This window comes from Panthera leo, chromosome B1 (genome assembly GCF_018350215.1).
Source record: "Panthera leo isolate Ple1 chromosome B1, P.leo_Ple1_pat1.1, whole genome shotgun sequence".
Taxonomy (NCBI): Eukaryota; Metazoa; Chordata; class Mammalia; order Carnivora; family Felidae; genus Panthera; species Panthera leo.
This window is the reverse complement of record NC_056682.1, coordinates 74,385,128-74,666,547: the sequence shown is the minus strand read 5'-3', so window position 1 is coordinate 74,666,547 and position 281,420 is coordinate 74,385,128. Positions and strand designations below refer to the sequence as shown.

Sequence of the window (281,420 nt, the reverse complement as noted above, 5' to 3'; positions counted from 1 at the left end):
GTCTGAACGTACCACACTTCTTAATTCATTCACCTACTGAAGGATGTCTTGGCTGCTTCCAAGTTTTGGCAATTACGAATAAAGCTGCCGGCAACATCCGTGTGCAAGCACTTGTACAGACATGAGTTTTTAACCCCTTTGGGAAAATACCAAAGAGCTTGATGGCTGGATCTATGGTAAAAGATAGAAGTGATCTTTTAAAGGGCCCCTTTCTGAAGCAGAATTTGCTCTGGTGGGGGAAGGGGGCCGGGAATCCGCATTCCACTTTTCTTCCTCCTTACATAACAATACATTTCTCAGAGGTTGTTAGCAACAAAATAGGACTGAGTTGGAGGAGTAGAAAGGGGGTGGAAACCCTGCCCAGTTGAAACAATGCAGGAAGGGGGTGTCTGTTTAGACCAGCCAGCTGGGGAGTTTAGAGTGTTTTTGGTTTTTGTGTTCTAATGGAAGTCCTTCCCTTGGTTTGGGTTGAGGGCCTAAGCACTACAGAGTGAAATTCCATAATCGTGTTTGTGGAGATGCCAAGAAAGGCAGGCAGAGAGAGAGAGAGGCATTGGACACCCGTCCTGTGTCTAACCCTTGCCTGCAGGTACCATGCGTCACCCCCTTCCAGTCAGCTTCCTCTCCAGTGATCCCGTTGGTGTGAACACTCGCGGTAAATGGAACTGGGTTAGTGCGTTGCTGCTTTTCCGTGCCCTTCATTCTTATTCACAAGAAATGCGTTGGTGATTCATGAAATGTTCAGTTTGATAAAGGATTTACAGTATTCATTTTAATGTTTTAAACTGGCTTAAGTCAGCTGATAAAATATGCTTTTGCAGCTTAGGTGACAATACAGGACAAACAGCTGAAGAAAATAGGCAAGTTCAAAACTGGGTGATTGACTGGAAAACAACAGGGAAAGACCTGGTAATCAGACTCTTCCCTGAGCAAGTGTGTAGGCCCTGCACCACTCCCCCCCCCCTCAAACTAGCACTGAGTCTGGTTGGCAGATATTCCTGTATTAACAGCACATCCCCATCTGTGACAAGTGCGTGCAGGAGAGGAGGCCCAGGGCTCAGGGGGAGGGGAGGAGAGGGGAGGGGGGAGGGGAGGGGTTGCAGAGTCAGGTGTCTGTGGCTGGACCACAGACTCTTCTCTGCAGTTTTCTATGGAGCCCCGCAGCACCGCCAGGTAGCTCCTCACAAGTTTTCCCAGCGTGCCCTGCTTTGCTCCTGAGCAGAGCAACACTACATCAGTTAGAATGATGTGCAAAATAAACTGAGGCCTTGGAGAAAGCCTGCACAACCATGTCATTTGCTTTTGACCCTTATGCTGTCTAAGAACCTTAGCGTGATTAAGCTTATCTTAAGGGTGGAAAATTACCATCACCGATCAGAAAATTGTAGCACCTCAGTAATCTCTGTGCTGCAGTTAAAATCACAGGGATACCGTGTGCTAGGTAAGGGCTATTTACCTCTGTTTGTTCTAATTTTACTAACCGCTAATTTGGGCAAGAGGCTGCCTGGCCTCAGATTAAATCCTGATAAGCTTGTAACAGGAAGTCAGGGGCCCAGTCACAACCACAAGATTGGGGGGAGACTCTAGAGGGAATGCAGGCCCATAGGCAGGCACACGACCTCATCTTGGGGCCTGCCATTGGCTTTCAACGATGAGAGGAGAAAGGGAAGCAAGGAAGGATGATGGCTGGGAAATGCAATGAGACCTTGTCATGCTCAGGAGGGCAGGGGAGGAAACTGGTTACAGGTTCTGGGGACTCTATTACTTCCCCCCAAAGTTCGGCTGTTATAATCAAGTGTCTGTATTACAGAAGTGACTGTCATCCAAATCCTCCTCCCTCCCTTCCTGCCTCCTCCCTGTCCACCCCTCTCTCCCCATTGGCCCTGAAAGGAGGGACATCCAGGGAGCAAACCAAAAAGTGATAAGATCTCACAGTGAGTGCAGGCTCCTCCTGTATAATTCTCCTTCCTCCACAACCTTGCCATTCTCAACACACACAGATTCACACACACACACACACACACACACACACACACACACACACAAACACACATGCTCACATACACATGCTTACACACTCCCGCACACTTATCCAAATGAGAACAGGCAGACACTGTTTATTCCGAACTTGCTGTAGCAAAGGAGTCGACCACCATCACTTGCATTTTGGCCAAGACGCGAAGGCAGTCAGAGGAGTAGGAAAACTTGATGGTGGACAGAAAAGAGACGGCTTCGAGTATGCCCTTAGAGGAGGATGTTGACCTGAGGAACTAGAATCGAGTTCTAATTACTGGCTCTGGTGTCTGGTTAGGGGTCCATATTTGGCTTTTCCAACTAGGAAAAAGAATAAAGGTAGGGCCTGTTGTTATGGACCAGTTACTAGAGATAGGGTCTGACTTGTACAAATTTGATTGATAGCAGTCTGGGTTCCTGAGTTGTTTGCTCCAGACAGTGGGTTACAGTCTTATTATTACATATATGGTCTGGCCTTTGTCCATCTATATATTGTCTCTCAACACACCCACGTGCGTACTCACACAAAACATCCACCCACACTGAGACACATGCACACACTTTCTGAAGCTTTTTTCTCTGTCTAAATGCTAGATAGTGGTAGCTGATGACTCTTCAGTGCTTGCTTAACAAGAAGGCCGGATCTGAGACACAGTAGTAGGAAGAGTAGGGGGGCTCATGCAGGAGCCCCCATGCAGATAAGTGGGCAGGGCAGGGCTGGGGCAGGATTAAACTGAGCCCCAGAGTGTGCAGAGAAACTACGGCAAGGAGAGGGGCTGACGGCAATTCTGTTGTATCTTGGTGAGCTTGGACTGCCATACAAGATACCATAGATCGGGTGGCTCAAACAACATTTACAGTTGACCTTTGAAAAACACAGGGGTTAGGGGCACCAACCCTTCACATAGTCAAAAATCCAGTATAACTTTTGACTCCCCCAAAACTTAACTACTCATAGCCTACCGTTGACCAGAATCCTTACGAATAACGCAAATAGTCCATTCACGCAAATTTTGTGTATGTATTATAGACTGAATTCTTACACTAAAGGAAGCTGGGGAAAAGAAAATGTTATTAAGAGAATCATAAGGCAGAGAATACACTGACAGTGCTATACCATATCAAAGAAAATCTGTGTATAAATAGACCCATGCAGTTCAAACCCATGCTGTTCAAGGGTCAACTGTATTTTCTCATAGTTCTGGAAACTGAAAGTCCCAAGATCAGGATGCCCACATGGCCATGTTCTCAGGAGACCCTCTACCTGGTTTATAGATCACTGCCTTCTTGCTGTGTCCTCACATGGCATTGAAAACTCTCTGGTGTCCCTTATGAGAGACTAATCTCATCATGAGGGCCTCACCCTCCTGACCCCATCAAACCTTAACACCTCCCAAAGGCCCCATCTCCAAATACCATCATATTGGCAGGGGAGTGCTCCAACATCTGAATTTGGGGGAGACAAAAATAGTCAGTAGCACACTGTCTTTGAAGCTGGTCCATCCTGACCGAGTGCCCATCTGTACTTGTCAGAACCCTCAGTGGTCTCTGTCCCTGAATTCAGGCTGCTGCTGACTCTGGTAACACCCTCTTCAACTGGTCACTCAGAGAAGCTGTTGCAACATTTGGAGAATCCCAGGGCCTCCCACCATAGGCCTCAGCTTGCCCCTGCTCTGTGACAGAGTCTCCAGGGTCTGGGCAGATGGCCTTGTCACCAAAAATGAAACTGAGAAAGACTGTGGTTAGGAACAGAAGTGGCGATTAGCATGTGGGACGCAGTGCCGATCTCGGGTCTGGAGGGCCCTTTGGGGAGCATCTGAGGAGAAGAGGCTGACCGGTCCAGGGACCCAGAGGCCATCCTCTAACTGACCAGAGTCTCCCTGAGGGCAGAAGACCTTTCTGTCTTGTTCTCCAGTCTATCCCCAGCATTTAGGGCAGTGCCTAATATTTTTTTTGAATGAACAAATGAAGAGCAGGTAGATTAAAAAAATCCTTTTATAGCAGTATTTTTTTAAGTGGGTGGAAAAAGGAGCCTACATTGGAATTATTTGGGTGGGCTTGTTTATTTGAGAGTCCTGGACCCCACCTCAGAACTACTGAGTCAGAATCTCTGGAGCTCAGGTCTACAACTCTGCATGTTTAATGATGTTTGAGGGGATTTTTATACATGCTAAAACTCGAGAATCACTATTCTAGAGTTTCGTTTTTAGCTCCTGGAAAGATTTTTCCCCATCCTCACATAGTAAGAAATAAATAGTACTTATATTTTGTTCCCCTTTTTGCCTTGTTTGCCAGGAAGCCTGGAATTAAGAGTAAAGCTTGACTGTGTAACTTTCCTTACTCCCAGCTTCCCTTACCGCTTCTAGGAACATTTATTTCCCTGGCTAATGCAACTCATCTTTCAGGACATCTTTGGGAGATACCTCCACTAGGGAGCCCTCCCAGAAGTCTCTCTCTTGCCTCCCGCACAGCTAAAGGCCCTTCCTCTGTCCCCGACTCCACTGCGTTGGTCAGAATAGACCCGGAAGATCTGAGAAAGTCCTCCCCACATGACTGCCCCAGTCTTACTCATCGGGGGCCTCCCACACCTGTTAAAAGGAACTCAGCTTCTTCCACTGCTGCTTCATTTTTGATCAAATCATATCTCGATAACTTTTTTTTTCTAAGTTCCGTCTAGTAATTTTTAAGTCGGGCATATGTCATTAACAAATACATAGTATCTGTACCATCCACTTCAGAATGACAAATGCTTTGCCTTTTATTGGTTTTCGTGTTTCATTTGACTTCCTAGATTCAGCTGATGGTGTCCGGCCCAATTGAATCCTCAGCACCAACGACACTAGAACATATAAAGGCAGAGAGGTTTCGGGAGAAATTGCAAATCAGAATAAGAAAGAAATAAGGAGAAACAACTGTGCAGAGCCTGCTTGGGATTCCCTCTCCCTCTCTCTCTCTGCGTCCCTTCCCGGCTCGCACTCTCTCTCTCTCAAATAAATAAATAAGCTTAAAAAAAAAAATAAAAAGTAAATAAAACAGCGGCGTTGACTAGATAGCCTCTACAGCACCAGTACCCACATACTTACTATGAGGCTGTGAGATTCTTTGGGGGGCAAGCTCACATAAACATTTTCAGAGGAGAGCTGGCCCTCTGTTTCCAAAGACAGGACCTGTTTACATACAGCCCAGCCAGGTTCTCAAGACTTTTCTTCAACACCGAGCTTCAGAAATGCAGGCATGTATTTACAGCAACGTGACAGCACCGGGCTGAATGAGAATGGAGGGCAGGGGACTCCCAGAGCTGCCTGACAGCTGAGAATCACCGAGTGGAACAGAGCAGCCATAAACATGGTGGGCTGGACAAGCATGGCGGCTGTGGAACAGGGGCAGGAGGAAGGGAATAGGCAGGCAAGGGCACCGAAAACAAAAGAGGATGTGTGTCCTTCACTGTTTGGGAAAGCAGCAGGCTCAAAGCTCATTTAAAGACAGGAACAAGAGTCTTCAAAGTCTGCCGTTATGATCACATCAGCTCATAAACACACAGGGGCACCGGGCACTGCTGTCAGTTACCATGTTCCAGTGCCCAAAGGTCAGCAGCGGCTCCACTGCGTGGGAAGACGTCACTTACCTATGTATGTCATAATTCTCTGAATTATAGAAATTATGTCCACGCCCTGTTACTTGGCAGTTCTTCCACCCAAATAGGCAGCGTTTGTTTTCCTGCCTTAGTGATGTTGGGTCGGGCCATGTATCACTTGCTCTGGCCAGTGAAATATGGGGGGAGGGGGAGAGAGTATGCCGGGTGTGAGCAAAGTTCTTTAACAGCCATCACATAATCTGGCTTGCCTTCTTGCATTTCTGTGATCTGAGATCACAAGCCCCATAATGTGAAGCAGACCTCAACAAGGTCAGAAACCTGGAATCCAGCCTTGCTCAACCAAACCTCAGCTCACTTACAGACCCACGGGTATGAAAATGAATGTTTATGATTATAAGCTACGGGGAGATTTAGGATTGCAGCAATAGCTGACCAGTGGATCTCTTAAGACTCTTCCTTCACAAGTTGCAAACCTGAGTGGAGAAAATCACAGAAGAAAATAAGAGCTATTTTTGGCAAAGCCATGAAGTTTTGCATAACGTGGCTATCACACCATAGTGTGGACAGCAAAGCGAGGGCGGTTCACACGCAACTCGCCACTGCCATCGTATTGCTTCCTCCTTCAAGGGCCACTGCTCAGTCCAGAGCCAGCAAATATATATGGCTGAGCCATGCTGTGTTACCACTCATGGCATTTCTGGACTTGAGTCCCTGAACAGCTGTACTCGAAACGCTGTCCATGGCAGTGCTTATTGGAGAGGAAGCATATTGATAAGACCTGCAGCCTTTTAGCTCTACCCATGACCTTTATCACAACATATTTAGATTTTATAATTTAGACAATCTCTTTCTGCCCTAACTGACCATTGGCTTCTGGTAAGCAGGAACCATGTGTGAGTTAACTTGAAGACTTCCTCTAGCTCAAAGCTCTGTCCCACAAGAGAGCCTAAAACCAATTAACACATGCTGAATGAACAGAGGAATTAAAGAATCTAAAAACGGCCCTTTTTCAAATGGGATTTTAAAAATCTCTTTTATGCCTTTGTAAATGGTCACAAGTTACTAAATCAGAAACAAGATAATTCTCGCTTTCTCCCTGCCAGGAGTTTAAATTCACGAAACTTCACAAGGGAGAATATTTACTCCCCAGTGCACACGCTGCCTAAATTTTCCTCCTCCAGTGTAGTTATTTTTTTCCCATTGCATAAAACTGTTCTCCATCCTCAGGGTGGTGTTTTGTTCTGTTTTGTTTCGCAAAACACATTGCCTCTTTTTTGGGAAAAAAAAAAAATCAAACACAATAGAATAGAGGTTTTCATGTTTGCGTTTTTGTATTTGAACACCTGAAAGCTGTATCTGGAGGTTTGTTTGGGTTGATCTGAAGGTGTTTGGCTTGCTCAGGGAAGGGCCATCTCGTGTGGTTGGAAAGTGGAGTGTAATGTTGGAAAGGAAGGCAGGGACAAAGTCCTGGAGGAATGGAACTGGATGCCTTGGCAATGAAATAGCGGTATGGTTTGACGGGTGGTCTAGAAAGTCCACCCCATGAAAAACATTTTCTTTTAAATAACATTTATTCCCCTGCCCATGTTCAAAAAAGGATCTGCATTTAAAAGCATTGCATTGATGTTGGTGGGTTTTCGCTGAGGACTGGGTGGCTTGCTACAATTTGGATGAAACAAGTTACTGAGGAATTGGAGGCACATAAAAATAGGATCTTGCACAGCTGTCCTTTTGGGTGAAATCTAAATACACGGCAAGTGAAGTCATAGCACGAATACTCGTATAAGTAGCTGTCATCTGACACTTACCCAAATAGGTTTATTACTACAATTCTAAATTCCAATGAATCAAAATAGGCTACAGTGTGTCCCCAGGATATCTAGCGTCATTTACATTTGTTAACTCTGGAATAGAGATCATCACCCTCAAAAGCATTAAAAAAGAAAACACTTATTTACTTATGGCACCCCACTGGGCCGTACACCAAATAAATTTCTGCCTTTTACTTACTTACCGTTCTTATATTAATATAACACTTTAATATTTTAAAGTCATATACACTCACTGTATATACACTCACTGTAGAAACATGAGAAAATGCAGGTCAGTAGATGGCAGAAAATAAAAGCGTCACCCATTTTTTCCTTTCCAGAGCTTTTTTTTTTAAGTAATAAGAAAAGGCAAGAAAAGAAAGAAAAATTATTTTTTCAAAGAATAATTCTGAAATCACACTTGTGTTTTCCCATTTAAAAATAAAAATGTTCCTGGAAAACAGTATAGTTAAAAATAGAACTACCCTGCGATCCAACAATCGCACTACTCAAAAATACTAATTCAAAGCACACATGTACCCCAATGTTTCTAGCAGCATTATCAATGATAGCCAAAGTATAGAAGAAGCCCAAATGACCATCGACTGATGAATAGATAAAGAAGATGTGATATGAATATAATGGAAAATCAGCCATCAAAAAGAAGGAAATCTTGCCATTTGCAACAATGTGGATGGGGCTAGAGAGTATTATGCTAAGTGAAATACGTCAGTCAGAGAAAGACAGATATCATATGATTTCACTCATATGTGGAATTTAAAAAACACAACAGTTGAATACAAGGGCAGGGAGAAAGGGAAACCAGGAAACAGACTCTAAACTATAGAGAACACACTGAGATTTACTGGAGGGAAGTGGAGTGGGGGGGGGGGGGATAGGTTAAATGAGTAATGGGTGTGAAGGAGGGCACTTGTGATGAGCGCTGGGTTTTGTATGTAAGTGATGAATCACTAAATTCTACACCTGAAACTAATGTTATTACAGAGTATGTTAATTGGAATTTAAATGAAAACTTGAAAAATTTTCCATTTAACTAAGTAGAGGAACCTAGTCTATCTTCCAGGTAACTCTTTTTATTCTTGAAGTTTATGCCAGTATGATTTGACTGTAAGGGGGGGGGGGGAATGACAACATTGCCTTATACATTGTTTTTATCTTAACTAGTTAATTTAATATTTTTAAATATTGTTAGTCCTTTAGAAATTCTGCCACTGGGGATTGATTGCTTGTTCCTATAGAGCACATTTTGGTTTTAACCCTGATAACTTACTTTCCTTTTCTTTTCCTCAAAAGAAGTTAAGAATCATTACTGATTTTATTTTATTTGTTTATTTATTTTGAGAGACAGACAGCATGAGTAGGGGAAGAGCAGAGAGAGAGGGAGAACAGAATCCCAAGCAGGCTCCGTACTATCAGCACAGAGCCCAAGGCAGGGCTTGAACTCACAAACCATGAGATCATGACCTGAGCCAAAATCAAGAGTTGTATACTTAACCGACCGAGCCACCCAGATGCCCCAAGAATCATTAATGATTTTGGAAGAAAGACTTTGATTCTGTTTTACTTCATTCTTCTGATCTGAAAAGGTAGAAGTCATTAACAGCTCTCTAAAACATGGAAAACGGGTCACACAGTGAAGGTATTACAACAATGAATAAAGATAGAAGTTCTGGAGTTATGTTCTAAATCACCCTTTTAAACCCTTTAAGCATGCTAGTCATGGTGCCTTTCATTGCTAACTTCTTAGAGTTTCAAGGAAGATATATCAGGGTATTTTATTGTCTTGCGGTATTTATTGGCTGACCGAAGGTGGCACTCGACCCAAAGCTGTCTAGTGATCACAAAGTGGTGGGCCTGAGGGCTTTTACCTATAAAGGTGATAATAAACTAATATAAATATGTCCCTCTGAAATCTGAAAGAATTTCTGGCCCTTTGGCAGTTGGTTAGCGGAAGGAGAAGGGTAGAACTCACAAACATAAGAGGAGAGACCTACGTGGGTCAGATAACCTGGAGGCAAGGAGAGGATAGGCCCAGAACTATGAGATGTGAGAGGTCCATCCACACACATCCTTACAATAAAACCTCTGTCTTTAAAGGTGGTCAGATGTCCTGTTTTTGTTTTGAACAACCAAAACCCATATATGCTTATTTTCATTTTAGTTCCAAGTGATTAGCATAAGTTTGATACAAAGTAAGTCTTAATATTTATGGAAACAAAATAATTAATTTGTTCTCTCAGAGTTGTATCAGAGACCTTGGAAAAACTCTGCATAAAATGTCATGACGCCAAAAGACAGTATCAAGATAATTGGAAGACAAGACCCAGACCGGGAGAAAATATTTGCAAAAGACACATCTGATAAAGGACTATAATCCAAAATATACAAAGAACTTACTAAAACAGCAATAAAAAAGCAAACAACCTGATTGAACAATGGGCCAAAGACCTTGACAGACCTTCACCATAGAAGATATACAGATGGAAATGAGACATGTGAAAAGATGCCCTACATCATATGTCATCAGGGGAAATGTAAATTAAAACAACATATCAGAATGCCCAAAATCTGGAATGCTGACAACAGCAAACACTGGTGAGGGATGTGGAACAAGAGAAATTTTTACTTATTGCTGGTGGGAATGCAAAATGGTGCAGCCTCTTTCAAAGACAGTTGGGCAGTTTCTTATAAAATGAAATAATCTCTTACCATACAATCTAGCAATCATGCTTTTTGGTGTTTACCCAAAAGAGTTGAAAATTTATGTCCACACAAAAACCTCCTACACATGAATGTTCGAAACATCTTTGTTCATAATAATTGCCAAAACTTGGGAGCGATCAAGATGTCCTTCAGTCAGTGAGTAGATAAATTACCTGTGGTACATCTAGACAATGGAATATTATTCAGTGCTAAAAAGAGATGAGCTATTGGGGCACCTGGGTGGCTCAGTCAGTTAAGCATCTGGCTCTTGTTTCGGCTCAGGTCATGATCTCCCGGTCCGTGAGATGGAGCCCCATGGCTTGGCTCTTCTCTGACAGCATGGAGCCTGCTTGGGATTCTCTCTCTCTCTCTCTCTCTCTCTCTCTCTCTCTCTCTTTCTGCCCCTCCCCTGCTCACACTCTCTCTCTCAAAATAAATAAATAAATAACCATATTAAAAAAATGAACTATTGTGCCATGAAAAGACAGGGAGAAAACATAAATGCATATTACCAAGTGAAAGAAACCAATCTGAAAAGGCTACATATTGTATTATTCCAACCGATGTGCCATTCTGGAAAAGGCAAAACTATGGAGACAGTAAAAAGATAAATAGTTCCCAGGGGTTGGGTGAGGGAGGGATAAACAGGCAGAGTACGAGGATTTTTAGGGCAGTGAAATTAACTTTGTGTGATATCCACCGTCATGGTGGATTTACGTTGTACGCTTGTCCAAACAACACCAAAGGTGAACTCTGATGTAAACTTTTGGAAAGTGTCGGTGTAGCTTCCTCAACTGTAACAAATATACCACTTTGGTGGAAGATGTTTTAATGGGGAAAGCTATATATATGGGGGGAAGGGGTATATGGTTAATCTCTGTACCTTAATTTTGCTGTGAACGTAAAATTGCTCTTTAAAAAATGAAGCATTTTTTTAAACAAAAAAAATCATGATCCCTGATCTCAAGAAATTTAAGATGTGTCCACAAATATCTGCAAACAAATAAAAATAGAGTAATCTTAAGATGGTTAAAATAACATGTATCACATAGGATGCTTTTGGCTTCAAGAAAAAGAAGACCTAATTTAAAATGGCTTAAACAAGGAGAATCTCACGTGACAAAAAGTCTGGAAACAAAGCAGGTCCAGAGTTAGTTCAGGGGCTCAAGAACATCATCAAGGACCCGGTTTCCTTCCACCTTTCCGCTCTGTTATCTTCAGGGGATTGACTTTGGTCTTGAGGCTTGTTCCCTCACCGATGCTACATGGCTATTCCTTCTCTAAGGATCAAACCTTCACACAACAGTCTGAAGTCTGGCACAAAGAATGTTCTTGGTTCCTGTTACAAGGAAAAGTTTCCCAGGGCCCCCCAGCTGACCTCCCTTCACATTGCCATTTTTATGCTAGTCACTGGCAAAAGAGGTAGAATTACCTTTCTTGGGTTGGTCTAATTAAGAGTCACCCCTGATAACACTATCTTACATAAATGAAATTTGCTAAGATGGTAGAATTTAAAAGTCCTCCACATATACACATATAAAAGATAAACCTGTGAGGCGATGGGTGTGTTAATTAACTAGATGGGAAAAACCTTTTCATAGTGTATGTGTGCATCAAATCATCATGATGTCCACTTTATCTTACAATATCATTTGTCAATTACAGTTTTTTAAAATATATTTGCCAGTCACTTTTTTTTTTAGAGTTTATTTATGTATCTTGAGAGAGAGAGAGAGAGAGAGTACAAGCAGGGGAGGAGGAGAGAGAGAGACAGAGGGAGAGATAGAACCCCAAACAGGCTCCACGCTGTCAGCATAGAGCCCAACACGGGGCTCAAACTCACAAACTATGAGATCATGACCTGAGCCCAAACCAAGAGTTGGATGCTTAATCAACTGAGCCACCCAGGTGCCCCATAAATTACATCTTAATGAAGCTGGAAAAAAGATCACCCCTGAAACTTTAGAGGCTCTCATGAGGCCGATGACCACTCAACACCTCAACAAAACTGGGGCGGGGCTAATAGGAAAGGGGGTTATAAAATGACCCTTGAGTGGGCAACTAACACTCTGTTACGTGGGCCAAAAGGGCAAAAACAAACAAACAAAAAAAGATAGATGATGATAGATACATAGATAGATAGATAAAATGAAGTGTAAATTAAAGGCAGTAAGAAAAATCTAAATAAACTATAAGAAAAAATCAAGTGTAGCATAGTTTAATGGGAAGAGAGAAACAAAAGCTGAGGAAAATTAAGATCTAGCTAAACACTAAATCCAGAAAACCAAAATACTTAAAGGATGAAAGGAGAAAATAAGACAGCAGTTCTCAAAGTGTGGTTCTTGGAAAGGCAGCACCAGGGAAACCTGGGGACTTGTTGGAAATGCAAATGACTGGGCTCCTCCCCAGGGCTCCTGAATCACAAACTCCTGGAGTGGGGCCCAGCAATCTGGGTTTTTTTTTTTTTTTAACTATGAAATTTACTGTCAAATTGGTTTCCATACAACACCCAGTGCTCATCCCAACAGGTGCCCTCCTCAATACCCATCACCCACCCTCCCCTCCCTCCCACCCCCCATCAACCCTCAGTTCTCAGTTTTTAAGTCTCTTATGTTTTGGCTGTCTCCCCCTCTAACCTCTTTTTTTTTCTTCTTCCCCTCCCCCATGGATTTCTGTTAAGTTTCTCAGGATCCACATAAGAGTGAAAACATATGGTATCTGTCTTTCTCTGTATGACTTATTTCACTTAGCATCACACTCTCCAGTTCCATCCACGTTGCTACAAAAGGCCGTATTTCATTCTTTCTCATTGCCACGTAGTACTCCATTGTGTATATAAACAACAATTTCTTTATCCATTCGTCAGTTAATGGACATTTTGGCTCTTTCCATAATTTGGCTATTGTTGAAAGTGCTGCTATAGACATTGGGGTACAATACCCCTGTGAATCAGCACTCCTGTATCACTTGGGTAAATTCCTAGCAGTGCTATTGCTGGGTCATAGGGTGGGTCTATTTTTAATTCTGTTTTAACAAGTTTTCCTGGTGATTCTGATGGAGATAAAATTTGAGGATCCAAAAGGAAAATAGACATTTTAAAACATCAAGCCTTGTAAGATGTAAAAGATCAATAGGCAAAAAGGGCAAAATAAAAACCAACACTGGACCAGTTCCAGGGTTAATGCCCTTGCGCTGGGCCAACAGGTCCTCTGACCACTCCCAACTGACCCCCTACTTGGCTGCCCCTTCAAAGTCAGAATAACACTGGAGGATATTTATATAACGTGGTATCACAGATCCACCTCAAGCCAATTAAGCCAGAATCCTTGAGGGTGGGGACCTGGCATTTGCATTTTTAAGAAATCCTTAGGTGATTCTTCTGTACAGCCATAACTTTGAACCACTGGCTGAGAGCCTCAGGGTTAAGAACTGAGGGTCAGAAAGGGCTCTTGCTCTCCGTGGCTCTTTGCCTCCTCACACTTGCTGCTTATATCCTGCACAGCTAAGAACATTTAGGAAAAAACATTGAGGAAAAGATAAAGCAAACATGTGAGCAGCTTATTTCTTTTCTCCAACAGGTCTGCATATACCCGTCCTACCCATACAAATCTGACCCTCCAATAAGACCACCCAGGTTCGGAAAGCATAGGCTGATGCTGAAATCCTTGACTGATGTCTTTTATGTTTTCTGAATACCTGCTGGGAACACAATGTCCTCACCTCCAGACAGGGCTGGTCCCCCAGCTAGCCAGCAACCCATTAGTGCAGCTGCTTTGGATGGGCACAGCGTGGGTCCCACGGAGACTGGATATGGCCATTAAAAGCAAACCATGGTGGTCAACAACTCAGCCAAACACTCCCTCAAAAAGTTACCCTATCTAGGTTCGTCGGGTACTTGGCTTTCTCATCAAGAATGAGCAACCCTTTTATCTCAATCTTGGTCATGTGTCCTAGCCATGTGTCCTTCCTGGCTCATTTCCATCCCCTCTCTGACATTTGTGCTTGCTCAATCCCTTAGTTTAATGCACTGGATGCCAGGGGCTCATGGCCCACACCACTGACCCTTCATTGAATCACCAGCGCCTACAAGGTAAGCCGCTTCCTATTGACTTGGAGAAAGATTTCTGGAGTCCCGAACATTAAAGGACCAGAATCCAGGCCTTTGGACCAGTTCTTGAACAATTTCCTTGACTCACATGTCTCTACAGACAGATTCCTTCTCTTCTGCATGCCTTACTGCCTACCTGCCCTTATCCACTGTGTGGATAGGACCTGCTGACTCATTTCCTTATCTTAAATGTCTGAATCAATGATTCTCAATTGTGACTAGACTCCCTGAGATTAGAAAGATAGTGTTTTGTAGTAATGCTTCTCACAAGGGTAAGGGCAGAGAGGAAACAAAGAAGGTTGTAAGGAACCCAAGGAATTTATGTAACGACATATATAATGTATAAATGAATCTATATTAATATATTATTACATGTAATATGTAAGTTCATATATCTAAAGGAATTTACATATATAATAATTATATATTACAAATATAACATTATCATATGTGTAAATTCCTTTATATATCCTATGTAATGATAATATCATGTATGTGAATTCCTAACACATTTTATTATATATAATTTTATTTTATATATAAAATAGCAAATATAATATGTATATCATATGTCATATACATGTTATTACATGTTACATATGTAATAGACACATTATTACATATTTATGTATAATTGTATTACAATTTACATATGTAATTATATATATATGAAGTCTTTAAAAAAATTTTTTTTACATTTTATTTTTGAGAGAGAGAGAGAGAGACAGAGCACAAGTGGGAGAGTGGCAGAGAGAGAGAGGGAGACACAGAATCTGAAGCAGGTTCCAGGCTCCGAGCCGTCAGCACAGAGCCTGATTCGGGGCTTGAACCCACAAACCATGAGATCATGACCTGAGTCAAAGTCAGACGCTTAACCAACTAAGCCATCCAAGCTCCCCTATATGAAGTCTTTTAAATATATCCTTCGGAAATTATATATATGTATCATATAATTATATATATAAATGAATTTATATAAAATTTTATCATATATGTTAATTACATATTATTACACAGTCTATAATTACAATATATAAAATTCCTTTATGTAAACTTTCATATTATATGTAATATATGTAAATTCCTTATACGTAATTATATATTTATTTATTATACATAATATATATTTATTATATATATATATAAAATACATATATTTTCTTGAAACTTCTCAGGTGATTTTCCTATGCAGCCAGGATTGAGAACCACTGATTGAGAATGACCCCTTTGTAAACGAAGATCTCCAGATTAGGCAAATATAACATATTTAAAAGAAAATGGAGAAATACAGCTAACCAAAGTCCCCAAATAATTCATGTCAAAAGGAAGACCTCGACTGTTATTCCCTCCTTCCCTTTACCCTCTTGAGAAGCACTACCACGGATCACTATCAACAGCTCCCTTCGTAACACTGACTCTTCTACTGAATTTTCATCTTTTCATGTCCCAAAGGCTTTGCTCACACTCCCTCCCCTGGGTAGTGAGCTCAGTTCAATTGCTTCTTCACATTAGCCCTCTACTGCTGAGCCTCCCTTGAGCCAACAGACCCAAATGATGCTCCTGAGGCTCCTTCCTGTCCTCAAGACTCAACTGAGCTGAACCTCCCCAGCAAAGGCAGAGCCAGATACATGAGAGAAGGGCCATGCAGAGACTGGTTGGTGGCCATGGTGGATCAAACAAAAAGAAGAAGATGGAGAGGGCCAGGCGGTAGGGTGACCAACTGTCCTGGTTTGCCAAGCTTCAGTGCTAAAACCGGGACAGTGTTGGACAAACCAGGTCTTATGGTCAAGCAAAGCTTTGTATTCTTCCAGAATGGAACCTCAGGTGCAGCAGTGAGACGTTACCTAACACAAGCATTTCCTGTTTGGTGTCCTGTGAGCATGCAGGGAGTTACTTTTCCAATTTCATTTTTTGCTTTTTAAAAAAATTAAACAATTGAGGGGTGCCTGGGTGACTCAGTCAGTTAAGCATCTGACTCTTGATTTTGGCTCAGATCAAGATCTCCATGAGTTCGAGCCCCCCATGGGCTCTGTGCTGACAGCGTGGAGTCTGTTTGAGATTCTTCCTCTTTCTCTGCCCCTCCCCTGCTCGTGCTCTCTTTCTCTCTCTCAAAACAAACTAAAAAAATAAAATAAACTATTGAAAAACAATTAAAAAACTGATGCGTCAATCATAGAAAATTTTAAATCCTCAGAGAAGCAAGAAGAAAATTAATGAAATTGCTTGTAATCTCACTTCCCAAAGAGAACTGTATTTAAGATTCTGGCATTTCTTACCCACATATATTCTAAATTTCTATATGTATGTGAATATGTTAGGTTTCTTTTTCTATTAGAGTAATCAAAGGTGTCAGGAGAAGAGCAAAGATCATTAGGCACAAATAAAATAGATGCCATGCCAAGGGAAATGAAAAATAAAACATGAATGGCTAGGGCAACTACAGTCCAAGGGAAATGCATCTGAGCTGTGTCCAGAGCCCCACAGCCTTGCTGTGAGGCATCAGCACAACGCTTTGCTTGTGGAGGCAGGTGCTAGCACTGAGCAGCCATGCCCCCAGCACTCTCTCTGATGGTGACCAGGGTTCTGTGTGCATTTCTGCCCTCCTGAACTCAAGAGGTCTGGGCAGCACCATCACGAGAGACTGTCCCTATAGAACCTGAAAGAGCTCAGAGAAGCAAAAATGACTAATGAGAAGAGGAAGGCTTTCAAGCAAAGGCAAAAGGAAAGCAGAACTATTCAGCCAGAAAAGTCAGGAAGTTGGAGGGACATCTTAATAACGCTCTTCATGTAGATGAAGGGTTAGCACCCACAGGGTGATGTTCATTTTCTCCAAGACCAAGAAAAAAAAAAAAAAAGAGAGAGAGAGAACAAATAATAAATGTTACCTCTCATACATGCTTTTTACTTTGCCAAACAAACACCTTTCATTCCCATCGGATGATACCATCTTCAGAACATCTTTGAGATACTGAAGATGCTTGTGCAAGGTGATTTAGATTTATGCAGGACAGGGGTGCCTGGCTGTCTCAGTCACTTGAGCGCCTGACTCTTGATTTCGGCTCAGGTTATGATCTCAGGGTCGCGGGATCGAGCCCCACATCCAGCTCCACACTGAGAGTGGAGCCTGCTTAGGATTCTCTCTCTCTCTCTCTCTCTCTCTCTCTCTCTCTCTGTCTCTCTCTCCACCCCCCTCCCCCCCTCCCCCACCGGCCCTGCCCCACTCCTCTCCCCTGCTCCTGCTCTCACTCTTTATTTCTCGAAAGAAAAAAAAAAATGTACCCAGGAGAAAACGCTGTGAGGGCTGTTAAAGCATCCAATGTGATTTTCCATGGAGGTCACAGACTCTTCATGGTCAATAAAAATAGAACCATGTCCTCTTGGTTTTGGCTCAGATCATGATCTCACAGTTTCATGAGCTCAAGCCCCACATCGAGCTCTGCACAGGCAGTGGGGAGCCTGCTTGGGATTCTCTCTCTCTCTCTCTCTCTCTCTCTCTCTCTGCCCCTCCCCCACTCTCATTGTCTCTGTTTCTCTCAAAATAAAAAAATAAACTTTAAAAAAATAATAATGGAACCATTTTTCGTCAGATAGGGATGTTTTATACAGTGCCCTCCCTGAGGACAGGGGATGATGAGTATTCCCTCCACTTAGATAACACATTATCTGAATATCTTTCCTCTTCCTAAATTTATTATCTATGAAACAATCATTTGAGGTGGCAAGGAGATATTATTTTCCCATTTTCCAGATGACAAATGTAGGATTAAAGAAGTAAAGTGACTTGCCCAAGGTCCCACAGTGTATTGGAGAGCTGGAGTATATTCTAGACCTAGGAGTCTTGGTTTCCGGGACTCTTGCCACACTAGCTGTTCTCAGCCTTTGGCACACGTTAGAATCACCTACGGGACTCCTTAAAACACAGATTGCTGGACCCACCCCCAGAGTTTCTGATGTGGTAAGTCTGAGGCGGGGCCTGAGAATTTGCATTTCTTAAAAAGTTCCCAGGCAATGTTACTGCAGCTCTCTGGGGACCACACCCTGAGAACAAAAGCGTCACAACACGCCTGTCGGCCGACTAGACTAACCGTAGAAAAAAATGTTTTCCTGAAGGCAACAGACCCGTAGAAGTTTTATCTGGCTTGAAAAATCATCTCCATGGAACTCCCTAACTCTGACCACCTTTGCAAACAACGGGCAGAATAGATCAAAACAGCACACGCATCTGTTTACAGTGTAAAGGTCTAATTCTTCCCAGTTTCCCACAACCACAATCCACAAAGAGGTAGAAGCGGGGCAAAAAATTAAGAAATATTGAGCACATATGCTATTCTGTGGCAGGCTTTCTTCAAGGTATTTTACATGCCCTATGTAATGCTGGCAGTTACTCCTTGATATAGAAACAATTATTTGCATTTATAGATTAAGAAACTGAGGCTCGATGTGATAAGAAAAAAGTTAGAATATCCGGCTTCAAAACTATAAATTACTTTAGATCCATTACCTGATTTCCATTATATTCACCCTAATTTTTGTTAGGGCTTCAGCACATTAAACTATGTTTCTTTCCCCCATTCTACATAGTCGTTTTCTCCCCCAGCCTATGGCATGATATTGACTTCCTTCCTCATTGAGAAAGATCTTTTCTGGACTTTGGTGCCAAAATCAGTTGGCACTTGTTAGTTGACTGATTCATTTGATGCAAAAGACCTACCTAAGAAGGAGCTAGCTGGGTAAATTGTGGTACATCCATATGATTCTGTTTCAGTACATTTTGAAATGAAAAAACTGTCATAAAAGCAATTTTTTTAACGTTTATTTATTTTTGAGAGAAAGAGACAGAGCATGAGTGGGAGAGGGGCAGAGAGAGAGGGAGACAGAACTGGAAGCAAGCTCCAGGCTCTGAGCTTTCAGCACAGAGCCCGATGCGGGGCTCGAACTTATGAACGGTGAGATCATGACCTGAGCTGAAGTCAGGTGCTTAACCGACGGAGCCACCCAGGCGCCCCTAAAAGCAATTTTTTAAAAAGCAAGTTACAAAGGCAAATACCATATGATTTCATTCATGTGTGGAATTGAAGAAACAAAACAAATGAGCAAAGGGGAAAAAATGAGAAAGGCAAACCAAGAAACAGACTCTTAATTACGGAGAATAAACTGATGGTTACCAGAGGGGAGGCGAGTGGGGGCATGGGTGAAATGGGTGAAGGGGATTAACAGTACACTTATCTTGATGAGCACTGGGTAATATGGAAGTGTTGAATCACTGTATTGTACACCTGAAACTAATGTAACACCGTATGTTAACTTCTGGAATTAAAACCACTTAAAAAATAAAATAAAATGCAAGTTAGAAAACATGCAAGGTATACCTTTTTTCTGTAAAAATAAAATCATAAGCAAACACACATGCGCATAGGCAAGTGCACACACACACATTTTGACACACTCAGGAAGAGCGTGCATCAGCATGGCCATGGTGATGAACCCCGGGTGGGAGGGATTATGGCAACTTTTTTGTTCTCTACAATTTGCTTTTCTAAATCTTGTCATTTTTCTTCCATGGGTATGTAGTATTCCGTGTAGGAAGGCCACCTTTGCCAATCCTTAAAACCTCCCTCTTTACACTAAAGTTCTTCACTTTTTCCTGGTGTTTATTCTCCTAATTAAATATTTAGCTCGATCCTCCTCTCTATACCAGAAAATAAGAGCTCTCTGGGAACAGAAAGAAACCCCCCCAGCCTCCCCTGTCAGTATACCTCAAAGAGAAAACAGGGCTGCTACCAAACCTCCCTGGGCTCACATTTTATATGTGCGGTGAGAGCACTATTCAAGGGCATCTACGAACGGCACGTCTATAATAATTCTTTCTTCAGGTTCTTGGGCTCCGCCAGGTATAAGTAAGAGTGGACTACACCACCTCATAAATCTAAATGATTTACAAGAGCAAATGTGCTGTGATCAGTACTTACGGAAATCGATGCACAAAACTCCTATGTTGCCACAGTGCCTAGACCACATTCAAAAATTAACAGCTGGACTTTGAAGCCTTCCATAGAGTAAGCAGTATGTTCTCTAGCAATTCTCTGCCCGAGGGAATCTGCTTGGGACTCCAGGACAGTGAGGACTCAGAGATGTGTAAGTTTGGAGGAGGAAGGTTGTGCAGTGCGAAGCGAGCGCCCTTTGAGGGGCAAGCCTCTGCGCCAGGCCTCTTTAGATCTTTCTGCAGTGAAACAGAAACCACCGCGTGATGCCCTGGGTTCTGATGAACTCGCTTAGTCACACACAGTGCCCTGGGTCAAACCACCCACCAACTTAAAGGGAGTGTGGGTGGCTATCTTCTATCCCCAGGAACAGAACCACCCTTGACCTCTAATGCCATTCAAGCCAGAAAGGGAAGGAATACTTCTTTCAGGTGAGTTCACTGAAAGGCTGGAGGGCGGGGGAACCACGTACTGAGCAAAAAGAAATATTTGAAATCAGAACATCTCCAAGCCTGCAAATAAAGGCCTATAACCTTCAGAGTAGGATCCTGAGAGTGAAAGCAGTTTCTGGCCCGAAGTGCTTCATCCAGACAATCCTTCTAAGGAAAAAAAAGAGTCCACCCCTCTTCAAGGCCCACTCGGCCTGGCCTGAAGGCCTGTTGCTTAAACGGATGATTGTTTTCTAAAGAGCTCTCAGGGAGAGCAAGTAAGAGAATCATCTCATGTTTTCTATCTGGAGAGTCGGCCTCTGGCATCCTTGCTGCTTCTCCCAAGCCTTATCCATCACCGTCCCTTAGACCCTATCATGTGGGAGTGGGGAATACAAAAAAAAGGGGTGACTGGGTGGCTCAGTCAGTTAAGCAACTGACTCTTGATTTTGGCTCAGATCATGATCTCACAGTTTGTGAGACTGAGCCCTGCATCAGGCTCTGCGTTGACAGTGTGGAGTCTGCTTGGGATTCCCTTTCTCTCTCTCTCTCTCTCTCTCTCTCTCTCTCTCTCTCTCTCTGCCCCTCCCCCACCCACTCTCTCTGTCTCTTTTGAAATGAATAAATAAACTTAAAAAAAAATTAGAAAAGGTTTAGGGGCGCCTGGGTGGCTCAATCAGTTAAGCATCCGACTCTCGGTTTCCGCTCAGGTCACGATCTCACGGTTCTTGAGTTCAAGCCCTGCATCTAGCTCTGTGCTGACAGTGTGGAGCCTGCTTAGGATTCACTCTCTCCCTCTCTCTTTCTCGCTCTCTCTGCCCCTCCCCCACTCATGCCCTCTCTCCCAAAATAAATGAATAAACTTAAAAAAAAAAAATACCCACCAAAAAGAATGACTTCATAGCCCTTGCCCTGCATGTCGGGGAGCATGGTAACTATCTGCGGCAGGATGCCTGATGGCTAAGAGGCACCACGGTGCCACATTTCCACCGGATGCCCCTGGAAGGGATTTCTCCTGAATTATGCGTTGACCCTGTTGCTGAAATAACTGTAACCCAGGCTCACTTCCTCTCTGAGGTGATCTTTCGGAACATATGTGCGTGGAAGGCTTCTGCTCCCTGCCCCAGCCTGCCTTCCTACCATGAGTCCCATCCACGCTGGGGTCCACGCCATCAGCAGCGCCACGGCTTGTCCGTGAGCTGTTCTTTCTCTTCCTGTGCGCACCCCCAGGGGGCCCCAGAGAGAGCGGGAGGGCAGGTCAGCAGGGAAATGACCAACCCGGCAGCACCTCACATAGTGAGCCCTGGGCACAAGCAGCACTTGTGACCAATCTAAGGGGTAAATGCACAGCGGTGGCCGGGTCGCCTCTGCTTCAGCAGGGATGCTGACCCCGCACCTCACATCCACATGGGGGAGAAGACTCTTTAGGAACTTTGACAACAAGCTAGACACAATGAGGCACAAAGTGGTTTGCTAGCCATGGTCTCATACTCACAGCTGCACCTTTTGTATTTGTAACTCCTAGCCTCTGCATATTATTACTTGCCCCCTACTTCTCCAGAAAGGCCCAAGGAAACAGTATCTCACTGGGTAGTCTTCCAGAATAGCAGTGTTTCTCATCTCCCCAGGCCAAATGTAGCATACCTTTACTCCTCCTGCAGGAGACACAGGGCTTCCTTCCCCCTTCCTGTCTTCCTCCTCCTTATAGATCCATCTGAGAAAACACCCCCTCTGTTTTCTACACTGTACCTAAACACCCTTTCTTTGGACAGCATCACACTGATCTTTTTATCTGCTCTTCCCCTCCCCACAATTTCTCAGGGTGCCCTGTTTTACTCTCAGTTTCGAAAGCAGCCTGTGCAGGCAGGTGTCAGGGGAACAGCCCTGGCGTGTGGAAAGCGGCAACCTCAGCTGCTAAAACAGCAGCAAAACGTTTGAACAGGTCACCTGAAAAGCTCCACAGATGGCAAACAAGCACATGAAAGAATACTCAGTATTGCCTATTATTAGAGAAATGCACATTAAAACCACAGCCATGTAACACCACACACGCCCATTAGAAGGGCTTAAAAAAACAACCTAACAGGGGCACCTGGGTGGCTCCATTGGTTAAGCACCTGACTCTTGGTTTCAGCTCGGGTCATGATCTCACCTTTCATGAGTTTGAGCCCCGTTGTCAGCGCAAAGCCTGCTTGGGATCCTGTCTCTCCCTCTCTCTCTGCCCCTCCTCTGCTTGCACACGCACACTCTCTCTCTCAAAATAAATAAATAAACTTAAAAAAAAAAAACAAAAAAAACCCCTAGCTAGCAATACCAAGTACTGGTGAGGCTGTGAAGCAACCGGAACTCTCGTATACTGCTGGTGGGGACATAAAATGGGGCAATCACTTCAGATAAACATCTGCGTTCACATAACAACCTTTATGCAAATGTTTATGGCTGGTGTATTCAAAATCGCCCAAAGTTGGAAACAACCCTGATGTCCTTCTACCGGGAATGGATAAACTATGCTACATCCATGGAACAAAATATTACCCAGCAATGAAAAGGAATGAAGCACTGAGACATGCTTTAAGCATGAATGAACCTCAAAAACAGGCTAAGTGAAAGGAGCCAGACTCAAAATTCTACATACCATGTGCTTCCACTTATGGGATATTTATGTGATATTTTTGCAAAGGAGAAACCACAGGGACAGAAAAAAAATCAGTGGTTACCAGGGAGAGGGGTTGGGCAGTGGGGTTGACTACAGAGGTGTATGGGGGAATTCTGGAAAAGATGGAGCTCTTGTATATCTTAATTATGGGGGTAGCTGCACAAATCTATGTGTTTATCAACACTCCCTGAACTATACACATAGGGTGAATTTTGCCATATGTAAATTATACCTTAATTTTAAAAATGTGAAGCCAGAGTTGGAATCTGTCTTCCAGAAGGCTGTGTCAATGGCCATGACACCGTATCTCTAGTCAGCCTTTCCTGAAGAGGCATGTCACTGCCTCCTTCCCCGTCTATAGAAGAGAGGTCACCTCAGAGCCACTGAAAATAAGTACAGCTTCCCTCACAGGCTTCTAGCTCTGGAGGAAATTGCTGTTGCCGATTAGTTGACAGAGGTGATACTAAAAAGAAAGTCAGCTTGTGTGGCTGATTAAATCCAACTGCGAGGGACTCTGTCAGGGCTGTCCTTTATAAACAATGTCATATCATTAGTGGTCATATAGTAGGTGGTAGCCACTGAGGTTGAACACGGTCACCATAAGCCATTCAATACGAGGATAACCTCCAGGGTGAAAGTGATGGGGAGACAGCCCTGCCTACCATGTGCTAAGCACGTGCCAAGTTCAACGAGGTCCCCAACCCCAGGTTACCTTCTGTGCCTCCCCTCTGCCACACCGAGGCCACAGGGGCCACTGTCCTGGTGAGCCATGCCTCACTCTCCCACCAGAAAGCCATCTGACTTTGGCTTAGAAAACAGAGAACCAGGTATGGCTCAGAATGGACAGTCCCTCCCCACCCATTGTCTTTTTTTCTCTGATAAGTGAGGTCTATTTCAGGACCAGTTTGGTAGGATGGGTTCTTCATCGCAGAAAGCCTATGTTCCTGGGAGCCAGCCTGCCATTGGTTCTGAAAAGAATCCTTTGGACCAAAGATGAACTGGGAGCCTCGATGGCTCCCCCACTAAGTTCATTTCTAGTCTGGAATGTCCTGGATGGGACCCAACAAGGCAGGCTGCCTTCCCAGTGTGGAGGTCGGAAGGTGCCAGGATTGGCCTTAACTCTGGTTCCTACCTCACCCTGGCTCCACGCTTCTATTACTCTTTTCTCCTCATTGTTCTTTCCTGGCTCTTGGTCACTCTGACCCCTCTCTGTCTCATTCTCAGTTTTATTGACATATGATGGGCATATGATAAGCTGCACATTCTAAAGCATATACTTTGATAAATTTTGACATGTGCATACATCCAGGAAACCATCACCAGAATCAAGACAGAGAATGTGTCTGTCACCCCTATAAATTTCCTCATGCCCACTTTGTAATCCCTGTCTCCTGCCTTTGCTTGTCCCTCATTCTCAAGATCCACTGATCTGCTGTCACCATAGATTAGTTCACAATTTTTAAAAGTTTTATAAAAATGCAATCATACAAGTATTTCTCTCTCTCTTTCTCTTTATCTCTCTCTCTCTCTCTCTCTCTGTCTCTCTCTGGTCTGGCTGCTTTCAGAAGAATTATTTTGAGATTTGTCCATGTTGCTGCATTTATCAATAATTCATTCCTGGGATGCTGGGTGGCCCAGTCCATTAAGCGTCCAACTTCAGCTCAGGTCATGATCTTGCAGTTGGTGAGTTTGACCCCCATGTTGGGCTCTGTGCTGACAGCTCAGAGCCTGGAGCCTGCTTCAGATTCTGTGTCTCCCTCTCTCTGCCCCTCCCCTGTTCATGCTCTGTCTCTGTCTGTATCTATCTCTCAAAAATAAATAAACACTTAAAAAATAATAATTTAGGGGCGCCTGGGTGGCTCAGTCGGTTAAGCGTCCGACTTCAGCTCAGGTCACGATCTCGCGGTCTGTGAGTTCAAGCCCCGCATTGGGCTCTGGGCTGATGGCTCAGAGCCTGGAGCCTGGTTCAGATTCTGTGTCTCCCTCTCTCTCTGACCCTCCCCCATTCATGCTCTGTCTCTCACTGTCTCAAAAATAAATAAACGTTAAAAAAATAATAATAATAATAATTTATTCCTTTTTATTGCTAAGTAGTATCCTATCATATGACTATACCATAATTTGTTTGCTATACAATTCATTTGCTGGTGGATATTTTGATTATTTCCAGGTTTGGGGCTGCCTTTCTCTTAAACCAGCAGGGCTGGTAGTTCTTTAGGAAACATTCAGACTTCCAAGGCTTCTTGCTCTGATCCCTCCTGATCTGCCACAGTGGGAGTGGCAGGAGTCAGTGTGCAGAGTACGGGAACAGCCGTGGAGAACTGGTATCTCCATACACCCCTCCACTTCTCCCCTTCTTCCCCACTGCCTCCATTCCAACAGCCTCTTAAGTCACAACAGCCCCTTGATCTGAGCCAGGAAGGGAGGTGACCATATGAGCACTGGGAGGAATGGACGGTTTGTTAATGACATCTTCCACGGTGATACCTCCCACCATTTGCCCTTTCAGAAGAAGGCGAGTCTCTGCAGTGGAGCAGGTCACAGACAGATTTTATGATACTGGCTCTTGGAACATGTTTTTTAGAGACCAATATAAAATAGCTATGGCAGTGCTTCTTAAACTTGGATGTGGACCCAGATCAGTATAAGATCATGCTAAAATGCAGATTCTGATTCACTAGGCTTGAATGGGGACCTCAGATTCTAGATTTCCAAACAAGATCCTGGATGATGTAAAGATGTTGCTTTTCAGACCACGCTCTTGGAAGGGGTCAGTCACAGGTATTTAATCATTCAATAATTGCTTTTTAACAAGTGTCTAATCACTACCTATAAAACTCCACTAAATACAGGCTAATTCCTGTCTTCCTATCTCCTGGAGATCCCTGCGGCTATTCTGAATTGGTCAGGCCTCCTACTGAATGTCTGTAGTGCTCTGTGGAAACTAGGACTGACTTTTGAGCTGGAAGGTGTCAGATTTTAGAGGGTCACAAACAGCACCTCTTGCTGGCAAAATATCGACTGCTCCTCCTGTTTTCTGCCTTATCCTTTAGTTCCCGGGAAATACTAAGTTCTGGAACTAAGATTCTACAGAAATGGGTTATGGGATAGGCAGAGACTAAAAGAGAGAAAAGAAACAAATGTATGAACAGGAAAGGGAGGAGGAATTCCTAATTACGTTCCCCAGGCTGATCCAGCCAGGGACCCAAGGACTAAATGGTGAATCTGAGACATGCTGTAAGTTCCAGGCCTAGATCTCTAGGAAAAACTTTCCAAATGAGCCTCATCTGGTCCACTGTTTCCATGAAATGCCCCTACCCTTACTTTCATTGGCGCTCAATAACTCCTACGTTTGAGGAATGGCTCATTCATTACTTTGGCTCATTTTTAGGCTGTATATACTTCCCCAGAGCCTAACTCTAATGGAATCTTTTTTCCATAGGGGACAGCTATCACAGACTTAGCTAGAGTCGAAATGAGCTCGTGATGGTAACTGGAGATCACAGATCTCCTGAGTACAAAGTTTTGATAAAGCAATTCATTCATTCAATCACACAAATGAATATTTATCCCCTAAAATGTGCAAAGCACTAGGGATAATGTCCCTTCCCTCAAGGGAGGATGAGACAGAAACGGATATATCTACCCTCATTCATATTGGGAGGTACGAATTAAATGTTTGAGGAGATCAGAGAAGAGAAGTGTCATTTCTAGCCACGGTAAACTGGGAGAAGGCAGTCCACGGCAGGTAGCATGTACCTGGGTGATTACTAGGAACTTGTTAGGTGGAAAGTTAGGGAAGGGATATTCCAAGTGAAGGGCACAAAGGTGAGAATGCCTGCTGTCTTTAGGGAAAGGAAGTCACCCAGTGTTTGTGTTGGAAGGAATGGCACAGGAAGTTGGGAAGGGGGACTAGAGGCCCACCCAGACTCTATTACTATCTACACCCTGTTAGTGGTTAATTGAGGATACAGAAGTGACAGAACCAAAATGGAGCTTTAAGGTTGACTTGGCCCCAGTGTGGTCTGATGGATCAAACCGAGGTGAGTGGAGAGGTAAGGGGTACAGTTAGGAGGCCACCGTATCAGTCTGGGTGGAAGGGCCTTGGCCAGCATGGGGCTCTGGGAAAAGAAAAGATGGGTTGGATGAAGGAGCGGGGAGATACAATACCCCAGAATTGGGGGTCTGTATGTCAGGGATGATAGAGAGAAGGCAGTGAGCATGCTGTGATTTTGAGTCTTTCTGGAAGAATGACGGTTCTGAACCATGAGTTTGGGTCCAGTTAAACTGAGACATGTATGGGAAATGTCCAGCAGGGAGTTAGTAACATAAATCTGTAGCTTTGAAAGCAAGGGCCTCCTGAAGACACACATTTGGTTACACTAAGTTCCTTCTAGAAACAAGCAGACAAAAACATGAGAATCTCTGGAACTCCACACAGTGCGACTCACTGGGTCTGAAAAAGTGAAAAAAGACAGGGTCTTTTCCTTGTGCAGTTCTCAGATCTGTAGAGGAAACAGATCCTTCCTGCAGTAACAGATTCCGGTGCCTGGGCTGGAGGAAGTGCTCCAGTAGAGGGGCATTTGGGGTGTTGCAGAGACACAACTGCCCATGGGGAGACCCTTGGAGTGGGCAAGAGGTCTGAGGAGGCAGGGCCATGGAGGGAAGGCTCTTTTCCTGTGGGCTACATATTTTGAGTGCTTACAATGCACCAGGCACTGTTCTATGCACCATGGAGTATGGGCCTGTGACCACTGGGCCATACTGTCCCACTAAGCACTGTCTGCACTCTGCAAGCAGAGGAGAGAAATTGCAGGACATGGAGGGGAAATCAAGATACTGAAATGCCTCTGAAGTAAAAAAAAAGAGTTTCAAGTGATACCAGTGGTCATCAGTGTCAGAAGATGCTACCAAAAAGTCAAGAAGGCTAAGAACTGGGCAGAGACGACTGATCTAGGGACTCAGAAGGCATGGTGACGTTGGGTTCCAATTTCAGTCAAGAAGCATCGGGAAGTTCTATTCTAAAAGATTAAGGAATGCACGAGTTACCAAGAAGTGGAGGAACACTGGGTGTGGGTCTCTTTTTTGAGAAGTTTGATAATAAAAGGGGAAATGAGTGCTGGTAGTTCAAGATGGGAGCAATTTAGGATTTTTTTTTTTTTTTTTAAGATAAGAAAGCCCAGGGCATGTTGGTTTCCAGAGGAAGAAGGAGCCAGCGGAGAGGGAGTGTTCAAAGAAGGGGGAGATAATAATGACCTAGATCCCAGCAGGAGAATGTACAGGCCTCTTCAGCTCCTGGCCTCTGGGGACTCTGCTGTCCCTATGGAATCACCTAGCCTTCGCCTCTGGTGGCAGCCCTTGGTGGGGAGACTAGGGGCCCCAGGCAGAAGAACTCTGGTTGGAACCTGAGTCCTTCTGGAACCACTCTGCTGTGATCTGTGGTTTCTCCCTTGTGCTCCAATTCCCTGAGAGTGAATGGGTGGCTTGAAGCCCATTGCTCTAGTGCCCTTATTTCTGCATTCTCACCTGTAAATAAACTCGACCCGTTGCAAAGATCTGAAGAAACTGGTTGTCCTAGTCCTGAGCACCAGATTCCCCTGATATCCAATGACAGAGAGCTCCCGACCACCTGTCTGCCTAGATCTCTATGCACGCTAGCTTTATTTATATCAACACCCAGGATTTGGAACTTGGTTTGGAAATTTTGCTAGTTGTCCTTCTCCCATGAGACTTCACGTGGAAAACACCTTTCTAACCCACAGCTATTAATAACCTGCCTGATTTGCACCAAATCATCAGTATTTGGCTGTCTCCAGTTAGCTTAGCCCGCTAATGCCTCAGCTTTGGTGTTGAAAGCAGGAGAAATTGTGAGTGGAACTGCACTCTTTACTCCCTGGAAGTTTAAAGGAGGGGGAAGATTAAGACGTTCAGGCAGGTCAGCCTCCAGCTCCCTGTTCTCCAGCCAACAAGCCATCCACCTATCTACTCATTTATTCATCCTCTCAACTGCTCATTTATCTGTTTACCAGTCAGCAAGTTTTGTAAAGCACCCACTGTATGCCAGCTTCCAGAAACAAGAGACAGAAACACCAAGAAGCCTCAGGAAAGACTGAAACTAGCCCATCAGTGACTCAGAGACCTAGACTCACCCAAATTCTCTCTTGCTTTCAGCCAAGGAGAAAGGGAAAAACCTGTTTTATTTGCACATCTCAGTACTGTGGCCTTCCTTAGCCAATTAGGATCTCAGGCCTCTCTCACCCTCCATTCTCCCCGGGGAGGCGCGAGCAAAGCCATCGTTTTGCAATTCTGGGAAATAAATAAGACAAGCACAGGAGGCCGAGTCATTTAAAGACCTTGCCCTGATTGCCAAAGCAAGAGGTGGGGATGAACGCTACCTGTCTAATACTTCTTGCTGTTCATCAAGACAACAGGAAAACGAGTGTTTTCAACATTTGAAATTCAACTCTAACACCAGGCTCCGCTCCAGCAGAAGCCCCAATACGGTCTTCTCAAATTTCCGCTGCTTACCACAGAGAAACCAGCAGTGGTCCCCACTCATCCCAGTCCTACCCCGGAGATACCGGCTTCCTGCTCCACTTCCTTCCTTCATAGGACTCATGGGACCCAGAATCCTGCCAGCTCCTCGAGGACCAGGATGGAGCCCAGCCTTGAGCCAGGGAAAGGAAACGGAAGCTCTACCGACTACAAGGTGGAGTGAAATTCAAGACTTTAACAAAGGAGCAGGAAGGATGTTCCACCTCACCCTGCCCCTGTCAGATAAGGGAATGTGCAACAGGGCCACATCTAAATAATCTTCATGTAGGGGTGCCTGGGTGGCTCAGTCAGTGGAGCGTCCAACTCTTGATTTCAGTTCAGGTCATGATCTCATGGTTCGTGGGGTTCATGTTCTCGAGCCTCGCATTGGGCTCTGCACTGACAATGCAGAGCCTGCTTGGGATTCTCTCTCTCTCCCTCTCTCTCTGTTCCTTCCTCCACTCTGTCTCTTTCTCTCTCAAAATAAATAAACTTTAAATAAATATAAATAAATAAAGCTTGTTTAAAAATGGATTTGTATTTTTTTTTTATTTTTTTTAACGTTTATTTATTTTTGAGACAGAGAGAGACAGAGCATAAACGGGGGGAGGGTCAGAGAGAGAGGGAGACACACAGAATCTGAAACAGGCTCCAGGCACTGAACCATCAGCACAGAGCCTGACACGGGGCTCGAACTCACGGATGGCAAGATCATGACCTGAGCTGAAGTCAGATGCTTAACCGACTGAGCCACCCAGGCGCCCCGGATTTGTATTTTTTTTACATCTCTGATTAAAAGCTTAATATATTGTTGTGATGGAAATTCATAAAATACTGAAAAGGATTAAGAAGAAATAAAGGTCCCCCAGAAATAAACACTGCTAACATATGATCTGTTGCCTATATAGACATACATTTTCTTTGCCTATGTATGCATAAATCATGTATTTACAAAGTTGTTATCGATATTATGGATACTCTTTAGCAATCTGCTTTTTTCCCCCCTTCGTGTATCATATCCATTTCTCTGTATTTTTAGATGTTCTACAACATATTTAATGGCCATGTTGGATCCACAGAAAGAACAATAATAGTAACAGCAGTTAGCACATCGAATATAGCAGGCACTTTACACACAGTAACCCATTTAATGCTCACAGTGACTTAATGAGGCAGATGCTATAAAATTATCCTCATTTTACAAGCAGGGAAGCTGAAACACAGAGAACCACCCAGCTACTAAGTGAAGAGCCAGGATCTGAACCCCAGGCATTGTCAAGTGTACATGCTCTTAACCACTTACGCCACAGTATAAGTTACCGAACCTTTTCCCAGCTGATGGATATCAACCCAACTCAGAGGCTTTTTTACTATCATCAGCAATACTGAGCTGAACATCCTTTTGAACACTTTTATAAACATCCTTGAACACTTTTATAAACATGCTCAATTATTTCTTAATGATAATTCCTAGGCCAAAGAAAAACTTACTTTTAAGGCTTTTGATGCATATTGCCAAATTTTAGGAACATACCAAATTGTATTCTGCATATATGAAAGTACTATTTTTGGGGAGCCTGGATGGCTCAGTTGGTTAAGCGTCGGACTTCAACTCAGGTCACGATCTCACAGTTTGTGAGTTGCATCTCTGCACTGGGCTCTCTGCTGACAGCTCAGAGCCTGGAGCCTGCTTCCGATTCTGTGTCTCCCTCTCGCTCTGTTCCTCCCCTGCTCATGATCTGTCTCTCTCTGTCTCTCAAAAATAAATAAACATTAAAAAAAAGAAAGTACTATTTTTTATGAATGTCTACCAATGCTAGTTATTTTTTCTTTGTGATTTATTTGGTGGAAATGTTTCCTCACGATTGTTTTAATGTGCATTTCCTTGTTTACTTGTTTCCTAGACAATTCTTTTCATAAAATTATTGGCCATTTGAATTTTTCTTTTATAAATAGCCAGTTTGTTTATTTACATACTTTTTTCTATTAGGGCCTTCTCTTTTATTTTATTTATACAGTAAGATTTTTTCTTAATTTACATCCAAGTTAGTTAGCATATAGTGATTTCAACAATGATTTCAGGAGTAGATTCCTTAATGCCCTTTACCCATTTAGCCCATCCCCCCTCACACAATCTCTCTAGCAACACTCTGTTTGTTCTTCATATTTAAGAGTTTCTTATGTTTTGTCCCCTTCCCTGTTTCTATATTATTTTCACTTCCCTTCCCTGTGTTCATCTGTTCTGTGTCTTAAAGCCCTCATATGAGTGAAGTTTTATGATATTTGTCTTTCTCTGACTGACTAATTTCGCTTAGCCTAATACCCTCTAGTTCCATCCACATAGTTGCAAATGGCAAGATTTCATTCTTTTTGATTGCTGAGTAATACACCATTGTGTGTGTGCATATATATATATATATATATATATATATATATATATACCACATCTTCTTTATCCATTCATCCATCAATGGACATTTCTATACTTTGGCTACTGTTGATAGTGACGCAACATTGGGGTGCATGTGCCCCTTCAAAACAGCACACCTTGGATAAATACTTAGTAGTGCAATTGCTGGGTCATAGGGTAGTTCTATTGTCAATTTTTTGAGGAACCTCCATACTGTTTTCCAGAGTGGCTGCACCAGTTTGCATTCTCACCAGCAGTGCAAAAGAGATCCTCTCTCTCTGCATCCTTGCCATCATCTGTTCTTGTCTGAGTTGTTAATGTTAGCCATTCTCACAGGGGTAAGGTGGTATCTCATTGTGGTTTTGATTTGTATTTCCCTGACGATGAGTGATGTTGGACATTTTTTCATGTGTCGGTTGGCCATCTGGATGTCTTCCTTGGAGAAGTGTCTATTCGTATCTTTTGCCCATTTCTTCACTGGATTATTTGTTTTTTGGGTGTTGAGTTTGATACGTTCTTTATAGATTTTGGATACTAACCCTTTATCTGATATGTTATTTGCAAATATCTTCTCCCATTCTGTCGGTTGCCTTTTAGTTTTGCTGATTGTGTCCACTGCTGTGCAGAAGCTTTTTATTTTGATGAGGTCCCAATAGTTCATTTTTGCTTTTGTTTCCCTTGCTTCTGGAGACATGTTGAGTAAGAAGTTGCTGTGGCCAAGGTCAAAGAGGTTTTGGCCTGCTTTCTTTGATGGTTTTTTTGATGGTCTTACATTCAGGTCTTTCATCCATTTTGAGTTTATTTTTGTGTATGGTGTAAGAAAGTGGTCCAGGTTCATTTTTCTGCATGTTGCTGTCCAGTTTTCCCAATACCACTTTCTGACGAGACTGTCTTTATTCTGCTGGATATTCTTTCCTGCTTTGTCAAAGATTAGTTAGCCATATGTTTGTGGGTCCGTTGCTGGGTTCTCTATTCTGTTCCATTGATCTGAGTGTCTGTTTTTGTGCCATATATATTAAGATTTTAAATCTCATGTCTGCAAGGTGTGTTGGAAACATTATTCAAAGTTTCCATTTGCCTTTTAATGTTTTTTTTACAGTGTTTTAAAATATATATACAGACATTTTTAGTTTACACTGTATCATATTCACTGATCTTTTTCCTTATGTTCTATTTTAATGGCATATTTAGAAAGGATTTCCCTAGCTCAAGAGAAGATGAATATTCACTTATAGTCTCTTGTAGTTCTTTGCAATGTCCTTTCATGACTTTATGGTCCAGTGAGGAAAACTGCAGAAAATCTGAACAACGTATCCAATGACTTGATTGATTGCCCAGCTCAATATCTACTTTGCTGCCGTTTTTAAAATGCCTCTCTTGGGGAAGGACAGGACTCCGTGCCATTTTGTGGGTCTCCCGGGAGCAGCCTATCATTCTGACTCGGGGACTTTCATTCCTCATTCTCACAAGGCTTTATTTCCTATTTCAGAGTTTGCCTGCTTGAGTCAAGATTATTTCTTTGCTGCTGTTGATGGGAGCTGAGGGTTTACCATCTGTGTGCAATTGGACCACTTTTCTTTCCTCTCCAGGCTTTCCAAAGAATATACTTAGGAAAAACAAACACCTAAAGCTTCCAAAGACATTGAAAAATTGATCCAAGGCCTCCAACATTTCCTTTCTTAAAAAAAGAAAAGAAAAGAAAAAAAGAGAGAGAGAGAATTGTCTTTGTAGATGCTTGATAAACCTTGTCCCTGCAGGAACGGTTCCACCCAGGAGACCACCCTCTACCTGGCTGTGATCCGAGCAATAGGTTGTTTTCCAAGCCCCACCGGGCATTCTTGCTGAGTGATAGGAAGACTCAGAGTATTGAACTGCATCTTCTCAGCTGTCACTGGAAGTAAGAGAAAGATAATTTAAGTACAGGAAAGTCCCACACTGCTGGCATAGGCTCTCTTGCTAGACAAACTTTACCAAGTGCAGAGTAAATGAGATACATCCTAGATGTTTGAACAAGAAGCTGGCAGCCAAGCGAGTGGACCCATTTGTGAGTGAAATGCCTGTGAATATACTCTGCTTAGAATATTTCTCCCTCCCTGGTTTAAGTAAAAATAAAGAAAAATATTTTCTCTGTATGATTCATTCTTTATCTTGTAACCTCACCAGATTTCTCCCTCCCCATATTACAATTACCACCAAAGTCTTTCAAGAGAGCTCTCCAAGAGAAGTGTTTTCTCCCTGTAATGATAAAGATGTAAATGAGAGATGCTTCTGCTGAGACGGGGGAGGGGGGACAGGCCCAATTCACCTGAATTCTTAGAAAACATTATTGTGTTAATCACAGCTTTCTTCCTTTGGCACCCCCACTCCCCATTCCTGCAGAAGAGGCAGGCATCCAATGCATCTGCAGCCCTGAGGTAGGATCTGGTACCAAGTGTGAAGTGAGCACCAACCTGCCTCTCCTGGAGGAACCAGAGGACAAGAGGGTGCCTAGGAGATAGCACCTTTTAGTCACTTTCAATGTCTTCTCTCATAGACATACTTAAAACAGTGTTTGGCTAAGGAATGCAGGTTTGTGGGGGGCAAAAGAAAATTAAAAGTAGAGATGAGAAATTAGGGGCTCCTGGGTGGCTCAGTCAGTTGAACTTCTGACTCTTGATTTTGGCTCAGGTCATGATCTCACAGTCGTGATCTCACAGTCATGACCTCCCAGCCATGATTTCACGGTTCGTGTGGAGTCTGCTTAAGGTTCTCTCTCTCTCAGGGTACATGAGTGGCTCAGCCAGTTAAGCTTCCAAGTTCGGCTCAGGTCACGATCTTGGGTTTATGGGTTTGAGCCCTGGTCAGGCTCTGTCCTGACAGCTCAGAGCCTGGAGCCTGCTTCAGATTCTGTGTCTCCCTCTCTCTCTGCCCCTCCTCTGCTCACTCACTCTCTCGCTCAAAAAAGAAAAGAGAAATAAAAGAAATGAGAAATAGTGAGAAGTTCAGTCCATCGTACTACCACACGCTACTTAATAACCAACTTACACCAACAATACACTTTCTATTTTAGGACAGTTTAGATTTATAGATCTATTGTAAAGACAGCACAAAGAGTTCCCAGATACCCCATTTCCCCTATCATTAACATCTTACGGTAGTATGGTACATTTGTTACAATTAAAGAATCAATACTAATATGTCATTATTAACCTAAAGTCCATACATCATTTATATTGTCTTAGTTTTTGCCTAATATCCATTGGCAAAATGTATGGATCCCGTTCCAGGATCCTGACCAGGATACCACATGACATTTGTTATGTCTCCTTAGGTTCCTCTGGGCCATGACAGTTTCTCAGACTTTCCTTGTTTTTGATGGCCTTGAGAGTTTTGAGGAATACTGGTCAGGTGTTTTGTGGAATGGCCCTCAGTTTGGGTTTGCCTGATTAGACTGGGTTAATGTGTTTTTAGGAGGAAGACCACAGAGGCCAAGAGCCATTCTCATTACATTGTATGAAGGACAATAGTATCAATTTGCCTGACTGCTGATGTGATGAGCCTTGATCACCCCGCTTGAGGTAGTGTTCGTCAGGTTTCTCCACTGCAAAGTTCCCCTTTGTCTCCCCGCCTCCCATGGCACTCTCAGCAAGACCCAGGCCCAGGCCACACTCAGGGAGTGAGGAGTTACTCTCCGTGAGGGGAAAGTATCTACATTCATTACTGGAGTTCTTTTCCATTTGTCTCTTCTTCCCCATTTATTTATTCACTCAATATAAATATACTTATTTATATTACTATTGATTTGTGGACATTTATTTTGTACTTCAGGTTATTATCCAATACTACTTTAACCAATAAGCATTTAAAAAAAATTTTCATAATGAAGAATTTTGAATACATACAAAAATAAACAAAATAGTATAATAAGCCTTCATATCCCAGTCACCCAGCCCCAATAACCGGTAAGCCAAGGGCAATTCCGCCCTCCAAACATCATATCAGTCCATCCCAAAATATTTCTGTATGTAACTCTAAAAGACAAGGATTTTTTTTAATTTTATTTTTTTTAATTTACATCCAAATTAGTTAGCATATAGTACAACAATGATATCAAGAGTAGATTCCTAATGCCCCTTACCCATTTAGCCCATCCCCCCTCCCACAACCCCTCCAGTAACCCTCTGTTTGTTCTCCATATTTATGAGTCCCTTATGTTTTGTCCCCCTCCCTGTTTTTATATTATTTTTGTTTCCCTTCCCTTATGTTCATCTGTTTTGTCTCTTAAAGTCCTCATATGAGTGAAGTCATATGATATTTGTCTTTCTCTGATTAACTTCGTTTAGCATAATACCCTCCAGTTCCATCCACATAGTTGCAAATGGCAAGATTTCATTCTTTTTGATTGCCGAGTAATACTCCATTGTATCTATATGCTACATGTTCTTTATCCATTCATCCATCAATGGACATTTGGGCTCTTTCCATACTTTGGCTACTGTTGATAGTGCTGCTATAAACATTGGGGTGCATGTGTAAAAGACAAGGTTTTTTAAAAACATAACCATAACACAATGACCACAGGTAAAACAATTAACAATAAATTCTGTAGAGCAAATGGTCAATATTCAAATTTTGAATTGTTTCATAATCATATAGTTTTTCTTTTAAGTTAAAAAAATTAATGCTTTTATTTATTTTTCAGAGAGAGAGAGAGAACGAGCACAAGTGGGGATGGGGCAGAGAGAAAGGGAGACAGAGAATCCAAAGCAAGCTCCAGGTTCTGAGCTGTCAGCACAGAGGCCAACACAGGGCTCAAACTCTCGAACTGATCATGACCTGAGCTGAAGTCGGACACTTAACCGACTGAGTCACGCAGGGGCCCCTACAGTTTTTCTTTTAAATCAGCATCCAAATAAGATCCATATATTGTGATTGGTCAATGTGTTCTTTAAATCTTGTTGCTGTTGCTGTTGTTGTTTTTAATCTTTAAATTGCCCCTTTTTCTCTCTCTCCCTCAATCTCTCTCTCTCTCTCTCTCTCTCTCTCTCTCTTTCGAGACTTGCAATTTATTTATGAAAGAATCAGTTGTATATCCTGAGAGTTTTCCAGTCTGGATTTTGCTAATGGCATTCGTGGTAGTCCAGTATTCCTCTGGCCTCTGTCATTCCTTTAAATTGGTAATTGGATCCAGAATCATTAGCGGTTGAAAAGCATACATCAGTTGTCAGTGGATGATGGAACAGAAGTGATCAATACCTGTTAGTATGACCAAAGATACAGAAGTTGGCCTGGGTGAAGCCATGTTCAAGCCTTAGACCAGTGTTGCCTTGAGGTGGGTAAGTGCGGTAGGCCTTCAGATCCTCATCCTTGTCTGAAGCAGCCCGAAGAATGCTTGCCAGACACTGAAAAATGATATCATCCTCACTTAGCTTGCTCTGAAAACAGAATCCCCACAGAAATCAGATTCAAAGAAGTCTGCGTAGATCTAAATCTCCTGTTTCTACTAACTTTCACATGTTGTTAAGGTTCTCTATAAGCAGATAGAAGTTGATAATTTTCTGAACTGTTAGGATTCCTGTGACCTGTGATTAGAACCAGCTACATAACAGGTATGAAGCCCAAGTATGCAGATGTAGGGTTCTTGCTCAAAATATTTAAGAATTTCAAGATGGCAACAGCCGAGCATTAAGCCCAGCATTGGGCCCCTCTAAACTTTGGAGCCTGTGGACTGCAGGGCTCAGGAAGCTGGTCCTGCTGGCCATGCTCCTTGACAGTTGAAATGGGGAGATGAATACTCATTATCTTCACCCATCACACACTGGAAGGAAAGGCACCTCTACAGAACAGAGCAATTCCAACCCCAGAAATCACTGAGTTCTTTGTGGACCCCCATGGGACATTGACACTTACATCCCTCCACGACAAATCTCTGCTTCTCTGACTCATGGACACCCAGTGGCAACACTGTGGAGGCCCTGACTGCATCCAGGGCCCTTTAGAACTGCTTCATGGTTTGTTACATTGCGCGGGGGTAACACTGCACCAGAGAAGTTCAGATTCCAAGATCTCATCTCCATTATTGTGGTTATGTGGGAAAATCATCTTGTTCTTAAGAGACACATGCATGGGACACCTGGGTGGCTCAGTCAGGTGAGCAGTGGCACTCAGGTCATGATTTCGGGGTTTGTGAGTTTGAGTCCCACGTCGGGCTCTGTGCTGACAGAGCCTGGAGCCTTCTTCAGATTCTGTGTCTCCCTCTCTCTGTGCCCCACCTCCCATTCACACTCTGGTTCTGTGTCTCTCTCAAAAATAAACATTAAAAAATTTAAAAAGAAAGAGATACAGGCTTAAGTATTTGCGGGTAGGGCATCAGAATGCCTGCAACTGATTTTCAGATGGTTCAGGGGTATGTTTTGTGTGTGTGTGTGTGTGTGTGTGTGTGTGTGCGTGTGTGTGTACAATATATTAATATGTATGTAGTGGTAAGGGACAGCCTAACTGTGCACTGTGGAAATGTGGACAAAGAACATTCCAGAACAGGGAACCACAGGAGCAAAGCCATGAACCAGAGTGCCCTAGCCTGGCAGACAATGTGGCAGAGCTAAAAGCCTACATTTTGGGTTTCAAAACCAAACAGGTATCCCTTATAGATCCCACTGTATCCTATCATAGTGTAATTTATCACTATATGAACTTACCCTGTCCTGTAGTTTGTTTCTCTCCCAACTAGAATATAAGCTCAGTAGAGAGGGGACCTATTTTCTTATTCACCTCATATCCCTGTATCCCAGCACCTAGAATAGTGCTACAAGAGTAGAAACTCACTAAGTGCTGCCTCAGTGACAACGCATGAATAAATAGTCAAAATGATCGTTTACCCCAAGAACGTCAAAAGCACATTGTCCCCTGGTTCTGCATGCTGCTGGCCTGAGGGGTGGAAAGGAATCAGTAATGTCAGTTGCACAGAGAAGCTCTGTTCCGTATGAACAGAGTTTGGACCCCATGGTCCCTTTCCCTGCGTGGGCTCTCCTAAACGCGTGTGTGGGGGCGTGGGGTGCTCAGTTGCTACTGGTGTTACTTCTTCTTTGTTCAGCAACTCTCACCAGAAACAGGAATTCAAAGATGCAAGGGTTCAAATGCCACTAAGACCCCTTGCCAAGCTCCCCAGTGGGCTTCAGTGTTAGAATTGATCTCTTAAGGTTTAGCCATAACCCACTGACTGATTTTATTATTATAATTTTTCACTTTGGAAACACACAGTAGCAATCTGGATTTAAAGGGAGATTTAGGGGCACCTGGGTGGCTCAGTTGGTTAAGCACCTGATTTTGGCTCAGGTTATCATCTCACAGTTCCTGAGTTGGGCTCCGGATGGGGCAAGCTCCAGCCACTGCTTCCGGTGAGTTTGGAGCCCCACTTTGGGCTCCAAGCTGACAGTGAGGAGCCTGCATGGGATTCTCTCTCTTTCCCTCTCTCTCTCTCTCTCTCTCAAACATAAATAAACATTAAATACACACACACACACACACACACACGAAACTTATAAATAAATAAATAAATAAATGGCAATTTACATTACTTTGCTCAGAATATTGATGATCTGGCAGATTAGAGGATCCAGGGCCACACTTTTTCATCACTTTTAGCCTATTCTGGTGCCTAGATAAAAAGGGAAAGGAAATAATTGTCTGGGAGATCGAATAAAATGATAGTTCTGGACTTTAAAAACCAGAGTTGGATACATGCCACAGGGCCAAACTCTCTTGTCAAACATGTTTTAAGAACAGCAGGTTTCTTAAGCATAGCACCGCATGTGGTACTGGGAAACCTGAGAGGCTGCTTCCCGGCCTTGGAAACGTGTGCATTTATTCATCTTTAAACACGTTGAGATTGTCAAATATTTAAAGTAAAAATAGGACATGCCGTGTCATAGAAATAAGATTTGTGAGTCAGATGTGGTCTGTGTGTCAGAGAGCAAACACTGGAAGTATCTCAGGAACTAGCTCGAGAAGCCTGAAAGTCTAACACGGTTTTGATATCATTCCCCAAAGCCAAGAAAACAAAATAAAGATTAGGTCAAAGTATTCCGATGTTTCTCTCTGCTAGTGAGTTTAAAATCTTCTTAGGGAACAGTCCATCTGTTTAGACAAAAAGAGCAACAGTCCCTTGGCCTTGACACAGGTAAAACTTCTTAAGAGACTCGGCTCTTTGCCTCAGGTGAAAGCTAGACATGCCAAGTGCACAGACATATCAGGAATGGAGGTGATTCCCTTCCAGGAACAAATACCAGTCTAGTTATTTGGCAAATGAATAGGTAAGCGTCCTGTTGGCAGACAGATAAAACTGAAGCAAACAGATGCTTGGAAGTTTCTGTCACTTCTCTCAGAACCAAAGATGCAGAAAGCTGGTCATACTAACCAGCCCACTACCGACTAGGAACATGGGCATTAAATCATCCATTGCAGCAGAGCTCATGTCATACAGGTGACTAATGTAACCAATCTAAATACATCTAATAATAGACACATGCTTTAGAAGAATTGTCATCTAGCTTTCATCAGAAGCCATTGTAAGTTTTAAGAACAAACGTAAAACTACTAGCAAGATTAAGCAGATTCCTTCAGGTGTAAGCAAGGGTCTGGAGATGACCTGGGCAACGTAAGCAAAAGTTGAGTTCGTTGTGTTCTTTTTCTTTGAGGCTTTACTTCTGTTTCTTTTGCTTTCAGGCTGGGGCAAGCCCTTTCTTAAGAAACCAAACAGGTAAGAACAGATGTGGTAACATGTGCTGTTGAGATGTTTTCTACAACACCCAACTTACGCGATAACAGTATTTTTTAAAATAGTTGGAAACTTGAAACTGATCTCTAAGACCTATGTCTAAATATTAGTCAGATGACTTTAAAAGATCAGCCTTTCACTAATTCACTGGGGGGAAAAATGTTTGTTACATACGTATGTTGGAAGCAAACAACACCTATAAGTTTTAATCTCCTTTTCTTAAATTCATACAAATTAAATAGTAATGTCTATCCCATTGTTGCCACTGGCTAGAAAAAAATAGCCTCACACTAAGACTCTCAGCAAAGGGCGCTGATCACATAATGCATTTGGTTTCTCTTGTTTATAATATACACCATTCATCCTGTCTTTTGACTGAGCCTACTGTGTGCAAAGGAATACACGAAAGTCTGTGGTACACAGAGAGGGGACTCACGTGGGGATCATTTTGCATGAGATGTCTAGAATAAGGAACACATGGGACTGGGAACTGAGAAATTGAGTTCTAGTCCCAGCTCTGTCACCAGCTATGTGACTGCGACTCTTGGCAAATCACTTAACCCCTGGAGGCCTCACTCTCTTCACTTATCAAATGAGAAAGAAACTAGATCAGTAATTCTTAACCTGGGGTCCTCGCCCCCCAAGATGTTCAAAGATAATATCCGGGGGTCTATAAACTTGTATGGGAGAAAATATTGCATTTTGTTTCCAGTAACCTTTAACCAAAAATGGGCATTTTCTCCCATTGTGAATGTCGTCAACAAGCTACAGCATTATTTGCCGTATACTAGCTGGGTTTTGTTACCAATAGAAACCATGGGCATCTTCATATTATATGACAATTGTTGCAGATATCTTGAAATATTGCTCGGGCTCACTGTTACTTTGAAATTATGATAAGGATTAGAACTTCTTAGAGTTTTTAAAATTCATATGTTAATAAAGAGCATATATATATTACCATATTACAAACTGGTTTTTAAAAAAAAACACTGAAAATTCTACCTCATACCCATTACGATGGCTACTGCTAAAAAATCAGAAAATAACAAGTGTTGGTGGGGATGTGGAGAAATTGGCGCCTTTGTGCACTGTTGGTAGGAATGTAAAATATGAAGCTACTGTGGAAAACAGTATGGTGGGTCCTCACAAAATTAAAAATAGAATAGCTGTATGATCCAGCAACTCTAGTTTTGGGTGTATGCCCAAAAGAATCAAAAACAGGGACTCAAACAGACATTTGTATGCCCACGTTCACAGCAGCGATATTCACAATAGCCAAAAAGTAGAAATAACCAAAATGTTCATCAACAAATGAATGGCTAAGCAAACTGGAATACTATTCAGGCATTAAAAGGAAGGAAATTCCGACTCAGGCTACAACATGGATGAATACTGAGGACATTATGCAAAGTAACATAAGCCAGTCACAAAAGGGCAAATGATGCATGATTCCATTTGTGTGAGGTACTAAGAGTAGTCAAATTCCTATGGACAGAAAGTAGAATAGTGGTGGCCAGGGGCTTGGGGGACTGGGAAGAATGGGGACTTATTGGTTAATGGGTACAGAGTTTGTTTTGCAAGATGAAAATAGTTCTGGAGATGGATGGTGGTGATGGTTGCATAACAGAGCGAATGGACTTAATGTCACTCAACCAGTATATTTAAAAATGGTTAAGGGGCGCCTGGGTGGCTCAGTCGGTTGAGCGTCCGACTTCGGCTCAGGTCATGATCTCGCGGTCAGTGGGTTCGAGCCCCGCGTCGGGCTCTATGCTGACAGCTCAGAGCCTGGAGCCTGTTTCAGATTCTGTGTCTCCCTCTTTCTCTGACCCTCCCCTGTTCATGCTCTCTCTCTGTCTCAAAAATAAATAAATGTTAAAAAAAAATAAAAATAAAAATGGTTAAGATGGCAAGTTTTAAGTTATGTGTATTTTATCAGAATGAAAAACATAAAAATAAACAATAATATATCAATAATATATATTGATAAATATCAATAATATATATTGATAACTTTATCTCAACATGATGGACATTTCTGGAATCTTAGGCATTTTATTTTATGCATTTAAAAATATTATTCTGTAAGGGAAGGGAAGCAAAAATAATAGAAAATAAGGAGGGGACAAAACATAAAAGACTCTTAAATATAGGCAACAAACGGGGCGCCTGGGTGGCTCAGTCAGTTAGGCGTCTGACTTCGGCTCAGGTCATGATCTCTCAGTTTATGAGTTCAAGCCCCATGTCGGGCCCTGTGCTGACAGCTGGATCCTGGAGACTGCTTCAGATTCTGTGTCTCCCCCTCTCTCTGCTCCTCTCATGCTCCTTCTCTGCCTCTCGATAATAAGTAAATGTTAAAAAATTAAAAAAAAAAAAAAACTACACAAAACAAACAGAGGGTTGCTGGAGGGGTAGTGGGAGTGGGGATGGGCTCAATGGGTAAGGGACATCAAGGAATCTACTCCTGAAATCATTGTTGCACTATGTGCTAACTAACTTGGATGTAAATTAAAAAATTAATTAACCCGAAAAAAATTATTCTAGAAGAGGTCAACAAGCTTTACAAGAATGCCAAAAGGACCCATGACACAAGAAGATTAAAAACTTAAAAAATTCAGAAGCGTTTTTCAGTTTTGAAATTCCGTAATCCTCTGCAATGGAAAAGGAAGCAAGAGAAAAATTGTTGTTTCATAAAATGGATGACCATAGCTATACATAGGAATAGTTAAACCTTCACTATACATTAATGGTTTTTCTTAATAAAATTTTTAAGCTGGATTCAGAAATATTGAAAATGTTCTTTAAATTCCAAGTAAGAGCAATCATATTATATATAGGCTGCCTTTTTCTTCAAAATACTCACCTTAAGAATCTTATCAGGTACTCTATGAATTATTTTAAATATTGATTATAACTCATCAAGTCAGGGGTTTTCCAACATTTACCAAGATACTATAGCAGACTTTTGTATCATTTTGCATATAGGAGAAAAGATCTCTTTCTACTTTCTTAATATCTTGACTTCAAATGGGGAGAGGAAAGTATCTCAGATCTTTAAGGCACTTTATCTGCTTGGACCCTCCTGGATATAGGAACTGGGTATGTTTGATCCAGCCTCCCATTCCCTGCCTTAATTGGTCCCCCCACAGGAGGGAGGGGCAGTTTAGGCAAAAAGTCAGAAGGAATCTCCTTCTTCAGGGAGAAGCAAATACCTCTTTCTCCATTCTGTTTCCCTTACCTGATCCCCAAGTTTTGTCTAATTACCTAAGCTGTAAGTAGGTCATTCTCAGTTGTAAAGGATTTGTATATAAACTGTTAAATAGTATGCCATTTGTATAAACTGCATGTCCTACAGAATGACTTCATAAGCATCATTTCAGTGGTCCTTAACCAATGTGACTTTGTCCTCCAGGGGAGACATCTTTGTTTTTCAGGACTGGAGGGTAGGGTCATGCTGCTGGCATGTGGTAGATAGGGGGCAGGGCCAGGGATGCTGTAATGCACAAAACAGATCCCCACAACAACTGTCGGGCTCAGAGCGACAGAATGTCAGGGTTGAGAAATCCTGTTTTACCTGATTTTGTTCAGAAGAAAATAATTCCCGGATGTCTCTTGAGAACCATCTTAGATGAGGGATGGTGGCAAGAGAGGAGAACGTCAAATCATGTTGAGTACTTTGGGCTTTATTTATGAGTACTTTAAAAAAAAAAAAGATTTTATTTTTAAGTAATCTCTATCGCCAACATGGGATTTGAACTCACAACCCTGAGATCAAGAGTTCAATGGTTTACCAACTGAGCCAGCGAGGTGCCCCTACTTATGAGTACTTTTAATGCTCACATAACCATGTGTTTTAGGTATTTTCTCTATTTGTGCAAGTGAAGCAATAGGCTCCATAAACAAGTCTCTCATTCGGGTCATAAAGCAACAGAACTAGTCTGGCCCTGAAGCCTCTGTGCTGTCTGTTATGTGGGCTTTAAGTACTGAAAATTCAGCTAGCGTGTAACAGGATGAACCTACTCTTTATTAAGCCTTCCATGCTGTGGATGGAGACATAGGGGCTCATACAATACTCTTTCTAGCCCAATTCTTTGTTGCTAAAGCACTATACAAAAGCAGTATTAGATTGTTCTGGGGAGTAGAAATGAATTGAGGAGAAACAATGAATCCTCGTGAAACTACTAAATAACAGCGCACTATATTATAGCCCAGCAGATTGAATTGAAATGATAGCTCAGTATACTGACAAGTGTTGAATTTGCTTGGCATCAACAGTGAGTGCCATTGGAGTTGAGAAGGGGACCCGGTGTTTGTTGGAGTGGACAGCAAGGCTTCATGGAAACAGTGAGAACTGAGCTTTCAGAGACCATAGGAGGAATGAAAGAATCAAATTTGTTTTCGAGAAGCAAACTATGGAAGCAGAGGCAAGACCAGCGGCTAGAAGACAACTTTTGAGACCAGAGAGATAGTCAAGGCCGGAGAAGGCGAGAGTCTGAGGCTTGCAAACTGCTGCAGGGATGGAAGGAGGCCCTAATCGAGTAGTGATGGAGAAGATGATAGTAAAAGAAATAAAAAAATACCAACTGAGATTCATAAAACAATTACTATATGCTAGGCACTGTTCTAAGGATGCGATGGGAATTATTTTATTAATTCGTTCAATAAATAGCTGAGTTTCTGCTATATCACAGACACAGATCCAGAGATAGCAGTGAATAAAACCAACAAAAATCCTTGCCCTCATAGAGCTTATATTCTACTTGGGGAGACAGACAATAAAAAAGCTAAATTAAAAAATTTAGTTAGTTGGATAGTGCTAAGAGCTAAAGGGAAAAAATAATGCAGGAAAAGGGAAAATGCAGTGTTGAGGAGGGGTGTAAAAATCTTAGATAGCAGAGTCCATAAAGACCTCAATAAAAGGTGAGATTTGAATAGACCTAAAGGAATGAGGGACCTAGCCACAAAGGTATCTAGGGAAGAGTCTTCCATGCAGAGAGAATAGCAGGTGCAAAGTCCCGGAGGCAGAAGCATACGTGATAAATTCCAGTAGCAGTGGGAAGGTTGGTTTGGCCAGTCTCAGGTGAAGGAGGGGAAGAGAAATTACGAAAGTGGTAAAAGCAATAATAGGGTCCCAGTCTCATAGGACCTTGAAAGCCATGATAAGAACTTTGGTTTTTACTCCGAGTGACTGTCACTGGAACATGCTGAGCAGAAGAGTGACATGATGTAACTTGAATTTTTTCTGATTTTTGAGACTAGATTGCAGAAACAAGGGCAGGATCAGAGAAACCACTAGTGCTGTAATCCAGGAGAGAGACGATGGTGGCTCCAAACACAGTGGTTGCAATGCAGGTGATGAGAAGTGATCAGTTTCCGATTACAGTTGAAGATACACAAAGTCTATAAAATTTGCTAATGGATCAGATATAGTGTGTGTGTGTGTGTGTGTGTGTGTGTGTGTGTGTGTGTGTATGTGTGTGTGTGTACACGATCGAGAGAGAGACACCAAGGGTATTTCTAATGGTTTTGGCTGAGCAGCTGGAAAAAAATGGAATTGGCCTTAACTGACATGGAGAAGACTGTAGGAGGAGCAAGCTATTTTTGCAGGGAGGTAGACATTAGGAGTTCAGTTTGGGACCTGTTAGATTAGAGATGTCAAGTTGGCAGCTGGATAATTTGGGCTGGACTTCAGAGGAGTGGTCTGCGTTGGAGATATAAAAATGCAGGAATGATCAGCATGTAGGTGATGTTTAAAGCCATGAGACTGGGTGAGATCGGCTAAGGAACGAATAGGTAGAAAAATGAAAGGGTCCCAGGGCTAACCACTGGGCCTGCTGACATTCAGAGGTTGTAGAATTGAAGAAGAAGAAGCTATTACAGGACAGAAAGATGGAGCAGCAGGAAAGGCGGGAGAAAGACCAGGCAAGCGTGCTGTCCTGAAAGCCAAGTGAAGAAAGTGTTCCAAGGAGAAGAGAGTCAAGAATCCGTACAATGCTGCTGATAGATCAAGTTAGATGAGGGTTGGGAAATAATTACTGGATTTATCAATACGGGGTCATGAGTACTATGTCAAGAGCAGTTTCTGAGTGGAGATTCAAGCAATAATAGGAGAAGTTGATTCTGTGAGTGTAGACCATTCTCTCTGGGAGTTTTGCTCTAGAGAATGAGGGGAATACAGCAGTGCAAGATGGGGAGTTGGGGTCAAGGGAGGTTTTTCTTAAGACGAGAGAGACAACAGCATATGTGTAGGCTGATGGAAATGACCTTGTGGAGACCAAGAAACTGATGAAGAAAGGGGGGAGAATTTAGTAGTGAGAGGGGCGGGCTCTAAGACGCTGGAAGTGAGTTGATCTTAGCATAGAGCTAAGTTCAGCTATAGAAGCAGGACAGCACAAGGAGAATACAAGCATAGATAGATGCTTCACATTTAAATTAGTTAAACATTAAATAAAATTTATAACCTGTTTCCTTCTGTTGCAGTAGTCACATTTCAGGTGTTTAGCAACCAACCACTTGTGACTAAGGGTATGCCAACCGGACAGAGTAGATTAAACATTTCCATCATGAGCTCCCGAAGTTCCTTTGGCCAGTGCTTGTCTAAGGTAAGGTCGTGGGGGTGAGCAATGGAGGCCCGGTAGGTGGAGGAGAGGGTTATTGGAGGAGAAATCAGCGTGTTGGAAAGCTGATCTGTGTGTCCTTTGAGATGGCAAGACTCAAGACGGGATGATTCTGGGGAAAGTGAAGGTGAGACAGATATCAAAATAATCAAAATGTGGTAACAATGACTGGAGCCTGGTCTAGAGGTAGCAACAAGGAGCAAAAAGAGCTCCATCCCACCTCCAGCCCCATGGAAGAGATCCAACCACCACTGCAGAGGCTGCAGGGGAAGCAGTGTCCCTAGGGGACAGAGCCAAGTTTCAGTTAGGGAGGTGAAAGGAATACTCCAAGGAGATAGAGTGAAAGGAAGATTCTGCCGATGACTGACCCAAGTTCCAGAGGGCCGGAGATAGGGAGGAATGCCAGATGAGGTCAGGAAATAGGGTGGGCATTAGACTCCCAGGGATGAGAGGTCACCTGGGGGTCTCATGGGGAGGGACATCAGTGAGGATAGGGGACATGGTGAGGTCAGCCCTGATGTTCACATGGCAGATTGGGAGGGACTGAGGGATCTTGACAGGAGCTACACATGTTCTGGGATCCCCCTGGATGGCTGCTGGGAGAGGAGTGATTCTGGCACAGGGGTGGCCTCTTCTGGCTGCTGCCTAAAGGTAGCCTTATCTGATCTCCACAACACAGGGAAGGGAGTACGGCTATTATTCCAATTGCACAGAAGGCAGGTAGGATGTAAAATCAACAGGACTTGGTGAATGGAGGGCCTTAATTTGCAGGTTGAATCTGGTCTTAATTACCAGTGGGGAAGTTAAGAAGGGAGTCTATTTGGATGTGAAATTGGAGGAGGTGAAGGGTCTGGGAAGCAGATTCTCCAATTCCCATTTAGCAGGCTTTGAGTGGCAGGTGCAGACAGGGAAGATTGATAAATGGAAGGGAGTTGAAGATGCTCAGAAATACAGAAGTAGTCTTGGCTCATGTGTCTGGGCAGGAGAGGTTGATTTGGAAGTCAGCAGGCCAGGCAGAGCAGATTTCTCAGTCCTAGGTCTTCCCAGGTAGAGGTCTTACTACCACAGTGAAAGCAGAATTGTTTTCTAGGGGTGAGAAACAAGAAGAGATTAGAAGCAGATTTCAATTTAAGAACTTGACAAAATCCCAGCTGCTGCCCTCAAACTATCCGTATAATATCTTTTCCCTTGCCGTGTTCTGAAGGATTTTTTCTCAATTTTATTGCTGATGTAAGGTTTATGCTTTTGAAATATTGCTTTAACAGTGACCTCTAGTGTTACAATGAGATCTCTGCTAACCGATGAGGCGGGCTGCAAACAAAAATTCCTTAACCTAAGCATCATTGCATAGATTCATTTTGCCAGAAGGTACCTTAATAAATTATTCAATCCATCCTTCTGCCTTTGGGGAGGACATCGCTTGGACAATTCCAGGTCACTTCCCTTCAAGGCGGATGTAATGGAGTTTGAGAAAGTTCAGAGAATTACAACTAGAGTAAACAGGGAAAGAGATGTATTTTCTAGTGAGAATACATTTTTTTTTTAGATAAAAAAGAAGACACTGCAGACTAGAAAGTGGGTGAGTCTAAAACGCTGAGCTAATAGAACAAACAAATCTCCAAGTGCAAGATCTAAGAGGCAGCTCTTTGAAACTATGTCAAGGTCGCTTTAGCATAATATTGGCCACCACTTTGGGGCATTTGCTCTGTGCCAAGTATGCTGACAGTCCCCTTAAGGTAAGAACCTTTATTATCTCCATTTTACAGATAAGGAAATCAATGTAAAGCAATCAACTAATTAACCAGGGCAGCACAACTGGAAGGGGGCAAAATCAGGATGGGAACATAGAATTTTCCACTTCCATGTCTGTGCCCCTAACCTGTAAATGCAACAATCCTTTAATAAGCAAGAATGCTAATTTAGATAGAGGATGGCCATGAATCAGTAAATTGACAAAAGCTCAAAATTTAAGTTTGTTCAAGAAAAGTGTGGATGTGGACATGGCAGTTTGGGAACATAGGGGATCTTTTCGGGAATGGGAGGTTGGTTCCCTTTCCTTTCCCACGCGGAGCTCCTCAGTCCTAGAAAACCTCTGATCTGCCCCCTGAGTGCTGATTGTCATGTCCTTACTGCCTACCAAATCTATGGACCTTCGGGGAAGAAACCCCAAGCAGATCGAGCCAGGCATTCAATCTTTGAAAATCCTCACCAGCAGAAAAAGTCTTTATGGCTAATCTAAATCCCTCTTGTTGACGCCCATTTTCTTGTATTCTGTCATCAGTGAAGATGGAAAGAGTTGACCATAATCCTGTCTAACCTTTTCTGTAGGTAAGCACTGTTGTTAAGTCACTCTCCAGCCTTCTGGTCTACCTGCCTTCACGATACATAGTCTTCATCCTTTTGACTATCTCCATAGGTCTTGTCTCTCTCGAGGCTTTAATGCCTCCCATGGGAGCATTTCCAACCTTAAAGAGATGTTTGTGCTTGTGTATTTAATAAATCATAAAATGTCTTCCTCCATAACATTCATGCAATGTTTCTCATTTTCAAAGGACTCCCATATACCTTATTTTGCTTGATTCTCACTTGTTTGTCCTTGTTTGACAGAATTGCAAGTGAGGCTCTGGAAAGTGACATGATTTGCCCAACATCCCCTAAGGGAATAGTGGAAAAAATAACAAGGTTGTCAAGAAAAGACAGTGCATGGTATTTGATGACTCAGGAAGTTAGAGACAACTTTTTAGAAGGCTTGTGAGGGCTGAAAAATAATCCTCTCTGCCTTTTCTGTTCATTTTAGTAGCTATCAGCATCTAGTAATACAAATATCCACCAAACTAAACAGAACAAAAGTACAATCTCCCTTTCTGGTCTTCTTCGGGGCTTTCATTTTATAACCGGAACCCACACCTCTCCTTCAACTTCTGGGACTTCAGTAGCTGGCAGCTCAGTGCCACCTAATTATTATTATGGTGCCAGTCATCCTATGTGTATCAACTCATGTAATCTTCACAATGAACCTATGAGTTAGGGGCTATTTTTACCTCTTGTTTTACAGATGAGAAAACAAGTACAGAAAAATTAAATAATTTGCTCAAGGTCATACAGGTAGTCCTGGTGAATATAAAGGTAACATTTATGTAAAACTCATCTGAATTCTGGGCCACCTGGGTGGCTCAGTTGGTTTAAGTGTCCAACTCTTGATTTTGACTCAGGTCATGATCTCGCGGTTTGATTCATAGGGCCTTGGGCTGACAGCCCGAAGCTTGCTTGGGATTCTCTCCTTTCTTTCTGCCTCTCTCTCTCTCTCTCTCTCAAAATAAATAACTAAACATTAACAACAAAAAAAAAGTCATCTAGGGCCCCTGGGTGGCTCAGTCAGTTAAGAGTCCAGTCATGATCTTGAGGTCCGTTGGTTCGAGCCCCGCATCGGGCTGCAACTCAGAGCCTGGAGCCTGCTTCAGATTCTGTGTCTCCCTCTCTCTCTGCCCCTCCCTGGCTTGTGCTTTCTCTCTCTCTCTCTCAAAAATAAACCTAAAAAAATTTTTTTAAGTCATCTAAATTCTGCAATTCAGCAGTGAGTATTCATTACAGACTATGACCCATAATAATGCTATAGGTAGGCAGGACAAATATGCTTCCTTTGATGCATGAAGAATTTAGATCTCAAAGAGTTAAATTGTTCAGTATTGGTGGCACCATAAGGCAGGGCTCATATCCTTGGACACCCATCAGTGTGGCCATATTAGTTGTTAAAATGATAAATTGTTCTATACAAGTTGGCAATGGCTACTGCCCGAGCTCCCTGAGAATCCCCATCACCCCTGCTGCCCGCGCCCCTCTCCTGCAAGCCCTCCAGAACTCCCTGTAGCCTGGAAACTCCAGGGAGCGCCTGTACCAGAGGTAGCTTTGCTCAGCCTCAGCAGGCTGCCTTTGGGAACAAGCAGAGGCTGGGCAAGGGGCCAGAGAGGACAACCCAGGACAGGGGGCTTTAAGGTATGTCTGCTGCATAGCTGGTTTCATTTCCCTCTGATTATTACCCAAAAGACAAAAATAGGGTGCAGGAAAGGCAGGGGATTATTTTCTCCTCTGTTTCTACATTAGCTAGAGAAACTCCAAGTATCTGAGCAGGGAAACAGATCTTGTCTGCAGTGTGAGGGTGCCCTGAGGAATTTAGAGGGCCAGCATTTGGGGAGAGCCAGAGGGCTGGAAAGGAAGACTAAGGGATTTCCCTCCTTTCTGTTGGTGGATACGTGGTGATATGTACTCATGAAACCCTCCAATGCAGTGGTGGGCCCTTAACCTGGTGCTCGGTAAATATTCGTGTACTTTCTTGGCTGATTAAGGTATGATGTTGGCTGTCTTAAAGAGAGCAGTGAGGGTCTGCTTTTAGCCTTGAATTTAGTAGGGGATTATTATAGCCCCAGAGCAGACATACAGGGGCCAGGGAGGGTCACCAAATATGGAGACATTGTTTTGGTTAAAAAGAGAGAGAGAGAGACTCTGAAATGGGCCAATAATTATAAATACTGGTGGCAAATGCCTGAATGCTGAGGCAAGAAGATGAATAGTAAGAACAGGACTCTCTTAGAAAAGACCTGGAGATAACTGATTCTTCCAGAAGTAAATCCACTGGGTTGGTTCTGAGCCTCCTTGGGCCTTACGTGGGGGAAAAGGGCAGCAGACAAAGCACCCAGCTGCCTGCACAAACACACTCAGGGCACAAGGAAGCAAACAGAAGCAAATGCAGGAGAAATGGCACAGGGTTAGAAGTCAAGATGGTGAACGATGACCGACACATGAAGCCCGAGAGCCAGCGAGGAATTTGTGAAGATGGGTCACGTGGTCCAGAAAGAGGTTCCACACAGAAGCTCCTGTGGAACATAGTAGCCTTGCTGCTGCAGGCTCTGGAAGAAAGAGAAAAGAGTCATAAAAAGGAAAAGATGTTTGCATTACTTTCCCAGCTCTGTCAGCACTCTGTGACTTAAAACAACAAAACTTTATTCTCTCACAGTCCTGGAGGCTGGAAATCCAAAATCAAAGGGCTGGCAGGGCCCTGCGTCCTCTGAAGGCTCTAAGGGAGGATGCTTTTGTTTCTTCCAGCTTCTGGCCATTCCTGGCATTCCTTGGCTTGTGGCTGCATTAACTCCAATCTCTGCCTCTCTTCACACGTCCTCCTTTGCTCTGTGTCTCTTTGTGTCCCTTCTTCTTTTTATAAGAAGACTAATCAGGGGCGCCTGGGTGGCTCAGTCGGTTAAGCGGCCGACTTCGGCTCAGGTCATGATCTTGCGGTCCGTGAGTTCGAGCCCCACGTCAGGCTCTGTGCTGACAGCTCAGAGCCTGGAGCCTGTTTCAGATTCTGTGTCTCCCTCTCTCTGACCCTCCCCCATTCATGCTCTGTCTCTCTCTGTCTCAAAAATAAATAAACGTTAAAAAAAAATTAAAAAAAAAAAAAAAAGAAGACTAATCATTGGATTTAGGGCTGCCCTAAATCCAGGAGGATTTCATCTCAAGATCCTTAACAAATTACATCTAATTATGTCTGCAAAGACCCTCTTTTTTTTTTTTATGTTTATTTATTTTTGAGAGAGAGAGAGAGAGAGAGACGGAGTGTGAGTGGGGGAGAAGAGAAAGAGGCTGAAACAGAATCTGAATTAGGCTCTAGGCTCTGAGTTGTCAGCACAAAGCCCAATGAGGGGCTCAAACTCATGAACTGTGAGATCATGACCTGAGCTGAAATTGGACACAACCAACTGAGCCACCCAGGCACCCCTGCAATGACCCTATTTCTCTTTTTTTTTTAATACTTTTTTATAAATGTTTTTATTTATTGTTGAGAGAGAGACAGAGAGCGAGCAGGGAGGGGCAGAGAGAGAGGGAGACACAGAACCTGAAGCAGACTCCAGGCTCTGAGCTGTCAGCACAGAGCCTGACATGGGGCTTGAACTCACAAATCGTGAGATCATGAACCGTGAATCCGTGTGCCTAAAAGAAGCTCCTAGTCAGTGACTCTTAGCTGAGGCTGGCCTTGGGGGCCTCACCTTAGAGCCTGCAGAGTTTATGGGGAAAGATGCCTTGCTGTGAAAATCCCCTGGACATGTGCTGTTCCATGGTACAGCACGTGGGAGCCACAGTCCTTGAGGATAAGGTAAAGGTCAAATTTGCTTTTGATTGCCAACAATCATTACATAGTTAGCTGTAGTAAGAAAAACAAGTTAATAATAAATAACTTTTCCATCTTATAAATGGATAACCGCCCCCTTTGTCCATTTTTTGCAATGGGCCACACATTGTAGTGGGTTAAATAATGTCCCCCCCAAACTTGTGTTCAATGAAAAATTGTAGAATGTGGATTTATTTTGAAATAGGGTCTTTGAGGGGGGTGCCTGTGTGGCTCAGTTGGTTAGACTCTCAGTTTCAGCTCAGGTCATGATCTCACAGTTCACGAGTTCAAGCCCATGCTGTCAGCTTAAAGCCCAACTTGGTATTTTCTCTCTCTCTCTCTCTCAAAAAAAAAAAAAAAAAAAAAAAAAATGTCATTCCAATTTTGTTAACAAATCTGTGAGAAACAGAGTTTAATAGAGAATGATAAAGGTAAAACATGAAAATAAATTGAACATTTATCATCAAACTAACAATTACATACAATGTCATACTGTAAAATAAAATTTCAGGTTGCAATTCTTCTAAACTCAAAAATGTATATGTTCATACAAGTATATTTCATCTGTGTTTGTCGTCAGACTATCAACTGTCCTTTATGCCATGTCCTTTTTACTTTTTGGATGCCAAATTCTTATTTCTTTTATGAAATAATAGTTAAAATAGATTTCTACCTCAGGAAATATAAAGGGGGAAACTTTGTGTTGGTTCCATACTTTAAGAAAACATTTACTGAACATATTTTATATTTCAGTGATTTATTAGTGAATTGCTTTGAAACAAAGAATGATTACAGAAATAGGTTCCAGAATATAAAGGTATTTCACTATAAGAAAACCTGCCATTTAAAAGTCAAACTCAAAGGATACATTTGTTACAATATTATTATCTGTAATGTTTTTAAGAATTTGCACTTGAGAGAGGGTACACCATGGATACCCTTTATACATTAAACTCCTAAAGTGCATTTATAATACGATTTCATTTTATACTTAAAACCAAAATTGCAAGTGTATAGACACTTTGCAAATCAAATTATACCTCCTGTTTTTTCCAGAGGCAGCTGTCAGTAGGCAAGGTATTTCACAGGCACTTTTTTTTTTAAGTTTATTTATTTATTTTGGGAGAGAGAAAGGGAGGGGCAGAGAGAGAAGGAGAGAGAGAATCCCAAGCAGACTCCGCACAGTCAGTGGGGAGCCTGACAAGGGGCTCAAACTCATGAACCGTGAAATCATGTTCTGAGTGGAAATCAAGAGTCCAATGCTTAACCAACTGAGCCACCTGGGCGCTCCTCCCTGCCCCCATAAACACTTTCAGATCAGGCAGGTAGAATGACTGCAAAGGTAGGAGCCATAGCCCGGTCATTCTGCCCAGGACAATGGCTTTTCTTTTTCCTGGGCCTTACTCTGATTGACAATCATGTGACAAAAAATGATAGCAATGGCAGAGTCATTAGATCGTTATTACAATAGCTTTCAATTGTCGGAAGACCTGTCTTCCTTCAGATGGAAACTCTCACCCCTATTATTTATTTATTTATTTTTTTTTTAATTTTTTTTTTTTAACGTTTATTTATTTTTGAGACAGGGAGAGACAGAGCATGAACAGGGGAGGGTCAGAGAGAGGGAGACACAGAATCTGAAACAGGCTCCAGGCTCTGAGCTGTCAGCACAGAGCCCGACGCGGGGCTCGAACTCACGGACCGTGAGATCATGACCTGAGCCGAAGTCGGCCGCTTAACCGACTGAGCCACCCAGGCACCCCATCACCCCTGTTATTTAAAGGAAGTTTTGAGTACCCCCATCCTCCGTCCAAAGTGCTCCAGGAGGGTGGCTGAAGTCTAATCATGTTTTGTCTTCATTACCTCCTTGATGTTTCTCTTGTACAATTGCTTCTGTGCTTCCCTCCCTGTACATTCAGGGGGAAAAGGCAAAAGTTTCAGATGCCTTACTAGGAGCTGGTTTTGTCAGCCACTTATAAAAGCACCATGTCAAGTTGTCTTCCAATCTTTGTGAACATTTTGAGCTTTCAGAAACCAAGGTCATCACATTTAACATGTTTCTGAATTACAACCAGAGGCCTTGTTTACCCATATCCAGTATAAAGTCATAGTATAAGAAATATGCAGGTAACAGGACTGACTTACCTTCTAGTTGACTCTCATGGAAAGTTAACCGTACACTTATACATATGGGTGTGGGTATATGCGTATCCCTGGCTGAGTCCCAATGACACTTTTTGTTTGCCTCCATGGAGATACATAGTTTAACATCATGCATCAAATTGCTTGAGCTGGGCAATTCCAGAGAAGGAGCTGGCACAGACACAAGGACAGCATAGTCTAAAAAGATGAAAACACTCATCAGTTTCTTCTGGGTCTTTCTTGTGCTTCTGCAATTCATACATAAAATATATTACGTCCTTGGAAATGTCCTTCTTCCCCTCTCCCCTTCTCCCATCATGTCAGAGTCTAATATATCATACTGCAAGCCAGATAGAGGCATCCTTTTGGATCGAGCTGGCCAGTAAATTAACTTATGCTAAACGGCTGTCTGCCCGTGACTGTCAGCCCTATCATCCTTGCCTGTCTTCTTTTCCCTTTCCCAGACATTGCATTTCATTGTGGATGACATTTCATTTCATTCTCAATACTATTCCATCTCCTTGCAATGTATGAAATTCTTGAGTGAACAGGATACTCGCTGACCCTTCCGAAACTGACAAGGATACTTGTACACTCCAAATAAGTTTGTAATACAACACTGTTTGGCTTCCCTTCCAGTTTCTTCCAAACTAGTCTATAGTTTGGAGACCAAGTTCTTAAAAAAGATCACCTATCCGACCTGAGCTTCACTTTCAAAACTGGACTTAATCCTTCATTATAGACACCCACCTTCAAGGATTTGCAGTCACATGAAGGTGCTTAACGGGCTAGTGAGCAAAGGTCTTCTAGGAATGAGAAATCAACAGAGATTTCCTATGCATTTGCAGTGTGACTTTGGATGTTGGGCTGGTCTCAGAGCCCCCTTAGGAGCACATGATTGCTACGTGCTTTATTGTAATAAGAAGAGATCATTATTCCCAGCACGGTAGCTTTCTGGAGGTCCTCTATAAACATACTGTGGTTCTCAGTTCTCCCTATATCCCTTCAGTCCAGAAACAGGATCACTTTTTCACACAAATATTTATTGAGGTCCTACTAAGTGCCAGGATATCTGTTAAATGCTGAGAATACAGTGCTGAGAAAGTAGGTGTGGCTGGTGGTCTGGCTGATGTTTCTTTAGCGCAATTGCTTTTGCGCTTCATACAGTTTGTGGTCTGGTTGAGAAGCTGGATGGAGAAAACTATTAAGGAAAGGGGGTGGGAAGCACAGAATGCTGGGGGAACACACAGACAAAGCCCCTATGTGGGTCTGGGGAATTAGGAGAACTTCCTGGAGGAAGCAATAACTGAGCTGAGACCTGAAGGGTGAGTAGGATTTCGAAAAGGGGATAGTGAGGGGACCATGATAAACTCTCCTGTGGATTAAACATTGACTAGGTTTATTGTAGTAATCATTTGCGCACACACACACACACACACACACGGCACTCTAAGTATCACAGACATCTTACTGTATTTCATGCTCTTCTGTAACCTGAGATGTAGTTGCCGGTTCTATTACCCAGTCCCTACAAGCTTAGGCTTGTCCACATCCACTCCTGGCATCACAGACCAGGAGCTCCTCGGGGGAAAAAACATCTAACGCCTATAGAGTGATGGTTAGCAAAATGCCAAGAACTAATACTTGTAATGGTTTCTAAACTGGCATGTGACTGATTTCATTGGATTCTTGCAATTTATTATCCTCATTTAACAGATCAAGAAACGGAGGCTCAGAAAAGTTAACTGACTTGACCATAATCACACAACTTGTGAGTGGAAAATCGGGACTCAAATCAAGAATCGAAGAGGGGTTAGTATTTGTAAAATGCTTTGGACGGTGTCTGGATCATAGTACCTGATACACAGGTATGAGTTAAGTAAAAAATGAAAAACGGTAATAGAATAGGCTTTCTGACTCCCAAAACAGCTTTTTCTCTTGATCACAATGGTTTCTTTTGTGTCCTGTGTAGTAGAGGTCTTTGGGGGTTATTAGGGGTCACTTTAGGGACTCTAGGAAAAGGCAAAGAAACTGGGGCTTAAGACCCATCCATCCTACCCTACCCCAAGCCCCCAACAAGGGTAGTCCCTGAACAAACAGTACATTTGCTTGAAGGCTTTCCCATGGAGAGGAAGGAAGCAGCCTCACCAGTAATACAGCGTGCATGCATTACATAAATACTATCTAAGGATGGCGGTGATGTTATTGGGAAATTGTAACCTAAATGTAAGAAAGAGAAACAGTAGTTTCTAATTTCCAAGTGCATTATGTCCCACGGGGGAGAATAGGTAATATTAGGTGGATCACAGGCAGAGGTTAACCTTATTTCCTGCGAGGGAAAGACCTGGAACTTTTAAATTTGCAAGGGTTCTATTTAAACCTTAAGCCTTCACTGGCTAACTGTATGAACCTGTTTTATCGTTGGTAATAATGGAGCTGATAAATCGCCTTTACAGGATTGTTATGACAAGGCCCTTGTTTTCAATGCTGTATTCCTGATGCCTAGAACAGTATCTGGCATATGGTAGGCCCTCGATAAATATTTGTTGAGTGAATTAAATGAAATAACAATTCCGATACTTTCTAGCCCAACATCTGTTTCAGGGAAGAGGCCTTATTTTCTTTCTGGGAACGTGAATCGACGATAAAGACAGAGAATGTGTACTGGGTACTATTCTATGTGTTCATGCATATTAAATCTGTGCCCTTAGGAAAGACATTTAACTTCTGCCTCAGTTTACACATCTGTAAAGTGGAAATAATAATAGTTCTGACCTCACAGCTTTGTTGTGATCATGAAATCAGTTAATTGTCTATAATTCTTAGAACAATTCCTTGTACACAGTAAGCCCTCACTGTGCTTTAACTGTGATCAGTTGTGAAATCTCAAATACTCCATGTTTTACTAATGCGCTCTTCCTCTGAGTTCAATAAATAAAGGTTTTACGAGTTCTGTGATGAGATCGATATAGGCACTAGGAGCGCTTATCAGAGCACACAGAATTTAAGCTGGGCCTTCACTGAATTTTATTGGGCAGAGGGAAGTGGGAAGGGCATTCCTGGAGGAAAAAGATACGTAGCTAGGGATGCAGTTAGAGTTATCCTCTAAAGTTATGCTTAAATTCCAGCTTCAACACTTACTAGTTTCCCCACCTGTAAATCAGGATAATGCCTGCCCAGGGTAATTGCTATTCAACTGTTATATGAAATAATGAACATAAAATTTTTAGCATAGTGCCATGCACACCATAAGCATCAAATATAAGGTAGCTATCATCATCATAGAAGAAATAGACGGGCAGAAACTGATGTTTATAAGACAGTGAGAAAAGTAGCTGATTCTATCCAAGAAATCAGCGAGCCCTGGTTCCTCAGAATATATCATTAATGTGGTTATTTTTGACCTACGTAAAACCTTATTGATAGCACAAATCTGGTGTAAGTGGAGCCTCAAGTTTTAATGGTTTGGATTTGGGGCATGGGGATTGGGAAGTGATTTTGAGCATACTACTTAGGGTAAATGTTATACTTAAATTGGTTAAAGTCACCAAGAAACTGAAATTACTGGAAAGTAAACCAAATAGTAAGTTTTAGTGGAGAAGCGGTTTGTCCTTTCCGCACACCCTTTCCTGCAGACTTCTTTGAAGTCACCTTGTGCTGCTGGGGCAGGCAGCAAGGAGTAACATGAGCCAGATCACTTTCCAGCCACTCCTTCACAGGCTTGATATAAACTTCTAGCTCCCAAAATAATTTCCTGACCTCAGTGCTCTCTTGGACTCTTGGTGTTCCCTACTTGATCCTCTCATGCTAGCCTACCCCAGAGAGCTTACATTCAAAAGCATGAGCTTAGGTCTGTCTGACTTTTTCTTTCACGTCTACGGCAGGAATTGATACTTTAATGATTTGTAAAAGTTTGTCTGTGAAGTTACATGCACAAGTAGCACGGAAGGGCATTTTCTCTTTAGGGCTTTATGCGATCAAGGGTGGAGCTTGCTGGCTTCATCTACAAGCTGCACAAGCCCTAGGTGGTAAATCAAAAGACTCAGCTTCTACAATCTACATTTGGAAGCGTTGTAAACGGACACTCTTCTTTATTTATTTGTTTATTTATTTATTTATTTTTCTTAAAACTAAGTGTAATTTTTCCTTTCCTGGCTAATATCTGAAGTGGTATAAATAGTTGTTATTTTTTTTTTCAATATATGAAATTTATTGTCAAATTGGTTTCCATACAACACCCAGTGCTCATCCCAAAAGGTGCCCTCCTCAATACCCATCACCCACCCTCCCCTCCCTCCCACCCCCCATCAACCCTCAGCTTGTTCTCAGTTTTTAAGAGTCTCTTATGCTTTGGCTCTCTTCCACTCTAACCTCTTTTTTTTTTTTTCCTTCCCCTCCCCCATGGGTTTCTGTTAAGTTTCTCAGGATCCACATAAGAGTGAAAACATATGGTATCTGTCTTTCTCTGTATGGCTTATTTCACTTAGCATCACACTCTCCAGTTCCATCCACGTTGCTACAAAGGGCCATATTTCATTCTTTCTCATTGCCACGTAGTACTCCATTGTGTGTATAAACCACAATTTTTTTATCCATTCATCAGTTGATGGACATTTAGGCTCTTTCCATAATTTGGCTATTGTTGAGAGTGCTGCTATAAACATTGGGGTACAAGTGCCCCTATGCATCAGTACTCCTGTATCCCTTGGGTAAATTCCTAGCAGTGCTATTGCTGGGTCATAGGGTAGGTCTATTTTTAATTTTTTGAGGAACCTCCACACTGTTTTCCAGAGTGGCTGCACTAATTTGCATTCCCACCAATGGTGCAAGAGGGTTCCCGTTTCTCCACATCCTCGCCAGCATCTATAGTCTCCTGATTTGTTCATTTTGGCCACTCTGACTGGCGTGAGGTGATATCTGAGTGTGGTTTTGATTTGTATTTTCCTGATGAGGAGCGACGTTGAACATCTTTTCATGTGCCTGTTGGCCATCCAGATGTCTTCTTTAGAGAAGTGTCTATTCATGTTTTCTGCCCATTTCTTCACTGGCTTATTTGTTTTACGGGTGTGGAGTTTGGTGAGCTCTTTATAGATTTTGGATACTAGCCCTTTGTCTGATATGTCATTTGCAAATATCTTTTCCCATTCCGTTGGTTGCCTTTTAGTTTTGTTGGTTGTTTCCTTTGCTGTGCAGAAGCTTTTTATCTTCATAAGGTCCCAGTAGTTCATTTTTGCTTTTAATTCCCTTGCCTTTGGGGATGTGTCAAGTAAGAAATTGCTACGGCTGAGGTCAGAGAGGTCTTTTCCTGCTTTCTCCTCTAAGGTTTTGATGGTTTCCTGTCTCACATTCAGGTCCTTTATCCATTTTGAGTTTATTTTTGTGAATGGTGTGAGAAAGTGGTCTAGTTTCAACCTTCTGCATGCTGCTGTCCAGTTCTCCCAGTACCATTTGTTAAAGAGACTGTCTTTTTTCCATTGGATGTTCTTTCCTGCTTTGTCAAAGATTAGTTGGCCATACGTTTGTGGGTCTAGTTCTGGGGTTTCTATTCTATTCCATTGGTCTATGTGTCTGTTTTTGTGCCATGGACACTCTTCTTTATATATGACACAGAAAATATCAGACTAAAACCCTTCAGTAATTCTTCCAACCTGGATTTATTACCCTGCACTTCACCTGTCCAGGACTGAAGCCTTACTGATCATGGCACCTCACACCACACTCTTCTCTGCACTCTGGGAATTCTGTTGCCGCAGTTGATTTGAAACTTAACATACAGCGGCTTGTATCACCCAGTGTGTTTATTCTGTCTTCCCAACTAGAAAGCACAATCCAAGGTAGAGACCAGGTCTTTAACTCCTCTGTGTCCCTCCTCACCACCTAACACAATACACTGCAGAGAAGGCTCTCAAAATAATATTTTACCCCATATGTGACAGTCCTCCTCCCGGTTCTGAAATAGCTTGGCTAATAATATTTGTATGACTGAATCATTATTTTCTTTGCTCTAAAAATAGAACACATGGCATTCCTGGGATGTTAGCTTGGAGTCTGTAACTCTAAGTGTTTAAACCTTGTGTTTCTGAGGCTTCACTAGATGATATTGTCACAGAGTGTCGCAATGAGCAAGTCCTGGTTATAGAGATTCAGCCTGGTACTCATTCTGGACTCTGTGTTCAGCGTCTAGAGAGCACAAGGCCTCAGACAGTTCTATTTATTAATTAGATTTGGCAAAAATTCCTTGTAAAAATATACAAGCAACTTATTAAAAATAACATTCAAAGAAGAAAGCTAAAAATAATATGCAACGGAAGAGCAAATTGCTTCACTCACATGCAAACTTAGAACAATAATTTGGGGCGCTGGGTGGGTCGGTCAGTTGGGCATCTGACTTCAGCTCAGGTCATGATCTCGTGGTCCATGAGTTCGAGCACCGTGTTGGGCTCTGTGCTGACAGCTCAGAGCCTGGACCCTGCTTTGGATTCTGTGTCTCCCTCTCTCTGACCCTCCCCCACTCACACTCTGTCTCACTCTCTCTCTCAAAAATAAATAAACATTAAAAAATTTTTAAAAAAAAAAGAAAAAGAATTCTATCAAAATTTCTTCAGGTATTTATTGGAAACACGTGTTTAAAAAAGATGAATCAGATGTGGGCTGTTAGCTCAATCTCCTCAGAGACTGAGTTTTTTCTTCTTTGTAAACATCTTCGTATAGTTTTTAATGATGAAGAGTATAAATGGTGGGAAGATGAAGCAGGATTTCTTAGTGGTGAATCTTCCGAAATGTTAAGCAAGTTGTACATTCATGTTCTTTTTCTGGAGACAATCTAAAGTTTTATCTGGATTCTCAAAGAGGGCTATAGATCAGAAGAGATCTGAAAACATGGGTGTTCTTCCTACTCACGACTCTGAGTTTAACAGACGGGCTGAAGACACTTCCAAATTACCTTTATTCCAAGTACGTGTCAAGTTTCAATGCCTTTCTCACCAATTTCAAAGTAAGTTTTAAAAAACCTCTACCTTTAACAGACTCAAAATTAAAAAGGAAATCCACAGGTGGTAGTTGTTCAAAGGCTAAATGTATGTAACGATCCCATGGGCCTATGGAGCTTGACAAGGATCTCTGGAGTTGCTCTTGAGAGCTTTGAACATCTGGAGTCCTCATAAGAGTGGGACTGCTAGATCATTAAAAAGTGTTAGCTTTTTAGTTGGCCTGATTAAAAAGATAGTGTCATCTCCCCCAGGTCCCACAAAAATGACTAGAAGTACTTAACAGATTCCAACACAGTGTAACCGTTCCCTGGGCAGTTAATTAGGAACTGTGCCTTTCCTAGACTCAAAGAATGTTTCAAGCTGCTCAGCACAACGTGTCTATTACACACATTCCTGAAAGTAAAAAAGAAAAGAAAAGAAAAGAAAAGAAAAGAAAAGAAAAGAAAAGAAAAGAAAAGAAAAAGAAAATTGCCTGAACTTATAGGAAAGGTTCTTACAGAAAATAAAAATCAAAAGAACCATTTGCCAACCAGGGGTGTTGTGAGAAATATAGTGAGTTTTTAAGAAGTCTGGTTTCTTGTTAATTAAATACATTGGAGGTGGAGCAGAGTGAGAAAAATAGGTTGTTGTTTTTTTAATGTTTATTTTTGACAGAGAGAGAGAGAGAGAGACAGAGCATGAGCGAGGGAGGGGCAGAGAGAGAGGGAGACAGAGAATCCGAAGCAGACTCCAGGCTCCGAGCTGTCAGCACAGAGACTGATGTGGGGCTCAAACTCACAAACCATGAGATCATGACCTGAGCGGAAGTCAGATGCTCAACTGACTGAGCCACCCAGGTGCTCCAGAAAAATAGGTTTTTAGTGGAGGTGATTTTAAAGACTCCTGCTCCTGCCAGTGTGCTCATCATAAAGTAGAGAATGACACTCCAGCTAAGAAGAGCAGTCACTTCAGTGACAACAGAATTTGGAGAGGACAGCAAAGAGTTCTTTAAAAAATATTTTTTTCTATCTTTTATGCTGAGGATAGCTGAAGAATATGATTAAAATACCAAAGAAAATACTCAAAATAAAAAATTAGAGGAAAGAACCTTGCCTGTTGGGCTTTACCTGTGCTAAAACATACTTTTACTCTTCCTCTTTGACCCCTAAGCCCCAGTCTAAACATATCTTGTTACTACATTAGATACAAAAAAATGGGGAGGGGGAGAGACTCATTTATTAGAGAATCATTTTTTCTTAAATAAAAATTTATTTTGCCTTTTGTCATATTTTTTCCTCCTTACACGTTGTCAAATCCTCCTTTTGAGGCTCAAACTTTAAAATGCATACCTTTTAGGTGGATTGTTTCTTTCTTAATAGCATTGAAGATGTGTTATTCTAAGTAAGATGTTAATTCCCAGTGAAGACATTTGAGTGCATTGGCCTAACCTAACTCAAGCTGCCCCATGAAAAATCACACCTCAAAGCAGAGAATTAGGGGAACGCTGGTTATTATTCTACCTGTGCTTCCTTATTACACACTACAGTCATACATATTTATAGAGAAGTGGCAGAAAGGGAATCAAGAATGTTGTAGGAAAGTGTTGAAATCGATTTTGTTTTTGTAAAAATGTATGTCTTATAGTGTGACCTTACCTATTTGTTCCATGTATCTATTCTTTCCTTCTAGGTTGTAATTTACATTATTATTAGCCTAAAGGAAATAGTTTTACTCTTTCACCCTCTCTTGAGATGTCCAGGGCTCATCTGCCCTTCTCTTGGGCCATTAACAGTGGGTTGCTCACATGAGGAAGTAGATAAGATCTGCCAAGATTTGGAGGCTAGGACTGGCATCCTTTCTGCAAGGTGATTACCAAGCAAAGTACTGGCTGCTGCTGTCAGAGGAAGATTTCCCTAAGCAGGTGTGAGGAGGGAGGATGGCTGGCCTCACTTCAGCTCATCCTGGTGCTCACGCCAGTGGGGTCTGGGCCATCTGCAGAGCCAACTGAGCTCCCATAGTTCTTGACCTTCAAATAATGTCCCTCTCAGTGACCTTGGCTTTCATCTTTCTTATTGTTGTATGGCTACATTGATGGCTCTGCTCTCAGGCCTTTATCTCTTTTCTCTCCATGGCAGCAGGGACTCTTGTTCATCTTGAGAGGAGACTTCCACTTCCTTCAAACTCCATATTCTCGCTAACATTTTGAGTATGTTCCAAGTCCCATTACTCTGCTAGGGCCTGGGCTTTGGAAGACAAAGATGGGAAGACTTCTTTTCCTTCTACATTTTTTCCTATCGCTAGGAGAGCTGATGCTTACCCAGCCCTAAAGTTGTTGTTGTTGTTGTTAAGTTTATTCATTTTGAGAGAGAGAGAGAGAGAGAGAGAGTGTGTGTGTGTGTGTGTGCGCGCGTGCATGGAGGAGGGACAGAGAGAAAGGGAGAAAGAATCCCAAGCAGGCTCCCCACTGTCAGTGCAGAGCCAATGCTGGGCTCAAACTCACCAACCCTGAGATCATGACCTGAGCCGAAATCAAGAGTCAGATGCTCAACCAACTGAGCCACCCAGGTGACTCAAAATAAACTTAAAAAAAAATCTTAAGTTTATTTATTTATTTTGAGAGAGAGAGAGAGAGAGAGAGCGAGCAGGGGAGGAGCAGAGATAGAGGAAGAAAGAGAATCCTAAGCAGGCACCATGCTATCAGCACAGTGCCTGAAGCAGGGCTTGAATTCATGAATCCTGAGATCATGACCCGCAGCGGAAACGGAGTCGGACGCTTAACCACCTGAGCCACCGGGTGCCCCAAACTATTTTTTAAAAATAAGCTTTACTTGCTCACAAGTTGCCATTTCCTTTCAGTAGCAAAAAACCAACAAACTTAATCTTTTCACGTACATGTAACTGTCTTTTGGTTTAAGACTTAATTTCTTTGGGCACCTGGGTGGCACAGTCCTTTGAGGGTGTCTGGTTTTGGCTCAGGTCATAATCTCATGGTCCCCACATCGGGCTTGCTGATGTCAGCCTGTCAGCACAGAGCCCGCCTCAGATCCTCTGTCCCCCTCTCTCTACTCCTCCTGAGCTTGTGCTTTCCTAATAAATAAATAAATATTAAAAGGAAAAAAGAGACTTAATTTTTCCTTAGAATTTATTCAGACATGGAAAGATTTAAACTCTTCCCCAGAATGACCTCTTGGTACAGGTGCAGGAAGTTGTTATGAATAGCAAAGTTATTACAAAAGGGTAAATTAGTCAATATATTGGGGGGGGGGGGTTCCCTTTAGGAAAAATAAAGTTAGATCCTTGCCTCTACCACCCACAAAATAAATTTAAATATGAAGACAAAAATTTAAATATGAAGAAGAAAATACAGAGGAGTATTTCCTGGCCTTCAGGTAGGAATAAGAAAAATAATTAGTATAAAGAAATTAAGTGATTTTGGGGCTCAGTCAGTTAAGCGTCCCACTTCAGCTCAGGTCATGATCTCATGATTCGTGAGTTCAAGCCCCACATCAGGTTCTGTGCTGACAGGTCAGAGCCTGAAGCCTCCTTCGAATTGTGTCTCCCTCCCTCTGCCCCTCTCCTGCTCACACTGTCTCTCTGTGTCTCTCAAAAATGAATAAATGTTAAAAAAATTTAAAAATAAAGAAATTAAATGATCTTTATTAATAAATGATAATGAAATGATCTGATTTGAAAAACATACTGGAATTAATAAGAAACTTTGGTAATGTTACTAGATACAAAACAGTCAAAAACCACTCACTTTTTCTATACTAGTAGTAATCTGAAAATTAAAAGGAAAATATTGCATTTGCAGTAGCAACTAAACTATAAAATACGTAGGAATAAATTAAGAAAATAAAGGATATATATGGTAATCTGAAGTAAACACAATAGTAATTATGTAAATTGGCAGATAGATATTTGTATTGCATATACTTTCCTGTACTTTAAAAATTTAAGATTAGAGTATGCCAAATTAATGATTACCCTCTTGTGGCATTATACATGAGGTTTTTTCCCAAGCTTACTGTTGGCTGACTTTACAATAATTAGAAGAAATTAAGGGAGGCACATTGCGTAAGTCTGAGTCTTGTTATTATTTCGTTTCTTTTGTCTCCTTTTTTGGTAACTGTTTGGTTTAATTCAATTTGGTAATTAACTGTTCATTCAATAACAATATGAAATTCTCTTAGATATTTACTTTAGAGTGGGGCAGTTATCTCTGCAAGAGTTAAGAGATAGATTCTGGATCTTTTGGGGGAATGGTTCCTCAACTGGGCAGATAGTGACAGGAAAGTGGCTCTTATCTCTATGCTGGGTTACCTATTTTGCAACATAGAAAATAAGGCGTGGTATCAGCCAATAACACAGGCAGTGACTTTGCATTAACAAAGAGTTCAGCAGCGTACAAAGAGGAAGTTAGGAGAAAACAAAACAAAAACCCCATCTTAATTACGAATTCAGGAAACAAGACTATCTGTAACTTTGCATTTAGTCCTCCAACTGAGCAAATATTTAATATATCAATAGCTTGTTTGTATTTAATAGGTACTGTTGGGGAGATAGATATAAAGGGATTATACAACAGCCCACCTTAAAAAAAATCATCTTGCTGGATTTGATGAATAAGAAAAAATAAGTAGAAGTGAGTGAAGTGGGGCCCCTACCCTTTCAATTGTTTCGCCTGATACACCGTCTAGGAGTTCTCTGACCTAGGAAGTTGATTTCTTTGAATTTAAATTGGGCTAATGCATGAAGATGAACGTGTAATCTATGGTACATTAAACCAGCAAGTCTGGTTTTTCACCAATTCAATACTATGCTATAGATCCTGTTTCACTTGGCAAAAAGATGTCTAGCCTGGCAGAGATGGGAAGATGTTCAGCAAGGAGAATCAGAGGAATAGGAGATTCAGTTCCAGAATTTGCAAGTCAAATTTAGGAAATATCCAGTTCAGGCAAGCAAATTTTCATATACATGAAAGTAAAAGAAGTTAAAAAAAAGTTTGGACCTTGACATTTCACTCCATATAACACGTGCATTTAACCAATTCTCTATTGAAAACATTCGGGGTGCCTGGGTGGTTCAGTCTTTTAGAGTCCAACTCTTGATTTCAGCTCAAGTCATGATTCTGGGGTCGTGGGATAGAGCCCCAGGGTAGGCTCTGTGCTGAGTGGAGCCTGCTTAAGCTTCTCTCTCTCTCCCTCTGCCCCTCTCCTCTGCTTATGTGTGCTCTCTCTTTCTCTCAAACAAACATTCATACAGTTTTCAGTCTATTTTTTTGTTTTAAGTTACTACAGGATCTGAAGGCCCTTTTGTAACCCATTTGATAGTAAAAACCGACCTACCATGAACTTATTTGACAATAAAAACTATGAAGCTATTAAGTTACTTATTACCTTTACATATCTGACTTCACATGAATGCATTTCACTACAAAATTATTAATGTTTGATTATGGGATGTTGCCCTAGAATCTCCTGGGGATATTATATAACATGAAGTATATGCATATATTATCTTTTGCAAATCTGATAAATTCTGAATTCTGAAACATATGTGTCCCCAGGGTTTTGGATAAAGAATTATGGACTTGTATACACTGCAACAAATGTCCTCAATGTTTTTATTTTGTTAGGATAAATTTATTCCATGTACAGCATATTTTTGAGTCAGATTTTCTGGGTTTGAATTCTAGTTCTGTTACTTATTAGCTATAGCTATAACTAAATTTTCTCAGCAGTAAAATGGGGATGATAACTGTTGGGAGTTATTCTGAGTATTAAGTAACACAGCAAAACACTTAGAACAATCTGGTAATTAGTAAACACTTAACACATACCAACTCTAATAACTAAATGTGCCAATTTATAGTTCCAACACCAGCGCACCCGTTTCTCTATGCTCTTGCCTACATTTGGTATTGTCATTTTTATAATCTTGTCTAATGTGATGGCCCCTCCCCCCAAAGACGTCCCACTTTTTTGCTTGCATTTCTTTGAGTGATGTTAACAATATTTTCATACTTTATTAGTATTTTTACACTCAACTATTCTTGAGTGTCATACCTTTTAAAATATTTTTCCTATTAAAATATTATTAAACATTTACATTTACCTTTACTTTCCTAGTATTTACAAGTTTTCTTTCTCCACATTCCTTTTCTTTTTGTCTTTCTTCCTTTCCTCCCTTCTTTCTTCATTTTTTTCTTTCTTTTCTTCCTCCACTTCTTTTAGAGTTTTTTTAATCCTTTTGGGATTCATTTAGATGTAGGACTTTTTTTAAAAAAATCCTGTATCTTTAGCCAAGTTGCCCTAATATCGGTTACTGAATAATCCATCAATTTCACCAATGATTAAAAGCCATCTTTGGGGGTGCCTGGGTGGCTCAGTCGGGTAAGCATCTGACTTTGGCTCAGGTCATGATATCATGGTTCATGAGTTCCAGCCCCACGTTGGGCTCTGTGCTGACAGCTCAGAGCCTGGAGCCTGCTTCGGATTCTGTGTCTCCCTCTCTCTCTCTGCCCTATTCCATTCACACTCTGCCTCTCCCCCTCTCTCAAAAATAAACATTAAAAAAAATTTAAGCCATTTTTATCATATTATTTTTCTTTTTCTAGACATCATATATTATTCTTTTGATTGACCGATTAATTCTGTTGCCCATACCATATTGTTTAAAATTCTGCTATAGGTCAAATACTCCCTATTTTTATTTTCCAAAATTTTCTTAGATATCAATACATACTTATTCTTTTGGAAAAATCTGAATTATTTTGCAAAATTTTCAACAAACCTGCATTGGGATTTTGATTGGGATTAACTTAGAAGAAACAAACATATGTATTTCAATTTTGGGTCTGTCCATTTATTGAAGGCCATGAAAAATGTCCTCATTTCTTCTTAAAGTTTTATAAACTTTAAGGACCTTGCTAATAGCTATAGGTTCTGTAATATACATACCCTTTTAGCTTAGAGCAAGTTGGAAACTGATACAGCAAGTCCATATTAATTAATATGTGAATGCCTTTATTGGTACTAGGTAATTGCTATGGACTGAATGTTTGTCACCCTCAAAATTCATACACTGAAGCCCTAACCCCCAGTGTGATGGTACTTGGAGACGGAGTTTGGGGGAGGTAATTAGGGTTAGATGAGATCTCGAAGATGGGTGCCTCATGATGGAATCAGTGCTCTTGTAAGAAGAGACAAAAGAGATCTCGCCCCCCGCCCCCATGCTGGCACAAAGAGGTCATGTGAGCATATGGTGAGCAATTGACTGTCTACAATATTTTGCTGAAATGCTTTGCATAAGGAGCAATTCAGGAAAACTTGAAAGTTTCTAAGTCACCTTATTCCCTCATTCAAAGTGAAAATGTTTTAGTTCTACAGATAAATTGCGTATTCCTAGAAATGTTGAATTCCCTATTTTATTGCATCGAAGAATGTCAATGGGAAAATTGTCATTAGTATTTAGTGACCACAAGGCTAATATCTGAGCATATCTGGAAGTAGTAGCACAGAGGTGCCTTTCTAGTCATACCTTATAGTTGGGGAACACTTCAGAGTTTGCTAAGTGTATTCATCTGCATAATTTTCTTTCATCCTTGATAAATTCAAATGAAGTGTCAGTCTCATTTTATGGGTAGTACAAACTGCTATTTGGAGAAATGAAATGTCTTTTGCAAGGTAGCATTGAACTGGACTAGATTTAATTTATTCCATTGAAGAATTTTTTTTCTGAGAACTTAGTGATGTACATTATGGTCCCCCAATCTAGGCCTTTCTCTCCTCTGATGGTAGGAATTCCTCCCAGCTACTGGTAGCTTCTTGGCTGCCTTATGCCATGCTGTACTTAGCTAGGTAGCTCTAGGTGACCCCAAAGATCCAGCCCACCACTGGACTCTGAACCTGTTGGCAGATGTGTGTGCTGCTCCGCTAAGGGACAAACCTCTCTCTGCCAGTCTCTATGGAGTCCCTACTGAGCCAATGATTGAAAAAGGACCTCCCTTCACATTGGAGGTGTTTGCTTGAGAAGCTCTCCTTCAATTCTCCCTCCCCTATTCCCCGACCCCCTGCCAATTATTCTGCTTTGTATACAGTAAATGGGAGGTTTTACACTTGATCTTAGGTCCAGATGAGAAGCCAGGCAGGAAACATAAAACCCATAGGCCTTGGTTTACTCATTGTCCTACTTTATCCTGAACCAAACCTTTCACTAGTGAAGTGCAACAGTGTCCTAAATTCAACATAAGATTTGTTGCTTGATGAAGCAGACAAAAGGGAAAAACATTGTTGTAACAGTAAAAATTTATATAGCAAGAACAATAAAAACAATACTATATTTAACTGAAAAGCAGGTGAATTGCTAAATGAAGTTATTTTCTGAAAAGACAAGTGACATTTAGTCCCAACTTTGTGCTGATTATGTATGGAGAAGATAAATCAGGAGTGAGGTATGCAGGGATTGTCCTGGGAAAAGTAAATTAAAAAAACTTTTGTTCTGGGGGCACTTGGGTGGTTCAGTCAGTTAAGCATCTGACTCTTGAGTTCAGCTCAGGTCAGGATCTCACAGTTTGTGAATTTCAGCCCCTAGTCAGACTCTGCTGACAGCGCAGAGCCTGCTTGGGATTTTGTCTCTCCCTCTCTCTCTGCCCCTCTCCTGATCGTCTGCACTCTTTCTCTCTCCAAATAAATAAACATTTAAAAAAATTGTTCTGAAAATAGTTTAAATGTATACAGCTTGTAAAGTACACAGAAGAATATACAACATTAACAACTTAAAGTTTATCTTTAAATTTAAATATGCAGGCATCTTTTTCTAATTCTCTATAGGAGCCTTATCTTCCTTTATCACCTTTAGATTTATTATGCCCCAGAAATAAAAAAAAATGGAATGTCATATAGGAGAAAAAACAGTAGGTACTTTCAGTATTTGGACATTAAAGTTGTTTCAAGTATTTTTGTTTGAACTCCCCTAGAGCCTCTGTGTTAGAGTGATACAGGATTACCCACTCACAAGGTCCCAGTGTTTCATTATCTCGGTGTTCTCAGGAGAGATCTCGGGAACAGAACTATCAGCATAGATCCAGCATATTCTCTGAAATATTTCACCCTCGGGTCCCTAAACTCAAGGGAAAAAAACAACAGAATTTTCTTTTACAGAGTAGAGAAAAGAAGCAGAGGGGTGTATAGTTAGAGGAACATAGGTCTAGGTGATAGGGAACTACTGCATTTTGGGTTTGGTTCTGAGATTTTAACCAAATTATCTTTTCAGGTTTCAATGTCCTCACCTTACCAAAAATGGAGGTAATAATTCTTATGTCACAGAATATCTGGAATGGTTAAATAAGAACATTTGATAGTAAGATGGTATGAAAGAAGTGGAGAAAGAGAGAGAAAAGAATTACTGAAGGCTGGATATATGCCAGGTACTCTAATTACAGCCAGGGCTCTTAAGAGAGATTAAGGTCCATGATTTAGGTACACAATTCCAATCACGCTAAAATTTTAAATCAAATCATTAATTAAAATGTTTTCAATTAAGCTTCAGTAATCTATATTTCACTCTATGAGAAATTTCCTTCAGCTTAATATATTTTTAAGGCTTACTATTACTAAATCTCAAAAGCAGAGTAAATCAACAGTGGAAAATAAAACTACTTTCTATAAATATTTCCTTCCAAATGTGTTTTATGTTGGCAGACTAATAATTCATAATAAAAATAATCTGTATAACATTTTACACTTTTCCAAAATATTTTTCAAAGGGTACCCTAACTTATATGTAATACATTAAATAAGCATGACTTTTAAAATGTAACAACAGAAAAGTCTGACACATGATATTTTTCTAGTTTTAAAGACGATTTTATGGATGGAGAGTAAATAATTTCATACAGTATTTTCAAATATTCTATAGACAAAACTTCCTCAAACAGAAATTTAATACAATTTGAAAGACAAAAAGATTAAATATATCAAAATATGCTGAAAACACTCAGTTTTTCCTGAAAATAAAATTCAGTAAAATCAAGAAATAATTAAATATTATAGATTAAAAGTTTCAGCTGTTAAAATTAGAAACATAAGAACCACATAAGATATTTTCTTTTTTAGTAACTGCATATATATCTTCATATATACTTTTCAAGAGTAATCTTATTAAAATATATTATAAGAATTTAACAAATGTTTCAGTAATGTATTTTTCTATTAAATGTACACACATACATATAAATATTTAGGAAGAAACTATATCATCTTCTGGTTATAGATGACAGAAAGAATCTGATAAGGTCATAGTCTTTCATTTGACCTTATATAGAAATAACTGGAAAGTAGTGAGACATATATTTTTAATCATTTTGGTATATAATTGGGTCAGGTTTTATTTTCAGTGCTTATTCATAATTTCCTGTTAGCAAGATAAGCTAGTTACAAGAAAAATAAAGTAATTTAAAATTAATACTTGATATGAGGCTAGAATATATGTCTTTATAAAAATAAATATCTAAGTAATAGATATTTTATTTCCTAGACGAGGTAGATAAATTAAAATATTCTAGAACATGATCCGTGCTTTAAAAAAAAAAAAGAGAAAAATAGCAATCACCAATTCAACCTGTATGAATCAAATAGCTGGAGAGTTTTCTATTTTTGACATATGTACCATATATTTCAAGTACAAGGCCTCTGTAATACAGTTTCTACTCCCCAAAACCTTGGTAAGTTGAAATTCATATTTTTCATTTATTTACTCTTTATTTAATCTACCTAGGGCAACTTTGCTATTCAGGTCAAAGACATGTGCAATTAAACTAAAGATTGCTAGTTTTTAAATTTTTTGTGTTTAAGTGGTAGTTTCCCTTCATATACCTTATCTAGTAAAATACATTAGGAAAAGATGTTATACCACAGATAATTATTTAGATGATGAGTTAATAAAAATTTCAAGGTCTGCTAAAGAATTATGAAGCTCCTCATTCATATCTTGACTTCTAAGAAAACTTTTAAGAGTATCTAAAGCAGTTATGGCCTCATTTTTTGATGGTAAAGGGAGCTCAGTTCCTAGAGATCCACCATCATCCTCTTCATCAGAAGTATAAAGCCCAGTTTCATCTGATTTACTCTCTTCGGTCCATACAGAATCACCTTTTGGTGCCGCTTCGCAGGTCTCCAAATCATCATCGAGGGCAGCATACTCTTCTAGAGATAAACCTTCAGGAAATTCCACACCTGCTGCCTGAGCATGGGCAACCAAATCAAGACCAGTGTCTGTCTCTGCATTTGTCTTGTCACTTTCTCCCTTTTGAGATTTGAATCCTGCCTCTTCATAGCTCTTAACAATAGTCTCAGGGGTTACAGCCCTCCAGCAAAGGTGCAAAGTATCAACTGCGTCTAGTAGGGAAAATGTAAATTCTTTGCTGCCTTCAACAGAGCTTAAAAATTTTTTGATAAGACAATGTCGATATTTGATTTTAAGGCTTTTAATAACACCTTGTTTCATAGCTATAAATTTGGAAGATACACATGATGGAAAGAATGCTAACTCAATGGACTTTAGGTTCTTTACCTCTGGATGTGAAGGAAAAGAATCAACAAAGATCACCACTCTTCGTTGCTGGGCTTGAAATTTCTCATCGAGCTTCCGCATCCATTGTTCAAATACATCTGAGGTCATCCATGCCATCCTGTTAGCTTCATAACACACAGGCAATGATTTTATACCTTTGAAACAATGTGGATTTCTGTGTTTTCCAATGATGAGCAAAGGAAGTTTCTCTGAGCCATCCATGTTTGTCCCAACCACTAGAGTTATTCTGTCTTTGCATAACTTTCCAATAGAGCAGGTTTCTCCTTTGAATGCAAATGTATTTGTAGGTAACATTCGATAAAGCAGCCCAGTCTCTTTTATATTAAAAACATTTTTAGGATGATAATCATTTAAATAATAAGGAAGTACATTTTGGTGCCAGACAGTTGAAGGGTCTACTGAAACACCTGTAGCTTCCACAGGTTGAGCTCTGAATACTAAACCGTACCTGGATTTAAAGCGATCCAGCCAACCGTTACTGCACTTAAAATCATTATGTCCCAGTTTCTGTGCAAAATCATTAGCTTTTAGACGTAGCATTGGACCATTAACTGGTACATTTAGACACTGAGCAATTCGATACCACCTCATTAATGCCTCTTCCAGATCTGTGTAAAAAGCAGTTCTCAGTCTTTTTCTCTTTGGATCAAATCTCAGAGATTCAAAGGCTTCTAGAACTTTGTCTTTATTCTTCATAATAGAAGACAGTGAATTTTTCTTTATTCCATATTCAGCTGCAATTTCTGCCTTTTTCTTGCCACTTTCTACTGCGTTTATAATGTCGATCTTTTCTTCAATGGATAAACTTTTCTTTTTCTTCACTGTTACGGGCAGAGTCGAGGCATCCACAGAAGCTTCTGCCATCTCAACCAGTGCTTATGTAGAGATTTCTTGTCTCTCTGGTGTCTGTTTCTTTAAATTTCTTTTCCAAAATGATACAAATTGCTGCTTTCTATCCCGCTTCATATATTAAAAGTTGGCAAGTGTCTATTAGTCTTAATTCTCAGGAAATTGAGATGTAAATATATTTTTTCAAAGGTTCTGAATAAGGAAAATGTTATATGCAACTAGAATATTTTAGAAGAGAAACTTCTTTCCCAGGACCTGTGCGGCTCAGTTTATAGTTTATTCAGAGTTCCAGAAGTCAAGCTAAAATAGAAATCTCATTATGTCAAACCTGTCCAGTCCTGCCGATATATTTTTGGAACTTCAATCCTTTAAGATGATCCATTTTATCCATGCATACTCAACCTCCTATTAATTCTCCACAGAAGGCCTCAGAGATAAGAAGGAATAGCATTCAGTAATTTTCATGCAAAATGTTACCCATTAATTTCCAAGTCTCTTCAGGGTAGAGAAGAAAGTGGTAGACTCCTTCTAGGACCTGATGGTATATCTTCCGCCTCTTGAAAATGTAAAAAAAAAACAACAACTTATTTTAGCAATTATGTGTCAATCGAATATCAAAAAGAATATTTATACTAATTAGTTATGCTTTTAATAATAAAGAAAAGAATGGGACCATGTTTCTGAAAATATAATAAGCAAAGTTTCCAGGAGAAAGGCTTACCTCCTAAACGGCCTCGGTAAAAAGCCCTGTAGCTTTGCTCTATGCGTTTGAATTCTCACTTGCTTTTGAATCTTTTGTAATATATACTTTCAAAATAATTCAGACAAACTTAATCTGTTTTAAAAATGGGCACTTACCAAAATTAAAAAACTAAAAATTATGCTGGATAGATCTTTGGTGGCTATTTTTCACATGAAGTCATAGCCTGCCCCCTCTGACTCCTCTAAAAGAAAAACATAGTCAGACAGTAGTCACAAGGTTCAACTTTTAATAGCACATGGGAGACAGTGTCTCCTTTATAGGAGTCTGGTAGAAAAGGCTTCACTAAAAATCAAAACAAGTGATTCGATTACAAATTTTAAAAATCCAAGTCTTATTTTATCTAAATGCTTACAAACCTAGTAACTTTTCCATCAACTTGACACATCAGCCAGACGCGCAGAGGCCAGAAATAGTTGACAAAATGCATAGGAATAAGCAAATTCTTACGAGGATATAAAGCAGAAAAAGACCTAGACTAAGAGTAAGAAGGAGAGTGACCATGGGTCTTACTTAATGTCTCAGGACCTCCACTTCCTTATCTGTAAAATAGAGCTTATTATAGTGTAAGGATATGGGCTTTGGTGCCAGCCACACCTGAGTTGACAAGTGATTCTGCCATTTAGTACTTACGGGATCCTGGGTAGATTACTTAACCATTTGAAGCTTCAGCTTCCTTGTTTGTAAAATAGGTGTAACTACAGCCCCTACCAAATAGGGTCATTGCACATTCAATGAGATTCAACGAGAGAGTGTGAAGTGCTCAGCCCAGTATTTAGCACCTTGCAAAGTGTTCAGTGAATGCCTGGTCATGATCTCGTTATCATTATTTCCTCTCTAACGTCCCTTTGGCTGTGACAATCTACACAATTCAAAGATTTTACAAAATCCTACTTGCAAACTGAAGCAAGAATCCCACCTTAAACATATACTGAAAGCAGAGATCTTCTTAAATCAAACAGTACTGTGAGAACAGTCACATGGACCAGATAAGCTTGCCCCTACCTTCCCAGGTAGCACCTACTATACCAGAATCCACAGGCTTCGGGCCTACTGTAGGCCAAGGTAACAAGCTAATTTGATGAGCAGGTGTTACTGCTGTGTGATATAGTGTGGGCACTCCATTCCTCTAGTTTTTCTCTTCTCCCAGGTTTCAAGATGTCATATGCATTTTTTGCACAAAATTTTTTGACAAAACTTTTTGTCAAAATTCCTCCGCCTTTGTTGTCTAAAAAAAGTAGTTTTTATCATAGGAATTACAACCAGTAAAGGAGTTTTGTTGCTGTTGTTGTTGTTGTAAAAAGACCTTAATAATAATTATGATAGCCCAGGGCTTTATTTTCCAAACACCTTTACTTCCTGTATTTCAAACAACTCAGGAGGAAGATAAAACTGAATTTCAAAGCTCATGTAGTTATAACGTGGTTGAGGGCACTAATATAAAACCTACCATTCTCTTCACTATATTACAGTGCCTTTGGATCACACTGGTGTGGCCTCCTTTGATAATAGTTGTACACTCTGTGTCCCCAGCACCCAACAAGGCAGCATTTGCAATGCCTATCCAAAACCCAACAACAACAACAACAACAAAGCAACATCAAACCTCTACAGAAGAATAGGCCTTTATGAATTCTGTGAACACAAATAGCAACCATATCCCAACGTTAGGGTGGGCTGACCTTTCTAAGTAAATAAGCTTTGAGCATTCAACTAAAACAAACAAACAAAACAAATTTGCTCATATATGGGACCTCCCTATACATATTTCTGCAATTCCCTGTAAATCTACAATTACTTCAAAATAAACATTTTTAAAATTTTTTTCAAATTTTAAAAAATTTAGAGAGAGAGCATGCAAGTGGGAGTGAGGGGCGGGGGTGGGGGGAGACGTGGCGGGGGGAGGAAGGGAGAGAATCTTAAGCAGGCTCCATGCTCAGTGTGGAGCCTGACATAGGGGTTTGATCCCATGACCCTGAGCCGAAATCAAGAGTCAGATGCTCAACAGATTGAGCAAACCAGGTACCCCTCAAAATAAACATTTTTAAATATCTTGCTCTTATTAGGAAGATATCGACCTTTAGAAATTGAGGTAGCAAGAAACAATTTTTAAGACAAAACCACACAGAACTACTCTCCAAGAGAAAAAGGGACTCTCCCAACTTCTCCCTTCCTTCTTTCTTCTGTTCTTTCCTTTCTTCTTCTTTTCTTCCTTCCTTCCTTTTTTCCTTCTGCCTTATTTCATTTGTTAGAAATAAACCCTCTCATCTCAAATAACAAGGATTATAGAAAAAATAACTTGAATTTCCTCCTTCACTCCCTCTTAAATAAAGCAATATAATATACACAGAGATTAGTGATTATCTTGATCAAACTGAAAATAATGATGTTCATTTAGGAAGATATTAGTTGTTTTCTGAGAGTTAACAGTATATATCTCCTTCTAGAACAAGAGTGAAACCTATAATTTTCCATGGTAATATACAATATATGTTTATACCCGAAACAACCACATTTCTGATGCTGAGCCAGACAAGCCAGACTTTTTTTCCCTAGAAAAGAACAAGGCACCAATACTGCTTAACCAATGAAGCTAACATTTTCCATTCTTGCACAGTACAATGTCTGGGATATTTCTTGCAGGGAGTAATGGCAGTAGCTAATATCTCTCAGAAGTACCCATTCTCTTAATTATGCTCATTAATCATTCTACTCCATGAAAATATTACAGCAGAAAAATACCGTACACATTAGATACTATTTTCTCCATGTCAATGGTAAAGCTACCTAAAGAAAAAGAATTGGCAAGTCACTAAAAAAGACTTACCAAGTGAACTCCAAGTAAAGGAAACAATAATCACTTCTACTGGTAATAAGAGAAATGTAAATCTTCTTTCAAACCAGGAGATACCCTTTTTGTTTTTGCCTACCAGAATGGCAGTATCTAGTGTTTGCCAGAATATAACATAGGTTGTGAGGCGGTATATAAACGGGTACAAAGCTTACAAAGGGCAAATTAGTAACATGATACAAAAATCTAAAAAATGTGCATCACTTTTATCCAGCAAGTCCATGCCTATGATTTTATCCCCAGATAATAATTTGAGATGTAAAAATAATCTAGCTTACAAATGTATTCATTTCCTACTCCTGCATTTAGTAGCTTAAAACAATACCCTCTTATTATCTCACAGTCCTGCAGGTCAGAAGTCCAGGTGAGCTCAACTGGGTCCTCTGCTTAGGATCTCACAAGGCAGAATCAAGATGTTAGTCAAATGGGACTTTTATCTGGAGGTTCTAGGGAAGAATCTGCTTGCAAGTTCATTCAGGTTATTTGCAGAATTCAACTTCTGTGGTTGTAGGACTGAGGTCCCTGAGTTTTTGATGGCTGTTAGCAGAGACTGCTCTCAGCTCCTGGAGGCCTCCTTCAGGTCCTCGACTGTGGCCCTTTTCATTTCAGCAACAGAGAACCTTCCTCCTGTCAAATCTCTCTCATGCTTTGAATCTCTCTGCCTTCTCTGGTGCAACCAGCAGGAGAAAACTCTGCTCTTAAAAGGCTCATGCAATCAGTTTAGGCCCATCCAGATTATCTCCCTGTTGATGAACTTAAAGTCAGCTGGTTGCTTCTGCAAAATCCGTTGTACATGTAATAAAATATTACAATGAGAATGATATCCTATCATGTTCAAATGAGAGGGAATTATACAAAGTGAGAATCACTGGAAATCATAGAATTTTACCATACAACAATATTCCTGCCACTGTTGTTTTAATTACAGACAAAATGGGAAAGAACCTAAATGTGTAGCAAAAAGGATTAGGTAAATAAATTAAGAAATATATATGCTAAAATACTGAGCCACTGAAGGAGAACATTTAATGATTGGAAGAAAATTCCATAATATATTCAGTGAAAAAAGCAAAATACAAAACCATATGCCAACAAAACCAACATACACTGAAAGTTACATGAGGACAGGGGCTCGTGGCTATTCCTACTGTGTTTAGTACTCAGCAAACAGTAGGTTCTAAATAACAATTTGTTAAATAAATGTAGAAAAATATATATTTATAGAAAAAAGACATTGACAAAAATGTTCAGTGTTAATTCTAGATAATGGAATTATGGATAGCTTCAGTTTTTTTCTCTTTGTAGTTAAAACAATTTCTATTCTTATGTTCTAATCATACTACTATTCACAGGCTTCTTAAATGTTCCATTTATCAGTACCCTCCAACACAGGGTTTGTTTCCAGAGAATTACATTGTGCAATCATTAACACAACATGTCTCCATGAAAAGGGAGCTGATGATAGTAACAAAATTATTGTGACATTACCAGAATCCCCCTAGAAAAGATTTGAAGGTAGCACCTCTTACTTTCTCTTGAGAAAGTATTATTTGTAAACAATATAAAGTATTTAACATCTAAAGCAAAGAAAAAAAGTTGAATGCACATTTCATTCATTCAGAAAGGAATAATATTCTTTAACCTGTTGCCCTCTTTCCTTCTTGGTCAATAAATGAAATATAGGCCGTCAGAGTTCCCCATAAGCCAAGTGAAAAAGTGGCACCTGATTTTGCAAAAGCTGAATAATAGCCAATAGCAGTACAAAGGTAAATGAGTAGATAATCCCCATATCATAAACATATATGGCAGACAACTATTACCTTTTTTCTTACCTCTCCAAACATAGATGTCAATTTAGAGAAAAGTAGTAATCTTCTATTCTTCCTAAAGAGAATGGGCAGGCAGAATTCCCCAAACTCTAGGGCAAAGAAAAAGAGAGAGAGAGAGAGAGAGAGAGAGAGAGAGAAAAGAGAGAGAGAGAGAGAGAGAGAGAAAGGAAGAAAGGTAGGTCTCCATCTAAGCAGAGTTAGATTTAAAATAACTTTCTGTTAGAATCAAAAATTTCCCCCAAATCAAAGAATACCAGCTTCTGCTTTCTTTTTCCAAAATAAAGTTCATAGTATTTCACTGTGTTCCATCACCAGCTGAAGTAGCTTCCAGTGTTTTCTTTGAGCCAACCTACATTCTAATTTCCCTCGGAGCAGCAGAAGTCATGGGAAGATTAATCCTGTGTGTCGCCCTGTACTATGCATGAGGACTAATCATGCACAGTACCAGAAATGCACTGACCAAAATACCTAACATGATTAACAGCACCTTCACTAAACAGAAATTAGCATGAGTTCCAAGTGGTTCCATGTCCATCAGAATCTCTAGCAAAACCGCCAGCAGCTGCCAAGGAAACTATCCAGCTAAGGACAAATAATTAAAGCAAGCGTCCACCCTTCCAATGTAAGAAACACCTCTGAGCCTAACAATTTAATAACTAGACGGATTCTAATGAAGTTAAGCATTCCCGAACTCAAGAGACACCTGGCAGGAATCGTTAAGACACCAGCCAACTCAGTCACGTACAGGTCATTCAAGCACGACTGAGCTCAGCCATGCACCTCTTCCTAGTCACCCTTCCAGAACTCTAAGAATACTTGCACTTTGCTACTATGTTCCATTCTGTTCCTATATAAGAACGGCAGTAATTATTCTAGATTGGGATCCTTTTCTTACAATTGAAAAGACTAACAGGATGGCTCTAAACAGAAAACTCCACAATGGGCTATAGAACTGAAGATACAGTTTAAGTGAACTAGCATACATATTTGCTCTTCTCTTTTGTTAGGGACAGAGCCACTTAAGATAAGGGTCCTTTATACATAGATTTACATTTTGGGACTTGAGTACTGTTTTTGTCAGAGGAAGTGTCCTGGAGATCTCAGCTGATAAATATTGTTATTCACTTCTGAAACATTTGCGTTGTCGTGGGTATTAACCATTTACGGCTATGGGGAAGATATTTGTACAGGGATATACGATTCACTATGCTGAAACTCCCTAGAATTTGTAAAGGCAGAATTCTGCCTTCGGGCACTTAGCCACTAAAAATGTATCAACTAATATGACAAATAAAGGAGGTAAGAAGTACGGTCTTTAGACCGTAAAAGAATGGTAAATTCTACGGAATGCACTGTTACCCTTCGCATTTCTACAAGTGAAGTGGTAAAAATGAGCACCCAAGGCTGTCAAAGGAAATGCAGTCCGGACCCTTGAAGGGGGATGAATGTGGATGGATCAACTGTATGTACTGTAGGCAAACGAGCTTCAGGTATGTCTAGCACCACTGCACAGCCATACATTCCCTCCTTGAGTTCCGGGGATGGGGAGAGTATCCAAAGTACAGGTTGGGGTCTCAACTTAGTAAACTACAAAGGGCTCTGAGAAAAAGGATTGTTCGGCGGTTTCCGTAGAGAGGGCAGTGATCTGCTTAAGAAGAAATGGGACGGGCAAATAAAGCAGAAATCAGTCATACGGATAAAGAAAGAGGAGCAGGAAATAAAAGTATCCGGGATCCACCGTTAGCGAGTGAGCAGTGCAGAAAGTGATCACAAAGACAGCAAGTGACAAGAACTCAGGGATGCCAGGCTTGGGGGTCTGGTCTTCCTGAAGTGGGTGGACGTGAGCGACGCAGCCGGAGTGGGGCGCTCCAGGCACTGGGGAAGCGATTGTGGGAAGCCCGCATCCCGTCTGTTCCCTTAAACCCGCATTCCCTCCACCCTCCCACCCGCCGCGGGACTGAAACAACCTTCTAAGTGCTCTCCAGCAGCTGAGAAAGAAGCTTTGGCTCTCCTGTGGTACGCGTGGCGGCGAGCTACGTCCACCTCCACCTTCCCGCCGCCGGCTCACCGTCTGCAGGGGGAACGCCTAACGCGTGAGGCTGGGGTGTATAAGTAAGAAAGAAGGGATGCTGAGGGCTTCTGGAGACCTCCGACCCCTCAAGACTAGGCCCGCGCGCGCCCTTCCGCAAGCTCCCAGCTCTGGCAGATGCATCGGGACCCGAGCGCACACCCCTCTGTGATCCGGCCGGAGCCAGAAAATTACCCGGGCAACGGCGCCGGCGGAGCCCCGGATGTGGTTGCTAGGGCCGCAACGGGAGGGGCGGGGCCAGCCTCCAGGAGTGGGGCGGAGGAGGCCTCAAGGGAAGCGCGCTGGCACCACCGAGATGCGGCTGGGCCGGGCCAGATTGAGGGAGAGAGAGGCCGTCCAGGGCCAAGGACAACGCTACTTCCGGTCTCCTCACTTCCGGCTCCGCTGCTCTCAGTGCTGGTGCTGCAGGCCGGGTTGAGAGGCAGCCGGTCTGTGTGTCCTCGGCGGTTGGTCAGTGTGAGGCGGTGACAGCTGCAGTTGCTCCCCGCCCCCGAGGATCCGAGGTGCGTGGGAGGAGGGGAAGAAGGAAAAGGCCTAGGTCGCGTTTCCGCTCACTTCTTGCCAGGTTTGAGGCTATTCCGGAGAGCAGCGGCAAAGATAATCCTCGACGTGAGAGCTGCCGGGTTCCCCGCAGACAGGTGAGGGCGGTGCTGGCCCGCCGGGAAAGAAGTGGGAGGGGGTTGGGGGTGGGAGGAGGAAGGCTGGTCTGAGGTAGTTGGCGGGGGTGGACACATTGCTTGTGGAGCTTGCCATTCCAGACTTTTCACTAGACACTTCTGCCCCTCGTCTGTGACATATCTGCCCAAGTTTTCGGCATTTGGTTTCTGCCCCGACCCCCGGTGTCCCGGAAACAGCGGGTGGAAAGGGAAGACTGGCCCTTGCAGGGCTGCGCCCTCTCATCTTTGCATGCATTGGGTGGGAGAAGGGGTGGCAGGATCCAGGTCTTTCTCGGCTAAGTCTCGAAGTGGGCCACCTTCAGGTTTGGTGTCCAGTCTTTATTTTTCTCCTCCGCTCACTGCATCCCCTACTTCCTCTCTCCCGCAGTGAGAGGAATGGAGATAGTTGGTAGTCCCTCCAAGAAGTTCACTGGGCAGTGGTGCAGGGAGGAGCCTTGCCTAAGAAATGTCCCAAGTCTGACTGTGCTTGTGAGGACGGCCAACGAATGCTGGAGTTTGGGAAGGAAGTCGTGCTGTCGTCTTCTCATCCGTTCCTTTTTGCCAAGTTACTGTTTACGTGTCTAGGAAAAGGAAAGAGGTTTTTGTTCTGTTTTGTTTTGTTTCAAAGAACAGCTTCTAGACGTTTTCCCTTTTACTTTATTACTTCCTTTGTTTTGCTTTCATCTCCCTCTTGTACCCATTGATCTCAAAAAGTTTGTAGTTGATACTTCCTACAGATCCTTAAGCCACCCCCTCTTAGGATTTCTGTACCCTCCCTTTGTTTTCTCCTAGGTTAAAGTACATGATTTCTCTTACTTGGTCCTTTTTTTGTTTTAAGGTTTATTTATTTACCTTAGAGAGAGCGCGTGCTCGAGCACGAGTGGGGGAGGGGCAGAGAGAGAGGGAGGGAGAGTATGTCAAATAGGCTCCGTGCTCAGAGCTGGACTCTGGGCTCTGTCCGACCAGGGCGAGATCATGAAGTGGGTCACACCAAGAGTTGGATGCTTAACTGACTGAGCCACCCAAAGCACTCCATCTAACTCAGCTCTTATCTGATAAGGAAAAATGGAATATTTACAGAACTTTTCATAAACTTGTGCTTTGACCTACAGGGGTGTGCTAACATTAGCCATTTAATTAGCTTCATTGGCATGGAAATGTGCACCAGAATTGGCTATGTTAAAACAGTCTTGTGTTAAGGCTGCAGGCCATTTCATTGCTGCTGTCTCAGAGTGACTACAATGGACTGTGTGTTAATAATACTGCTTTAACTCTACTTTTCTTGTTTGTCCCATGGTTTTTTGTTTTCCTTGCTCAACATGACCAACACCCTCTCCCAACCACCACATCTAATGCTCATTACCTGAGAAAATAGAAAATATTTCTGATTTTATTTTTTGTATGAAAATCTCTGCCTCCGTTACTTTCATTCCTTTTCAAATTGATAAATTAGTTTGCCTTAATCATGAGTTATGCGTGGGGTCCATGGTCTAGAAGTCTGTAACTTTCAGGGGTCTTCCTCATCCCCACCTTTAAAGTATGTGCAGTTTTGTTTGAATGCATTTTGGAGGGAGGTAGGGGGGATTGTCCATTTTAAAAAAACCAAATTCTTAAGTACATAACCTCCAGATAGATTAAAAACTATTCCTTAGTGTTTTGTTTAAGTTAATGACAACTTTTTTTTGTGGAGCTTTTTATTTTTTCAAACTGTAAATAGCTTGTATTGGGAGAGTAGAATGCAGAGATTCTAGGCATTAAACTGAAATTTCTTAACTACTTCAAAACATCTGCGTTTCTAAATTCCTTCCTAGACCTAGAGAAGGAAGTAAGACTGCCTATTTACTTAGTTCCTGATTTGTGGTTTTGAGGTTTCTTTTTAGGGATAGCTGTTTGTGGCCAATGCTGCGGAGATCCAATGGGTTTATAAGTTAATGTGTTTATTATTATTTAATACGTATTAAATATCACCATCCTGCTTGGTACAGTTCAGAATTAAAAAATTACATTTTGGCTATCCTATGCTTTCATTTTCTTGTTTTTTACTTGAGGCATTATTTTAGACTTTGGCTTTGCTAGGAATGGCAAATAAGATGGTTTAGTAGTGTGGTTCATAACTTTTGGTATGTTGCTGCTTATCTAGTCATCCCCTTTCCCTCTATTCTATATCAAGTATTTTAATGATTGTTCTTTCATGTAAAAAAGTTAGTATCCCTCCAAATGTAGTACGAGTTTAGAGTGTGTACTTGAACTTACCGATTTGGTTGCCACATGTTTATTGGTTGAGGGTTGAAGTAGTAAAATGTTTGACACTTGCAGAAACCTATACAGCTTGTCATAAGCTCATGTGCAGAGCAACTAGATTCTTCTCACAAAGTAAGAGAACTTCCAGCTGTCTAGCATCCTCACTTGGGGGAGAAGAAAACATAATTTCATAAAGAGAGGATTATGCTAAATTAGCTTCTTTCTAAAAAGGTAATGACAGAGTCAGAAGATAAGTTATATCTGACACCATACCAACAGTTAACATTTGTTTGCTTACTATGTGCCGGGCCTTATGCTAATTGCTTTATGTGATTATCTCATCTAATCCTCACAGCAACTTTTACAGGGTGGCTAAAATCCCCATTTTTATAGATGAAGAAACTGAAACTAAACAATTAACTGAGGCCAAAGGAATCTGCTCAAAATTACACTGATGGAGCCAGGATTGAACCTAGTAGTAGACTAGTCTAGTCTAGACTGCTTCTGCTGTGTTTCCGTTACATTGTTTTTGGCATGACTTCGGGATATCTCACCTGATTTCTCTACCATCTGTTAAGAAAAGAATATGTTTTCCCTTAATAATCTTCAGTAGATGAACACCTTGTTGAATGTCCTATCTAAAAGTATGACCAAAAGAAATGAACTTGGAGAAAGCTTATGGAGTGTTATTTGGTAGAGTTTTCCCATCAGGATGGATATAAATCTGTGTGTATATGGAGTGTATGTGCATTTATGACATGAAGAGTGGTAAATGAGAAAAAGGTTTTAAGTAATAAACTTGGCTTTGTGAGATTCTGGAGGTATAAATACATTTGAGAATGATCAATTTGGGATGGAGAAAGGAATAAACTCAGGATGAAGGAAAGAATAAGAATAAATTCAACAGGGAATTTAAGATATTTTGGCCATGTATGAAAAAACTAACAATGTATGTACACACTGGAAAGAGTAGTTCTACATAATGAAAGATGATGATTTAGGGACCATGACAGTCTAAAACTATGCAGCAGCGTTAGTTCTAGGATGTATGAAAAAGACTATAAAACGAAAGAATCTGAAAATAATCTTGTTATCTTTGGCCTACTACCTTTAGGCAAACATGGAAGCCACCGAATTCTCAGATTCTTGCAGATTCTCGCAGATTCTCAGCTGTTTTCTACAAAAGTATATGTTTTCTTTTTCCTTTATTCCTTTTCTCTTTCTCCTATCTCTGATTCTCCTCTCCTCCATGACTTCTAAACCTTTGTCTTGTGGTGGTCATAGATAGGTGTTACTGGAAATTGCTCTAATCTTTTGTGAAAATATGGCAATATCTTTGCCATATTCTCATCTAAGAGTTTTTTATTTTGTTTCATTTTTGAATATCTCTGATAGCATTGGACTAAACAGCTCCTTGATCTTCTTTAGCCCTTTAGGGAACTGCGAGGCACTGTTTTTGAAGCAGGATCGTAAGAACAGTGGAACTTGTGATGAAGCCTAAGTCATACAGAGGAGAGAGTCGGTTAGCCAACTCCAGTTTCTGCTAGCATGCGATAGTATTTTAGAGCAAGGCTTCCAAATTGTTCTGCATCATGGCACACATAGAAAATGATTATATTTGTAGGGCAGACTATATTCAGGCTCTCTCTGGTTCCCTGAAGGCTGAGGGGGCAGTCAATGTTTCAGCACATCTGTAATTCATTCTCGGCATACTCGTTGGAAAGCTTTGTCTGGGACAAGAGGAATATGTTACTCTTTGTTTAATACCTTCTGTTTATTTAGCATGTAATAATTTACAAAGCACTTTCATATACTCAGTTTTATATACTTTCATATACTCAGTTTTCATATACATAGTTTTATTCTAGCCATATCAAGTGGATATGATAATATTACCATGTTAGAAATGAAGAAATTGAGATTTTAGCTAAAATGCTTTGTATAAGGTCACACACCTAATAAGGGATGGAGTTCAAATCCCAGGTGGAAAGAGTCCCTAGGGGTTAAATCAGTGGCATGTAGCCTCCAGGATGGCCAGCCCCCTATCTGTTTTGTTTGAGTGCTATTACCTTCAGGGCATCTAGAGCAGTGCTAAGTCCATAATAGTTGTCGTTTATTAAGTGCTACTTTGGCTAGGCATTATGCTTTATAGATACTGTATATTAAGTATTCTTATTTTCTGTTAACAAATGAAGAAACAGGTACAGAAACCAGCAGAAGTAAGTAGTCCAAGGTCACCGGCGCTGTAAAAGGAGAACCACAGACTCACAATCGCGGTTGTTCTACTCCAAAGCTTATACTCGTTTCATGATAGTGACTAAATGATTTCATGACATTGTGGGGTACAGATTGGGTTCCAGTTAAAGTGTGTGACATTAGTGGCAAAGGGTGATGGTAATAAAGGGAGACAGGCGAGTGGACTGTGTTTATTTTTGGCAGGTTCAAGGTTGAGTTCTAGAGATAGTGGCTGTCTAAAAGGATTTCCGAGGTGTTTGGAGATGGGGGTGGGAGAGAACAGTAATGTGATAAAACTCAGAGAATAACTTGGGCCATTGTGCTACAAGTACTTCTAACAAAAGGGTTAAAAATACAGATCCTCTTCAGATATGAGTAAATGTTAATTACAGATTATTTCTTAAAGATAGATGTACAGATTATTTTTATTTTGTTCTTTCTGTATTTCCTAATTTTTCTATGTGGCATATTAATTACTTTTAAAATTAAAAATATGTTTAATTTTACAAGTAATATATATTCTTGAAACTAAAATTCGAACAATGTAGTGGGCAGATGGAATGAAAGTTTCTAGTGCTCTAATCCCTCTATCACCCACAACCACTCACAGTTAATTTGCAGGGTAGTTGTTGGGGATTAGATGAAATAGATGAAGAAGTTCTAAACCAGCTCTAATACTGTAGCCACTAGCCACGTGTGGGTATTTAAATTGGTTAAAATAAACTAGGATTAAAAATTCAGTTCCTCAGTCACACCAGTCATATTTCAGGTGCTCAGCAGCCACATGAAGCTAAGCGGCTACTTTATTGGACAGCACAGGTATAAAACATTCCCAACAATGTTCGCCAGCCGTGCTAAAACCTTAAAATACTGCATGATTAGTGACATAATTACTGTACTTTTGAACCAAGATTTTAAAAAACTCTGTATTTCCCGTGGTGCCTAGCAGTTTTCGTTTTAGCTGATGAAATATTATTGCCATGTTCTCTCTCAGCTTTTGTTTTAATTAAATCCAGATGGTCAAAGTCTAATGTTTTTCTTGGATATTTGGGGATTATAGTTAGCTGCTTTTCTAGGCTAAAGACGACAGCTTTTCTAAGGGTGTGTTTTCGATCTCCTCTGTGCTCTAGGCCTGTATATCTTGCTTCCTTGTTGGCACCCTCTGTTGAATATATTAAAGTTCTCTCAAATACAATATGTTTACAACTAAATTGATTTCCCCCTCACTCCCACACAAAACAAAACAAACAAAACAAATGTTCATTTTTCTTTGCTCCTTATTTCAGTGAGTGACTCTATTATCTTTCCAGTTGTGCAAAACAGAAAATTAGGAGTGATCCTTAATAACTCCCTTTCCCAGTTACTGTCAACAAGTTTTATTACTCTTACTTTTTGAATATCTCTTTTTTTTTTCATAAAAATTTTTTTTAACGTTTATTTATTTTTAGTATATGTGCTGCCGAAGCGAGCACATAACGTTTATTTATTTTTGAGACAGAGAGAGACACAGCATGAACGGGGGAGGGGCAGAGAGAGAGGGAGACACAGAATCAGAAGCAAGCTCCAGCCTCTGAGCCATCAGCCCAGAGCCCGACGCGGGGCTCGAACTCGCGGACCGCGAGATCGTGACCTGAGCTGAAGTCGGACGCTTAACCGACTGAGCCACCCAGGCGCCCCTTGAATATCTCTTGAATCTGTTTACGTCTTTCCATTTCCACTGCTACCACTTTAGTTGTTACCATCATCTTGCCTGAAATTTCTATAGTAGCCTCCATTCGTCTCTGCTCACTTCTATTTTGGCCCCTCTCTAATCCATTATCCATCCTGGAGGCATAGTGGCTTATTTTGAAACACGCATCTGATTGTCACTTTTCTCTCCTCCCCAATCTTTCTACGACTTCCCATTGCTTCTAGAATAAAAATAAAACTCCTTAACAGTGCTTAACTCATCCTTGCCCTCCAGCCTCATCATTTACCATGTTCTGCTTAACTCTCCACTTCAACTGTGCTGGCCACCTTTTAGTCCTTTGTACTTGTCTTGATCCTTGCCATTACAAGGCTCCTTATTAGCTCCTAACTATCCTTCACACTTCAACAGAAGTTTTGTTTCCTTAGGGAATACTCTAACCACCCAGATCATACATTTACCACAGTTACAGTTTACATTTTGTGTGTGATTATATGCCTCCAAACTCCATGAAGATAGGGACCAAATCTTACATTCTTTTTTGGCTTGTTCTTAAATCCCTATCTTCTAGCTCAGTACCTCATGCCTAAATATTGCTTGAGTTTCCAAGTATATAGTATTAAAGATTTCAGTTCATGAAGTTTTAGACTACAGGATTTTGAATATAACTATTTTTAATATAGTAGTTAAAATAGTAGTTAAATTGAGTTATACTGTTTCTTAAGTGTATGAAAAATCTTATTTTAAGTTTATATTAATTATTAAAAACTATAACATATAACAGTATTCTTAGATTATTTTATAATAAGCTCTTATTTTAGAAAAATTTTAGATTTTTAGAATTATTGCAGATAATGTAGAGATTCCTGTATACCCCATGCCCAGCTTCCCCTGTTATTAACATACTGCATTAGTGTGGTACATTTGTCACAATTCATAAACCAATATTTATATGTACTAATGTTTGTTCAGATTGCTTCAGTTTTCTCCCAATGTCCTTTTTCTGTTCCAGAATACCACATTAGATTTAGTTGTCATGTGCCCTTTTGGTTTTGACCAGTTCTCAGACTCCTTGATTTTGATTATAAGTTGATAGTTTTGAGAGTTACTGGTCAAGTATTATGTAGACTGTCCCTCAATTGAGATTTGTCTGGTGCTGTTCTTAGGATTAGACTGGATAATATGTTTTTGGGAGGAAGACCCACAGGAATAAAGTGACATTCTCATTATATAAAGAGTAAATATTATCAGTGGTTGTTGTTGACTTAGTCCCCTGGCTTGAGATTGGGTTTATTAGGTTTGTCCTCCGTAAAGTTACTCCTTCCCTAACCTTTGCATATTGTACTTCTTAGAAAAAAGTCACTATGTGAAGTACATGCTTAAGAAGTAGGGAGTTATATTCCACCTTCTTAACAGTGCAGTATGTACATAAATTTTTTGGAATTCTTTTGCAAGGGAAATTTGTCTCCTTGTCCTCATTTGTTATTTAGTCATTTATTTACATGAATATTGTCTCGTGGATATTTATTTTATACTTTGAGTTATATAATCCAGTAGTACTTTATTTTGTTGCTTAGATTACTCCAGCTTTGGCTATTGGGAGCTCTTTCAGTTCGTTTTTATATCCCTTTGACATATCCCTATCGTTGTGAGGATTTTGTTGTTTGGTTTGTTGTTGGGATTTTCTTTAGCACATCTTTACTTCCTGGCACTACAAGATGTTCAGGCTCATCTTGTATATTTCCTGCCCCAGGCCTAGACTCAGCTATTTCTCCAAGAAGTGCTGGTTCCCTTTACTGGAGAATGGTATTAGAAACCAATATCTGGGCACTATGTGTGCTCATTCTGGCTGCAGTTGCTTCTAAGAAATATACACCAACTCATGTAAATACGCGTATCTATAAATTTTTCTATATGTTACTATCTGTGTCTGTGTTTAAGCTGTATTCTTACTTTATTTATTCTGAAGCTTTTTTCCACTGAAAAAAATATTGAGGGGTTTACTTTATATAGTTTTGGGAATTTAGTTACAGAATTAAAGTAACTCCCCAGTTCTTTCGGTTCTTGGTTGGCCTCACTGCTAATATTCTGGAACGCAACTAGTTATCTTGAAGAATTCAGGAAGTACTTTAGTTTTGAGACTCTTATCATTTTACTTCTCATTAGTTTCTCTGAAACACAATCTAAATGGGGAAAATAAGACTTTCCCAGTTAATTTTATTACTTGGTTGAAAGTTAGTAATGATGGTGGAGATGGGAATAGTTGAATATTGATTTTTATTTATTATTAGTATTATTTTTTAAGTTTGTTTGTTTTTAGTAATCCATACACCCAGCATGGGGCTCAGACTCATGACCCCAAGATCAAGAGTTGGATGCTTTTCCAGCTGAGCCAGCCAATCACCCCTGAATATTGATTTTTAAATTGTTTCCCATTATTACCTGTAATGGGGAATTAACTATATTTTGTCAAAGCTTTCTACTTTTGAATTGTCTAGACTGATGAGCAATGCAATCTTAACTTATCACTAAAAGGACTTGTAGGTGTATGGTAAAATAGCTTTTACAGATATGAGATAATTGTTGACATAAGGCAGCAGCATAATGTAAATGATTCGTTATTATCTTATTTCCTTTTATTTAGTTATACTTATGAAAGGGAATGTAATTGTACTTTGAACATATTGTGTTGTGAACCATTTTTAGTTCAATATCATTTGCATTAGATAGTAGGGAAAAGGATTTTTTCCTTACGTTAAGACTACTGTCATAAAAAAGAAAATTAAATTGTTTTGACTACAGCAGAAAGCTTCTGTATTTTAGATGTTATTTTTCAACTCGAACACATGTAGTTACTTAATGTCACTATATGTTTTAACTAAGTTTTTTTATTGTAAGTTAGTTCAACTTTAAAATTAGTATTAAATTATGAAATTAAAACAAGTCTTTCCATTCTGTTTATTCATAAGCGAGAAAAGCTAGACATATTCTAATAAATTCCATCAAGAATGAAAGAAATAGAGTAACTTTCTTTAATATTTAGCCTGGTAACCAGTCTCTGGAATATCAGCAATACAATAGTCTAAAGAAACTAAGCAAATTTAAATTAAAGAAAGCCCAGGTTTTGCTACTTTTTGCTTTCAATTTTCTGTATTTACCTCCTTAGCATTGTCCTTATCTCACCAGTTCGAACTCCTTGGTCACATATATTAATAATTATTTATAATATTTCTCCAACGTTTTTACTAAAGTACCTCTAGAAGGAAGTATCCCTCTTCAGATGTTTCTTTCTCCCCCCCTCCCCTCAGATGTTTCTTTGGAGACACATATTTTATTACAAAACTTCAAGAAATTTCTTGGAAGACTTATGTATATTGTTTTATTCAAGTGAATTTTGTTTTAGATCCCATAATATTCTAGTACTTATTTTAATAAAAAGAATGTAAATTCTCATTCCAATATGATGTGCCATGTTTATCCTGTTTAACTCTGCCCTGTTTCTATTTGCCTTCCTGTGCCTTGAGCACACCGTTTCAGACTCTGTGTGGTATGTGAGTACCTTAATTTGAAAATTCAGGGTTTCTGTTTAACAACATCATCCCATACATACATCCTTTAGTGTTAGACTTCTAACTTCTAGTCTTTAACTCATTGGAAACATGGAGACTGTAAATGTAGTTTTTTCTTTTCTGGCGTCCATAGAATCTTCTATTTCCTCTTCCAGTATCCTGGCAAATTTGGTACCTTCTGGCCTCTCTTTCTTGGGTCCTTAGGAAGAACCTAAATGCAATTAAGTATTATAGGGTATAGAATTCTCCCTCATTGAATTCTGGTTAAAGTTCTTACATAAATTCCCCTTGGATAGATCTAGTTTATTCAGTTTATAGAAATTAAAATATGATTTTAATAATAAAATAAAAAATAATCCCAGACAGTTGGATGAATTATAAACTTCGGGTGATATTATTTAAGCACTTTTTCTAGTGCTCATTAATAATTCACGCCAAAGGTCATTTGTTCTTAACACTCCTTAGTTAATGAGTACCTCTGGCTGATTTATAGAATCAGAGCCCCAGAGATGACCTGAAGCATTTTTGGCCTGCAGTATAAATTTGCTTAAGAGGCTTGAGCATTAATGGTAGTTTTGAAAGAGTAGCTTATCATTCTATTTTGAAAACAGTTTTTAAAGATAACTGAATATGTGTAAAGATCAAAAACCATGTATCTTAAACAGTACAAACTAGAAGTCATTAACTTTTTAAATCTTTTTGTTCCCCATGTATATTAGTTATCAAACTTTATGAACAAACTTCTAAAAAATAAATGTGAAGTAGGTCAGAGCATTTAAAGAATATCAATAAAACACAGATTATTTAGTACCTATCTCTGTAATTCTCAGAAATTTGATTTCCTGTTTCTCTCTATGTCCAGGGTTATTTGACCTTTTCTTCAGTTGGATGATAATGATATATTTTCCTAATTGATGCTACTGATTAATACAGAGAAGCCGATGATAACTTCTGTTTCATAAGAAAGTAGAAGACAGTGAAAGTGAATTGCCTTAATTTTCTTCTGTTTTCTATTCCACTCTTTGCTATCTCCAGGGGTTCCTTCCTTTCCTTCCTCCTTTTCATTCTTCCCTCAGTGGAAGAGGTTTCCTACTTTTATCTAAGGGTAATTCCTCAACCTTTGTTCAGAATTTCTTTCCGTTTTTAAAAAACTAATTTTGATCTAATTTTAGACTTGCAAAAATAGTGCAGTTTCCTTAGATTCTTCACCCCACTTCCCTGAATGCTAATATCTTACATAACTATAATTATCAAGAATAGGAAACTAACATTGGTATCATATTATTAACTAAACTACAGACCTTATTAGAATTTCACTAAATTTTCAGTTGTCTTTTTTTCTGTTCCAGAATCCTATCTAGGAAACATGACACTTTTAAAGAGTATTGATCAGTTATTTTGTGGAGCATCCCTTAGTTTGCGTTAGTCCAGTGTTTTCTCATGATAGGCCTGAGCTTATGCATTTTTGGCAAGAATATCACAGAAATGATGTGTCCTTCTCAGTGCAGTGTTTCAAGGGGATTATGATGTTATATCTTACTACTGGTAATTGCTTGATCACTTGGTTAAGTTATATCTGTTGAGTTTCTTCACTACAAACCATGATTTCCTTTACTGTCTTTCCCTTTTCAGTTCGTAAGTACCTTGTGGGAGATACTTGGAAATTATGTAAACCCTGTTTCTCCTCTCTAACTTTTGCCTTCTAATTTTAGCATCTATCAGTGGATCTTGTCTGCAACATTTATTACTGTGGTATTTGCCAGATGGTGATTCTGTTTCCCTCTTTTCTATGTTTATTAATTGAGACTTTGTCATATGGAAGTATTGCCTCTTTACCCCCATTTACTTATTTATTTGGCTATTTATATCAGTATGGACTCATTTGTCTTAATCTATGGGTCTAAATACAGTATTATCATAAGTTATTTTGTTGCTCAGTTTGTTCTAGCATTGGCCTTTAGGGGTTCCTTCAGGTTGGTTCCTGTATTCTTTCATTTCCAGAAAATGTTCCAGACTCATCTTGTATTTTCCCTGCTCCAGCCTTAGAATCAACCAATTCTTCTAAGAGTTACAGTTCCTTACTGAAGAATGGTATTTAGGGGGGCGCCTGAGTGGCTCAGTCGGTTAAGCCTCCGATTTTGGCTGAGGTCATATCACAGTTCATGGGTTTGAGCCCCATGCCGGGCTCTGTGCAGACAGCTCAGAGCCTGGAGCCTGCTTTGGACTGTGTGTGTGTGTGTGTGTGTGTGTGTGTGTGTGTGTGTGTGTCTGTGTGTGTGTGTGTCTGTCTGTCTCTTTGTTCTTGTATTTCTTTTTGCTCTAATGAACAGAAACATGTATTTTCTTATATTCCCTTTGTTCTTACATGAAGGTAGTATACCTATAAGTATTTTTGGGCTTTGTGTTTTTTTCACTTAACAGTATGTCCTGGAAATCACTCCATATCATAGAGATCCTCCTCATTTTTTTAATAGTTGCATAGTACTCTGTTCTTTGGCTGTGCCATGGTTTATTCAGTCACTTTCCTATGTATAGACACTTAGGCTGTTTCCAATATTTTACATTTATGAAGAATACTGCAATGTCTATGTCTTTTTGTATTGCTGGAGGTATATTCCTAGGATGGATTCCTAGAAATGAGATTGCTGGGTATAGCAGTAAGTGCATATGTGATGATGATCTTAGGCATCACTAAAGTTGCCTCCAGAATGGCTGTGCCAATTTGTATTCCCATCAGCACTGTATGAAAGTCCCTGTTTTTCCGTACTTCCTCACGAACGGAAAGTTTTGTTATATTTAAAATTTTTTTGCCAGTCTGGTAGGTAAGAAATGGTTATCTCAGTGTTGTTTTAACTTGCATTTCTCTAATTATGAGTGAATTTGAACATTTTTATATGTTGGAGGGCCGTTTTAATGTCTTTCTGTGTGTGTGTGAATTTTCTGTTTATGTCTTTTTCCTGCTTTCAATCTGGTTTTTGAGTTTTTTCTTTTTGTTTTTAAGAGTTCTTTACAGTAGTCTCCCTTTATCTGTGGGGGATACATTCCAAAACTGCCAGTGGATGCCTGGAACTGGGGATTGTACTGAACCCTTTATATACTGTGCTTTTTCCTACACATACATACCTATGATAAAGTTTAATTTATAAACTAGGCACGTTAAGAGATTAACAACAACAATAATAAAATAGAACAGTTATAACACTATATGGTAATAAAAGTTTTGTGAATGTGGTCTTTTTCTTTCTCTCAAAATATATTATACTGTACTCACCCTTCTTCCTATGGTAATGAGAGATGATAAAATGCCCATGCGATGAGATGAAGTTGAAGTGAATGATGTAGACACTGTGATGCAGTGTGAAGCTGTTATTAATTTTTTGACAACATATCAAGAGGAGGATAATGTGCTAATCGACCATAGTTGACTGTAGGGAACTGAAACACAACAGACTAATATCCCTAATATGTACAGTCGTTTTCCTTTAGCTGCAATTTTACTTTCTCCAGTTCAGTTACCCAAGGTCGTTACTGGAAATCATGTTGAGAAAATCTCCCTTAGTTCCCTTTTCCTTGAGTACTGAAAATGGATGTTGCATTTTGTCAAAAGATCTCTCAACATATGTGAAGAAAACTGTGTTTTTTCCCTTAGGTTTAGGAATACAGTATATAGTAATAGATTTCCTAATTGAGCTAGTTTCGTATTCCTGGGATAAATCCCAATTGTTCATGTTGTATTATTTTCTTAATGTGGTATTGGGTTCGGTTTACAAACTGAAATTGTAAAATTGTTCCCTCCAGTGTATTTCAAAAGTAAAAATTTGTTTCTTTGCATTGTAATACCTAACGTGGTATCTTGTAATTATTTCTCTCTGTCTCCTTGATTAGATTCAGAGTACTTGCAGACCATGAATTCGATTTTACTCTTCTTTCTCCTTAGTGCCTAGAAGAGTTCTTCATGTATAGTTGGCATTCTATAAATGTTGTTGCATAACTTAGAAGCAGAAATAGCTCAAACTTTTTATTTAATGAAATCTGGGTATAGTGTTTCACTTCGAGAATGAATAGTCATGTCTGTGTTTATCAATATGAAAGAGCACTGGCCAGGGAGGTAGAAGAGGTCTGAGTTCTAGTCTAAAACTTTGGTTTTATGTAGGCCATGAATAATATTTTTGCTTCAGATATCTTGTATATGAGTTTTTCATCTGTCAAATCAAGTTGATGTTCTTGTCTTTTAAATTTTGTTTCATATCTAAAATGTTTTATGAAATTATTTTTTAATCATTGAGGTATATGTTTTCACATTCTGCATAAATACTTTTTCTCAAATTTTGTTGTTAGAATTGTTTACCTGTTATAATCAATAGATACTCATGTGATTGTAATTTTGCAGAGCACATTCTGACCGCAAATAAATTATGTTACAGAATATTTATAAGAATATCACTGAGATTGTACAGCTTTTTAAACTAAATTATTTAATGTGTGCTTAACACATTTTACTTTTAGGTATGTCTGACTGCAACAATGATACTACAACTCATGGTGCATCTAAACCAGGCACAGAAGAAGTCAAGTCTAATTCTGAGGTGATTGGATGGTATTTCTATGGATTTTTGAAATCAGCCCGTCTCAATCAGTTTCACACTGTCCAGATTGACTCAGTTGGTCTAAACATGGGCCTTTCTGAATAAACTCTTACACACATAGACACAGACACAGTTAAGGAGTGGGAAGAGAGAGATTCCTTCATAATGGGAAATTATTATTTGCCTTCGGCATCTAAAATTCTAGAGTATATTTGTTACATAAAGATGAATGTAAAAGTTGGGGTCAAACTATAGTTGTTTATTTTTTATTTTTTTTATTTTTTTAGAGTGAGCACATGAGTGGGAGAGGGGCAGAGGGGGAGAGAGAGAGAGTTCACGCTCAGCACGGAGCCCGACACGGGGCTCAAACCCACGACCCTGGGATCATGACTTAAGCTGAAATTGGGAATTGGGTGCTCAACGAACTGAGCCACCCAAGCGCCCCAAACTATAGCTTTTACTATAAATATGAAATGAGATTTCTGTTGAAATAATACAGTAATAGGTTCATGTTTGAGCTTGTCTACTCCTGTCTACTCTCTTTGGTTAGGTACGCATTAGAATCCAAGTGTAGAGTTAAAAAAAACCAAAAACCTGAGTTCTGGACTTAACTTTTGACTCACTGAATGTGAATCTATAGTGATAAGACAACCGGCCGTGTGGGATTTTTTTGTTTTTGTTTCTTTTTGGAAGTTCTACAAATGATTCTAACCACTTTGATGGTTCAGTGAACCACTAGCTCATTAGATTAAGGGAAGAGATATGAAAAAGTTAGTTTTATATTGAATTCAAGTTATCAGATGTTTTTTGAATACCTAATACTAGTAAAGCCTTCAGGTTTATAGTGTTTGATGATTTACAGAGTAGCACTTTTATATTGTCCCATTTTGAACGTTAGAACAATTTGGTATCATTCAGTTAGGTATTAGAACAACTATTGTTTTCCCCATTTATTTGTTAAACATACTTAACTTTCAAAGAGATAGTGACTGACTCAGAGGAGTTGGCAAGCCTGGAACACTACATGGAGTCTGAACCAATTTGCCATCAGTATATGTGCACAATGCTAGATGTAGTGTGTCTTCAACCAAGCCAAGATACTGTGAGTCTGTGTGAAAGCTTTAATGTAGGATTTAGAACTAGATACTTTACTTTTAGTCCAAAAGTCAAAGATGAGTTCTGGTTGGCAAAATATGTGTTATCTAGGGGAGGATTCAGGATTCTTTGTGATTTAAAATAGTTTGGCTATTTACTATTTGTGAAAGCAATGTTTTAATTAGTTTAGTTCAGAGAAACTAGGAAATTATGTATGCTGTATTTATCTTAACTCATGGATTTGATTTTTATGATCAGATCTCAGAATCTATACTGTTGAGAGATGATCAGAGGAGGTTTCATGCATGTGAACTACAGGAAGGATTGGCAGCCCAGCCAATAAAAGGATTCATAAAAAATGAAAGTGTTGTGTTTGTGGTTTACCACTGTGAATTTCGTCTATGTGAATGTCACTCACATAGATGCTAAGCTAGAAATTTCTTGCTTAATAGAGAGTTAATCCTGGATGACGATGATCTGAAGGAAACCACTGCCATGTAATTGTTCTGAAAATTTAATATATATTAACATTAAAATCCATGTTAAGCATTCCCTGCATTTTTAGCCATACCCATTGTGCACTCTTCACAGGGAATATTGTAATTTTTTTAAAAAAGATCAGGTGTGTGAGTATAGTCTGAATTTATGTCCAAATTTAATTTAAAAATACTGTCTGAGTTTACAGTTCACCAGTGTAGGATTTAGGGGTTTATTTGGGGTTTAAAATTCCCCTTTTAGGGGCGCCTGGGTGGCTCAGTCGGTTAAGCAGCAGGCTCCGCACTGACAGTGCGGAGCCTGCTTGGGATTATCTTTCTCCTCTCTCTCTGTCCCTCTCCACTTGCAAGTTCCCTCTCTTTCTCAAAATAAATAAATAAACATTTTTAATTCCCCCTTTATTAGTATAATACTGACTTGAACCTTTTTTTTTTCCAAAGTCCATGATGAAAACATTTTCAGGGGTCAGATTTGCTTACAAGAATTTTTCTTGTGGGGTGGCTCAGTTGTTAAAGCATCCAGATTTTGGCTCAGGTCACAATCTCATGGTTGTGAGATCCATGCTGAGCATGGAGCCTGCTTGGGATTCTCTCTCTCCCTCTTTCTCCACTCTGTTCGATCTTTCTCTCTCTCTCAAAATAAACATTTTTTTAAAAAGTTTTCTTTTAATATATTGCTGTGTGTATTATGGCTGTGAACTTCTTAAATGTTCTATGTATCAGACTTTTCAGTAATTCAGACTAATCTTCAAGCTTAGCACATCACTGGTGGTCAGTTTGATGAATGAATTAATTTTTACTCCACTGCTATAAATGATATATTAATATTTGTTTCTTAGGAATAGAATATGATGACATGGGTGATAGTTTTTATTTCTTCAAAGGCAAAACAAAAAAACAAGGGAAAAACTCCAGCTTTTTGAACTGAGCCAAAAGCATTGTCAACCCTGGACAAGAAGAGACATAAAGTTCATTTAGGTTCTGTAAGGTGAATCGCCTTGCTCAGGCTCGCTCAGCTAGTTCACCGAGGAATCCAGGATGCTCATCAGTGATCATAAAAATGCTTTCTTCTTCTACATGTAATTTTTTTTTAAGTGACATTAGCTTTTCTTTTTAAGTTAAAAAAGGAGAAGAAAACATGGGGTTGGCTTGCTTTGTACCCTAGTCCAGTCTTGATTAGAGCAGATGAAAGTGGATTTTGTTCTTTGCGTTTTTAATATTTAAACTTTATACCTGGAAATGTGTTTAAACTGCTGCTTCTCTATCTGTAGGCACCATTCACTGAGAGTCTGTTGGTGCCAGATACTGTATGGTGTTTTACGTATTTATTATTTCATTTAATACCATAATAACCCTGTTTGCAGTTGAGGTTTTCTCCCTCATTTTACAGATTTAGGCAACAAAGACCTGAAAAGGCTTATACAGCTAATGAGGAACAGAGCTGTGATTTGAACCCAAGTTAATTAAAGTGAAAAATAGAAGTAAATTTAAGAAACTAAATAGGGGAAAAATTACTTAAAGGTAGAAGCAAGGATATTAGGAAAACAAGCAAATAAGATGTATTTTTAACAACAAAAAGGGAAAGAAAAGAAAAATAGTTCTGTTAGGTATTTATTAGTGTGTTCTAGGATTATTGCCAGAATTACTCTTTTTCTGTCTGCTCTTCAATATAGTAACACTAATACGTATACCAGTTTCTAATACCCAAAAAACATACACAAATAATTGCATTTTTCTTTTACATAAGTAACTCAGAGGTCTAAAAAGGAAATACAGATCCTGCATTCTAATTTTTTTTTTTAATTTTTTTTTTTTTAAGGTTTATTTATTTTAGAGACAGAGAGAGACAGAGCATGAATAGGGGAGGGGCAGAGAGAGAGGGAGACACAGAATCCAAAACAGGCTCCAGGCTCTGAGCTGTCAGCACAGAGCCCGACGTGGGGCTCGAACTCACGGACTGTGAGATCATGATCTGAGCCGAAGTCAGACGCTTAACTGACTGAGCCACCCAGGCGCCCCGAGATCCTGCATTCTAGGTACATGTTGATTAATAGAGGAAATTTAAAATAAATAAAATGTAGAATAATAATGCCTGTAGAGTGGTACAAATAAAGAATTTTGGCAGTTCAGAGGAGTATCAGCCAGGAATATCAGCACAAGTGGCATTTTGAACTGAGTTTTAGTTTTATAGTGTGGGTAAAATTTGAGCATATGAGTGATGATGATCACTGCTTGAGCAAAGGCATAGAGAAGGGAAATTGAGAGACATGTATGTGGAAGTGTGAATAATTAAGTTTGATTTAATAGGGTAAGCATAATTGGTGGAAAAAAGATAGTCCAGATCATGGAAGGATCTTGAGTGTCAAGAGGACAGCTTTTATGTTGTAAACATATTGGGGAGGGAGACAGACATGTTAAACATACGCATAAATAATTTTATAATTTAATATAGTCTTTACTGCTATAAAGCAGGCTAAAGGGCTAATGAGTGATGAAAACTGAATTTGCATTAGTTGGTCAGGGAAGGCCCTTCTTAGATGATGTTTAAGCAGAAACCTGAATGAGGTGAAGGAGAATTGCGTGAAAATCTGGAAGTATGAACTTTCCAGAGAGAGGAAAGAAGGGCAAAAATAAGATTGATGTGTTTGAGGGACAGTGGTGAGGGCTTTGTGGCTGAAACTGAGTGTCAGTGGGGAAAGAGTGGGAGGAAATGTGGTTCAAGTGGTGGCTGGCAGCTGAGATTGGCTTTAGAAAAGAGAATGACAGGAGATGAGAAAGTTGGGGGAAGGTTTGAAATGCAGTGTTCAGGTAGCACCTGGTTGAAAATATAAGACAAATTAGGTATTGATACTAATATATTAAAACATTTTTTTAAGGAAAACTTGCAACATATGAAGTAAAGGTTAAATAGTAAATGAATTCCCATATGTTCATCATCCAGATTCAATAATTATCTGGATTTTACCGCATTTGCTTTATCCATCCTTTTATCATAGGTTTGAGGGTCATGTTCCCTTTAAAACCATGAAATCTCTGAGATAGAACAAAATAAAAAAGAACAAGGTTACAAACATTAACATCTGGATTCCATTTCAACTGTCTTGATGTTGGTCTGTTTAGAAAAGTGTAGTTAGCAAGGGGAGATGTGCTGGCAGGTATTAGTGTTGATGGACCTATTCCAGTATTCATCTTGTTGGAGCCGAGCTGAAACCAATGTGCTATAATTATGACATCTTTATATAAAATAGCATTTTCAGTTTTCAAAGCAATTTCATATTTGATTCTTATGGTATATAGGTGAGGTTAATAATCTCATTTTATGAGGAGGAAATTGAAACTTAGGAATATTTATAAACTTATAAAAAGGGGCAAAGCTGGTCCTTATGTCCACGTTTCCTGATAGGTTGGGTAGTTCTCGTGAAACTTCATGCAGGAGATTTATTCACCTAATATTTTTGAACTATGTTAACACTTTATAATAAATACATTAATCATTTTTAAAAGAAGGTCATATTTTTACTAATACAGAAGGAAATTTCAAAGACTATTTGAATTATGAGTTTAATATAATTGCTTTCTCTTTTTGTAGGCAAACAAAAATGTAAATAATTTCATCTAACACAGAAGGCATTTGTGCTTTTTGGTATTGGAACAAAGTATGGTCTCTCTTGACATGCATAATTACCCCAGTAAACACTGCGACCTTCATTGTCTGAAGCCATAACTAGAACAATTAGAGTTAAATATTTATGGCTACTTTTTCTTCTTTCACACTGTTTACTTTTTTCATTGCTCTTTTGTCTCAAATTGATTGAAATTAAGAAGTTAGTCTTTTAAATTAGAAGAAAATATAGCTACGTGATTGAACAACATGTCTATTAAATATATGCATCCAGTGATCTGAGCACTGAAAATATTTCACAGTACTTTTTAATGAATTTTCAAATAACTTTTTTTAAATAATAGATTTAAGAAAGAATTGGAAAAGCTTTACGCTTATTACTATATCACTTTATTTTTGCTTGTTCAGTGGTCAATTGGAATAAAAACCAATGTTAAATGTGTGTGTTTTAGAAGATATAGTGCCTTGTATAGTTCCAGAAGCCTAAGGCTAAGACAAGTTCTTTTACATCTTTTTTAGAAAGTTTCTACCTTGTTTCTAAGCATTGTAGAAATTAGGCTTTACCATTAATAAGGTAATAAATTGATAACAACAATTAATTGTATTTCCAGTATGCCTTCTCTTTCCTTATTAAAAGGTAGATTTTTGGGGTGCCTGAGTGGCTCAGTCAGCTAAGCATCATACTTCAGCACAGGTCATGATCTTGGAGTTCATGGGATCAAGCCCCGTGTCGGGCTCTGTGCTGACAGCTCAGAGCCTGGAGCCTGCTTCGGATTTTGTGTCTCCCTCTATCTCTGCCCCTCCCCCACTCATGCTGTTTATTTCTTTTAAAAATAATAAACATTAAAAAAAACTTAAGCTAGATTTTTAGTCTGGGTGAATTTTGGTGTATCAACGTTGTATCTTTTATTTTCCATAGGGTGTTCGCCTATAAATGTTGACTGTCATTTGTAAGGCCTTTTTAAATGTTAGTGTCAAGGTATATTTTTAGAATTTGAAAAACATAAGTTGTACCAGAAAAAATTACATGAGGCGCTTTTTTTCTTTTAGCCTAGGTTTTCGGTAACCACAGAAGAGGTCATAGACTGAAAGTTGAATTGACAGGGAGAAGAGTTGTTGTGCATCCTGAGTGTGAAGATGAAGTTATTTGGTTGCCTAATTGACCAAGTTGGAGATCGTTAGAGGAGAGAATGGTATGAGAAGCAGCTGGAGGAGTAGGTAGGGGTCAGACAGTAAGCAGTTTTATGAGCCATGTTATAGCTCTTATGGTGTTGAAAACGTTTGCTGGAATGATGGACAGTGTTAAGTGGTTCAGCAAAGGAGGGCATGGGGGAGTAATTCTCCCCCCAGTGCAGTTGGTCTCATGCTTTGGAATGGGTTATTTCTATGACATTAAAGTGAGTAAGTATTAAGACTAGTGTACGAAGCAGTTTATAGCATCAAGCTGTTTATAGAGTCTTTCATCCTTGGCACTGTGACATATTTGGCTGGATGATTTTTTATTGTGGGGGATTATCCTGTGCATTGTAGGATGTCTAGCAACATCCCTGTCCTGTCCCTTCAGGATGCCAGTAGCACACCATCCTCAGCTATAAGAACCAGAAATGTCTCCAGACATTGCTAAATATTTGGGGGAGGGGGTGTGCAATTCAGCCTGGTTGAGAACCATTGAGTTATCAGGATCATTGATAACACATACATATTTTCTGGCAGTTGATGCCATTTGCAGTAACAGACTTGGTATCCTGAACCTCCTGATTCACAGATGTCCTAGCTTAATTCTGCATTTGCCCACAGTGAGGAGTAGGAAGTTCCGGGGTACAGCTGTCTCTAGGGCTCTGGTGTTAGCAAAAGACAGTGCTAATGATGTAATTGGAGGCTGATGCTTCATTCATTCTTCAGTTGTTGGAAATGAGGGTCAGGTAAAGACAGTGCTACTCTTTAACTATGCATGATGGTACGGAAATAGAAGAAACAACAGTACGAGTTGTCAACATTAAGAAAGCAGTAGGTTTGACCCACATAAAAACCTGAATGCATATACATTGGTTGGCATGGCCCAATGATGTATTTCAGTCACCTTTGGAAAGGTAGTGTAATGTAGAGGTTGAAAATGAAGTTCTTAAAGCCAGATTTGAATCCCAGTTCATCACTTGCTAGCTGCATGTTATGAAGCAAATTTCTTAATCTGTTTTCTTACCTGTAAAACAGGAATAATAATGGAACCTATATTAGAGAGTTGTGGGGTTGAATGAGATAATGCACATAGAACAATTAGAACTAAATCAGTTAATATAATAATATAACACACACAACACACATAATATAACAAAAACACAGTAGTGCCTGACACATGGTAAGTGCTCATTAAATGTTAGCTCTTAATATTCTTGTGGGCTGTGTACACAAGAGGATACGTTACTTAAATTCCTTAAGTTTCCTAGTCCTCAGTTTCCTCATCTGTAAAATTGGGAAAGTCTCCTCTACCTCCCAGGGCACCTTTGAAGGTTAAATGAAATAATTAATGTGAGGTGCTTAGCACAGTACCTGGCACATAGAAAGTAGTCAATAAAGATCAGGTTTTCAGTTACTATTGTTGTATTAGATTAGGGAGCCATGGCTATCAAACAAGTTTCATAGCATTCTAACATTCTGAAAACTTTCTAGACCATTTCATAGTTTTCACTTGATACTCAGAAACATTCACAAAGATATTCTAAGACCATTTTCCGTTATTCACTTATGCAGGTCTGATGTCAGGGTCTTATGTTGCAAGCAATGAAACCAACTCCAACTCACTTACATGGAAAAGACATTTACTAAGAGGACATGAGGTAGCTTACAGAATTGTCAGAAAGATTGACAAATCAGACTCCAGGCTTTGTGCCTAGGACTATGCCCAAAATCATGGTCCAGCACTGTTTTAGTGGGGGTACCAGTGCTCTGCCATTGCCTAGCAACAGACAGCAGCTTGCACTGCCAGTACCTCTAGCTATGGTGCCTGGATGCTGCCACGAGTGCTATGGCCTCTGCTGACCCAGAGTTTGATCTTGCTGCAAGTTACGGCTGCTCCAGAGTGAGTTCCTGTTGTCCCTCTTTCTTTTTATTACTGGTTTCTGATTCCAGGTCTGGGGCAATTGCCTTCGATTTGACAGAACCTAGGTTTATGGCAGTGCCAGCAGAGCTTGGGAAATAAATAATAACTTATATGGCACTTCTTGTATGCCAGGCACTCTTCTAAGTACTTTATATTTATTTCATTTTATTCTCACAGCAGTGCTACAAAGTAAGTACTATTATCATTTTACAAATGAGGAAGGAGAACTTCAGAAATTTGCCTAAGGTTACATAGCTAGTATGTGGAGGAGCCAGGGATTGAACCCAAGTAATCTGGATCCAGATATTTGCTTGATTATCTGGTATTTTGAGTTTTTATATAAGAAGACACAGGCTCTGCCTTTCACCAGCCTTATCACGTGGAGGCTTTCCCCAACATTGGAAGCAGGCTGTGTCTGGGCAGCCAAATGAATGAGATATATACAATACTTGACTAAAGTCTGATTTGGCAAACTGATTATTGCCCCTATTGCTGATTTAAAAGATCTAGAAGGAGGGACACTAGATCTGAGAAACAGAGGGTTTTTTTTAATCTTCTGCCATTTATTAGATATTCTCTTAGAAAGCAAGTGCTTATGATTTTCAGACTGGCTTAAAACGGGGACTATATATCCGTAAATGACACTTAGGACTTGGCAGTGATTTTTATAGTGAGAGGGTATTGGTCTAATACATTTTTGTCATGGAGACATATTTTGCAAAATGACAAACTTCATTTGCTATTAGGTTGTAGAGCTGTGAGTCAGTCCTTATAAGTGGGTACTATGATAAGGCCATAAACCTCCCCCACCAGCTTGGGCTCTCTGGGTGGATTTGGGGCTAACAGGAGAAATGGATCCTCTACCATTAGGCATGATAGAATGGAATTTTACTCTTTCTTTGAAAAAGAAAATCAACAGTTTATTGAGATAAAATTTCTGTATAATAAAAGGCACCCATTGTAAATATGCAGTCTGATGAGTCTGATGAGTTTTGGTGAATGTATAAACTTGGGAAACCATAATTGTAATCAAGATACAGAATGTTTCCATCATCCTCAAGTTTCCATGTCCCTTTGAAGTCAGTCCTCCCCTCTCCTACCCTTCTCCCAAGGCAACAGCTGATCTGTCATTATAGATTAGTATGTTCTTAACTCCTATATAAATGGAATCATTTGGTATTTATTCTTTTGTGTCTGGCTTTTTTTGGCTCAGCATAATGTTTTGAGATTAATCAACAGTTACTGCATACATCAGGAATTCATTCCTTTTTATTGCTGAGGAATATACCATTATATGTATATACCACAATTTGTTTATCCGTAACCTGTTGATGGACATTTTTTCCTAGTTTGGGGCTCTTATGAATATGCTCATAAAAGTCTCTTCTGGATGTTTAATTTCTGTAGTGAATGATTAGAGTCATATGGTCAAGTGTGTATTTACTTTTATACGAATTTGCTAAACATTTCTCCAAGTGAAGTACTTTTTTACATTCCCTCCAGCATTGTATACAGATTACAGCTACTCTTTACCAACACCTGTCAGTCTTCTTAAACTTCAGCCCATAATAGTAGGTATTTAGTAGTATCTTATTATAGTTTTATTGATTTATTTATTTTTTAGAGAGAAAGGGAGAGAGAGCGTGCATGCACGTGTGTATGTGAGAGCGAGTGGAGGAGGGGCAGAGAGAGAGAGAATCCCAAGCAGACTCCACACTCAGCGAGGAGCCTGACGCAGGGCTCTATCCCATGACCCTGACCCTGGGGTCAAGACCTGAGCTAAAATCAACAGTCGGACACCCAACCAACTAAGCCACCTAGTCGCCCCTTATTGTAGTTTTAAATTGCATTTCCTTGATGATTAGTGATGTTTCATATATTTTCTTTTGTGAAGTGCCTGTTAGAAGTTTGCCCATATTTTGAGCTATTTGTCTTCGTATTACTAAATTGTAAGTCTCATTTATATATATATATATATATATATATATATATATATTTTTTTTTTTTTTTTTTTTTTTTTTTTTTTTTTACATATTTTGAATACTAGGCATTTGTCAGATACATAAATTATGTCTGTTCTCTTCCCGTCCGTGGCTTACCTTTTCATTTTTTTAATGTTTTCTTTTGAAGAAAAATTTTTTTTAACTTTATTTTTTATTTTTTAAAATTTACATCCAAATTAGTATATAGTGAAGCAATGATTTCAGTGGATTCCTTAATGCCCCTTACCCAGTTAGCCCATACCCCCTCCCACAACCCCTCCAGTAACCCTCTGTTTGTTCTCCATATTTATGAGTCTCTTTTGTTTTGTCCCCCTCCCCGTTTTTATATTGTTTACCTTCCCTTATGTTCATCTGTTTTGTCTCTTAAAGTCTTCATATGAGTGAAGTCATATGATTTTTGTCTTTCTCTGACTAATTTCACTTAGCATAATACCCTCCAGTTCCATCCACATAGTTGCAAATGGCAAGATTTCATTCTTTTTGATTGCCGAGTAATACTCCATTGTGTGTGTGTATGTATATATATATATATATATATATATATATATATATACATACACCCACCACATCTTCTTTATCCATTCATCCATCGAGGGACATTTGGGCTCTTTCCATACTTTGGCTATTGTTGATAAGTGCTGCTATAAACATGGGGGTGCATGTGTCCCTTCGAAACAGCACACCTGTATCCCTTGCATAAATGCCTAGTAGTGCAATTACTAGGTCATAGGGTAGTTCTATTTTTAGTTTTTTGAGAAACCTCCATACTGTTTTCCAGAGTGGCTGTACCAGCTTGCATTGCCACCAACAATGCAAAAGAGATCCTCTTTCTCCACATCCTCGCCAACATGTGTTGTTGCCTGAGTTAATGTTAGCCATTCTGACAGGTGTAAGGTGGTATCTCATTGTGGTTTTGATTTGTATTTCCCTGATGATGAGTGATGTTGAGCATTTTTTTCATGTGTCGGTTGCCCATCTGGATGTCTTTGGAGAAGTGTCTGTTCATGTCTTTTGCCCATTTCTTCACTGGATTATTTGTTTTTTGGGTGTTGAGTTTGATAAGTTCTTTGTAGAATTTGGATACTGAAGACAAATTTTTAATTTTGATGAAGTCCAGGTTATCAGTGTTTCTTTTTTATTATTTATGGTTTTAGTGTCCTAAGAAATATTTGCCTACTCCAAGGTCATTAGATAGTAAAATAAGCCTGTTTCTGGCTCTTCATTTCCATTACAGTGATTTTGATCTCTAGCATATCTTTTTGGTTCTTTCCTACGACTTCTTTATCTGCTTACATTGCCCATCTGTTCATGCGTGCTGTCTACTTCATCCATTATAGCCCTTAGCATATTAATCATAGTTGTTTTAAATACCCAGTCTGATATTTCCAACATCCTTGCCATATCTGGTTGTGATGCTTGCTCTGTTTCTTCAAGTTGTGATTTTTGCCTTTTGGTAGGCCTTACAATTTTTTTCTTGATAACCGGACATGATGTAAAAGGAACTGCTATAAATAGGCCTTGAGCAATGTGGTGGTAGGATATGGGAGAAAGGAAGCATTATATAGTCCTATGATTAGGTCTCAGTTTTTTTAGTGAGCCTGCGCCTCCAGACGGTAAACTTCATAAGTGTTTCTCAGTTTTTCTCTCCCCTGCCTGGGTGGGACAAGATAGCTAGAGTGTGCTGGATTTGTTTATTTCTCTTCCTGAGGTCACTTAGGGGCTGATTATACCCAAGCAGGTTAGGTTCTGGTTTCCCCTGAGGGTAGGCCTTTTTAAGGAGAGCAGAGTGGTCTGATGTATTTCAAAATGGTTCATATCTCCTTTCCCTACCGAAAGGATGAGGGGATTTTTCTCCCATATTTACTGTGGTAACCTCGTCCAGCTTTTGGAGGTAAAACTCACAATATTGTGGGGCCCTCCTTATGACACAGTACCCCTGCAGTTTTAACTTTCAGAGTTTTCCACAGTGAGCTTCCAGTAATTTGTTGATTACGGTTCAGCTTTTCCTACCCCATCACTGGTTCCCAAGATGATTTCTACTAGTGAGTTTTTGCTCTGCTAAGCCTTGACTCTGTATATTCACCTATCTGTCTCTCCAGTTTTGGAGGCAGCACTTTGCCCTGTGTCTTTGCTGGTTTGCATCCCTCTCAGAAGCTTCCCTGGTGTAGTCTGGAATTCTCCCCCTGCCCCGGAAATACCTGGAGGGCAGGGAGAAACTGAAGAAAGAGGCAGGCCACTCCAGGTCAGTAGGTGTCAGTTTTAATAAGCTAAGGGAACTTAGGTACAAGACGCTTGTCTTGAGTGGCAACAAGATGAATGGATCCCTGTACCTACCTGCCAAATCTTAAGTTTATGCAGAGGCCTTAACTGGGTTCTGTCACATGTACACCGTGCAGCTGTTTTAAACACCACTTTACTGTCTCAAGGCTATGTCCTTGGAGGAGCCTCTGTAGCATAAAAGGCAAGTGGAACCCACATTCCAAGGACAGAGAAGAGGGTGAGGAGCCTCCAACAGCCTGGGTCCAGTTCATGGGTCAGCTGGCTGTCATCACGTCTGTTCAGTGACCTTCTCCAGCAGTCTTCCTCACTCTTAAAAATCCAAGCAGAGGGGCGCCTGGGTGGCTCAGTCGGTTGAGCGTCGGACTTCGGCTCGGGTCATGAACTCGCGGTCTGTGGGTTCGAGCCCCGCATCGGGCTCTGTGCTGACAGCTCAGAGCCTGGGGCCTGCTTATGATTCTGTGTCTCCCTCTCTCTCTGCCTCTCTCTCTCTCTCTCTCTCTCTCTCTCAAAAATAAATAAACATTAAAAAAAAAAAATCCAAGCAGAGTTGTTGATTTTTCAGTCTGTTCAGCTTTTTACTTGTTAGGATGGCGTGGTGATTTCCAAGCTCCTTACACGCAGAAATAGAAACTGGAAGTCCCACCTTCAAGGTCATGTCTTAGTACTCCTATCCTATCTCCGCCCACAAGGTGACCACTGTTCTGCCTATAATCATCATAACTTACTGGTTATTTGAATTTATTTTTATTTGAATTTAATCATGCATGTAGTGTATACTCTTTAGGTCTGTCTTCATTTGTTCAACATTATGTCTGTGAGCTATTTTTCTGTTTTTTATAGTAGTAGTTCTATTTCATTGCTGTATAGTATTCATTGCTGTATAGTATTCCATTGTATGCCTATATTATTATCTGTTTTACTGTTGATGGGCAGCTTGTTGTTTCCAGGTTTTAGCTCTTCTGAATAAAGGTGCTATGAATATTCTTTCAGCTATTTTTTGATGAACATATGCACTTTTATTTCTTGGTTATATTTCCTGGGAGTGGAATTGCTGAGTCATAGGATAGGCATATGTTTAACTCTAATAGCACTGCCAAATAGGTTTCCAAAGTGATTTTACTGATTTTTACTTGCACCAACAATGTAGAAGAGTCTGGTTGCCCCACATACTTGCCAACACTTGATTTTGTCAGTCTTTCTAATTTTGGCCATTTCAACAGGTATACAATAGTGTAATTTTAATCTGCATGATAAGTAGAACTGAAGGATTTGTAGATCTATCCCATTACTAAAGTTTTTTTGCGTATATGTTTGTTTAGAGTCTAGAGCATGATCAAATCAGTGAGGTTTTTTATGGCAAGTGATTTTTTTTTTTTTTTTTAAGTTTTATTTAAGTAATCTCGGCTCAAACTCACAACCCCAAGATCAAGAGTTGCATGATCCTCCAACTAAGCCAGCCAGGTGGCCTGGCCAGTACTTTTTAAAAATATGTTTAAAAGCTCACCAGGTGATTCTAATGTGTGCCATAAAAAAACAAATAAATAAAATAAAACTTACTGGCTATTCATATGGGACTTACTGGGACCCATCATTAAATCATTGATATATGGTGGTATTTCAATTGTTTTCTTTTTTTCTTTTAATCCAACATAGTTAACACACAGTGTTATGTTTGTGTACAATATAATGATTCAACAATCCATGTATCACCCAGAGCTCATCACAACAAGTACATTCCTTAATCCCCATCACCTATTTCACCCATCCCCCCACCTGTCTCCGTCTGGTAACCATCAGTTCTCTATAGTTGAGAGCCTGTTACTTGGTTTGTCTTTTTTTTTTTTTCTTTTGCTCATTTGTTTTGTTTCTTACATTACACATTTGAGTGAAATCATGTAGTAGTTGCCTTTCTGTGGCTGATTTATTTTGCTTAGGATCATACTTTCTAGATCTATTCATGTTGTTATAAATCTCAATTTCATTCTTTTTTATTGCATCCATTGTATGTATATATACCACATCTTTATCCATTCATCTATCATTAGACATTTGGGCTGCTTCCATAATTTGGCTATTGCAAATAATGCTGCTATAAGCATAGGGGTGCATGTATCCCTTTGAATTAGTATTCTCATATTTTGGGGGTAAACATCCTGTAGTGTGATTACTGAATCGTAGGGTAGTTCTATTTTTAACTTTTTGAGGAACCTCCATACTGTTTTCCACAGTGGCTGCACCAGTTTGCATTCCTGTCAGCTGCACATGAGGGTTTCTTTTTCTTCACATCCTTACCAACACTTGTTTCTTGTGTTTTGGTTTTAGCCATTCTGACATGTGTCAGGTGGTATCTCATTGTAGTTTTGATTTGATTTGTACTTCCCTGATGATGAGTGATCTTGAGCATCAGTTCATCTGTCTGGTGGCTGTCTGGACATCTTTGGAGAAGTCTCTGTTCATGTCTTCTGTCCATTTTTTAATTGGATTATTTGTTTTTTGGGGTGTTGATTTGTGTAAGTTTTTATGTATTTTGGATACTAATCCTTTATCGGATATGTCATTTGCACATATCTTCTCCCATTCTGTAGGTTGCCTTTTAGTTTCATTGATTATTTCCTTCACTGTGCAGAAGCTTTTTATTTTGATGTAGTCCCAGTAGTTTATTCTTACTTTTATTTCCCTTGCCTCCAGAGACCTATCTAGAACAGTGTTGCTACAGCCTATGTCAGAGACATCATGCTCTCTTCTAGGATTTTTATGGTTTCAGGTCTCACATTTAGGTCTTAATCTATTTTTTTTAAATTTTTTAAAAAATACTTATTTTTGAGAGACAGAGAGAGACAGAACGTGAGTGGGGGAGGAGCAGAGAGGGAGAGGGAGACACAGAATCTGAAGCAGGCTCCAGGCTCTGAGCTGTCAGCACAAAGCCCGCCGCGGGGCTCAAACCCACAAACCACAAGATCATGACCTGAGCTGAGGTCAGACGCTTAACCCACTGAGCCACCCAGGCACCCTTGATGGTCTCTTAATTTCGAACTCATTCTTTGCTCATCTACCCTCCATGTTTCAGATATTTCGTATCATATTTTACATTGTTTTATCTTGTGCTTCTCTTGGCTGATTTTTTACAGATATGCTTAATTTCCTTTTTCTTTTGTGCTTTCTGTTTTTCTTACTCTTTCTTACTTATGGGTTTCGTTTTTCGCTCAGAGTCCTCCATAACGTTTCCTATAGGGCTGGTTTAGTGGTCATGAATTCTTTTAACTTTTGTCTGGGAAACTCTTTATTTCTCCTTCTATTCTGAATGATAGCCTTGCCGGATAAAGGATTCTTGGCTGCAGATTTTTCCCTTTGAGCACTTTGAATACATCATGCCATTTCCTCCTAGCCTGAAAAGTTTCTGCTGAAAAATTAGTTGATAGCCTTATGGGTTTTTTTTTTTTTTGTACATACGTAGCTATCTTCTTTTCTTTTGCAACCTTAAAAAATTTTTATCACTGTTTTTTGCTATTTTAATTACTATATCCGCTTGGTGTGGACCTCCTTTGGTTGAATTTGTCAGGCGAGCTCTGTGCCTCCTGAATATGGATATCTGTTTCCCTCCCCATATTCAGGAAGTTTTCAGCTGTCACTTCTTCAAATACATTTTCTGCCTCCCTTTCTCTCCTCCCTTCTGGGATCTGTATAATACAAATATTAGTACGCTTGATGGAGTCACTGAGTTGTCTAAGTCTGCTGTCATTATTCAGTGTTGTTTGTCTCTCACCTGTTCACCTTGATTGCTTTCCATTACTCTGTTATCCAGGTCACTGATAATATTTCTCTGCGTCTTGTAGCCTGCTTATTCCATTTAGTATATTTTTAATTTCACTTATTGAGTTCTTCATCTCTGATGTGTTAGTTTTTATTTCTTTGTCAAGGGTCTCTGATGTCCTCTACCCTTTTCTAAAGTCCAGTGAGTATCTTTATGATCATTACTTTAAATTCCGTATCAGGTATATTACTCATTTCTGTTTCGCTTAGATCTCCTGCTGTAATTTTGTCCTGTTCTTTCATTTGGGACGTATTTCTCTTTCTCCTCACTTTGTCTACCTCTCTACGTCTGTTTCTCTGTGTTAGAAAATCAGCTACCTCTTCTGCTCTTGAGGGTAGGGGCTTTACGAGGAGGTTCTGAGGTGCCCTGGAGTGCAGTGTCCCCTGTTCACCAGAACCTGGCATTTAAGTGTCTCTGAGTCACTTTTCCTTTCAGTTCAGATATTTGCGCTGACTCTCTGCCTGTTGAGGGCTGTGCTTGCTGTCTGTGATGTTAGTAAGACCCAGGCAGGCTGGCTCTGGGGGACCTGGCCACAGAAGGGCTCAGGGGGCAGGGCCACAGCATTAGCAAAAATTGTGCTCAGTGCAGGATCAAGGCCATCAGGCTTGGAATGGACGAGTCTCTGGAGAACTTGTGGAGACATACTGCTAGCAGGTTAGGTAGCAGGTATCCGTGCAGCATCCCTTCCTGGAGGTGGCTCTGTTTATGCTGGTGGCAGAAGAGGAAAATGGCACCTGCTAGCTCTTTTGTTCCTAGAGAAGTTCCCCCAACACACTCCCTTCCAGCTTGCCCAGCTGACTTTTAAAGCTCTAGCCTTCCAAGTCCTGCTGGCTGTCCAAACTCACAGAATTAAGCCCCTCTGGTTTTCAAGGCAAGATGTTACAGGAATTCATTTTCCCCTTACAGGCTCCCTGGCGTTTTTCCCCTCTCTGTGGCAGCAGCTCCCTCCCTCCTGTGGGCAGCTCCAGACCCGTTTCTGCCTTTCTTAACCTCTCCAATGTGGCTTTTCTACATGTAGTTGTGGAGTTTGTTCTGCCAGTCTTCAGATCAGTCTCCGGTTTATTTACTAGGATGTGAGTGATATCTATTTGTAAATGTGGGACAGGATGATCCTAGAGTCCTCTTATTCCACCAATTTCCCAAGCCTTTCTCGTCTGTGGGGTATTTTTAAAAAAATCTCCCTAGTTAGTTCTAAGATGCAGAGAAGGTTGAGAATCATTGGCATAATATGAATGAAACATTCCGTGCTTCTCAGGGCTTTGCTGTATACTCTTTAGAAATGAAACACCAACAATAAAACCTTTATTAGGTACTTCTATGTTAATTTATCTCCAATTTGACCCACTGAAGGGGTTTAAGAAACTAGTACTGAGCTTGCACTTTTTTGGTCATAGAATATATTAACTCTCCAGGTCAGTTCTAGCCTCCTTGTTTTGGTTTTGCATTTCTCTTCATGTTACAAGGCTAATTCTGCTTTTCAGGTACATTCTAGCACATAATGGATCAAGACAATCACTTACTATAAAATAAATGCACTTTGGGGTGCCTGGGTGGCTCAGTTAGTTAAGCATCTGACTCAATTTCAGTTCAGGTCATGATCTCAAGGTTTGTGAGATCAAGCCCTACATCTGGCTCTGGACTGACAGTGTGGAGCCTGCTTGGTATTCTTTCTTTCTCTCTTTCTTTGTTCCTCCTCCACTAGAACACTTACTGTCTCTCTCAAAATAAATAAATAGACTTAAAAAAATAATAGATGCACTTTTACTGTTAGTATGTACAGCACTATCACAATCACATGTAGTATTAAATGCTCAGCTTTGATCGTCTCCTTAAATAGGAGTATGAATTTAGAATGTATTTGGAATTACCAAGGAAGGAAAGAAAAGGAGCATGACTTTGTTGTTGCTTTATCAAATAAAAAGGGAATAAAATGTGTTCACCTTTTTGTTCATGAATATAGGAATAAACCTAACCTCCTGTAGATACGTAGTTCTTCTGCATGAGGATGATTTTTGATCGTCTCCAAAGAAATAGAATCGTAATTGGGGGTGTGATATCCATATATTGGATTTAAATTTTTTTTTTAATTTATATCTCCGCATTCTTTCTTTTTTTTTTTTAACAATTTATTGTCAAGTTAGCTAACATATAGTATATACAGTGTGCTCCTGCTTCCTGGATAGATTCCCGTGATTCATCGCTTACATAAAACACCCAGTGCTCATCCCAACAGGTGCACTCCTCAATGCCCACCTCCCAGTTTCCACCTCTCCCCTTCCCCCTCTCCCCCCCACTCCCCTGCCCCTGTCAACCCTCAGTTTGTTCTGTGTATTTAAGAGTCTCTTATGGTTTGCCTCCTTTGTTTGAAACTATTTTTTCCCAAACTTCCCTTTCCCCATGGTCTTCTGTTAAGTTTCTCAAATTCCACGTATCAGCATTGTTTCTAAAGATTGAACTATATAATGTGTGTCCATACTTATTTTCTGACTTGGAAATAATTTGGTGCTGGCTGGAGCAGATTTGTACTGACCTGTAAGAGCTGTTTGTTAAATTTCCAAGAATTTTGTAAGCCAGCTGTTAAATACAGACATTATATAAAAATTAAGATTTATAAACTTAAAATATATATATTAAAAACAGTAAATACTTAAAACTTGTCAGTTCCTAAATATTTTACTATTATCTGTACTCTTGAGGTTATTTGTGTCTGTGGTATTTCTCTGGTAGAAATACTATATAATGATGTGTTACTGCACATCTCGTTCCATCTCTGTAATCAGTGAGGTCATGTTGGAAGCTTGAAATTGGCCATAGTGAGAGCATTGACACCCTGAAAATTAATGCAGAGAAGCCTCAATAAAATGGAGGTAGAGGCCAGAAAGGGGAGCTCTCATGCCCTACCACTCATCATCAATTGTAGACCCCAACAGGGAGAGAGTACCTTTCTGATAAGAACAACCTATACTTCACTACCCCAGCGGAACAAGAAAAGATTTTTCTTGTTGCCCAGCAATAGCCCAGCCAATGAGAGACTGTCACAACTCAGCCAATGAAAAGCCACTAAGACCCCCAGTTTATTTCAGTAGACTTTTTGTTTATAACAGCCCCTCCTAACTCCCCCCCCCCCCTTTTTTCAATAAAAGAATGTTCCTCTTCTTTGTTCTCTGGACTTGCCCGTATTTTAGCTATGGTTTTGCTTGTAGCTTACATGTCCTGAATTGCAGTTCTCTACTATTCCTGAATAAATTCATTTTGCTGGTAAAGTAACTGGATCTTTTATTTTTAAGGTAGCATCATGGAAATGGGCAAACATCACAAATTAGGGCTTTTAAAAAATTATTTTTAATTTGGAGAACTGGTTATTAAACATTCACAAAGCACAGTATTGGAAGCATCTTTCTTTTATTCAGTTAATGCCTACTGTGGGGTAGGTACTCTTTATCAGTTGTTTGAATATATCTTTCCTTAAGTATTATTTAAGATGTATATATTTTCTTAATTTTATACATGAGAAATATAAGAATAACAAAGATCACAAAACAACTATGTTGTAGATATGGTATTTTAACTTAAGTCTCTCATTTCAAAGTCCTTACCTTTCTCATTATATCATGCTGTTTTTCTGATGCTTTGGAATATGTTTTTAAAGAGGTAACATTTGAGCTGAGCCTTAAATTATGGGCAGGATTTTACTAGATTTGAAGATGAAAGAACATTTTAAACATTGGAAACCATTTGAGCAAATGTTTGCAGATTTCATTCCAGAAATGGCAGGTAGATTTATTGGTAGAGGCTCTTTAGAAGGGTAAAAGTTAAGAGCAATAAAGCCTGAAAAGTTGATTGGACCCTATTGTGGAGGACCTTGTCTTAGTCCATTCTGGCTGCTATAACAGAACAGACTAGGTGGCTTTTAAACCATGGAGATTTATTTTTCACAATTCTGGAGATTGGAAGTTCAAGATCAGGTGCCAGCAAAGTTGGGTTCTGGTGAAAGCCCTCTTCTAGGGAGCTCTCTTGGGCCTCTAAGAACACTAATTCCATCCATCCTTTCAAAGGACCTTCTAAAGGACTCACCTCCTACTATCACATTGGGTAATAGGATTTTAACATGTGAATTTGGGGAGTGGTGGATACAAACACTCAAGACCTTCGCAAACCTTAAATGACATGGATCTTAGAAGAGGCTCTAACTTTATTTCTAAAGGACATAATCCTCAAAGCCTTTTGTATAATTATTTTGAGTGTTTAATTTAAATTCAAATTCAAGTTTAATTTAAATTTAAATTCAAATTCAGTTTCAGTTTAAAGCATGAGTGAAGTACCGTGAATGGATTTTGTCCTGGAAGATGGCATGGAGTTTTTGGTGTTGAGCCCCTGCCAATTTATGTATTGGCTATTAATTTTCACTTCTATAATTAATGTTTTGTAAATGATGTTTCTAAAAGTAGGTCATTCTTTGTGGGTAAGTGAATAGATAATAGCTGGAATATTTATATTTTTTTTTGTCAAATGACTATTCCTATTAACCTCATTTATGGCATAAAGTGGTATTAGTTTATCATACTTTTCATTTTCAGAACATTTGTTATAAACTAAAACAACACATGGTTTAACTGCTATAATTTTATCTGCTGCGTCTGTATCATTAACTATTTGTCCCTCCTGCCCCATCTCTTTTGCAGTGTTCTTTGCCTTTAAATGTTCCATTGGATGCTCCTCTTCAGTTTCTCTTGTCACTCTTATCAGTTCATGCCATCTACATCCCTGGATTGATAACTCCCAGATTTATGTCTTCATTCTGAGACTCTAGACCTGATTTTGAAATTTCTAATGTACTAGTGGACTTGGATACCCCACAAACATCTTAAATTCAGAACATCTACAACAGAACTCATTTTCTGACCTTCCCAAAGGCAAATAAACCTCCACTTTTCCCACGTTGTTGAGTGACATGGTGGTCTTTCGAACTGTCCAAACCACAAATTGGGTATGGGTCAGGAGGAGGCATAGGTCATCCTAGATGTTTCTTCCTTTCTTATTTTCAGCAATCTCATCACTCTGTAAGTCTCTTCTGACTTTTAAATAACTCTCGAATCTACTTTTTTCCATTCCCATAACCTTAATTTAGATCATTATTATTTCTTAGAACTGTGAAATAGTGTCTTAAATAGTTTTCTGTGTGCAGTCTTTCCTACTTTCCCTTCAGTCTAACCTCCCACTAGATCAACAATAATTGATCAGGCTCTCCTGCTACTTTCTCCTTATCCCTTTCAAGATGAAGTCCAAGCTGTCTGGCATTATGAAGCCCATCATGATAGGCTGCTGCATACTTTTCTAGCCTCCTTATTATTATTACTTTAAAAACTTCTAATTTTGGTGTGCCTGGGTGGCTCAGTCTTCTAGTGTCTGATTCTTAATTTTGACTCAGGTCATGATCTCATCATCTCGTGATCTCATGGCTCTTGTAAGATCGAGCCCCATGTCAGACTTCACACTATCAGTGTAGATTCTCTCTTCTCTCTTTCTGCCCCTCTCCAACTCACATGCACACATTCCCTCTTGGTGTTCACCACATTGTTAAGTGCTTCCTTCTGGTGTTCACCACATTGTATTATAATTATTTCCTAAATACACAATACACTTTAAACTTCTGTATGCCCAAGACCTTATTTCTATTTTTATTTTATCCCTTGCACATTGCCTAGAAGATAGTAAATACTTGTTGAATCACCAGCTATTTCTAGGAGGAAGAGGAGTAAGAACTTTCTTACAGCTTGAAAAAGTGATGACTATTTAGATAGCTAGATCTTAGTCATGAAGGTTGGATTAGAAACCAAAGAACCTAGTGTCTCTTATTTGCAAGAAGCAGACCCTTAACTCCAGCAGCCACAAATAATCCAGCTGTATTGTAAGAATGTAGTAGTAGTGAGGAAAATAGGAATCTCAAAAGAATCCAAGATGACAAGAACATTCAGGATGCCAGTGGAAAAAGGAATGTCTGTTCAAGAGATGGTGCTGGGAAAACTAGATTATCCACATGCAAAAGAATGAAGTTGGACACTTATACACAGAGTAGCTCAAAATGGATCAAAGATCTGAATGTAAGACCTAAAACCATATAACTCTTAAAAAGAAAACCTTCATGACATTGGATTTGGCAAATATTTCCTGAATATGGTAGCAGAAGCACTGGAAACAAAAGTAAAAATAGACAAATTGACTACATCAAAACTGGAAATTTCTATGCATCAAAGGATACAATGAACAGAGTGGAAAGGCAGCCTATGGAGTGGGAGAAAATATTGGCAAACCATATATCTGATGTGGTTAATAACAGAATATAGAAAGAACTCCTGGAACTCAACAATAAAAACACACCCCAATTAAAAAACTGAGCAAAGGACTTAAATAGACATTTCTCCAAAAATGATATGCACATGGCCAACAAGCATCTGAAAAGGTGCTTGATAGCACTAATCAGAGAAATGTAAGTCAAAACCACAATGAGGTGTTGCCTCTTAGTTATTAGGATAGTTACAACCAAAAAACTAGTAAATAGTGCTGGTGAATATATGAAGTAATTGGAACTTTGGTGTACCGTTGGCGGGAATATAAAATGACACAACTATTACGGAAAACAGTATGCTGTTTCTTCCAGAATTTAAACATAGAATTACCATATGATCTAGTAATCCCCCTTCTGGGTATATTTCCAAAAGAATTGAAAACAGAACCTTGAAGAGATACCTACATACCCGTGTTTATAGACTCATTATTCACAATAGCCAAGAGGTAGAAGCAACCTAAGCGTCCATTGTTGAATGAATGGATAAATAAAATGTGGTGTATACATACAATGGGATATTCATCTTTAAAAAAGAAAAATTCTGGTGCATGTTACAATCTTAGATGAATCTTGACATTGTGCTAAGTGAAATAGACCAGTCACAAAGTCAAATACTATATGATTTCATTGATATGAGGTATCCAGAGTAGTCACATTCACAGAAACAGAAAGTAGGATGATACTTGCCAAGGGCTTGGGGAGAGGGGAATGGAGAGTTATTGTTTAATGTGTGTAGAGTTTCAGTTTTGTAAGATGAAGAAGTCCTGGAGATTGGTTGTACAACAACAACAGCGTAAATACATTTAATAGTACTGAACTATACACTTAGAAATGGTTAAGATGGTAAATTTTATGGTATGTGTTTTTATCACAATTCTGTCTATCTATCTATGTGTCTATTTATATATGTATGTATGTATTTATTTATTTTCCTTTGGGGGAGTTTATTTCCCGGTTAGAAAAGGAGCAGGGTCAGGTTCTTGGGCATTCTAGGCTCAGGCCTGACAGGGGAGGTAAGAGGAGGGGGAGGCACAAGGGTGGGCTCCCACTGTGTCTACTTGGTCCCACAGTTGTCCTGGCTGGATCCGGAGAGGGCATGTCAGGGACGGTGGCACCAAGCCTGGGGGCAGAGGTGGCAGGCCAGGGGGCCCAGAGGATGGCACATATGGAGACATTGACAGGCCAGGCACACGACTCCAGGCTGGCAGGCCCAGGTGGGATAAGTAAGGCTCGTCCACTGACCTTGTCCAGAGGGGGGCTGTCTGCTGGGACCATGGGCTCCGGCACTGCCCGCTGGGACAGAGAAAGCAGGGGCGTCAGGACACCTGGCCTCCTAGGTTAGAATGGAGACTACTTCAGTTTTGGCAGTTTGGCTTTCCCCAAGCCCCTGGAGCCGTCCCCACAGCCCTGGCTCAGGGAGGGGGCTGGCTAATCCCCAGCAGGCAGGAGAGCAGCAGCAGCACGTCCCACACACCTCCCCAGGGCCTCAGGAATTGCCGATGGGGCTGGGACTGGGACAGGGGAGATCATGTGCTCATGCAGACGTAGGAGGTTAGAGGTTAGTGACGGCCCCCACAGCACATGTTCTACCTGTTAAGGCATCATGGTTAGATGGTTACTAACAGTGTTGGATTAATTGACTGGACACAGGTGAAAGCTGGAAGGTGGCTGGCCCCCAGGAATCCTCCAGTTATGCACCCCACCCCATTCCCACCCTGGAAGAAGAGAAAGAACAGGATTCAGGGCAACTGCAAAGGCCCACAAGGATCTGAGCACCCCATGAGATTCCCTTGGAAAAGCCGGGACCTCAGATCAGGCTAGGACAGGTAGGGGAACCTGAAGAGGTATGGAAGGGAAGTTGGAGACCTGGGCTGGAGGCTCCCTCTCTCCTCTACCCCCCAGCACAGGCAGAAGCAGCAAGGCGAGACCACCAAGGAGACTTCCATTCCTTTTTGATGGTAAGGTTCCACTCCCAAGACAGGTGGTCAGTCTTATCGTCGTCTGTGAAGCAACACTTGATGCTGTAGCTGTCATGAGCCAGCATACCCTTGGGCGCCTCCTCCATGGAGGTCAGAAGCTCATACTCCTCTGCCTGGGGACCATAGCTTTCCATCAGGTACCAGGTGGTCGATGTTGTCAATCTTGACGCCTTTCCTGTACGTGTGCTGGATGTATTTCATGCCAGACACAGTCTCCCAGTTCACATCTGGTATTCCATCCCCTCCTTCGGCACAAAGGACTGCTTCTTGAAGCTCTCCAGATCACTTATCAGGTCCAGCTCAAGAAGACCCAGGGCTGTACTGCACACCAGGATCAGGCGGGTCACAGCAACACTGGGGATTTTGGGGTCAGCAGACACAGCTACGTGGCCCAACAGGGCCTCCTTGTACTTGCGCAGACTCTCGTCATCCTTGTCCAGCTCCTGGATCTCCTGGATGCCCTTCTGGGTGGGGGGGCTTATGGTTGACCACGTGTTCATCCTCCTCATTTTCAGCCGCAGTCTGTGCTAGCCACTGAGCTATGGGTTCCTGCTCAGCCATGCTCACACCTAGCTGACTCGGACACTGGAGGCTTGACCACGCTGCTCTCATGCTCCCTCCTGCACAGAATCCACCACAATTTTAAAAAAAGAATCTAAGAACAGAAGATTTTCATAAGGTCATACTTCAGAAAAGAAGAACTGGACACAGATAACATTGTCAATAAACTTTGACAAGCTTGATTAACACTTGTGAGCTAGAGTTTGGGAATGTTTAAGCTGTGACCTGTCATCTGCATAATTCTCCTCTTTGCTTTTCTTTTCCACTCATTTGTCTTCCAGTACCCCCATTGACTAATTCTCTCAGCATCCCTTATTTACCCTTCAGAAAGAGTCTGATTAGCTCAGGACATTTCTCTTTCCTCTATTGGGCAATACTTTTCTAACCGGCCCTTCTCTTAGCTTGTGACCTGTGGATCAGCCAGCCTGTGTCAGGGGCTCTTCTTTGTTTCAATTACTGGGCACCCCTTAATTGGGGACTATGAAAGAAACAGTTTCTCTTAGTAGAGACCAGTGAATTTCTGTAAATTTATGCATAAAGTAGCCAGATATCCCCTAAACAAGACATTTCAAGTTCTTTTAAAATAGATACTATTTTCGGGCACCTGGGTGGCTCAATCTGTGAAGCAAGTCTGACTTCATCTTAAGTCATGATCTTGCAGTTTGTGAGTTCCAGCTCTGCATTGGGCTGTCTGCTGTCAGCACAGATCCCACTTCAGATCCTCTGTTCCCCTTTCTCTCTGCCCTGCGCCCTGCTCACGCTCTCTGTCTGTCTCTCTCAAAGATAAATAAAATACTTAAAAAAAAAAAATAGAATAGGTACTACCTTAGTAATAAGGAGCTCTCTCCTTTTCTCCACCATCATAGTGCAGCTGACCGTTCCTCACCAGGTCTTCTCACAAGACTTTCAGGAACAGGCAATTCCTTGCCAAGAAATAAAAGCAGAATTGTCCCATCCGCCTGTGGATTCAGATGAAAACTGGTAATAAAATCAGGTACAACTCCAAACGGTGGCATTGGAGAAGAACCAAGCTGGGTCTATATATATAAGGGATCGCACATGAGATGGCACACATATTTATGCTGCCTGAAGGTCATGTGTTCTGTCCCATCCTTCTGTAAACCTCCCTACTACCTGAACAGCAGATGTTTTATCAGGGAAATGATTTTTCTCTGTTACTATGCTTCTATACCATAGGTTGGTTCAGTTATAAATATGTGAGACCTTTCGATTGAAAAAAAAATAGAATAGTAATAAGGAGGATATAGTGGATGCTGTCGTGCGTAGCCCGTTTACTCCCTTTGGAACTAAAGCCCTCATTCCAAGAGTATTGCTTGCTGAGGGCTCATAGCTGAGTCTTCCCAGGAATTGCCTCTGCCAATGACAGTTGCCTTGTCCATGGTTATACCCCTAGAGGATAGCCTGCACCTAATGATCACTGGTAGAGATGTGGGGGTACAAGGGCCTGGCCGCCTTGCCTTAATTTGGACAACTGTAAAGAGCCATCTCAGCTTCAGCGCTCCCTATGGTATTGGCCAACACATATAATGTTACAATAACATTGCTATTTTATCCAGTCTTACTGGCCTCTACTGAAGTACTTTACTGGAGATCTCTCCAGTACTTGTCTGAATGCAAACTTCTCTTTCACATCTATTTCAGAGACTTTTTCCCTTGGAATCCCCTCTAAAGTGGAGGAGTTTTGTTTTCCCTTTTTAAACTTTTGGAATATTCTCTAATTTATTTTTCCCTTTACTTGCAAGCCTTAAGTAAGATTTAGTTTTACTGATTCCTCACTTGTTTGAAATCTGTGATAAGATGAACTCTGAAATAAGACTTTTTAAAAAAATCAGTATTTGGGGGGGCGGCACCTAGGTGGCACAGTCAGTTGAGCCTCTCTTGATTTGGGCTCAGGTCATGATGCCAGGGTCATGGGATTGAGCCCCATATTGGGCTCCGTGCAGAGCATGGATCCTGCTTGGGATTTTGTCTCTATCTCTAAAATAAAATAATTAAAAATAAATTTAAAAATCAGTAGTTTTTATATTTAGGAATGCAAGGAAATAAGTTTTTTGGTAAGTGTTTTAACGTTTAATTAAATGATTAATGTTTAAATGTGTAAGGATTTTGCATTATTTTGAAAATAATGTTCTAAATATGTTCTAGATGTTCAAAAATAATTTTGAAAAAAAAGTTCTTTTTTCATTGGCCTAACCAAATAGTATTTCAGTTTGACATTTTAGTCTTTCATTATAACTATCTCAAAATAATTAAAGTGCACTAATTTTGAAATATTGATAATTAACTTTTTTTTCTATTCCACACGTTTCCCCCTGGTTTGTTTTACTACAGTGATATCCACAAGAAGTAACAAATGTGTTATTCTGTACTCCTTGGGTGGGACAAAGGAGAGAGTGGATGTGGAGCACAAATGCATAATGATTATTTTAACACCTTCCCAACTACAAATCTGACTTTTGGTGTAACTCATGACACTCCTTGCCGTTCAATAAACATTTATTGAGAACCTTTTGCTTGCCAAATCCTGGGCTAATCTCTGAGCACACAGATATGGCTAAGAGTGTCTCCATCCTCAAGGACCTTACTTTATTCACTCAGATCTTTGTTCTTTTGCCCTAGGAATACAAATAGGGATACAAGGATGTAGAGATAGTCCATTTTTGTGCCAGATAGTATAAACATTATTAGGTATAAGATTTATCGTGATAAAAAGGTTTGTATAACGAGTAGAATGTAACATAAATGAGGATCTACGGGAAGCAGAACATTTCTGGAGCTGCCAAGAAATAGAGATTTGGCCTAGAATGACCCTAGGATTTATGTTATCCGTAACTATTCCGGTAGGTTTGGTATTAGAGGGTCCTAAAGAAAGAGGGGCACACACTTACTGTTCTAGGTATTTATTAAAGAGTCTAGTTGGGCTCCCAAACTAAATCAGTGGTGCTTTTCCCCAGAGCAGTGACTACCTTATTTGTTTTTTATATTCTCTAGAATTTAGTAAGAATGCCTTACACATAACAAGCCTTCACTAAATGTTGGGTAAATTTGTCTACACCAGTGTTTTTCAAAGTGTGGCTTGGAGGCCCTAGAGGTCCCCAGGAATATTCCAGGGAGTCTACAAGGTAAAACTTTGAAACGTTACTGAGAAGACATTTGAATTGTTTGCATTTTTCATTGTTGTGTCGTTTGCACTGATGGTGCACTTAGCAGGAATCAAGGTGGTTGTCCCAAGCTGTAGGAGTAGTCATATTCTAGACCATTATGTACTTGCATTTAAAAAAAATTACCAGGGCACCTAGGTGGCTCAGTCAGTTAAGCGTCCGACTTCGGCGCAGGTCATGATCTCACGGCTTGTGAGTTCGAGCCCCATGTTGGGCTCTGTGCTGACAGCTCAGAGCCTGGAGCATCTTCAGATTCTGTGTCTTTCTCTCTGTGTCTCTCTGCCCCTCCCCTACTGACACTCTGTCTCTCAAAAATAAATAAACATTAAAAAAAATTGTTTTTAATTACCAGCTTCACTTAAGAATGTCTTTAGTGAAGCAGTAAACGTTTTCAATCTTATTAAGCCTTTTTAACATTCTGTGGGACAAAATGGGAAGTATGTATAAAGCACTCTTGCTGCATGACAAGGGTAGCTGAACTAACTGCAGAAGCAAACTGTGGCTCTATTCAGACTTGGTTATTTAGGAGACATACTTTTGGAAAACCTGTTACTGTAAGTAAAATAATTGACATTATTTTTTGCCAGCGGTCAAATTCAAGTTTTCCAGCAAAAATTAGAATTTTGGAAAATTTGAATCCAAAGACTGTTTTTGATAAAAATCAGATATAAAAGTAAGACTTTTTATTATATAAGGAGCTGTGTCAATATTTGGATGATATGTGTAAGTCATCAAACCAATGGTTTCTAAATGACCAATGCATGATGTTACCAAATCATGCATATGTGAAAGACACATTCAAAGTATAGGGTAGACCGATGGATTTTAATGCTATAGATTATGAAAGATGTTCATCATTATGGTATCATGCTTTTATATTCCACATTGTAGTTAACTTTTAAGACAGGACCACTTGCTGGGGCGCCTGGGTGGCTCAGTCGGTTAAGCATCTGACCTTGGCTCAGGTCATGATCTCACAGCTTGTGGATTGGAGCCCCGCATTGGGCTCTGTGCTGATAGCTCAGAGCCTGGAGCCTACTTTGGATTCTGTGTCTCCCTCTGTCTCTGCCCCTCCCCTGCTCTCACTTTGTTTCTCTTTTTCTCTCCCTCTCTCTCAAAATAAATAAACATAATAATAAAAATCTTTTTTTAAAAATTGACCCTTGTCAAGTTTTGATATAGTATCAAAAAAGTATATCCACAATTATTTGAAAAGACAGTAGCCACATAAGCCATGTTTTCTTCATATACTTCTACTAAAACAACATATTGCAACAGATTGAATGTGGGAATAGATAGAAGAGTCCAGCTGTCTTCTCATAAAGGCAGAAGAATTCAGATATTTGCAAAACCATGTAACAGTGCTACTGTTCTAAGTTTTTGTTGCTTTGAGTATAATTATTTTCATATTAAGAATTTATGTTAACGTGTATATAATTATTACTTTTTTTTTTTTTTTTTTTAGAGAGAGAGAAAGAGTGCAAGCTGGGGAGAAGGGTAGAGGGAGAGAAAGAGAGAGGGAGAGAGAATTCTAAGCAGGCTCCGTCTTAGCACAGAGCCTAATGCAGGGCTCAGTCCCACAACGCCAGGATCATGACCTGAGCTGAAATCAGGATTTGGATGCTCAACCAACTGAGCCATCCAGGCACCCCTGTATTATTACTTTAAAATGGATTAATAATTAGCTTTTTTAATTTACAGCATTACTTTCTAATGCAGTAAACATTGATAGATATAACCTATATAAATAAAAGCTTTTGGGGATACTTAATGATTTTTAAGAATGTAAATGGGTCTAGGGGTGCCTGGGTGGTTCAGTCAGTTGAGCATCCGACTTTGGCTCAGGTCATGATCTCACGTATTAAGGGTTCAAGCTCCTTAAGTCAGAGGCTGTGCTGACGGCTCAGAGCCTGGAGCCTGCTTCAGATTCTGTCTCCCTTTCTCTCTCTCTCTCTCTCTCTCTCTCTCTCTCTCTCTCTCTCTCCCCCTCCCCTGCTTGCTCTCTCTCTCTCTCAAAAATAAACATTAAAATAAAAAGAAGAACGTAAAGATGTCTTGAGCCCAAAAAATTTGAGAATTGCTGATCTGTATAGTGTTATCAATAGATTCGTTTAAGTCCTACCTTATATATTTGACAGTATCTTCTGTCTCACATACTTAATGATACACTATATGAAAAGTATTGTTGGGTGTCATTCAGTATTTTAATTAGGCCTTTTTATATTTCATGGAAGTAGAGACTAGACCACAAACCAATTTGCATTCATACTTGCTTTTAGTAGTATAACTTACCTAATTATAAAAGTTCAGTGCAATTTTTTTTTTTTAAGTTTTCTGGCCTTGGTGTGCCTGGGTGGCTCAGTCAGTTAGGCATCTGACTCTTGATCTCGGATCAGGTCTTGATCTTGGGGTCATGAGTTCAAGCCCTGTGTTGGGCTCTGCGCTGGGTGTGAAGCCTACTTAAAAAAAAAAAAATAAAAGTGTTTTTTTTTTTTTCTTAAATAAAGTTTTCTGGCCTTGAACCTTTCCTTAACCCCTTAAAAATTAGTAATGCACGAGCTAGATATGACAACACTCTCTTAGTTATTTTAATCTTAAAAAACAGTTCTTTCAGAGAAAATCCAAAAACCTCTTATGCTCTTGGCAGTAAGATTCAGTTCTGTAAATTAAACACACACACACATTTTAGTTATTTGGTTTGGTTTGGTAATTCTGTGCAGTGCAGAATCAGGGGTAGCAGGATTCAGGTCTGAATGTTAGAACATACAGTGTTAGGTATCAATTGTGTACCTAACATGTATTTTATTCTAGTGGGCACTGTTGTTATAAGTGTGAGTGTATGTGCATGTAATGCTTTTAAAGCCATTACTGGTTTAAAAGGGAAGGGAGGCAAGGAGAAGAGAGGGATGAGGGATACCTGTTCTCTGTGAAAAGTGGAATCAATGGTTTAGTTTTTACTCTGAAGTTTTTAAAGTGAGGGAAACTAGATAATTTTTAAGACCCTTTACAGGTATAAAATTCTCATTTTATCTTGTAGCCACGCATGTTTCTTAAATCACATAGGATTGGAGCAAAAAAAGTTTTTATTAACCAGAATTGACTTTCTGTTACCGATTAACTATATTAAGTTCCGAAAGAAATTTATATTTTATAGAAAATGTGCTTATAAAATTAAGGAATGTATTTTTAAACATTATTTGACTGTTAGAACAGTAAAGCCAGAATGTAAAATTTTAATTCTCCTAGTATACAGATTTACACATTTTTGTTGTATCAGGGCAACTCTTTAAACAAAAGCTGCCTGAGAAGCCCATTATGTACAACAGGAAAAGTAGAGCTGCTGTAGTTGAATTAATAATGAAGTGTGGCTTTCTGTGATATTTTTTTCAGTTGTAACTGGTAGCCTTATCATAATACTATTTATGAGGCAATTTATTATTGCCCCCTGGGATCTGCAAGTAACTTGTTCTTAAATAAGAAATTTAAGTTGACTCTAGTTTTAAAAGCCGGATACATTTTTATTATATTAATATCATATTTATTATGTGTTAGGTAGGTTGTAATTATTTTTTTTAATGCTATAATGATGGCTTTTAAGTGCTATAAACATTAACAGTCTTTTGAATATTTGCCTCTTATGATTTGGTGCTATTTACAGCTGTTTCTTGTTTTGTTTTGTTTTGTTTTGTTTTGTTTTGTTTTGTTTTGTTTTGTTGTAGGAGTCTAGCATGGCTCAAGAATCTCCCAAAAATTCAGCAGCAGAAATTCCAGTGACTAGTAATGGAGAAGTTGATGACTCTCATGAACATGGCTTTAATAGGGTAAGAATATTTTCCTTTTTCTTGATACAGAGGACCACGATAAGCCTATCAGATGAAAGTAATAGAATTTAATTTAGGAATATTTTCTTAGATTGGCTGAAGTGTTAGGAACCTAATGTTACCACGTAGGGATGACTAGGTGGGTTATGTTCATGATTTGTCAAGGTTAAGCTGCTAGCCAGTAAACATTCATGCTTTGATGTTATCATCAGTAGTTCTGTTATATGACTGGAACAAAGTATATCTGATAATTTTGGTATATGACTTTATGAAATTATTTAATATTTGTGATAAGAAAAAATACTAACTATAGGTTATCCTTTCAAAAATTGGCAGTAATCTTTTTCTGTGTGTCTTTAGTACATATTTCCTAAGTAGGCTTCTCCTGACTTTGCCATTTACTTTCTAAAGTGGCATACTTGACTTGGTGGACAATGAAAGATGCAGTGCTTTCAATGTTGATCTGCCTCTCATTTGAAATTGAAATTTAATGCATTTTAATGGAAACACCATGGGTTTGAAGATAATTTGGGTGCACATTTTAGCTATGTCATTTCTAGCAGTGTAACCTTGGGCAGGTGTTTAATCTCTTCTAGTTTTTGTTTTATGATCTCTATAAATGAGAATCTTACTTTCATGGGGATATTGATATTAAATGAGATAAAATAAATAATATGCCTAGGATAGTCCTAGAAATGGTAGTGATGGTTATTATTTCTGGATATATTTACAATAAATACCCCTTTTTATTACATTTGATACGTGTACAACTTTAAAAATATAATGTTCATATTTTTGAAAAAGGAATAGTTGAAAGAAATGAATTATTTTATAGGTTTTTTTAATTTAATTTTTTAAAATAAATTTCTTTAATGTTTATTTATTTTTGAGAGAGAGAGAGAGACTGAGCATGAGCCGGGAGAGAGACAGAGAGAGAGGGAGACAACAGAATCCGAAGCAGGCTCTGGGCTCTGAGCTGTCAGCACAGAGCCCGATGTGGGGCTCGAACCCCCGGACTGCAAGATCATGACCTGAGCCTAAGTCACACTCATCCTACCGAGCCACCCAGGCGCCCCAAATTATTTTATAGTTTAAATAGGACTCTTTTTCATATGCTGAAGAATAAAATCCTTTATTTTAACATAATTTGACATTTTGGGTCAGATAAATTCCTTGTTGTAGAGGATTGGCCTCTGCATGTAGGATGGTTAGCAGCATCCCTGGCCTCTTCCTCCTGTTGTGACAAGCAAAAATGTCTCCAGACATTGCCAAATGACCCCTGGTGTGAGGAGAAACTCACCTCTGGTTGAGAACCACTGTTTTAGATTGTTTTAATTGATTTTAGTAAATTCCACTGAATTTCACTTATTTTTGCCTTCACAGTTTTTTGGAAGGAATCAATGTGTCTTCAAACTTGAGGGTTATTTTAATTGTGAGTGCTTTAATTTGGTGTCTATGTACCTGTGGCCTTAAAATAGAGGAACTCACAGAATAGAGACTCTTTAAATTCTGGGCACACAAAGGAAATCTTCACTTCAGGTTTTAGTCTTTCTTGTGTTGGAAAGTACTAAGACACACCTGCATAATAAGCTAATCACGTTACCATCATTAGACTCTAGCAATTACTTTATAAACTTCCGTTAATTCAAATAACTCATTATACCAAGATTTTAGTTAATGATTGCTTCATTTTATTTTTGGTAACAGTCCTTTTGCAAACTTATTCTGCAGATAGTTACCGAGTATCTGCTGTGTATCGAGTATCTGCTGTGTATCACACTGTGGATATGGTAGTGAATAAAAATGACAAAAATACTGCCATCAGGGAGTTGATATTCTAATAGACAGTCTAATGACTTTAGTCCAAGAAAATGCAGTACATACAAATGCTGCATTGTTTTGGATATTCACCTGCCACCTTAAGCCTATTTCTTTTTCTTTTCTGTTGGTTTTGTTCTCTTTTGAGCTACCACTTACGCACAGTAAAACACAGATGTTAAGTATACAGCTCAGTGGAAGCACCACACACATCAAGATGTAGAACATTTCCAGGACTTTAACTGGCTCCGTCTTGCCCCCTTCAAGGCAGTACACTGCCCTGTCTCCCAGAATAATCACTGCTACTCTGACTTTAGCATCACAGATAGCTTTGGACTATTCCTGAACTACAAATAAATGGAATCTTACAGTATGTACTCTTTTTTGACTGGCTTCACTCAGTGTTATTCCTGTGAAGTTTATTCAGTACTGTTGTTTGTGGCAGTATTTCATTCTTTTTCACTGTGCTGTAGTTTTTCATTCTGTTAATATGTCACAATTTTGTATATCCATTCTTCAGTTGATGGATACCTAGGTTTCCAGTCTGTGGCTATTATGAATAAAGCTGTCGTGACCATTCTGGTGCAAGTCTTTTGGTGTATGTAATCACCTATTTCTATTGGGTATATACCCTAGCGTGGAATTGCTAGATACATGATGTTTGGCTTTGGTAGATATTGTCAACTAATTTTCCAAAGTGGTTCCAGCAGCAGGTAAGAGTTCTAGTTATTACACATTCTTACCAATTCTTAGTATTGTCATGCCTTTTAATTTTAGCGATTCTGGTGGAAGCATAATATTCATCTCTCTAATGACTAATGATGTTAAGCGTATTTTCATATTCTTATTGATCGTTTGGATATTATCTTGCATGAAGTCCTTTTTCAAGCCTTTTGCCCATTTTTCTATTGGGCGTGTGCCTTTTTCTAATTTTTTTACAGGAGCTCTTTATTCTGGATATAAGTCATTTGTTTGGATATGTGTATTTCACATATTTTGTTCTAGTCAGTAGCTTGCTTTTGTACTCTATTAATGGTATCTTTTGATGAACAAAAGTTGCTAATTTTAATGAAGTCAAATTTATCTGTGTCATTTTAGTGATTTTTGTGACCTTTTTGAGAAATCTTGGCCTATCCCAGTATCATAAAGATACTGTTTTCTTCTAAAAGTTTTTTTTTAAGTTTATTTATTTATTTTGAGAGAGAGAGGGTGCAAGTGGGGGAGAAACAAAGAGAGAAAGAGAGAAAGAATCCCAAGCAGGCTCTTAGCTGTCAGTACGGAACCTGACACAGGGCTCAAACTCACAAACCGTGAGACCATGACCTTAGCTGAGATCAAGAGTCAGATGCTTAACCAACTGAGCCACCCAGACGCTCCTGAAAGTTTTTTTGTTTTGCTTCTCACACTTAGCTCTGTGATTCATCTTGAATTAAATTTTTGTGTAGTGTGATGCAGGTGCCAAGGTTCATTTTTTTTTTCCTCATATGAATATCTTATTGCTATTCACTGTTTATTGAAAAGACTGTCCTTTCTCCACTGGGAGCTTTTGCTGTCAATCAGGTGGTCATATATGTGTGGGACTGTCTCTGAACTCTGTTTTATTTCTTTGTCTTTTTGTCTATCTTTACAATAATACCACACTATGTTACTTAATTACTACACTAATTAAGTCTGGAACAAATATTATCTTTAACCTTAATACCTGGTGGGTAATTCCTCCAGCTCTGTTCTTTTTCTGGGTTGCCTTATACTTAAACTTATTCATGACTCTTTACTTAACCTTATTTGCCTTTGAGTAGCACTGAAAAAAAAATAGAGTCTTACTAGAGTGAAGTGATTTAAACCTTCAAATATCTGTATAAGCTCTTTGCTTATGCAGTTAAAGCCAGTTAACTTGCTGCTTTGTAAGTTTACTCATTGGTTAATGTCAGATTCTTTTTGGACATTTTCCTGCAGTGTTATTTCACTTCTCTTGGGTGGTAAAAGAAGAAAAAAAGATGTTCTCCTGGAGGCCTCCTTTTATTGGATGTGAACTTTACCTGGGAAAGGCTCCTTAAGAAGCAGTTAACCTGGAGCACCCAGGTGGCTCAGTCAGTTGAGTGTCCAACTCTTGACTTCGGCTTAGGTCATGATCCCAGGGTTGGGAGATCGAGCCCTGCATTGGGCTCCACAGAGTGTGGAGCCTGCTTGAGATTCATTCTCTCTCTCTCTCTCTCTCTCTCTCTCTCTCTCTCCCTCCCTCCCTTCCTTCCCTCCCCCTCTTCCCCGCTCACATGCAGTCTTTCTCTATCTAAAAATAAAAAATAAAAGTGCTCAGTTGGTTACGTGTCTGACTTCAGCTCAGGTCATGATCTCACGGTTCGTGGGTTCGAACTCCGCATCGGGCTCTGTGCTGTCAGCACAGAGCCTGCTTCAGATCCTCTGTTCCTCTCTCTCTGGCCCTCTCTGCTCTCTCTCTCCCTCTCTCAAAAATAAATAAATATTTAAAAATAAATAAATAATTTAGAAATAAACAATATCTACTTCAAGTAGTATACCCCACTTCACCTCCCTAAAGAAATTCAACATGATAAAATTTCTGTATTTGCTCTTATTAAAAATATATGTATCACAAGAGTCTCTTATTTGATATGTTGAATTAAAATAAAATTGGCTGTGTGATCCCTTTCACCACGAGTGAAAATAATGTTTCAAAAGCAACTTTTGACCATTTTGAATAAATTATACTCAAGATCTTTTAGGCATATGTTTACTTCAGTTTTAGCATACTCCTTTGTTTTCCTGAGAAATAAAAGGAAAATTGCATTTAGCCTGAAATTCATGTTTATATTTTATTACTGATGAAAATTCATATGGAAAATAAGTGTTAAAATGTATTGTTTAGCATTAGACTGTATTTTATAGACTAGCAAAGAGGTCTCATGTTAAACTGGATAATAACCAGAGTTTGCTCAAGTATTTTACTTATATACATCTTCCTTTTACACCTGTTTGTTGTTTAAAATCATATCCTGGTTTTTATTTACGTTTATTTATTTTTGAGAGACAGAGAGAGAGCGTGAGCAGGAGAGGGGCAAAGAGAGAGGGAGACACAGAATCAGAAGCAGGATCCAGGCTGTGAGGTGTCAGCACAGAGCCTGACACGGGGCTCGAACCCACGAACCATGAGATCATGACCTGAGCTGAAGTCGGATGCTTAACCGACTGAGCCACCCAGGTGCCCCACATACTGGTTTTTATTTAAAACTTAACTGCATAATGTACTCTAAAAAATATAGTCTTGTATAAAATGAAGATGGTAGTTTAAGTTGTTGTATCCTGGCTGACCAATTGGTGTCACTGTGGCACAGGCAGTGAAACTAAATATTTCTGTCCTCGCTTTTGTGTCTCATTGCAGAGGTTTCATTTTTCATTTGGTTTCCCCTCTTAGTCTGTCCTACAAGAGGCCCTGGTTAGACTCTAACTTAGCATTCACATTCTAATAGAGATTATAATGAAAGAACTGGTCCTAGAAATCCCCTGGTAGCAACTTGACATATGTTAATATTTTGAGGTTTATTACTCTTTTTCTTAAGACAAGGAGCAACAATGATTTAGAGAGGATAGAATAAGAATCTTAGTATCATCACAGTTTTTTACAGCAAAAATATTTTTTTCTAAATAAAAATTCCTTTTTAAAGATTAGTAAAGTTTAATCTCTGAAGAATACAAATTATTCTTTGAGTTGTAAACTGCATATTATTTATAATTCTGTTAAAGTGCTGGTCAAAATATTAAAATCGTGAAATTCATGCCATGAATTAAAGAGAAGAAGCAAATATCAATTCCATGTAGTTGAAATTTCTTGTTAATTAAGTTATACTTGGCAGATAGGGAAACTACCTTAGTATATATCACTGAAACAAAATTTTTTCTGTGGTTGGCCCAAAACTAAAATCCATAATTTGTTTTTCCACCTATGGACCTTTTCCTCAAGAAAAATGTACATATATACAAAACTACCAAATTTTGCATTTAGTTCTAGGGAGTTTAGGACTCCCTAAACTGAAGCCTGCCTATGGATCCTTAGTTTCCTGGGTCTTAAAAACCCCCAGTCTACAAGTTTTGAGTTAAATCACAGGATTTTAGTTTAGAGATCCCTGAGTTCCACTACTTTATTTTACAGTTGAGGAAAAGGGCCCTTGAGGTTGTGATGGAATTACCCAGATTAACTGGCTGTACCAAAGGCTTGTGTGATTTGATTGTAAGGAAAGTGAGGGCAAAAAATGTTTCCATTCATTACCTTATCTACAGTGCTGCCACATAATAGATCATTGAGGCTTTCGTTTAAATGTTTGGTGAATAAATGAGTAAATGAATAAACACATGTTAAAGCCAGGACTAGAAACGTGTTTCTAGACTTTTGTGGAAGATGTACTGCTTTTGGACTTGATCTATCCATCTTGTGTCCTTAATTTCCCAGCATGCATCATCGCTGTTGTTGTACTTGTTGTTGTTGTTGTTGTTGTTGTTGTTGTTGAAGTTTTGTGTATGTGGTCTTTGTTGTTATTGTTGTTTCACTCTTTAATGCTTTTATTGAACTAAGTAGTTTTTCCATTCCCCTGTACATATCAGTCTGGACAGTGAACTCTAGCAGTCTGGAGAAGATTTGGAAAGGAATATAAGAATAGGAATTGTCAGAACACTTGTTTTGGATAGATTTCCTCCCCTCCCCTCAGTGTTGTAACTGTCCATTTACTTATCTGCTTTTCCTAAGAGATTGAAATCACCTTTAGGGCAGCTTGTGTGCACACAGCACAGTTTATGATTCACAGTAGTTGCTCAATAAAGGAAGTGATTCCAGTATAAAGACTTAAAATTTAACATGTTTTCTACTTCAGCCATCCTACACTAGAGTTTGAATAGCATATGATGACCATTTGTCTCCGTGCTATATACTATTCAGTATAACATTTCTGCATTACTCACATCTGAAAAATTTAGGAGTTCTCTCAGTGGCAACATTGATTTGATGGAGACTTTCTCCAAAGACCAATTTTTACCAAATGTATAGCTTGGACCCTTTTAGAAGTATGGCAAATATTTTTCAAGGATCGTTTAACCCATGCAAATCTGGATTCATTTTTTTAAATTTTTTTAGTGCTTTTTATTATTTTTTGAGAGAGAGAGAGACAGAGCATGAGCAGGGAGGGGCAGAGAGAGAGGGAGACACAGAATCCAAAGCAGGCTCCAGGCTCTGAGCTGTCAGCACAGAGCCCGGCATGGGGCTCAAACCCATAAACTGTGAGATCATGACCTGAGCCCAAGTCAGACGCTTAACTGACTGAGCCACCCAGGTGCCCCTAGATTCATTTTAATATTTACTTCAAAATATTAAAGTATTGAATATATTCTTAGTACTATTGCCACAAATTAAGTTTTAAAGTATGTGCATTATATAGAAGTCTACTAAATTAACTCTAGATTAGGATTTCTATTGAAAAAAATATGAATAAATATAATTTTTAATGAGAGGCTGAAGCCTATCTATCTTAATTATGACATATTGTGCCTAGAAGATAGATTCTGCCTCTGTTTATAAGCAAATGCTGTCATATTTTTTTTTTATTTCTAGAAGGAATTGTTTTGAATGTAGATACGTATAAATATTCCCACGGTGATAAGCCTTTGAATGAATTCAGCATTCCCTTGATGCAAGCTGGTATGTGATTCATTCTTACCAGACTTCATTACTACTTAGAATCTAGACTAAGGGGACTTGGGGATGGGGATGAGGTCAAGGAGGTAGGCAGTAAACCATCAAAAGATAGTAATTCTGTAAGTTCTTGTTAAATGTTTGTGGAATGAATGAGAGAGGAGAGAGAGAGAGAGAGAGGAGACTGAGAATTGTATATGTGTGTGTAAAATGGAGAAAATGGATGCGTCATATTTGCTAACTTGATCAAGTGGAATAACAGATACAGGAGCTTGTGACCACAAAGAGAGTTATTAGACTTAAAATTCCAGAAGTGTTGCTTCCTGAGTGATGGCAAGTTCCCAAGAGTGGCCGTGGGAGTTCTGGTGGCTGAAGTAAAATGGGGCATGAAGGATGAAAGGCATTAGAGATGTAGAGGTTACTGCAGTCTGAGACAGAAGAGTAGGTTGGAGTTACTATGTTAGTCTAGTATATCTTTTATTTGTCCTCACACTTTTTTTGGCCCTTTGTCCCCTACAAATTACCAAACCTGTATCAAACTACCAACTTTAGGCTTCCTACAAGTATACTAAGGGAAAAAAAAATCATACACTTTGACAGATTGTTAATACTACAACCCATTATTCTGTATCAACATAGGTAGGCAAGCTCATGCAATAGATTTTATTTCATTTTAAGTAATTGATACTTTGTATTAAAAAAAGTTAAGCAACAGACTACATACTGTGACATTATACATTGTTTTTTTGATGAGCTATGAAAACTCAGCTTGGACCTTATATTTCAGTTTGGAAAGAATTGCAGACTGAACAAGGAATCATTTCATTTTCTGAAACTGCCCGATGGCTTGCAAAAGGTTGGGAACACCGAGAATAATGGTGGGAATTAAGGATAGAGCAGAAGGCCCTCAATAAATATTTGGGATTAACTAGAAAGAAGATAGATGAGAATGTTAAGGTGGAGAAGAGGGCAATGAGGTAGTGTGGCCCACAGGGAAATGCGGGATGGGAGTCCGTGTATTACACAAGTATGGAAAAACTGTTCTACGTAACAGAGTTCCTCAAAATGTAGACAAAGAATTACCTGCATCAGAATCATGTGGCTTATTTGTTTGAAATTCTGGTGCCTGGACTTCGCACTCCAACTTCATGAGATCACAATGGACAGCTGAGAAGAATCTGAATTTTAATACGGTCTCAGGTGGTTCTTACCCAAACTAAAGTTTGAGAACTGGTAGTTTAGAAGTACCAGCAGAAAGCTGAGAAAATGCTAACCCTGCCTTTTACTCACTTGATAAATAGCATGTTGGAGAATAATCAGCTTTGACGTGAAGTAATTGTGGAGAGGCAGAGAGGTCACTATGAAGATGTTAAGGATGTTGCAATATGTTTATAGTAGGATTGGGGATGTGGAGATCTGTTTGAATAATAGCTTTGCTTCTGGTGGATACTCTTGATAGGCAGCTGTTAAAACAACAAAGGGGATTTTAAATTACCAAAATTCATAGAACATTTCACAGAAATTTTTCAATTTGTTTCTTTAAAAATTATGTAAATGTTTTGGAAGGTTTTATACATTTTGAGGGATGAGATAAGATGCATAAATTGAGAAAATTGCTAGTAAATGAATATATTGGTGTTATATCTACTAGCCGCTAGGAATGAATACTAGAGGGGAACAAGATAGATAAGCATCCTGATCTTTAGAAAGCTTTTACAGTCTGCAAGAAGAGAGAATATAGAAATTAATTAATTTACAAATTAATTTTATTCCTTTAATGTTTATCTTGAGAAAGAGAGCGCACACATATGTGGTCATGCGAGATGGGGAGGGGCAGAGAGAGGGAGAGAGAATCCCAAGCAGGCTTTGCACTGTCCGGGCAGAGCCCAACATGGACTTCATCCCACGAACCATGACATTGTGACCTGAGCCAAAATCAAGAGTCAGATGCTCAACCAGTTGAGCCACCCAGGCACCCCCACAAATTAATTTTAATATCATGTGAAAAGTAATATACTAGTCCAAGTATAGCATGGTCTGAGAACTGATAGGAAGAGTATGGAAAGATTACCTGAAGCATTGCTAGGCAAGCTGAATCTGAAGGATGAGCTGCCAAATGAAAAGTGAAGGGTGTTCCCATCAGAGGCAACTATAATGAGCTGAAAAGTGTGTGAAACTGCAGAATTGAAAATTTGCTGTTGTTGAAGTGGAGACTGTGGGGCCAGATGTGTGAGAAATGAGGCTAGAGAGTTAAGTAGAGACCAGATCCTGCAACACCTTAAAATCAAGTTGAGGAGTTTGGGATTTTACCTAAAAGGCAATGGGGGGAGGGGCACTAAAGGACATAAAAATGGAAGTATCTCAATCAGATTCACATTTTTAAAAAAAAATTTTAATGTTTATTTTTATTTTTGAGAGAGAAAGAGACGGACAGAAACAGACAGGTGAGCGGGGAAGGGGCAGAGAGAGAGAGGGAGACACAGCATCCGAAGCAGGCTCCAGGTGCTGCCCTGTCAGTACAGAGCCCGATGCAGGGTTCAAACTCAGAGACCACGAGATCATGTCTGAGCCGAAGTCAGATACTTAGCCGACTGGGTCACCCAGGTGCCCAGAGAGTCACATTTTAGAAAGCTATCTCTGTCTACAGTTTGAAGAATGAATTTCAGGGGTGCCAAGACTAGAGACACAGGAGATGGATCGGTTAGGTCGCCAAGGGAAGTAGAGAAGTTAGATGTAAGACTTCTCTCTTGTGGAGAAGCTAGAAGCAGTAAGGAAAACCAAGCCATTTTTACAGAAGTAGATGGAGGAAAATTGGGAGAATGTAGTGTAAGGAAACTAAGGGAGAAGAGAGTTCATGTAATTTGTAGACTACTTGGAGAATCCTTACAGATTGTTGCCATCCCTTCACAGCTTTATGGAAGCTGTTACTACAGATACTATTTTGTATCCTCTCAGAAGGATTTGAAACATACATGAAACGTTTTTGCCAAAGCGTTCTATTTTGTTTCAGCTTAATTGTTTGAAAATTTATTTTTAAAAAGTATTAAATGCTGAGTATTATCCTAGTGCTTGAACAGAAAGTTAACTTTGGGTTTATTCCATTTTATTGTATACTTGTTAAGCATGACTCTGCTAAGTCCTAAACTTTGAATTGAATGTCAGTGACATAAAAATGCAAATTAGGGATTTTATGTTTGTTGGTTATAGTGGGCTCATTGTCTCTGAAATACATTCTGGAAACCATAGGGGTAAATGCAGTAGCAGACATTTGAATAGTTACTAAGCTATGTAAGACACTTTTAAAAAGAATTAAAGATCATGTAAAGGCACATTTTAAGTTTTTGTGAATTATGAGGCTGAACTATATTAGCTAGAGAGTGTGTATTTTATAAAAAACAAAAACAAGTCAACAAACACGTAAAATACTTACGTGTGTTATCTTACAAGTCATACATTCCCCTCACATAACCCATATTATTTTGTGTTGCATTCAGCTGCTGGACAACTATCAAAATGATAATTCTGTTCCGAATCTGAACGGACCCATTTGTACCACTTTTGGTTAGGCTCCTTTTGTTAGTGACAGTTTAGGCTTAGGAAGACCTTAGTGCTTTTCAGATTTTACAGCTGTTTTACATAAAGGTTTTTTTCTGGAAGAATTTTTGTTTGTTGAGTAAAGGACCCCTGGGAGATCATTGGGAGGGGTCTGAGTGAGATGTATCTTCAGACAACCAGGAGTTTCTTCTAGAGGCCATGCCTGACAAGATGGGAGACATCCCTGTACCTTCTTGAAAATTTAGGTAATCTGAGATATCCATCATGTTTACTGTTTAACCTCTTACCAACTACTACTACGCTGTATCTCTTTACTGGGAATTTACACAATACTTTGGGACAGGACATATGATTAAAATGAGTAATGTTCTTTCAGATAAGTTCCAAGAATACAGCAAACACAGTTGTCCTGTACCTACTGTATGCCATTTTAATTTTGTTTGCATGCATGTTTTTATTCCTCATATTTTGAGGGATGTCTTCGATACTTATTTTCTTAGCGAGAGCTAAAAGCTGTCAAGACTTTGAGCAAGGCAACATTCAAGGAAACCATTCCAAAAATAGTTGAGCTTAATGACCAAACTTGCAAAGTTTAAAAAATGTCTTGGTAGTTTGGCAGTATTTATTTTGTAAGTGATAGATTTGTCTTTCGGAGAGAAAAGATCGTCTGGTTTTAATGTAAATATTAATAAAAGGATCATTAATATTTAAAAAATATTAGAAACCACTGGAGGCACCTGGGTGGTTCAGTCTGCTAAGTGTACAATTTCAGCTTCAGGTTATGATCTTACGGTTTGTGACTTAAAGCCCTGCATCGGCTTGTGCTGACAGTGCCTGCCTGCCTAGGATTCTCTCTTTCTGCCCCTCCCCCACTCACATGTGCCTGCTTTCTCTCAAAAATAAATAAACTTTTTTTTAAAACCTAGAAATTACTGATTTAGTATATTAAAAAATAAACTGGAAAGATAATTTATTCCATGAAATGAACAGACTCAGATTTGGTTTAAAAATGGGAAGTAGATAAAACTGAGTGTAATTATTTTTCTTTTTAATTCTAAGTACTCTTCAAAACAATATTCAGATGAAAAGAATATTGTCCTGTGACGAGGTTTTAAGTGGCATTAGGAAAAGGGAAAAGGAACGAAAGAGCTCATTTCTTTAGTGCTATTAGGAAATTACAAGTTGAAAATGTATTTGCATTAGTGTTTAAACTTCAGATTCTGAAATTGTCACTTTTAAAAGGTATTTCTTTAAATCTTTTTGAAAACAATAGGAGCTAATGAATTCTAAGTCTCTAACAAATTGCTTGTAGCTCTTTACATTTACTCTACATTACAGTTAATATTGTTTCTTGAGGCCTAGCCCTAACTATATTGCTAGTTAGTAACTAAATGACACATTTTTGTGTCCCAGTTTTTTCATCTGAGAAATAGTAGTAATAGTACCAATTGCTTGATCATTTTTACGGTCCTGCACTGTCATGCGGAGAGAGGACTGCCTGTACGTTAAAGTGATTAGAACAAATCCTAGCACATAGGAAGTGTTCACGAAATGTTTTTCACTCTAATTATTAGCAATAGCATTAATTAGTTATAAATATGATTGTAGTAGGGGAGAGGGATGGCTAACATTAACTGAGTGCCTAAAAATATGTACGAGGTGCTTTGCTTATATTAATTGTCTCACATAAATTTTCATAGAACTCTGAGGTAATTTTTAGCTTCTTTTTACAGCTGAGCAAACAGGGACTAACAAAGTTTTTAAGCACTTGCCCAGGGTCATATAGCCTCTTAATAGGAAAGCTGGTCTGTCTGAATTATCTTTCCAGGTCTTTCATGTTTCTAGTAATAGTTGGTTCTTGATGAGACTGTGACAATCTTTAAAAAGTAATTTAAGGGTCTTTGCTCTTGATAAACATCTTTAAAATATGCTGTACAAAATTCAAAAGATAATTCCATGAGGGATTCTAATTAGGGTGGAGAAAGCAAGGTTAAATCTTTGTGGCTTGCTTGTATTTATTATTGTGTTATTGTGCTGTTTTTTTAATGTTTATTATTTTTTGTTTGTCCCCATAACGATTACAAATAAGATTTTTAAAATTAAAAAAAATTGTTCTAGTTTTGCTTGGATAACAAATTATTGGAGTAGGCACCTTTTTTAAGGCCAATTCAAAGAGATGTCCCTGGTAAAACTGATGTTAATTAGTTTTCTATTTGGGGGTAGACCTGTCACTTTCATTGGATTACCGAACAGTTTCTTTTGGTCTTGCTAATGAATCTTGGTTTGGTTTAGTTTGGTTTAGTTTGATTTTGCAGGGTGGGGAAGGGGGGTTAGGGTAGAAATTGGCAAACTGATCCTATGTAAATGCAAGGGATCCAGAATAGCTAAAAGGGTCTTGAAAAAGGTGAACAGAGTTTTAGGACTCACTGGTTTTAAAATTTACTACAAAGCTACAATAATCCAAACAGGTTGGGACTGGCATAAGGAGACATAGGTGAGTGGAGCAGAACTGAGAGTACAGAAACAGATCTCTACATTCATAGTCAGTTGAGTTTCAGCAAGGGTGCCAGGAATTTTCAGTGAGGAGAGGATAGTGTTCAACAGATGGTGCTAGGACAACTGGATGTCCATATGCAGAGAATGAAACTGGACATGGACCTCACGCCATGCTCAAAAATTAACTCCAGGGGCGCCTGCCTGGCTCAGTGGAGCGTGTGACTCTAGATCTTGGGGTTGTGAGTTTGAGCCCCATGTTGGGTCTGTAGAGATTGCTTAAACATAAAATCTTTTAAAAAAGGAACCTCAAAATTGATCAAAGATTTAAATATAAGAGCTGAAACTATAAAACTCTTAGAAGAAAAAACAGGTATAACTCTCTGACTTTGGATTAGGTACTTTAGTTTCTTAGTTCTAGAACACCAAAAGCACAAGCAACAAAAGAAAAAAAATAGATAAACTGGACTTAATAAAAATGTAAAACTTTTATGCTTCAAAGAACACCATGAAAAAACTAAAAAGGCAGCCCACAGAATGGGAAAAAATACTTACAAATCATATATCTGATAAGGGAATTGTGTCTTAAAACTCACATGGCTCACTCGCTCACACTTCTTTGAGGAATCTGCCCACATTTTACTACCCCGGAGAGACCTTCCCTCAATACCCAACCCAAAGTAGCACCCTTTTCCCTGTCACTCTGTATCCCTTTTATCCTGACTTGAAAAGAAACATACTGATTTACTACTTGTTACTTAACAGCACTCCTTACATGGCATGCATTTATTTGTTTACTATCGGGCTAGTCTTCCTTCCTCCCCCCATGAGAGTCAGATTTGGACAGAGACTGTTTCCTACACCGCTCCATCTGTAGTGTCGAGAGCAGTGACTGTCATTGGTGTTCAGTAAATGTTGTGACAATGAATAAATAAATCCTTTATGTTCCAGAGCTCATGCAGAACTTTCTCTTTTCCTATTTGGTTCTCATGGATTGAGTCCCTCTTCTTAATTCCTCTGATACCTGTTGTCTTTACTTTGGCGACAAGTTCAACTTTTACATTAATATTTGTATATCTTGTCTCTCCAATGAGGCAAGGGCTGTACCTTACCTTTTTCTTTGTGCAGAAAGTCTAACATACAGCAAGAGGAAGCAGATACTCATTAAATTAAATTTTAAAGTAAACCTGTTGCTGTAGCAGCTTCTTAATCTATATGGTGTTGAGTCACAAGTCCTTTAGTTCATTCAACAAATTCATTTATTCATTTGACAATATTTATTAAACATCTCCTACATCCCAGGCGCTATTTCAGGTGCTAAAAATACAGCAGTAAACAAACTAAGCAACATCCCTGTTCTAGTGAAACTTACAGCATATAGAAAGAGGAGGTAAAAATAAACACAAATACACGTAATATGTTACCGAGTGATAACTGCTCTGAGGAGGATAAAATAGAGGAAGCAGAATAGGGAGTTCCAGTGTGAAGTTGTGAGAGTTGCTCAAGGGGGAAAGCCTCTCTACCTAAAGGAGCAAGCCCTATAGATGTCAGGTACAAGAAAGCATTCAGGAAGAAAAAACAGAAGTACAGGGCCCTGAAACAAAGATAGGTTAATTGTTTTTGAAGGAACTGTGTGGCTGTAAGACTGAGGCTGGTAGGAGATGAAGTCAAATCCTGTAATCCCTTGAGAACATTTAATAGTCTGGGTTTTACATTAGGTGAGATAGGAGGCTATTGGAGAGTTTTTGTACAGGGGCTAATTTTGGTTGACATGTGCAGTTAGAGGTGTGTGTCTTGGATAGAAGCAGGGAAACCAGTTGAGAGGCTCTTAGAGTATCCAGGCGAAATATGATTCTAGCTTAGACCAGAGTTGTAGCAGTGGAGGTGGTGAGAATTGCTTTCATCCTGAATGTATTTTGAGAGTAGATCGGATAGAATCTGCTTAATGGTTTGGATACGGACTTGAGAGAAAGAGTCGAAGATAACTCCTAAGATTTTGGTGGTAGAGATGCTGTTTAACTGAAAGGAGGGAAAATAAAGATGCCATTATTTTGTTTTGTCTGTTGGGCATTGGGGATTTACTGTGGAATCAGTCAGTTTGAGACATACCAAGTTTGAAATGCCTACTTAATATCCAAGTTGAAATAAAAGTATGTGATCAGATATATAGGAGTTAAAGAGGGAGGCCCAGGTAAGACACCTAAATTTGGGAGTTGTCAATGTATAGATGGTTTTCAAAGCCAGAAGAATCAATACAGTCACCCAAGAAGAGACTATAGGAGAAGAAGTCCTCTGACTGAACCCTGGGACGCTCCAGAATTTGGAGGAGATGAGGAGGAATCCGCAAAGGAGACAATAGAACATAACAGATGTTGTATGAGGAAAATCAGGAGTATCTGAAGCTAGCTGAGATGTTGAAAGTACCACAGGAGAGGACAGTTACTTGTGTCAAATTACCTGTTTGATAAATGGTAAATGATAAATTTGATCAATCAAATGTTTGATGAGATGAGAATCAACCTCATTATTTATTAATTCATGGCCCATCACACCAATCAAATAATTGCCTAGACAAAATTAATGAGCTTCTCAAGAAAATCCCTCTCAACAACATGCCAGTTATGAGAGATTGTATCTGTTAAATTTTGACTTTGCCAATTAGAAAATTCAAAACGTTAGTTCTGAGTTTTCAAATTATAACTACATTATATGTGATATGGTACTGTATTAAAGATTTCAAAAGACATATTTATGTTTTAGTGCATCGTTTGTCATTATCGTGGGAAACCAGTGGAATCCATTCATAGACTGATTATGAAAATTGGGTAATTCCTCATATCCAAGCCAGACGAAATAAAGAAATTTTGGACATCTGTATTTCTTGGCTTTCTCTGTTTTTTTTTTGAACTGTAAGACTGAATGTGGAATATTGTATTTGTTACAGCTAGCTTCCAATTATAAGCCAATCTGCAGTTGGATTGACTAATGTCAGTATTTAACATAAAATGAATAGCAGAAGATTTCTTTTTCCCCACCCTGATTGAAATCCAAGAAGCCTTGCTTATTACCTAGATAACCTTGAAATCAAAGGAAAATTAATATTGCAAGTGAATGATTTGTTTATATTGACCAGGCTCATGATTGTATTAGACATCAGTTAGTTTTTACATAATAGTGACTTTTTAGTCATCTTAATTCTGTCCTTTAAAATGATTTTTCTGATGTATCAGTAGCTTAGAAATTTGAAAATTGAATTTTTGATATCTGCCTGTTGCTTAATTCTAGAATAACAAATATTTTGTATTTGACATTCACTATACCTCTTAATAGCAAATCTTGCTGAATTTGCTGCTGGTTATACATCATTATAGAATGCTACGACAGCATGAGAGAATACCACATATAGAGAAAAAGATAGTTGAAGATGTGATTAAAAGGGCACCATTATGCTGAACTGCTACATGGTGTGAGATTTTTTATGAAGATTTTCTCTTTTATTCAAATGTTGCCAAGGATCTGAAGCGTTCATTACCAGCTGGACTTGGTCTCTCAGAAACCCAAATTACATCTCATGGCTTTGACAGTACCAAAGAGGGGGTTATTGAAGCAGGAGCATTTCAAGGTAAGAGCCCATGTATTTTTAAAGATGGCTGGGGTGGAGGATGGGAGAAGTGCATCAAAAGCAACCTTCATTTATAAACCATAGTAAAGTCATTTAATTCTGTGACAAAACACTGATTTTATAAGCATAATCTGTTTCTCTTCAATTTAAACAATCTAGGAATTGTCTTAGTAGTCTTCTTTATATAAATAAATCAATATGCATAATTTCACTGATTATTAAAGGATTGGTTTTAGAATATTAAAATACTCAAAAAGTTATATCCAAAATGCAGATTTAAATTATTTTAGCTTTTAACTACAAAATTTATAGCAATAAGTCAGTGTTTTGTATAAGTATGTATTTCCTGTTTCAAAGCAATTAGAAAAATAACTTTTATTTTTCCTATTATACATTCCATATAAGAGGTCTCCAAAACCACCCTCAGAGTCAGTAATTTGCTAAGAGTACTCACAGGACTCCATACATAGTCATGACTATGATTATTACAAGGAAAGTATACCAAGCACAAGTAGCAAAGGCAAAGGATGCCTGAGGCAGAGTCTGGCAAAACTGGGCATAAACTTGCAAGGGTCTTCTTCCAGTGCAGTCACACAGGACATGAGTCGGCAGTCATTGATTATGCTTAATTCCCGTAGCAGATTGTGACAACGTGTACGAAACGTTGCTAACCAGGGAAGCTCAGGAAAGACTGAGTGCTCAGTGTTTTTATTGGAGATTGCTTGCATAGGCACCCTCTGCCTAGCATGTACCAAGATTCCAGACTCCTAGAAGAAAAAAAGGCGTTTAGCATAAACCACATTGTTTGTATAAATAGTTTAGGCAGAGTGAGCCAGTCTTAACCATTCGAGGAATGGAGGGAATTGTCCCCCCGCCTCAAAAAAAGTTTCCGAATGCCAACCAAGGGCCAATCTTGTAAGCTGGTCTTTTTAAGGATAAACAGACCTGCCATGTTAACTGTTTTCTACACCCATTTCATGTATATAAAGAAAAAAGTGATGTGCTTTTAATACTCTTCCCTATGATGACCTTTTTCAAGTGTTTTTTTCATTTTCACATGAGTGAAAGTAAAACCATGTAAACATTTGGATGTAAATAATGGATTGTTTTCTTGACAGAGCTATAGTTAAAAATAGTAGCTACATTCGATGTTTAGTGAAATATATTTTAATACTTCATTATAATTTCATAAAATGAAAAAATTCTCGGCATCTTTGTAATCCTTAGCCCTCTTGTAGATAAATAGTATTCTATATTTTTATTATACTAATAGCCAGTACTTTATTGAAAAACAACTTCTGTTTTGAAATATATTCTTTCCTAAATGGGTCCTGAAAATAAGCATTTAGAAGAATCCAGAATAACAACCTCTACTCTAGGCTGTAAAGTGAATGGACTATCTAAGTGATTTTTTTTCATCCTTATATTCAGAGAAATAAAACCGTAGAAAGGGAGCATATGTGTCCATATCTCAGTAGTCATTATGTAGCATTCTGGCATTCTTATCTAGGTTATCTAGGGGATAACTTTGATTTTGAAAGTCTTGACTGAGTGCCTAAAATTATGAGTACTTAAAGATAAAAGGCTTATTTTATGTAATGTGACCAGTTTTGGACCAGTCACCAATTTTCAAATTTAAATGTCAATAGAGAGGGGCGCCTGGGTGGCTCAGTCGGTTAAGCGGCCGACTTCAGCTCAGGTCACGATCTCGCGGTCCGTGAGTTCGAGCCCTGCGTCGGGCTCTGGGCTGACAGCTCAGAGCCTGGAGCCTGCTTCAGATTCTGTGTCTCCCTCTCGTTCTGACCCTCCCCCATTCATGCTCTGTCTCTCTCTGTCTCAAAAATAAATAAAACATTAAAAAAAATTTTTTTTTAAATAAATGTCAATAGAGAATTAAAAAATACTTTAAAAATAATTTTATTTATTTATTTATTTATTTGAGACAGAGAGAGACAGAGCGTGAGCAGGAGAGGGGCAGAGAGAGAGGAAGACACAGAATTTGAAACAGGTTCCAGGCTCTGAGCTGTCAGCACAGAGCCCGACACGGGGCTCGAACTCACAAACTGTGAGATCATGACCTGAGCCGAAGTCGGACGCTCAACCGACTGAGCCACCCAGGCGCCCCCCCAAAAAAATTTTTTTAATGTTCATTTATTTATTTTGAGAGAGAGCAAGGGGAGGGCCAAAGAGAGAAGAGAGGGAGAATCCCAAGCAGGCTCCACGCTGTCAGCGTAAAGCCGGACGCGGGCTTGAACTCACGAACTGTGAGATCATGACCTGAGCCACTCAGGCACCCCCCAAAATACTTTTACTATTAAGGTGTTTTAAGTATTCCCAATGAAATTATTTAACTGACGTTTGGGTTAATCTCTTTTCCCTTAAGTAGAAAAATATTATACAATGATTGAAATTGACCATTATAAACTGTTGAGTGTAAGCATGGAAATGCTGATCAGTTTCACTTTCTTATTGATACATACTAGTCCTTCAGATTGGAATAAAAAATATGTTTCCTGATAATGGCAATAATGTATGTCTCTTTGAATTGACTTTATTAAAACATTTTTTAAAATAAACTACATTGTTGATGTGTATATTAAAAAGATAATCATTCTACCATATGCAGATTAATTAAGCACTTACAAGAAAGTTGTAGTTTTTGTTTTCTGGGTTTTTTTTTTTTAAAGAAAGTTGTTGTTTGGGGCGCCTGGGTGGCTCAATCGGTTAAGTGTCTGGCTTTTAATATCAGTGCGGGTCATGATCTCATGGTTCAGTTTGTAAGATCTGGCTCTGTGCTGATAGTGTGGAGCCTGCTTGGGATTCTCTCTCTCCCTCCCCCACCTCTCTGCCCCTCCCCTGCTCTCTCCAGTGCTCTGTCTCTCTCAAAATAAATAAATAAACTTAAAAAAAAAAAGTTGTAGTTTTTGTTTTTTTGAGAGAGAGCGACAGAGAGAGACAGTGTTAGTGGGGTAGGGGCAGAGAGAGAGGGAGACACAGAATCTGAAGCAGGCTACAGACTCTGAGCTGTCAGCACAGAGCCCAGCACGGCTCAAACCCATGAACTGTGAGATCACTGACCTGAGCCTAAGTTGGACACTTAACCCACTGAATCACCCAGGCACCTCAAGTTGTAGTTGTTTTAAGTCCCTTGTTTGTGTTTTTGTTTTTGTTTTTGTTTTGTTTTGTTAATGTTTATTTTTGAGAGAGAGAGACAGAGCACAGGAGGGATAGAGAGGGGGGGGGGACACAGAATCCGAAACAAGCCCCAGGCTCTGAGCTGTCAGCACAGAGCCCGACATGGAGCTCGAACCCACAAACCATGAGATCAGGACCTGAGCCGAAGTCACACGCTTAATCAACCCCTACCAAGCCACCCTCGCTCCCCTAAGTGTACTTGTTTTAAGGTATTTACAGATAAATTGGAATGAGAAAAAGTAACATGATTAAAACTTCTGAAATAGATCTTATGAAAAAAACGTTAAAGGAGTTGGGGCTGTTTTTTTAGCTCTCTGGAAAAATGACTGAATGATAACAATGACTTTATTACTTGAATGATAACAATGACTTTATTACTTGAATAGTTGCTCCAAGAAAAGTATTAACCATTTACTTTTCCATCTCTAGAGCAAATTTAGGAGAAATGATACTTAAGTTTAGCCTAACAACAATTATTGAAATCTACCTAACAAATACATTGCAAAATTAATAACAAGGAAATTATAAATAAATCAAAGCTCATGAGAGTGAAGTATACTTGGTACCTAGTTTTGTTTTAATGGGGTATCGATCATTACATACATATATTCATATTCCTAGAGTTCTGTTGTTGACGTGAATGGAGCTAATTCCCCAAATTTAGTCCATTAGCAAGATTTTTGCTTTTTAAGAATTATTTTTTATTGGATAGTGAATGATTTTAGTAGCTAACTTCATCTAAATTAGTGGTTTAAAGGGTTGAAGTTACATAGAAATGATAATTTGAAGATAGGGAATATTGAAGATACAGAGAAGTGATAATTACCCTTGAAAGTAAAATGAGAAGGCTGAAGTACCCAGTTACCAGGGCACCATAGCTTTTGCTATCTTAGTTTGCAAAGTTCTGTATCATTTGTTGCATATATTATACACATCTCCTTTTGTGTCATGGGATTATTTCTTATGCAAGGTTAATAAACAGTAATAACCAGAACAACGGAGCTCTGTTCAGGGATCATCAAGAAATGGAACTACAGTAGTTGTCTTTTATTTAACGCTTCCTTCTATGATAGAAACCTTTGTGCCTTGGAGAGTAGAGATAGTCTTTGTTTAAAATGGTGATTGGATTGGATAACCTATTTAAATGCCTTCTAACTCAACAAGTAACTTATGGATCAGTGTTTCCTGTATTGAATTTAATAATGGAGATTTTTATGGTGTGAATTCAGAACATCTGAGTCTCTGATAAGCTGTTTTAACCCCTCTGGGTTTTCTTCTGTGGTTTAATGTCAGAGTTAGTTGATTTCTGTCATTCCTTCTAGTTTTAAATTTTATGGTTCGGCAGATTTAAAGAGATAAATATCTCTCACTTTGAAGGGTAATGCTAGTCTATTTCGATCTATTGTTTGGATTTTAATGTTAGATCTAGTTCATTTTAAGGTTTTCTTATTATTAAAAGTGGTGACTGTTTCTCCATCAGATCTTAGTATATCTGGAATATAACCAGTTATTACTAACTCTAAGTAAAGAAATTTGATCTTGATTTCTGTCCTATTAGAAAATTTTAATTATAAATTTGATTCATTTCTAGAGAACTGGAAGAGAGTATAGCTGAGATAAAAGATGCTTATGGATGTTAAGATACTTTCAACTGAATACTGAAGGACATTAATAATTTTTCAGCTTGCAATTATCATTCCCTTAAAGATGTACGACCTTCAGACTTTAAAATAAAGAAAGCAGTTGAAGTTATAAGTTTTCCTTGGTTTAATACTGGACATTATCAACAATGTTGGATAGTCCGTTTTCTCACTTTGTAGATAACTAAGGCTCAGAGACATTAACTAATTTGCTAACATATTCCTGATACTATGTGGTAAATAGAGCCAGAATTTCAAACACAGAGTTAAGAATTTAAAATTCAGTTGTGTTTGATTAAAATACTATTTTTTTTTTCCCTTCAGTTCTCAAACTTGGTTGAGTTAGAGAATAATCTGAGTGGCTTTTAAAAAACTATAGATGCCTAATGCACAACATGGTGACTATAGTTAATAATACTGTACTAGAAACTTGAAATTTGCTAATAGAATAGATCTCAAATGTTCTCACCACACAAGAGAAAGCAAAAGAGGTGATAAGTGTATTGGTTTGTGTGGTAATCGTTTCACAGCGTATACATATATCAAAACGTCACATTGTGCACCTTAAATATATATTTAAATTTTATTTGTTTAATAAATAAAAACAATTAAATGAAAAAATTAATACTGTCAAAAAAAAAACCCAAAAAACAAAAACCTTGCAGATGCCCACTGATGACCAGTAGATGCGGTGGAGTGTCACAGCTATGCTTTAAAAGCTCCATTCTTATGATTAGCTAGAATAGCACTTTATATCAGCACTTCTCAAGCATCAGAATGCATACAAATCACGTAAGGATCTTATGAAAATGCAGATTCTAGTTCAGTAGGTCTAGGGCGGGACCTGAGTTTTTGCATTTTCAATGACCTTTCAGGTGAAATAATTGATATAGTTCCCTTGCATCCATAGTATGAATAGCAGTGATCTACACTATGTGCTATTGGATTTATGATGTAAAATTTTAGGCTATAATTCCTGTGAAGGCTGTGATTCATTCACATTTTTGTGAATTTTAGTTATAATTTTGATACATTTTTACATACCTTTGGATTTTTACTTGAAGAGCTTTCCTTCGAATGTAGGAGTAACGATGTACAAAATATTTCCTTAAGCTTTAAATCGTTCAACTATGGAACTTTAACCACATTCTGTTAAGTGATTTGGAAATAGCAGAACCCAGGTAAAGTCCTGATTTTGCGAGGTCTTGCCAAGTTTCTTCCTATAGCTCTGTGTATTGTTTGGTTTCAACAGTTGGCATGAAAAGTTTCTACAAGAACTCAGCCTGGTAGCACCCATTTATTGTTAGTCCATTCTTGCAAGAAAGCAAACTATATTAATTCCAATTTTTAATCCTCGTTTTTGAGTATTTTAATGGAAATGTCATTAAACCTATATTCAAAGTGTACAACATGTGGAGGAGGAAAAGAGTTTTCACAGTTAAATGTCTACCCTTTTCAGGTTCCCCGGCACCACCATTGCCATCTGTTATGTCTCCTAGCAGGGTGGCAGCTAGTCGCCTGGCTCAACAAGGAAGTGATTTAGTTGTTCCTGCAGGTATTCTCTGCACTCACTGATTGGATAAAGCCCTTCTTGCTCCTTCTGAAACTAAACTAATTCACTCAGTTTCATAATCCCTTGCTTTATATTCTTAGGTGTGTGTAATTCTGGCTTTTGTGGTGGCTGCTTCTTTTTTTTTTTTTTTTTCTTTTTTTAACAATAATGTAAATAATCTTTTCTAGCCATCCCTATCTTTCTGGCTTTTCAAAGTTATTAACTATCTTAAACCTGAAATTTAATTCCCTTTGATTTAAAAACATGCTAAGATTTGATTCATTTTAAATCATGTTTTCTTTGCTCTATAAAATGTAGATTCACTTATTTGATCCTCTCCGCTTTGCAGCTCTACTCTGTTTTCAGTTCAACAAAAAAGGAGCCTTCAACAATTGGGTTGTTCATTATTTGGAATGGGTCAAGTGGAAAATGTTGTGTCTTCCTATTTTCAACCACAGCTTACAAATAGCTTGCAGATTGCAACAAAAGAATATGTAATTTACCAGTTATGGCCAGTGAAAAACACTTGGGAAAAATGCATTTCTTTGCATTGAATTTGTTCTATACTTTAATATGCTCAATTGTACAAACAGGAAAAAGTTGAAGTACATATTTCTTTTAACATATGAAACTTTAACATTCTGTATTTTATTTCCATGAGGATTTTGTACATCTTGCATGTATTTGATTTTGCATACTGTTCTTGATCTGAGGTTGTGGTAAAGTTGTGGCAAAGGCTGGTCTGACTATAAGAGTAAGTCAGAAAAGAAATTTTTGCTGACTCTGAGTTTAAAACCATTTTTAAGAACTTTTTCTCTTTTCCTTATTTCATTGTTCTCTTTAAATTATGAAAATTTTTATTCTAAGTCATTAGTATCTTAAGCATTTAACTTTTTTTTTCTATGAAAAACATTTTATTATAGGAACTATTTAGGTGCAGAGTTGCTTTTATGTCATAATTTCTTAGCTGTTGTAGCAATACATTGTCAGGGCTTTATACTGTATTAATTATGGCTTTTTGCAGGAGGGTGGGTGGTCTCTTGAGAAAAAAAGGAGGTACAATGTAGACCTTGTTTTAGCCTAGCCTTTCATACTGGTGGTAAGATATTTTTAATGACTATTTGAAATTTGGATTATATTTTTAAATCCTCCAAAATTATAGTAACATTCTGTTGTTGCTCTGTTCTTCATAGTATGATGAAAGGAGATCACTGTGAAGAGTTCATAGCCTTCCAGATTTTTACTGGCACAGTTTTTTTAGGGTCATGAGGCTATAAGAGTAATTGTCAAAATTTTGTTTTCTAGAAGTAAAGAGCTTACTTAGAAAAGAAGTTTGGTTACAACATTTTTTTTTTTTTTTTTTTTTTTTTTAAGACAGGCAAGCCACATAACATTTGCATTTAACGGACAGAAATGTTTTTTAAGTGTTTGGAAATTATTCTCAATGATTCCAGGAAATTTGAGTTCTTCACTTTGTCAAAACCTTTTTATTTTTAAATGCATACTAGTTTAACTTGAATAAGCATCAGTGGTTTGGTTTTTTACTTACTTGTCTTTATCTGGTTTGTGTTTTGTCTTTTGTTATGATCATGCAGGTGGCCAGAGAACACAGACCAAAGGTGGACCAGTTATTCTAGCAGATGAAATAAAAAATCCTGCAATGGAAAAGTTAGAGCTTGTTAGAAAATGGAGTCTGAACACCTACAAGGTTTGTTTGTTTGTTTGTTTGTTTGTTTGTTTGTTAATGTTTCCACCCTAACTGGCTCTAAGAATTTTCATTTGTATGTTATTCAAATTAGTGTTTTGCAAATGTATGAATATATAGGAGAGAATGATGCCATCTAAACATAAAAATACAGTTAGAAGATGAAGCATTTTGTTTTATTAATCTTTGTTTGCATAGTTGTAGTTTAAATAGTAGCAAAAGAGTAAAGTTACCAAAATGCTTATTAATTGATACATAATTGAAGAAGAAATATATTGCCTTAGAACACATTTAGCTGTAGAACTGCTGTAGATATGTCTGTCCCTACCTCCTCTTTTTGATACTTTATGGAACTGAATTGCAAAAGAGATACATTCATTATCCAGAGTTGGAATTCACTGATCTTATTATAATGACTGAGCATTAACTGTACATGTAGCATCAGTTTGCAAGTGAGTTGGACTTCAAAAGTTTATTGATGTTGTTAGTTGCATTGCTTCAGAGTAATTCGTGACTCTTTTTCTTATGACCTCTGTGAAACAATAAGCAGATTATTTAATCTATAGAATTTTTGATGTATTACAAAGAGCTCAAACCCCAAATCCACTTTAGTACCTTTGAATATTAACAGGGACAAGACAGTAGAATTTAAAGAACAGTTAAGTGAATGAAAGCCCTAGCTGTTCAAGTTAGAGCACTGGCCATAAAACCCTATGTTTGTGAATTGTTTGTGGGTGTAGTGGTTTGCAAATCAAGGATTGTCTGTTATATTTTTATACAGAGCACATGTCTCTTATGTGTCTTCTCAAGAGTAACACAGAAGTGAGTTTATTCTTTCAGTTAATACTTTTTTTTACATTTTTAAAAATGTTTTGTTTATTTTTGAGGAAGAGAGAGAGCATGCATACAAGGGAGAGGGGCAGAGAAAGAGGGAGACAGAATCCCAAGCAGGTGCCAGGCTCTGCGCTATTAGCACAGAGCCTGAAGCCGGGCTCAAACTCACGAACTGCGAGACCATGACCTGAACCGAAGCTGGACACTCAACCGACTGCACCACCCAGGTGCCCTTCGTGGTTAATACTTTTAAAATATGATCTGAAATCATCTACAAAAGTACAGGTTCTCTTAAGATGATAAAAGTACCCTGAAACATGCTCATGAATCTTTCTAAAAATTATTTAGTGTTTGTTAGAGAACAGAAATAGACAGAAATTAAAGGCAGAAATCATGCAGGAACTGAAGTCCAAGAAAGAGAAGATCAAAGTCATGGCTAGAATCAAGTTACTCAAAAGTAAAATGGATGGCAAGCACAGTCCTAAATCAACCAAATCAAAATCTTATCCTTGAAGGATTATTGAAATGACAATGCATGCCCAGTATAGCTCACAATTTGGAATGAAAAGGTAAAAAAGCCACAAGAACAGAGTCAAAGAGACCCAATGTGGTCATTACACTTTGAGGTTCTTTTAGTTGAGAGGCATATGCCAGCCCAGACACACTGGGCTATAAATTCCATTAAACTCACATGACTTCGGGGCACCTGGGTGGCTCAGTTGGTTGAACGTCCCACTCTTGATTTCTGCTCAGGTCACGATCCCACGGTTCAAGAGATTGAACTCTGTATTGGGCTTTGCGCTGACAGTTTATTTAAGTTTAAATACACTTACAAAAATTTTTAAATGAAAAGAATAATTGTATAAGTTAGAACTTTCTTTTTCTCTTCTATTTATTTTTGAGAGAGAGAGAGCACAAGTGGGGGAAGAGCAGAGAGGGAGACACAGAACCCGAAACAGGCTCCAGGCTCTGAGCTGTCAGCACAGAGAACAGTGCGGGGCTCAAACTCAACAGACCATGAGATCATGACCTGAGCCGAAGTCGGACGCTTTACTGACTAAGCCACTCAGGTTCCCCAATTTTTTTTTTTTTTCCAATTTTTTAAAAAAGTAAGCTGTAGGCCTGACATGGGGCTTGAACTCAGGACCCCAAGATCAAGAGTCTCATGCTCTACTGACTAAGCCAACCAGGCACCCCTCTCTTCTGATTGACACTACAATATCCCAATTAAGCTTTTTTTTTTTTTAAATGTTTTTTATGTATTTTGAGAAAGAGAGAGCATGCATGTACTGGAGCAGGGGAGAGGCAGAAAGAGAGGCAGAGAGAGAATCCCAACCAGACTCTGCACTGTCAGTACAGAGCCCAACCTAGGAGTCAAACCCACAAACCGTGAGATCATGACCTGAGCCAAAACCAAAAGTCAGGTGCTTAACTAACTGAGTCACCCAGGTACCCCTCCTGATTAAGCTTTGATGAAAAAAAATGCAGTTAAAACTGAAAAACTTTTCAGTGTTTTCAGTTTTCAGTTAAAAACTCCTTCATTTAGTATTATGCTATGTGTGCAACATTTTAAAGGCTGGTCAGTTTCATTAACATAAACTTTTATAAAAAGGCTGAATGTGGTATGTCAATATAAGAGGTAAATATGGAGTCTTAATGATTCAACTCAGATTAGTGTAGAAGTAAAAGACAAAACAAGGGGGACAGATAATAAACATATAGGAAAACAAGATAAAGAGCAAGGGAAACGTGAACTAAAGGACGCAAGAGAGGAAGGCTCAAATGAACAAAAATCTTAAATTTCGTAATTTGTAACTACTAGAACTTTGTTCAGAAATAGGACCTGTATTTTTTTTTAAGCTTGTAGTGTTTTAATTTAATTTTTTTAAGTAATCTCTACAGCCAACGTGGGGCTTGAGCTCATGATACCAAGATGAAGAGTTCCATTCTCTACCAACTGAGCCAGCCAGGCACTGCTAAGGCCTGTATTCTTTAGGTTTCAAAATGTGTGAATATAGAATGTTCCTATTTAGAGGCAAATTTCATGAATAAATGAACAAAGGAATGGCTGAATAAATAAGTTTAATAAATAAATGAAACCCAGTCTGGTATGAAAGATGAATAAGTTAAATGAAAGGGAGCAAAAAGAGGAATTCCAAGCAGCAGGCAAATATAGCCTCATGAACAAAGTTGTAGACATGTGAGAAAGCATGGTCTGGGAAATCTCTGGATAACTGGTATCACTGGATCTTTGAGTGGGAGAGAAGAGCAGTAGGAGATAAACTTGGGAAGGCAGATGGGTCTGATTCATGCCATTCTAAAGACAGTGGGGATCAACTGAGCAATTTTAAGCAAGAGTGAACCATATTACACATCAAGCAGAGTAGAATATGCAGTGTAAGAGATTTTGTCAAGAAGCTATTAGAGTAGGGGCGCCTGGGTGGCTCAGTCAGTTATGTGTCCGCTCTTGGTGTCAGCTCTGGTCATGATCTCACAGTTTGTGAGTTCGAGCCCCACGTCAGGCTTTGCGCTGACAGAGCAAAGCCTGCTTGGTACTCTCTCTCTCTCTCTCTCTCTCTCTCTCTCTCTCTGCCCTTCCCCCCTCAAAACAGATAAACTTTAATTTTTTTTTTAGTGTTTGTTGATTTTTGAGAGAGAATGTGAGCCAGGGGAGGGGCAGAGAGAGAGAGGGAGACTGAGGATCCAAAGTGGGCTCAGCACTGACATCACAGAGCCCAATGCAGGGCTCGAACTCACGAACTATGAGCTCATGACCTGAGCCAAAGGCAGACGCTTAACCGACTGAGCCACCCAGGCACCCCTAAATAAACTTTAATTTTAAAAAAGAAGCTGTTACAGTAATGTGAGAGAGTAATTAAGACATGGACTATGGCTGTGAAGACTGGAACGGAGAAGAGGGGATAAAGTCAAACAATTTTAAGGAGGCAGAATCTACTTAATGACAAAGAAGATTTTAGTTTTGTATTTTTTTATTTTTAGAGAAAGAGAGCATGAGCAGAGAGGGGCAAAGGGGGAGAGAGAGTCCCAAGCAGGCTCCATGCTCAGCACAGAGCCTGACACGGGGCTCGATCCCACGACCCGGGCATCATGACCTGAGCTGAAATCAAAAGTTGGACGCTCAACCAACTGAGCCACCCAGGTGCCTCTGTGAAAGATTTCAGACCATATTTTAAAAGTATTAACTGAAAGAATAAATTCACTTCTGTGTTACTCTTGAGAAGACGCATAAGAGACGTGTGCTCTGTATAAAAATACAGACTATTCCTGATTTGCAAACCACTACAGCCACAAACAGTTCACAAATAGAGTGTTATGGCCAGTGCTCTAAGTTGAGCAGCTAGAGCTTTCATCCACTTAACTCTTCTTTAAATTCTACTGTCTTGGCCCTGTTAAGATTTGAAGGTACTAAGTGGATTTGGGGCTTGAGCTATTTGTGATACATTAATCACCAAAAGGCTTTCCGTCAACAAGAATATTTAGCACTTCCTTTATTGGTTGTTAATTTGGGCTCTAAGACCAGGCTGGTGGTTTAAACCAAATCTATAATGGGAACAAATGTAAGTTTAGGCCCTGAATATAAGTATTCTTAAGTATTATTTTAATCTACCTGATTTTATTCATAAAATTTGAATCCAAAGTTTATTTATGTTCTTACTTATTCTCATCTGCAGGAATAGTAGTGAATAGTGAACTCTGGTTTATCCCTTTTGTTTTTGTATTTTCCTAGTAGAGAATAGAGTATTTTTAGTGCTTGCTTCAGCAGCACACATACTAAAAAATTGGAACGATGCGGAGAAGATTAGCATGGCCCCCGTGCAAGGATGACACACAAATTTGTGAAGCATTCCATATTTCTGGGGATGGGTGAAATAGGTGAAGGCGATTAAGAGTACACTTATCTTGATGAGCACTGAGTAATATGGAAGTGTCGAATCACTGTATTGTACACCTGAAACTAACGTAACACCATATGTTAACTGTATTAGAATTGAAATAAAATAAATCTTACTTTAGGGGTGCCTGGGTGACTCCGTTGGTTAAAAGTCTGACTCTTGATTTTGGCGCAGGTCATGATCTCACAGTTTATGGGATCAAGCCCTACATCGGGCTGACAGCGTGGAGCCTGCTTGGGAGTCTCTCTCTGCCCCTCCCCCTGCCAAATAAAGAAATAAACTTAAAAAAAAAAAAGAATTAAAAAATAAATTTTAACTTACTATTATTTTTTTAAAGATTTTATTTTTAACTAATCTCTACACCTAATGTGGGGCTCAAACTCACAGCCCTGAGATCAAGAGTTGCACATTCTACCAAAAGAGCCAGATGCCCCCCAAGATAAAATAAAGGTAAAAAAAATTTTTTTTTAAAGAATAGACTAGGGGCACCTGCCTGGCTCAGTCAGTGGATGAGCCAGCATGCAGTTCTTAATCTCAGGGTTGTAAGTTTGAGCCCTATGTTGGGTGTAGAGATTTTTTACTTAAAAATTAAAAAATCTTAAAAAAGAAAAGAATAGAGTACTTTTAGAAGTCCATTTTATTATTATTTTTATTTATTTAAGAATAATCTCGGTTCCAGCATTCAGAGCTGTTTGGCATGTTTCACAAACATTAATAAATACTTTTTTTAAATGTTTAAGAATTTGCCATCAGTATTCACACCTCAAATTAATCTTTGTTGCCTTTAAGCCAGTATCTTTTAAACTTTCATTCCTGTTTTTCTTGTCATATTGCCTTACTCATTTACTGGTTAACCTATTTCCTCTGTTCAATTTCTAGTATTTTCTTTTATGGTCCCTACTTCCCTATCCTTCACCATTAATAACTCTTTTAGTGTCTGTCAGCTTATACCATGAAATTATTCTTTTGATAGTATTTAAGTGTTTTTATTCACTTTTTGGTTTTACAGAAAAAGCTCTTGGTGCTATTTAAATACTCAGAGTACACAGTGACTATCTTGTAAATTCATGACCTGTATGACAATGATTCACAGTATTTTGTATACTGTTTATCACTTTATTATATTCACCCTCCCCCAAGTAGGAGATCTACATAGAGCAGTAATTTACTTTTGCTTCTTTCTGTCCCTTTAATCTTGCTCCTTTTGTCTCATTATCTTAATGGATTCTTAATTTATAAGTATGGAAAACTGAATGGGACTGCCAGCTCATTGTAATTCATCTGCATTTTCAGGAATGTAGGCTATCTGAAGTACTCTCACTTCCAGGTTACTTAGATTGTCCTTAAGGTTGTACGTTATCCATATTAGAATACAAGGTTGGAAAGTTCCATTTCAACACTTGTTTCCAGTGTCAAGATTTAACATGCTTCATAATCACTGTCACCTTATGCTTCTTACTGCCCTGGCTTCCTGGAAACAAAAAACATTCCCTCATTAAACCTTTGACCCTGCTGTCTGCGTATAGCTGTTATTTCTGAGGAAAAATGGCCACTCAGACAACAGTAGACATTTCTTTCATTTTGTCCAGTCTACCAAGCTTCTTCAATGAATTCTGGCTTCTTGACTTTGAACAGACTGTTTTATCTGGATTGCTGTGGAAGGCACCACATGCTTTGGCTTTCAAATGGAGTAAATGTGTGTGATGATATTGCACAGGGAAATAAATCTGTTTTGTGTGGGTGAATGCAATGGTATATCTCCTTTATCTCGTTACCATTTCAGGTAGTATTTCTTGCTGATGTTTCCCTCATAAAAATGACAAGTCTGCAGTTAAGCTTTTCTCTGGATATGATTTTAATCTCCTGAGTGTGTGTTTGTATGTTTTCCTTAGAAATAGTTTTATCTCTCTTCTGTGGGTTCGACCTCTCACCTTTCCTATCACTTTCCGTATAGTTAATTTCTCTACCTTAAAAAAAAAAAAAAAGAACTCCTTTATTTTTAAAGGTTTATTCACAAAGATCCTTAATTGGGGTGTGAGGGTGGCTCCATTGGTTAAGCATCCAACTCTTGATTTTGGCCTGGGTCATGATTTCATGGTTTGTGAGATCAAGTCTCACATTGGCCTCTGCACTGACAGCAGAGCCTGCTTTGGATCCTCTCTCTCCCTCTCTCTCTCTCTCTTTCTCTCTCTCTCTCTCTCTCTCTGCCCCTCCTCTGCTTGTACTCTCTCTCTCAAAATAAATGAATAAACTTAAAAAAAAAAAAAAGATCCTCAGTTGATGAGAACAGAGAATATGTCAGGGAATTCATTTCAATTTTAAATAGAAAAGTATGAGTAGTACATAATATACTGACATTAGTAGGATAAATATAGATTTATATGTATTGACAAGGAAAAGTCTCAAGATACTTGTTCATAGGAAAAATATTGAGGATATTATGTATAGCGTAGCCTGGTCTCATGTTTACTTGACAGATATCACATATGTGAGTATAGAAGTTTACAGAAGAGTTTAGACTATGTAAATAGCAGTTTTCTGTTATTTAGGGGGATTCAAGGAAGAGAAAATTCAACTTTTATTTCATTCATTATGTTAATTTTTGGAGTAGATATTAGTTCTATAACCAAAACTTTGAAAGACATGATAAAAGAGCAAATTTGTAAAGTTTAAAAATGACAATATTTATTTATTACTTTTTTAGAATATTTTTGTTAACTTTAAATGATGAAAAGCTTATTAGTGCCCTATACGGTTACTCTTATATTATTGAGTAGTGAAGTTGTTTATAATTTTTTTATTGCTAACAAAAATTTCCTGTATTATTATTTCTGGGTTAGGACACAATAATATCATAATTTAATACTATTCTTTCTGAATAAAGTAAAAGAATCCAGGAATGTCTAATCTCTACCTCTTTCTCTTCCTCCTTCCCTTCCCCAACCCCTGTTTCTCTCTCTTTCTACCCCTTTCTCTCTCCTCATTCTTTCCCACCTCCACCTCTTTATTCTTTCTCCTTCCTGTCTTCCCTTCATTCCTCCTATTCACACACATACACACAGCTAGTTTAAGAGGAAGATTGAAGGAAGAAAAGCATTTGAAACAAACAGGAGAGTAGAATTTTGGTATGTTTATTATTCCTCTATTAACAACCCAGTAATATTCTTAAGTCACTGCCAAGGATCTCAGTTGTTGTAAATAATCTACCCAAGTACACTAAGCCCGAAATAGGATTATGTGAGAGAGCTTATCTAGCAGTATATAAATTAGCTCTCTAAGTCTTAAAACTTCTTCTGATTAGTGGGACGCCTGGATGGCTCAGTTGGTTAAGCGTCCGACTTCGGCTCGGGTCATAATGATCTCACAGTTTGTGGGTTTGGGCTCCGTGTCGGGCTCTGTGCTGACAGCTCGGAGCCTGGAGCCTGCTTCGGCTTCTGTGTCTCCCTCTCTTTCTCTCCCCTTCCCTGCTCGTGCTCTGTCTCTCAAAAATAAATTTAAAAAACATTAAAAAAAAAAAACTTGCTCTGATTAGTAATAGTAGATATTACTGGTAAGTTTATTTGAGTCTGAGTGAACTTCTAAGTGGACTGATAGTTTTCAGTTTTTTTAAGAGTAGCTTGTTTGAAGCCAAAAATGCTATATGCCAAATGCTCTAGCATTAGTACTTTGGATCCTATATTACTCTTTTCTCTTTTGTTCTTTTTTTTTTTCTTCCTAAACAAAGTGCATCTTTCCACTTTTAGTGTACTCGACAAATTATCTCTGAGAAGCTAGGCCGTGGATCAAGAACTGTGGACCTTGAACTTGAAGCTCAGATTGATATATTAAGAGATAACAAGAAAAAATATGAAAACATTTTAAGACTGGCTCAGACACTGTCGACCCAGCTTTTCCAGATGGTGCATACCCAAAGGCAACTTGGAGATGCATTTGCTGACCTGAGTTTGAAGTCCCTAGAACTCCATGTAAGATTATTTTAAATAACTATTGGAGAGTGTGGAGGAGGAGAACGGCAATAGTATTCCAAGATATAATTTGTTATGTTTCTGATTTGCTTAACTCTTAATAAAACTGGAATCTTGAGGTGTTCTTTCAAGATATTTTATATGATTTTTAATAAGGCCCAAGTGACCGGAGATGTCAGCTGGAGGTTTCAGGGGAAGGGAACTTGGTTAGAGGAAGGGAAAAGGAAAATACTCAACCTGCTTGAATCTAGAAAGAATCATAGCTCTGTGTATGTGGGCATGGATAAAAAGTAAATTCAGGTACCTATTGAAAATCTCTTACCAGTTGTCCAAGTCTCTTGAACAAATAGTAACGTGCTTGACTGGATTCATAATATACTTTTACTGACTCATTAATAGGAATTGTGAATTTTAGAGATTAAGAATTTTAGAATAATTATGAAATCATTTTTCTGTATATATCCCTATAAGCATTCAGCAGAGAATTCCTAAGAATTTCTTAAGATATATGAAGTGTTTTCTTTGATGTCTTTTTTTTTTTCCTCACCTGGAGCCAAAAGGTGCAAAATCCCTTTCCTACAGACATCTAACTTGAAGAGTTAGATAATTTAGAGCATTAAGGCATTTGATAATATCTACAGTCTTGGAAAAGAAAGTTTGGCTAGACATGGCAATATATATCATAATAGCAAAGAATACTGAGATTCAATTCTGAGTCATTAGATAGACAAAAAGAGCTAATCGAATATTTGGGAAGCTGATTAATCATAACAGCTGCAATTATTGGGTGTCCACAATTTCACTGTAATGATCCAGGTGCTTTATAGCCATTATATCATATAATTTATGTAGCAAGACTGCAAGAAATGTTATCCCCATTTTATAGATGAGGAAACTGAAGCCAAGAGAAGTTAGGTAATTTTTATAAGATCACAAAACAAATAAGAGGTAGAGCTTAAAATTGTATTTTATATATAGAATTTATTTGTATTTTATACATACGGACACACACGTATTTGTTTTGTTTAGTAGCCAAGGCCATGTACAGACAGTGAGGCCAGGAGGGGGCACCTCTGGGTGGAGCTCACCTATGCATGTGCACAGGAAGGAGCTACCAGGCCTGTCTATGTTTCTCAGTGGCCTTTTGGCTGTCCCTTGTAAGTAGAATATTTAGAGGGTCTGTGATCTAGAGAAAAACCCCCACAGTGTGGAAGGAGGTAGCCAGGGTATAGGATCTGCAGAAGTGCTGCAACAGTGTTCTCAGTGTTCTCAGTAATGCTACATTCAGTAGACCCTGTTAATTATAGTAGTTAACACGGATTAGGAGTTTACTATGTGCCGAATACTGTTCTAAGTGGTTTATCTATGTATTAGCTCATTTAATGCTCTGTCTTAGCTAGTAGGAGGTACCTTTGATATCTTTTCTAGATGTCAGATCCTTTTGTTGTTGTTTTTATAGAACTGAGAGGTTAATCCTCCGTATTCACATCCATTGGACCCAGTTTGAGTTTTTGAGTTTGTTTTTTTTTTTAACGTTTATTCATCTTTGAGAGACAGAGACAGCGTGAGCAGGAGAGGGGCAGAGAGAGAGAGGGAGACACAGAATCAGAAGCAGGCTCCAGACTCTGAGCTGTCAACACAGAGCCTGACGCGGGACTCGAACTCAGGAACTGCAAGATGATGACCTGAGCCAAAGTTGAACACTCAACTGACTGAGCCACCCAGGCGCCCTGAGTTTCTTGTTTTTTTTTTAAAGTAGGCTTCATGCCCAGTGCAGAGCCCAGTGAGGGGCCTGAACTTGACCCTGAGATCAAGACCTGAGCTGAGATCAAGAATCGGATGCTTAACTCAGTTAAGCCACTGAGGTGCCTCTAATTTTTGAATTTCTTATTTGAACATTTCTAACCCTTTGCAAGGATTGATATTTTATGAGTTTTAGTCCAGTGAGAAAATGTACTTATTCCTTTTTTTTTTTTTTTTAACAGAATACAACTTTTTATCTTACAACTACCATACGGGTCCATTGGAAATCAAAGACACAGAATGGGATCTTAATGATCATATTTTGCTACTTAAAACATTTTGCTATTTCATCATCTTAGGAATTATTTCATCATTACTCATCAGTTATTTCCAACCATGTTAAAAATTACCAAGATGATAAGAAAATAAAAGAATGATAGCATTTCCTAGAAAAAGTGAAATAGATAAGTATTCTTTGTGTTTCCAAAATGAAATCTGAAGAAACTGATTCTGTAGTTTTTTTTTTAATGTTTATGCAACATAGTTGAAAATGTAGAATTTTTCCTTTTTTTCCCATAATGGCAAAGAGAAGATACTACCAGAGGAAGATATTTCACAATTACTAGACAAATCAGAAGATGACTGCAAAGAGACAGCAGCAAAGATACTCAACGGTGATGACAAAATAGATAATACAAGTGAAATCTGAGTTTATGAGTCTTCTGATGATGAGATACTAGATGAGTTTTCTTAAATTCAAGAGCCAATGAGTTTTTAAGGACGAAAAGGAAATGTGGTACTATATTAGTCCAGTTCTCTACACAAACAGAACCAATAGGATATGTAGATATGTAGAAAGATGTATTTTAAGAGATTGGTTCACAGCACTATGGAGCGTTGGTACAGCTAAAACCTGTAGGGTAGGCTGGCCGACTGGAGACTCAAGGAATGTGAGTTGCAGTTTGAGTCCGAAGGCAGTCTGTTAGCAGAATTCCTTTTTCTTCTAGGGAGGTCAGGTGATTGGATGAGACCCACCCACATTGCAGAGGACAGTCTGCTTTACTGCTTTTGCACTCCACCAATTTAAATATTACTCTCATTCAAAAAACACCTTCACTGAAACATCCAGAATAATATTTGACCAAACATCTGGACATCATAGCCCAGCCAAGTTGACATGTAAAATTAATCATCACAGGTAGTTTTATCTAGTTAGTAGTTTAATAGGCATGACACCATCATGCAGCATTTTTAAACAAGAATTTGGACTATCCTATTTTGCTAAAAAGACATACTATATTCTTCTTTTATGATGCTTATACTCCAAAACATACTTGATATGATTTGTTAGTGAACAAATGCTAAAGTCAAATGTGTATGCAGAAGTGATTTGAAGGAAATAATGTAAGAAATAGAAAATTTATTGGATTGAACATTCTAACTGGTGTTTGTAAATATAAAAATAATGGTAAACTAGAACCTATTAGAGACTATGAAATTTGGAGTCAGTATTTACAGGGTGGATATTTTTGTATCGGGATTTTCCAGAGAAAACCAATAGGAGATGTGTACATAACACACACTGTACACACACACACACCAGCACACACACATTTATTTTAAGGCATTGGCTCACCCAGTTGTGGGACTTGGCAAGTCTGAAATCCTAAAGGCAGGTCAGTAGTGTAGAAACTCAGGCCAGATATCTAATGTCACAATCTTAAGGCAGAATTCTCCTCCAGGAAGTTTCAACCTTTTTGCTTGGAAGAGCTGATTAAATGAAGTCCATTCATATTATGGAGAATAATCTCTTGAAAGTCAACTTTAAATCATATCTGGAATGTTTATTATTGTAAATGTTAATCACATCAACAAAATCTGTATCTTGTTATTCTAGGATTTTATCTTTAAGTAATCTCTACACCCAACATGGGGCTTGAACTCACAATCCCAAGATCAGAGTTGTACACTGTTCCAACTGAGCCAGCCAGGCACCCCCAAAATCTGTATCTTCATAGCAGCATCTAGACTGGTATTTGACCAAATAACCGGACACTTTAATCAAGTTGACACATAAAATTAACCATCATCATTAAGCCATACTTAATCTCCAAATAAAGACAGTAACAAAGTCTTACTTTCACCTAACGTGATATGACTATCCTGCATACTCTCAAAGACTCAGTAACCTATTCCCCAGAAGAGGATGCAGAGTTCTTGAGTGACATTCACTTTTTTCCTTGATATCCTGTAAGTTAAGTTCTACGATGTAAAATTAATAATATATCTTATGTTGTATGCTAAGGGGATAAGAGAGGGAAGAAAACAAAGTTATTTGCTTTATATACACACACACATATTAGTAACAAAATAGAACAGTTATAGTCCTCAGTTGTAGAAATTGTTACAAGGTCTTAGCTTCTTCCACTACCCATTCCATATTACATTGGCTCTAGCACCTCAGCCTTTCATGGTTCTTTGCCTGGTGGGATGACCCAAACCTTCATTCCTGAAGGGTCCAGGTCATTGGTAGTCCTGACTGAAATGGGTTGTTGTAGTTTCCATTGACATTAGTCACAGGGCCTGGTAGTGCTAAGAGATGCCCTAAGAGGTTGCCTATATTCCAGGCAACCTCTTCCTTATCAGTCCAGTTTCCTTTCTTTCGGTAATTGGGATCAATTATGCAAGCCAGCAAAATAACTCTCTTCTTTGTCAATGGATTGTTCTTGAAAACAAGTTTATAGAGTTCAGTGACGAAGAGCTGGTGTTCACTTCCTTCTGCCTTAGGACAGGAGATTCATTGACAATACTTAGCACAGGCATGGCACGTAGTGGCACTGAAGAAAGTATGATGGTTATGGCTGTTTGGGGATTGTGGCATTTGGGAAGGAAGATTTTAAAGATCAGTTCAGTTCTTTCATTTTCTGGAGAAACAACCAGTATCCAGCAGTAGAGAAAACAGATCTGAGGGGGACAGGAGATGGAACTTTACTGAATGCCTGTCATCTGTCAGAAACTTTATGAAGGTTCTCTTATTACGCTTCCTATCAAACTTGTAAGGGAATTATCTTCATTTTATTACTAAGAAATTGACACAAAAAGAATTTGAGTTATTCATACAAGAGACAAATCCAGTCAGCAGAATCAGGGTAGGAAATCCCAAACTGAATTCCCAAACTCGATTATTACCATTTATGTGCCTCTGACTCCCAGTTGTGTTCTACCATGGCACCTCATTAAGTTGTTTTTTCTCAGTTTAGAAAGTAACATGTACTTCAAGATTAGGGAATTTCACACAGTCCATAATATCGTCAATTATCAGTTAGTACCTGTGAGACTAATTTTTTATTGCATTGCATGGTTTAAATTAACCCACTTGTTATTAATTAGGTAATAATTTATAGTACTAAAATTGGAGGTTTTAGATCCAGTGCCGTTTCTATTATTTGGTCCTAATGTATAAGTTTAATGGGAAATAGTGGTCATTTACATCTGGTAAATGTTGTAAATGATGTAGGAGCTGCTAAAGAGAAAAAAAATTGAAATGTTTTGAAACTTTATTCTTTCTCTGTACAAAGCAAACAAATATTGAGATTAAGGAATTGTATTGGCCTTCGCTGTTCAGTAGCAGATTAGAACCAGGGCCCTGTTCTTAATGCATATACCCTTTGATTACTTTATGTACAGTTTATTTGTAATTGTGAAGGCAGTGTACAATGTATAAAATGTCCCTGCCCAACCAGAAATACTGAGACAACTTATCAACTAAAGGAAGTTTATGAATCAAATCGTGTTTTACTTATTTTCAGTGCCAAAAAAGCATACTTAATTATAAAAGAGCATACTTAATTTGTGTGTTTCTTTATAATGCATATACATAATATATTCATTTCTTTCTGGCATCCCAGTTGTATATCTTTTTATTACTATGTCTCTTGTACCTTACTATAAAAAAAGCCCTTTTATTCTAGCTAGTTTTCAAATTATACATTAAAACCTTAAGTTTTATATTCACAGAATTACAGGTGGGATTTATATTCGTGAAACAGAACAGTGGCAGTTTACTCTTCCTATCTGCTTTGAATTTAGGCCTGTTTTGTTATTGTAAATACAGTATTGCAAATTCTGCTTTACAACTTTTCAATCTGCTGCTGTTTCATCTTAGTACACTCTGGGGTTTTTTATTTGTTTGTTTTTAGTAAAAGAGTAGTCTTCTAGGTTGTATAGATCTCTCTGGTTAAGTTAGGACTTGTGGCATTTTCAGTGTTAATAATGTAAAATTGTGGATGTTGAGAAGTTTTAGATATGAACAGTGTTACAGGGGTATGTTTTAATCATATATACTTTGTTATACAGTGAGTAGAAAAGGCTTTCTTATTTTTTATGAACCATGGTATTAACACCAGTTTAACTTCGTATTTTTCTTCCTCTTATTTATAGAATTTTTAACTTTACCCTGTGTCTCTTAATGCCAAAGACAATAAGTACTTGTAGTATGTTATGTGAACTTTTTCTAAAAGTTGTAAAAATGTTTTCTCTTGTATTAGCAACAATAGCTCCTCGGATAAACCTCATTGGCTACAATACTGCCACTGCACAAAGCTTGTTTTCTCTTGTATTATTCTACTTCTAGTAGCATTTTTGTTTGCTTGTTTGTTTTGGACAGAGAGAGCAAGAGAGTGAGCAGGGGAAGGGCAGATGGAGAGGAGAGATAGAATCTTAAGCAGGCTTCACACCCAGCCTGATGTGGGGCTCATGCTTGATCTCATGACCACGAGATCATGACCTGATGTGAAATCGAGAGTCAGATGCTTAACTGACTGAGCCATCCAGGCGCTCATACTTCCAGTAACATATAGTCTTCAGTATATAACTTAGCTTGCAAATACTTGATGCCAAAAAGCTTCAGCTGTCCTGCCTTTCATTTTCGTTTTTATATACATTAATTGATACTCCCTTTATGTAATCCTGTATCTGCCAATATTTACAAATCAAGGTTTATAAAATCTTGAAGACTGATTCCAGAGTAAACAGTTATATGGATGTCTCTTAAATGGAAAATGCTTTTAGCACAATAAAGACAATCTTACTTTCTTGCTATTTATTAGTATTGAATATTTTATCACCTAGAAATTGAATTATATCTGTAGCACTAACATTAAACTTGCATTTTCTAATATTTAATTTAATGTTATATGTTTTTTCAGCTGAAATTAAAAAGTGTTTCATAACTTCAGAACTCTGAAGATATGACCAAAGTTTTTATTTGGTCAGATGTGTCCTCATAATAGGTTAATTAATCAAACTTGGACTGGAAAACCAGTCCAAGTTTGAAAATTAGAGTTACAACTTGCCATATCTGAAGGAGTTATATGTAATATTTTCTAAGCCAAGACTCAGTTTATTCAGAGAGAATGTGCTCAAACTGGTGTTGAGTGATCCTTCCCCAGCCGTGCACCTACGTAGACCTGAGCTTGGGAGTCAACTAGTCACTGAGTTTACAAAGAAACGTACATTGTTAATATTTATAGACTGAGGAGATTATGTCAAAACACAAAAATTGCAATCTGTCTTATGGCTGAAAGTTTTAGTCAATTGTTAACCTAATTTGGTTGTGAAAGTTATAGTTTTCTTTGATTAATAATCTGCTATATTTTTCTTTTTAACAGCTGTGCTTATAGTATAGTAGAAACAAAACATGGAAATGAAAATATTCTTTCTATTTCAAGTAGTTTAACTTTCAAAATCATTTAATTTTAGCTATACATCTGAGCTGATGGCAATTTTGGTTTATTAAACTTTTTTGGTAACTATATAGCTAGCTAGCTGTGATTTAGATTTCCGTTTATTTAAACATTAAATGAAAAAACTTCTGGGGCGCCTGGGTGGGCTTCAGTCAGTCAAACATCTGACTCTTGATTTTGGCTCAGGTCATGATCTCACAGTTCATGTAATTAAGCCCTATGTCTGCAGTGTCAGTGCAGAGCCTGCTTGGGATTCTCTCTCTCTCTCTCTCTCTCTCTCTCTGTGTGTGTGTGTGTGTACCCCACCCCCCTCCTCAAAATACATAAATAAATAAACATTAAAAAAATAAAAGAAAAAACTTCTATAGCTAAGTATTTTAAGTCAAATATTTTCCCATTAGTGATATGTTTGAGATTTTTTTTGTCACATTCACTAACTTATTAGTGGGTAAGTTAAGGTGACTTTTTTGTTTTAGGAAGAATTTGGCTATAATGCAGATACCCAGAAGCTACTGGCAAAAAATGGAGAGACTCTTCTTGGAGCCATTAATTTTTTTATTGCCAGTGTGAACACTTTGGTGAATAAAACAATTGAAGATACATTAATGACTGTGAAACAATATGAAAGTGCGAGGTAGGTGTAAATTTTCATTATATTGTCTGTTTGCAGATGGTACATAATTCATTTAAGGTCTTAGATTGCATGTGATAGAAGTCAACCCAGAAAAAGAATGCAGTGCAAGGTTATAGGATAGCTCATAGAACTAATAGAAAGGCAGGAGAACAGATTCTAGAAACAAGCAGGAACCAAAGTCAAGGTAATGCCTCAGAAGAATCTAATTAGGACCTCGAGGCTGGGTACCTCTGGTACTTGATGTTGCCACCGCTACCATACGTCACTTCCAAAAGGCCCCTGAATACTTTGCTTCATTGCCTAGAGAGTGTCTGATTGAACCTTGGTCATGTGCCCAACCCTGCCTGCTAGAGAATAGGGAGGTGGAGGATCTCCCAGCTCCAGCTTCCTTAGAAGAGGACAAGGGCCTTGTGTTCTACCAGGTAGATACTAGATGCTCTCCACAGTCTGGCCTGGGCCTATCTTTTCAGCCTTCTTACTGCTGCTTCCCAGTAGGAGCAGTGCAACAGCAGACATACAGTTTCACTTTCTCTTCAGTGTACAAGCTCATACCTGCTTTCGTGATTTTGTTTGTGTTTTGGATACCAACTTCCTGGTCTTCCGTTTATCTAGGCTATGACCAGCTTCGAACTCTTTCATATTTTATCTTTTACTTATTTTCAGATCTGTTTGAATGCAGTGTTTTCATACATTTTATACACACACACATACACTCATGATTCCTCTATCTCATAACTCCCCTGTTAGGTAACCCAAGTACATTTTAATAAATACTTACAAAGATCTAAAAAGTAGCAGATCAGTGATAGCATTTCTTAACTTTTGATTTCCAGCCCAGTTTTTCTCCCATTCATTCTGATTTCCTTTGAGTTTTTTTTTCCTCTAAATACTTGAAATCCTTATTTTCTGTTAAACTTTTTATAGCATCGTTGAAAATAAGTGCAAACTATACCTTTTAGAAGTATTTGGCCCCTTGCCCTAATATAATGACATGACAAATGGCCATGAAAACTAAAGTCATCTCTCTAGTCTTTCAGTGCTTATTCTGAAGTATATGTTTCCTTATGCCTTACATAAGTAAAGTCCAAAACCCTTGGGAAGTTAACTTTTAATCTTTTCACAAGAACAGATGCTTCTGTCTTATTCTGTGTTTGTAATTTTAGGTTTAGTATTAATGTGACTCTTAATGACTTGGAAATGAAGGTCAAGATAAATAGCTGCAGGTGTTTGATAGAAGGGTAGAGATGGGGTTGTGTGCCTTATTTAGGTTTTAGACTTGGTTTTTTACTTTTCCTTATCGTTTGAACTATTTAATAACACTGTATTAAAATCAGAAGGTAGAAAAAAATAAACTGAAGGAGTCTATCAGTAACACTGAAGGAATTTCTCAGTAAGATACCCTTCAATAGGAATCCCTTCAATAACACTCTTAGTAATTGGTTCTCCAGTCTCTATTTAAATCTTTTTGTGGACATTGTCTATATTTTTCAAAGGAATATTATGTATATTATTTTATTTTTATAAATTTTATTTGGTCCTTTTCCAAATCTGTTCCTTATTCATAATGCCCTAATTTGTTTATAGTGAATCTTCCTTTTATCTCTTTAGTTATTTTAAGCATTCTTATTTTCTGTTGTTTCAGATTGTTTTAATATTTGTGGGTTTTGAAGATAAAAATTCTCTTATTCCAAAATTACCCACTATCACCTCCCAGTAAAGAACTACAGGAATCTAGTTTCTGTTTCTGTACTTTGTAATTGTCCACCTATCCTGAAATACATTTTTAGTGCCTAAAATATATTTTTGTTTAGTATGTTTTAAAATATGTTTTATTTTAAGCACGTAAAGTCTTTCTCTTCAGCCTTTATTTCTAAAATGCTTTCGGGGCGCCTGGGTGGCTCAGTCGGTTAAGCGTCCGACTTCGGCTCAGGTCACGATCTCGCGGTCCGTGGGTTCAAGCCCCGCGTTGGGCTCTGGGCTGATGGCTCAGAGCCTGGAGCCCACTTCCGATTCTGTGTTTCCCTCTCTCTCTGCGCCTCCCCTGTTCATGCTGTGTCTCTCTCTGTCTGAAAAATAAATAAACGTTAAAAAAAATTTTTTTAAATGCTTTTAAAAATACTAACCCAGGGGAGCCTGTGTGGCTCAGTCAATTAAGCATCTGACTCTTGATTTGGGCTCAGGTCATGATCTTGCAGTTCGTGAGATGGAGCCCTGCATTAGGCTCTGTGCTGACAGACAGGACCCTGCTTGGTATTCTCTCTCTCCCTCTCTCTCTACATCCATGTGTGCTCTCTCTCTCTCTTTCTCAAAATAAATAAACCTTAACAGAAAAATAGGAGTGCCTGGGTGGCTCAGTTGGTTGAGTGTCCAACTCTTGATTTTGGCTCGGGTCATGATCCCAGGGTCATGGGATCGAACCCCACATTGCTCCATGCTGAGCGTGGAGTCTGCTTGAGATTCTCTCTCTCTCTCTCTCTCTCTCTCTCTCTCTCCCTCCCTCCCTCCCTCCCTCTACCCCTCTCCACAACTCCTGCGCACTTTCTCTCTCTTGCTCTCTTTCTAAAATAAAATAAAATTTTAAATATAAATTAATTAACCCATATAATGGGGTGCCTGGCTGACTCAGTTGGTAGAGCATGCAACTCTTGATCTTGGGATCATCAGTTCAAGCCCCACCTTGGACGTATAGCTTACTTAAAAAATTTTTTTTCTTAATATTTACCTGTATTAGAGAAAGACAAATTTCATTAGATAAGGCACTGAACAGCACACAGATCATTTTTTGTTTGATTTGTAGAGAAGAGCCTCTGGAGATTAAAAGGTTTGCTCATTTGGAGCCAATTTCAAAGCCAAAATGAGAGTCCATTGGCTTTCTACCTTTTACTTTTGATCATTCAGCCTCAAATTTGAACTGGATTTATCTCACATTTTCGTATCTATTTTAAAAAATATAAGGCACCTGGCTGGCTCAGTTGGTGGAGCGTGCAGCTCTGGATCTCAGGGTTGTGAGTTTGAGCCCCATGTTGGGTGTAGAGATTACTTAAAAATAAAATCTTTAACAATAATAATAATTTTCACATCTTATATTGAGATATCTGATGGTTAAAGTACAATGTGATAAAAGATCTCAATCTATCCATTATATAGGTTTATTTGAAACTTTTGAACAGAGTTATAAATCAGGTTGTATGTACTTATCAGGAAACCTTTAGACAACCTCTGCCTACAGAGGGATAACATTAAAAAAGAATCCCAGATTAAAAGTTTCTCAGTAGCTGAATTTTCTTCTCTGTCAAAACCAGAATTTACTGACTTTTAGGGCAAGGGTCAGCTATTTGATCAGCACAAAAAGTGGCAATTTAGGCAAATGTCCGGGTGGCCTTTTAATGCTCCCTATTATGCATTGTGTACAAGTATTTCCTAGCCCTCTGGTGCTTCGTGTATAGAAAATCTTATAACAGCCCATTCAGCACTTCTCCATAGCAGCACCAACAAGGGAGTCATTTGTGGTCAGGACTTTTCAGATGTCAACACCTGTTCTCTAGAAGTTTTACATAAGCCATAGAGTAACCAACTATCACTAACTATATTGATATGGATTCAGTTCAGACTGGCACCCTTGAAGTGAAGAGTTGCATTTTGAAAATTTAGTGTGCTTCTCTTATTGGTAATGAGCACTGTTAGAGAAGCTCTTACGGAAAGTTTTACTTTGATACCATCTACAAACTCTGGATGTAAAAATTAAGGGATATAAGGTCAGTATTGTAACCTTGAATATGTTGAAATTAATCTTATTGTTTAGAAATGTTCTCTAAGACTAATGAAGGATATTTGTCTTCACATTAAATCACCATGTATCACTGTTTTTGTTCTTTCATTGTTTTTTTCTTTCATTTTTTATTGTTTTTAGTATATTTGCTTCTGGCTAGCTCCCTTCTAATTTGGCCATAATAATAAGCACTCTAAAGATATTAGTTATTACCAGGTATCCTAAGTACTTTACATGATTATTTTGTGGAGATTGTTATTCTCCTTTATAGATGAAAAACTAGAGCGGAAAGGTAAAAACATCTAGTTCAAGACATTAGAGCCAGCAAAGATCAGAGTGGTTTCAGTTTGGCTAGAAACCCATGGAATTTAATTTGTTATCATTACTAAGTCAGTCTTGCTTCCTAAATTTTTAATATCTGTCTCCCCTTTTTAGCCCCAATGCCATTGTCCTGATTCAGTGACTCATTTGTCTTTTGCCCATGGTCTTCTATTTGGTTTCTTCTTTCTGTTTCTTAATCTCCTCTAGTCCATCCTCCATTTTTTACCACTAGAGCCATCCATCTATTCTGAATAGATAGAACATGTTACTTTCTAGATCAGAGTTCCTAAGTGGCTTCCCATCACTACTTGACCTTCTGGATTAAATCTGATTCCGTTTGACATTGTCTATAGGCCCTGCATAATGGCAGTCCTGCCTACCTGTCTGACTTTAATTCCTTCCATTATCATGTTCCAACTTCAGGTTCTAACATAGTGAATTACTTCCCAAATGTATCATGGTATCTTACAATTCTTTGCTTTTGTACGTACTGTTCTCTTCCTGGATTGCTCTATTTCCCTGCCCCAGTCCACCTTGGAAGCTTTTACCATCCTTTAAAATTTAATTGTGGTGTTTTAATTCTGTTCTGAGATACCTAATTAGGCAACTCTTCCTCTTGATTTCCACCCTGCCTTATTCTCCCTCCCTCATGGCAGTTACCATTGTCTCATTTTGTTATAGCTGTTTAAGAGCTTCTCTCCTTCTAAACTGCAAGCTTCTTGAAGATAAACTTTTATCTATTCATCTTTAGAGCTCTGGTTTCTAGTACAGTGCCAGGAACATAGAAGGTGCTCACTTAATATTTGTTGGATGTGCCAGTGAATGAATGAATGATTCTTTTGGCCCTGAAAGTTCAAGTTTGTTAAATTCAGTATAAGATAAAAATAAATTAGACTCAGTACAAGGGACCGATGTGTTCTTTCTCAAGTCACATATGTGATATAGTTTATGTTGTTTAAAATATTCTTAATTTCCAGAATAGGAGATATAGATTGTACTCTGGATACTTGAATAAAGAGCTTTAGTTCTACGGCATAAGCTTTGTAATGCTGATTTTGACTAAATCAGAGGTCACGTTGTTCTTCAGTAGAGACTGCTAGATAAGTCTCTGTTTAATAAGCAAGGTAGTACTATTTACACAAGTACTGTGACAGAGGCATCGTGAGGTGCTGTGTGATCATGGAGTGATGGTGGTGGGTAGTATTTCAGTTAGTGGTAGGAGAATATTAGGGAGTAGGCGTTTTAAGGAGCACAAGGTGTTAAGTGCTCTATAATAGATGGCACTGTCACGTTGTCAATACTAATGTTTCAGAAATCCACTCAGAGTTGCTCTGTCCCATATGGTAGCCATTAGCCACATATGTCTGTTTAGCACTTGACATGTGGTTAGCCTACATTGAGATGTGATAGAAGTGAAATATAGACAATGGATTTCAAAGATTCAGTACTAGCCCACCCCCAAAAGTAAAATAGTTCAGTAACAGGTTTTTTTTACATTGATTACATGTTATAATGATAATATTATAGATACATTGGGTAAAATAAAATCTTTTGTTTAAAAGGTGAAATTAATTTTTATTCTTTTAACGTGAATGCTAGAAAATTTTACGTTACATATGTGGCTTGCATTTTATTTCTGTTGTGCCTTGCTGGCTAGATCATACTTTAAGGATGCTGACCCTCAATATACCTTCCTTTTCCCACTTAAAGTATGTCATCCTCAAGTCTGCCATCTTAATATGCTTTGTTTTGTTGGTATTAACCAATTCCCATGGGAGATAGATCACTTGATCTTGTTAGCGTTAGGTTTTGACATCTGTTTTTTAAACTGGTTTTTCAATTTTGGAAATTCTGCATGTCAGTTAATACTGTACTTTGGAAGGAATAGTTAATTAGATTAATAACCAGCTCCCCCTTCATGCTTGTACTAACAGCTCTTTGTATTAAAGAAATATATGACTTTAAAAGCATAAGATATAATATATACGAGAATTATTATTTATTAATGTATGAGACTGTCACGTATTTCCAGCTCACCTCCTGAATTTATTTCATTCTGTTTTTGTAATATGCTTCACTTACTCTGTTCTTTCCAGGATCGAATATGATGCCTATCGCACTGATTTGGAAGAATTGAATCTTGGACCACGGGATGCAAACACCCTGCCAAAGATTGAGCAGTCACAGCATCTGTTTCAAGCACATAAGGAAAAATACGATAAGATGCGCAATGATGTTTCTATCAAGTTGAAATTTCTAGAAGAAAATAAGGTAAATTCAGTCTTTACCTTCTGAGATAAACTTTCACAGACTTTATTTATTTATTTATTTTAATTTAATTTAAATCCAAGTTAGTTAACATACAGTGTAATAATGATTTCGAGAGTAGAATTCAGTGATTCATCACTTACATATGACACCCAGTGCTCATCCCAACAGGTGCCCTCCTTACTCCCCCTCACCCATTTACCCCTTAACCCCTACCCAACACTCCTCCAGCAGCCCTAAGTTTGTTCTCTGTATTTAAGAGTCTCTTATGGTTTGTCTCCTTCTCTGTTTTTATCTTGTTTTTGCTTCCCTTCCCCTATGTTCATCTGTTTTGTTTCTTAAATTACACATGTGAATGATATCATATGATATTTTTCTTTCTCTGATTGACTTAATTTCACTTAGCATAATACACTCTAGTTCCATCCACGTTGCAAATGGCCTTTTGATTTCATCCTTTATGATCACCGAGTAATATTCCATTATGTATGTATACCACACCTTCTTTATCCGTTCATTAGTCAGTGGACATTAGGCTTTTTCCATAATCTGGCTATTGTTGATAGTGCTGCTATAAACACTGGGGTGCATGTGTTTATGGACATTAAAATGATGTCACCCTACAGCTCAGTTGGTTAAGCCTCTGGGTCTTGGTTCCTACTCAGATCATGATCTCATGGTCGTGAGATGAAGCCCCATGTTGGGCTCTGTGCTGAGTGTGGAGCCTGCTTGGGATTCTCTCTCAATCTCTTTCTCTTTCTGCCCCTCCCCCACGGGCATGCACATAAGCTCGCTTGCTCGCTCTCAAAATAAATAAACATTTTTTTAAAAATGATTTTCTGGGGCACCTGGGTAGCTCAGTCAGTTAAGCGTCTGACTTCAGCTTAGGTCATGATCTCCCAGTTTGTGAGTTAGAGCCCCTCATCCTGCTCTGTGCTGACAGCTCAGAGCCTGGAGCCTGCTTTGGATTCCGTGTGTGTGTGTGTGTCTGTGTGTCTGTGTGTCTGTGTGTCTGTGTGTCTGTGTCTCTCTCTCTGCCCCTCCCCGCTCATGTTCTCTCTCTCATTCTCTCTCTTTCTCTCTCTCTCTCTCTCTCTCTCAAAAATAAATTTTAAAAAAATTAAAAATGATTTTCTAATTTTTTTTAATGTTTATGTACTTTTGAGACAGAAAGCAGAGGAGGGGCAGAGAGAAAGGGAGACACAGAATCTGAAGCAGGCTCTAGGCTGTGAGCTGTCAGCACAGAGCCTGATGTGGGGCCCAACTCACGAACTATGTGATCATGACCTGAGCTGAAGTCAGGCACTTAACCGACTGCGCCACCCAGGCTTCCCAAAATAAATAAACATTTAAAAAGTAAATAAATAAAATAAAATGTCACCCTAAAGAGAGATAAATAGAAAGTTTTTTGTTTCTGTTAACTCCCTTTCATTACAGTTGCAAAATGGAATTTCAGCTGTAATCAGTGTTTGAGTTTTTAGAAGAACAAAAAATATATTTATCTTTCTGTCATAAAAGTCATCATCAACCCTACTGTCCCAGTCTTTCACATGGAGTTGCAAAAAAATATTTGATGTTCAACTATTGATGTTCAGATTGGTGTTGATTGACAGATGCTTTAAAAAGTTACATAATTGGGGCACCTGGCTGGGTCAGTTGGGGGAGTGTGCAACTCTTGTTCTCGGGGTTACTAGTTCGAGCCCCACACTGGGCGTAGAGATTACGTAAAAAAACCAAAATCTTAAAATAAGAACAAATAAATAAGTAAATAATAAAATAAAAAGTTACATAATGAGAGATTCTGCTTTGAATATTTTGAAACTTTTTTATTAATGATAGGTACAGATTTTAGGAAGAGAAGAACATTCTTCCTAGTAATTGATAAATGAGGAATGACTAAAAGGCTCATTAGCATAACCTAGAAGGAATAAGCCAAGAAATCAGTTTTCCACATTACTTCTGTGTAACATGAACCCATCCAAAGGCGAGAATGGTGAGAGCTGAGATGGGCCTGCTGTAGGCTTCATGTGGAGGTGGATTCACATAGTAACAAGCTCCTGAGTTTTGGTTTACGTATAGGACAGGTTCCTTTGTTTAACATGTCTGCATACTCAGTTTTGTGAGGGGGATTGCAGTTCTGGAAAGAGGAGCCAGTAGTGGACGCAGCACAGAGCAGGCCGAGTGGCTCAGTCTTGTGGCGATGGGGTCTTCCCACTGCATGTTAGTGGTCCACTCGTGCTTTTCGCATCCTCTGAAGGCACAGTAGGTCTTCAAATCTGCTTTCTTTAGGTACCGTACCTCTCAAAATTATTCTTCAGTTTTAATTGTCTGTTGATATCTTCTTGTTTTTCCTTAACATTTTTTTAGAACCTCTTTTGGCTACCATAAGAGTTGCAGAATAATACATTTCCTTAGGATCGACCAAGTCCTGCACCATCACTCACTTTTTTTTTTAGCAGCAGTGGGTGAAAAGTATTCACCAGAAGCCATTACAGTGTCAGTAAAGGAAACCTGAGCAGAGTTATCAGACAGATTTCCGCATCATTCCAGCAAGAATGCAGTGCAGCCTTTCAGCATTCATTAGCTAGCACATCAGATGTCATTCTTTTTAGTCATTCGTATAGATCTCCGTAGATGTATCTCTCTGTAGGTACATATGTACAGAGAGATAGATCAGTTACACTGCTTAATATTTTAATGGATAGGAATATATTAATACTTAGATATATGTTTTAAATACAAAAATATTTTTTATATACTCCCACTGTAACAGTTCAGCACTGTATACTGTATAGTGCTACTTGAGGTATGCGCCAGCTAACATTTTAGAGGCTCTATCCAAAGCTAATTTGAAGGGAAAGGAATTCACCTAATTTACGGGTACAGGACCTCTGCAAATAGAGAAAATGACTTTAGGAAATCTATAAAATGGTAACTGTTCCGTCGGAATGTAATGGTATTGTGTGCTATCCTCTGGATGGTGAGATCATGGGTAATTTTTGTTTTCTATATATTTTTCTATATTTTAGATGATTGTGTTGCCTTTCTAAAAAAGAGAAAGTAATGTTGAAAGAATCAGTATCCCAAAGCAGCTCTGCTTATATGGTTCTTGCCAGAGTAAATAAAAATAGACAAACCACACAAAGATAAGCAGTGGCCACGTGACTGTTACGTGTCTTAATAGAACTACTTTTGGATCTTAGGAGATCCCAGATGTAGACTTGAATTAGTGAAGGCACTTCTTATTTGTCAGTTACTATGCATTTTACATGTATTCTCTCAATCCTCATGACAATCTTCATACTTTCATTCTTTCAGTAAAAATTATTGGATACTTTCTATACTGGGAATAGGTCAGTGAAAAAAAAAGACAAAACTCTGTCCTTTTGAAGCTTACTTTCTGATTAGTCATATACTCTCGTCATCTGTATTTCCCAGATGAGTGAATTCATCTCACGTAATCTTCTGTGATCATGTATCCCCTTCACTTCTGATCTTTTGAACCTCTCTCTGATCTGCCCACTGCAAAGTTGCTCCTCACTTATGAGGAAGAGTTGTATGACATAACCTAGGCTCTTCCTTTTCATGTGTCCAGGAAAAGTTCTAGATCTGGGAACACCAAAATCAATATTTGAGCTGTGGAAGATAGACTGAAGAAATGATTTGGGGCCTAAATCTAGTGTCATGACTGGCTGAAGTAGCCCTGTGTTGCTAATGTGAGAAATACGAAGGAGTTCAGAGGTGGCAGGTAGAAAAGAAATTGTATACTTTCTCCTCTGTCCTTGCTTTGGCTCACTTGTCTTTTGCTGTCCTCTGCTCTGCTCTAGAGTTGAGCACCATAGGCTAATGAATAGGCAAGTTGGACTGTATCTTTTGCAAAAAATTCCAGAGTAAGAACATGAAAACCTGGGTTCCAGACCCATTTCTGCCACCTGCTATAACATTATGATCTTGGACAAGTCTCTCCAAGCTTCTGTATTTTCCTTTGGAAAAATGAGGGTAAATCATGCCTTGTGTTAAGCAAGTGAAAAAAACACACTGTCTATAAGGAGTAAAGTACGGTTCACCAGTATTTATAGAATTCCTGCTGTATGCCAGGCACTTGGCTAGGTGAAGGGATGAAGGAGAAGGAAAATAAAGTTTATGATCTTAGGGAGTTACAAAAACATAGGATGGGTTTGTTTTCTAGAAGTCATCACCTTCACACCTTCCCCTGGTGGTTTTTGAACTTAACCTATATCCTGCCTCCCTTGTGTCTCTTTTGCGGATACGAGCAGAAATTGACATTAGAAAAGATGTGACAGGAGACATGAACTATATTTATTTCAACAAACATATTAATTTGAAATATTAAATTTATATCATTTGGCATTACATAAGCAATACTTTCTCAGTGGTAAGTGAAGATAATGCATTGACTGTTCAGGGAAATCTTAAAGATCCATGGAAGAGATAAGGACTTCAGCCTAGCCTTGAAAGATCAGGAGGACAGGCCTAAAAGAATTGGGAGGAGAACCTTCTTGGCAAGGGCAGTGGCCTGCATGTAAGAATAGAGGAATACTCATGTTTAGTAGAGAAATAGACTACCGTGATGAAACATAACCTTCACATGCTTTAAAGGAAGAGAGAATCAGAAAGGTAATTGGAAGCCACATTGTATAGAGCCTTGTTCACATAAAGATTGAATTGTGGCCTCAAAAAGGATGCATACTGAGTAATGGACCAGCCAGGTCATCTCTGTGAAGTTTAAATGTCTGCCAAGATGGCTCTTAAAATCCAACTCTATCTTGTTGGCATTGAAGAATTTGTAAAGTTAGGAGTAAAAAAAAATACATGACTTAAAAACACTACAGTTTAAAGGAAGAAAGAAAGTAGAAGCATGCAGACTAGTGAGGAATCTTTTATAGCCAAATGAAGTGATAAAGAGCCTGACGTAGGGTAAATTCCAATAGCAGCAGAAAGGAAAGAATACAGTGATTTCAAGTCTGCATGACAGGGGTTGGGAAATCAAGAGAGGAAGCTAATTTGGCTTGAAGGTTGTAAGGGATGAGGAATGGGTATTTATTCCATTTAACCCAGTGCTCAGTTTGAGGTGATGACAAAATATTCACATAGAAACAGTTGGTAGGATGTTAATGATGTGAGTTTGGAGTTGGAATGAGCAGGGTCAAGGCTTCAGAGATAAAGGTTTGGAAGTCATTGCCTTTGAGAATAACATTGTTGTCACATCTTCTTTTGACCTTACTATAAAATTTTTTTTAATTTGCCTTTATTCTCAAGGATTTATGTTCTTAGAGAGTCCTAGAGATAGTCTTTGTTTTCAGCTTTCCACAGTTGTCATTAACCTAAGTTTCAATTTGAACTCCGTAATCAGCTAAAAATCAACTAAAATAAAATCTATAAAGAAACTCTGATCTTTTTCTCTTATTTAACTCTTAAAAACTATAAAGAGATAATATTGGTCTCTGTTTTATGTTAAGCAATCAATAACTGTAATTTGGATGAAGACTTAGATTCATGAGAAAACTTTTTTATTGTTGAGCAACTTTTACCCTTTTATTTTTAATAACTCTAACAAAAGGAGGAAAAAGCAAGCCTTTAGGCTTACAAACTGTCTTATCCCTGTTTGCTTTCTTGGCAGTGTGAAATGCCTGAAATCTTGTGTTTTTTCTTCTTTTGTTAAAATAAGCTGAATTTGTACCTTAATATCTCCTTTATACAAAGTGTCAGGTAATCCACGTAGCACTTGAATTTTAACAAAATATACTCTTCCTATTTCTTAAATATTGTATATTGAATTTTTTAAAACATAGGTTATTTTAAACATAATGTAGTGTGTTAGTTTGTAATTTGATAATATCCCAAAGGTTAATGCTTGTCTTTACAGCTGTTTTTTGCAGCTTTTGGAGAGGAGGCTTTCTTTGACATCTCTCATTTCATGGCTTTTCAAGTGTCTTCCCATAGCAACACTTCTGTTCTAAAATGAGAGGCCAGATAACCCGACAGTTAAAATGATGCATAAAGTAAAAGCAAACAGTCACTGAGTAAAGGACTAAGAACCATTCCTGTGACTGTTGTAATATATTTTAGTAGCCAAACATTGTGAGAATGTTTTTGTTTCATTCTTACAACTTAAAAAAAATTTTTTTGAGAAGGATTGAAAGGTGGATTCTTCTCTATATTTTAGAAAATTGAAGCGTTTATATGTAGTTAGTCTAGCCTTCCTTCTTTCTGGGAAAACAAAGAAAATAGATGTGTAAAATACACACATTCCTGTGTGTGCATTCATGCTGAGTGATATGTGCACATCTCTCTTGTCATTTACTTTTAATGGAGAAATTTGAATTCTATTATGTACAATCTGTGCTCTTTATCCACCCACCCCCAAGATATATTATGTTTACCTTTAACCTAAACAATCCTTATTAATCTCTGATATTCTCTTCCTGTTTTACTAAACAACATTGAGTTGCATAGCAGTAACAACAGAGTTAATTAGGCTTTCTAATGTTTCTGTTTCATCATTATTTCTCTTTTTCCTGTCTTTTCAGTAATGTAACATGAGCTGTTTTGTGACTTAAGGCAGTTTATTTACCTTTCATTGTTCCTTTCATGGTTCAAAACAAAACATAGGCTACTTTAGTAACGAGAAGAGACTAGACATTCCTGGAATTTTGTAGACTTTGTGAGAAAGGTACCATGCCTCCTTTTACAGCCTCATGATGCCTAGCAATGGTGTTTAAATATATAATAGTTATTTTAGCAAACGTGAGTTTGTGTGTCTTCCCAGAATTGAGGTATACTGCAGGGAAGAGAAAGAGATGGAAGAAAATGAGAGTCCACCATAACGGGACAAAAGGGCAAATCCTGATTACTTCATTCTTTGCTTTAGTGAGGGCAAAGCATACTCTCAAAAATGCCTCTATCGTCTGCAGTGTGTACTGTTGCTTGTGAAGAGAAGGCAAAAAATTTACAGAAAAAATATGCACATCGTAGTGAGCAATCCATGGTTTTTTAAAAAAAAATTTTAATGTTTTTATTTATTTTTGGGAGAGAGCAAGACAAAGTGTGATCAGGGAAGAGGCAGAGAGAGAGGGAGACACAGAATCCAAAGCAGGCTCCAGGCTCTGAGCTGTCAGCACAGAGCCAGACGCAGGGCTTGAACCCACAGACTGAGATCATGACCTGAGCCAAAGTCAGGCGCTCAACCGACTGAGCCACCCAGGCACCCCTCATGTTTATTATTTTAAAACAACTTTTTACATGGCTTGGAATCACATAAAACATGAAAAGTCATTTAAGATTAATATTTCCTTTAACAGAACTATAATTTAATTTGGGAGTGGTAAATCTCCCATCAGGGCTCCTAATGTATTAGGGGAGGAAAACTTGAATATATCAAAAGAGTCAACAAAGCAGCTTAGAGTAAAAATAAAAAGTAAGGATCTTATTGATTTTATTATGTTATTATTTTAAGAAAGATGAAATATACTCCTACTTTAAGGTAATGTCAATTAATTAGCAATACCCATTAAATGCAGGGTTTTTCCCTCTGTTATATTTCAGTGACTTGAGGATGACAAGGGGGACTAAAAAAGATGAACCAGACTTGGGGATGTATCCTGGACACATATTTGATTAATGCACTTACTTAATTTAAAAACCTTTTTTAAAAAAATCATAGTCATTCTGAATCTTAGATTGATGAAAAAACTGTTGTTTTCACTTGATGCCATGTTTCGTATATAATCATAATACAATAATATTCTTGAATATTAGGATTTCTTTTCTAATATATTATTTAATACACTATTTTTTCTAGTATATTACAGATTTATTTCATTTGTATCGTATTATGAATTTGGCTTTTCAGAAAATCCATAAACTAAAATGGGACGCAGGAGAAAGAGAGAATACACAGAGAATAAAACACCTAGAACAAAGTAAACATATTCATGTAATATCCAGCTATATATGTAGTTGTGATGCTTCGGTGACTATGCAAATACATACGGTAATAGGAGATATTTAAAACCTAGTACATCTTTGTAAAAATAGGCTATAAATGTTTGGAAAAGCTTGGAAGGCAAAGGTATTCTTATTTACTAAAACTTGTCTTTGAGAGGAAAAAAAATAAACGTCTAAATTTTAAAACTGGCTATTTCTTGCCAAATATTAAGAAGCATGTTAATCATTACTTAATCTGTACAAGTAGATATTCTTGAAATCTTTTTCTTCACTGTCAAAAGAAAAGGACCCTAACTTCTTACTCTTGATAATTTTTAAATATTCATGCCAATGACTTACCATCATCTTTATTTCTACAACTGGAGGTATAAATGGGATTACCTCTTGGTATTTGCTTATAGGTCAAATGAAATTAAGTTCCACAGTAAAAGAACCCTACTGGTTCTAAATAAAAAAATAAGCATTTATAGATTGAAATATGTAAGTATGTATAATAAGCAACCTCAACACTGTGCCAAATATGATTACCTACATTTGGATTCTGTGGAACATTCCCTTACTCATGCAACTTTACTTCCAGACTTAATTCCTGAGTATATTTCATCATATAATTTGGTATCATAATATCGTGTTGTTATTGTTCTTTTTTTCATTCATTTAACAAACAATTATTAGATACATACTGCGTGCCAGGAAGTGTTCTGGATATTGTTGATACCCAGTGAGCAAACAAAAACAAATTCTACCCTCAAAGAGCTTATCGCCTAATAAAAGAAACAACATTGATCAAATCACACCGAAACATGTATATAAAATTTTCGCTGTAGCGGTGGTCTCGAGGAGAGGTACATAGTTCATTAAGTGGTCAGGGCAGGCTTCCATGAGAAAGTGATGTTGAGCATTAACTAGGTAAAATGAGAAGCAAAGAGTATTCCAAGTAGAAAGAACCACATATGTAACAGCCCTGTGGCAAGAGAGGGTGTGGTATGTTCAAAGAGTAAATATGATAGGAGCCAATGTGACTAGAGTATAGGACTGACCGGGAGGCAAGCAAAGGCCAGACCATCCATGCAGGTCTTATAGACTACATTAAGGAAAAGTTTGTTTTAGTATCTGTGGGGAGCCATTGAAAGAATTCTTGGCCAATGAGAAGTCTAAAATATGGAGCATAGATCTTAGTTAGAACCTGAGAGTGACTATAGTAGTTTAGACAACAGATGATGAGAACTTGTTTAGGGTGGTGGTAGTGGATATGGAATGAACTGAGGATGTCAAGAGATACTTAAAAGGTAAAACAAAAAAACATATAAAATACTAAGAGCAGATCGATACATAATTGGCACCTTTAACATTTTATTCTTTTATTCATCAAATATTTATTGGTTGCTTTTTTATGAGCCAGGGATAAATAGTAGAAATATAAATGGGCTTGCCCTTGTAGAGCTTATGGTCAAATAAGAGAAATCGGCATTAACCAAATAATTATATAAATACAAACTATGATAAGTGTTGTAAAGGGAAAATAGAGGAGTCATGTGAGTATACAAAGCGGACTTGGCTTGGTCTGGGGTATTGTGGAAGGCTAGAGGAAGTGACATTGAGGCTGAATTCCAGAGGGCTACAAAGGAGCTGACTTAAGGTGTGTGGAGGAAAGGGATTTTAAATAAAAGGAATAGAATATGCAAAAGCCAATTGAGGTCAGTGAGTCCAGAGCATAATAAGGATGGGGGAAGAATAGCTCTGGATGAAACCAGACAGGTATATAGGGCCTACATAAGGATGAAGTGACATAGGTACAGGGTTATTCATTGCGGCATCACTTGTAATATCAAAGGAAGAGAAACAACGCAGCAGTTCACCAGTAGAGGACAAGTTAAATAAACTGTGGTTCATTTACAGAATGGAATATTTTGTAGCTATTAAAGAAAAAAAGAGTAAGTATGCTATTGATAGAAGGATCCTTAGGACATAGTGTTAATTGAAAAGAGTAAGGTGCAAAGCAGTGTATATGGTAGAATATCTTTTGTGTAAGAAAGGAAGGAAATAAAAATGTATAATTTTACATAAAGATTTGTGCTTGCATAAGAAAACCTGGAAGAATTAACTAAAATCAGTTACCTATAAGGGGACACTGGTCAGAGACAGGAGTGAAAGTGAGACTTCTCATTATATACTTTTTATATTCTTTCAGTTTTGATCCTACTTATTGAAATGATAAGACTAAATTTTTAAAAGAAATGAAAGTATAGCTAGAAAATACTTGTTTTTTAAGGAGTGTACACCTTATCTTTGTTTCAAAATGAGACCCAACTAGATTTCTATTTTTCAGACATGATCTAATACATGTATTTATATAGCCTATAATTTTTCTTTAGGCTTAAAATCAGATGATCAATTTTGTGTTGGAGAGAATAGAAAAACTGTTAACTTGCCAGGACATGAGTTCCCTACATTATTCTTAAGTGACAGATTAGAAATGTAGAAATGGTGTGATATAGTACCTTTTATTTATATCAGAAAATATTTCCTAAATACAAATTTGAAAAGAAAATGTTTTCATGTATAGTACTGCGTTTGCTATTGCTAGTGGTTTGGCTTCCATGTCTCTTTAAACATTTTGCTAGACCCACGTGAAGGAGGAAAAAGTTGTCTGGGGTTTGCACTGCCTCCTCTCTTTCTTCAGAAAAGAGGCAGAAATTAACTATCTTTGTATAAACCATGCAGCCAAAAAGAATTGGGAGTTGAGGGTTGCTTTTGAAATTAGTATCATCTAAGGCATACCTGTCTGGAATCAGTATGAAATTTGTAATCATCAACTGGTGAATGAGAGAGGGAGTACAACTAGCTAACCAATTCGTCAGTTGTGCTGAGATTTCCAGATTTTTGTGAAGAAGTATTTAAAATTTTTTTTTAATGTTCATTTATTTTTGAGACAGAGAGAGACAGAGCATGAACGGGGAAGGGTCAGAGAGAGAGAGGGAGACACAGAATCCGAAGCAGGCTCCAGGCTCTGAGCTGTCAGCACAGAGCCGACGCGGGGCTCGAACTCATGGACCTTGAGATCATGACCGGAGCCGAAGTCAGGCGCTCAACCGACTGAGCCACCAGGCGCCCCATGAAGAAGTATTTTATACACAAGACTTAAAAGCCTCCCAGAAGGGATAGCTTTATAGTCATCAACTGTTGTTTTTATAGATTTGACTTGGTCTTCTCTGGCTTTTATAGATTTGACTTAGTCTTCTCTCTCTCTCTTTCTCTCTCTCTCTGGCAGTTATAAGGTACTTATGTTTTCTGACCCTTTTTGGTCAGAAGTGATCAGTTCATTTGGAGGCTAGAGTTTGAGTTTCATTTTCCTTTTGTGTATGTTAGAGGGGAATGGATTGCTTGCTTTCACTTTGTGTGAATAGGGTGCAGTTATAAAAATTTACTTCTTGGGGCACCTGGGTGGCTCAGCTCAGTCAGTAAAGTGACTGACTTTGGCTCAGGTCATGATCTCAGGTCAAGCCCCGAGTCATGCTCTGTGCAGACAGCTTGGATTCTGTGTCTCCCTCTCTCTGCCCCTCCCTTCCTTGCGCTCATTCTCTCTCTCTCTCTCTCTCAAAAATAAACATTTTAAAAAATTTACTTCTTATTACTTCTGTAGTGTTATCTGTTCTATAAAATGGTTGATACCTGTGTACTGCTCAGATCCACATTTCACTTATTTTGCCAACCTTATGTATCACCCAAGTCAGATTGCCAGGTTTTGTGATTAAGGTGAGTTTTCAAGTGATCAATTTAAGATTTGAACAGATCACTAGTAATCTGCGTTAGTTTTGGTGGCAGTGGCAGTACTGTACTTTTCTCCTTAGTTACAGTCTTTTGATTTACTTAAAAATAAAACCTTTAATTGGCATCTCTGAGTAAAATTGCAGAAGACACTAGCAGTGTTTAAGATGCCTGGGTGGCCCAGTTGGTGTCCCAACTGTCGATTTCAGCTCAGGACATGATCAAGACCTACATGGAGGGCTCTGCACTGACAGCAGGGAGCCTGCTTGGGATATTCTCTCTCTCTCTCTCTCTCTCTCTCTCTCTCTCTCTCTCAAAATAAATAAACTTTAAAAAAAATAAATCATTTGACTTAGCATTGTTCTTTTTAACCTTTACTTGAAGTCCTCTCAGTAATGACTCAACACTTTGGTTTTGACCATATGCCTTCCACCTATAATGTTACACCTTACAATATTCTGGTTTTCTATCTGTATTTCTCCCATTAAATTTTCAAAAAATGCACTTTTCACAGACTTTCAGTAAAATTTTTAAGGTGCTTGTTTGGGGCTATTATAATGCTTTATCCTAAGGAAGTATTGTATAAAGGTATTATGACAGACTTCTTGCTGACAAGCAATATACAATCTAATGGAGGACATTTAGTAAAACCTACTATATACAAAATGTTGATTTATGCAGGAGAAAGAAGAACTACGGAATTTGATGAAGAATATTAGTGTGGACAGTGTGGGCTCTTAGAAGTACCTGCTAGGCTAGGTGGGATGACTTGAACAGAACCACACAAGAATGAGTAACATGAGCATTAGTGGAAAAGGTTAGGAAAAAAAAATTCTTGAAGAAACTCTGGAGCATATGTTTTAAGTTATCTGTAAACTTTTGTTAAATTTTCTGTTCTTAAAGTAGAGTGTAGTATAACTGCTTGTGGATTTTTTTTTTTTTAAAGAAAAAGAGTGTTTTTATCATAACAAATTTTGATAAAGCTTTTTTATTAAGCTTATAAACAGTTGTTAGGTACATACGATCAGAATTTTTGTAACTCATATAAGAGATTGGGTTCTTAATCTTTAAAAAAAAAAAAAAAAGTTTTCCAAGATATAATACAGAACCACACTTACAATGGAAAACTATTTTATGAATATAACAATGGGTGTGAATGGGCCATTGGTTTAGCTGGAAGTTCTTGTTGCCCAATGTCCAAAGGCCAGTGAGAACAAGGTCACCTAATTGGTTGAAGGAAATACTCAGCTCCTTAACTACTCTTCTGTACCTAAATTCATATTTATCTAGGAGCTCAGATGCTATCTTGAATGATTGTTGGTACTTAATATTTCCACTAGCAACTTGAAAGTTTCTTTCTTCCCCTGTGTACTACCCTGCTACCCAGGGCTTTCTCCAATTAAAGCACATACCATACTGTGCTGTGAATGTCTGTTAGTCAGTTTCTTTCCTTAGAGGTAAGCTCCATGGCTGCATCTATAGAGCATTCTCCTTCTCCAGCAAGTGAATTGCTGCACACTGATCTTTGAGTAATCTGTATATGGAGGAAATGCTCTATAAGTATTTTGTTTAATACCTATGTGTATATCTATCTACTGTAATCTAGATGATCATATACCAGCGTACAGATGATGATAATGAGGTTCAGAGGTTAAATAATTTGCCCAAAGTCTCACAACCAGACCAGGATTCAAATCTGGATCTGTTTGACTCCACAACCCTGCTTTTAGTTAATGTGCTATAATGCTGCTCCAAGTAGGGTTCTTAACATAGCAGAGGAAGAAGATGGGAGATAACCTTGAAAAACAGAAGCCATGTGGGTCATATCCAAAACTGGAGCTCTTAGAAGGAAGGGAGAAGGGGAGGGAGCTAACACTGTAAACCATAGAACGAAAGGGCGATAGACATTTTTGTTAAAGGGGGAGAAAACCTGTGCATTGAGAATTTTAACCTACCATTGGATAAAGAATTATAAGGCCTCAGCACATTCTGTGACCTATCATTACTGGAATTATGTGTCATCGGTTATCTGCTTTTCGAAATAGGACTGCCCTTTTTTTTCCCTCCTAGGATGCTTTTTTTTTTTTTTTTTTGAAACATACTTGTCCAAGATTTGTTGAAACCTATCCCAGTGAGTCAAAAAATAAAATCTATTCTTCCACCTCCACTTGTGGTTCATATTTGTCTTTCCTTCCCTTAACTCCCTTCCCAGTGTCCACACCCATATTTTTTATCGTACTTTTTTCTCAGCTGTTGCTTTGACATGACAGGCATTTCCAAAGCTATTACAAAGTAATAAAATTACACTTCACAAACCTAATAAAAGGCCAAGACAGGTCCCTGTTTAAATAATTAGAGGTAAAGAAAGGAGTTAATTCTTTACATGTTAGTGGTTTAGAGACTTCTTACTAAAGAATAATTTTAGGGGTGCCTGGCTGGCTCAGTTGGTGGAGCATGCGACTTGAACTAGGGGTAGTAAGTTCAGGCCCCCCGTTGTGTAGAGATACTTAAAAATAAAATCTTAAAAAAAAAAGATTTTATTTCAACTTTTCCTCACATGTTTAACCTAACCTCGGTATTGTTGTTCACTTAATATAAACCCTTATTTTATAGAGTTATTGGGAGAGTCAATGCTTTGAACAATTATAAATATATTAAAACAAGTTACTTTTATTTGAATTAGAAGTTGCCTCTTTTTGGGGCGCCTGGGTGGCTCAGTAGGTTAAGCATCTGACTTCAACTCAGGTCATGATTTCACCGTTCATGGGTTTGAGCCCTGCGTTGGGCTCTGTGCTGACAACTCAGAGCCTGGAGCCTGCTTCGGATTCTGTGTCTCCCTGTCTCTCTTCCCCTCCCCTCCCCTGCTCATGCTCTGTCTCTCTGTCTCTCAAAAAAATAAACATTTAAATTTTTTTTAAAAAAGTGCCTCTTTTTTAAAGTATCTCTGATAAGAAAGTAGGTAATAATCTAAATTTGATTTGGAAAAAAAAGTTCATTTGGTAGAAATAAAGTACCTCTTTATGGTTTTGATGCCTGTGCAGTAATACTTTAAATTTTTCGGTTGGTAAACTTTGTAAATGGTATTTATCTTCTATTGATATATGCTGTGTAAGCAGGAGAAAGTTTTCAGTATAATCCACTTGGCATCAGCTCTCAGGCCTGCTCTTAAATTTCTCTTACCCAGTTTCTATTTAAAACCTCAGCTTGTCTCTGCCTTAGTAGTCAGTGTTGAAGTTTGTTTTGCCCTTTAACAATCAAAGTATTGTATGGCATATTTTAGGTCATTCACCAGATGTTGCTATCGTGGTTTTGCTTATGTCTGATCCGGGTTGCTCATTGTTTGGCAGATCTTTATGAAAGTTCTTTGTAATTGAGTTCACAATGATTTAGTGTATTTCTAAATTACTGTAATTGTTTCTGCTGTTAGGTTTTGAAAATTTGTCAAATTTGTCATCATCCCATTTCTGCCTGGAACTGTTACCTCTATCTTCTTTTGCTCCTTTTTTAAGTCTCTGCTTCTCTCTTGTATTTCACTCATCCTTATAGCCTCTTTAAATCTTTTCTAAGTTAGGACATACATAAATAAATAGTTCCTGCTGTGTAAGTATGGAAAGAGTGTACAAAAGTTTAATACTGCATTACTCTTCATAATTTAAAAAGAATTAACTTTTAGTTCTTTCATCTGCTCCAAACCTTGTGTTAGATCCTGTCTTGAGGATGTTTAAATGCCACATCAGAGCCAGTGACAAAATGAAGAAGGAGGTTAAAACATACCTTCTGTACATTGCTACCTTTCCTTTAAGTGCCCTGCCATACCTTTTGTTTATTTATTTCAAGCTTTCTTTAAAAGCTTTCCAAAATGTCTGTTGCCTTATGAATAGAGTCAGGTTGGCATAGGTAAAAAAACAGGGACCTGTCGTGGGATAAGACCTTCCACTCCCAGCTCATCTGCTAACTATCTAACCTTAAGCAAGTTACTTAACTTTCTGAGTGGTTTTTTAACTGTAACATGGAGAGAAGAGAAGCCTGTACAGAGTAGATGTAAGGGTAACATATTACCTGTCACATAGAAAGTGCTTCACAAAAGTGAGTGTCACCCACCATATCAAATAGTCTGACAAAAATACTTGGCGTTTTTTTTATTCTGTGTGCTCATCACTTCTCATGATCCGATAATATAAATATAAACGTAAATTGCAAAAGTGTAATGACCCTAAAATACTTCCTCAAGCATTTTTGGCTTTTTGCACCTTCTCCTGAAAGTACATTCTGACCTTTCCTCCACCTTACTTTCTTCATCTATCTTCCTCCCAGTTGTGTTTGAGAAACTGGTATCTACCCTACACTGACTTTCACAAGGCCAAATAGTCTACTAAAGTAAACCTGATAAACAAGCCAAGTAACTTAGACCAACACTTTTAAGTCTCATTAAAACTACTTATACATAGTGACAACTGCACAGTCATTATAAAGATTGCAAAAATTAGTTCTCTTTAAAATTGTATTTGCAGCTCTTTTTCTGTATTACTTAATTGTTCTTAAACGTCCTGAGGATTCTTTGTGGCATCGGTCAGAGCTGCATTGATATTCTATAAATAATACAGTCATTACATGAAGACATCATATGAATACATACTATAGTGAAAATTAGTTTATCAAAAATTTAGAGAAAATGAAGCAAAAATAGGCAGAAAAGCCCAAAGCTTTTAATTTGTTTATGTAGAAAGTAAGTATATTCATATTGATAATTGACTTATTAATTTATTTTAGTTCCCATTTATATTTGGGCTAGTAATGGTTTGAGTGGTTAAGAGTCAGTTTACCATTCCTATTTAAATGTCCATCTGATTTTTAAGACCTACTACCAAAACTAGTGTACTAGGATAACACTTACATAATCGGTGCTAATGGAAAAATGAGGTAAGTTAACCTGTTTTGGTATAAAAAGGCTTCTGAGATGAAAGTAACAATGAAGTTTTATACTTTATTTCCATGATTACAATTGAAAAGCTGTGAATCCCTACCGGCTGTCTCTATACCAGGGAACTGTCCTGAAGTGTGGATATACTTCAAGAGGCTTACACATCAACCTTCTCACAATTACTGGGAGAATGTTTTGGTGCAAATGGGTATTGTGTCATTTTGTTGTGAAAACTAGAAGTCAGTCTTAAAAAGCACCCTCTTTCCTTGATTTCCCACGGGTTAAGTTTCAGTGGAGTTGGGGAACATTTTGCATACAGGTAATACACCTGGCTTGAGGCTTTGTTGCTGTGTCTTTGTGTTGGGTTTGTCAGCCACCTCAAGGGGGTACAGAAACTGACTTCTCAGTGGACATCTGTGTTGATTGACACTCGTAGAGTTAGCTACAAAATTGTCTGACGCCCTTCCCACTTTCCGACAGTAACTTTCAGACTGTTATAACAGCTCTCTCCAGGTACACCACATGAATCAAATCCCGCACTCCGTGCTTACTGTCTCCTTTCATTCTAAAACACTGGGAATTAACATTCAAGTCAAAAATTTTCATTACCCAAAAAGCCATAAAGTAATTGTCTAGAATCTATTTCTAAAAGTTTGAATCTCACACTAAAAATACAGAAACCCCTCAGTTGCTCTATAACTCCAGGAGCCAAGGATCATCCAAAGAAAACAAAAAAACAAGAAAGGCCAGATCATACTAGTAAGGCAAGTTGTAAAATTACTTTGCGACCCAGGTAGGTTACTAGTGTGAAAGCTAAGAATACCTTTAAATAGGGAAGAGTGTTTAATTAATGGGCTGGTTCATAAACTTTCAATTGAATTTTAAAAATCTCTGAAAGAAAAGCTAGTTTTTGTCCTTAAAATAATGTTTTTCTGTTGAAAGAGAGAGCCTTTCAACTGAAAGGCTTTGGGGGAGCCATTTGAGTTTCCAAATATATATATTTTATTCCAAACACACACACACACACACACACACACACACACACACACACACACACACCTCTATTTAGAAAGCAGTTTTCTCAAAATTTTAGTAGAAAGGAACCGTAAAAGTTATCTTAATCTGTTTCTTCACTGTACTGCTATCCTGAACTCTATCCAGTCTCAAAAATAGTTACTTAATCAGCATTGCCATGTGTCTGCCTGAAAAACCATCTCTCACTTGTCCCAAACTGAGTTCTTGATAGCCACATTTCCCCCTCCTCCACACTTGCCCTTCTCATAGCCTTTGCCATATATCGGTGTGTGGTAGCTTTATGCTTTCAGTTAGTTGTTCAGGGCAAAACTCTCGGCACCTTCTTTGTCCTTGATCCCTCCCACAGCCTCATCTGTTGGCTTTATCTTCACAGTATATTGAGAATCCCACCTCTTCTCACTGCTTCCTCTGTTACCACCTTTGTCCAGGCCACCATTATCTCACCTGGGTTATTGCTGTAGTATTCTAACAGGTCTCTCTACTTCTACCTTTGCATGTTTATTAAAGTAAATCAGATATTGTCATGTCTCTGCTCAGAACCTTCCAGTGCCTTCTCATCTCACTCAGAAAAGTAGCCACAGGCTCTATGATGACATCTAAGGTCCCACATTATCTAGCCCCCCCATTACTTACCTGACCACATCTCCTACCACACCCTTAATACAATGACCAGCCACACTGGCCTCCTTGCTGTTTCTCAAACATACCAAGCACACCATCCACCTTAGGACTAGAGTACTTGTTATTTCCTCTATCCAGAGTATTATTTATTCTTCTAGCCTCATTAGAAAACATAAAGTATCGGGGTGCCTGGGTGGCTCATTCGGTTAAGCATCTGACTTCAGCTCAGGTCGTGATGAATTCGAGTCCTGCTTCAAGTGAGCACGAGCCCCACTTTGGGTGAGCCCTGCTTCTCCCTCCTCCCCCCTCCCTCCCCCCCCTCCCCCACCTTGTGAACTCTCTCTCTCCCTTGCCCCTCACTCGCGCCCTCTCTCAAAAAAAAAGAAAACAAGAAAACTTAAAGTATCTTAAAGCTACTCTCTCACTTCCTTTAGGTCTTTATTCAAATGTCACCTCAGACCTTTTCTAGCGTTCTGTTTACATTGCTGCACTCTGCCATATATGTATCTCATATTCCCCATTGCTTAATTTTTCTGCGTAACACATGCCATCATCTAACATACTGTATATTTTACTTACCTTGTTTCTCTTTCTTCTCAATAGAATATAAGCTTCTTGAGAGCAGAATTGTCTTTTTGTTGATTGCTTGCATTCCAGACCCTAGACTAGTGCCTGACAACAACAGACCCTTAGTAATATTTATTGAATGAATGAACGTAAGTAACATTTTAGGTGTGGTGTTTTTTCTCTCTGAATATAAAAGGGGGATGACTAGTTCATTAGAGCACTGAATAGTGCAGATGCTCAGCAAAGTTATGATATATAGACAGACTTTATCTTTCATAACCTTTCCCTTTTTTAATAATGTAAAGATGTTAAGTACATTCAAAAGAATGTTTAACATATAGGCAAAATATGAAGAATAACAGCAACAAAACAGCCATCCACCCACCACCCAGGTTAAGAAATGAAGCCTCCTCCATGCTTTCTCTTACTTCATCCTTCTCCTTCTCCTCCCTCCAGAACCCCTATTCTGAACCCCTATTTTTTTGTTCCTGTTGGTTTTCTTCACAGTTTTGCCACCTGTGAATGTGTCATTCAGTCACACGTGTATTTCTGAACTCTGTATAAATGCAATCCTCCTATGGGTGTTCTTCTGCAGCTCGTTGTTTTGCTCTGTCTGATGTTCCCAAGATTCATCCACATTGATGCACGTGGCTGCAGTGCATTTATTTTCACTCCTATATAGTATCCCCACTGCGTGAAGAGACTGCAGTTTGTTTATCCATTCTCCTGTAAATACAAGCTTTAGTTTGTTTCCCTGTTCTTTAATGCTGAAAACAGTGCTGCTGTGAACATAATTGTCCCTGTCTCATAAAACACAGGTGCAGATTTCTCTAGGGTGTATTCTTACAAGTTAAAACGCTGTTCGGTGGGTATATGCATCCTTCATGTTACGGATTAATGCCAAGTCGTTTTCAAATGTAGTTGTACGAACTTATACAACCATCAACAGTGGGCAAGAGTTTTAACTGTTTTAAGTTTTCTTAATGTAGAGGCTATAAAATGGCATCCCAGTGTCGCTGGGCGCAGGGGTGCCAGAGAGCCTGGTTCCGAGGGTCCCAAACAGACCAGGTTTGGCCACTCACTGCTGACAGAACCCAAAGGCAAGAGAGACCAGCGGTGGTGAAACAGAAAAGAATTTATTTCAGTGAGGCCAGTACTGGGAAGACAATGTCTCAAAGACCGTCCTCCAAAGTGCTAGAAATACTTCTCCGTTTCTGTAAGGAAAATGTGGGACAAAGGGCGATGGGTTTGTACAGGTAGGCAGTAAAGGTCAAGTCAATCACTGTCTCGGGATGAGGCTCGTGGGGTCTTGTGGACTCTCGGCAGTCCTTGTTGCTTGAGGCGATAGTTCTTGTTCCTCACTGGATGCCTTGCCCGCGGGGTATTGTGCCTGACTTAAGAGATAAGCTGGAAAGAACTTCGTCAATTAGAGATATTGAGGTCAAAATGGAGATAGTTGAAGTCCTCTTTCATCAAGTTAGTTTTAATTTGAACTTTCCTGTTTTCTACTGAGGCTGGATATATTTTCAGATTTAATTGGCTGTCGCTGTTTCCTCCTCTGTGAAATACCCATCCACGTTATTTGTTCTTTTGGTTTGGGTTGCTTTTGGTTTGTCGAGTTCTTTACATTTTCTAGATACATAACCTTTGTCAGTACATGTAATGCAGATATATTTTCTCAGTTTGTAACTTGTCTTTTCACTGTCTTTGGATGAATAGAAACTCTAAATTTTAATGAATTTAATTTCTCAGTCCTTTCTTTATGAGTTTTTAGTTTTGAAAAGTTCCTTCTGGGGCGCCTGGGTGGCTCAGGTTAAGCATCAGACTCTTGATCTTGGCTCAGGTCATGATCTGATCTCGCAGTTAGTGAGTTCGAGCTCCACATAGGGCTCTGTGCCAAAAGCATGGAGCCTGCTTGGGATTCTCTTTCTTCCTCTCTCTCTCTGCCCCTGTCCCACTTGCACTGTAAACGTCTCTCTCTCTCTCTCTCTCTCTCTCTCTCTCTGCATGTGTGTGTCTTTCTCAAAATAAATTAAAAAAAAAAAACATTAAAAACAAAAAAGTTCTTCCCTATCTAAGGTCATGTGGGGACTCTTCCACCCTCTGTTAAAACATACTGCTCTTGGAGCCCTCTTTTGACCACTCCCTCATAACCTGTTCTCCAGAAGAACAGGTGACTGAGAAGAGCTCAGTTTTTAAAAACATTTTTATGTAAATAGGAATCAAATGAGAGCTAAGCTGCAGTGTCTTATTTTGCTTATTTTTTGCTAATTATAATTTTAATTGACCAATGTCTTACAAGAAAGAGATTTGGGGGGCGCCTGGCTAGCTTAGTCAGAAGACCATGCAAGTCTTGATCTCGGGGTTGTAAGTTCAAGCTTCATGTTGAGTGTAGAGATTACTTAAATAAATAAAACTTAAAAAAAAAAAAAAAACAAAGAAAGAGATTTGGTCCTGAAATTAAACTCTACCCATGTAAGGTGAACCCTGGTTATAACTTTAATTAGAATAATCTGACATTTTCTTAGTACTTATGCAAATCAGTGTATCATTTTAAAGCTTGTTTTAAAAGCGATTGCAATGTAAAACTTTTCTGTCTAGACATGGAGAAAGGTCAATATGAATTTAGTAGAAGTCTGTATTAAGAATGTTTTAAACAAATTTTATATGTAATACTATTAACTCCAATGGTGCTTACTGATGAATAATTTGGAAGAAGTGCCTCTGTGGTGCTTGAAAAATATGTTCATGTTAGAAGCACAGAATTGTGGGGTTGTAAATTGACCCTTTAAACTTCTGAGTTGTGGTGCCTTGCTCACTCAGTCAGTAGAGCATGCAACTCTTGATCTCGGGGTTGTAAGTTGGAGCCCCATGTTTGTAGAGATTACTTAAAAATAAAATCTTTAAAAAAAAAAAAAAAAAGTTCTTGGGCACCTGGGTGGCTCAGTCGGTTAAATATCCAACTTTGGCTCAGGTCATGATCTCATACTTTGTGAGCTAAAGCCCCGCATCAGGCTCTGCGCCGACAACTCAGAGTCTGGAGCCCATTTCAGATTCTGTGTCTCCCTCTCTCTCTGTCCCTCTCCTGCTTGTTCTCTCGCTCAAAAATGAATAAATAAACATTTAAAAAAAAAATAGTTCTTCTGAGTGATCTGTCAAGCAGAGGAATTCCTTCTGCAGCATCCCTGGCTGTTTTCTGCCTCTTGGATGGAAGGCCATGTCAAGGCAATCAGCGTTGATAAGCCAGCTGTGCCCCTGCACCTTTTTAACAAAATTTATTTGCTTAGCACACACCTTTTTTTTTTTTTTTTTTTTTCATCATGCTAGGGTAAACTTCACATCCGTTTCTTCCTTTGGAAAGGAGAAAACTGTGTCTTCTTTTACACTCATAGCACTTTTCAAACACTCTTGACGCCAGATGCCTGGGGTTTCTCCTACACCAACTGATGCTCGATCCTGGACACCAGCTGGGTATCCTCCAGTTTGGTTCAGTTCTGACACTGCCCCCATCCCCTCCACCCTCAGACACCGGTTGCAAGTCAGGTTGCCACCTGTGCTTCTGACCGTACGTTGAAGGTTTCCACAACCTCTCAATTTGGGTCATGTGCTAGAGTATCTCACAGAACTCAGGAAAACAGTTTACTTACTAGATTATCAGTTTATTACAAGGAAATATTGAAGGATACATATGAAGAGCCAGATAAAGAAGTACATAGGGGTCAAGGTCTGTAAAGTTCCTGAGCACAAGAGCCTATGTGCCCATAGAGTTGGGGGTGCCCCACTTTCTTAACATGTGGCTATATTCACCAACCCAGAACCTCTCCAAACCTCATACTTCAGAGATTTTTAAGGACTCTTCATTACATAGGAATCATTGATGAAATCATTGGCCATTGGTGAATTATTCAACCTGTAACCTCTATCTCCTCCCCAGAGGTTAGGGAGTGGAGCTGAAATTCCCACCCTGTAATCACAATTTAGTTCCCCTGACAACCAGCTCTTACCTCTGGTTTTCTAGGGGCTTTCCAGAAATCTCATTAACACAAAGGTATGATTAGAAAGTGATTGTTCCAAACAAAAGTCATTCCTCCCACCTGTATAGCTCTGGGGCTATTTCAGGAACAAGACACACACTAAATATTAGAACAAAAGTTGCTCCCTTCACTCTTATCACTTTGGAAATTACAAGGGTTTTAGGAGCTTTGTGCCAGAAATGAGGACTAAGACCAAGTATGTGTTTCTTAATGTTAAATCACAATATTACAGTCTTACTTCTTGCAAGTTCCAAATCAGTGGGTTCTAAATAAGTGAAATTTTACCAGGAAAAGTCCATGTCGTTTGAGGATTTGACTGTCCACTAGGTAGACTTAGATTCCACTGAAATTGAATGAGTACTTATTCTGTGTCAGACACTGTGCTAGGTAGTATCTCATTTCACTTAACCCTTTACAATAGCCCTGCAAATTCAGTTTGGTAATGGCATCCCTGATAAACGGATAAAGACCTTGGGCAGTGAAATTGGAAGTGACCTATACCTGGTATCACAAAGAAAACTGGAAAGTAGTACAACTAAGATCGCCATATATGCTTTCTGATTCCAAAGCTCTTTAGGGTAATTCCTGTAAAGGAACAATACCAATAATGGGGACGTTTTACTTAATAATCTAAATGAGTAACAAGGGCACCAGGGTGGTTCAGTTGGTTGAGTGTCCGACTCCTGATTTTGGCTCAGGTCATGATCTCAGGGTCATTGGATGGAGCCCCAAATCAGGCTCCTCACTGAGCATGGAGCCTGCTTAAGATTCTCTCTCTCTCTCTCTCTCTCTCTCTCTCTCTCTCTCTCTCCATCCCTCTGCCCCTCTCCCCCACTCGCTCACTTGCTCTGTGTCAAATAAAGAATAAATAGGGGTGCCTGGGTGACTCAGTCAGTTAAGCATCCAGCTTCAGCTCAGGTCATGATCTCACATTCCATGAGTTCGAGCCCCGCGACAGGCTCTGTGCTGACAGCTCAGAGCCTGGAGCCTGTTTCAGATTCTGTGTCTCCCCCCTCTCTGCCCCTCCCTGCTCTGTCTCTCTCAGTCTCAAAAATAAATAAACATTAAAAAAAAATTTTTAGGAATAACAAATACAAATTTGGGGAAGCTGTGACCAGTATCAAACTATGCCTAATGCAATTGTTAGGTCTTCCTAGAAAATTGGAAGTAAAAGTTTTCAAAGATACCTATATTACATTTACTCCAAAAGTGCAATTAGATCTTGGGACTGGTTAGTAGCAGTATGCCTCTCTTATTTGAATCTGTTTCCTAGCTGCTTTGTCTCCATTTCTCTCATCTCCCAACTCCTAACCTCCCCAAGTACAGGCCTTTCTTCAGTTCCTTTATTTATCACCCAGCTTAGCCTTTCCTCTTTCTAAGCCTGTTCTCCCCCTTATTCATTGTGAGGAAGCTGCATTCTTAACCTTTTTCATAGATGTACCACTTCTCTCTTATTGCATAACAAAATACCCAAAACTTAGTAGACTAGAACGGCGATGATTTATTATTTACCACAATTATGTGGGCTGGGTAGATGGGTTCTTCTGGCTTCACTTTCAGCTGGTAGGCCTGCTGGGGCACTGGGCATAGCAGAAATGACAGGTCCTCCTTGTGAGCTTCATGGAGAAAGGCTAGACTGCGCTTCCTCTCAAGGTGGAGGCAGTCCAGGAAGGCAAGCACTTGCTTATCAGGCCTCATTTTCTAGTATTACATGGCCAGGCTCATTTTCACGGCAGAAGGCTCCCCAAGGGTGTGGATGCGGAAAGGAGTAATTCTTTGGGGCCATCATGGTAACAATCCAATATAATCAAATACTTTGCTTGCTTACTAAATTGCCTTTTAGAAACCTGCTTTCCGTATGATTATCCTGTTTCCTTAGTAATTGCTCTTAGGTTGAGGCTCATCATCTTTTGAAATAGCCCTCATATCTCAAAAGCAGAGGGCAGAGGAATTATTGTTCTGTCCCAGACTTCTCCTCCAGCCTTTCTGGAAAAAACCCTATTCTCCCAGGAGTGCCCTTTAAAAAAAAAAAAAAAAGTTAACCCAGGGTACTTGTGCTGCCCATTTATCATACTGGCATTTTCTACTGCCCATGTCTTACTATTCTTGTATTCTTGTATCCCTAGTACAGTGCCTGACACATGGTGTTAAATGTTTCATTGTTGTCCTTGTTGTACCCGGTACCAAAGGTTTTTATTTACAAAGGTTGCAGGCCTTAAAGGTCTGACCAGGTAAATGCAAGATGTACCTCTTTTAGTTTGTACAGATATTTTTTAGTTTTCATTGGTTCATGCTATCTGGTTTTCTTAAACTATATCCTTGCTAGAAATTTTTCTAATCTTTATCAGACGGAAAGAAGAAATTTCTTTGGTTTTAAATAACTTTTAGATAAATCAGCAATGCCAGATGCCCTCCGGGTCTGAGAGTTAGCCCAACCTCTTCTCAAGGCTTGAGATACTAATTTCCTGGGATGTCAATCCTTATTTTTGTTTCTTACTTCCCTCCTCTCTTTCCCCACCCCCTAAGGTTAAAAGCTCATAAGGGAGGGGATTTTTTCCTATTTCCCTAACACCTAAAACAGTGTGTGGTACATAGAAGGTAGTTAAGTAATAATAGTTGAGACACATCTGGGTGGCTTAGTCCATTAAGCATCAGACTTCGGCTCAGGTCATGATCCCACGGCTGGTGAGTTCAAGCCCTGCCTCGGGCTCTGTGCTGACAGCTTGGAACCTACAGCCTGCCTTGGATTCTGTGTCTCCCTCTCTCTCTGCCCCTCCCCCACTTGGGCTCTGTCTCTCCTTCTCTCTGAAAAATAAATAAACATTAAAAAAAATTTTTTTTAATGTTAGGTGAATAAATATATGACTAGAATAAAAAAACTAAGATATTTTGAGTAAACAGCAGTACTGAAAGTGTGCATAGTGCAGTCTCTTTGTGTTTTTAAATATTATGTATATGCCTAGAAAAATTCTCAAAGGAAACACAGTAAAATGTTAATAGTGATTTTTGGGTGGCAGGGGAGGGGATAAGTGCCAAAAGTATGGATCAGAAGGTTTTACTTTATAATCTTGAGTGTGTTGTTTTTATAATATTTTAATTTTTAAATCAAGGCTTTACAAATCAAAAATATCCAATGTAAATGTTTGCATTGTGTCCTTTATTAGAGGTAAATGGATGAAGAAATAGTTAGAGAGACCATGCGTGTGTGTATAATAAAGTGAATGTAAATGTCATACCACATATAAAATGCCATATCCTATTTCTTCTTAGCATTTATATCAGATGTTTTTACATCATTAAAACTATTAAAGTTCAATCTTAATAAATATTGCATTAGCTGGGTAAGTCAGAGTGTATTTTATACTTTATTGTCGAGCACTTACAGTTATAAATGAGAGCTAAAGAAACACCTTTATTCATAAATCTTTGCAATCCTTTACTGATTTCTTTAATAAAGATTTACACAAGTAGCATTACTTGGTTAAAACATACTCTTGGTATCGTTAGAAACGCTAAGTATTTGAAAACATTGGAGAGTCATATGAACTTCAAGTAAATTGGCTTTTGGGCAACACTTGCTGCCACTTGGCTTGATTCTTTGCAGGGAACTGCAGTATTTCAAAGTATCTGACCTACTCAGTTTTATAGAAGATTTGGCCTTAATGATGTCCGTACTTGGTATATAACATATACTGTAGAGTAACTGTGTAATTTTCCCTCTGCAGTAGTTAATTTTGAATATACTTATTTTGAGGGGGGATTTAATAATATTTAATAATATTTTTAATTAATGCCCTCAATAATGTCTGTGTATGGTTCAGCTTCTTAAAATGACCTATTCCCTTTAGAGAAATTAAAAAGTCATCAAAGCCTCAGTGACCCTGCAAAGCAACATACAGTTGGTGTGTGTGTGAAATACTTTGTCGTTATTAAAGCAGCTTTTCCTGATGAGAGATACACCATTTAGTTAGGACATGTAATAAGTCACCTTAAATTTCATTGCCATTGGTGTTAATGCTTGGTCTTGTAACTCTGCCCTGTTCACAGGTTAAGGTATTGCACAATCAGCTGGTCCTTTTCCACAATGCCATTGCCGCTTACTTTGCTGGGAATCAGAAGCAGCTTGAACAGACGCTTAAACAGTTCCATATCAAATTGAAAACCCCTGGAGTGGATGCCCCATCTTGGCTTGAAGAACAGTAAAAGCATACCTGGGGGAAAAAAAAAAAAAGTCATGTTGTTCTATTTCTAAACAAACCTAATAAGAATTAAGCAGAGTTAGGTTAAGATTAGGGAAGGGGTGACCACAACCATTGTAGTGATTCTTGCACAAACAGCTTTAATTTTTCCCTTTTTCATACTTTAACAATTGAACTGTTAAATTTGATGGGAAGGTGGGTGATTTTAATGTAAACATAATTTCTATAATCGGAACACAATAATTTTCCTTTTTGAGAAATCCTTTTGTATTGTGAGGGTTGATGGCTATTTCTGTAGTTTGAAAACATCTAATATAGATTTGCACTGACAAGATAAAAATTCAAGGTTTTTGGTCCTGGCAGTGAGGGCCAGTTGTAACTTTTCCAAAGGGAGGTTTACATGATTTGTATCAACATCAGATATTTTATATATGAATATATTCAACATCTTTGAGAGATTCATTTTCATGTATTGTCTTAAAGAAAAAAGAAACTATTTTGCAGAGTAAAATTATATGGTGTTCCTGCAGCATCCACACAGAGGCAGCAGCTCTGATGAATGACTGATTGGCTTGTGGAGTTGTGGCAAATACCTTTTTAAAAATGAATCTGTACTATTGTACTTTTGTTTAGGGGTTTTTTGTTTTGTTTTTTGTTTTTTTTGGTTTTTTTTTTTTTTTTTTTTTTTTTGGTTTTTTTTTTTAAGACGCAGGAATCACACTGTCATTTCTGTGAGGCTTTAGAGCTTAAGAGTTTGCATCACCCAAAGTCATTGGGCAGTTATGTTAGCATTTTCTTTTGATTCACAATGAAACCTGCTTAAGAGAATTTTTCTTTTTTTCTTTTTTTTTGGCAGGTGGACTTGGAATAGAAACTCTTGGTGGTTTCTAGAGTAGAAATCTGTGCTTAGAATGCTAGTTTTGGGGTAAATTCCATTTTGACAGAAGTGAATTCCTAGACAGCTTTCATGGACTTCCATATGTAACAATACCGGTTAAGCCTTAAATCACAGATATGTGCCTTCTCAGATACAGTAATTCTCATTCAACCAATGTACATAATCCATAAAGAAACCCCTTTCAGATAATGTTTGACGTGTCTATTCCTTCCTTGGAGAGGAACACCGTGTATCAGTGTTGGGTTTCTTTGTATTCGTTAAACCGTGTTTAAGGTTTATGGTAAAATCAACTTTTGAATTTGCTGTTTGGTGTTTCTTCATTCCTTTCGTGGAATGAGAAGATAGAGAAATATTTTTCATTCGAGCAATGAAAAGGTAATACGGGACAGCGCGGTGGTAACAAGAAAGGGGATTGGAAAGGCCAGTACTGTTTTAGTTGCTCAGCACTGTTGGTTGGTTTCATGTTATGTGGTTGACCTGTCTGCCGTGTGGTTCTATCAGTAATGTAAGCCTTTTAAATATAAGTTCCCTTGATTTTTGTCATAAACATAAATTAATATATCTTCATTTCTTTTGTGTTGAAATGAAGTACTTAAAATTACTGTTATACATGAACTTTGTGGACTGTAAGATTTGTTATATATGTTCAAATGCCTTTTAGCTGGCTTTTTAATTAATATGCCTGTTTTCAGTGCTTAATATGTACAATGTAATGTGATTGTAAATCATAAGCCTATTTTAAATCATTCCTTCCTGTATATTTGTACTCTGAGAGAGCCTTATTTTATTCTTCCAGCAGAATTAATACTTGTGATAGTTCCTTTACATTCCCCAGAATGTGCCTCTGGTGTGAATTTTGTATTCTTATTAAAAGTGTTTGCTGCAGTACCTTGTTTCTCTGGCTCTTCATGATTTAAGAAGCAACTCTTTGGAAATTCTGAGGACATATGTTTTGTCTTTTCCTGGCTTTAAGAAAAAACAACAAATAATTGGTTGATCTGTCACTTAAAATTGCTTTTTTCTCAGTAAGTTATTCTTTTTCCTCAGTTGGAGCCCCTTTGGGGGGCAGAACATGTCCAGTCTTACCACATTTTGGAAACAATTTTAGTAGCTCAGGAATTAAGCAGTTTCAGGGACTGATGATTTTTTACACTAAACTAAAAATGTCAGTGATTCTGAGTAGTGAGTAAATGTGCAAAAGAAAGAGTTAACATATTAGCCAGTGGTATATTAACTTGGTCAGGAAAGTAATTTATATTCATTGTAGAAAAAATTAGAAGATAACTTCAAAAAATTGAAGACAAAATAACTTCCCAAGTCTGTAAGTACTGCATGGGACCACCTAACTCCCCTGGAGTTAGAGATTCTTTAGTTCCCAGTTATTTATATTATAAGGTCTAGTTTGAATATTCTTTAACCTGCATGCATCCATCTTTGTCCACTTACGTAGTTATTTCCTTGAGTTCAATTCTTAGAAGTGAAGATGAGCCCTCAAAGTATATATTCACTTTTAAGACTTTTAAGTAGTGCTGGTGGCTTTCAAGGAAGATTTTACCAGGAGCGCCTGGCTGGCTCAGTCAGTAGAGCATGAGACTCTTGATCTCAGGGTATGAGTTCAAGCTCCACATTGGGTGTGGAGTGTACTAAAAAGAAAAACTTAAGAGTTTACTTGAATAAAAATGGACTCAAATCAGGCAAGATCAAATTAGAAATGGTTAGGATCCCTCCACCAACAGGAGCTAGGGAAAAGACATTTTAGAAGAGTGGAAGCAAAGCAAGGAAATGATTTGATTGGCTATAGCTGAAGCGTTGCCTTATTTAGGAAGGACTTGTTGACTATTTGTCATTATCCTTAGATTTTGATTTAACCTTGAGGTGTTTCAGGCTTGGGTTTTGGGTTGCTTATGTAGGCTACCAAGTCTTTAAAACCACCTCAATCTAATGGCCTCCTTGTTTAATTAAATAGCCCCAAAGCTTCCAAATCGTAGGGCCCAGGAAGGACCAGGGCTTGTAGAAGCAATTTATCTGAAATCTGCTAGACTTTAAGAACCATCTTTTCCATATTCAAAGTGCACTGCACTAATAATGTTAGCCAAGCTTGTCCCATCAGAGTGTGAAGCTAGATGCTTCCTTAGAGATGATCTGTTCAAGGTCTTTATTTTTACAGGTGAAGATATGAAGGCCCAAAGATACATTAAACTGGCTTAGACAACCCCCATTTCCAAGCGTAAGGCCAGGTAAGTTATTCGCAACTAAATATATGAATTTCCCTTTAAATCCTGCCATTTCAACTACATAATGAAATCAATGTGTCAAAAATGGCATTTCTTCTCCTCAAGTACAATGTGTATTAAAGGTCTTTTTGGTTCAAAAAATAATCCATTCACCCTAAAATAGATTCATATTAGGTGTATTTCATATATCTACAATATATTCCAATCTACTTATCTTAAAACTGTTCTGAAAAAGAAATCATGTGAACCTGATAAGTGCTATATAAAGTAAAATTAGCATATTGGAAAGGCTACATGTAAGTGTCTTTCAATCATGGAATTGTTAATTTGAAGAATAATGTGTCTACCTCATTATTTATTAAAAATGTGCCCATTTTTTGTGTGCCCATTTAATGTGCCCATTAAAAATGTGCCCAGTCTCCTTATTCCTTCACTGGAGATGACTGTAGATGTGAAAAATAAAAGCAAATGATCTAATAGTTAAGTGTAACATTTGTATATAATTTGTACTAATTTTTGTGAAGTATTAAGAATGCCTGTATTTTGTAATAATATTCCTAAATATCTTTTGCCAGGTAGCTCTTTCCTTGAAACTTCCAGTTGCCTAGGAGACTTGAGACCATGTAAGATCCTTCACCACTCAATTCTAACCATATTTAGCCATTTAAAACATCTTCCACCTGTAAGACTGCAAATTTTTATATTGGCTCAGACTACCCAGTTGTGAATAAGCTACTTTCTAATCAAAAGGCCAGTTATATTTTGCATTGGCTCAAAGCTTTTCCAAGGGCCACAGGTTCTTTACTATTGTTACAATATAGCAAGACACGAAAGTAGACAACACAAACAACTTCCTTCTTTTTGAAGACTTTTATTAAATTCTATTCCAAAGGGGCGTCTGGGTGGCTCAGTTATGCAGCCAACTCTTGGTTTTGGCTCAGGTCATGATCTCACAGTTCATGGGATAGAGCCCCACAATGGGCTCTGCACTGACAGCACAGAACCTGCTTGGGATTCTCTCCCTCTCTCTCTGCTCCTCCCCCACTTCTGTGCACATGCTTTCTTCCCCACCCCACCCCCCCAATAAACAAACAAACTTAGGAAAAAAGATGAATTCATACTCCATGTTCCCATTGAAGGTTTCCTGCTCAACAGGTTTCTGGCAGAAATGGGCCTTTATAATAAATTGCCAAGTGGTTTTCTTAAATGTACAGAAAACTGTGCAGTTCATCTTTGTTTTGCGAAATGAAAGTTAACTCTTAGTAGTTTATATAAATGAAGTGAGAACTATTTGGTATTCTGGTGGTAACTCTGATATGGGAAGAGAAGACTATGGATACAAGGAAAGGAAATTAGACCCAGTCCAAGAACTGGGACTCTATTTCTGTGCAGTTAATTGGATTAATATCAGAGCTAGGAATTTCAGTGACATTTTTACAAATGAAACTTCATAAAAAAACAAAACCACTGGGGCCCCTGGGCAGCTAGTCAGTTAAGCATCTGACTCTAGGTTTCATGTGTTGAGGCCCACTTCGGGCTCTGTGCTGACAGTGAGGAGGCTGCTTGGGATTCTGTCTCACCCAATCTCTCTGCACCTCCCCTGATCACGCAGTCTCTGTCTCTGTCAAAATAAATAAACTTTAAAAAAACTTAAACATAAAAAAAGCCAAACACTTTTTTGTTTGTTTGTTTGTTTGGACCAAATCTAGGGTTTGTCATGAATATCCTCTGTAAAGGAATGTGAGCTTTCTGCAACCATGGTTGATCATGAATTGTTGATTCATAAGGACGATGAAAGGGACAAGATACCATTTTGTTGATCTCAGACAAAAGTAACTTTCCATGACTTAGACTTCCATATCGCTTTGCTTTTGTAAAGCAAAGGTGTATGTGTTTATATAAATACTTTAGGGATGAGGGGCACCTGGGTGACTCAGTTGGTTAAGCGTCCAACTCTTGGTTTCAGCTCAGGTCATAATCTCATAGTTGATGAGATCAAGTCCCCCCACCCCCTCCAAGCTAACAGCGTGGAGCCTGCTTGGGATTCTGTCTCTCCCTCTGCCTCTCCTCTGGATGTACACACTCTCTCTCAAAATAAACATTTAAAAAAATTTCGAAATGATGAAATTTTTAGAATAACAACATACCCAAATTATTTATATAATGTAACTTTATTTTTGTCTTCCCCCTAAATGATTTCTAATTCTATATTAGGAAGCTCTTTATGAAAACCTAGCTAAAGTTTTAGGCAGATAATTACAGTTCTTTCCTTTGAGGAGCGTATACTTATTATGGCTAGACTCTAAGCTCTTAAGGAAGACACGGTGTATGCTTTCTTATTTACCCTGTGTTCCCAACTCCATGCATAATTCTTTCTAAGGAGCCATGTAATAAACATTTGTTCAGTTTTTTTGATACAGAATTCAATGCAGGAAAGCATTTGGTGTTTGCACTGCCATTTCATTGGTAGGAGTTAACAAAGGCAGTATATGTATAACTTATTCTAAATTGTTAGGATGTTACATCAGATACTAGGATGTTTACAGAAGAATGGCCTGTTAAAAAATGTAGAAAGAGGGGCACCTGGGTGGCTCAGTCAGTTAAGCATCTGACTTCCGGCTCAGGTCGTGATCTCATAGTTCATGAGTTCGAGCCTGCATCAGGCTCTCTATCAGTGCAGAGCCTGCTTTGCTTTGGATCCTGTCTCCCTCTTTCTCTGCCCCTCCCCCACTTGGACATGCGTGTGTACTGTCTCTCAAGTATAAACTTTTTTTTTAAATGTAGAAAGATTGGCAGAATTAGAAAAATCACCATTTTGCAGCCCCCACTTAATACTGATTCACACAGCGATCACCAATTGATGCTAAAACCATCAGATTGAAGGAAAACAGATTATGTCATAATACCAAAGTATGACCTTACATACTACTCAATTTGCAAAGGAAAAAGTACCATTAATACGAGATTTGTGTTGGGGCACCTGGCTACCTCAGGTCAGTAGAGCATGTGACCCTTAATCTCGAGGTTGTAAATTCGAGCCCCACGTTGGGTGTAGAGGTTATTTAAAAATAAAATCTCTTAAAAAATAAAAGATTTGTGCTTACCATCCAACTCAAGTGATCAAGTTAGCATCACTAATAACCTGATAATCATGTGCCTCCAGATATAAGGCAATATAATTATGCAACATCACTCATGAGATATTCCTGTTGGAAGTGTTTAACCTAAGCCTACTCAAGCCTTTGCCCTTACTTCCAGTGTATAGAAAATAGAGGGGATTAAAATACAAGTTTAAATTACACCATGAGGAATCAATTGGACAAATCCAGAATCTGGAACATTCTACAAGATAATTAACTTGGTCTCTCCAAAACGTGAGCCACAAAAGAAAAAATATTTTAGAAATACTGTTATAAAATAAAAGACTTTATGGGGCACCTGGGTGGCTCAGTCCGTTAAGCATCCGACTTCTGCTCAGGTCATGATCTCACGATTCGTGAGTTCGAGCCCCTCATTGGGCTCTGCTGACAGCTCAAAGCCTGGAGCCTGCTTCGGATTCTGTGTCTCCCTCTCTCTCTGCACCTCCCCTGCTCTCACTCTCTCAAAAATAAATAAACATTAAAAAAAAGTTTTAAATAAAATACTTTAGATCACAGTTCAGAAAATAACTACAGAAGACGTTTGGGGAACAAGAACAATTCGAATGTATGTTTGATGCTAGTAGGGACTTTCTGTTAGTTTTTTTAGGTATGTTATTATATCTGTAGGTGAATAGCCTTATAGGAGATCCATGCCTAAAGCATTTAAAGAGAAGTGGCATGATGCTTACAATTTACTTTTAAATGGCTCAGCAAAAATATATACATTCATATGTACTTATGTATGTGGAAAGAAAGCTGGAGAGAAAGAGAAAAGGAAGAAGAGAAAGATGTTTTAAAGTAAATATGCCAGTATGTTAGCAATTGAAATGGGTGGATGTGGGGGGGTTTGTTGTACCAGTCTTTTAACTCTTCCCGTTACAAATTTTTCATAATAAAAAAAAAATTATTAGGATATTTTGTCTAGAAATGCAGGTAGGATTCTGCCAAGTTTTCCCTCTTGCACCAGGGTGGCAATCAAGGGCTTATTTTGGTAAAGCTTATGATAACACTGGCTTCACTCCTGCAAATAACCAAATCCCTTCCCTAGCATGTGAAAGAAACTGGTTTGTATGTGGAAACACAGAAATGCAAGAAAGTGTAAAGTCGAACAAGTTTCTATTAGTAAGAATTAGGGCAACTGAAGTAAGTAAGGAAGAAAAAGGGCAACTAAAGAGGCATAACTAGTTTAGGATATGAGGCTAGTTAGAAAAAGAAGTCATGTAGGAAAATCTGCATTTCACTAAACTAGGTTCTTTTCTCTCCTTTCTCTCAGCTTTCTAAATAGCTATTTGAAACTAAGAGAAGTTAAGCCCCAAATAAAACACTTTTTTTTTTTTTTTTTTTTTTTTAAGTAGGCTTCATGCCCAATGTGGAGCCCAGTGTGGGGCTTAAACTCACAACCCTGAGATCAAGACCTGGGCTGAGATCAAGAGTTGGATGGCTTGACCGACTTGAGCCACCCAGGTACCCCCCAAACAAAACACTTTATTTTAGCTTAAAACCAATGGTTTCTACTGTCTCAATTTCCCCGCCCCCCCTTCTCATAAATAAGTATATACTACTATTCCATACTGCTACTCTAGATTTCTTAAAACGTAGCTGATTATATAGTTCATTTATTGTAACAACTTAGACTGCTTAAAATAAATTATACTTGTACATTGATAATTTCTAATAAGTTATTTTCAATCTATAAAGCTATTTTATGAGCTGGTCAAATTTTTCCTAATGCACACTTCTTAAATTAATAAAATAGCTTAAATCTTTAAAGAATTCCCCAAATAAATAATGGATGTTTACATTGTTCTCAAATCCTCTGTTTCCTGTTCCCTCACCCCTCCCCTCCCTTAGGTCAAAACGCAGAAAATGTTGCGGATTGAGATTTTCTAACTAGTTTGCCTCAATAATAGGAGCAGCAAAAAGCCCAGATGATGTTTTGAGAACTGAGTTTTACCATGGCAATGGTTACTGTAATAATCACTGGTACAATCAAGTGAGTCGAAAAAAAGTTTAAGTAAGTTTAAGTGTAAGTTTAAACGGTCATGAGTATTTGCTGAAGGACCAGTCTGTTTACCCATGTTGACTTTTCCTCACCTGATTCCACTAATACCCTCCGGAGGTCCAGATGGTCCCTGAAGTGGGTCTAACAATTTCTTCTTGCACCGATGTTGACCATCAGACAAGGCCAGACCTTTAGTTTATCATTTAGATTTCGTATAGATTTTAAAAAAATATATTTTTATATTCTCTAAAATTTATTTATCTAAAAGCCTCCCTATATTTTCTTTGTAAAGTTTGGTTAACATTTTCCTTCAATTAAGCCAGCCAAAAACTAAGAGAAATTCGTTAGAAATTGCAAATGAATAGCTACAAGTCCAACTATAGATGATAGGTAGATAGATACACACATATCATAAATATACCCACATACATATACACATATACACACATATATATGTTGAGAGAGAGAGAGAGATTGATAACTTGCCTAAACTGCCAATGGAAGAGAAAGTATAAAAGCTTCATAGCAGACTCTAGTCTTAACTTGCCTCTTTGTCCTTTTAAAAAATTACAGTGACATAATAAGAGTCATTGTGCTGTCTTTGCTTTTCAAGCTTTTGGAGTCACTATTTGTGCTCATGACTACAGCAATGAAAACGAGTCTTTTTTTCCCCAAGACACAAGTAGCCTCAGTTCAAGCCACTCCAGACTTCCTTGCCAGTGACCTTAACACTGACCTTGACTTACTTATTCTAGGAAGAACTCTTTCTGTTTAGTCCTTTTAGCTCATTTTTATGTGAATTTCTGTTCATAGTGAGCTGAGATCACCCAATTAATTAAGAAAAACTTCATGATTAATTAAATTACTAGTGCGCTGACTTTTCATTGTTTGAGTATCTCTTTTCCTTACAGTAGCCTCTTTGAAATCCTGTACACACAGCCTATGGAAGCAGTTTACCCAGGCAGTGACAGAGCCAGACAGCTGGCTTACCTGGGCATGCTTAGTCTCTTCTCTTTTGAAATCCGGAATCCACAGCTCAGTGGTGAAGCCCTGAGAGAAGGAGAGGATCCAAACTTCATGCTTTGATTCCCAGTCCTCTGTATCTGATTTCAGAAGCCAGAACTCAATCCCAATCAGTCTTCTCCACAAACCATGTCAGAGCTGGAAGTGTTTTTCAGTCGGGCACCAGCCACATGGCTTTCTGTGGATCATCAACATGTCTTCGGAGAGGTTTCGCGTGACTGGCCCATGCGTGCCTCCATGTCTTTGGTTCCCCATAAAATGTTACCATAGCTGGCCGTTCTCTCTGTGTGCTCTTACATCCTGCTTCAAAGAACTTGATCTGGTGGATTCCTTTCTGGATTAGGGAAGCCCCTTGAGGACAGAATGTTTGTGTGGCTCTCCCTGTGCCTTGTGTACAAAAAGCATTCAGTTTTGTCAGTAATGGCGATTATCATTGGTGGAGCCTCTCACTTTGAAGGATGAGGCCCACTCGTGTCATTTACTGGTGATGAGGCCCAAGTGTAGTTGACAGACACTGCGACCAACCATTGTCAGAATTTTGACAGTATGTGCCATGGGATATAAAGATTAATAAAACAGCCCTGCTCTCAAACATTTTTTAAAAAAATTTTTATGTTTATTTATTTTTGACAGAAAGAGAGACAGAGCACAAGAGGGGGAGGGGCAGAGAGAGAAGGAGACACAGAATCTGAAGCAGGCTCTAGGCTCCAAGCTGTCAGCACAGAGCCCGATGAGGGGCTTGAACTCATGAACGGTGAGATCATGACCTGAGCCAAAGCCGGACACTTAACCGACTGAGCCACCCAGGTGCCCCTCAAACTTTTTGATTTAATGGGGAGAAAGTCTATGCAAATCCTGGGACTGAATGGTGTGGGACAAGGAGAGGGACCAGTATGCCGAACATGCTATTGCAGTTGAGTGTGCAAGGGGCCAGCCTTCAGCTCCAAATTGGAATGTCTTGTGCATGTGTCTATGTGTGTTGGGTACAGAAGAGTATATTTTACCACCCTGCCACCACAGCTGGGTCAGTGGAAATGGCCAAATCCATGTTGTCAAACTAAACCTCACATAAATCACATCTTCAATATGAATACAATATTATTTCCTTGTAGGCTCTGAATCTTAACACTCCTTTCCCCTATCGGTCATTCAACAGAATGCTCGATTCCTTTTTACCAACTAGGACTAGTGTGAATTTGGACAAAGAGACAGAATTTGTCTATAGCTTCTAGGTTATTCAATTCTCGGGAGAAAATTGTTGGTCAGAAGGTTTAGCAGTTTAGTATATGACCTTAAGGAGATACGAACATCTGGAGGCCAACCTGAGTGCTCCCATTTTTGAGAAAGAAAAGAACTAATAAATTAATAACCATTTACCTAGCGCTCAAATGTGTGGGTTATAAGTAGGCACCCAAGCAGTGGGGTGCATGAGTGTTTCATGGTCATGAGAATTTGAACACAATCCTGGTAAAGTCCTTTATTGCAGTTTTGATCGTTGCAGCCTGATGAAGAAGAAATCAGCTTATTTTGACATGGAAGACAAATGCATGCAGAAGATGTCTTTGGCGGTAATCTCGTTAGAGCTTTGGCTAAAGTAGAAGATGTAACTTTTGTTAAAAACCTGGATGCCATGGCACCTGGCTGGCTCAATTGGTGAAGCATGCACCTATTGATCTTGGGGTTGTGAGTTCGAGCCCCACATTAGGTGTAGAGATTACTTTAAAAATTGATTAATTTTTATCAACTATTAAAAGTCTGGACGCCAGGGGCCCTGGTGGCTCAGTCGGTTAAGCGCCAACTTCAGCTCAGGTCGTGATCTCGCATTTCGTGAGTTCAAGCCCAGAGTTCAAGCTCTGTGCTGACAGCTCAAAGACTGGAGCCTGCTTCAGATTCTGTGTTTCCCTCTCTCTCTCTGCCCCTCCCCTGCTCGTGCTCTCTCTTTTTCTCTCTCTTTCAAAAATAAACATTAGAAAAACATTTTTTTAATCTAGATGCCAATAAAAATTTGGGAGTGAGTCATAATCTTCATTGTTCCCCTTTGCCCCCTATATCCCCCATCCCTGCTTCAGCCTTCTGAATTAGCCCCTCTGATTTCTTTATGGTGGCTCTACCTAGCCTGTCACATAGGACAAAGGTCTCTGAGCCATCAACTTGATTTCTGTAGACTCTGTACCATGAGCCTGAGGATCACAAGGGGCCCCCTTTTTTATGAGCTCCTGTGCAGGACGCTGCCAGGGCAGAATTCCTTCCTCTGCCCTCCCCTCCAGTAGACAAGGTTTAACCTGATTGTGCCCAGCAGGCAAATAGGCGCCTTTGGAAATTAGTCTCCTTATTGAGACCAAGTCTGAAAAGGGCATGCTTATAACGGAAAGAATGCAAAGCTAGAAAATATGTTCAAATCTTTGATAAGGGGGCCGGAAGGTAGAGGGGAAATGAAGACGGATGAACAGCTAGCATTTTCTCTGCTTTCCCTTATTTATATTCCTCTTGAAATTACAAATGTGATGTGTCTTTGTGACCCCAAACTTGGGGAGAATAAGAATCTACAGTGAGATGGTATTCAATTTCCCTGGGAAGAGAAATTGTCCTTTTTGGGGATGGGTGGGGGCACAATTTCCAACATAAAGATGATTCCATTGCATAGTGTAAGTTAAAGTCCTGTGTTCAGTTGTGTGTTTGCCCACATCCCCTCTGCCCCTGTGTAAAAAGGACACCCGGAGAGCCAGTGCCTAGTAATCACCCCACAGGAAACACGACACAACTCAAAATGCAAATATTCCAGAAATTCACGTACCCGTGCCTTCAGCAAAGAGGTGCAGTGGGGAAAGAGCCTAGGTTTAATTTCAGATATCAGCAACATTTCGAGAAAAATTAAAAGTAAAATTATTTGCTCTTTTCTGTAGCCTCGTCCTGAGAAATCACCACCATTTTATAGCTCAATATACAGTTTAACACAGAAAAGTTGATCATGTGCACAAAAAACACCAGGTAAAAGAAACTTAGAAATGTGAGGGGAATGTCTTTCATTTATTGTAAAGTACAAATGGCTGGATGTTTAATATCACCTCTCTGAGTTAGATTAAATATAAGAGCCTCCTTCTTCAGGAGGGGGCCAGGAGTTAGGAGTGAAGATGAACAGAGAAGTCCAGGGTTTAACCCCAACACAGCCCTGTTCAGGTTTGGCCTGGTCAGGCCCACAAAGAGATGCAAATATGAGCTAATTGTGATGCTGCGTGTTTTGGTGGGGATCTTCCTTGCTGCCAAGGCCTGTCAAAACGTGAATAATGAATGGTATTGCCACCAAAAGGCTTACTGTCGTTCTCAAAAAAGGGTCCATTTGAATTCTTTCTAGGTATCTGGCTTAAGTAATACTAAGATGCTAATTGTTACGGGCTGGTTTTATTATTTCCTATCATACCCAAAGTATTTACCATCTTATTAGAAATAGAAGCTTAGCGCCGAAGTATTGTGCATAATTGGTCCCTAAACTAAGTACAAACTCAATTTGCAAGGGAAATAAAAAGGGCTTTACAAAATTGCTAAGTCACCAACATGTCCTTTTGCCCACCTTTATATGCCATACATCTTGTACAAGATTGCACATATTATTTCCCCAGGGAAGTACACACACACACACACACACACACACACACACACACACACACCATCACCACCACCACCACATACCAATATCGTTGATTCATTGAGTTTCTGTTTGCTGACTGCCTGTAACTGTGAGTGTTATGGTTTCAAATTACTCTTTGTTCTTCTAACTTCTTCAAAGGATAAACAATTTAAAACAGTTAAAACCAGTAGCAAAAGAAATTGGCATCTGACATCCTCGTTAACTTAATTCCTCTCACTGAGACTCACATACTTGTTTTTTGATGGTGGTAAGTGGAAAGAAGTAATACACTTTCATGTTGTATTTTAAAGGTATTTTTCTCCTGAAAATTTGAATGTTATAACAGCCAGTACCTACATTTTCAAACAGTACTGAGCGGTTTTCTAAGCACTGTATCAACTGTAAGCTAAGAAAAGGCCTAGCTGAGGGTTTTCTGGATGAGGGAGAGCCTCAGTAATGTGTACACTATTTCTCTTACCTTAGTCTCCGCTTCCATCCTGGTCTCCAAAACGCACACACACGCACACACACATACACCTTAAAAAGCAAATGAACAATGTGCTCTAAGGAAACATAGACAGCAGGAGAAAAAGGTCATCAGCTGCCTAATTACCTCATTCTTACATGTTGGTAGGGATTGTCTGTAATCTCTCTTATCCTCAAACAAATCAGGCATTGTTGTTGACCAAGTACCTGTGTTTACTTCTGGCAAGAGAAATGCCTGTTGATGTTACCATGGATATCAACATCACATGTGAAAGCATTTTCTATTTAAAACTTTTCAGAAATCACTTGTTAGCACCCACAAAAAAAGTTTTCTCCCTCTTCATAATCAGAGCCCAGTCATTATTTACTACACTTAAAAGCAATTTACTGTCTACATTTCTTAGCCTGCAACAAGAAAACATCATCTTCTCAGTTCAAAGTTGTCTAGAAAACTATAGCAACCCAGTGTCTGCATTTTGCCAATAAGGTATGCGATGCAAATTCACATTCATGGTGACGGCAACAATTCTGTTGAATTTATTTATTTTATACTTTTCAACCTTTGAATGGAACAAGTCCTAGTGATTTCTCTTAGACATGGCTCTTACTAGAAGGGTTGGTGAGTCTTTGCATTTGTCTGCAAGTCTGTTTAAATCTAGAGTTGGTAGAGTTAGTTTCTTTTGCAGTGTCCAATTTTAAGAGCCTATAATCTAAATACTGAACAACTGATCTCATCAGCTATATTTTAAGAACAAAGATTAAGTAAATCTCAGTCTGCATCAGAGAAAGAGATTTTAAAAAATCAGTTTGATGCCTCAATCCTATGCCAGAGGGGACTTATTTCGTTGTGTCCATTGTGGTTCCTTAGAGGGCCCAGTAAGTCAGCTCATGCATTAGACTTAACTCCTTAAGCAAACACGCCTGCTTTAGAACTGAAAGTTTTGTTTTGTTTTGTTTTGTTTTGTTTTGTTTTTAAAAGGATGGATTCTGACATTTGATTCATCTTGGTTTCAAGGTTTTGTTTAGTGGCTCCTAATGACAGATTCAAATACAAAATGCTTGATGTAGGAGAAACCGAAAGCTTCTCAGGGCTGAAGAAGTGAAGCCAGAAGAGAAAAAATGAACTGGGCAAAGGAAAAGGAGCCATCTGCCATCTGGAAAGGAAAGTCTGGGGAGAGGGAAAAGCAAACCGCAGACAGAGAAGTTCTTCTGCAGGGTCGGAGCTGGCACCTGTGAGGCTCGTGGCCTGGGCCACACTAAGCTAGAACACGCTCCAGAGAGGTCAGCTTGCTTGGAAGAGTGCGTGCCGGCCACACTCCCTGCTGCTCAGATGTCCCTGCGGTCAAACAGCAGCTTCCTCCAAGCCACAAATTCCAGGGCCTGGGCTGACTTGGAACACACTTGGCTTCAGGAGTCTTTCCAGCCTTCCTCCCAGAGAGGGCTGCTGGCGTTTCTGGGGTACAGAAGACAAACAGCAGACCCTAACTCCCAAGCACAAACTTAGGTGAGATGAAGGCTTGGTTAACAATCTGCATATAAACAGATGAAGAACAAACTGCCCATCAGATTTGCAGCCTTTGATTCAAATCCATGGGGACACTGACTGTATTTCAGACTTGGGCTCTGTGCTACTCAACTACTTTTTGGCCACCTCATTTGCACACCATATAAAAAGAGCCAAAAATTGGGTGCTGGGTGGCTCAGTCACTTGAGATTCTGACTCTTGATATTGGCTCAGGTTGTGATCTCCCCATCCTGGGATTGAGCCCTGCGTTGGGCTCTGGGCTCCACACTGACAGCACTGAGCCTGCTTGGGATTCTCTCCCCTCTATCTGTCCCTCGCCAACTGGCTCGAGCGAGCGCTCTCTCTCTTTCTCTGCCCCTTCTCCACTCACTTGCGACGCATTCTCTCTCTCTCTCAAAATAAATAAACTTTAAAAAATGTAAATAAGAGCCAAAAATTAAGGCTGACACATTCAGGACCAGCACACAATGCTGTTTGGGCACAATAGAACACTTCAGACTGCAGGAGGGGGAGGTAGGAAGCAGCCAGCATCAGACTGAAGATCTCCGCTTTCTTCGTGTACTGATGCCAAGGAGTGGACTCTGGAGTCCAATTTAACTTCTGTAAGCTAGAAAATGCAGAATGGAGAGTTTCTAGAATTGTTGTGAGAATCAAGTGTGATGCCTGACACATGGCCAACAGCAAGTATCAGCTCCTCCTTCCTCTAACTGGGGTTAATGGATGTGCATACAAAGTACAGATGTAAGAGACATGACTTGTGGAAAGAGCAAGTTTGGCAAATACTTAGATCTAAGGAATTTAGAAGAGAAAAAGAACTAGAGGAAAGCTGGGATTGTGAGTTTTATTTTACTTTATTTTTTAAAGTTTATTTATTTTGAGGAGGGAGGGGGAGAGAGAGAGAGAGACAGAAAGAGAGAATCCCAAGAAGGCTCCTGGCTGCCAGCACAGAGCCCAACTTGGGGCTCAAATTCATGAACTGTGAGATCATGACCTGAGCCAAAGTCAGATTCTTAACCCAATGAGCCACCCAGGTGCCCCTATTTTATTTTTTCTTAATGTTTATTTATTTTGAGAGGGAGGGGAGGGAGACAGAGAGAAGAGAGAGAGAATCCCAACCTGACACAGGGCTCAATCTTAGGAACTATCAGATCACAACCTGAGCTGAAATCAAAAATCAGATGCTCAACTGACTGAACCACCCAGGCACCCCTTGATTGTAAATTTTAAAAATCAGGTCTTAAGAGGTGCAGGCAGGAAGAGTCCTAGTTTTAAGAGAAAGAAGAATTGACCCTTGGACACTTAATTTGGACCTGAGATATTACAGAGACAATTTAAGATTTAAGAGTCTGTGACACGGAGGTGGAATCAGAAGTGGATTTGCCTTGGAGCTCAAGTTTTGCTGCCCCTTACTTTCCCGGACACTACCAAGGAAGGACACATACCTAGTGTTGTGTCTGTAGGTTGTTATCATTTCTCTTTAAAAAGCTCCCTCAAGAGTTAAACGAACTTCAGGCCCCATAAAATCTGGACCTTCCAGGTTCAAGTCAGAAGGTAGCACCCGTGGGGGAATGAGAGATAAAGAGTTGGAAGAATCTAGTTACTGTCCTCAAAGGACAAAAAGGGTCAGCAGAGGAGGCCAGAGAGGCAAAGGGAAGGCCGGTAGGTCAGGATGCTGCAGGGAGATCAAAAAGACACGAGGTTAAGGATGGGTCACTGGATTTGACCCTTCAAAAAAGTGGCTGATTTTAAAGTGCATACTTAGTACAGTGTGGGTAAAGCCCAGGTTGGGGGGTTGGGGGGGTGGGGGGGGGTGCTTGAAGAGTGGGAAGTGTTCAGTGGGTGTAGACCCCTCATCTGGCCAGGCCCACATAAAAGAAAAGGAGAGGATACCATTCGGCTCCTCGATTTTGATACTCTATAATTCAGCTTTTGCCTGTGCAGTCGCTGTTCCTTTGGGATTAATATTATCTTCCTGAGCATGGGGCTTTCCCTTTCATTACATTCCCACTCCTTGAGATTTCCTGTGGGCTTGGTTGGACCTACCCCTCACGTGTAGTATAAGCCTGTTCAATGACTGATATATGGGCTCTTGCCTGGCATGGAATTTGTTTTTTGTTTTGCTTTGTTTTTGCCCTAATAGCTTCACTTTTTCCATCCATATGGAGGTCGGGAATTCTGTCGTGGGAGTTCAGGGGTTGAAGACCAGGGTGGAGAGTCAGAAGTCATGAGGCACCAGAGGCTGGCAAGGCTGTGCGGTCTGTTATCTGGGATCACAAAGTCAGAGGTAAGGATGACTTCATCCTCACACAGGGCACCTCCCCACCTGATTTCCGATGGGCCGGGCTTGCCCAGGATCTTTTGACTATGTTTCTCACTGGCTGGAGTCACAAGTTACTTTGAAAAAAAAAATGCGATTAAACTGTCCCGGGTTTCTTCCTGTGAGGAGTCTTTCCCAGACAGCGTCCGTTCAGGAGATCTGGCTTGCACTGGACTTTTTCTTTGCTTTGCTTAAGTATAGCTGAAAGATTCCTGTTACCATCATCACTGAGAAGATTATATAGATATAAAAAGGTAACAAACCTACAGACTCTACGGAAGAGCTGGCCTTTGGGTAGCTCCGGCTCAACCGGGATTCGGTTTTAAGGGCTGCGACAGTTCACCCAAATGCTGTCTTGTGCTCCAGGGAGAAACAAGCACGGGGGCAGAGGGTGGACTGGCGCGAGCGCGCGCGTGTGTCTGTGTGTGTGTGTGTGTGTGTGTGTGTGTGTGCGCGCGCGCGGAGTGTGTGCGTGCAGGAGAGTGCGTGTGCGCAGGGGGTGCCGGGGAGGTTGCGGCAGAGGCTGCTTTGTGGAAAGCACTTGCGGGCTCAGAAGCGGCTTGGCACCTCCCCTTGCTGGTTACTCGAGGACACCCGACTCTTCTTCACACTCCGTACTTGTCGGTTTCTCGCCGCCCCTACTTCCCTCGGGGGCTTTCGGGTGCGGGGAGCAGCGTGCGGGGTGGCGGCTTCCAGGCCCCCAGGGCCCCGCGTAGGTGAAGGTGAGCACCGCAGCGCCGACGGTGGCGCTCGGAGGGTGGGAGGAGGGAAGGGGCCGAGCAGGAAAGGGCGTGTTGCGCTTTGCGGCTGGCGCTGGGAGCAGCCTGGACTGCGGCATTGTTACCTGAGGCAGCGCCTGAGCCCCGCCCCGCGCCGCCCTGCCCCCTCGCGGTCCGGGGCCGCCCCGGCTGCAGAGACCCGGGAAGAAGCGTTGGTGCTGGAGACAGCGGTGGGGAGCGAGGAGCGCGCGCGCGGAGAGCCGGCCGCCGGTGAGTGGGAGCCGGACGGCCGAGGCAGGGGTGACCGCTGCTCGGGGGCATCGGGTCCCAGACACTTCCCGATTCTATAGGGCCGAGGTGGAGGATCAGCCAGGACCCGGGGCTGCGGCGCCAAGTCTCGGCTGCCTTCGAGCCTCAGTGGGAAGGCTGGGGAGGTTTGCGCTTCCTCCACACCCACCCGAGTGACTTTGGTGCTTGCGCTAGAGGACAGCGATCGGCCTCTTGAGGATAAGACGGGCTGGCCTGGACCCGCGTCTAGAGAACGAGCTAGGTCACGGGCCGCCTCCGGGTTGGACCTGGCTAATTTAGTTTTAGCTGCTAAGACTTTTGGATAAACTGTGCCCCCGCTTGATCCCCGCCCGGTCCTAGAGCGCGCAACCGGCCAGCGGGGAGCCACGACTTGGCCCTCCGGACAGTGGGTGCGGGGTTGGCGAGGACCGCGTCCGGGTGATGCGGACTGAGGACAAGACGGCTCTTGCACTTGCACACTTGTCCTGGCCGTGCGAAGTTCAGGTTACAAATTGCGCCCTGAGCTTTGAAATTTGGGGAGGAAGCGGGTGGGCTGGTGAGTCAGCTCCAGCCGCTGCGGTGCCCCTAGCTCGAGGACCGCGGGCTCTCGGTTTAATCCTCTGACCAAACACCAGGAGTCTCTCTACATTTTTTCCGTCGTCTCTTCCCGGCTCCCATCTGGTGATTTGCAGTGCGGCCGCCAGGGCTTTCTCCCCTGCGCCCAGGACCCGGACCCCGGACGTGGGGGAGGTGTCACCGCGAAGGTTCGAGGACTGGGTGGAGCTCGCGTTTGCGAACCAGGAGACCCCCCCCTACCCCCGCCGCCGGCTTTGCTTCAAACACTGAAACACCTCCGCTAGTTAGCCCCCCCACCCCTCCCGGCTTTCTGGAGCTTTGTGCAGCGGCCGGGTGGAGGGGCGGGTACCCTGGGATCGGCGCGGGGCCGGGGGGGCGGACCCTAAAGCCCGGGCCCTCCAGGCGAGGGGGCGGGGCCGAGAGACCCCCCCCCCCCTCCCCCTTGCACGCCCGGCCAGCTGGCCTCTGGGGCCGCGGGGGCGGCGAGCTGGTGCGGCGGCCCCTCCAGTCGCTTCTGCCCGAAGACCGGCGAACGCTCGGCGCTCCCGGGAGGAGGAGGGTCCAGCCCTTCCCCGGCGTCGGCCCTTTCGGCCCCGCTGGTTCCCACACGGCCGGCACTTGAGTCTCCCTGGAGCGCGCCCTCGCCCCGCCGCAGGGGTCGCCGGCGAGCTTGCGCGGCCGTGTGGGAGTCTATCTCCGCGGCGCACCGGCGCCCGCTCCCCCACCGCGGCTCCTGCAGCGGTCCAGATAAAGACGCCGCCCGGGGCTCGTGCGCGGCCGCGGGACCTCCCTCCCGCGTCCCTCCTGCGGCCGCTGGCGCCTCAACGCGCTACCCAGGGATTCGGCGGACGCGGCGCCCCCGAGCCTTCTGTGCGGCCGAGCCGGGGCCGTTTTGGTGAGTGGCTGGGGCGGGACGCAGGACTCGGGGCTGGGGGCGGAAGGACTCGGTGGACCGCTCGGCGGTGCAGAGACCTGGAAAACTACTGTGTGTCTAGACCTCGCGAAAGAAATCGTGCCCCCGGTGTGCCCCACGCCGAATTTCTTCAGGACCCGGCAGTGTTCAAACATCTGTTTGCACAGAAATTGCCCCTACTGTTCGGCCGTCTGTGACCCCCCTCTACTGACCCATAGTTGTCTTCCTGGAATGAGTGGCGAGCGCTTCCTTCCCTCCCTCTCTCATGAGCATCTTTGGCGCTCGTTTGCTTTTTTTCTTGGTTTTGGGACGTTGAGAGAAATTGAAAAAGCACATTCGAACAACAAGCGTTCTTTCTCTGCTCTCCGGGTGTTGCGCTCAGGGGCATCTGTGAAGTGTTTATGTTGTGCTGCAGATTAAACACGCTGACTGCAAACAGTCTTGGGTTCTTTCGCTGCACGCTGGAGTGCCAAGGTGAAGGGTTGGATGTTGCCAGCTCTGATTTGACTGCGTGGTTGACATTCTATGTTTAATAATCAAGAAAGGTTTTGAAAGATAGGTGGTCGGGGAGGAGCCTTTCCCAATGAATTAGTGGAGTGAGAGCAAAAATTCCGTATTTTAGAATCGCTCGTACTCTCCCTACCCTTTCTTCTTCCCCAGATTAAATAGGGCTGAGTGTTCGTCTTCTCTCCAAACCTGGCCTACTCTGCCCCGTTTGTCATCAGAAGGGTGTGGGCCAGCCCTTCCTGCTCCCACCTCATCTGTGACACAAGTCAGGAATGAAGGGGAAAGGTTTCCTGGAGGGTTTTCCTTGGCTGGTTTACTTTTGATTATTGTTGACCTAGAGGGTGAGTGAGGTGCTGAGCAATAGGGCCCCACTAACCCTCTTTGAGGAAAACCCTGAGCTCTGAACTGACTTTCAGGAACATGTTTTCCTCCTAAATATGCTGTGAAATGAAATGTACATTTTCTCTCTTCTTCCCTCCCACTCACTCCCTTTAAGAGAACACCAAGAGCAAAGCAATGCTTGCTGTTGGGCCAGAGGGCTTCGTTGAAGACCCTTATGAACATTCACATTCTAAGACGTTTTGCTTTCTGATCAGCTAAAGACATGGTCCCAGAATCCCCCTATTGAAAATTCACATGGTTAAAAGATGCTCCACGGAGCTACCGCCTCCCTTGAGGGTCCATCACTCAGGCACACCCCTGATGGGTCATGATTAGCACTCAGGGGACTTGAAGAGTTATCTTCAGAACCTTACAGTGACAGCCCTACATTTTACTCAGGGCTGGGCATTTGTCAGCCTTAGCAGCTGCCCTCCCTGCTGCTGAGGTCCCCAACCTGTAGGTGACATGTTAAATACAAACCTGACTCTATCTGCCCTGGAGAGATCGATGGGACACTTGACACTTTCCAGACAGAGCCAAGGCTAGTTCCATTGTCCCTGTTGGCAATTGGCAGCTGTGAGAAACAGCAGTGGGTTTAAGGCTCCCGCAATACCTGTGTTCTAGCATGTTTGGAGAGCATGTGTTTGCATCTTTACTGTGGACAGTACCCTAGTAAATCAAATGTTCTTTGTGTATCCTCTGTTTTACTGCCTGATGAGACTGTGGAAAGGGTTAGAATGTCTGTCTGTACTCTTTTTCCAATGTCTCTTTGACATTGGAAATCCCAGCCAAAGGGAAAGCCCTATCAAAGCCCTATTGAAGCCGGTAGTAAAAGCATTAGCATCTAAGCTAATCATTGCTGGAGAATTTATTCATTAGAAGCTGTTGGGGGCCTAGGATCCTTATTTGTTACCCTGGGAAAAAATTAGCCAGACAGCATACCAGCAACAGTGTTGTAAATTTTATTTCGTTCTTTTAACTTTTGAAAATAACATTCTTTCTCAAGATGGGGCAGTGGTTAGAATTATGCCAATGCATGACTAACACCCGTCACTTTTTACTTTGATAAGCTTTTATCTGGTACTTCTGTGCAATGTGCAAGACTCAGACAGACTTGCATCCTTCAGAGCTTTAGTGTTAGCAAAGCAGTGCTGGTGCAGGACCAAGTGTATGGTCTTTCTCACTCTTAGTATCTCTGTATTTGCTGTGTGAGGTTTAACGGTATATCTGTATATATACTTATGCAGCACTGAGTGAGTTATTGCTTTCTAGGATGGAGACTTTTTAAGGTGATCACCTATTCTTGAGTAATCTATAATCGAGTCAGCATATCTGCAGTTGGAGGTGAATTGGAGGATTAGCAGCTCTTCAATACATGAGATATTTTATGTACAGAAGTATTTGAAACTATGTAAGGATAAACTGCCAAGATTACCTGTACAGTCTTGAAAAAAGAAGAGTTCAAATGTAACTATAAACTGTAATTGACAATGAGTCATTTGCTTAAGGGGTGCCAACTATGAAAACAGCCTAGTTATGCCCCTAATGATAATTATGAAAACTCCTTTTAAAAGCCAGTTGCATCTCGAGTGAGCTGTAAGTTGGCTTGGGTAAATAATTTCAGTTTTACTTTCTAAAAAATTATCTAGTGATGATGGCTACACAACGCTTTGAAAGTGCTTAATGTCACTGATGTACACTTATAAATGGTTAAAACGGCATTTAAAAAATCCAATTAGTAGCTGGCAGTGCCATCTTTTACCCACATATAGTTTTCAAAAGTTAAGTATTCAAATGTTTAATAAAAACATTTGTTCTTGTAATTTAGAGATGATATATAACCACTGAGTATTGAAAAAGGACAAACCTAGCAACTTAGAAAGCAAAGAATGGGACTACTAAAGGTATTTTTCTAGCAGCCAGGAGTAACTTAGCATTTTATCTATTAAACCCAATACATATTTTGAAGAAAATGTGGGAAAGTAAAGAGAAATCATATGGACATATGATACTGGTTATTGTTAATACTAGCTAACTATGGTACCCAGGCATCTTGGTACATGTAGTAGCTCATTTATTCTTATGCAAACCGATGAAACAGTATATCTTTATATTATAGACAAGGATACTGAGCTGTAGATCAAATAACCTTGGGTTGCTCAGTCAAACAAATAGCAGAACCGAGATCTGAGGGGGAAAAATCTATTCCGAACTCTCCACTCTTATTCCCAAGGCAATGCTGCCTCTTGTACATGGTTCTGTGTAAAGTATCTGAAAATATTTGAATTAGTGCTATCAGACAGATCACTCCTACGTAATCCAGTGTTGTTTGACCAATGTGTGTCTGTAAGTGTGAGCTCTGACAATGATGTTGTAAAAGGATAATTACACTCAGAAGGCCAGTCTAAAAAAGCCTTTCCCTGTGGCCCTTTATGACCTGGAGGAAACGGTCCTTTTTACATGCCCACATAGTCGGGGTGCTCACTTCATAAGGGTCCCTGCATCTTCAGTGAACCAGTCCTCATCTCTGAAGAAATGTAGTTGTTTTGACCTCTGTTTTCATATCAGGTCCATAACAACTCAATACCAAAAGCAAACATTTAAAGGTCAATAAAAACACAAGCTACTAAAATTAGTCAGTGACTGTGGATAAGGGGTAGACATGGCAGGTATGATACGGACAGCATATCCTCGTGTGTATATGTCTTCTTTGCTAATAATGTCACAGAAGAAGCAGAAGAGGTTGGCCAGAAGTTCTGATTGTTTCCTAAGAGTGGCTTAATTAGAATCTGAAATGAGAACATTGGAAGCAATGGGAGAGGTCATGTAATGGATCCCAACCTCCTAATTTTACAAATGACAAAACTGAAGTCTAGTGAGGCGAAGTGATTTGTCTAAAATGTAAGCAGTGCCGCTTGATTTAGAGCCACAACCTTTAATCTTTACATTTAGTGGTTTTTTCCTCTATTTGTGGGGAAGCCCCATCACCAAGTGGAGCAGGGACTTGGTGGCCCCTGACTCCGGGGGAATGAGTTTGGTCACTATTTTATCATCTCCAGATGCCCTGCCTATTACATGCAAGGCAGAGTATGCCCTTTGACCAAGTGATTGGTAGGGGACATGTCCATACTGGTGAAAGGCAGGATCATACACTAATACCTAATGCTTCAGCCATTTGGGTAATTTCCCTAGGGGTTGGGTATCCATTGCCCAAAGAAAATGAGCCAGTTAGTGAACAAGTAGTTTATTCATAAAGTGACCAGTACTTGCTGAACCTATAGTGAGCAGGTTCCTAATAAATATGTCTTTGATTGATTAACGGAAGGTTTCCAAGTTGATTTGTTGCTTCTGCTTTGGCAGCATTTCCAGGAGGTAAAATTTGTTTGGTTCACATTTAGAAAAGTAGTAGTCTCTTTTAATGCTCTTTTGGATGATTGTAATACCCAGCCACTCGACGAGGACTGGCACTAGGCTCTGGAGGGAAGAGCTGGTATTCACATGTTTTCCTGTACTGATTTAAAGTTGTTTTATCTTTGTAGGTTTGGAAGATGACACACAACACAGTTGCCTTTTTCTCTGGCAGCAGACTAGCGGGTGAAAAAGTATGACACGAGTTTGATGTTTGTGTCTGCTTCCCCAAGGTCAAGAAATTATCTCCTTAGAAGGCAACAGTACTATGCATGTTATGAATTGTGTCTCCTTGGTCAGCGATAAAGAAAATGGGAATGTCGCCTCGGCAGCTGGATTCATGATCGGGCAAACCCCCCCACCGCCACCACCTCCACCCCCTCCACCTCCACCATGTCCATACTCAGGGGAGGGTTTTCTGCCCTCTCCCCCTCCTCCACCCCCTCCTCCACTCCCCGGGGTGCCTCCAGTCCCACCTCCCCCTCCAGGACTACCCCCGGCTTCTCACATGAACGGCTACAGCCACCTGGGTAAGAAAAAGCGGATGAGAAACTTTTTTTGGAAAACCATTCCGGAGGAGCAAGTTCGTGGCAAAACCAACATCTGGACTTTGGCGGCCAGGCAGCAGCATCACTACCAGATCGATACAAAGACCATCGAGGAGCTCTTTGGGCAGCAAGAAGACACCACCAAACCTTCCCTTTCTAGGAGAGGAGGAACTTTAAACTCATCCTTCAGAGACCCTAAGGAAGAGGTAAGAACGGATCCAGGAGGGATGATCCTCCGCATGCTGCATTGTTTTGCGTTTGGAACGCTGTGTACATTTCAGAACTTGCTAAATCACTCGCAAATACGATAATGCAAGCGAATGTGCTCTGGAAATGTAGAAAGGGCCTTATGCGATGAGCTTGAGCTGACTAGCAAAAAAGTGTAAGAAGCATGCATGCCACATCCTCCCAGACATCCCGGTGGAGTATGACCTCACGCCGAGAACATGCTATCTGGGGCCATCGTCCTTTGGCCTCTCAGCACTGCCCTGTCTCCAACACATCTGCTGTGGTTTCCCCTGGTGGGGCAGTTCTGCTCAAGTCCATATTAGTAGTCTCTGTCGGAACAAAAACCGGAGTTCCTGAACTCAGTTAACTACGATTAACAGGAACTTTCTGAGACAAAATGCCTTTTGTTAAATACACCATTAACTACTCTACATCCTTAAGATTTTACCCCTATTGCAATAAAAACTATGCCTCTAGTTTTCCTTCCCTAAGTGTTGTGAGTTAGTCTTGAATTAAACTATGGCTCTGAATTCAACTATGGCCACTGTGGAATAGATATTTCCAGAAAGCTCAGTGCATAAAGCTAGTTTTTAGATGGATTTTCTAGGAAGCATATTTCCAGTGAACAATAAATGTCATACTGAGAATAAAGCTAGCAGGTTATAAGAAGTTCACCGAAAGCACGGCTTCAGAACTATTGATTACCATACATATATATTATAGAAACTGAATTAAAAATTGCATTTGAAAGTATTGTTTAGAAACAAAGTAAATTGAGAAACCTCCTCCACTTGCTAGCAGGAGTCATGAGGAAACCAGAGATTGAAAGGAAAGAATGTTGCCCACCGAAAAGAAAAAGGGGGGGAGGGGCAACAAATGTATTATTTCTATTTGTTTTATTTATTTATTTATTTATTTATTTATTTATTTATTTATTTATTTATTTAATGTTTGTTTACTTTTGAGAGAGAGTGTGAGAAGGGGAGGGACAGAGAAGGAGGGAGACACGGATTCGGAAGCAGGCTCCAGGCCTAGGACCTGAGCTCTCAGCACAAAGCCTGATGTGGGGGTTTGAATTCATAAGCTAGCCATGAGATCATGACCCGAGCCGAAGTCGGATGCTTAACTGACTGAGCCCCCCAGGTGCCCCCAAATGTATGGTTTTTAAAATCTGTTCTACAGGAACAGAAGAAATAGGTCAAAGATGGAGTGGATCAGGTAAGAGAGTAGGCAGGGCTCTGGGATGGAGTCGCATCTCTCTGCATGATTGAATTCCTGAGTTGACAGTCTTGACCTCTTTTCTCTGTGTGTCCCAGGAGCATATGAATTTCTTCTCTCCACGAATTCACTTGGGGGTCCTTGAACTTGGTGGTATGGTCCTCTGTTGAAATAGCCAAGAGTCGATTAATTATAAAATGTGGAAATGCTGGGATTGGAATTAAGTGTGTAAAGTAAATTTGACAGGAAGTCTTCAGGACTGTCCCTAGCGCCCTCCCCTGCTGAGCATAGACTTTCCCTGCTCCTTCCCTTTATGTGAAGCCCTTTTATTTCTTAGCGTATCCTTTCAGTATTGGAAAGAGCAAGAAGTCACTTCCTTAGTACCCTGGCCTTTGCCCCAGCGTCCAGCAGAGACTTCTTATTGTACAGTGGCGCATTTCTCACCATTGTTTCCTAGTTCTCTTTACTGAATGTCAGTGACTGTGAAGGAGAGAGCGGGTGGGCGCATGTGGAAGTGGAGCACATGTCTCAGGATACCACCTCTGACAGAAGGGGGTCTAGCTCACCAGGTTCCTGGGAAGGCACCTCCCAGGTTGGAATGGGTGGCATCCTTTATAAATTGGAGACCTTTATTTTGCCAAATGATGGTTTGAGGGGCTTCAAGGAACTTGCAGCTTTATGTCTGCAAACTCAAGAGGGGTTAAGAACCACTTAGGGAGGGAAATAGCAGGGAGTATGGCATCTTTTCTGAACTACAGCAGGAGCAGAAATGTCAATCTCTAGGCCGCATCTGAAATTCAGGAATAAAAAGGCTTTCCCCTCATCCCCCTCCACCCCCTCACCCTAGATGCATTTTTACTTTTTTTTTTTTTTTTTTTTTGCTTTCACTTAAAAAATAACTAAAATTAAATAATGATTATTGTTAAAATTATTTTTAATTGTGATAAAATACATATTACATTTACCATCTTAACCATTTAAAAATTTTTTTTAGTGTTTTATTTTTGAGAGAGAGAGAGAGAGTACAAGCAGGGGAGGGGCAGAGAGAGAGGCAGACACAGAATCCGAAGCAGGCTCCAGGCTCCGAGCTGTAAGCACAGAGCCCAACGTGGGGCTTGAACTCACAAACCGCGAGCTCATGACCGGAGCTGAAGTCGGACGCTTAACCGACTGAGCCACCCAGGCGCCCCCATCTTAACCGTTTTTAAATGGAATCATGTGGTATTTGTCTTTTGGTAACAGTTTATTTTGCATAATGTCCTTAAGGCTCCTCCATGTTCCAGTATGTGTCAGAATTTTAAGGCTGAATGATATTCCATTGTACGTAGATACCACGTTTTGATGGATCTGGTCATCCGTCGATGGCTATTTGGGTTGCTCCACCTTTTGGCTCTTGTGAATGTGCTGCTATGAACATGGGTGTGCAAGTATTTTCACTTTTAATACTTGTAGGTCCTAAGCTGAGAGTCGCTAGAAAGAAAAATTAAGTCACCACGACTGTGTAGTCATAAGATAATATAACTCTCCAACTCTTTAGTACTCGGATAGGATAAGTAGTTAGGTAGAGGGATTTAAGTGTATTAGGTAATACTGTCATACAACAGAGGGTTATCCAGAATTATTTTCAATTTTTCATGCTATCTCCAACATGGCTAGAAGTATATATACTTTTTAAAATTTTCAGTAAAAGACTACAGTACATGCTATTTTCTTCCCCCATTAGATTTTCTTCTAAAGAAATTACAACTCAGCAGTTATAGTTTCCACAAGGCCCGATAATAAATCTTCCAATTTACTTGGTAGTAAGTGGAGCCCAGGGTTAAACGTAATAGTTGTCACCACCTGTCTGTGTGGAATGGACAATACCCTGAACAGCAGGCTTGGCAGAGGGACCCATCCTGAGCCTGGAAACATGGCATCCCAACCTGCCACTACACAGGCCATAATTCTGGAGGTTCAGACATGCCAGAGATCAGATAATGTCCCCTTGAAATATGTGAAATAACCTCCTACAGAAGTGGCCTGCCATTATGTGGTTGACTGCTACTTCAAAGGGCGCATAAAGCATTACAAATAAGTTCCATTATACTCCAAAGAAAGAAGTTGCTAGAAGATAAGGAAGAGCTGGGTTCAGGAATGGCCGGATTTAGGAAGAACAACACTCAAAATAGTAAATGAAAACATTTAGTACGTGGAGGAGGAGGTTATGAAATATTGCTATCCTTGTATCTCTGTTACCTATAAATTAACTTCAGGAAGCTACAAATGTTAGAGTAATAATTAAAGTATAATAAAGTAATTAGAAATAACAAAAATATATTACTGGAGATAATAATAACAAGAGTCAGCTCAAGCTCCACCTTCTTTTTGGAGTTCACTGACCTCTTCCCTGAGGTGTTCCCTGTCCATCTGTTACTGTGGCTCCCCAGCCCCCTCAGAGTCTCACTCACACTGGTTAGTTGGGTCTGTACCTGCCTCCCTCTAGAATATGAAATGCTCTTAAGGGAAGGGACCGTCTTGGCCAAGTGGTATCTTCCAAAGGAAACTAAAGGTAACTGAGCTGGCAGAACTGAACCAAGGATGCAAAGGGAGTATTTGCCCATATGATACATCAGAATTGGGACTGACAAAGAAAACACAAGATGAATGAAGCCCGAGGATGTAATACAGTGACTACAGTTGATAACATTGTGTTGTATAACTGAAATTTGCTAAGAGAGTGGAACTTAAATGCCTTTCTCCAAAGAAGAGAAAAAAGAGATAAATATGGGAGGTGATAGATGGGGGAGTCCTTCTACCATGTTTACATATATCATTATAAGCATGATGCACGCTTTAAATATCTTACAATTTTATTTGTCAAGTATACGTCAATAAAGTGAAATAAAAAAAAGAAAAGAAGATACAAATGTTGGAACACAATATGATGTCTGTAGTAATATTTACATTAAAAAAAATTTTTTTATGTTTATTTTTAAGAGAGAGAGAGGGAGGGAGGGAGGGAGGGACAGACAGAGAAAGAGGGAGACACAGAATCCGAAGCATGCTCCAGGCTCTGAGCTGTCAGCACAGAGCCCGATGCGGGGCTTGAACTCATGAACCGTAGATCATGACTTGAGCTGAAGTCGGACGCTTAACCTGACCGATTCACCCAGGTGCCCCTGAATTAATCTTTACACTTAACATTAATTAATAATACTATGTAAGAAATAACTGAAATCACTTACTAGAAAAAGAGAAAGAGGAAGAGAGGATGGAAGGAAGATTGCTTTTTCTAAGTTTCTGAGAAGAAATATCTTATTCTCTCACACTCATTCAGGTTATCAGTTATTTCTCAATTTTTGTTATGATCCCAGTAAGTTCTAGAATTCTGGGACATGCTCAATCCAGAACTACAGAACTAGATGAGTATTTGAAATACATTTGAAAGAAGAAAAAAAAACAACCTAGGTTTTTATATTTTTCCCCAAACCTGGGCTAGAAAAGTACACATAAAAAACCTCAGAAACCAAAAGCTACATCTGTAGAAGATACAGGAAGATTTTTAAAATTTTGCTTTTCAGAATTTGACATGGCATTGAAATAAACACCATTTAGTGGTACTTAAAGTAGTCAAGGAAGCCCTCTTGGACATATTGAAACAAAAGTGGCTTAAAAATTTCTTCTTCCACCTTGAAGATATTATGTTAAGTGAAATAAACCATTCACAAAAGGACAAATGCTGTATGATTCTACTTAATGTAAAGTACCCAGAATGGTCCAATTTATAGAGACAGCAAGTAGAAGGGTGGTTGCCAGAGGCTGAAGGAAGGAGGAAATGGGGAGTTAGGATTTAATGGGTACAGAGTTGCAATTTTGCAAGATGGGAAGAGTTCTGTGGATGTGGTGGTGATGGGTGCACAACAGTGTGAAGGCAGTTGATGATACTGACCGTTTAAAAATGGTTGAGATGGGGGCCTCCAGGCTGGTTCATTCAGTAGAGCCTGCAACTCTTAATCTCGGGGTTGTGAGTTTGAGCCCCATGTTGGGTGTAGAGATTACTTGGAAAAAAAAAATGGTTAAGATGGTAAATGTTATGTGTATTTTACCACAACTAAAAACGAAAAGCTATTTCTTCTCTTTAAAGAACAGGGGAGGCAGATTTTGTAGTAGTTGGTAGTAGATAAAAGTACAAGAATTGTAGAGGGGTGGGGGGCGCCTTGATTAAGCATCCTGACACTTGATTTGGCCTCAGGTCATGATCTCATGGTTCGTGAGTTCGAGCCCCATGTTGGGCTCTGCGTGGACAGCACTGAGCCTGCTTGGGATTCTCTTTGTCTCCCTCTGTCTTTGCCCCTCCCCTGTGCATGGGATCTCTCTCTCTCTCTCTCTCTCTCTCTCTCTCTCTGTCTCCCTCCCTCCCTGCCTGCCTCTAAATAAACAAAAAAAGTAATTGTGGGAGGAGGTAGGAGCACTTATCTGGAGGTTTGCACGAGAGGAGCGGTACAGCCAATCACACCCTTTACTGAGTGCTGCATGCAGTCTCAGTGCCTCAGGGTGGCGGAGCCCCCCGGGCCACCCTGGCAGTCTGTGGGGAGCCTGTTCCCCTAGCAGGGCCACTTCACATCCTGGTGGGAAGTCCTCGGGGTGGCACGAGGTGAGCCCCTTGTTCACCAGGGCTGGCTTAACTCTTGAGTGCGCCTTTCATGGGAAAGCCCCTGAGCTCTACAGTACGCTGGCTGCACCTGCTAAGACAGGCCCTGACTTCTGTCCAGGTCCTGCGTCCGTGTCCTGCAGTGTTCAGAAAAGTAGATTACCTTCAACTGGAACTGGTAGGCAGGGAGGGAATCCTTGTTCCTGAGGCTGTCTGTCTCAGCCTGTGCAGCCAGCAAGTCCACTGCTCTGGATGCTTCCAAAACACCACCCGGTCCCACACGCATGGGGTTCCTGAATTGCCCAGCTCTGAGGCGGCAAGCCTTTGGGAAGTAAGATAAGCTAATTTACAGGTGAAATGATAATCTGCTTTAAAGCACTTTAAAGCACTTTAACAGACACTTTTATAACACTCCTTTAGAAGGATCGGATATGATAACCTGTGAGAGAGAGCCAGATTGTGCACTAGGCAAATCTGAGGATGCCAGGAGAGAATGGGACTGTCCCTGGAAGGCAGCCAGTTGTCTCATTTTCCTGTCGTTTTCCCTGGAAGGTGCTCTGTGATGGCCAGCCCGGGTTTTTCTTAGGACTGTTGCTGAATTGTCTTAAGTTAGCGACCAGTTTCAGAAGGTTTGCTTCAAGAGGTGGAGACAGTCGCTGCCCCAGGCTGTGGCTGCTCTGTGTCAAGTATGACAGCAGCTCCTGGAGGCTGTGTCAGCTGTGAGAACACGATTTCTCTCCATCATCCCACACAGACAGCTCTGGAGTCTCCAGGGAACCTGGCCAGGCCCTGTGGATGGCTTTCTATAGATCTGCCCCCATTCCTGGAGGAACATCCCAATGTGGATACCCGCCCGAGGCGGTGGGGGAACATTGCCACTTCTCTAATATTCCTGTATCCTCAGCAGTGTTAAAACTCACAGGAACTAGAGAGAAAAGGAACCAGAGAGACCCAGGCTAGCATTTCAGTTCTCGTGTTGCTTTGGGGAAAGTATAAAAAATGACATCTCTGAGGCTCGGTTTCCTTATTTGTCAGATAGGAACAATAAGAGTAATTTCTCTGTCACTTCCAGCAGCAGTAGCTGTGAATCCGTCAAGGGCACAGAGCATCAGAAGGTTAAGGGTGGAGATTGGAGTTGGGGGCAAGAAGTGTGTGCTGAGGAAGTTCTTTGGAAATGTCTGTCACTGTATCAGTATACATGTTCTTACTTGTGGCTTTTTAATTTATGAATTATAATAAGACATAGTTTTCTGTCTTACTGAATTTAGATTCCTCTGTCTGGTGTGGGCTTTCCTCATTAAAGGGTGTTAAGGTTGACAGGTTTTATTCTCTCCCTCTCTTCCCCCCTCTTCTCCCCTACCTTCACACTCAACTTGAACTATAGTCCTTGGGTAGGAGTCCAATAAGGAGCCTGTCCTGATTGCTTGGGAGTTTATTTTATGGCTGGCAGGTGATTGCGTGAACATAAAGTAAACCCCTAGGATAGTAAATAATGTGATTGTTTAAGATTAGTCTTCAAAAGGAGGCAGCCATACTCTTGTAAAAATTTAACCTTATAGTCAGGAAGTGCCATTAAATTGGGTTAACAGTTCTTGCTGCTGCTTATAAACTTAGAAGCAGGCCCAGAGACCAGGAATTTAATCTGAAACCTGATTCTCTTTTGTTCACAATGAATCACATACATTTGGAAAGGAAGAGAATTATAACAACATTCCTGTTTTAGCTAGTCTCCCTTTAGCAAAAACCAGATGAAAAAAATTGCAGCAGTTTTAAGGCTATCTTGCCTCCACGCCTCTTGTATATTTGCTGCCAGAGAAAGAAAAACTTCTGTTTATAATAATAACAACATCCACCCCACTGTCCAAAAAAGGTTCTGTCTAATTTCTAGTCTGATAAAACCCTGCCCAATTATTGATTTTGGACAGCTAAAACCTATTGCAGCCAAAATCTGGGTTTTGACAGTACATTAGAATAGCACCGTATTTCATTAACTCAAAGACGCCATACATTGTAAGATACCTCCTGATTTCAGAGATGTTAACATGGATCTTAGACTTGGTGAAAGACAGCACAAGAATTTTCCTTTATAAATTTTGAGTAAATAAAATTTAGAAGACTTTCTTACCTCCTCCTGAAAGGGCTATTGGACATATATATTCTTTTTCAATGAAAAGAAATTTTTCTTTTTGAAAAAAAATTAATTTTATTACATTTCTGAAAATAACAGTATTGGTCCTTCTATATCCCTAAATCAGGGTTGGGACTCTGCAATATCTTCAGTTATTTTTTACTTTCTTAGTTTAAATTTCATATGATCTTGCTATGCTAAGACACCTGTTTTTCAAATTTGGGCTTTTATTATTTTTTTCTCTTTCTTTCTTTTTTTTTAAATATAATTTATTGTCAAGTTAGCTAACATACAATGCATACAGTGTGCTCTTGTCAAATTTGGGCTTTTAAATGCAGGCTGTTAGTTATTCTAAGAGGAAATTGCTAAATTAAAAAAATTTTAATATACATTATTCATTAAAAGTCATGTAAGAGGGGCACCTGGGTGGTTTAGTCGATTGAGCATCTGAATTCAGCTCAGATCATGATATCACTGCTTGTGGGTTTGAGCCCCATGTTGGGCTCTGGGCTGACAGCTCGGAGCCTGGAGCCTGCTTCATATTCTGTATCTCCCTTTCTCTCTCCCCATCCCCCACTCTCTCTCTCTCTCTCTCTCTGTCTCTCTCTCTCTCACTCAAAAATAAGTAAACATTTTAAAACTTTTAAAAAAGTTATATAAGATTAAAATAGATATGTACGGGGCGCCTGGGGTGGCTCAGTTGGTTGGGCGACCAACTTCAGCTCAGGTCACGATCTCATGGTCTTTGGGTTGGAGCCCCATGTCAGGCTCTGTGCTGACAGCTCAGAGCCTGGAGCCTGCTTCAGATTCTGTGTCTTCCTCTCTCTCTTCTCCCCACCTTGTGTTCTATCAAAAATAAACAAACATTAAAAAAATTAAAAATAAAATAGGTATGTATAGTTATTATAGTCAAGGAAATATATCATTGCAGAAAATTTGGAGAGATGATAATATTTTAATGTTTGCAAAGCTGCATTAGGTATATCGATTAATCACCAGATTTACATATTGGAAGTTATTCTTTTATAAATTAGTGTCGTATTTTGATAGGTTTTAATTCTCTCCTTTCCTCCAACTCTTTTTATTTGTACTTTACTAGTCTTACGTGTGTCTATTTTTTTCAGATTACTATCTTGGATGCAAAACGGAGCATGAACATTGGGATATTTCTTAAGCAATTTAAGAAGTAAGGTTTTTGCACATATTTGCAACTTTAGTCTCATCCACACTGTCAGCATCAATCTGGGTGTGGCTGAGCTGAAATTCAGCTTCTAATAAAAGCAAAAGTCATTCCTCATACTTGTATATCCTTGTTAGATACATGGTGTGATGAGTACCCAAGTGTCTGTCATTCTCTGCTGTTTTCCTGCATGAAAACAGAACCTAGTGGCTTGAAGTACAGGGAGAGTTGCCTAGGGGTGTCTGTTCAAGCCTGTCATGTCAGGGAATTTATAAATTCTTCTGTAGTGTTGCCCCTCGAGTGGAAGTTGGACTGGTGAGTCAACAGTGGTTAAATGCCAGTGTTCTAAAGTGGAAAGGAAAGGCTCGCCAGGTTTCCATGTGACCAAAGGGGATTGCTTTTCTTCACCCAGAGAAGACCCCCAGTGGTTGTTGCCTTTCTGGGATGCCCAAGGATGGGCTTCTGGGTGAAGAGCGTGTCAACATCCCTGCTTTCCCTGGCAGTGGGGCTCTTGTGATCACTGACACAGCATGTCCCTCAGACTGGGAAGAAGGCGGGATGGCAGGAGGGTGGAGGTGATTTGTTTTAATTTCCACTGGCTTGTGTTTCTTTGGCACTTCAGCAAATGTGAAATGGAATCTGATTAATTGTCTTTTCAAGGTCTCCTCAGTCCATCGTAGAAGATATTCATCAAGGAAAGAGTGAACATTATGGATCAGAGACCCTGCGAGAATTTCTTAAGCTTTTGCCAGAGTCAGAGGAGGTAAGGAATTTGGCACATGAATTTTAGATGTTAGGAGTGATGATAAAACCTTAACATTTTTCAGAGTGTCAAAACTCACATGGGAAGGGGACTCTGCTACTCGGAGCCAGAGTTTTCTCACCTAAAAGTAAAAAGTCACCTAAGAGAGGGAGTGTAAGTTGTGGAGTTAGGGAATCTAGGTTTAAACTGGAGCTGTACCCTTGCAAGTTTCCTAACTCCAGTGAACTCAGTTTCCACACCTATGCAGAGAGGACGATGGTGCTTGCCTCGCTGGATTGTCACGATGCTGAAAGCCTAGCTATGCGCTGGATGTGGTACTCGGCATGTGGGACCTGAATATGAACTTTGGTTTCCTTTTCCATCTTCCAGTGATGGTTTTTGCCTAGGCTGTACCCAGGTTATTTTATAAATACATACACTTTTTAAACAAAAAAGTAAAACGAAACCGCTTTGGGATGGATATGCTCTAAAATTTTGGAGAGGTAGGTAAACTGGTAATAAATGTCTAATTGACTAAAAGGTGAAAATTGCTGTGATAGCAATATAGTACTACAATATAAAGTTATTGATCTTTTTTTTGGACTGAATTAACTGTTGAATGGTTAGGAGCTTGATAGAAAAAAACAGTTTATAACATTGTCATGGTGCCGATTATTTTTGAAGAAGGGGACCCTGAAAAACTTCAGTAAGAAATTACATGAATACATATGCTTGTAAACATTTGAATAATACAGAATCTTAAAGTAAAAAGTGTAAGTTATCCTTTCTACACATACCACTGCTTCCTCCTCCCGCATCCCTCTCTTCTTCCCAGACATAATTTATGGAATTCGACTTTAGTGCCATTGAGAACAAGAGAAGTATATATCTGTAATTTTTCTTTTATATCGATCAATGATAAACTCACAATGCCAACTTGAGGGTCTTACGAGGTAACTGGATATTCTAGGTGTATTTGGTAACCTGAACCTCTCTTTCTATGTCAGGTTTTCTGTTTGCAAATTAAGTGTAATTTATCTAAGCTAAGATTAATTAACAGCATTTATTAATGTTAGTGGAGGGTCTTAAAGTCCTGAAGGGAAGGTACATTAAATCATAATTTACCCTGGGTCTTATATGCTAAACAGTCCTTAGTCTTTTTCTTTTTCTTTTTCTCTTTTTTTAATGTAAAGAATGAGAGTCCCAAAAACCTTTAATGAGGATGGATAGGATTTAATTGATTTGAATTTTAAAAGGATTGAGTTGTTCTCAAAATCTTACTCCTGCTTGGGCTTTTTTCGTGCCTCCTCCTTAGGGCTGTTCTGGTTCCCACTCCTAACTGACCTCATCGTTTATTTAAGTGAGGATCAGATTTGATAGTACATGTGAATATGCTCTAAAAAACTCTGAGTTTCTAACTAAATGGAGGTTAGGCATGGGGGAGACTGCCAGCTTTGTGCCATGAAGAGCTGGCAGATTAAGTACAGTTTTCTTAATGTCTTCATTTCTAATTTTAAATTCAGAGGTGATTAGAGAATGCAAAGGCTGTGGAAGACTCTGGGATTTTTCAGAGAAGCAGCTTAGCTGTCAAACCTCTCGTGTTTAAAAGAACCCTGCTTTTTGAGTTGTGTGTGGGATATAATTCAAATGTGTGGTGGGGGGGATGTTAAGGGCAAGATGACGAAAACCCACCCAGGCACTGCCCTGAGTCCTGAGGCTTTCACTCACCCCCAGACAATTAGCTGACCCCGGAGACAGTGTCCTGCTGGGATGAAACACCTCCCTGGGATCCCGACAGGCGTCCCAGCCACTGAGCCAGGCTGCAGCTGCTGCTCCCTCCTCTGCAGGGTCATCCTCAGTCTGAATATCCGACAAGCTTGGTCACACTCCTTCTTGTTTACATTACTGACTCTTGGCTTCAGTTCACCACACCCTCCACACTCAACTGGGAGCTTCCTTCAGCAGGAACACCCTGACAGTCCCCCGGGCATCTTGGCGCCCCTCCCTAACCCACTCTGGGGCTCTGCACTGGCCTGGCCAGGGGAGTCTTAGGGAAAGCCGAAGCCACCTCATGACCAGTGCCGCCTGCAAGGCCTTGTTGTGAGTGCTGCATGGCCTCTGGCACCACCCGGACCAGGGCCGACCCCAGAGTCTTGGTGGAGGGTGGAGGATGGGGATGAGGCCAAGAGGGAGTCAGTGCCAAGTGAGAGAGGTTTAGGAATGTGGCAGAAATATGTTAATAAATGCACAAGTGTCTGCGTAACTGCATGTTGCTAAGTCTGTGGTGTAACGTTCTGTGCTCGTTTTTTGCACAAGAAGGGACTAAACATTTATTGAGTGTCCCCATGTTCCAGGCACTGGGCAGGGCAAAATCCAGTCGAGCGAGATAATGTGCTCAAGTGCGTCCATAGCCCAGTGCCTGGCACATAGAAAGTCACTAAACCATAGCTGGGATTATTTAGTGTGTCTCTTTCATTTAATTCTCCTAGCAACATTGTAAGATACTCCTCATTTTACAGAGGGGAAACTGAGGCTCACACAAGTTAGCCAGAGCCCATCTAGTGGCACATAGTTGATAAGCCGTTGAGGAAGGTGGATTTGCACGTGATTTGAGCCCACAACAGTTCCTTCTGCTGCGCTCCACTGCCTCCCTTTGAGGAAGGAAGGGCAAAGGTTCTCAAGACCCCGCCTTGCACCGCACTGGCTTCCCAGCCTTTTCATCGCCCCTACTTTCACAGAGGACCAGTGTGAGTGTCACTTGAATGATACCGTAATCTTATCAGCATGTTGAAAATACGAGCGGAAACAGCCCTTTTCTGTCCCGCATTCTCAGCTGACAAGCCAGCAGAAGGTTAATTTGTTTTCAGGATCTCTCTGCCCTTCACCACAAATCTTTTATCTGGCGTTGTTTGTTCATCTCGCCTTAAACTCTTAGTTGAAACTTGCAGAGGAAGAGGGTAGACCCAGAAATAAAAGCAGTGGGAGTGGGTTCTTTGTCCTGAAAAGTATTCCTGTGCCCAGAGAGGGGACAGGGAAGAGGCTTGTGTAGGAGCCGGGAGGACGTTGGAAGGGAGCCCTGACCCAGCCTGCAAGCCCTTCCCTGTGTTGGGGCTGGTGCCCCGTCCCTGCATCACTGTCAAGGATAAAGGGCGGGAAGGTGGTAGAGATTTTCTGTTCTCTCTGGCATCAGGTTGGTTGCGTCCTTTGACATTTTCATCACTTCATCCCTACCTTCTTTGCTGACTCTGCCCCTGGGAGGGGAATGACAGGGGGGAAGCCCCAAGGTCTTCTGTTGGGTGAGTTTGTTGGTGGGAAATCTTGCTATTTCAAGGCCATGTGAGTGGAATTAGATGGGATGAAGGAGGTCTGCCCTTTGGAATGTGTGAGTCTTAAGGAGCATGCTGTTTGCTATTAGGACAGAAACCGGGCACAGCCAGGTCATAATGAGAGTCACTTGGCTCAGCCAACAAAATTATGCCTAACAATGTTTGATAAATGCTGTTTGATGATGACGAGAATGCACAATAATTATAGGGTTTGTTCACCTCTCTTTTACCTCCCTACCACTGCGAAGGTACGATAATCCCTCTTAATGAACATAAGGCTCATTTTGAAATGGAACTAAGAACTGTATACATGGCACTTAAATTCAGGACTATCTTTCCATCACCATTCTCTTGAAATCCATAAACATTTTTTTAGCTCTTTATACAAGTGAAGGAGATTAATCATTGTTCAGTTAGAGTTGAGCACATGTTTAATAGAAATATCTACCAAGTTGATTTAGCATGACCTATTCCTATGTTTTAGACAGAAAATTGTGCTGTTTTCAGAAGCTTTGCACATGCTGCATAGATGGTCTTACAAAAGGTACAACCTCAATCTGCCCCTGCCCATATATAGTGAACTACCAAACTCTAGTTCACAAGGGATCAGGATTCATCCTGTGGCTTTCTCGGTTCAGCCAGGCACTGGTTTGGGTTTAGCTAAACCAGAAATTCCGTCTGCCCTTAAACTGAGTATGGCTAAAAATGGTAAATTCACTTTGGGGCCCTAAAGGTAGGGGAAATAATGCAGTTTGATAAATGGCTATTTTCTGCCCGTTGGGGAAAAAAAACCCAAAACCAAAAACACCACAGTCTTAACCACCAGTGAGTCTGCACTATTACGTTTTGAATTTTCAGGTAGTTGATGTAGCTACTTCAGCTTGTGGATCTTTGCAGATTTTCCCTCCCCTGTGTTTTGGAACTGTCGTTTCCTATTTTCCAAGAGACAGAGACATCATGTTATTTTTATGGGACCCCCCCATAACCCAGGGGATGGAAGAGAGTAGTAAGCTTTATAAAGAGTCCTGAGAGATGGTAGGTGCTTATTGGCAACAGTTAGCTGCAGAGATAGGCCGTCTACTTAAAAGTAGTCCCAAGGTTCTACTTACCGTAAAGTATTTTTGTTGGAAGATGCTATACTACTACAGGGGACGTAAAAGAGTTTCTTCCACTGGGTGGGTCCCGTTTTCTATGTGAGGAAGGCATTGACTTGCTCTGATGCAGTTTGAGAACTCTCTCTTTGCTTCCATCCCCACCTGCTAGCTGTTTGGCTATGTTCCCATGTCAGAACTCTTTTGTTTTTCTTTGCTATGGTTGAAGGAATAACTTTTAGTTGAGTTTAATGTTTTACAAGAGTAATGCATGTTCATTGTAGACGTGAGAAAATAAAAATGAGCAGCAGAAGAAAACAATAGTCGCCTTAATCCTATCACCCGTGTAAGTGGCCCTTTTTAGTCTTTTGCCTGTGTATAAGGTGTGTACATGGAGGGTGGGGGGGGCATAGTGGACGCTTTTTAAAAAATTTATAGAAATGGGATCTGACTGTATATATTGTTTTATTACTTGATTTTTTTCATAGGGGGAAGTTTTGACCTTGACCTCAGCTGCTTAAGCCATTTTCCTTTTTACCTTCCTTCTGGAGAGCCAGAGTGTAGTGGCCTCAGCACACAGTATCCCCTTCCTATAAAGTTACTCTTGTGGAGGGGGACTTGGGCCACAGCAAGGTCGGTTAGCACTTACCCAGTCAGAATATTTTATATCCAGAATACCCAAAATATTAAGATTTTTTCATTAAGAACTTAGAGGACCAGGGGCGCCTGGGTGGCTCAGTCGGTTAAGCGTCCGACTTCAGCTCAGGTCACGATCTCGCGGTCCGCGAGTTCAAGCCCCGCGTCGGGCTCTGGGCTGATGGCTCAGAGCCTGGAGCTTGCTTCCGATTCTTTGTCTCCCTCTCTCTCTGCCCCTCCCCCGTTCATGCTGTGTCTCTCTCTGTCTCAAAAATAAATAAACGTTAAAAAAAAAATTTTAAAAACAAACAAAAAAAGAACTTAGAGGACCATGTTATAATGGTAACCCAGTCTTTTCTGTCTTCTCCCAGTGATCTCCCTTCCAGATTATAACTTTACAGAAAATTTTCATCCTTAGATCTGACCCTTTAGTAACCTCCCTGAGGATTCCTGTGGCTCCGGTTCTGTGGTTTGATCGGGATTGTTTATACCCACAAACGTGACACAACTCTTCTCTTTCTGATTTGTTTGGTTTATCTTCTTTCAAAAAACAACATAGTAAATGTGGTGATTGCCTTTTCTGTCTTTTCTTGGACCTACATTTTTGATTTGAATTGAGCACTGAAGTCTCATTTTCTTAAAGGAATTTTAAGACGAAATTTAAAATAATGTTACCTTTTAATCATAAGTTATTTTTTTGTCTGCCTTCTTTTCCATTTGTCTTTTAGATAAAGAAATTAAAAACATTTAGTGGAGATGTGTCCAAGCTGTCGCTGGCAGATTCCTTTCTGCACTACTTGATTCAGGTGCCAAAGTAAGGATAATCCATCACTCTTCTTTTCAGAGTAAGGTTTTAAAATTAATGACATAAAATTCTACAGTTTTACTTTTTATTTTTCAGCTATTCACTTCGGATTGAAGCCATGGTGCTAAAGAAGGAATTTTTACCTTCTTGTTCTTCTCTATACACAGACATAACAATTCTAAGAACTGCTACAAAAGGTAAGTGAATGCGTGATGCTTCGTGTAATTTGTTTTTATTAATTTTGGTAGCAGTTTATTTTATTTTAATATTTATTCTTTTCTTACTCGTTTTTGAGAGACCGAGGGAGACAGAGTGCGAGTGGGGGAGGGGCAGAGATAGAGGGAGACACAGAATCCGAAGCAGGCTTCAGGCTCTGAGCTGCCAGCACAGAGTCCAATGCAGGGCTCGAACTCACAAACCGTGAGATCATGACCTGAGCTGAAGTCGGATGCTTAACCGATTGAGCCACCCAGGCACCCCAAATATTTATTCTTTTTAGTAAGCATTCTTCTCTTAATTTTTACAAATTCATTTACTTTTTTAATTCCAGTGTGCTTAATGTACAGTATGATCTTAGTTTCAGGTGTGCAATGTAGTGTTCAACAATTCTATACATCACTCGGTGTTCATCATGACAAGTGCACTCCATAATCCCTATCACCTCTTCCTCCCATCCCCCCACCTACCTCCCCTCTGGTAAACACCAGTTTGTTCTCTGTAATTAAGTCTGTTTTCTTGTTTGTCTCTTTTTCTCTGTTTTTGTTTCTTCCATTCCACATATGAGTGAAATCATTTGTCTTTCTCTGACTTATTTCATTTGTCTTTCTCTGACTTATTTCTTTTGTCTTTCTCTGACTTATTTCACTTAGCATTATATCCTCTAGATCCATGCATATTGTTGCCAATGACAAGATTTCATTGTTTTTTATAGTTGACTAATGTTCCATTGTATATATATATATATACACCATGTTTTCTTTATCCATTCATCAGTCAGTGGACACTTGGGTTGCTTGCATATCTTGGCTATCGTAAATAATGCTGCTATAAACATAGGGGTGCATGTATCCCTTTGAATTAGTGTTTTCATATATTTGGGGTAAATACCCAGTAGTGGAATTACCAGATCATATGGTAATTCTATTTTTCAGTTTTTGAGGAACCTCTGTACTGTTTCCCACAGTGGCTGCACCAGCTTGGTATTAGCCTTTTTTTTTTTTTTATCTTAAAAAAATTTTTTTTAATGTTTATTTCTTTTTGGGAGACAGAGTGCAAGCGGGGTGGGGCGGAGGGGGGAGGCAGAGAGAGAGGGAGTCACAGAATCTGAAGCAGGCTCCAGGCTCTGAGCTGTCAGCACAGAGACTGACACAGGGCTCGAACCCACGAAGCGCGGGATTGTGACCTGAGTGGAAGTCGGACGCTTAACCGACTGACCCACCCAGGAGTCCCGGTATAAGCTTATTTTTAAAAACTATTCAATTGATGGGGCGCCTGGGTGGCTCAGTCGGTTAAGCGTCCGACTTCAGCTCAGGTCACGATCTTGCAGTCCGTGAGTTCGAGCCCCGCGTCGGGCTCTGGGCTGATGGCTCGGAGCCTGGAGCCTGCTTCCGATTCTGTGTCTCCCTCTCTCTCTGCCCCTCCCCTGTTCATACTCTGTCTCTCTCTGTCTCAAAAATAAATAAAACGGTGAAAAAATAAATAAAAATTAAAAAAATAAATAAATAAAAACTATTCAATTGAAATTAGAAGTGCAAGCGCCTAGATCTGCTACACCCTAAAAAGGGAAATGAGATATTACCTGGGATGACAATTAAGGTTTATTTCCATTTACTTTCCTCCCTAATTAATTGATTAATTAGTCCATTAATTAGCCAATTAATCCATCAGTGAGCATATTATCCTCCTGTAGAAGAAGGTTTCTTTCATCCCAAGCTTCAGAGTAAGCCTTGCTGCTTGCAGCTTGCTCTTCTTCCTCTCCCAGGTCAGCTTTCTCTGACTATGCAGTGTGTAGTGTCTGCTTGTGGGTGCTGGCTCCTGCTCAAAGCCTGGGCGCCTAGGCCAGCTGCATTTTTCCTCCCCCACTCTGGCCCCTGGTGTCCAGGACCTGCTTTGCCGGAAGCATACCTCCTGGCCTCCTGACTCCTCCTGGGCATCTCCAGCATGACTCTTCTGCAGGTTCCTGATAGTTCTGCCCCCTGTTTCCTCTCCCACCTGCTTCCCCTCAAGACTCTAACACCTGGTGGGCTGTTTACATTTGAGAGCAGCCAATGGGTTATGTCTGTTTCTTTGAATAGCTTGCTTACGCAGCTTGGATAGACTCCTGAGAGCTGCTCTGCTGTCTCACTCCACAGTGATGAGGTTTGGCCTTCTGGCATTTCTGGCGCTGAGCAGGCAGGCCTCGCATGTGTGTGGGCACTCCTCATCTCCAAGGCAGAGTCCCTAGTGCTCCCTACCCCTCACATTTTCCAGGGTTTTCAGGGCCAGCCTGATTCCCTCTTGGTTGTTTTCTAGATTTCTAGTTATCAGTTAAGAGTAGAACTGTTGATTCCTATTTGATTTTCCTGTTTAGTTGCTCTGGTCTGTGTTGAGATAAAATGTTTCTCTTCAGTCCATCCTATTCATTTTAAGAGGAGACTAAGAATTAAGGACGATTTTTCTTCTTTCAGTAGAGAGGCCTTTTAGAATTTTTTTCCTGGGGGCGCCTGGGGAGCTCAGTCAGTTAAGCATCCAACTCGGTTCAGGTCATGATCTTTGCCGTTCGTGGGTTTGAGCCCTGCATTGGACTCTGTGCTGACAGATCAGAGCCTGGAGCACATATCATACTCTGTGTTTCCCTCTCTCTTTGCCCCTCCCCCACTTGCACTCTGCCTCTCTCTCTCTCTCCTTCAAAAATAAACATTAAAAAAAATTTTTTTTTAATTTTTTCCTGTACACCAAGGCTATCGCAGCAATGTTGGAAGAGTTGTTCTTCCTCTTCAAATCGAGTTGGAGGAATAGTTTTCATAATGAGCAAGGCAAATTTGTGGGCACGGTGGAAACGTTTCTTATCTGGTTAACCTTGAAATACTGGTCTTCTTAGATAACATAATACAGGCAATGATCCAAATGTAAGTTTTTGTAAGTAATACCACACTTATTGGAGAATATGAACTTAAAAAAATCATAGGTGACATTTTATTTTCTATATATCGTGTAATTTTAATAAGCTTTTTTTTTAGCTTCTTAAATACATTAACAATTTTTAATACTGTTTATTTGCACAGATGTGTGTACAAAAGCCTCTGTGTTTGTTAAAGAACTAATTTAAATGGGCACTTGAGTGGCTCAGTCGGTTAAGTGTCTGACTTTGGCCCAGGTCATGATCTCATGGTTCAAGGGTTCGAGCCCTACACTGGGCTCTGTGCTGACACCTTGAAGCCCATTTCACATTCTCTGCCCCCTCTCTCTTTGCTCCTCCCCTGCTCACTTTCCTCTCTCTCTCTCTCTCTCTCTCTCTCTCAAATGAACATTAAAAAGATAAATAAAAATAAAGAGCTAATTTAAAAACATATTACAGTGAGAAGCTCCTTTTTAACCTTTAAGCCAATCCAAATGAAATGTATAGTTTTGAATAAAATAAACAGATTCTCTGGGTGCTTGGCCCCTAAGGGTTAGTGCTTTGCAAGTTATTTACATGCCATCCCAACCTGTTTATTTTTTATCTCCTTGTAGCTCCTTGACTAAGCAGAATGTTGCTCTCTGTTTGCAGGTTCTATAAATGTAGTCTCAAAGGCTAATGGATATAAAGGGAAAAAATAAACAATTGCTGAGAAAAAGGTTATTCCTGTAACAGTATGCTGCTTTTCATAAGGCCTTTGCATTTTCCACTACTTGAAACTTTTCATTATGGAAGTATTTTGTGAAACTTAACTATCATACCTATTCGATTCCCAGGTAAACACTAGGACGTGGATTACCGGTAGCAAATGGTGCGTTAGATCTACCACAGCATGTGCTGCTTTATTTGTTTCCTCCAGTTTTTGTATGCAGTGTAGGGTCAGAGTTTGCTTCAGACTCTCCTGAACTTGGATGTGGTCGCTGTCGTGTGCATTTAAGCTGAAGGGACTGTGGTGTGTTCTTTTTTGACAGAGTTGATGCTGTGTGAGGAGCTACATTCAATATTACACTTGGTGCTGCAGGCGGGGAACATCATGAATGCAGTAAGTAAAATTCAAAAGCATTAAAATGTTGCGTTTCTCACTTTATTTGTCTGTGCAGAGGTATATGTATATATTTTTTCTTTTGATTTGTCTTCTTTAGGGAGGGTATGCTGGCAATGCAGTAGGATTTAAACTGTCTTCTTTGCTCAAATTGGCAGACACAAAAGCAAACAAGCCTGGGATGAATCTTCTGCACTTTGTTGCACAGGTATGTGGAAATGGTGACTTCAGAGAGAGAATGAGTGTGAATCGTCCCCGGAGGTGGGGAGGTTTTTCCCAGGTGTAAGGGGGCATCACACGGAAATAGGAAAGGGTGTGGTGGGTTCTAAGAAGGTTCTGTTTGCAGAAGCACTCTGCAGATTCCTGAGCTGAACTGTGCCTAGGGTTGTAGGACAGTAGCAAAGAGGAGGGGGTGGGGGAGGCAGGGGACAGGGTTGGCAAAAGCCGATTATGAAGGGTTCACATCCTAAATGCTGGGGAATTTGGATTCATGCTGTAGCGTTTTGGAGCCAATAGAAGTTCATGCACGGCATAATGGCATGAGCAGGCTGGCTTTGTTTTTAGGAAAATAAGGCAATATGGAGAATGGGCTGCAGTGGAGAGAGAACTAGAAATAGGGTACCTCTTGGCAGAAGTTGGCTCTGATCGCTTGGCAAGAGCTGAGAATCAGAATCCTAGCCACGCGGATGGAGAGCAGAGGCCTGGGTGTGAGACATTCCCAATGTTGGGTTGACTAGATTTGTAAGTGTAGAGTGAAGGGGTCAGAGCAGTGAAAAAGATCACCTCCACCGGTGTCCCTCTGTGAACTATAGGTTAGCTCACCTCGCCACGAGCACAGGGTTTGGTATCTTCCCCCTGTCCATCACCTCCATTTCTGACTGGGTCTTTGTGATACCGAAACAACCAATTACAAAGTAGAAAGTCAGCCAAAGACAGTTGCCTCTTTGTTGTTAAATTATCTCAAATTACGAATTACATCGATTTGTTTTTCCTTCACTGGATCACCTTTGTTGTTTTGACAGCAATCACACAGATGTAGGTTTAAGCTGGGGAGGAAGCTGGGCTCGTTTCTAGTGTGAGCTTCAGAACAGGATGGAATTAGGATTTTGACTTGTCCTTTATTAGCTGTACTTCCTCAGACAAGTTACTGAAACATTAAGACCCTCAATTTCGTCATCTAATCATGGGGCTAGTGATACTGCAAAACAGGTAACCAACAGGGTTGAAGGGGATCATTCCATAAAGTGCCAGACTCGTGTTTGGCACAGAGTAAGCGCTCCGTAAATAATACACACAATTACTATGACATTCTTCAGAAGACAAAGGACATGTTGAACTCGGGGCTAATTTAAAAGTTAATTTTCAGGGCATTAAAACCAGAAAATGTCTTCCTTACCCTATGTGCCTTGAAGGTAGCCTTCTGGCAGTTCTTTTATTTATTTATTTAAAAGGTTTTTGTTGTTGTTTTTGTTGTTTTGGTTTGGTTTTGGTTTTGGTTTTGTTTTCTTGAGAGAAAAGCATGTGAGTGGGGGAAGGGGCAAAGAGAGGGAGAGAATTCCAAGCAGGCTCTGTGCTGTCAGCTCAGAGCCCAGCATGGGGCTCAGTCTCACGAACTGTAAGATCCTGACCTGGGCCAAAATGAAGAGTCAGACGCTTAACCAAATGAGCCACCCGGTGCTCCCCTGGCAGTCCTTTTAGATCCACGTATCCAGGTGCTCTCTGTAACTTGGTCCCTACCCATGTGGGGATGTTTCCGGAGTTGGTGATTGCTTCCTTCATACCTACCTTTCTTGTATCCTCTGAACAGATGAAGAATGCAAATACCTCCATGGCTTGTGCACCTTCTGATTAAAGTCATTTTGCAAACTGGTTTAACAGCTGAAGGTATCTTGGTCATATACAGGCACACTCATAGGTATGGGTGGTATTTAAGCAGAATTTATTGGATTCTCTTAGAAACAATGGGCCCTGCTAAGCTACCACCCACTTCCATTGACTCTGCATGCACATGAATTGTATTTCACGTCAGGATCGGTTGCTCTGGGAAGTTAAATATATCTTGAGAGTAGGGGAGTTCTGGTAAATCTTGTTAAGAATATCAGAGTTCATGTTTCAGTGAATTGCTTTGAATATACCAAGCATAAAAACAAGAACTTTAAGGTTCCTTTAAGCCTTGGGAAAATTGTTTCCTTCCAGTTTTATACATACAGTGAGAGAAAATTCTGTTTTTATTCTAGGAAGCCCAAAAGAAAGATGCCATTCTTCTAAACTTTTCTGAAAAATTGCATCACGTTCAGGAGGCTGCTAGGTAAGCAAGGAAGACTGAAAGTGAATTGTTAAGATTCGCATTTTTTGAAGCTATTTTTTAATGAAAACTGGTGAAGATATTATAACTTTAAAAAGTTTTGTCTTGTTGAATTTTCAGACCTTCCTTTTATTTGCTTACAGAGGTGTGTGTGCATCTTTGGAAATTGGGGGTTTTGAAAACTTAATCTTTTATTTTTAAGCTAAAAACCCCATTTCAGTCTTTTCTAATGAATATCATCAGTGTAAAAACAGTATGGATTGAGAACTTCAAATCCCTCCACACCCAACAGGTAGAGCTCAAACAACACAGCCTATTACCTCGGGAGTTGGCATATATCAGTCAAACGTCTAGGGCTGTTTCCCTGTAGAATCTAACATGGTACATTGATTTTCTATTGCATTAGAAGAAGTTGGAACCATACCAAGGGTTGTGAAAGGATTGTATTTAAATTAGTCACTCAACAGAGAAAGTAGCTACCGAACATAAAGCTGTGTTTACATCACTTTAATTTGCTTCTTATCCCAGTGTAAATGAGTGTTTTAATGTAGCTATAATCTGTGTATATGTACTATGTTGAGTTCCGTGTTTTTATTTTTTATAAGTTTATTTATTTTGAGAGAGAGCACGGGAGGGGTGGAGAGAGAGGGAGAGAGGGAATCCCAGACAGGCTCCGCATTGTCATGTCAGTGCAGAGCCTGATGTGGGGCTCGAACTCATGAACTGTGAGATCACAACCTGACCCAAAATCAAGAGTCGGACCCTCAGCCAGCTGAGCCACCCAGGCTCCCCAGAGTTCCGTGTTTTTAAATTTACAGCACATATCTATGTATCCAGTGGTAAATCCAGCTTTCCCAGAAAGAAGCCCTAATTTGTAGTACCTGCTGATTTCCATAGTGTAAATACTGCTACGGTGGCAGATTTCAAGCTACCCGTGTGGCCTTACTGAGGGAGGAGCTGGGAGGGGATGCCAACACCCACAGTGGCCTCTTGCAAGCTGGCTCCGGCACCCTTCGTGTTACCTGCTTGTTATCTGTGTGACTGTTTCTAGTTAGGGGAGCCATGAACCATATGCATAAATACACAAGCCGCAGCTTTTCAAGCTAAGCCCTGTCATTGGCCAGTGGCTCAGTATTATTAACTGTGAACATCTAACCACAGATTACATGTCTTTCCCAAAGGGAAATTATTGGTCCAAAGTTGTGAATAGTTCATAGTTCATGTTTATAGATTTTCAGATTATTCCCCCAAAGAATGAGCATCTTAAAAGATATAAACTGTTTCGGTTTTGAATTTCTGAAAGCAACTTGTGTGAGAATATTTTTTCCTCTGACTAGTATAGAAATGTTACTAAGAGGTGTACATAGAAATAATCATTACATTTTTGTTCTGACATTTCTGGTTAGATGGGAAAGTTCAGCTAGATGCTGTCTTAGAAAAAAACCTAGTCAGTAAAGTTTGTTTCTTTGAAATAGAAGATGAGGTATCCTGGTGAAGTACAGACAGATCATAAATGGATGCTGATGACCAGTGAAGGTGGAAAACGTGATTGCACGACGAAAAGTTAGAATTTGCGATAGAAGCAGGAAAGCATTCTAGTTTATGAATTTGCTAAGTGAATTGCACTGGGTTTTAGGTATCACCTATTCACTTTACCTGGTGACAAAAATATCACTCAGTGCACTACCAATCTTGATGTGATGTGTGTAACAAAGGCCTTGTGATCAGTTCTGTCATTTCTTTGCAGAATTGTTAGCTGCATGGTTAGTTCTCTCTGAAATACCGAGTGCTTACTCTGGCTGTCTGTGGCCACATGAAGTCTGCTTAGTATCTCCTTATTGCCCTTAATGTCTACACTGCCTTGCTTTCCGTGAGTTAGAGCTTTTGCATTGGTTCCAGAGGGAAGTCTAAGTATCTGAGTCTAAGTACAGGGGTGGTAAATGTCATCGCGGTAGTTCTGCCCTTCTGTTTCTAGGTTTGACCAACGGCTAGTCTCGTTTGACGTGCCTGCGTGACACATGGCTTCCCTGTGCCAACTGCCCACTCTCTCCCCTTTCTTCTTTCAGATTATCTCTGGATAACACGGAGGCAGAACTGCGCTCGCTCTTTATCAGGACGAGATCTCTGAGGGAAAACATTCAGCGGGATGGTGAACTTTGTCAGCAGGTGGAAGATTTCCTTCAGGTTTGTGGGTGATTTGAGTCCGTCTCTCGTTTCGGCTCCAGGCACCCGGCAGGGCTGGTTAAATCTGCACGCGTTTGTGGAAGCAGCGGGTTCCGGTTCATATATTTTTTCCCCAGCTCAGTAGAAGGAACTTTGTATTTCAATGCCCATTCCTTGCCGCATTGGTTTTCTGGCAGGCGTTGTTGAATGAGGTCTGCACGTAAGGTGTTTGCTTAGGGCTGGCCTCCCTTTACCCCTGCTCCCCGTCCATCATTGCCCCGCGCTGTAGCCAACTGGTATCGGCATGTGGTGCTGACCCTTGACGGCATATGCGTGGCAGTTCAGGTTTTGCTTCAAAACCGCAGTGTACGAGTTCTTGCCTCCTAATCCAACTTTTGGACAACAGAAGGGAGTTCCACGGAAATCATAGACACCTGACAACTTGGGCTGTTGTTCCTTCACTTGTTTTTATTCAAGAAACAAGCCAGGTTTTGGCATGTTTTTATAATGAGAGCGGGAGCACACACGATAGCCGTGACTATCAACACCCCAAACACATCAGCCGCACAGGGTGTGTCGGGAGCTGCTCTGAATAACATCAACAAAAAACAGCCGAGTGGACGTGTTTGTGACAGCTCACTGTGACTCACTAATCACATAGTCTGACATACTTCTTGTATCTTCCTTATTTAAAAAAAAGGGGCAGGTTTTCATGCTTTTGGTCTCCAGGGAAGTGGTATGCTACTGTCAGTATCCGTGCTTTGTGCCTTTCGAGGCGGCACATGTGCAGCACGGCCACCCTTGGTGCCGGGAACGGCGTGCTCCGAAGGTCCTGCCAACCTCAGCTTTCACTCGTTTCCTCGGAATTAAGCTACATCAAATATTGGAAGTTGCAGCTCCCATCAGCGAACACTTTGGTTCTGCTGCACGTTTATTTTTATGATTAAATATGTATTTTCTTTCAGATATAACCAAACAAATACTCTGTTTAAAGTGCACAGATTTTTCTCCACAATGCAGACACCACCATAAAATACCTAACAGGTAGGAAAGCTGGGGTACCTGGGTGACTCAGTTGGTTAAGCGTCCAACTTCGGCTCAGGTCATGATCTCACGGCTTGTGAGTTCGAGCCCCACATCGGGCTCTGTGCTGACAGCTCGGAGCCTGGAGCCTGCTTCGGATTCTGTGTCTCCCTCTCTCTCTCTGCCCCTCCCCCACTCACTCCCTCTCTCTCTCAAAAATAAACATACATTAAAAAAAAAATTATGGTCTAACAGGTAGGAAAGCTCTTAGCAGTAAGCACATGCAGACAAATGAGAGAAATCCAGAAATACGGGGGGAAGGCCCATCCCACAGTGAGATGAGAATCCTGGATCTCTCATTCCCTGGCTCTTACATTAAATATTAATATTTTATGCTACATAGCAGCACAGGAAGGTTTATGATGAAAAGCAGCTCTGTCTTAGCCGTGCCCCTAGGCTGCTCTTTAAAGGCAACCTTGTTTGACTCTAAATGCTTCTTTCTCGTAATCATTTTTATCTTTGTAAATAAAATGTTCTCATACAGCTATTTATTTTTCTTTTTTATATTCAATTTCTTTTTAAATGGTGGGGGGGGCAGGTATTAATATTATAAGGTAGGGTGGGGTCAGGCCATGAAGGGAAAACGTTGGACTTTGTGCTCTTAGCCATGGGGAAACATTGAAGTTTTTTGAGCAGAGAAAAGACAAGAACACAGTCTTGCAAATCTCTGTCAGTATTTTGACCCTCTGGGCAAGAAATAACGAATACGTTGGTTTGGAACTTTAGTCTGGAGCAAACAAGTGAGACACGGAAAGTGGAGTCTCCTGGCACGGCTACTGATATCTTGTCCATTATACTTGGCCAGTGTGGCTCTGGACGGCCATTTGTGGTCCTGACTGCAAAAATTAAGTCTTGGCAAAAGACTCTGAGCCGGGTGATTTTTCACACCCGTATTTGGAATGTTTCACTTTCCCAAGTCCTAAGGGTGACCGCAGTGCATGTTAAGTTTTTCCTTCCTGGTTTTCTCTCGATCCCCACAGGATCTAGTGATGAGACATGGGAGGAGGAGCTAAGCTAATCTATCCCATGTAGATAGATTCTTGTCAAGAGTCCTATTTTTCTGCTGTTGAGTTTTTCTTGGCTGGAATCCACCTTTCCCCCTGTGGAAGAATGACAGGCAAAGATTTATCTTTTCATGAATACCCTTCTCTCCATAAAGAATAATGCAGCATGAATGCGCACACTGCCTCAGGCTACTGACTCAGATGGTTACTTTCTCTGGTATCTGGTTTCCTGAATAGTTTTGGTTTCCTACTACCTCTTGAGTGTGTTTGGTGTAAGGAAAGGACTCTTATGGGGGAGAGTGTGTGGGAGCGGGTGAGAGGTGACGTGTCTCCTCAGAACTTCTCTTCCTTCTCCAAGCATGTTTCAGCAGCGATCCCACTCCATGAGGGCGGGCAGTCCATCGCTTCACATTTCCTAGGCCGGTCCTTCCACTCAAAGGAAGTGTCTCAAATAGAAGCCTTTTTAAGAACAAGATCTGTGTGATTTATAAAGTCACGTACTTCACGCATTCCTTCTTCACATAAGCCTTGTTCCCTGGTGAAAAAGAAGGTTGACTTGAGTGTGATCCCACGTAATTTGGTCCCCATGCGGCTGTGGCTCCTCTAACCTGCTGCTTCCTCATTTCAGCTCAACATGAAATATCCCCAACATGTCAGGGAAGTGTGCTCGTGCGCCTGATAGGTCCCCATCCTGAAAGGGCTGAGAGCTCACTGGAGGAGAGCAAACCTCTTTCGTTTCTGTTTCTTTGTTGTGTTCGGCACCTAAATCTGTAGGGGCACTGGAGACTTTGTCCTGGAAGAATGAGGAGGAGGTGAAGAAGTGAAGAGGATGGATTTGTGTAGGGCAGTAATTCCTGTCCATGGGGGCTCATCGGGGTCTCCTGCAGTTTTAATAAAATACCAGTGGCAGTTACACCTCAGACGTACTGAATCGCATGGGTGGGGTATGAGCATGCACTGTCGACACAGCATCTGAGCTGACTTGGATAAGCACCATGGTTAGGAAGTCTTGGCTGGGGCATTTGTCTAGGCACAGGGGCTTCCAGTCCTATGGGATGACATTGACGCTGATACAGGTCACTTGAGATGAGGCTTAAAGTCCTCCTCCACAGGATAACTCATCAGTATGAGTGACTTTTGGCACCCTGAAGTGAACCCTTGGTCAATATCAGACTTTTTTTTAAATGTTTATGTATTTTTGAGAGAGAGAGAGAGAAAAGGGACAGAGGATCCAAGGTGGGCTCTGTGCTGACAACAGCGAGCCCAGTGGTGGGTCTCGAACTCACAAACTATGAGATGATGACCTGAGCCAAAGTCCAACGACACTCAACCGTCTGAGCCACCCGGGCGCCCCAAGACTCACTTAGAAGGAAGAACAGATACAGAATGAGTTTTCCTTAATAAAACCAACGTTACGCCTATGTCATTTTTCAGTAGCCTTAAAGGCCACCATTTTGTCAGAGGCATTCTGTAGATTAAAGCTCTTTAGGCGCATTTGTTGCTTCCAGGCCTTTACACCGGAGTTCACCTTGCTTCCCCAGGGCTTTGTTTGGGTTGAATTATTTTCCTTTTGGCTCTGAGTGCATTGGGTTTGCAATCCACCTTCCCTTCTCGACTTGAAATTGAGCCCAGGAGCAGGGCTTCCCCGGGCACTAGACGGCGCACAGAGAGTCTCCTCACTGCTGTTGACTTGAGCGTGTGCTTGTTTGTTTTCCCGCAGTTCGCTGTGGAAAAGCTGACAGAACTGGAGCGCTGGAAGCAAGAGCTCCAGGACGAGGCCCACACCCTTATAGACTTTTTCTGTGAAGACAAAGAAACCATGAAACTGGACGAGTGCCTTCAGATCTTTAGAGATTTTTGTGTCAAATTCAACAAAGCAGTTAAGGTATGACCGATGGCATCTCCCTGTTTTCTGAGTTGTTTGGATTTTTGTTTTTCGCTTTCCGCACCCAGCCCTCTGTCCCTGGCAGAAAGATGGGTCAACATTTCCACGCTTTCAGGGAAGTCTGGCCCAGGCAGCATTGCCACGCTCTCAGTTGGGGTTACCGGGAAGTGTCTGTGCCATCCTGGCCCCGAGCACCTCCCGGTTGCCAGGAGCCCAGCGTTGGCTGCCTCCGCTAAGGTGCTGCTCACACCAACACCTGCTTTGATGCCCTGAAAGCGTTATGTTAGTAAAGTTCATCTATGATGGCAGCCGTGATATTAACAAGTGTCTTTGAAGATCCTGAGTGTCTCCCTCCCCCCCCTCCCCAGGAGAGAATTTCCCCTTTGGGGGAACCCTTTGTTGCGGTGGGATGATTGGAAGGTGTTCTCTCACCTGTTTCGGGCACCACGGCTATTGCCAGGCAGTGGGCACTGCAGAAACCGTGTCCTCCTCAGCCAGAGCAGGCTTAGAAATCCTCAAGCACTTAGGGGTCTGTTGCCGTCTGAGCAATACGGCCGCGTTTCTTGCCTTTTAGCCTCCGATTCCAGTCATCTCTGGGTTCAGTGTAGGAGCCAGAAAACTCTGGGTTCCTTGGCTTTGCAAATACAACTTCTCATCTGTCCGTTAAAGACAAAACGACACCCCTTTACTTCAAGTGGTGGTGAGGAACCAAATACTTGTGCGCGTTATCCCTCCCCCGTATTTAAATGCAGGTTTGTCCATAGCTGAATTCCTTTGCGGGACTGGTCACATTTCCCTCCAGCCCTGAGTAGGCCAGAGTGACTTGAGTCCTCAACCCCTCCTTCCTCTCTCCAGCTAAGAGAAGGAGGCTGAGCCTGTGGCCACGTTTCCTCTCCCTTGTCCAAGCAGTGAGCTCAGCAGAGGGGGGCGGTGGTGGGTGGTAGAGGCCAAATTGGCTCTTTCTGAGGCCCTCACTCCCTGTCAGAATTCTGCAGGCCCAAGAGGCCACCTGTGTGATTCTCTCCGCCCAGCTGTTCTGAGCGCCAGGACCTGGCCCCACTCCCACCGCAGGCAGCTTTGGGGGAGAGGGCCTGGGGGACCTGGGACACTGGAGAGGCTGGACCAGAGCTGCAGGAAGGGCCATGCCTCCCCAGCCAGAGCCAGAGTCTCGAGGAAACTTGGAGGGGAAGTCCACCATTTGAGGAAATTGATCTTCAAGTAAAAAGTACTACCAATAACAGGCGTGGCTTGTGAGATCCGAGGGACTTGGCACCGAGGGACTGCATGCTCCCATTCCCCAGAGACACAGGCTCCACGGAGCTGAGGTCATCCAGGGTCAGCCGGGGCGCCTCCTCTGGGCCCTTGGGTCCCTGGAGGTCGAACGGAGCCAGTCCTGTCACCAGCTCATGCTCCTTAATCCCCAGAGCCAATGGCGAGAGCGGAGAGGACCGGGCTGCAACGATACAGATGTATTTAGGTGATACAAATATATTTAAAGTGCACAGCCAGGTGGTAAAATGTGCTTTAGCATATACATTTGTTCTGGTTCAGTTTTGCTGGGGTGAGGCCTGGGTACTTGGAGCTGGGTGAAGGGTAATCGAAGGATTTATAAAGCAAATCATCTTGTCTGATTGTGGAAGGGGGTGGAGCATGAGGGACCGAGCCAACATGACCTCTCTGGTGTTCTTTACTGAAGAGCATTCAGGGAACAGAGATTTGAAAGGCATCTCTTAATATCTAGCGTATACATTTATACATCCAAAGCGTTAAGTAGAATGTGCTGCTCGTGTGTGTGTAGATGCAGTCAACACAGATGCCACAGGGAGGTTTGATCTCTGACTCCTTTTTTTCCTCTCCGCCATTGCTTAACTCCCCCTTCCCTGGAAGTCCTTTCCATCTTGCCCTGCTTAGAAGCCAAGTTGGGTTCCCTTGGAAATGAAGTGGCAGGCATGTGTGGAATCACAGCCTACATTTAGAGGACAGTGCCTTGACTGGAAAGCTGCAAGTTGGGCCCAGGGACGATAAGCTTAGATTGGTGGGGCCACCCCCACGCAGCTTTGGGAGAACTAGCCCTGTCCACACCCACACAGGTGCAAACACCAGTATCTCTCTTGGTGAAGCTTACGCTGGGCTCTCCTCCCTGCGTGTATATCTCACTGGAGTCTTAGGACAGGTGGCTCTGGAGTTGCACACACGTTCCACACGTCTCATGCGTCTTGGGGCTTCTCTCCACCCCTCGTTCAGGACAACCAGGACCGGGCGGTGCAGGAGCTGAGACAGCTGCAGCGGCTGAAGGAGCGGGAGCAGAAGCGTCGCTCCTGGGCAGCTGGGGAGCTCGGGGGCTTCTGCCGGAGCAGCAGTGAGAATGATGTGGAGCTGCTGACCAAGAAGGGCACAGAGGACCTGCCCCCCTTCCTGCAGCCCAGGCCCGTCAGCCCTTCCTACCGACCTCCTAACGCCCGCCGCTCTCGCCTTTCCCTGGGCGCCTTTGCTGACCGGGAGCTGCTGACCTTCCTGGAGAGTTCCACCGGCAGCCCCGAGGAGCCCAGCAAGTTTAACAGCTTGCCCCGGAGCAGCCCCCGGCAAGCCCGGCCCACACTGGCCTGGATGGAGCCTGGGGGCCCGAGGGCCCAGGACCCCAGCCACGCACGCAGACCTCAGGCCTCACAGAGCCAGGAGGAGGCCCCTGAGCCACCCTCATCTTGGCAGAGCCAGCTCCCAGTCCCCCGAGCCGAGGACCCTGCGCCCCTCTTCCCTCGAGCTCGGCGCAGTGGGGTGGGCATCCTCCAAAAGAGGAACAGCGAGCCCATGGGCCTGGCTCCCGCCCGGTCCCCTCCGCTCTCACCATTGGCTCTGGGGATTAAGGAGCATGAGCTGGTGACAGGACTGGCTCAGTTCGACCTCCAGGGACCCAAGGGCCCAGAGGAGGCGCCCCGGCTGACCCTGAATGACCTCAGCTCCGTGGAGCCCGTGTCTCTGGGGGATGGGAGCATGCAGTCCCTCGCTGTCGGCCACAGTGGCCTGCTGCCTGTGAGCTCAAGTGCCCCAGGGGGTCTCAGCCCAGCCCTGCAGGGGGATGACGGATCTGCCCCCGACCAACCTAGTGGCGAGGCTCTGGTATCTGTAGGCAGCAGCGACCCTGAGAGCAAAGACCCCGGCCCTTTGTTCTACATCTCGGATGCCACCGACTGCTCGCTGACCCTGGACTGCTCGGAGCCAGGGGAGGGGGGGGGTGGGGATGGCTCCCTGTCCTCTGGGGCTGGAGAGACAGGCAGCCAGGTCTCCTCTCACCCTCCTTCCAGCCCCCCCGGGGAGGCTTCTGCTCCCCTCTCCGGGAAGAGTGAGCCCAGCTGCAAGGACGCCCTTCCCAGGGACAGACCTGCCAAAGGGAAGGATGTGACAACACCAAAGAGAAGCTCCCTCAGAGAGGCGTCCCAGGGGACCTCCAAGGCAGTGAGTGCCAGGCGGAGCCAAGGGGCGGCGCCCAAGCCTGTGCGGACCTTGACAGCCTCCGAGAGCGAGAGCATGCGTAAAGTCGTGCCCATCTCCAGGTCGAGCCGCAGCTCGGTGGGCTGGAAGCGGCCGCCTGGGGACACCCCCAGCAGCCCAGCACAGCAGCAGTGGTCGCGCCGGAGCTCCGTGCGGGGGACCTCGGAAGTGTCACCCAGGAGGCCCTCTACAGGGGCTGTGACCGTGCCAGAGGAGCCGAGGCTGGCGAGGGGGAGCGGCAGCTCTGGCAGCGTCCGGCTTGGGAAGGAACACCCCCTGCAGCCCAGGGGCTCGTTCAAGAAGCCCAGCGCCAAGCCCCTCAGGAACGTCCCCAGACAGAAGCCCGAGGAAAATAAAATCTGCCGCTCCAACTCCGAGAGCCCTGAAGAGGAGCCCAAGGCCCCGCCGCCCCCCAGCGTGCCCCGTGTCCCGCCTCCCGTGCCGAGCTTTGCCCGGAACACAGTTGCGTCCTCATCTCGGTCCATGAGAACAGATTCTCCTCCCGTGGCCAAGGCTCCTGGCATCACTCGGACTGTTTCCCAGCGTCAGCCGAGGCCGAAGGGTAGCCCCGAGGATGCCATCCCCAAGGACAGCGGCACCCTGCGGCGGGCCAGTAGCGCCCGGGCCCCCAAAAAGTGTCCGGAGTCTGCTGGGGGTCCCAGTGCCAACACAGAGACCCCTCCAAAGGGCCGAGGGGCTGGGGAAAGGGCCTCCCTTAGACTGAAAAACTCAGATCCGACCACACTGGGGAAAACCCTCGATCCCTCACGGAAGTGATAGGTGTCTGTCCTCTCGCTGCTGGGGGCTCAGGTGGTGAGGACTGACTCCTGTGACAGTCCAGCACCGGATGTCTCTGTTCACATAAAGTCACCCCCTGGTGCCAGCCACTAACGCTCATGTCACCGAAGGTGTGGTCCGGGAGGCTGGTGGACTGCCACCCACTGTGACGCCTCCTGCTGTAAAGTCCCCAGTCTGGATGTGCACCATGACGGCTGGCACCTCACACACTCCTCCCCAAGCAGAGACCGCATGAAAAACATAGATGTCTGAGATGACATTCTTCTGTACGGAGTAAAAGAATTTTGGCCAGTTTGCCTATTCCAAACTTATTTTTGAATATTACAAAAACTGCATATTTTAGTTCCTTTTGCAGAATGAAATGCCTCCTAGGAAAAAAGACAAAACTCTTAATATGAAGACATTTTTATTTTCCTGTGTTCCCTGGCCTCAGGGTTCCACCTGCCCACACACCGTCCATTGCTGGCAACTGGACTTCTCTGCAGGCCCTGGGTGCTCTGTGATTGGCACCGTCTCCTCGAAGGCTCTCTGTGTTGCTCATCTTTCTGTGTGTGACTTCGGGTGAGGGTTTGCTTGTGAGCAGGAGGGAAAGTGAGACTGGTGCGTGGAAATCGGATGCTCCCATGTGCTCAGGACAGGCACCATGGGCAGCGCCTTCCCTGCCGACGGGGAGCCGCCCCTGGGAGAAATGCTGGATCTTCCGGAACTTAGAAGTGCCATATTTTAATGGAAAGGCATTGAGGGGCTGTTTGGCTGAGCACACCTGCCCCTTCTGTGTTTCCCCATTTGTGTATCTGTTATAAAACTGAGTGAAGGCTGCTATGATCTGGGATCGCTCTAGTTACAGGGAAAAACAAACCCTTCTGTCTCCCAGTCTTGTCCCTCCCTTCTCTCTCTGCCTGCAGCCAGCCCTTCCTTCTCTTGTGAATGCAACACAAAGCCGGGAGGGTCTGTGTGTATTATTTATGCCACTGATGATGCTTCTTAATGTCAATGTCTGTTCTTTGTGGTACAACGGTTTTTAAGTCCTGAGAAAAAAATAATTTTTTTTTAAACAAAAAACAAAAAACAAAAAAAAAAAAACTAAAAACAAAACAAAAAAGAAAAAAAAAAGAAACTACTTTCAGAAGAATTTATATCATCAGGAAATTTTGGGGAAAAAAAGGCTTTATTCAAAAGGGAGAAAATGTGTACTGTTTCTACTCACTGCCCATTTCACTACTTCCTTTTGAGGCTAATTAGGAAATGAAGCAATTCTGGAAACTTCCTTGTTATTTTAAAGTCATCCCCCACTCTTTTTCACTTTTGGTCATTTATTGAAACTGTAGTGACACCTTGGTGTAGATCCAACAGCGGTAGATGGATTTCAGCGAATCCACATGGTTGATGTTACAATCTTCCTCCTGTAGAATGTTGCCTTTCATCCAAATTAATTGGAAACTGAGCTTCCCTAAGTCAGCCAGATTGAAAAGGTAAATTTTATGATTGAAGAAGTAAGGCACCTGACCGCCAAATCTCTTATAAAAATAGCCTTGAATACGTATTTCACGGGCCCCACAAAATGGTTATGGGAATCCTATAGTGTTTTTCACCATCTCAAAAAGCCTAAGAAATCATATATTTAACCGTGCAGATAACAACATTCAAGGCACAGGGCCCGTGGTTGGGTGGAAAAGGACGAAAGAGATCAAAAGTTTGTGGATAGCGATGGGGTCAGGACCTCCAGGTAGGATCCTGGGAACCAGGGTCCCAGTCCCTGCTTGGTCACTGATGCTATGTGACTTTGGCAAATCACTCCCTCTCCCTAAGCCTCTGTTTCCCAGTCTACGGAAGTTGGGGCACGGCTTCAGTGATGGCTTCTAAAGGTCCCTTAGCTCAAAGAGAGAGCTATTATTATCAACAACCAAGGACCCACCTGCCCCAGGACCAGCTTCTCCAAACCAACCCCCAGCACCTCCATAGCAGAGGCCTCAACGTCAAAGGCCTGCTTAAAATAAAGCACCTTCAGAATGTGTTGTTGCTTTGAAATCTAATAAGCTGAGTTTCTTGAGAAGCGGCATTTTACTTAGCCCTGTGGACCCTATGTGTATGCATCTGTGTGAGCAGATGATCATTCTATTACCTTTTATTGGTAGTAAGCTTTGAAAAATAATTTAAGTATCTAATGCAGAAATGTAAATAAATTTCTATATAAATTTGTTTAAGATGAACTGAATGTATTTAAAGGCTCATTTATATGTTCTTTTATGTAACATGTAGTTTAATAAAGTTCCTGTTTATGGGAGTTGTGTTTTATCCTCAACTTGCTCTGCTGATGGGTGTGTATGTGTGGGATCCTGGGGGAAGAGTATATAATTTCCTGCACACAGAAGAGCCCCGATATAGGAGGTACAACAGCTTTGAGATACAGCAGTCTTGTCCTCAAAAGGCTGAAGAGCCAAATTAGGCTGTTAGTGTGTGTCCTCTCGGGAGCAGAGTCTGTGTTTACCTGAAGGCCTAGAAAGCAGGCCTCGTGCCAGACCCGTGGGAATGCAAGCATTGCATCTGACACGCAGGCCGTCGATGGAATGTTCAGCACCTCATACATGCTCACATTGTTCCATGTTTTGGGCCAAGCTTTGTGTAATCTCTGTGGGGCCAGCAAGTCTGGATCTGCTCCTATGTGTCCTCATGCATTTTGGCTCAGGACACTATTGGGAAATCACAGCTCACTTCTGTGGCTGCCTTAGGAATGAGCAGAGAGGGAGGGAAGTATGGCTTTATTTGAAATGCAGTGCTGGTGCTTATTTGAGAAGAGAGGGGAATTGTTCAGAAGGTGCACCTCATACCTCAGGGGTTCATGTCAAGTTTTAGTCCTGGCTACTCTTGCGCTTTATCTGAAACGGTTTACAGGTTGATCCCTGGGTCAGGCACTGAGAGATAGATGAGTAGATGATGTCCTTGTGAGTTGCTGTCTGCCCCCATGAACTCTGAGAGCCTGGTTCTGCTTGTTACAAGCTGGTTGGGCCACTGGACCCCTTCCTGTACCTTCAACCTATTGTACCAGGGGTTACTGACATCAAAAAAAGACTTCATTTGCACAGTGGGTCTCAAGTAGTTTTAACCCTTTTATTTTATGACTTTGAAAAGGAACCTGTGTTCCAGTCCTCCTGAAGATACATGTTGAGTTTAATGGGGCCACAGTTCCTAATTGTTCATTCAAGATTCTGCTTATTTGTGTAGAATAGTTTGGTGGAACTATTAATTCATCCCTGCAAGGTGAACAAATTCACCAACTTCTGCCTCTAAGGGTGCAATAGCCTGCCTGCTCCCATCTGGCAATGATGTAAGCTTTACGCCCAACGTGGGACTCAAACTTGCAACCTCGAGATCAAGAGTCACATGCTCTACTGACTGAGCCATCTAGACAGCCCTCAATTCTTATACTTTTGATTCATGCTCCAGTCCTGCCCCCCAACAACAAAAAAAAGCAGTTTTTTGTTTGGCTGGTTGGGTTTTTTGGTATGTGTCCTCAAACACAAATAAGCATCAATGTATAAACCAAATTAGAAGAAGGAACATTGCATCTCGTAACTCATTAAGTGCTCTCGAAAATTATTTGGGCCATGGGGCACATGGCTGACTCAGTCGGTCGAGTGTCTGACTCTTTTTATGTTTTTATGTTTATTTATTTCTGAGAGAGAGAGAGAAACACAGGTGGGGAGCAAAGAGAGAGGGAGAGAGAGAATCTGAAGTAGGCTCTGCTGACAGCAGAGAACCGGATGCGGGGTGCGAACTCACGAACCATGAGATTATGACCTAAGCCAAAATCAGAAGCTTAATCCACTGAGCCACCCAGGCACCCACGTCTGACTCTTGATTTTGGCTCAGGTCATGACCTCAAGGTTCATAGGGTCGAGCCCCTCATCAGACTCTGTGCTGACAGAGTCTGCTTGGGATTCTTTCTCTCCCTTTCTGTCCCTGTCCCACCCCTGCTCACTCTCTGTCTCTCTTTCTGTCTGTCTAAAAATATAAAATAAAATAGTGAATTTCTTAAAAAAAATTTATTTGGGCCATGAACACACAAAAACACGGAGGACGGTGGGTCAGCAGAGTCACTTTCTAGTCAGCGTCTATGGAGTAACCATGCATAGCTTGGACTGCATCTGTGGCAGGGTTGAAGATAACCCAGAGCAGGCTCTACCTGGGAATTTTTTCATCTGCAAATATCTTCCAGTAAAGTGTCCTAGGGCTCATTGAATCACCTCGGTGAAGACAAAAGTAACATTCTTGTAGGTGAAGAAAATGGCTTTTCTGTCTTCCAGGCCACAGCTCTGCAGTGAAGCTTTTGGCTTCCTGGTTGGTAGGTAGGACCCCACTACAGGAGAGGTCAAAGCCATGGACAGCACTCAAAGTCCAGTCATTCATTGGCCCTTGACCCAGGGCCCACCAGGAGCCTGGCACAGCCTGACCGTCGGCCTGTGGGACAAAGGTGCCTGGTCCTTCAAAGAAGATCTGCTTGAGGTCCCTATTGATGCATTCATGCCAGGCCTTTGGAATCACGCCTGGAGTTTGCCCCCAGCCTCCCTGGAAACATTCAAGGGCTGAGTCATAGGCCAATGATGTTTCCCGCGTCTGCTTGCAATTAGATGATGAAGAGTTGAGAATGCACTTTCCCAGAGCAGCTGTGTCATGCGTTATAGGCAGGTTTCTAGGCCAGCCCATGAAAAACCTATTGAACTCATCCATGGGTGGACCAGGGCATCGACATCTCTATACAGGAGACCTCACTTGTCGCAGAGTTCCTACAGGAAAATGCCAGGGTGCCAGAAACATCCCTCTCCAACTTCATGGCAGCAAGCAGAGGTTAAGGCACAGGAACGTGAGGGCACCAGTAATGTTCACTCTCCACTGTTGCAGAAAAAAAGTCCTCTCCGCTCTGGAGGTCAGACACAGAGGCTCCCATCCCCCAGGCCAACTCCAGTAAATATGTGCCATTTCTGTCTCAGAGACTACCTTTCATTTGTTCTTCCGAGAACACCGGCCCATCAGAAACGTGTTCACCTTCTGCTTTTTCAGTTTCCCGGAAGGGAGGCTGAGTTCAGTCCTGCTCCCTTGCCTCCTGGTAACCAATGAGAAGATGGCAGAGGTTGTGGGGAGGCTGCCTGTGTGGCCAAGGACAATGGGTCAACTGGGCAAGTGAATCATTTCAGTGAGGGCCGGATGTCTGCTGCAGGTGGTGAGCCTCGCTGACAATATCAGAGTGGCCACTGACACACGCTGTCCCACAGTGTGGAGTGCTCCCGGGTGCAACAGAATCACCTGGGGCTGGTGGGTGATTCCCGGTCCCACCCCAGACCTATACCAAGTCAGAATCTCTCTGGTGGGGCCCCCAAAGTTGCATTTTAACTCTCCAGCGATCCATGTTTCACCCTGCTGTTGAGAACCAGTGAGCTGGACAGAGGCCAGAGACTGGGGTTCCTGGTTAGAGGCTGATGAGTTGTTCTCTGGGCCGGGCCCCTCTCCTGGCCTCTGTCAGGCAGGGCAGGTGCTTTTCTCCTGGGCAAGTGATGCAGAAAATGTATTCTGAGCTCAGCGCCCAGTTAGGAGGAGAGCTGCCTTGTCATAGGATCCTCAGGGGTTGTTCTGATTTGGATCTTAAGACAGAGGCACCTTCGAGCATACGCTCGGCCACTCCTTTGAGTCTGGAGCTCTCAGTGACGCAATGTCAGAGCTTCTGGAACTGTGGCTCCAGAGGAACATGGGAAGTGATACCTCACTCAGGTCTTGCAATGGCTGCTCTTTAGGAAGATTATAATTGAGTGTCTGTAAAGCAATTTGCTAATGCACACTGAGCAATGCCACGCCCACATGAGTGCCCACAGTGAGATCTTTGTCAGCAGACATGCTCTCTGGAACCCTGTTACCCGGGCCTCTTGAGTTCTGGAGCTTTCCACAGCCTTCATGACCGTCACTTCAGCTCAGCTCTTGGGGGTTTTGCCCGGTGGCTGCAGTTCCTTCTCGCTGTGTGCTAGGGCCAGACAGGCCAGCATCTGTGCTGACCTCACGGGTTAGGAAGGGGGTGGGGCGCAGCTCTCCAGGGTGCTGACTCAGTGCCGGATGGGAGCACAGTGCACTTGTGCAGTGTTCAGAAAGCAAGCAGAAGAAGGGATGTCGGAAGGTAGCCCCCCACCACGTTTTAGAGTGTGGAAGCTCTCCCTGGAAGGAGGACTGGGCCCCGGTTCCTTCCAAAGCAGTACGGAACAGTTCGCCTCTCTCCACTTCTTGCTATAAACAGCTCCCCATCAGACCAAGACATTTGCTGGGAGAATCTGGACAGTCTTGCCACTTTCAGGGACAGCCGCTTTACCAGTTTGGGCAGATGCAATAAGAGCAGTTCGAGCAATATTTGGATTAAAACAGTGGTTCGGTGTTGGAAGTTGCCCCAACAGAAAGAACAGTGCCTCCATTCAGCTGTGGCTGAGTGGAGACGTCAGCTTCGCTGGTCGGCTGTTCTTGCTTCTTTCCCAGGGCACCAGTGCTTCCCACCTGCTGACTCATCCCCAGGGAGGAGGGAGAAGAGGTGGGCTGCCCACAGGGCGGGCTTCTTGCCACTGCTGAGAGACAGATAGTAAAATCACTTCCCCACCCCCACAGGGCCTCCTCCTCCTAAGTTCAGATTTGACTCCAGTAGAATGAAAATAAGTCACTAGATAAGCACCGGGCTAAGTTGCCTGATCCTCTCAGCCCTTTCCCAAGCCCCTGTTTTGCTCAACCAGCTCATAATGGGTTGAAGTCTAGCTAGTTCTTTTTCTCCCCAGCAGCTCACAGCTTTGCGGAGCTACCACACGCCCGTCATCCCCGTGATCCAGTGAAGCTTGTCATTCCCACGTTTCGGGGGAAGAATTCCTTCTAGGAGAGATGAAAGGGGAGTGTGTGAGGCAGTGGCCTCCTATGGCTACCCATAGCCCCATCTCTGTCCACGTTCATGGAATGACGGCCCCCAGCATGAGGTCCAGCTGGTCAGTCCACATCTGGACACTGTCCCCAGCCCTGGCACACCTTTCAGGAGGAACCTTGATGAGCTGGAGTGTGACAGAGAAGAATGACCGGGACAGCCAAGGGTTGGGCACCATGCCTGACGATGAGCCACCGAGACGGACGGCTGGAGCCTGCTTCAGATTCTGTGTCTCCCTCTCTCTCCCTGCCCCTCCCCCCCTCCCTGTGTCTCTTTCTCTCAAAAAAAAAAAAAAAAAAAAAAAAAAACTGAAAAAGGATAATAAGAACCTGGTAGTGGGATTAATCTCATTCTGTGTTGTTCCCAAACAGAATAGAGATAAACCTTCAGGTGTAAGAGGAGTTCATGCCAAAGCTGCATGTCTGTCTCCCTGGGCCGGAGGCCCTCCAAGTCCCTTCCACTTGGAAGACTTTGAATCTGTGAAATGACTGCTCCAGACTCAGTTGCTGAGTGGAACCAGTGACACCTAAGGCCACTTTTCCCTTGCAGGGGTCACCTCCTGGGAGGCCCAGCTGTACCTGACTAGGTCATGGGAAGAAGCTTCATGACAGTCATCCTTCCTTATTGCCAAAAAGAACTTACTAATTGTCTCCTGGGTGTAGGGCCATAAGCAACATCTGTTTATTCGTCTTGGATTTGTCCATATGGAGGGGTCCTGGGGTACAAGGGCAGTCACCTTATGACAGATTCTCAGTGGGAGTTAAAGAAAAGTTTTTGGTTCTGGAAAGCTCTGCGTCTCGCAGGGTCTCTAAATCAGGGTGCCCAGGTTCATGTTGCTCAGTGACTCCTCAGAAACGCAGCCTCTTCCAAATCCAGATGGAATACATCTTTCCCTCCATCAACTCTCCTCTGACCCCTCACTTTGGAAATTGATCTTTCCCTCCGCGGATGTCTCAGAGTACTTGGGATTATAACACCAATTCCTACCTGTCTTGGAAAACAAGACAACAGGCGACCATGTTTGTTTGACTACTGAATGAGGCTGTGACCTCCTTGGAGTGTGTGTGTGTGTGTGTGTGTGTGTGTAGTGCGTAGGGTTCATCCGTGGAGCCCTCCAAGACCCAGCCAGTGACTGGCACTAAGTAGGTGCTCAGCAAGTGTGGGCTGGAATTGAAAGGGGAAGGGGAACATTCAGGTACCTACGAGTAGCACTGCCCAGGGCCCCTCCCTCACTGGCAGGTCTCTGCGTCTGCCTGGGCTTGGTTTGGATAGGTCAAGGTGTGGTTCCTGGGGCTCCTAGCTGAAGGCCCCACAGAGAGTACAGCTGGCGTCTGGGAGAAGAGGGTTGGATGCCAGAAAAGGGACAACCAGAACAAAGATAAAGACAGTGTTGAGTGCCTCAGGCACTAGGTCTATGCTTGACATTGAGAGGAACGGGAACCTCATGGCCACCCCGCCAACTCTCAGGCCTTTTGGAAGGCAACTCCCTCAAGGTGGGCCAAAGCCCCGTGGCAGGGCTCCCTGCATCGGCCCTGGACACCCCGAAGCCACACCCTCGGGCACTGAGAGCAGACAGAAGCAGCTACTGGGCTTTTCAAGCATGGCCCCCACATCCTTGACTTGCAAAAGGCCCTGGATGATTTCTGGGAATGTCGGGGAGACGGACATGGCTGGGTGCCTGCCCTCCACTGGCAGCTGGGACACTGCCTGGTCTGTGGCTTAATAGGTGTGTGCCCTTGGGCAAATTGCTTAGCATGTATGCTCAAGAATCATAGTCTTATGAATCTGAAGTCTCAGCTTCAGAACAGCTGAGGGTGTTAAATAGTGTAATATGTGAAGACAGTCTACCTGTTTGCCATTATCACCGCTCTAGGTCAGAACCCACACCTGGCAACTTCTCAGGGCCTCCAGTGTGGTGGCTGTCTCACCAAGAAGGCTTTAGAGACCCACGTGCATCAGACAGAAGACCGGCAGTCGGTCTCACCTGGACTCTGTCCCTATGTGGCTGGGTGACCTTGGGCAGGTCACTAAACCCAGCTGTGCCTCTGTTTCCGCTTCCTCCTTCAGCAGAGTAAGCAAGGCAGGGCTTCATGACACGTGACAGTCCCTCAATAGCCAGCCTGTATCCAATTTATTGGATCTATAAAATGCATTAGCTTCCAAGGCCCATGACTTCATCCTTGAGGCCAAAGTCTTCAGGGGATTCCCTCCCACCTGGGACTCCTGGCGTCCCTTCTCTGGGAAAACGTTTGCCCAGTGCTCACATGGAGGGGTGGGGGGTGCTCTCCACATCACAGCAGGCAGGTGTTGGTTCAGGGAAAGGCCAGGGAACACACTGTGCCTGGAGTCTCCTTCAAATCAGCAAAGCCTAAAGCAAGTGTGAGGGATGGGAGGCTGTCTCTCCACAGCCCAGCACACTCCTTTCTGACTCGTAGGATCCCCGGCTGCCCTATGGCCACCTGGGCGGGTAGGTCCTCCACCCACATAAAACCTGCCACCCTGGCTGCCGGAAAGGCAAGACAAAAAGGGGAAAGACATCCAGTGTCCCAGCATTCGAGGACACTGGGAAAAAGAAGACCGCCAGACCTTGAGGAAAGAGCAGAGGCCTGGAATTCATGAGGCCCCCTCATCCCACTTTAGGTGACCCTGAGCCGGTTATATATCCCCTCTCTAAATGTCTGTTCCTCATTCCTCTAAAGGAGGTGAGGCCCCCTGCCCTCCAAGTTCTCATCAGGGCTCGTGTTCTTTGAGTCTTGTGTGTGTGTGTGCGTGTGTGTGTGTGTGTGTGTGTGCGTGTGTGCGTGTGCTTTTTTTTTTTTGAGAGAGAGACCAAGTGTGAGTTGGGGAGGGGCAGAGAGGGAGACCCAGGATCTGAAGCAGCCTCCAGCTCTGAGCTGTCAGCACAGAGCCCGGTGCGGGGCTTGAACCCACAAACTGCAAGGTCATGACATGAACTGAAGTCAGACACTTAACCGACTGAGCCACCCAGGCGCCCCTTCTTTGATTCTGATCACAGGGTTCTTACGAGAGTGTGGGGGATGTTGGTGCCACACTGGAGCCCACCTCTCTGCTCCATTTGCTCACATCTTACACAAACGGCCTTGCCCATCTCTTCAGAAGGGGCTCAAAGAGCCCGGCCATTGCTGGTCTTTGTGGTGGCCCCCCACAGGGCCTTCCTAGGGACCCATGAAGACTGACAGGTGAGTGTGGGCTTATGGTTCTGGATAGACCCGGTTCAAATCCCAGCTCTGCTATTCCTAACTGGGTTACGTTGGGGAAGTCATTTACCATCAGTCTCAGTTTCTCCTCTGTACATGGGAAAAATGTGAAAAATGATCTTTTGGGGGAGTCACTAGCATGGGAAGTATATCTTGGTGCATAGAAGGTGCTCAATAAATAGTAACTGGGATAATCAGGGAAGTCCGTTTTGTTAATATGTCCTGTATGTTTAGTGACAACTGGCTGGGGCTCTGTTCTCTGATGGGCACACATGTGAAAAATGGTGGGTAGTCAAACATGCTTATAACCATCTTTTTTTTTTTTAATGTTTATTTATGTATTTTGAGAGACCACGAGAAGGGGAGGGGCAGAGAGAGAGGGAGAGAGAGAGAATCCCAAGCAGGCTCTGCGCTGTCAATGCAGAGCTGAACGGGGGTGCTCCATCGCACATGACCTGAGCCAAAACCAAGAGTCGGACGCTTAACCCACTGAGCCACCCAGGCGCCTCTGACCGTCTTTCATCATAAAGGTGACACAACCACAAGATAAGAGAACTATGGCTTATCATCTGGCTTCAAAGGAATTTCTAAAAGAGAAATTCTGTGAGTGATCTGAGCATACTGGGCCATTGCTTTTCACACATGCCTCCGATGTTTGGCTGTTTCCCACAGTCTAATGCGTCTTTAAGGCTCTGAGGTTTGTCATCATTGAGGCCTCTCGGAGGTCAGAGCCAGGAGCTTGTCCCAGGCACCTACATCACATCTCAAACCTGTGCCCTCCCAGCAGGGCCCAGGTGGCTCAGCAAAGAGCTGCAGCCTGGGGCATGATGCCCACGGATGTCAGATGGTGCGGGCAAGCTGGGAGGCAGCCAGGGGCCCTGCCTGAAAGCTCGGGTTTCTGCTGACTTACTGTAGGACTCTATGACTAAGCAAGTCAGCTGTGTCTCAGCAGCCATTGATGGGAATATATCCTGTCACCTGCCTATCTCACTAGAGAACAGCGGGGTCAAGGGAACGGATACTTGAAAAGGAGTCAAGCAGCACACGATTTCTCGTGTGTGGGCACCTACCGGCCCTGATGTTGATGGGGTGAAAACAGGGGACGCACAACCCACCTATCCTGTTCGAGGTCCACCACCCTTTGGAGGACGGGCAGTGACCCGAAAGGGATGTGCAGGGCCTCTGCTGTCTGGGAATGGTTTGTAAATTTGATCAAGGTATTGATTATGTGGGTATGTGGAACTGGTGAAAAGTCATCCTTAGAATATGCGCAGTTTCGCCTGTGTGCATCTATTATACTTTAATTAGAAACCAGGCCATGCAGGATTTGGGAGTGTTAGTGATATAGGCCCAGCTGAAAGGCTGCTCCTTCGAGAGGCTCTCTGAGACCTATTGTCCATTCCCCTCTCTCAGGAAAGTTACTGTCATAAACCTTCACCAACCGCCCACGTTCACACCTTGTTCAATTTTCTTGTTAGCAGTTTTATGGGTCTGTGGGTTCCAGCAAAACTTGTTGACATCAACACATCGTACCCACGTTGTGCAGGGGCTTCTGGACACACCATGGGCAGGGCCAAGGCTGAGTGGGCTGTGGGAGAGATGAGTCCTTTAAAGACACTCCTCTGCCCTCCACACCACAGTGATATCACTTCCTGCAAACACGATCCGCTCTCAATAAAGCCCTGTCCAGGTTCTGCACTTACCTGCCCAAGTGAGTCAGTGAGCTCATCTGTGCTGTGAGGCAGTTGTCCTGGAAAGAGAAAACAAAAAACAAAAAAAACAAAAACCAAACCAAAACAAAAAAAAAACCACTAAACAGTGATGTAAAATAGAACCTGAGCTTCCCAGCTCCCAGTGAAGTTTTCACCTTGAACTCTACTCAGGAAAGGCCAGTTAACACCAGTACATGACTTCAGACCGGGCGCCCATGTGCTAAGATAAACATGGCCAAGCCTTTTAAACAAACACTGTGGGGAGATTGGGTTGAGCGGTCAGAAAATGCAAGCAGACAGACGGTAGGACCCAGACTACTGGCCAGGGGCTCGAATCTGCATCTGTCTTTATCTTGCCACCAGGCAGCTGTGCAATAGGGCAACTCACATGTCCTCTCTGGGCCTTGGGTTCCTAAACCCTAAAGTGGGGAACTGGGTTGGAATAATTCCATGACCCCTGAGAAAAATGGAACAAAATTACTATGCTCACATAAAGTGTCCTCCGTCAGGGTTTTACTGGTTGATGGGTTGGTTGGGATTGTACCGTCTTGTTCTGTGATGGACCACAGGAACGGAGAAGAAGGCTAACCCTACTCAGTTCTTGGTGCACAATTATCATCAGTGTGTGCAAAGCCCTTTCATGCTGGAAATCCTTGTTTTCCCTTCTCTCTACTCTCCACTTTCAATCCGTCTGTCCTCAGTAGACACCCACCATAACGTACTTGATATCCATTCTTAGATATGTGTGTGCGCAGATGTGCATATATCTATATGTCTATATATAGACATCTCCTTGTAAAATTCATAGCATTGTTTTGGATGTGAATTTTTATGTAACTTATAGCATTACTATGGATCCTGTTCTATTTCTTCACTCTACACCCAATTTTTTATGATCTTCCCATGTTGCTGTGTGTACACGTAGCTTGTTAATTCCTCCTGGTGCCCAGAATCCTTTAGTGGGTGGCCACCACACTGTTCTTATCCTTTCCTCGTGTTGCTAGACCCTTTGTTACTCACACATGGTGTTAGCACACACAGACCACACTGAACATTTTCACATACGTGTACTTAAGGGAGCCCAGAGAGAGCTTCTCAGGAACTGCTGTCTCATTCACACAGTCCATGTAATAGTCGCTGTCACTAGGTACTGCCTGCGCTCTGGGGGTGGGGACGGGGAACACAGATGTATGGGGCAGGAGAGGCAGAGCCCGGGAAAGAGGTTGCCGGACCCTCGGCTGCCTTGTCTGACGCGGGCTCTAGATTCGGTTCTCTGGGGAAGGAACATCTTTCGTTGATTGGCTCCATCTTTCGTTGATTCACGTATCCCCTTCCTTCGTAGCCTGAACGATGGTGTGTGATTAAATACAATTTAATTTACTATTTGATTGTCTTTTCTCCTCCCGGATTGCAAGTTCTCCAAGGGCGGGCCCGGTGCTTTTCACACAGGTGTTTGCAGTATGCCCTGTGCCTAAGGCAGAGCTAATAGGGTCGATGCCCTGCAGACAGCTGTCTGATTTCCAAATCAGTGAGGGAACTTGGGCTGCGAGGAATACAAATGAAGCCTTGGCAGGGTCAGGACTGAGGTGCAAAATTTAAAAAGGCCTTGTGTTAACTATACTCAAATAAAAAAAATAAAAATTAGGGGTACCTGGGTGGCTCATTCGGTTGAGGGTATGACTCTTGATTTCTGCTCAGGTCATGATTTCATGGTTCGTGGGATCCAGCCCTTCGTCAGGCTCTGTGCTGAGTGTGGAGCCTGCTTTAGATTCTCTCTCTCTCTCTCTGTCTCTCTGCCTCTGCCTCTCTCCCCTGCTTGTGCTCTCCCTCTCTCTCTCAAAATAAATAAATAAACATTAAAAAAAATAAAAATAAAAATTAGGGGCACCTGGCTGGATTAGTCAGTAAATCATGCGACTCTTGATCTGGGGGTTGTGAGCTTGAGCCCCATGATGGTTGTAGAGATTGCTTAAAAGTAAACTCTTCAAGGGGCGCCTGGGTGGCTCAGTCACTTAAGCGTCTGACTTTAGCTCAGGTCATGATCTCGAGGTTTGTGGGTTCGAGCCCTGCATTGGGCTCTGTGCTGATAGCTCAGAGTCTGGAACCTGCTTCGAATTCTGTGTCTCCCTCTTTCTCTCTGCCTCTCCCCCGCTCACACTCTGTCTCTCTCAAGAATAAACATTAAAAAACATTTTTAAATAAAAAAATAAATCTTCAAAAAAAATTAAAATTAAAAAAATTAAGAAGGTCTTGTTCTCAGCTGCTGACCTGCATATATACGACCTGAGATTAAGGGTCTCTCTTGCCTTATTTTTCTTTTTTAAGTTTATTTATTTATTTTGAGAGACAGAAAGAGAGAGAGAGAAAGTACAAGCAGGGAGGAGCAGAGAGAGAGAGAGAGAGAGAGAGAGAGAGAGAGAATCCCAAACAGGCTCTGTGCTGCCAGGGCAGAGCCTGACTCGGGGCTCAAATCCACAAACCACGCAATCATGACCTGAGCCAAAACCAAGAGTCAGACGCTTAACTGCCTGATCCATCCAAGCTCCCCACCTCGGCCTTATTCTAGAGCCCCCTCTGACCTCAGATATTTTTGCCTTTGAAAAGCTTTTGGCCTCAAACTTTGCATCTAATGTAGTACCTTCCTCTCCCCCTTCCCTCTTTCCTTTCCCTGTGTGCCTGACCCAGTCCTAGGATCTAGCCTAGAGAAATCGTTAGGGTCACTGCCCAGTAGGGGAAGGGACATGAAAACAATCATTATCATGCACAAAGATAAATTTCAAAAAAGAACAAGTCCTCACCTAGGACATTGGAGGCAGGGAAGAATGAATGGGTGGGTAACTCTCACAGCATAGAGGAGGTGAAGGTTGGGGTAGAATTTTGTCAGGAAGGCAGGAGGTGAAAGGTGTCTGAGCAGGGGCACCCCGTGCAAAGGGCTGAATCAGAACCACACGGCGTGGTCAGGGGCTTGCGAGTATCTGTTTCTGGAGTGAGAGGTTCAAGGGTAGGAGGCCAGGTAGTGGGTCTGGGGAGCACGTAGGTGAGGCTTCGGGAAGAAAGGATATGTGAGGGAGACCAAAGAAGTATAAAAGCCAGGTACAGTGGGGCCACATGGATCGTATCCCGGAGGACAATTATCAAAGAATTGGAAGCAGGAGAGCTGCAGGAAGAAATCTGCACTTTAGAAGACCACACATTCGTGCCAGTGTGTGTAAACACGTGGCCCTGGTTGTCCAGGGAAGAGCTGAGTCATCTGGGAGCCAGTGGCTAGGCTCTCACTGGGGTGAACAAAAAGAGCCAGAGAGATGCCTCCCGTATGGAATACGGGCCCCCAGCCCTATAAAGCCAACGGCGCCAGCAAAGTTGTTTTCCAGAAGCCAGGAAGGCCACTGGGCAAACTTCGGCTTTGTCCAGAAGATGAAGGGCATGTCTCCACCCCACCTAGTCCCTAGGAATGGCCATCCGGCCTCCCCTGGTTGTCCCATTCTCAGGAGGGAGGGGACACAGCAGACACCTCTCCCCACACAGCCCCAGGTGGGAGCAGCTCCCTGGCACTTGGGGGACGCTTTCTCTTTGTACCTGTGATCACAGGCCATGATGGGGGGGCTCTTTCTTCCCTGTCCCCTGAAACTGAAACCTAAAAACCAGACTTGTAAGTCAGGAAGACCATCCTGACGATGCCACACTGAGGAAGCCTCAGTGCCTGAGAGAGGAATTTCTTTCTGCTTACTTCACCATTCGCTTTACTGAAGAGCAACCCTCATTTCCTCCCCACCCATTTACCAAACTGGACTTTCAGGCTCAGCCGCTCTCTGGGCAAGTGTTTGGGGGTGTCCTTGCCTTCAGGTCTTTATTCTCCTCCTCCCACAGCCCCCCACCCAACAGCTCCCCTTGGTTTGTTTGTTCCCTTTGAATCTCTTCTTTGTCCCTCCACTTCAGATCGCTTGCCAGGCGGCCACCTTGAAAACCGGTGCAGCCTCTGCTCTCCTTCCCCTCAGCCCTCACAGCTTCCAGAAGCAGCAGCAGCAGGCCATGCCCTGCCAGGTCCCCTCAAAGGGCCGTGGAATCTGTCCGACCAGGAAAACCCCAGGCAACGACCAGCTTCCTGACACAAGCGAGCTCCCCACGCTTAGAAATGGTGCCGAAAATTGGTCTGTAATGTCATTTCAACATTAGTGACGCTCCCTTGGCTCCTGCAGCCCTCCTGTCCTGAAGGAGGTCTAAGCTGTCTCAGTCTTGTAGTGCAAACAGGACTTGGGGATGTGTTTCAGTCCCGAGTGGTTACAGTGACAGAGACCTGTGGCTCTCCTCTCAGGGAGATCTCAAAAGTACCGGGGAACTGATTTTTTAAAAAGAAAACCATCATAAATTCCGTTTTGCTTTTGTTTAACTGGGTTTTACACCCAACGTGGGGCTTGAATTCATGACCCTGAGATCAAGAGCCCCTGGCTTTTTGTTTTTGTTTTTGTTTTTACCAAAAGAAGTTCAGCTGTGACACCTATGCTGATCCCACTTCTTTTCCTTCTCCTCCTTTTCTCCTCACTCCACTGAGCTGTAGGTAGACCTCAGGAGGTCTCCGTGGGGTGCATGGGGGCGGGATTCAGTGCAGCTGGGGGTTTGCAAAGTGCCATCCTGGTATTGTTAGTGCAGTGTTTGCACTAGGAGGGGGCCGGGTCATTTAGATGCTAAACCTAGGCCTGTGTCTCCAGGGAGTGAAGGCCTGGGAAAGTGAATAGAAAAAAAAGGTGGTTGCTTGGGGTGGGAGTGGCAATTTGTGTCCATGGAACCCAGGGAGCTATTTGGCCGGTTGGTCAATGAAACCTTTGACCTCATTCCTCAGAGACCTGCACATCTGAAACCTAGACCTTCTTCTCTGTCTTTGAATTCAACTCTTTTGCTGCGGTTTAGGCCAGGTTTTTGAGTTCTGGGGTCTGCCTGCGACTCATGTAGAATAGGAAGAGAGGAGAAGGGGGTAAGAAAGGAGGAGGGGACCGCACAGCTATTTTGGATTCTCAGGGGGAATTTATTCACTTTTAGTGATTCACATCAGCTTTTTTGTTGTTGTTGTTTTGGGTTTTTTACTTCAAACACTCACGCTATACACATTTATACGGTGCAAAGTAAGAGCTGCCCTCCCTGGACACTGGCCCCCGAGCTGACCCTCTCCCCGGGGCACCCACCACTAATGGCCAGGTGTTGGAATACGTGCACCCGTCAGGCCCCGTTTCCCTGCACAGGTGTGCCATCGCCCACGTGGGTCCCGCTCCGCACACTGGCCCGCCACCTCCCTGCCTTCTCAGCGCTGCCCGGTGCACATTCGGGGAGGGCTGGCAGCCGGGTTCCCAGCTCTCTGGCAGGTGAGTAATCCAGCAGTTTTTCCTGACTTGGGGTGGGTGAGGTCACCTCTCCGGTGCCAAAGCACGAGCGAAGAGGGTGAGTCACAGCGCCGTTCTCCTTATTTGTCCAGTTTGCTACTAGCCCAGTTCACTTCAGTAAAGGGTCTAGAAAGGATGGGCCGTTTTACTTACCTGAGTGAGTCTCCTTGCAGTTCATAGGGCTACTAAAGGCAGATAGAGGCACAGAAAGGGCACTGGACTCTGAGCCCATCAGTCAGTTAACAACTACTTATTGAGGTCCTACTGTGTGTCACTGTCCAGACATAGGGATGTCATGGAGATGAGACAAACAAAGCCCAAGGAGTTTATATGCTGGTGGATGAGTGGGTAGAGGACAGACAGGACATAATCATGGAAATACGATCACAGCCCTAAAGAAAATATGATAGGGTGAGCTGACAGTGCCTGGAAGGGTGGCTGAGCATCAGCCAACTTGGGGCAGCTCTAGTCTTTCCAAGAAGCCACCATGTGACAAGAGACAAGGCACGGACTTCACTTTCGTCTACACGGTGAAAGTGTTAGGCCAGGTCACCTCCTGTCTTCTACCCATAGAGAGAGCACACAGGAAATTCAAGCGTGATGTTCTGCGACTAGTTCTTCCCAGAATCCCTTTTCTGTGGTTGCAGCCTCTAGGAAGGGGGGGGGGGGCGGTGGTGTTTGTTAAAATCCCTCATCAAACACTGGCCAAAGGTCTAGAGAACACAGAACAGCGGGAAGAGGAACCCAGCCTCCAAAGCACTTCATTCCGTACAAGTTCAAATCGGCTTTGTGCCCTCTGGCCTTTTGCTGAGAGCCCAGGTGGGAGGAAGGGCAGACGGTTCTCTAGATGCGAGAGCCCTGGGCAGCTGCGCTCAAGAGGCCACGAACCCCGGGCCGGGCAGAGCTGAGACAGCCGGGGAGGGAGGCAGAGGAAGACGGCTCTGAAATGGAGCAGGGC

At 40.7% G+C, this 281,420-nt stretch overlaps 3 protein-coding genes, 1 non-coding gene and 3 pseudogenes across 16 annotated transcripts; 4 read left to right on the top strand and 3 right to left on the bottom strand.

Moving 5' to 3' along the window:
- Positions 1–52,029: 52,029 nt before the first annotated feature.
- On the bottom strand, positions 52,030–83,035 carry TIGD4 (tigger transposable element derived 4). 4 transcript variants are annotated; one of them, XM_042935292.1, is made up of 5 exons: positions 82,754–83,035; positions 80,790–80,873; positions 75,824–75,902; positions 55,938–56,132; positions 52,030–52,536 (listed from the first exon to the last, which is right to left on the bottom strand). In XM_042935292.1, exons 2-5 carry the CDS (start codon positions 80,799–80,801, stop codon positions 52,403–52,405), a joined length of 420 nt encoding a protein of 139 aa, XP_042791226.1. In that variant the 5' UTR covers positions 80,802–80,873; positions 82,754–83,035; the 3' UTR covers positions 52,030–52,402. The 4 variants fall into 4 exon arrangements, with proteins under 4 accessions (XP_042791226.1, XP_042791225.1, XP_042791224.1 ...); XM_042935291.1 differs by lacking the exons at positions 52,030–52,536; positions 55,938–56,132; positions 80,790–80,873 and adding an exon at positions 71,766–72,025 and having other exon boundaries at positions 74,477–75,902; XM_042935290.1 differs by lacking the exons at positions 52,030–52,536; positions 55,938–56,132 and having other exon boundaries at positions 73,456–75,902.
- Positions 83,036–83,147: 112 nt separating this feature from the next.
- Positions 83,148–205,735, top strand: ARFIP1 (ADP ribosylation factor interacting protein 1). Of its 7 annotated transcripts, none has more exons than XM_042935281.1 (10): positions 83,148–83,378; positions 97,770–97,849; positions 130,039–130,140; positions 147,215–147,323; positions 153,618–153,713; positions 155,306–155,418; positions 163,907–164,128; positions 172,092–172,249; positions 178,436–178,610; positions 186,481–189,528. In XM_042935281.1, the coding sequence occupies exons 2-10, from the start codon at positions 97,772–97,774 to the stop codon at positions 186,637–186,639; spliced, it is 1,212 nt and encodes a 403-aa protein (XP_042791215.1). In that variant the 5' UTR covers positions 83,148–83,378; positions 97,770–97,771; the 3' UTR covers positions 186,640–189,528. The 7 variants fall into 7 exon arrangements, with proteins under 7 accessions (XP_042791215.1, XP_042791214.1, XP_042791219.1 ...); XM_042935280.1 differs by having other exon boundaries at positions 83,148–83,513; XM_042935282.1 differs by lacking the exon at positions 186,481–189,528 and adding an exon at positions 205,569–205,735 and having other exon boundaries at positions 83,152–83,513.
- LOC122217786 lies at positions 121,092–123,339 on the bottom strand (annotated as a pseudogene).
- Positions 123,618–125,007, top strand: LOC122217205 (annotated as a pseudogene).
- On the top strand, positions 160,018–160,126 carry LOC122218767. The gene has a single exon (XR_006202098.1). It is a non-coding gene; the product is annotated as a U6 spliceosomal RNA (small nuclear RNA).
- LOC122218726 lies at positions 170,354–170,475 on the bottom strand (annotated as a pseudogene).
- A 17,148-nt stretch (positions 205,736–222,883) lies between the features above and the next one.
- Positions 222,884–265,502, top strand: FHDC1 (FH2 domain containing 1). 4 transcript variants are annotated; one of them, XM_042935279.1, is made up of 13 exons: positions 223,884–223,959; positions 229,894–229,956; positions 230,251–230,516; positions 239,642–239,703; positions 240,358–240,460; positions 246,221–246,306; positions 246,394–246,494; positions 250,426–250,496; positions 250,597–250,704; positions 252,734–252,804; positions 254,868–254,985; positions 258,772–258,936; positions 261,181–265,502. In XM_042935279.1, exons 3-13 carry the CDS (start codon positions 230,271–230,273, stop codon positions 263,200–263,202), a joined length of 3,153 nt encoding a protein of 1,050 aa, XP_042791213.1. In that variant the 5' UTR covers positions 223,884–223,959; positions 229,894–229,956; positions 230,251–230,270; the 3' UTR covers positions 263,203–265,502. The 4 variants fall into 4 exon arrangements, with proteins under 4 accessions (XP_042791212.1, XP_042791213.1, XP_042791210.1 ...); XM_042935278.1 differs by lacking the exon at positions 223,884–223,959 and adding an exon at positions 222,884–222,937 and having other exon boundaries at positions 229,894–230,516; XM_042935276.1 differs by having other exon boundaries at positions 229,894–230,516.
- The last annotated feature ends 15,918 nt before the right edge of the window (positions 265,503–281,420 follow it).

Excerpts from the sequence above, each read along its gene's own strand:
- FHDC1 (XM_042935278.1), top strand. The coding sequence starts at position 230,031 with ATGCATGTTATGAATTGTGTCTCCTTGGTCAGCGATAAAGAAAATGGG. Across the intron at positions 230,517-239,641 it reads TCAGAGACCCTAAGGAAGAG|ATTACTATCTTGGATGCAAA; the intron begins GTAAGAACGGAT and ends TATTTTTTTCAG. Across the intron at positions 246,307-246,393 it reads TACTTGATTCAGGTGCCAAA|CTATTCACTTCGGATTGAAG; the intron begins GTAAGGATAATC and ends TTTATTTTTCAG.
- TIGD4 (XM_042935290.1), bottom strand. The coding sequence starts at position 75,361 with ATGGCAGAAGCTTCTGTGGATGCCTCGACTCTGCCCGTAACAGTGAAG.
- ARFIP1 (XM_042935281.1), top strand. The coding sequence starts at position 97,772 with ATGTCTGACTGCAACAATGATACTACAACTCATGGTGCATCTAAACCA. Across the intron at positions 130,141-147,214 it reads ATGAACATGGCTTTAATAGG|GATCTGAAGCGTTCATTACC; the intron begins GTAAGAATATTT and ends AATGTTGCCAAG. Across the intron at positions 178,611-186,480 it reads AATTTCTAGAAGAAAATAAG|AAAATCCATAAACTAAAATG; the intron begins GTAAATTCAGTC and ends TTGGCTTTTCAG.